Below are 206,637 nucleotides of genomic sequence, written 5' to 3'. Positions count from 1 at the left end.
CTGTGAAACTGTACAACACATGAAGTCACAGGTTGTGACTTTTCTCAGGAAAGGAGCTTCTGAATGTCAAAGGTAATCCACATTCCAGGGCCTTTACCCTTAAAGTAAATCAAACCAGGTTAACGAAGGAAATCCAGGCATACTTAAAACTTTTTATCTACTGATGAAAGCTTAAAAAGTATTCATCTATTGGATATCTTGGTTTTACCTGTGGGTTGATATCTTGATGGATGTTTTGGCCTTACCTGTGGGATGACACACCTTGACGCCATTATTTGAGTTTAGTAGAAAAGTAACTAATGGAGTAAGATTTAAAAAATAGCAAGTCATTGTATGCGAGTCTAAAAGTATGCTTACCTTGCACAGAGACAGTACAAATCATGAGATGGACCCATGTAGTCTCACACAGTTCTCAGTGGTAGCTACTTAAAAAGCTTGTCATTGCCCTGCAGTTACATGAGAAAAATCTAGGCCATTGCGCACCTCAAAAGGAAGGAGAAAATCTTGGAATAAACTTTAGAATCTGTATACTGTACAACATTTCCTAATAACAAGCCTTACCACTCCAAACTACAGCTCTGCAGCTTTGTATTTCTTTGCTGTTGTGGGGGCTAAAATCAGAGTAAGAAAGGCAGATTCAAAGCACATTGCTCTGTCTCCAAACTGGCGCATGTTAGTTGAGTGTATACTAACATGCATGTATCCAGGGAATAAGGCATGTGCTTCCAAGAAGAGTTTGCCAAGTGAGTGAGCAAGAGGGAGATGTAGTGACCAGGAAGTCCCAAGCGCTAAAGAGACATTGAATATTCTCCTTTATGGAGAGTGGAGGGTTGTTTTGTGACAGAGCTCAGTGTTTTCGGTTTTACAGCTGTGCAAGAAGCTCAACTTCTAGTAGGTATCCAGATACCTACTGAATATTCTATCAAGATTAGAGACAAAGTGTTTTCTAAGCATAAATAGGTGTTCAAAGTATCAGGATACAGAAGACCATAACACCCACATGTCCTGTGTCCTAACTCCTCTTTATTAGGGCGTATTTCAGAGAAAATAAACTCTGTGAAAACATTCTGTGAAAGCCCAGTGATTTCTTCTGACCCACCAGAAGCAGTACAGTCTTTCAACCCTATCTGCACAATACTGGCAGATAACCACAAAAGTCCAAGTAAGCCACACTCACCAAACCTTCATGAATTCTTCAACACATCCCTATCTCTTCAGCATGCCAACTATCTTCTTCATGTATAGATTTTAAGTATGCTATTTATTTTTGATAAGAGCTTCCTAACAAGGTCAGAATCCATTCAGGGTCATCTCACATGCTTACAGTTCTCCTTTTTAAGGGGCCTACTTCTCACTCCTTTTAAGAGCTTTTCTTTGCAGAAAAATCCCTTGGTAGCTGAGATGCTACTGTCCAGATTTCCTGTTAGCTGTATTGTGTTCAGGCCTTTTTTATTTTATTTTTTTTCAGTCTGAAGCAGCAAAACTTTATGGGAAGTATAGGAAGTTTCTCAACTGCCTCCAGGCCATCTGGGCAACCAAATTATGAAAGCTGCTGTGGTGAGGTGATGGGAGGAAGTCTCCTGGCCATCTGCTAGTTTTTCATACCCCACCTTCGTTTACACATACCGAAAGTTCCCTTCTGGCACTGGAAGGTGTTTCTAATGGATATCACCTAGAATAGGGAGCACCTATTCCACACTCAGCAGAACTAAGCAAGCTTCAGGTCACTCAACAACCGCACAGGCTGGCCAGTTACCACAGTCCCTAATGTTTGCTCTGAGAGGCAAAGACTTCACTGACAGCTACTGTACACTCCTATCTTAAGGAAGCTTGCTGCACAGCAGCTCTTTTCAAACCCTCTGTTTTGCCAGCTTCCTCAGCCCCTCATGTGCAGCTGAACAACACCAATCTGATATGAAACCACAGCCCGGAAACATCTTTTTGTACTCATGTTTCATGCACTTCACTTCCTTACTTACCTACTCCACCCAAATGCAAGGTGGCAAGACTTTTTATTAGGAGAGGAATCTTGGTAGGCTTGTTTCTACGCAGATCTAATTTCATGGTTGTCACATGACAGAAGCTGAAAAATAGACCCTTGACATGTGTCTATTCAGGGGCAGGAGATCCTGGCACACGTGCACACCAAGTGCATTGTGTTACAATCTTCTATTTTTGTTTATAAACTTCCTATCTGAACTTCAACCAGGTAAAAGCACCTTCCTACCTAATCTTCTTCTGTGCAGCCCAAATATCCAAAGTAGGGTACCTGCCAGGAAGGCAACTGGGAGTCTGTGGTGCCCACTTTGCTCCCTTGTCTTTTCCCGTCCAGTGGCAAAGGAGCACCATTTGACTCCCAGGATGTCTTGGGAAGGATCAATGTTAGAGGAATGCTGCTCAGAGGCCCCATCCAGTTCGTTCATTTTTTTGAATCATTGAACTCAGCCCTGTCCTCTTTTTGTATCAGTTGCCAACAGAATTACTTTCTCAAGTTTTCTGCCTCGCACCAAATGTTTGTGGAATTTATATTTTCATTTGTTTTTCTTGTCCCTACCAGACAATAAAATTCAGAACAATAACGAGTAGGGGAGGAAGGGCTGGCTCTGCCTGCTTTATGGGCAGATATTCTGAGTGGTCGGAGAAAAAATAGATTAACAGTCCAAGCAGTGATGTTGTGGTGATTTTACTTCTCAGGGCAGCTAGCTCCACCATAACTGCTCTCTCACTCCCCTTCCTCAGAAGAAGAGAGGGAGAAGAAAATATTACGGAAAGAAGCCAGACCCAGCCAGACCCAGCACAGTAGTTCACGGAAAGAGTGAACTTCCCCAAACAACTCTGGTCTCATGACTTGCTTCACTTTATATTTCTCTGAAATGTGAAAACTGAAACCAATTCTATGGGAAGTGGGAGGCATAGTCATGTAAATTAGAGTTCCAACATGGGGAGATGACAATCTTCAAAGAAAACAGGAAGGGCCATACACTTTTATGTGACTGGCCCTGCATTTCAAAAAAAAAAAAAAAAAAAAAAAACAGAGAGAAAGAGAGAGAGGGAAAAGGAAAACAGTTCCATAAATCACTCCTAGAGAAACAGTCATTTCAGATTGTTTATAGAAAAAGATCAACATTGAGTAGTGGTGCACAATACAAGAGATGATAGTAAAGAAGGTGTAGTTAACGCTGAATATATCGTTCCATGCATGGGTATGCAAAAAGGCAAGCAAAAAAAGGGAACCACTACAATTCAGAGGGAGATATGACAATGAAAAGGACACCAATTACACTATGCATGGAATTGTTCTGTGCTCATCCCTCTTCACTTTCCTTATTCAGGACCCATTCAGGAATCTGGGGACAGATACAGTTCTGCTCATTCACCAGTATTTGCCATGGGGTCTTAATTGTGATCTTGATCCCATCCTGCAGTACTACCATTGTCCTGGTACTACAAGCCGGTGACATGCAACAGTCTTTTTTACACAAGTATTAGTCTACCCTATATCCATAGTATATGCGTATAGTCTGCTAGCTTTCTGAGGTTGTTTTAGCTAGCTGCTTGATCCCCTTTTGCAACACAGGTGTGTAGGGGAAGCTGTAAGGACATCAGTACTGCATTTCCATGTACTAGAAGGTGAAACAGACATATTCTGTGGGCAATCATGGACAGTACAGTGCATTGTAATGTCTATTAATACCTTCTGTTTGTATGAAACATCTACAACAGCTTTAGCTTTACAAGTCCTGCATGCAAGCAGAGTCCATCGCTGCCCCATATTGCTGTATCTTTTTATGGCAGGAAACTGAATCTCAAAAAGGACATTACTAATGTTTGCTTCTGAAAAAAAAGGAGGCACAGGCCATAAAAAGAGCTCCATGAACACATGCATATTTAGCTCTTCTTTTGTATGGCATATCAGACCAGTTTTTAAAGCAGTTGGCACTGAAAAAAAATCCTGGAGGCCTTGGAATGGAATTCGGATCTGAAAGTGAGATCTGCAGGGTCATGCCCTTATGAAATTCCTAAAATACTCCAGCTTGACATAAAAACTAGAGACAAACAAGTGTCTACACAACACATAGAGAATTTGGAAAGGATTATTGTGGCCTAATGGCCTCCCTTCATAGGACACTGTCTGGAGAACTGGTAAAGTAGTTCTCCTTTGGCTTCCCCTTGCCTGTTCTTACTCTTCAGCTGTGACAGAAAGATGGTTCAGAGGGCCATGTAGCAACCCCAGATCACGGTTAAAAATTATTTTTTTTTTGCTTGGAGTTTGATTGCAAACACACTGTTGTGTTAACTCACTTGAGAAGGTATCCCAGAGATGGGACTCAGGAAGGAGAGGAATGCTTAAGCTAATATGCCAACCAAAAGAAAAATATGTAATCATGACCTAAGAAATGTTTCTCTCTCTTTTTTTTAGACATTGAACTCTGTGCAGATTTCATCACCTGTCAAGTCACTGCATTCTTTTCAAGTTCCATATACTTTATTTCACTTGAACCCAAACTACTGCATGTCAAGTCATGTTTCACATAGAAACTAAGGGCATCAAAAGAAATATGGTGCATCCAACAGAATACAAGTGTGTACAGCAGAATACACAGAGTAGAGCCAGAGCAATGAAGTTTTCCTTATGGAAACGAGAAACTCAGATTGCTGGTTCCAGAGCCGTGGAGTTCTTGTAGGAATCCATCTAGACATCTGCAGAAAGAAAACAAGAAAAGGCACAGTGTGTAATGAATTTTTAGGAACAAGTCAAAGTGCCAAGAGGTCATTGGGAATGAATTGCAACATCTTTTTGTCAATGACATATGCATTTCCAGTTGCATTCAAAGTTGGGATACTGTAAGGACTGTACATGTGAGGGATATATGGAAATGGAATAAAAATTGATCCTTTAAACTCTCTTTGGTATGTTCAAACCCTGGTCTACACTGAGATCATATCTGGACTAGAAACAGTGCCCATAACTAATACAGTAGATTTCAATTCAACGTGCAGTCCATCCAGCACTTGATGGACTTAAATACAGAGCAGAGGTGGGCTGCTTTGCTTGCTTACAGCCAGATTTCTGTTCCAACTATTTCAGCTGTTCCCGTCTTGAAAGCCTATTAACACTAACCTGAACTGCAAGGGGAATTGTATTCTCTTGCTGTGCGGTCATCTGTAGAAACAAAAAAAGAATGTATGGTGAGCTGCAGAACTACATGGTAAGATAATGCCAAGCTTCTTTTTCTTTAACACAGCCATCCCACAACCTTCATTTTTGAGGCTGTGAATATAGGAAGAGAAAAATGTCTAGAATTTTCCTTGACATGTGTCCACTCCAGCTATAAAAGGTACTATTACACAGTGCGATGCCTTCTAATAGAAGGATGTTTCTTTAAACAGAGAACCTTTCAGTAGGTTTTCCTGGAAGCCTCATTTTTTACTGATGAATAGTATTTTCTTGTCATTTAAGAATTTTTAAAGTGTTTGTATAAAGCACAAAAATTCTAGTAGAGGATGGCATAGCAAAGAGAGACCGCATCAAGTGACAGTATTTAGCTCTGTAAAGGCTGGATTAAGAATTCTCCTCCTCTTGACATAGTGTGGAAGGGGGAGCAAAAATGGAATTCAGTATACAACATGTAGACCTACAGTGCAGCTTTCTAAATCTCCAGTGGTACCTTCTGCATTTTGCTCTCAAATTCTTTTTTAATAATTCTTATTGTTATGTCTGCTGTTTTGCCTCATACTGGTCATGGAATAATCAGAGAGAGGCTCACAATAACTCCAAGATTTTTGTGTGCTAATAGTTCATTTAGAGCTTTAAAGGATAAGAAATTATTTTCCTAACATCTTCTCAGACATGACAGCACCCAGTGGGTAGTAGGATCATTACACTGTATCTGAAAAGCATAGGAATAAATTCTGCCTTATGATGGATCAGGGTGGCAGTATATAATACTGATTTTAAACAAATGCCTAAATATTTTCAAGAAAGCTAAGAAGCAGGAGAAGACCCTTTAAATTGACAAAGAAGCTTTCTTCCTGCAGAGACCTAGCCTGAAGTTAGAGCAAGTCAAAGAACACAGTAACTTTGAATATATGTACACCAAAAGATAACAGTGTCCAGCAGTCTCATCCCAAGAAATGTACAGGGACAGAAAAGCGAATGATTCTGCTACTTGAATGTAGAAGTTCTGTACAGAGGAAACCCAAGCTTGGAGCTGCAGGAATAAGTGCACCGAGTAAGGGTTATAAAGGACATGAGTGGAGGGTAAGATAGTGACCCTTTGCCTATGCCACTGAAATCTCACCTGGCTTATAGTAGTCATAGACATGCACTGTTGCTGGTTTCAGGTTCTGTACTTCAGTATCTTCTTCCACTGAGATGTTAAGCTTCAGAGAAGTCTTACCCAGCTAGAGGGAAGAACAGAAAGGAGCAGAAATGTACTGACCATCTCAAAGTCATCTGCATCCTGACTTTATCCCCTCTGCATCAGAGATTTCTTTCTTCACCTTTACATGTTCTCCCCCCCCCTTCCTCTTCTGCCAAAATTTTGACTTGCTTGACCAGCCTAGAGATTTGACCAGCCTAGAGATTTGTATTTCTGATCTCTAAAAGTCCCAACACAAAACACTGCTGTTGCTACTGTGAGAGACCCAACACAAAGTTCTGCTGTTGCAATACCACTACTTGAATACTACTTGAATGAGCAGATAGCTGTGGTCTTCCTCTTACCTCTTCCAAGTAGATTGTGACTTTGTCTGTTTTTATCTCTGTCTTTTTCACAAAGAGTACCTTCTCCAGCTATGTTGGAAGACAAGAGATGAGCTTGGTTAGCATCAGCTCGTTGGACTTGCCTGTTATTTCACACATACTTTGGTACTTGTCAGAGTACCACTACTAATTATGGCACTTAGCCTAGATAAGGGAAGGCCTGCATTCCCTAACTATAAGGGCATTGATATTTGCTGAGAGCACACAGAGCCTTAGAAAAGATTTTCTCAGATTTGGAACAAATGTCCTTGAGCTGTGATCCTACTTTCAGTACTTATAGAAAAGATAAAGCCATTTAATAGGAAAATATGATGGATCTTTTAGCTATTTCCTGGAACACTGAAGCATGTCATTAAACAACTCAATGGTATTTAACAATTATGGAGTATCCCTACAAATAAAATAGCACTGGCAACCAAGAGGAATTTCAGTGCATCCCAAATGGTTCTAACTAGGTGTTTTTCAGCTCCTTTCTAACTTCTTCCCTCATACGTGACCTTCACTACTGGACATGACAAAACTGCACAATCAGTTTGGTAAGTAGAAAGTTACCTTGTGAAATAGCTCACTATATCTGCACTTGGTTCATCTAGTTAACTTATATTAAGATAACCTCATAGTAGCTACCATATTCCAGCAGTTCTTTAGAGGTTTGAGTATTTCTGGCTGAGCTACATCTGGAAAGTAGATCATCTTATCTTCAGAGAAGGACAGAGGAAAAAGTCTTACCGCTTTCACAGACCTCTTCATAGCAATGAATCCTGACAGCATCTCCACCTCCACCAGGGCCATGTTACTGGTCCCACGGTCCCCGGTGTAACTGAAGAAAGGTAGGAGAGAAGCACATGAGATACGGAAGGCATCACAGCATTTCCAGTGATGGACTACGGTCCAAATTCTGTTATGCTCTACAGTGATGTGAAAGCACAGAAGCTTGCCAAGCTTGCCTAGCTAATAGGAGAAATGAAAAAGCCCTATGCCCCATCTACTTGCTCAATATGGAGACAGATTGTGCAGCAAATGTATGATGCTTAATATTCACACTGCCCTCTACAAAAATGGAAGTTATCTGTGATGTTACAGATTTTGAGTGGACTGGTCTCATTTTCTTGCTTTCCCAGTGCTCTGGGAGCTGCTGAGCTGACTGAGATGGTTGCTGTGGTTATGTAAGCCACTGCCAATGTGTTTCACTTGCTTCCCCAGGCCTTAGCTCTCACTTCATGATCTTCTTGTGATACCAGTGTATAGTTAACTTCCGTTTTGTGTGGAAGAGATAAAATATGTACTTTGAGGAAAGGGTGAGATTACCCAGGCCTTGGAGATGTCTAAGGGATGATTAACTGAGGAAACGCTAATCAGCAAGAATGTTATGTTGACATTCTTGAGGGAAGCATCCTGATGTATTCCCTTAAATGTCACCAATCAATGTAATGTGAATAGTTGGCTGAAAAACAAAGATTAGGAGTATTCTAATGTGGACTATCCATGAACTACCATCATTGTAATAGTAAAAATCATGCCCCTGGGCTGGGAGACACCACCTCAACAATGGACCCTTCCTCTCTGAGGATATGTAGAATGATTCTCTCATACCGGCAGTTTGCTGCATATGTAACTAATCAGAGGCTAGGGGATTGTACAAACATGTAAATGTATTGATAAGAGATTGTATAAAGAGTGGCTTGAAAAATCCTTAGGGGTGCCAGCTTTGTGGGAAACCACCTGGTACCCAGTCTTGCGCAATTCTGAAATAAACAATATCTTGACGCACCGTGTGGATTGGCTCATTGCACACCAGGAACGAATACAAACATTTTATCAAACAACACTTGTAATCTATAGAGAATAAGAGTCTGCCTGGTGTTTGTTGCCACAGACAGGAGGTATTTAGGTGGTTTTGGTCATACTGCTGGGGCTTCCACTTCTTTCTGCTGAAGGAAGAGCTTTAAGGAATAACATACCTGACAGAAATGTGGATGTCAAGCTGTTTCCTGACACCATCACACTCTCTTGGTACTGTTTGCACATCCAGGACAAAGGCCTCTTCTGTTTTTGGTGGTGGGGTGTTATAGTAGAGAGTACCCTGGTGGAGGAGAAAACATGTCTGTGAAGTGCCCCACAGCTTCCCTGTAGAAGACAAAGGCCTATCTGTGCTTCCAGTTTTTAACAAATCAATAACCAGCAACTAACACAGCTGGCTACAGCTGTGCTTTCTGTTTAGATAAGCTGTGTTCAGCACATAGGGTTTGATACATCCGCCAAACATAACCCCCAGCTTGGAGGCTCAGTTATCTGTAACCCAAGGCCCCATTCAGTACAACACTGTCGCATTTTTACTGAAAAAAATAAGTTGTGAGAAAGCACATTAGCTAGAATCCTGCCCATAAGGAGAAAGAAGCCAAGCTTCTTCAAGTTCTCAGAACTTAAGGCAATAGTACCTACTTAGAGCCAAACCTCACTTAAAGCGTCAGTGGAAAAACTTAACAGCTCTGTTCATTCTGTATGCTCACCTGTACGTACACACAGCCACTGCCAGTCGCCTGTACTGTGTACGTCCCTGGGACTGCAAGAAGAGATGCCTGATGCAGGACCAACTTGTTGTTTCTGTGCACGTGGAACTCGAATGGAGAAGCCTCCTTTCCTTTCACTGTCACATTTACATTTCTCATTTCATGAGGAAACAGGGCTGCATACTGAGCCAGTGCCTGCAGGCTAACAACTGTGTCCTGAAGATAGAAAGAAAGTCACTTTGGTATGAAGCAATGCAGTACAAGATCCATCACACTAATCCAGGCACTACATGGAGAACCACACACCTCATGGCCCTGCATCACGCTGTGATGCGGCTGGGGTATGTACCATTAAGTGCACAGGTAGCAGGATGACTTCTGTTAGTTGGCAAGGGTGGCTTCAGAACCTTAGGACTGGCAGTCACAGACTTAGGTGATCCCAATTATACCACAGAAAAGAAGGGCTTCCCCACAGCACTCCCCTTCCCAAACAGGGCTCATGTGTGCCTCTCTGCAAAGGATGGATCTGGAGTGACATGCACATGCGAGACACATGCACATCACTCCAGGTACAGTATCTCTCCTTCCCCCGTAACTTTCCCCAGCTTGTTACCTGTGTGGAAGCAAATCCCCCACGGGCATTTCTTTGTTCACTGAGCCAGCGGACAAGCTTGCTCACTGTGTTTTCATTGACTGCCAAGTCTGGGTTGGAGACATGAGCCAAAAGGATGTAGGCTACTGTCTCAATCATAGAAGAAGAAGATTCTTCACTGCTGGAATCTGATGTCAGATGCTCTGCTGTTGCAGGGAGAAACATGTGGAAGAGGAAAACATTAGATCCCTATGAGCATTAGCTCATCCTGTGCCAGTAGCCCTGGAGGACTGGCAGCTTTCTTTACAACATCAGAAATGCCTGCAGCTTTCTGGACCACCTTAGTGTCCAGAAGCCAATCCTTCCTGAGGTTTTTTTTTTTTGTTTTGTTGTTGTTTTTTTTTTTTTTTTTTTGTGCTCTGAAAGGCCATCTAGCTACGTTAGACTGCACTTCTTCCTTTGAAAGCACAGGAGATCCAGGTTGCATATATAGCCCCAAATCCTCATCAGTTCTTCTAAGAAACTGTTCCTCTGGAACTGATTGGTTCTCAACACAAGCTTTTTGTTTAAAGTGCCGTCCTGGTCTTACTGAGCTCTGTGTATATTGAAAGCTATGTCCTGTTAGTGGTGACAGTGACGAACCACGTCCAATTCCCCTCATCCCAACCGAGGATGAGGGAACCATATTGGTTTTCACTCTGCACCCATGAACTGCTTTCTCAGTGATGTGCTGTGAGGAGGGTGGATTCTGGACAGTGACTAGTTCATTAAGGTCATTAAGTGGTGTAGAATGCATAACTCGACTCTGAGAGCCTGAGGGCATTTTTGGTCTGGCATGAAGACACAACTATTTCTTGCCTTAGAACCTAGTTTTACACTCTTGTAGAAGTCCCCAATGCAAATTATTCCCATCCTACAGTATTTTTGCTGTTTCTGCACTTACCTGGGATAATCTAACAGGGTTCTTCATGCTGAGAAGCTCTAGGACTTACCTGCAGTCAGTTGCATCTATTGTACAATAATTGGTCACTCCTCGAGGGAGAATTGCTGGCAGGCAACTGGAGGAGCAAGACTACCCAGCTGATTTTGTTGCATCCTACCTATACGGTGGATATGCTGGGACAATTTGAGATACTAGTGGGTTTCCACCTATGGTCCAAGCCTACAGGCGCTGAATGCACTTGAGTCAGGTTGAAAGCTTTGCTGTAGTGTTGGTAGAGGGTATCTAAAATTCAGCTAAGAATTTTGATTAAGTGTGCTACTGTAGAAATCTTCTGCAAATATGTGGAAACCTGAAGTACTAAGTCTATTTTCAAAACAAATTTTCACTTTTGAATAAAAGAATCACAAAATCAGTTGTTTGCATAAAACCAGCATAAAGACTTTAGAATTTAGCTTAGGGTCTTTAAAGATTTGTATTACTTCATCATGCTTATCACAGTGGAAAGTTTTCACGAGGCATTTTTGATTTGTTACTTCCAAGGTGACGTAAGCAGAACAATTTTTTCATTAAGTGGTAGAAAGCCTCTGGGAGATACAGCCATAGACAACCTATAGATTAACCTTGATTCTTTAAAAAGCACCAAATTTCTCTTCAAGATCCAACTGTAATCCTGTTAGTGAAGATAACAGAATCCCAGTCACCTCGCCATGGAAGTTATGTCTCCAGCCAACAGAAGGTAGCCCTCTCAGGCAGGGATTCTCCGGCAGACAAACTGGCTGCTGCTGGTAGCTGCTCTCACATCCTCAGACTCAGCAGGCAGGACACGGACACATTTAGACAAGTATAACAAACACTTTCCTTCACTTACAACTCCATTGCTCTTGGCAAGTCATTGCTAGCTATTATCAGTGAAAGCAAGAACCAAAGAAAACTATTGTTTGACCCATAGGCAATTTGTAGTGTTCCATGCCCTAGGTTCTCAAGGGGATATTTTCCAAAGCGCTCAGTAAGTTAGAAGCATCAGACTGACTGAATATCAGTGAGGATGTGCTCCAGTCACTCATTCCATATGTACCTTTTCAGTAGTAGCTCTAGTGTGTGCAATTCTACTCCTTCCAGTTCTCACACCTGCCACCCTATTAAACCACCTCGGCAGCTTGAATGGATATGCAGTGAACTACACTGGTAGTTGGTGTGGCTGAAAAATACTGTCTTCTTTTTTCTTCTGTTATTTTTCAGTTCTCGGTGTAGTTCACCATACTGCCATATGAACAGATATGGGGAAGAACTTAATTAAGCCAAGTCAGGTACTGCTGTTACCAGCTGTATCACCATATGCTTAGGTGATTTCAAACCCTACCTGGAATCTTCATTCGGGATAGAAGTCCAGTTGTTTGCAAGTTAAAGAGACAAAAGGAAGAATTGAACTAAAGATTCATAAACCCAAGATCCCTGAGCTGAGTAGAGCAGCAATGTGGAAACTGTCAAAAGGCTTGAATGTCTTGACCAGCAGCTGAATAGCCACAGTAAGGCAAGTTGCCTCTGTGAGGTCTCTTGTATTGTGTATGCATTGCTGAGGAATGATGGGGGCAAGATTTGAAGCCAACTCTTCCTAAAGTGAAGTGAGACTTTGACCCCACAAATTAAATGTAGATCGCATCTGTTCCTTTTGACCAGAAATTTTCTCTTGGGTCCAAGAAATTGTCTCCAGAATTCTCTCCTAAATACTAGAGACCTTTCACAGCTTCAATAAATTATCATTTTCTGACACAAAAGCCAATGTGAGAAAAGTTAAATTTCCCAATCCACTATAATTAAATCCTACCAATATCAGGTCTTAAACACACTCTCTTGAACCCATTCTTCTATAAGGCAACAGCCTACCAGTTTCCTTCTCTAGCTTATCCAGGAGCTGTTGTCTCATCTCCATATCCTTGGTCAATGTGAAGACATAAGCCATCAAGGCCTTGACATAAAGGTTGGTCTCATCAATTGTTATATTCTTGAGGCAATGCAAGGCATTATCCAGCATTGTGTCCTGAGAAAGGAATCCAAACAGAGTAAATTTTCTTTGGGACTTTTTGTTGTGAAATAGTATCAACAACACTGAAGTATCCCATCCTTCCTGCAAGCCCTGCATCATTTTCAGAGACAATTGTTCCCCCTAAGATTATCTGGGAATGGCAAATGCTCTGCTTGCTGCAATTCAGGCCATACACATTCCCCATGGTAAAAATTTCCTTTTGAGCTGATCATGTCCCAAGGTGGGGCATGACAGAGCCTTTCACCTGTGTGAGTACTCCCTGAACCCACAGACCTTGTGAGGAATGATGGGTGGAGCATGCTCCCAAACCCTACAAGAGTTCGAATGTAACTTACATTCTTCTCCAGGTGGAGCTCCACAAGTGCAGCAGTGATATAGGCTGTTAATGAGACTGTATCATCCACACCACCCTGCGAGTCACACAGACAGACATCAGAGAGGGACAAAACCAAACACTGCTTGCATACAAGCATTGTGTGGAATGTTATTGTTTAACCACTGAAACTGCCTATGGATAGCATATTTGCCAGAGTGTAGCAGCATGCTTCTGGACATTCTTGATGTAGGAAGTGAAAAAAATCACTCCTGGCTCATTTCCTGAACATTGCAAAAGTCTGGTCCTGAGAACAGCCTCAGAGCCATGCAGCATAGGCATGCAGTCTAGGCATGCCTTCTCATAGAAGGGAATGAAACAAAGAGTCCATAGCATCATAGAATGGTTTGGGTTGGAAGAGATCTTAAGTATCACCTAATTCCAACCCCCTTGCCACAGGCAAGAATACCTTCCACTAGATCAAGTTGCCCAAAGCCCCATCCAACCTGGTCTTGAACACCTCCAGGGATGGGGCATCCACAACCTCTCTGGGCAACCTGTTCCAGTGCCTCACCACCCTCAGAGTGGGGAGCTATTTATTTTATAATCTGTGTTACCAATGGACACTAGAGAAAAGGTTTTATGATGCAGGATTTGTATACAAGAAGCAATGCAAGTTTACATACAAATCAGTTGACTGTGAGAGGCCACAGGTTAACATGGGTAAACAGGCATGCAAGTGTCTCCTTCCCCATCAGAGGACATGCATTCTCAGGGAAGTTTTGCCTACATCCTCAGACATGAGACAAGACTGCGTCATAAATGAGGGGGGAAATTTGGGCTGAGATGCTGTGAAGCATTGTTCACACTGATAGCAGAATCTTCAAAGTGCAATAGGAGGGCACTTTGTTGTGACCCAAAAGATGTGTTCAGACAGAAAGCCCATGTTAAGAAATGAATGAAAGTCAGACAAGGATGAACAGTCTACATGTACACTCTGGTTTTATTTTGTACTGCATTAAATTTTTAAGAAAAAAAAAAGTGTAACCCCTTGCTTTGCTAAAATATCAGCTTGTTTTCTTTCATAAATTTGCCTTGTATTTAGTAAGGGTGACTTTGCAATATGATCAGTCTGGATTATTCATACCTTTACAAAAAACAAGAACCCAGGTACTGCCAGAGTGCATGCAGATGTTTGGTACCTGAGCACCAGGGCATGTTCATAGTGTATTTCCAGCTACAGTGCAGGGATCAGTTTTTGAACTGCCAGGCTCCAGGAGAATTTACAGTCAGTGTACACTGCAGGGACAATTGTGTCTTCAGATAATCCCATATTAGAGCACAAAGTCAGGCCTATCTGGACAATCTTTACTGTGGGTCATAAGGCATGAGAAGAGAGATAATCTGGCCAAAGTATTCTAGACAAGCACTAGAGGATACAAATATTTCTCCCTGTGCCTCTAATGTGCCTTGGCACAATCAGCCATGGTGCCATTTGGCTAGAGTAAAAATGAAGAAAACCCAGCAAAGACTAAAGCCTCATGTTGAGGAAATGCATGGTGTTTTAGGCCATGCTTCTTCATTCTGCTCTGGGAAGCTGTCTTGGCTGTGCTAAGCCATGAGGAGATTGCTTTGTGCTACTGTGCACAGCAGAAGAGCCTAGGGAAGTGAGCCTGTCCCTACATTATGTCCCCCCCAATACTACTTCCATGGCTATTGGCCATACCTTCAAGTCATTATTGAAGAGCTTCCCCACACTCTGGAAGCATCCACTGGGCAGTTGGTGCTTCCGCAGCCAAAGCACAGCATCCTGCACATGATCATTATAGATGTAAATGTGAGAGCTGGCCTGCCCAAAGGACCTGGCCACAAAGGCTGTCAGCCTGTGGACAGAGCACGGAGTAATCCTATGTCACAGCCAGGAGCAGAAACAGTAAGGACAATAGGTTTGGGATGACAGCACCAACTCTGGTCACTCACCACGTGTTGCCCTGCGTGTCTGCCTTCCCAAAGGCACTGTAGGAACCATCGTCATGTTTGTAGAGCAGCTGACGCTGGTAACCTGTGAAGACAGGTGCAAGGGCACAACTCTCAGTGTGAAGGCATGTAGCATCTCAAACTTTACCCTTGCTGAAGGAAGCATGTTTTACAGCAAGAGACTTTACCAGTTCCTACAGAGACATTGAACCAAACCTACTACACCACAACGCCCTGTGCATCCCATGGCACCAGTTACCAGTTATCAGTTACCATTGCCTCTCTGATAATACCATTCTCTTGTGTAAGTTCCCATCTCCCAAACATCTGTCCTAATTTATTGTACAGGAAAGAAAGGGAGATGAAGGGAGTAAACTTCCTATCCATGGGAGGCTGCCTAGCATTCAGTGTAGCAGGTTAAGAGGACTGCAAAGCTGGAATGTGATGTGCATTGCAAAATGAGATACAGATAGCAGCACTGCATTAAATTTGGATTGTACTGGACAGAGCTGACACACCACCATAATAAATGTCCTAAACCAAAAGGAAACACTAAGTTATTAAACTCCTATCTATCCCCTATGGCCACTCTTTATTCCAATTAAGCAGCTGATGCCCTCTTTCTACAAGGAAAATGTCTCTCTCTGCCACAGACTGATAAAAGAACAAAACACAGGCATCACATTATAATGCAAATCACGTTATAATGCAAATCATTAATTGCCCACACCATTCTTAGAAAAACATGCTTAATACCTCAATAATAGCCAGAGACAGAGGTCTTGTTTCTTCAGAAAGATGCTTTACCTTTCTTGAAACAATTTCCTATACTGTGCAGTATCTTTGGCATAGCTCTGGCAGTGTTTCCTCTCCTGCTGTGAACCCAATAAACCAATGCCCCACACTCCTGATTTGTAATACCTTCATTTTGCAGAAGGAGAAGGAAGGACAATGTTTACCAGTTCTCAGGAAATACAATGCTATATCTTCAACTTCTGGGTCCAATTGTTTAGTCTTCTGCAAGTACTGGAGTATGAAGATGTTTGGTGCAAACTGAACCATGTTCTGTTCACCACAGCCAAAGGGCATCTCAAGCAGCTGACCTAAATTCTGAAGTGCTGGGCCCATGATATCCCCTAAAGTTTGAGGTGGAGGAGATAGAGAAAGAAAAGCACAGGCATTCAGCAATATGAAATGAGGGAACTCCCGCCTTCTCCAAACTCTACTGGAATCCTGGAAAAGAGCCAGCTCCTCATTAAACTGAAGCAATTCATATCACACTCAGATTTCTTCAAATCCTTCCTGGATTGCTCCAGCACAGCAAGGGAAGACTGCATCATTCTGGAAGGAGGCAGTGAGAGACATCAGAGGAGATACCCCGTGTCTTCTGCTCCAGCCACCTAGGGATCACCCAAGATCATTCCATATTGAGAGGAATTACTGCTGAAAAAGTTTACTTGATACACATTATTGAGGCTAGCATTACACCCCCTTCAGTTTATTTTCTGAGGAACTGGGTTGATGCAGCATTAAGACCAAAGTATTATGCAAGCTTTCCCCACTGGGACCCAAGAGCAGGTAAAGCCTTTCTCACCAATGACAGAGAAAGTGGCTCGGCCAGATCCCTCCAGTGTTTCTGCAGGCAGGGTCAGGGAGAATTCTTCAGAGACTGTGTTATCTGAGGAAGGCAAAACCCGGGAATGTATTCAATGGAAGACTTATCACACACAGTGACGGCGGCCTCCTCCATAGGCAACCCCTAGTGAGCATGAGCGGTGAGGGCACGGTGTGCCAGCTGGGTGCAGCAGGGCAGGGCACCCCCTTCACTGGCAGAGCAGGAGGCCCAGGTACACTTTAACCCCACAACCTGGCACCATTCCGTGACTACCTGTGCAGGTCAAGGCATAATGGAACCAGATAGCTGGTTCCAAGTGCAGTCTGCAGGGAACCCATAGCCAAACAACCAAAACCTCCCCCCAAAACCAGCACATGTGAAAGGGAGAGACGCCAATAGCACAGAAGAATGGGAGCTTGCAATGGCAAGGGCCAGCAGGAGGAAGTCTTCACACAAAGCCTGAGGTGCCCTTGCAGAACTGCTTCACCCCTCTGCTGATTGACAAGGAAAGACCCATTGCAGGGGGGATGGAACTGAGTAAGGCAGCCCGATCTGCTCCCCCATAACAACTAGTGAAACTAAAAAAAGGTGACGGGTGATTGTAATAAGAGACTCTCTTCTGAGAGGCACCCTTCTGAAGCACCCATCTGCTGACCTGATCTGCTGACGTGATCTGCTTCTTATAGAAGTCTGCTGCTTACCTGGGGCTCAAATCAGGGATGTCACCAAGAGATTGACCAGACAAGTGGCATTCCACAGGGGTCAGGATTGGGACTGGTGCAGTTTAACATCTTTGTTGGTGACATAGACAGTGGGATTGAACGCACCCTCAGCAACTTTGCCGGCAACACCAAGCTGTGTGGTGTAGCCAACACACTGGAAGCAAGAGATGCCATCCAGAGGGACATGGACAAGCTTGAAAAGTGGGCCTGTGCAAACCTGGTGAAGTTCAACAAGGCCAAGTGCAAGATGATAGGACAAGGAGTTATGGCTTTAAATTAAAAGAGAGTAGGTTTAGATCAGATATAATGAAGAATTTCTTTACTGTGAGGGTGGTGAGGCACTGGAACAGGTTGCCCAGGAAAGTTCACTTCAACTTCACGATCACAGACCTTCATAACACTCCCTCGAAGTGTTCAAGGCCAGGTTGGATGGGCCTTTGAGCAGCCTGGTCTAGTGGAAGATGTCCCTGCCCATGGTAGGAGGGTTGGAACTAGATGATCATTAAGGGTCCCTTCCAAACCAAAACCATTCTATGATTCCATCCTGCTCTCATGATGGACAGCAGTCAGGGATTTATGTTCCATACCTGTAGCACAGAGAAAGGCATTTTGCATCTTCTTTTGTGATACACCTCCTGGCTGCAGGTGAAGAAAGAGTAGTTCAGAATGGGAAGGCAGGAAAGGAAGTCTCCATGACCCAGTAGGCCTGTTTCCAAGAAAGGGCTGAGCTTCCTCTTGTTAATCGCCTCATGGGATAACTCACTGTCCCCAGGTGTTCTCCAGACTGGGTCTGACTAACCTTCACAAGCAGAGGTTTTATCACTGTGTCTGTCTTTCCTCGCAATGGTGTCACAGCAACGTGGTTATCACACAGATCATGTGAATCTTCTGCCACACTGCTTACCGTGATATTCACTTTGCCTGCAAGAAGCAAAAGGGTACGTTATTCAGCACTTGCAGCAGAGATATCTATGTACAGATGACAGGACCAGACACAGAGGCAGGCAAATTTCACACTTCCTCCCACTGTTGCCACACATCCCTCTGCTCAACCTCACCCAGTCTGGTGGCTGTCACATTCCACACAAAGGTTTTTGTCTCATTGGCACAGAGGCAGCTGGTGAACTGGTAGCCTGGACAGGCATCCACCTTTAGTTCTGGGGTGTCTTTGAGGGTGGTGTGCACCTGAGTGTGGTAGGGTGTACAAACACGCATTAGCGTAGAGTAAGTACCGGGCCCTGCTCAAATGAGCAAATACCATGGGTCACGAAATATAAGACTGTGCTTTGTGGCCCAGATGCCAGTATCTGCATCTCCAGAAGCTCAGAGCTTGCCTTTGGGCTCAAGCTTTTGCTCCAGCAGAGGCTATGGGATTGGGGGAATACTCACTTGGATACAGTCCTTGAGGTAGTTGAAGACAGTGGCTTTTAGGCTGAAAGTCTCTCCTCGGGACACAGAGTAGGGCAGTGACAGATCTACAAAGAAAGGCTGGAAGACCCTAAGCATGGCCAAAGGAGAGAGCCCAAAGCCAGTATCAGCAACACAGAAGGTATCGGTATGCCATTCTTTAATAGTGTCGGGTACAGTAAGTTGGAGAGATGCTTGCCCGTCATCACTACAGCAGGAAGAAAGAGAGGACAACTTGCTCAGGAGCAGTCAGAATTTTCCAGGGGTCTCTCTGGGGAAGGCAGGCAGAGACCGTTACCAACCCAACAGGGACCAAATCCCAAATCCAGGTTTCTGGGAAACGTGTCCGTGGTTCGGGCTTCTCTGTGTCATCTGACCGAGGTACAGAATCAACACGGCCAACATAATTGTCTGCAGAAAAGCAAGTGGTACATCAGAAAATAGCATGTGTCAGTACAGGTGAAATTGCTTCTTCATTTGCAGGCAATCTAACACAAACCATAAATGACCTGCGACACAGAACAGAGTATGCAGGATTGGCTTTTCAGTGACAATATGACACAGTGTCTGTATCTTTGGGGAACACAACTTTAGGGAGAGAGAGTTGGATGGACTTTAGCCTGAGGCTCAGTCTGACAAATCCAGAAAGTTCGGTCTGGATCCAGAAAGGGACAGAACACTTAAATGGAGTCACACTGTTTTAAGCAGTCTGTGAAAATACTGGTGGAGAGCACACTACATTTTCTGTGAAGAGTGCAGAACCCAGGGACAGCCAATAAGGCACAGAGATTTGAGCTTTTATCTGTGATATATAAATCAGGTCCTTTAAACTGAACACAAACATCACTCCTTTCATACACACACAAAAGAGAAACACAGCAGGGTGGAAGTCAGCCATCTCAGCTGCAGCCTGGCTAGGACTGGGAGAGGAGAGCCCCTTCAGTCAAGGAGATGGGCATTTCCATTACTTACCAGTTACACTGTCTTTGCTAGACAACATCTTTTTCCTGAAGTCTCGTTTTATACAGGAAACTGGTTTCTTGATTTTAGTATTGGTTAATATTTTCATGCGCAACATCTGGAAAAACAGTAAGAGAATAAATCAGTGATAAATAAAAGGGAACAGGAATGTTGAAAATACTTGAGATAGCAAGAGTAAGTGAGTTGTTCATAGATGAAACAATTAAAAATGCTACTTGTTCATATGCATATGCATAGACTTACAGATTCACACTCCGGGCAGTGCATGAGGAATGCGCTATGCTTACTCATAAGTTTAATCTTTCCCCATAGTCCCCAGGTGAGTGTGGACATGATGGAGAAGAACAAGGCACAGATGACTTTTAGCAATGAAAGTCAAAGCAGCTGAAGTTTGCTAAGAGTAAATTCTTGTAGGCATTCAGGATGGCATACTGGCAATCACTGTCTCAGGAAAAGTTTGGTACAAATGCAGAGAATCACCTTAAACAGATTAAAGACATCAGCTTCACTTTGGTACCACGGTGCTTCCATCCGAGTCTTTTTATGGAGACCAGATTTCTGGGGCAGACAAGGGTATGCATCAAAGTCTTCCAGGTGATAAGGGAACCCTCGTCCTCCAATTACAAAGCTGTCATCAAAGACTGTCTTATACAGCTGCAATGGAAAAACAGAGGCCTTTATAAGGAACTGGGCAACATGCATGTATTTGTATGGGTCTAATAGTTGTACTGTAGCCCTCTCTTATACTTCATAAAGCTTCGTAGTTGAAGATGTTGGCACTGGCCCAGCTTACACTAAAGGACATGAAGCCCAAGGAGTGGATGTAGGCAAGAAGCCCTTAGTTTGCAGACTGTCACCTCTGACAGCTCAAGCCTTTTAACTCTAAAATGAAAGATTTGGATAGGACACATGACTCAGTTTGAGCACAAGGCATATCTGAATTACAAATTCAGCCTTATGGGGTTATGTCCTGTCTTCTGTTTTCTAAAGAACTGCTCAGGTGCTCAGCATGAGCTGTCATATGGTTATAATTCAGCAAGGCCGGAGGCAGAAGAATAGGAGGACCCTACCAGGGCAAAATTCACTTTTAAAGGCTTAGTCTCACTGCCTGATAGCAGACAGAAGAGCGGAGAGGAAGGTAGATGTGAGGAAAGCGCTTTCGCTCTAAGCAGTGAGCACTAGCATCTCTTTGAAGCTGCTCTCCCCACATACTTCTGCAGTGGTGTGCATCTTCCACCACTCTCCAGACGGACCCACAGTGCAGGGCGGACGCGCTAGGAACATGAACAACACATAACTGCTCAGAAGAGGCCCAGGAGGGGGAGTACCAAAGCAGCCAACTAACGATGCTATGTCCTATTAGGACTATGGGCTTCCTCCTTTCAGGAGCCTCCTGCCAATGCATGGAGATAGAAGGCAGGCAGACATCATGGGGATGGCCACAGGAGGCTGCACTCACTGTGTATGGTGTTAGGGTATTGTTCCACGTCAGGAGGACACTCTTGTCAACAGATTGGACAGAGCACAGGGACCCTGGAGCAGCCTTGAGATCCAGACTGACTTTTGACCCTGGGACTTCCTCCTTGCTTGAGAAGTCCAGTGCCACCTGCAAAAGGAGATGGGGTCAGGGGCTCACTGTTGGAGAGTGGGACTCTGTGAGTCTTAGGTGTTTGGACAGCAGGGTGAAAAACAAAGAATAAGGTAGGGAAGGGAGCTGAGATACTGACAGAAACCATCCTGGAAACCTATTGGGAAGGTTACTGGGGCTGCAGTGCACAGAGCCCAGCCAAAATTCCCCTACTACCACACCGCCACCTCTTGCTGATACAGAGCTCACACATGTAGCTAGGCAGGCAGGCTTTCTTTTGCGTTAGGGAGAGGACAAGGGATAGTGTATTCCCAAGTCACTCATGGGGAATGCTGGGAGTTCAAGGGGGCATGTTTTACTCCTTCGGAACAGCTTGCCTCTCAGTGTAGGGGAGGGCAGACCTAGGAATCTAGGTAAGAAGGAGGTTACCTGTTTGTTTCCCAGTCAAAAATACTGGACATCTGGTTTAGCATGTGTCCAACTTACACGTTTTGGCTGAGGATAAAACAAAACCAAGAACCACAGCAGGCCAGAGCATATCAGTGATGCAATTGTCCTCTCCTTCCATTTTGTGTTTTACTTACCTTGTTCTTAAAGCATGTTGCTACTTGAAACTTTTCCACATCAGCTACCACCTCTCCATCCAAGAAGAGAGCATACACCAGAAGTTTGATGTCAGGAAGGAAGTCATTGCCAACAGTCAGAGTGAACGAGAAGGAACCCTGTAGATCTGCACAAGACAACAGCTGAGAAGAGGGGGAAAGCTCTTGTTTGAATTCACGCCACACAGAATCAGCTGATTTGGGTAGGATATACAAGAAGAATCAAAAGAGGGAATTCAATACTTTATACCTGTAGACGGGAACATCCCACACATACACTGTCGCAGATTACAGATTAACAATAATCCCAGTATACTAGCCCCTGCTTTGGCTCAAGGTTGGCAAAAATATCTCCTTTTCCTCCTGCACCTTAGATAAGCAGGCAAGCTACATAAATTTTTTATCTTCTCCAAAGATACAAGGTAGCAGCAAAGTCATAAGGTTGGGTATTAGGTCAATTAGGCAAGACAGAAGAAAGACACTTGTCTAGAAGGCCACTGAACTGATGAGAGTGGAGGTTGTGTTGGTCTAATGAGGTGGACCACACACTAAGAACTCATTTCAACAGCTTCTTCCTGTGGATAATAGTAACACCTGCAGAGATTGTCATTGGTTGGCAGTCACAATTTTCTGGTATTTGTTATGGTGCACTTAATTTTCATGAGGTTCTACTCACTCTCATGCTGGAGAATTGATACCTGCTTCTCTCCACTGAAAAGGATCCTGCCTTTGGCAATCACCTGAAGAGCAAAGAGAAGAGCCATTGAAGGGCCGGAATTCTGCAGGCATGAGGAGAGTGGGAAAAGAACAAAAGAAGAGAGAAGGAAATGCCTGACATATTGCCACAGAAGCTCCTCTGGTAGGCTATGACCTAAAGAGCTCTGCAGCAGAGGTGGTGATAGCTGGGAAGGGACTTCAGAGGTGTTGGTTAGGACATGAGAAGAAGTTGCCACTTATGAAGCCAGAGGTACATCTGAGTCTAGCACTAGCAGCTGTTTTTAAGCACCACTGAAGTCTGATTTCACATTGTTAGGATACAACACTTTTCAAACATATGAATGAGCTCAGTTCAGTAACCCATATACTAATAACCTCTCAGGTAAGCTGAAAGTAGTCGGACTCTTGCTTTGGACTCACTTTCCTGTAACTGGACTTCATCAACACATGGTAACATACCTCTGGAGTGCATCAAAGCCCTGGCAATTTCAAGTTTGTTTTGTTTTGTTTTGTTTGTTTGTTTGTTTTTCTGTATGGAACCAGGCCAGGGGAAGTCAGCTGCACCAGAGATTGCCTCTGAGTTCACATAACAGAAATTAAGGTGAATGGCAGGCATCTACCACCCAAGGTTAGACCGGGACAAACAAAGCAAAGCAGCTGGAGGATAGGAGAAGGCCCAGGATCTTGAGGATAAGAGGACAGGAGGTTGGGGCAGAACAGAATACACAAACTGACTTTTACTGTCCTGGGAACAGTATACTCTTTACCAAGGGTATCTGTGTGCTATTGTGAAAAAGATAAAATACCAGTAAGTGTGACCTTGCCCGAGATTCAGATGTCTTCTCTGCTCACCAAGTAGTAGAAATCAATGTGGTCTGCTTTAGAGCTGAGTTTATTCTGGTCAAGGATGTAATCCACTTCCACTTCCTGCTTTTGATCACAGGGCATCACATCATTCCTGGCCTTGATCTCAAGGAAGCTGTTGCTCTCAGAGTAGAAAGGTTTCAGCCAGTGGAAGCTATCCTCGATACCTTCAGATATCTCCTCAGTGTCATTTCCAAGGTAGTAGGTGCCCTTCAGAGCACAAAAACATGAGTAAGCAGTCAGTATGACCTGACAAAGGAGTTTGTACACTTTGAGTCTGAGGAAAATACTACGTTATTACCTGGCAGATGACACATCTGTATGCTTAAAACATTCTTTTGTTTAAGGTCAATTTTGAAGTCAGTAATACTTTCTCTTATGAAGTTTTAGCAAAAATCTAAGTTTAGTAGCTTTGCACACAATCTTACTTTTCCTCCTTTGTCTTTCCACTTAACATCAGTCTTTAACTGTCTAGCATGAATCCAACACCCATGTTTTGTGTTTGTACTTCTGCTTAGATGCTCTTAAGTACAACAGGTGCAGAAACAGCTTTTGCATGATGAAGGTCTACTTCCGTGTGGAGAATCTAGGGCTCTGCTGACAATATCTGTGGGCCTAGGAATAGGAACTAAAGCCTGCCCCTGGGCTCCCTGAGGACAGAAATTCTACCTCCCAGATTACAGAACCACTAATCATCAAACCACATCAATAAAATTAGGGGACCTCACCCTGGATAGGCTAGGGTCTCAGGGGAAAACATCCAGAGCAATAGTTTCTTCCAGTCTGAGAAACAAATAGCAATGGGAAGTCATACTGCTTGGGCATGAATCCCACATCAGCTGCAAGGAATGCAGAGAGTTGGAAAGATGCATCTACTGCCGGGCTGGCAACAATGAGCTTCAGGTGTAGGATCAGAAGGTGTGAAGAGAAGACAAGTGCTTCAAAGTCTGGTATTGAAAGGGAGGTCAAATGAGATTAGAAGCCAGAGGATTGTGCCCCAGAAACCTCAGATGTCTTCCACTTTCTGCCCCATTCCTTCAACTGCCCTTACTTTATTTATCTTTTCACTGTGGCTGATGCTCACCTTCAAAGAAACCAGTGTGCTGTTCCAGCTGGTGGCATCCAGTGAGAAGTGGACTTCCCCTTTCTCATCTGTGAGGAATGACAGGTGTGTCTCCTCATCGTCGATGTCAATTGTTAGGTAGACTGTTTCATTTTGGAGGGGAGAGTCATCACTGTGGCAAAACATCTGCAGACAAGGGAAAGAAGTTAATATCCCTCATGCCACACTCCCAGGCCCCGACAATGCTTAATACTAATTATTAGTATCATCAGGCTTTCTAAGTCCTTTGAGCTTTCAGACAGGTTGGAAGGATCCAAATAAAAACTGAATAAATACACAAAAACACCAGTGTGTAGCAGTTCAGGACCAGAAATAAAGTATAGTGCAGACATACTATACTATACCTACAGTTGGCTATAGGTAAAAGTTACCTATATTGGGTAAAAAAGAGGTAATTTCCTTGGATCCTGAGCTTTTTCTTGGACAATGCTCCAAGATCCTAGAAGATCAGAAACTGTCTTGTCTCCAGCAACTTAACTCTTACTGTTTTTTGCCCTCCTTCATTATGTGATTAGTACTGGCCCAGATGGAAGTGTTTCTAGCTCCAATGGGACAGCAGTCCTAGCATCACGCTGTGGACTTGGGTCAGCAATGACTGACAGTGAATGGATACACAAGGCTTTAGTGGTTTCTGCCAAGCTGCCATAACCATTTGGACAGCTGTCCACAGGTAATAATATTTCCCTGCTGCCGACACCCCCATTCCGTATGCCTTATATCACTCAGAGTAGTTTCGGGAGCTGCTCCTGAGGCAGCTCTCAGAGACTGCAGCTGGCTCTAAAATTCCTTTTCAGGGAAATTACTGGGTTAGGGTGTAGAAAAGAAATTGCTTCTATAGAAGGCTTCATGCATAGTTGCCAGATATTGACAGAGCAGCACTTAATTTCCCAGAGACAGCTTCTTTCTACCTACAGAAAATTAGACCTATGATGTATTCTCAGCAGAGAAGGGACCTGTGGGTGTTACCTTCCCTGTGTATGGTAATCCACGTTTGTAGAATGGATGGAGATTGATAAACTCTGTAGACTTCATTCTTGTCACAATAGGAATTCCAGATATATTTTCAGTCTTTGCTCCTGTGTGGAGAGAGAAGAAATCTGTTAAACCCCAGCAGTCCTCTTAGGAAGCAAAAGATGAGAAGATGCTTCTACACTACCTACATCTAAATTTAGAAGAGAAAATACATTCTTCTAGTGTACGATTCCCTCAATCTCTCTGGGATATTTGCTTAATGACAGGATACATCATACCTTATAAGCACATATTTCTCTTTTTTGCAGATTAAGAGAAATCAGATGACTGTTCTGGTATAGATGACTATATTGTAGATACATAAAAGTGGCCTGAGAAACCCCACCCACAGTGTGGCAGTTCAAAAAATGGACACCTCCAGTTGCCAGAACAATGGGACATTAGCACTGATGCTGACTATGCTCCTCATCAAAAGGGAGCAGAATGGGATTCCTGACAGCAGAAGTGTCCATAAGCAACCCTGGCTTAGGAAGTGAGAGGTCAAGAGACTCTGTGAGTAGAGACTACCTGCTGGGATGGTGCACTACAATTAGCAAGAACTGTGAGGATTTGTTGCAGACTTTTCCATGACTAGCTAGGGCTTTGTAAATGGTTGAGGAACACTTCAGTGTCCAGGCAGTCACTGAAATGACATCTGTGTGCTTGTGGAGATGGAGGGTAGAGAGGATTAGGAAATCTGGTCATAACAGGTGGAAGAGGTACTAGAATAGAGAACATCATCATGATGGAAGACTAGGGAACTCTCATCATGAATTCCTTTCAAAAGGAATTCAACTGCTGCAAAAAGGCCAAAACAAAACAAAAAAAAAATCAAAAAAATGAAAAGCTGTCTGCAGGGATTAGAACTCTTCGCATGTCCTGCAGTACCTGTTCCAATTTCCTCCATTTCCCCTTTCACATATATGTAGCTGTCAGATTCATTTAATTCCAGAGTCCTTGTCTTCACTGTAAAAGTAGTACAGCCATTCTTGTCTGTCTGGAGAAACAGAGACATGAACAGAAAGAAAGAGCATGATGTGGAGGTAGAGGAGCTGTTTCACAGATGCTGGGTAATGCTAAAGAAGTATTTCCAGATACTTGTGGAACAGAGGGAAGCGCAAAAACCTGTAGTTGCAGAAATCCGCCACGGATACCTTAGCCAGAGAAAAAACTGAGCATGCTTGGATTAAAGTCACCAAAAAAGGGGCACAAAAAAGTGCTTCAGACAAATGACACAATGGTTAGTTGTGTCACTGGCTAAGAAGGAGACTGGATTAAGCCCACACCCTGCCTTTAAAAGAGCATTGGTGTCCACCTGAGCTGGAGGTAGCCTTCTCCCTAAAACTGTGGTCCTGATGAATTCAGTCTGATATGGTGGCATTCTAATGACAACTGTCTCTGTGATGTGGCCATGCTAAACAAGGGCATCCATCCAGTTACAGATTTCAAGAGCTGTGCCAATCATTAGGTAGAGGCTGGGTACAGGCAGTCTGCCATGAGAGTGGGGATGGACAAAGTGTTTCTAGCTGTGTCTGTTAAGTTCTCTGGAGAACCTTGCATGGCTTTCTGCATGCTATGTGAGAGGAAGTTGGCATGCATCGTTCCAGATGGAGATATTTTACTACTGGATGGATTTTAAAAAATGCAGAGATCCAGTTGGATTTTCATATTCCAGCTTGTTTCTGGCTCACCTGACATTTAAAAATATTTTCTTGTGACTTGCAAGCTAAAAGAGCTGCATCTGAAAGCTGAGAGAAAAAAAAAAAATAACCTTGGGGCTTAACCAAAAACATATAACGAGCACAAATGAGCAGAAAGTGTAACCAGCACTGGACCTAATATTTTACAGGACACTGGTAAGCTTAAGATTATCTTTAAACTGTGTGAACAGAGCAAGAAATGGTACATTAAGCCACTGACTATCTGATTGTCTGATTTACTGTTTATTGGTGAGAACGGTCACAAGGCTGAATAGACCAGTGGTCTGATTCTGCGCAGTATGATACGGATTCTTGGGAAAGGCCACAGGAACCATTACTTACACAGAACTCATGCTTTCTCCTGAATTACTGAGTCAGATATGGGCAGCCAGAATAGTAATTCAAGTAATACAGGAGTTACAGGAAGAGAAATCAATCAGGTCTAAGAAGTGGGAAGACACCAGATTAAACAGATTTGCGTACAACAGAGGTGCAGTCAGGCAGATTAAGAGGACAGATGGACAGACGTTTCCATCAGGTGATACTTTCCACTCTCATATTTCCACCTACCCAGCTCTGTTTCTTCCTCATCTCAGTAGAATTTGAGAAATCTCTCTTCACAAATTGTGGCAATGTTACAAAAGTAATATCTATTTTCCCTTGAACAGGATTCCCATAGGTATACCTGTGTCAGAGGGTAGAAACACACCTGAAGATGAGATACTTCAGCAGAAAAATTGAACCAGGCCCCCCACCCTACCATGGATGAAGTGGAGCCTGGGAGAGCGTTGTATCTTGTTTGTTCGGGAGCTTCAGCTCATCCCTGCAAAACAGTTTGCATTTCTTTCCACCCACTATACATCAGGAATGCGTTTCACAGAATCAACACAGCCCATTTTCAAGCCACCATCTTAAGTGTGCCCCTGACCAGCATCCTTAGTGTCCTTCAGTCTCACAGTGAATGACCATAGGTGAGAAGGAACCAGTTCCACAGAGTGATCTGGCTCTCTCAACAAGGTAATGCAAGAACGTCATACTGGAAGGCCACTTCTCTTCTACCAGCAATTTAGAGGTGATTGTGGAGCCAAAGGACAGATACCACAATGGTACTCACTTGCCACATAACTTCAGCTGAAATTCCTCATCTGCTGTACTGATAAAGGGAGGGTGCTCAATCTCTAATTCAATTTTTGTCAGCTCTGCAGAGAGAGGCACGGAAGAGGGGAAGAGGCATGGACAGAGAGAAAAGAAGAAAAAAAAAGCAGTACTGAGTACGGTGGGCACTGACTGGAAATTCTGCTATAGCTGCAGTCAAGATAGTAATGACGCCAGTTATTCATCCCCATGTTGTGATAGTGCTTACTCCCTTTGCCTCCCTCTGCTGCTGCAATTCCACAAGGAATTGCTTTCTACTCTAGCTCCATCAGGCATAAACATTGTAAACAGGTTAGGGTCACTGCAACTGAACTGGGCTAGGGCATGATGCAGCTCCTTATTATGGCAGCTGACTGGAGAGAACAGTACATTTAGCTTAGAGGAGGGTGACAATGAGCAGCAGAAAGTGCTCACCACAGGGTCCAGCTGCAGCTAGAACAAGATCTACAGTCTTGTCAGACTACAACATCTGCCTTGTACCCTACTCAGCTGCAGAACATTCAGACCAGCATGAGATGTGTGCCCAGACCCATCTATGTCCCTGATCCGCTCTTCTCCCAGGGCAAAAGGTCTGATGAACATGGCCACGTCTCTTCTCTACCTACCCACACTGCTCTTCCCTCACCTCTGTTGTCCAAGTCTTACCATATTCTTTAACGACGAAGGTATTTTTAGCCATGTCTTGTTGCACTGAGATGGTATAATTCCCAAGGGCTGCTTCAGAGGCCAAGGGGAAGGACAGATCCACAATGCCATGTCTTGACTTTACATTCAGCCACTCAGCAATACGGTTATGTTTAGGATCCTATTTGGGAAAGAACATTCAGAGACACTAAGTCACACTGGGAGCATAGGTACCTGGAAGGTCCAACCATACTCAGGCACAAGAAGGCACTACCAGGGCTTAGCCTTGCCCCAGCAGAGAGGATCCCTTGTCACAGCAGAGACCACCAGGTGAGACTCCTTCTCCTCCCTCCAGTACCCTTTTACTGAACTTTTGACTTGCAAAGGCTGTCAGTAAAGCTACTGGGAAGTGGTAATACCACAGAACCATAGGAAGGAGAAGCAGCTGTGCTGTATCTATTGACCATTTTGCCTTGTGCTTCTGCTCTGATTCATTACTGCCATGCTTCTAGCTCGGCTATGTGCTGCTTTGAAAGAAGAGGCCAGGTAGAAAAGAGTTCAGATGACTTATTTATAGGGTTACATTTGTGGCACAGCTCAGTCAAGGAGAGAAAGGGCACGGTGGAAGAGACAGACTCCCTCTGCTCAGTTCTTTGTCACTTACCAGCAGCCATATCTGGGGAAACTGTAAAAAAAAAAAAGAAAAAAAAGACACAAGCTCAGTTTTGTATAGAGCAGAACAGCATCCATGTGAACCAGAGAAGTTCTGCTCCATCCAGACCCTACATTATGTCTCCTCCTTCTTCTGTGCTAGCTTACACTGCAGTCTTTCTCCAGGGGACCAATAGATGAGTGGTTTCCCTTCAAAGATCGCTTGTCTTTAGGACTTAACAGGCATGCAGGGAGAGGGAAATGTCTCATTCAAAAGCCTCTCAATGTGTATCATGCTGAGGCTCCTCCTTCTATAAATGCATGGGGTGAAACTCACCTCATTTTTAATGACTTTAAGATCATTGTCAAGGTTCACAATTCGAAATTTCACTGGAAATACAAAGGAAAGGATAGTAAAGCATTCTGCATTCAACATGTCCTTGCACAAATCTTGTTCTCCCTTTCTGTTCCCCAATATCTATGCATCTCTCTGTTTACCTTAGAGGTATTCAGGTCTTTCCCCAAACAGCCCTTCCCAGCACCTGCCCTCCAGCCCCAACCCCAGCCCCCACCCCACCCAGGACTTTGTCTGGGAGGTTTATATGCAGCTGCAGGCTGTAGAAGCTCACTGCTTTTACCTGGAAGGATTATAATGATGTGTAAAACAGTGGGGTTGGTCTTTCTGCAGCCTGTTCATATTGTGAAAACTGCGGAATAAGTCTCCATATTTCTACAGCCTGGAGGTGCTCTAAGCACAAAGCATCTATGCAGTGACTTTAAGCTTTACTCAAATGTAAACAAGTATTCAAAAAATAGCAAGAGATTGCCTAGTGTCCTAGAGTGTTCTCGCTTTCCTTTTGGCCTCATGAGAGATACTTCACCAGAACAACACCTGGGAGCAGCAGGCTGAGCATTTGGTACAGCACGGCTTATGGGGGAACATCCTGACTCACATTGTTCCTGGAAACACTGAAAAAAGAGACCTGCTTTCTTCTAGCTCCAAAAGGCTTAGCTTGGTGCACTCGATGAAGTCTTCCCTCAAAATGTGACTGCTACCTTAATCCTTCCCTCCCCATTTCCACATGTCATCTTCTTGCCTTACCTGTTTCTCCAGGTTTGTATAAGGCCTTGTCTGTCTTTACCAGGATTACGTTCTTCTGGGGCTTGACCAGTACCTTCTTGCGACCCTCAAAGAGCACACTGTCACCGCTGTGTATCAGGACATGCAGAAAAACCACCTCCTCTGACTGCCAGATTAAAACAAAAACTGCCTAAGACTAGAAGTAACTTGAAGAGGAAACTAAGGCTACCAAAATCTCCAACTTAATTTTTCTCTGTCCCCTTTCTTTGATTTAGCTCTTTCCTTTCTTTAGTCATAGACTTTCACATGCTCCCCAGTTTCCTTATTCTCTTTTCTCTGCCTTTCCCCTTGTCACACTTGTGCATTTCTACATTTCTTTCTCCCCACTGCTATCTTTCCCACCCTGCAACTCCTCCCTTTAATATGGCTCAGACACAGGAGAGGCTGAAGCTCTCTAGTTTGTAAGAGGAGAGGCAGCCAAGAAAGGTATCTTACTTGTGAAGCTGAAGCATCTGTTTCCCATGGAATTAACTCTGGTACCTAGGTTGATTGATGTAAGGAAACAGAAAACAAATTCATCAGAGATTTTGCATCTTATCCCAGACGTGAGACATCACCTCACTGTTAAACAATCCTCAAACTTCAGAGTCCAAACTCCACTGCATGAATCAGCCTCTAGACCACTTAATATTGCTTGAAGAAGAAGCAGTCACCATCTGTCTTTTATTCATGAATGTAAGAGCGAACCATCTGACATATCATTCTCCCCGTCACAGAAATTTAAGATTTTTTTACAAACAAACAAAACAAACAAACAAAAAAAACACATAGGGAAGACAGATATGGAGCTGAGTAAGGCAGTAATGGGAAAAAGATAATGGTCAGGCAAAAACTTTGGACATCTCACTATCAGAAAGACTAAGCTCAGCAGGGGAAAGTGTTTTTGTTTGTTTGTTTTGTTTTGTTGTTTTGTTTTGTTTTGTTTTTTAACTACAGATGCCCTGGCTTTCCAGAACCAGGATTCACTCTCTCCTAAGTCCTGGCACCAAACACTTTGTTAAATATTGTCTTGCTGATAAAAGAACCAGAATTGACTACAGACCCTTCTCGAGTTCTGCTGAATCTGTAGGACAATCAGAGCATAGGCACAGCAACTTAGTATGGTGCTGAAGGAGACAGGGAGAGTTTGTAGAGTCCCAGCACCAGACACATCTCCACGTCTCTCCAGAAATGTAACTGAAATTTCTGTAGTCATGTCAGAGCCTCAGTGTAGCTAGTTCAGCTAACTACAACAGCAGGATGAAATCAGCCGATAGAGATTAAAAAATATATATCTACACTGTGAAAGATTGCCTACTTTGTTAGGTTCTAGGACACACTTGTATTTTGTCTGGAACTGGTAGGAAAAGATACTTCACCTGCTTGGAACCTCATGGCAAGGCAGAGAAGGACAGTGCATCAGGAGAGCACTCCTGTCTGAAGTGGGAGGAAGATCATCTACTGACAAGTCGGCAACCACAGCTACACTCACCTGGAAGGTGATGCACTCAAAAGTACCTGGCTTCTCCACGTCCTGTTCCACCAGCGTGTGATTCTCGGTTTCCACCTCCAGGGTGACAGCCAGGTGAACAGCCTCAGCCAGGGAGCTGAGGTGAATGCAGAGCTTCTCCTCTTGGGAATGGCGAATGACAGCAGGGAACACCACCATGTAGTGACTAGAAGAGAGCAGATGTTCAGAAACAATTCAGAGGCTGAGGTGGACCGGCCAGAATAAATCTCTGCTGCTTTTATGAAGAGGCACTCCAAAGGTCAGAAATGTCTAAGAGGCCTACAGTGAAGGAACTATGGTGCAGCTCCCTTTCCATGCCAGAAAGAAGCAACATGCCCAGCATGGAACCAGGTGGCTCCTGGTATGTGTCTTGTCACCACCAGCCAGGACACAGCTGCCCCAGCAGCAAGTGCACAAGAACAGAAAGTTTAGGTGAGGAATGAAGCTGAAAACTCAGTGAGCGAGGCATAAGGCTTCAGGCCTCACAGCAAATTTCATCCTCACACCAAATTGCATCCTCACAAGCACAGGATGAATGAAGGCAAAATTGTGGCTTCTGTAGCTTTTCAGTGTGTACAGTGCACTGCTAGTGCGGTGCCTGCACTAGCATATACCAGGGGCTTCACCTGCAGTAGTGCTTGACACCCCGAGCTCCAAATTAACTCAGAAGGAATTGCTTCTGCTCAGCCTCCCTAATAACAAGATTCCCTGCATGCAGCTCTGTGATGCTAAACCGTGCAGCACCTCAGCACCACACCCTTCAATGACAGTCCTTTCCACTAAGCCCCCCAAAACCAAAAGATAATCTCACGGTTCCAGGCTTGCTTCAGCTGCAACTGGGAATAGGGTCAGGGCTAAAAGGAGCACTGGTGCTCCCATTGCTTGGGCTGGGAAAGACAGCTGTCAAGATCCGCACAGGAGGAGAGAGTAGCCTGTATTGATGGGCTGGAACAATCCTAAATACACCCCTCAGATGTTCCTAAGGCCAAAGTGTGGGGGAAGTTTATATATGGAGATTATATCTCTTCCAGGCTAATGACACTAGCTAATATTTACTTATTTCCACCAATGGCAGAGTAAAGACCACACAGCACAGTTCTCCACCCATGTCTAAGCTCAGATGGCATTCCAGGTGGTGGGATGTCAGAGCACTGTGGGGGGACATGTGGAGTGGGTGACCTCTAACCCAAACTGAAAGGGACTTAGCAGAAAAGCTCACCTCAGTTTTGGCTGGTCTGGATTCTGGCTGTAGCATCCTACGGGAGACAAAGCAGCTATTATCCTTAGCTTGTGAAAAAGGATCCTCAGCTCTCTGACTGTGCTTTATTAGTGATCTTCCCCTCATCCAGTTTTTCATCACTGCTTGAATTCAAAACCTTTCAATTAATTTCCTCCCCACCTCAAAAAAAAAAAAAAAAGCAGAGACCACATGGAAGCAAAGTGAGAAAGAAAACAACTCTTTTCTGCTTCCCATCAACGAGCAATGTTCGGTCACATCCTGGGAAGCAGGGCCTCAATATGTGTAGAAGTTGTTCAGGAGGACAGACGTCTTCATAACAAGAGCCCCCCCTGCTCCTTCCCCTTTCCCACCATTTACTGCTGAGTGCTGTGTGACACCACATGGTATGAAATATCCCTTGGGTCGGTTTAGGTCAGCTGCCCTGGTGATGTCCCCTCCCCACCTCTTGCCAACCCCCAGCCTACTGGCTCTGGGGAGCTTTGGAGACAGTTTTGATGCTGTGCCAGCACTGCTCAGCAATACACAAATCACTGGTGTGCTACCAATGCTGTTCTAGCTACAAGTTGTGATTCTGTGAAGTGCAGAGCGCAGCACTGTGTGGGCTGCCGCAGGGAAAGTTAACTCCATCCCAGCCAGATCCAGTTCACAGCTTCATCCAACCGTAAGGTATTTCTACAGTGACACCACCACCAATCTCCTTCAGACTCCTATCAGGTACTGCAAACTTTTATTTCCTTTTTCTGGATGGCAGCAGTGGCAGCTGAAGCGAGCAGGGCTTGGACCTATTTGCCTTCTAGGTACAACCTTATTTGAAGGTGGTTGTCCTCATCTTGCTTTGGCCACAGCTGTTGTTTTGCAGATCATAACCAAAGGTACACAATACAGAATGAATTTGCCGTCTGCCCACTCTTTGATCCCAGCTGAAGCAATCCCCTGGATTTACTTTGGCATGGAGTCTGTGCATGTGTATCCACTCTCTGAGCTCACAGAGCAATGTAACTGCAATGTGCACCTTTCACCTAGCACAGACACTCAAATAATCTGCAGGTTTGAAGCACTGTATGTCACTGATCTGGGAATACATTTGATTCTCTGAAATCAACAGGGTTTTGACTTCAAGCCTAAATTAGCCAGACAAAAAACAGAATTCTATCTGATTTCAGAAACATTCCCCATGGCTCTGCATCTCCGAATAGTCACCAAGTTAGCTGCCTCAGAATTTAAATGGAAACAGAAAGACAACTAAAAGATAATAAAGTGTTAAAGTTCTTCCCTTCTTCCAGGGAGAAGTTAGAGGCACTACAAGAGCTGTATGTGGAGCCCTGGATTGGCCTGGCCAGAGGCTGCAGGGCAGGAATTAGGTTTCAATACAAAATGAATAGTACATAAAGAAGTTCTACAGAAGAAATTCAAACCTAAAACAAAATTCAACTGACATCAAAAAAAAACAAATTTGCCCAAGAATGTTTCCAATGTTTCCAGGAATGTTTCCAAGAATGTTTCCAATTTCCATTTGAATATGAGGGGTCACTTCTTTACTGTGAGGGTGACAGAGCACTGGAACAGTTTGCCCATAGAGGCTGTGAAGTCTCCTTCTCTGGAGATATTCAAACCCCACCTGGATGCTGCCCTGCGTAATGTGCTATAGGTGATCCTGGTCGGCAGGGGGGTTGGACTAGATGATCTTCAGAGGTCCCTTCCATCCTCGGCCATTCTGTGATTCTGTGACTCTATAATGAAATCCCACTAAAGACACCTTTGTAAAAATTAAACCCCCATACCAAATCAAGTATCTGAGCATTCCTGCTGTCATCAGCTATGCTGCATAAGATAAGGCAGAGAAACACATCTCCCAGAGAAATATCAACAAGGCTTACAAAGCCTTGGGGCAAGTGCCTTTGGTGCCTCGGCAATAAACATTGTCTCCACCCCTTCCACCCGCCCACATCCCAGCCCCAGCCATGCACAGCATGATTTCCACCTTCTTGGTTTCGAAGCCAAGACAGGCTTTCGAAAGAGACAGGCACCCTGTCAGAGCAAGAGCTGCATAGTCCTTCATCTCTGGATGAGGGGCAGAGGGAAGAAAGAAAGCAGCAGAAACAGGGGCAAAGGGGGGCAGAGGAGAGGCTCATCTTCCCATGGAGGGATTCAACCTGCATTCAGCTATGTGGAGCATCGCTCTCCTGTGGGGCAGCATCCTTCTCCTGCCTAGCGCGGTTGGAACATCTGCAGTGATGTAAGAACCTCAGCTGCTTCGCATACGCGCCTTGGTCTGGGGGGAGCTCTTGGGGGGTGGCAGTGTTTCCAAAGAGGACAGAAGGAGTTTCTCATTTTTCATACGCCCAAGGTTTTACCTGGTCTTCATGCACCCTCCCCACCACGTTACTCCTACTACTTGGCTCTCCCTCTGGTGCCTATGGTGTAGACCAGGTATTTCTGCAAGGACCCAGGTCATACCAAACCTGACAGCTTTCTGCATGTGTTTAATTCTGACCTGCCAACATCTCATGCGTCCTACTGTGTTCCGGGCTTTGCTTTTCTCCCCAGAGTCAGAAGTTGCCATTTAAACCTTTAGTAGACAAAGCTGGGTGCCTTTACAAACTGGGCAAATGTGAGTCCAAGGTATCTAATACGCATGATCTTTGTACAGCAGTGTGTTGATTCTGCCTTAGCTGGCCGTGTGCTCCCTACGGTAGATGTAACAGTATGAAATATGTCACTGGGTCTTAGCTGAGTTTTCTCAAGCCACGTGTGGTGGGAATGCACAAGCTTAGTTTTAAAAGCCCGTTCTAGTGGGAGTACAGCCTTGGACATACTCTATAGGCTGATACAGCTTCCAATCAAACACGTCTTTACTGCTGCTTGTTTCCTACTGCTGCCTTCAGCATGAAGCTTTCCTTGATGGTAATACTGCTGGTTTCAGCAGGCAGGCTGCTGTCACACCTGTATGTCAATGTTTTTTGTAGCTTCATCAGAAGGTAATCTAGCCTGGCTCTAGGGATCCTGGAAAAACAGCCTCAGAGAGGCTGTGTGGTACTTTTATAGCTCAGAAGGCAAGGACATGGGAAGAATCAGCAGAGATGTGTGAGAAAATGTTCTAGAGTAGAGAGTGCACCGTGGGACCATTAGGAGCAAATGAGGTTTGGGAAGTTCAAGAAGTAAGCTTTTAGTGCACATCGCATCCTTTGGCACAGTGGCAGGCAGGAGGTGCTATGAGTCGTCCTAAGAAGGAAAATCAAAATGTTGGCACCTGTTATCATCTCCCCTAATAATAGCAGCAGACAGGCTGCTCAAGGCAGCTTGACAGCACTTGATTGTGAAAGCATTTACGGCTCCTGGCCAACAGGACTTTGACTCTCTCTTGCTATGGTTATGAGCTCCAGCTGAGAACTGCCAGCAGTTCACGTCTGTGAACGTCACCATATCCCTGCTGGTCTGATCTTTCAAGGCCTTGCACTCCTGTTGCTGCAAAAGGTGCTGATACCTAACTCAGTCTAGGGGCAGTAAGCAGTAGTAAGTTTTCAGACCTCCTTGAATGTTGGTGTTTCTTTGGTCCTAACTGCTGCAGTGCCATTTAAGGTGAAATAAAACAATATGGTCAGCTTGTTGGCGTTACCCATGGGCACAGCTATGATAGCAGCCACAGATGTGTGAGATCTGGAATGAGAATGAGGGCGGGTGTGTGAGGGGCTGAAGAAAATGTGTTTATGAGATGTGTCTGGGACATGAGGTCAGTACACTGGGTCTCGTACAACAAATGGCATTGGTTTTGGAAGCAGCGACTGTCTCTTTCTGTAAGTGTATGCAGCATGTACTGTAGCCTCGGTGGTAATGCCTACATTACCAATAGATGAGGACGGTGTGATCTTGTCCCACCGGGATCTTGACAGTGGAATGAAGCAACCAGAAGTCTTACTAAGAAGTACCCAAATCCCACAGTCAAAACCCATCCCATCAGAAAATCAATTTCATCTGAGTTATTTATTTGTTTATCTATTTATTTTTTTATTTTTAAAGAAATTATGCTGTGGCAATACCATCTCAGCTCTACCACCCCTTCTCAGAGACAGTGTGCCTCCAGCTCAGCAGAAAGCAAGCAGTCCCAATCCATGTGACAGTATCGTTGCAAAGCAAAGCTGGGAATAAGACTCTGATCACGCAGACCATCTCTCAGCTCATCTTCTTCCATTGCACAAGCTTCCAGGTGAGGAGGATATTTTCAAGGATTGTGAGCAGGGTGGCTATTTCATGAATTCTGCTTTAGCTGGACTGGAAAGACAGTTAACTGTGTCATCCCATGGTCCTCTCTTAATCAGGCTGTGGATCTTCTGCTTCAGCCTATACAGGTTCTTCCTGCTGTTGAGCCCCACTCATATTTTACTCTTCTAGAAAACATTCTGAAAAGTACTGTGATATCTTTCAGGGCAAGAAGAACTGGAGCAATAAAAAATCAGTATAAAAATCATTATTGCGGAAGACTGGGGATCCACGAATGAGATTCAGCTTCAGTTATGTTTACAATTATGCCTGCAGGTCCCTCCCCCTGTTGGACAGCCAGAGGAAGTAGCTTTTGTTGAGATCAAGGTCTTGGGAGCCAATTCAGAGTTTGAGAAGAAACAGAAAGTCCTAATCAAGCATGCAGAGAAGAAGACTTTAATCCAGACAGACAAACCTGTGTACAAACCCGGTCAGATTGGTATGGTTATAACGCCTTGTGTTGTGAGAGGAAGAGGCAGTCCTCAGGCCACAAATACAGGGTAGCCTCCAGCTCCTGGGGCGGGGCCTGCACCGCCTCCATCACCCTTCGAGGCTGTTCCTGCTTTGAGGGATTTGGGGATACCTCTGCCACGTGTCGGCATGGCATGTTTTTAGCATTACTAGTCATACTCGGACAGTGTGCCAGTGTGAACAGGGCTTCTGTGTTTTGGCAGAGGCATGAGAAAAGGCCCACATGGCACTGTGTTGTATTCATAATTGCTCCAGTCAGATGTGGTCTGTGACTGCCCTAAAGCCTTCTCTCCCTCACAGACTTCCTCAGAAGAGGACCATGGTGCTGCAGGCCCCACACTGACACAATTCAGATCACCTCAGTGCAAAGCTGTTTTCCCCATTATCTCTCCACCTGCTGCTGGCATTGACCTTCACGGCAGGCAAGACTGAGGGCTTCCATGTAGGTCCAATGTCCATAAAAAATGCTGTTTCTCACCAGCACAATCAGCCTTCCCAGAAACCCTACACTATCCCTCATACCACTTTTTTTTTCTTTTCTATTTTTTAGCAGGCTGCCAGCTCAGAGCAGGTCTTTGAACTTAGGCACTAGCTTCTGCCCTTTCAGTGAAGCACATTGGCACATCCATACCTATTAACAGACTTTCATTTAGAATCACAGAATCATTAAGGTTGGAAAAGACCTTCAAGGTATCTGGTCCAACCATCTCCCTACCACCAACGTCACCAGTCCTGTTTTTCTTTTGCTCTGTAGTCAAGTTGCGAATCGTAACCTTGGATCAGAACTTCATTGCCAGCAATGAAACAGTAAGTCAAGAGCAGAGAAAACTTGGTGTGTCTGAAAGTGCTATGGGTTGCCTCCGTGTTTTTTGGATCAGTGTTTGGCCCTGCTAGGTGGACAGCTAGTCTCAGTTTTGGTTTTAGTGCTTACAAACAGCACTGGGCAATGCAGATACTGCTCATGATGCTGGGTCACAGGCAATCCCGGGATGTTGCTTAGGGAAGGCTCATGGATGATTGGGAGACAAAAATGCTGGGGAGGGGAGAGGGGCATGAGAGGTGGCTTTCCCGAAAGCGCCCTACCACTAACTGTTATTTCCTTCCCACAGCACCGCCTAGTGGAACTGAAGGTAAAAAAACCTTGTTGAAAGTGGCGATCTCTTCACCCCCTTGGGGAAGACAAAGGTTTGGAGATGACTGGAGGGAGGGTACGGATGCAGAAAGCCAAATACCTCAAAATGAATGAGAACAGCACTTGAATTCTTGCCCTTCCTTTAGTGTCCACACAAGTGTGGCAGTGCAGTGTTATGATACCAGTCTCATAAGGGTTCCTGCAGTGCCAGTGAGAATCAGTTGGCTGTCCAGCCAACTTTTCTAGAGTGGTCAGAGTACTTTTAGTCCCTCTAGCCTGTGAATTGAAAGTTTATGAAAATATAACGTCTTTTTCAGGAGATTTTTATATTTAACATACAGAAAATTGAAGTTAGATCTGTTAGTGTTGTGGCTACAAAGCTTCCTAAAAGAGCCAAGCTTCCTAAAGCAGCTCTCAGGATATTGACCTTACAATCTGCTCGTCTTAATATGAAAGATAAAATACGAACTACAATCACCCGAGCTGAGGAAAGATGCCCAAAAGCAGTGTGTTTGTAATAACCCATACAGAGAGGTCCCAGTTCCAAACAGCAACAGACAGTTGTGGGCCAACTATGACTATCAATAAAGCCTCAAAAAGACCTTACAGCTCCACAGCCTCTGCTCAGCATCACAGGTCTTTAAATCCTGCTTTCTGTTAGGAACCTCATGGTGCCTTGCATGGTGTCCTGAACTTATTTCCCCAGACTTTCCCAGGGATTCAAGCTATCACACTCCCCAGTGATCACTCTAGTAGATCATGCCTTAGGCAGCACGTGCTGTCAGGATTGACCACTTTCACAGTGACCTTGGGGATATGCCAGCTCAGATCACTGCAGGGGCATTTGAGAGGAACCACCTCTATCTCTTAGTGAGACTGGCTGGCAGCAAACCACAGTTTTGCAGCAGTCGGTGAGATGGTTGAGAGCAATAACACGATAGAATGACTTTGTCAGTGAGACAGGGAAAAAGGCCCTATATTCTTTAAGCTGGGACTCACCTGAGCACCATAGCTGTGTCATAGATCTGGGCTCTCAGGATGACTATGTGCACTCAAGCCATGCTGTGGTAGCACAGGTATCCTGGAAGTGTCTCTTTTTGCACTTGGAAATAACTTTCTCTATGACTGCCTATACAGGACCCCAAAAGGAACCGAATTGCACAGTGGCTGAATGTTACCCCTGTGGGAGGCATTGTGGATCTGTCCTTCCCTCTGGCTGCAGAAGCACCAGTTGGAGAGTATACCATCAAAACGCCTGACCGCACACATACGTTCAGGGTAGAGGAGTATGGTAAGGGTCTAGGGAGCTCACATCAACAGAGAAAAACACATTTCCACCGGATTCCTAACCTCTCACAGGGCTGAATTGGCCTTGCAGCTGTGAACAGCTGTGCTAGTTGCGCTATTTGTGCTAGCACCTGAAATGTCCCACCACGTGCTAATAGGTGTGATCACTGACTTTCACTCAGACCCACTGGCTTTCTCCTTCCACATGTCTTGAGGAGGGACTGAGGCACTGTCCTGCAACTGTGCTCTGTGAAGTGGACTAAAGCTGTCTACTCACACCACACTCTCTTAGCCAGGCTGCTGTTGCATTCCTACCAGGCCTTGTGCCGGTTCTGTCAGGGACAGGGAACAAAAGGAGAGACTGCCTTTCTGTGAACAACCATCTGGGGAGGTTCTGGACATCTGGGACAAACAAGCTCTCTCTCCTTACTGCATTATATTTCTCTTGCTTTCTCACAGTTCTGCCCAAGTTCAGTGTCTCCATCCAGATGCCTCAGGTGGTCACCATCTTGGAGGAGACCTTCCATCTCCATATCTGTGGCATGTGAGCTGACTTACCTTGGCAGAAGCTGCATTCTTACTGTTTTGCAAACTGAGCAGCTATCAGTAACCAAGCGCAAAATGATCTCTGCCAACTGTCCCCCTTCCTGATGTCTGGTACCCTGACATCCTCTGCTAAGGAATTCTCCTGGACTCTCACCTTTCTCTGTATTCTCTCTCCCTACTTATTTATCTGTGAGTTTGAAAGTAAGACAGTGGATCTCCTCAGTGGGGCATGTGCCATACAGTACAGTACCTCTGCTGCATTGATTAGTGCCAGTGGGGAGGGAATAATGGCTCAGACTTGTGGCCAGCACAATGTTTGCTAGCACTGTCTAGTGGAATTAACGTAAATTTAGAGAGGAGAATTCACCCACCACTGCCTTCTGCCTTAATCTGATTAAGTCTTTGTAAATTCTTGGCTCATGATCCATGAAGATATTTCAAGCTGCTGGGCGGTATGGCTGCAAACCACAGGCTAAAGCAGATATTATTTGTCTTGAGTCAGTGTTTCTGTGCATGTATGTAAGCCCTCTCTGCTATTTTGCCAGGTACACATATGGAAAACCAGTTCAAGGTAGTGTGAAGGCTGTGGTGTGCCGTAAACATATCCAGTATAAAAGGAAGTCTCCCAAAGCCAAGCGTAGTATTTGTAAGGAGTACACTGGCAAGGTGAGCACATGGGCCATCCACTACTCCTGAAAAAGAGAAGAACAGGGGCAAAGAGAAGGAATAATGCTAACGTAAGATGTGGGGTGGGGATCAGCTGTTGAAGCAGCATGTTCTTCAGTCCAGTCAAGGATGATGGACTAATATGTTCTTAATTCCCCTGTGAAATAATCTTAACCCATCTCAGTAATCTCTCTAAATGCACTTTGATGCACTCAAAGGAAGGAGCGTTTGTAGACAAGCTAACTGCTGCAGATTCACCTACAAGCCAGGTATTGTGACAGGACAATAAAAATAGAGATACTGTCCACATCAGTTGACTTCTGCTGGATGCCTTTTAGCAACAGATTTTCATCTGATGTAAAGAAAGATGTATGTACTGTTTCCCAGAAACAGCTGTTTTGGGAAGACAGAGATTACCTCTTATGTCTAAGCAAACAATTGCAGTTCAGCATAAGCTTTACTCATTCATCTTTGGGGTTGAATAAATGTATCTACATTTGTTTACGTGTTTTTAAATAACCCAGCATATACATATTAAAGATAAATCCTGCCAGAGCAGAAAACATCATGTTTCAAGGAGAAATGGCAACTAATGTTTCCTACTGGCATGTGAATGACTGTGTAAAGAGTGTAAAGCATGTTTCACGCACCCATGCTTGTGAACCAGGATCTCCTATTCCTCAGTGCTCCAGAAAGAAGATGGTTCATGCCAGTATGGACGGTGCTCCTTTATCTCAAGTGTCTTAGTCATGTAATTTAGACTTCTGGGCCTTGGGTTTAATCTGAACAACAGAAATGATTAGTGCATTCATAATCAGTTAATAGATTCAATTTCACACCCTCAGACAAATGAGGACGGCTGTTTTACCACTGAGGTGCACGTTAAGACCTACCACCAGAAGCGTACTGACAATTACGATTTCAACCTGGAAGCTGTGGCTGCTTTGAAAGAAAGTGGAACAGGTAGCAAAAACAAAAAGCACAATTCTACATTTTGTGGAAGGTCTTTTTATTTACACTCTTACAATATGCTTTCGTTTGGGTTTTCACCTGCAAGACTCCCTGTGTCTTGCACACAGGGAAAATGTGGAAGTTTCTACACTGGCTTCCAGGGGGCAGGTGTTCAGAGGGTTGTGTCTTTCCTGGAAGCACTACAGCAGCATGGGGCATACCACTGCGGTCTAACTCAGACAGGCAACGTGAGTTCTTCCAGTTACAAGATAGCCTTTACCAGTATACTTGCTCCTCTAGAAGCTGGTCTGGCCATTCCAGCTCTGACAGTCACCTTGGTTTATCAGAGATGGACTAGAGCTGCTGTTTCTCCTCTTCTGGTTATAGCAGAAATGTGGACCAGGCCACATTCTTTTTTTTTTTTAAACCACATTTTAGGGAAGTCCTTTGGAATGAGGAGGGGCTTAGAGCAACCAGTGATAACGTGAGCCCTGACTGTGTACCATTAATAAATGGCATCTTGCCAGATTTATCTCAACATCCCAGGCAGGGATATGAAGCTACTTGCCCAGAGCTAAATAGCCCATGCTGGAAGGTGTTCTCTCTTCCAAAATGTTACAAACCATTCCTTACAAGAAAATGTTTCCCAGCCCCCTGCTGAAAGCAGTAATACATACTCACTTACCAAGCAATGACAGTGATTTCAGTTGGGCACCACATGACAAGACAGCAGACCGTAAAATAAGTTGTGTAGTCAAGGGGAAATTCTGCCTTATAGCGACTCTGCTGTGAGAATGGAAGGAGAATGAAAGTGGATATTTGGGAGTGGAACAATTTTAAACAAAGTCAGAAAGAGCATTTGGGTCTGGCAGAACCCCCGTGGTAGACCTCTGTCCTTCCAGCAGCTCACAATGTAGGAGACACTATTAACAAATAATGTGTGTTAAATGACTCCTGAAGATAAACGGAGAAACTACAGTTCCCTGTGAGTGATACTCCAATGTTTACCTCCATCCATTCAATCCTTCTGCCTTTGCTCAGACACATGATACTCACTTGCGTGCATCTCCTGTCTTTCTTAGGAGTGGAGTTCAACACCACTGAAAACTGCAAGGTCACTTTTGGTATCACAACTCTTCAATTCTGGGGAACAAGCTACTACTATCAGCAAGGAGCTCCCTACTATGGAAATGTAAGCAAACAGAGCAAAAAAGTGGAATGTTCAGCCTGAGGGGATGGCAGACACAGAAATAATTAGTCCCCGTGCTCTGAGCTGTCCAAAGCTGCCACAACTCTTCTATCCCAGTCTCTCCTTTGATGTCTCCACCAAGAGATAATCCAAAGGTGTGACCACAGAATAGGTACATAGCTTTGCCAGGTGGGATGGCTTCTGCATAAATGGGGAGGCACTGGAGGAGTTAGGGGGCCACACTGAGAATCCCTTTGCAGAGAGGGGAACTGAGTCTTCTATTGTGAGGCAGATTTTCAGTTCCAAGGCCTCCATTTTTCTGTTTTCTGCATTGTTGCAGCTGGAACTCAAAAGTGGCAATGGGACCCACCTGAAGAACAAAAAGGTGATTCTTACAGTGTCCTATGGTAGCAGGAAGCAGACCAAGACCTACTTCACAGATGACACTGGGATGGCCTCTTTCATCTTAGAGACTTCAGCATGGAACAGCAGTGAAGTCCGACTGCAGGTTAAGGCCAATAAACGCACTGGATTTGGCTAGCACTAAGCAATGCATCCCTCAGATCCATAGTCGATGTCATTGTCTCCGTATAGCCAGGGAGGTGGAAGTGCGGAGCAGTGAAATGACAGATCTAGGGCAAGAGAAATATTCCTTGGCAGAGCCAGCATTCGGATGCTACACGCAGTCCCTGAGCAGTCAGGAGGCATGATGACAGACAGATTTGTGGACAGAGGCTGTGTGATGTTGTGACTGAGGTCTATCCACATAGCACCTCTGGTTGAGGTGGACGAGGCTCTGTGAGACTGGGCAGGGACAGAAAACAGAGGAAGGACTCCCACGTGGCATGGGATGGGAAGTTAGGAAAGGAACCAGGAGAGAAGCATCTGAAAATACACATAGAGAAGAAAAAATGAGTGACCGGTTCACTGTGTATCACCCTCATTGCATAAGAACTAGGATATAGGAATCTTGGCTATAAGAGGAAGATAATAAACTTGGATGTAAGAACCTTGGATATAAGAGGAAGAAAAATTAGGAAAGAAGGAAAGCTAGTAAGGAACCAGTTGCTGCAAGCCAGTCTGGATCAAAACAGGTAACCAGGATGGACGGAGCAGAGTGGGAGCTAAAGATGGCTGCCAGGTATAGGGAAATGACAGAGAAAAGTTCTCCGTCTGCTTTTCCATGAACAAAGAAGGCTCGTCTGCTTCTAGGGGTAGGTTTCTAATACCTGCCATATCTACACTTCCAGGGTCAAGGCACATCTTTCCTTTTCACCATATTTTATGTAGTATCTTATATGAAGGATCTTGACATGGCTGGAAGCCTGAAAAATGTTAACATCATAGTCTCGGTACAGATAGATCATAGTTTAGAGATGAGCAAGGCTCTTGATCTTCAGTTGTCCCCTGCCATCCCTACTGAATGGATCAGGGAAATTGCTAAAAGAAATATGGTGTGTGAGTGGAATAACACTGAACAGTGAAATACATTATCAGGGCAGATCCATGTTGATACTTTCCCCAAGTGTACCATACAAATGTGAAGGGTTCAGTGGTTTGATCCAGGGACTATTAAGCCACTCTGCACAACTGAATGATTTGGCCTGCTCTAGGGTTAGCAGAAGCCTCCTCCTTGCCTCCTTCTGTACTTTTATTTCTCCTTCTTTCAGGTCAGTATAGTGGTGCTTTCAGCACCTTACTGTGGGAGGGTTCAAAGGCTGCTGTCCCATCAGTCACAGTTTTGGTTTTGGCCTGGGGAGATTGGTAAGAAATCTTTGAAGACTGAGTCACCTTTTCTATGCCACAGGCAAAGACCCAGCCAGAGGAATTCAGCAGTCAGAACATGAGGGTGTCTTATGGTACTGCATCCCTCACTCTGAGGGCCTTCTACTCCTCCAGCCGTAGCTCTGTGAGGATCCAACCAGTGCAGGCAGCGCTGCCCTGCGGGGACGTGCAGCAGGTCACCGTGAATTATCATCTCCTGGCCACTGAGCTGGGGGACGGGGCTGCCAGAGCAGAGTTCTACCACCTGGTGAGTGCAGGGCAGCACAGGCAACGAGGTCAGCTTTGCAATGGGTCTATGTTGGCATAGGGCCCTTCGCTGGCCCAGAGACACAGAGTAGAGGCACTTGTCAGCCCACTGCTCTGTTCATTCCCTTTTAGGTTTTGGCCAGAGGATCCCTTGTGCATCATGGCAAAACAAGAGTACTTCTTGATCCACCACTAGGTAAGAGTGTCTAAATACCAAGAACAGATTAAGGACCCAACAGGAAAGCCTACATGCGAAGGACAGAGAGATCTGAGACCAACAGGAAACAACAAAGCTGGCAAAAATAATTCAAGTGGAATGGCGAATATGCTATCTCTCTTCTGCCTTCTAATTTCTTTTTTTTTTTTTCCTGATCAAATGAAGAAATTGTCAGAAGTTAGCTGCCAAGCAGGAATTATCAGAGGCCTCCAAGAGAAAACTCAGAGAATCTGTTTGCCACACTCCAGTGGAAAGTCATTTCTCTTGCAGGCATGCAGTGTTGCAAGATCCCTCATGATATAAGATCAGTGCTACAAAATCGCACTAACTTACAGCCTGGTCTAGCTGTGGCCTCCCCAGAAGCAAGACAGAATAGCTTTTTATCCAAGTTAACTGTACAGAAGTATTGCAGAGGTTGACCATTTTGCTGCCGTAATCCTTCCAGACAGACCTCCTTGCCTCTTCCTATACTGCTCTTTCTCCTTCTTCCCTCAGGTCAGTACAGTGATACTTTCAATATCAGTCTTCCCATTGACATCATTTCACCCATGGCTATGCTCTTTGTTTACACTGCCTTCCCTGAGGGTCAAGTGGCAGCTGACAGCTTCAGTCTGAAAGTTTCCAAGTGCTTCAGGAACCATGTAAGTAACACCCAAAACATAAGGGGGTCATAGACTGGAGGGTAGCCAATTAGCTAAAAACTGTCAATAAATGTCCAGCAGAACCCAGTAGTCACAGATTCCTCTTTCAATGTCTTCTGTCCGTCTTTCATCTTCCATTTCAGGTGAAGCTTGGCTTTTCAGACACGGTGGCTCTTCCAGGATCAGCTGTCCATCTCCATTTGCAGGCTGCACCACGCTCCCTATGTAGCATCCGTGCTGTAGACCAGAGTGTACTTTTGCTAAGGCCAGAGGCTGAGCTATCCAGGGCTAATGTGAGTCTAAGGCTGAGCCCTGCTGTTATTGGAGAGATGCCTTTTGAATATCTAATTACAGTCACTGGGTAATCAGGCACAGTGGATATATCAACAGGTATTTAAATGGGGACAGGACATGGCTTCATGAGAAAAAAAAATGAAGACAAACATCAATCATCAGCCAAAATTACCAGTTTCTGTGGATGGATCTAATAGAATAACCTACTGACAAGCCCAAGTATAAACTAATGACACATTCTTGCCAAACTTAGTGTACTTTGCAGTAGTGGCAACCAGATGTCTAGGGACTTCCATCTCCTGAACCACCTCATGACAGCGCTCCAAAAGAAGAGTTACATTAGAAGATATGCCCAGTGTATGATAGGCTCCATAGCTTTGTTCCAACTCACACAAACTGGACAGTCCTTCCATGCACAGACTAGACTGGAAGTGGTGCTTTGGCAGTGGAAAGGTCTCATTTCTCACCTAGGCCTGGGATGCATTATGTCTGAGGACACTTGAGCTGCATCTTGACACTGTCTTGGCGAATCCAGGATGTGCCCACAGTCAAAGAAGCCTTCTAAGGATTCTTACTGGCCTCCTTAAGGAGCATTAAGCTCTCAGGTGAAAACTATGAGCCACAGCTATGCACCTGTGCCCCAGAGGGGTTTGTGTTAATGTTTGTTCTACATATCTGAAACTTGTGGAAGCTTTCCATGAAGATAGAAAACCTTTGGGGATGGATTTTTGCGGCAGGCAGGATCCAAGCTCTGCCTCCATCACAGAGAATCTTGCCTACCTCTCAAACTAACCTGTACTGTTTTCATTCTCTGTCTGCAGGTGTACAATATGTTCAGTTATCCTCAAGAGCACCCCAGTATCCTCACAGACTCTTACAGTGACTACTGTACTGTCCACAAGAGTTCAGGAACCATCAGTTCTCAGACCACGCTTCCACCAACAACTACACCACCCTTTATGTACAACAGCTATTCTTATGCAGTGTCCCAGCCAGATGTCTATGGACTTCTGAGGGTAAATTTAATTTCCATAAACCCTGAAATACCAGAGCTGTGCCCTTTTGTATCCCGGGTCAGCCCAGAGCAGCTTCACGGATTGTTCTTCCTGTAAACACAGCAACTTCACATTCTGAATTTGCCAAGCTTTTGAAGTAAGAGATTTCTGACATCCCATGCTCCAAGCTTTATAAATTCCTATTGATCAGGCACATCCCTAGAAGCCAGCTCCCCACTTATCCAAGACTCTAGGCCCTCAGACTTTGTAGTGGTTGGAAGGAAAGGGAAGAGTCAGAGGAAATCGGAGGTTGGACCTGGGCTTTGTGAACAGGGTGGCTCCACATTCTCTCTGTTTAAATTTTCAAGTCAGTCAGAGGTGTAACAACATGGGGTGGTTGATATGTTGGGAGGTGGGGGCAGAGACAAACCCCAGACATACCACTCCCTCCACTGAAATCTGCCTTCTTTTCTTCCCCTTCTTTCCCCCAGAATTCAGGTCTAACGTTTTTAACCAGCCTTAAAATCAAGTCTCCAATCGAGTGCCGCACCCAGACCACTTTCTACGACTACATGTGTACATTTTAATTTATCGTGCTTCTTTGGAAATCACGGGTAACATACAGGTTGCACAAGGGCAGATAAACATGCAGTGTGTTGAGGAACTGGGAATGGCTTCCAGAGATGAGGGGGATGTTGCACATGAGATGAGAACCACAGGAAGAAGGGAAGGGTCCTGATGTGTCTAGTGCACTGGAGTGGCAGAGGGTTGACTGCATTGGAAGAGCCCACCTGGAAGCTTCTGGCAGACAGGAGGATAATATGGCCACGGGGGAAAAGATAACTCTCCCAGGAAGAAAGATATGTTTGTAAGACTAATAGAGGTCTCACTGTAAACCAGATAATGAGCCAAGATTGGCTTTGGGCAGTATAGTATCTAAGTCTTTCAGCAGCGGCTGAGAGATCAGAAGTGTGAGCAGGCGGAGTTCTTCATGGGGGACCATGCATATGCTGGAATCCACGTGCTGAGTAGTCCACTGGAAGAAAGTAGTGAAGTGGGTCAAGGGCATCTTGGAGAGGACAAGGGGGATCAGAATGGGAGTGGGAGGGATGGAGAACTGGGTTTTTCCCAGCTGAACTGTATCCTGATCTCAGCAAAGTACTGTCTTTGTATGAATGCTTGTATTCCCAAAAGCTTATGATCATCTGGAAGACTTGGAAGACTTGGATCCAGAACTAGATGCTGCTGTTGAACATACTGAGTCAGAGCACAATGAGCTGGGCAGCAAGGCAGGGCCAGTACGTACCTGGTTTCCTGAGACGTTCATCTGGAGTCTGGTCCCCATCAAGTGAGTAATTATGGGCTGTGGCCCCACACGGACTTCCTGTCAGCCACAGCAGACAGAGAATAGTCAGGAGCAGAGCCAAGGCATTACCACTTTCTATGCCCATAAAGAAAAGGGGAGCGTGAAGAACTGGATAAGGAGTTCAGCACAGTTCCTGGATCTTGAGATTTTCCAAATGACCCTGGGGAACTTAAAATCACAGGCTCCTGTAGGATGGAAGGGGCCTCCTGAGGTCTGGAGCTCATCATCCTGTGCAAGGCAGATGAGGTTTTAGATCAGGTTGCTGTAGTCAAGTTCTGAGTGTCTCCAGGGATGGAGACACAAACTCCTTGGGCATCTGTTCTGGTGTTTGACTATTCTCATGGCATTTTTTTTCTTGTCTCAAGTCAGAATTTTCCATGTTCCAGTTTGTGTTTGTTACCTCTCATTGTATCAATATGCACCTCAGAAGAGCTTGGCTCCATTGTCTCTACACCTTTGCATTAGGTAGCTGTAGAAAGCAGTGTGATTTTACCATAGCCTTTCCCTTTAAATATTGAAACCCCTGGTTCTTTCAACCTCCTATTGTACATCAAATGTCCCAACTCCCTGATCATCTTGATAGCCCTCCACTGTACTCATGCAAGTATATCAGTCTTTATTATACCATAGGACAAAAACGGGACACAGTATTCCAGATGTGGCCCCACAAGTGAGAAATATAGGGCAAAAATAACTTCCCCTCAGCCCAGTAACTGCAGTCTTCTTAATATAGTCCAGAGGTAGATGACCTTCATTGCTGTAAGGGCAAATGAGATGACTCACGCTCAATTTTTCATGCACCAGGATGCCCAGCTGAGGATGTCCTCTATCCTATTATCCAGATCATTAACAAAGCCATTAAGCAGTGTTGGTACCAGTATAAATCCTTGAGGGATGCCACAGGCAAGCAGTCACCAGTTGAATTTTGTGTCACTGTTCACCATTCTTTGACCGCGATGGTCAAGTGAGTTTTCCGCCCAGCTTATGAGCCACAGGGACAGGGATTAACTCTTCTGCTCTGTTTTCTCCTCAGTGATTCAGGGTCTGCTGAGTTATCTGTCACAGTACCTGATAGTATCACAGACTGGAGTGCCATGACTTTCTGCACATCAGAGACCCATGGGTTGGGAATCTCAGAGACCGCCAGCCTGCGGAGCTTCAAGCCCTTCTTTGTGGAACCCGTCTTGCCCTACTCCGTCTTCCGGGGAGAGTCATTTCCCCTGACTGTCAAAGTTTTCAATTACCTGAAGCAGTGCATGGTGGTGAGTGGCTCCCTCCAGGATTGGTGTTGGGCAAGGGAATGTATGGTAACCGTACTTCACTGACTGAGGCCCTCTTCAGAAATCATCTCTTCAGAAATCTCCACACACCTCCATCTCTGTCCAGGTTATCCTTCCCCATAATCTCAACACTGTAGGGTTGTGATGTCCATGGGCTGTTGGTTGCCCACAGGTATTGCAACAGGGCCATTATCAAACTCACCCTGGGTCTAACTGACATTTGGATCAAGGAGCTGAAAATAGCAGCTCTGTAACCTGAATTCCCTTTCTTTTCACCTCTAGCTCCAGCTTAGCCTAATGAACTCCAGCGATTTTGAATTTGTGCATGCAAATGTCAGGTTCACCGTTTGTCTGTGTCCCGATTCAGCGAAGACATTTTTCTGGGATGTGAAAGCTACTAAGCTAGGTAAGAGGAAGACAAGGGAGGGGCAGGGTCTCAAGCAGGAATGGAACTGGTCTGGAAGGGAGAGTGACCTGTTATGGGAACCATAAATGAGTGGCCTTAGGCTGAACAAACTGAAATGTAGGCACTGATGTGCCACCTGGCATCTTAAACTTTTGTTCTCTAGGGAAGGTGAATTCCACCGTCACTGCAGAGGTGATTGATCAGAAAGATGTTTGCACTGAGAGTATAGCTGTTGTGCCAGAATCTGGAGGGAAGGACACAGTGGTTAAGCACCTGCTGGTGAAGGTCAGTGTGCTTCAGGTTCCTGGTGGGATCAGAACTGGGTCAGACTCAATACAGCCTGGTGGGGTGGGTCTAGGAAGGGAAATCCCACTTGTCTGTTGGCGCATTTCTCAATGAGGCTAGTCAAGGAGAGGTTCTAACAGTAGGTTGTGTAGGGATGAGAGCTGAATACCACCAGTCTGGATATGCTTGGTAGGACAGAGACGTCAGAACTGATTGCTAGCAAGGCAATTTAGTCAGAGGCCATGCAGCAGCTAAGAAACCTGCTTCCCAGCAAAACTCCATCAGCAGCATGCATATCCCCTTGCACAGCCCATGAGGATGGAAGTCTTGCAGGAAGGTGGGGTGCTGTGCAGCTGATATCTCAGATTATTGCTCCCTCTTCTGCACTGACTAGCCTTTTCCCCACCAGGCAGAGGGGCTGCTGGAGGAAAAGACCCACACCTCGCTCCTGTGCCCTAAAGGTAGGTGTAGATACCAGACAGATAGGGACTAGCTTAGAACTGGGGCAGTACGTGTGTGTGAACCACAGAGACCAAACAGAAGCAGGGTGGTCTGTGAACAAATCCAGGAGTGTCTAGAGGGGCATGGAGAGGGGCGAGTCAGGGATTTTGGAACTTTTACGGAGAGGCAAAGCTGTTCAGCTCTACTCAGTAGCACAAGCTCTTGGCAGCACAAAGCCTAACTACATCACGGTCACACATCAGTGGATGGCCTAATCTTTGTGTCACCCTCTGTTTTCGATGCTTACTTCAGTACAGATGAGGTGATTCCAGCCTTTTTTACGCCATCTCCTGGGGATGCCTGTGGCTCTGCTATCTGCATGTTGCTATGCTGATGCTTTTGCCGTTTGCAGGAACTTCAGCTTCGGAGACAATCACTTTTACTTTGCCAGAGAACATGGTCCTTGGGACAGAGAGAGCCCACATCTCTTTCTTAGGTGAGATCTAGGGGGATCGTAGAAAGTAAGATTTTTCCCCGCAGGATTCTTTTCTTCTAGTGCTGCTTCTGTAACTTCTGTAGCAGAGTAACAAGAGGAAATGTGTACAGTGAGGTGTAATACTGGGTCCCCATTCTTCCAGAGATTCATCCAATCCTGGTCTCTCTTATACAAGTGACACTGGGCTAGATGGGCTTGTAATTCCACCAAGCCAAGAGACATAGATGAGTACCATATCACTATTATTATAGGGCTGCACCTTTGACCATATAGCTCTGCATGGCCAGAGCCCTGTAGACATTAAAGTCACCCTAGTGTGAACAGGGGTGAACTGAGCCCACTCTTAGCAGGTTATCTGGAGAATCAGTGAGCATAGATTTTTTTTTTATATGCAAGAATATGTAAAGCTGCCAAAACTGTGGTTCTATTGTACAGGTGACATTTTGGGGACAGCACTGGACAACATAGATGAGCTCCTCCAGATGTCCAGTGGTTGTGGTGAGCAGAACATGGTTCATTTTGCCCCCAATGTCTTTATCACACGATACCTCCAAGAGACAGGACAACTGACTCCAGAAATCAAACAGAAGGCAATTGGCTATCTGGAAAGTGGTGAGTGGATTTCTGCTCATGCTGAGTTATTAAGCTGGTGATGTTCACTACGCTAGGTTGTACAGTGGGGATCTCAGGAGACAGGTGATGCTGAACGGGATTTGTACAGTGTCATTTGTGTGATGCCATGGGAATTACAGTGTTGTGAATCAGGCTGCTGTGTCTCAGCTAAACAAAGGGTTCAAGACACCTTTAAAAGCTCTTTGCTGAGTTCCCTGGAGACAATGCTTCCTATAGTGATCTGCAGACTTATTGTCAGGGCAGGTTGTCACCTTGAGAACATGCCAGACACAGAAAATTTTCACTACCTCCATTCTCTTCCTGCAGGATACCAACGGCAGCTTCTATATAAACACGCAGATGGCTCATATAGTGCCTTTGGGGAAGGAAGCGAGCCAGGGAACACATGGTAAGCAGAGATGTGCAGACACAGTTGAGGAACAACAGCCTGACCTGGTCAGGCTCACGCTGTCCTGGATTTGGGCCTGGGGAACATAAGGGTGTCTGGAGATGTGCAGGTATTTCATATGGACACCACTTCTGAGACTTTTTGGAAGAGCACCATGCGACAGTGAACTGACCTGAGGTACTGCTGTTTGACTGTTTGTGTTTGGACACCCCAACCAAGCCTGCTTTTGAAAACTTGGCTGCAAAGACTTCTTCTTCCCAGCTTTTCCAATGTGCTTTGTTCCCAGAGGGGATTTGGGAAAGGGGCTGAGTGAGCAGTCTTTATACTTACCAAAAATCAGCCCTCATGCGTTTAAATCACAGATGTGGACTGTGTTGGAATTGGCAGAGGTCCAGGGGAGCACTGAACTGTCAGTGAATTTTCTATCTCAGGCATCCTCTTTCTGCAAATGGGTGAATCTGAGCTTGAGTTTCAATAGCATCTATCTCGTGCATTGCTTCCAGTTCTCAGTCTGCTCAGAGGCTCTGATGTGCTGGCATTTCTCCAGGGATGAGATAACAGAAGACACAGAGACTTTTGTCTCCTTCTGGAGATGGATGTCAGTAACTAACTCAGTCTGATTTTCTTCACCCTTCCTTGGTTCTAGGTTGACTGCCCTTGTCCTCAAGACATTCAGCCAAGCCCAGAACTTCATCCATATAGATGAGCAGAACATTAAGGATGCTGCCAGTGCCCTGATTAAAAGTCAGACTCCATCTGGCTGCTTCAAGAGTGTGGGGAAACTCTTCAACAATGGCCTGATGGTATGACATACTCTGGCTGTTCTTTGGGTACCTCAGGGCTGCTTCACCTTCTTGCCTAATTTGGGTGCCAAAAACAAACGAGGACTACTGCAGTACTACTGCAGGAGGGAGGCTCTGGTGTGCTCAGGTCACCCTTGAGTGACAGCCAGGGTTGTGCTTAGTCATGATTGTACTTTTTGTTATTCCCTTGGAAAACAGCTTCCTTTCCCATTGCTGAACTGCTATTTCATCCTTCAGTCTGAGTTTCTCCCTGTACAGAGAGAGTCAGAAATGGAGTGAATGGCGATTAATCGCAGCCACTCATGTGAGACTCACCATACCAGGGATGTGCCTTATTCAGTCAGAAACACCGCACTTGTACATGCACAGACACACACACACACAGCACCATCAAAGCAGAGCCTGCAGCTCTGCAATGCACCAGACCTCAGATAATAACTACTCCAAGTGAAGAGAATGGTACCTTTCATTTCCCCCTGCAAAAGCTATGTTTTATTTTGGTCCTCCACACTCTTGCCGCTCATCCAGGCCCTCAGCTGAGGTGCCATTGTGCAACTGGGTTGTGGGAATATCACTTTCCCCTGGTGCTGAAATCTGCTGCTGCAAATCCTTTGCAGGGAAGGGGAAGGGGAAAGGGGAATGTGTTCTGTGTTCAGCAGAGGGTAATAAGCTACACAGATGAGCTTGAGGTGCTGTTGTTGAGAAATGGGACCTGCAAGAACAGACACCAGCCTTGGCACTTCTTTAGCAGAGGAACGGGACCAGCACTGTTGTCTCTGCTGGCTTGGAGTTCACTCAGGGGGCAGAATGCAGTGGAAAACTTCTCCTGCTCTCTTCTCATGGCAGCTCTCCTCTTCTGTTTTGTGGTGGCTGCAGGGTGCAGTGGAGGAAGGACTGGGGCTGAGCTCTGCCATCATCACAGCTCTCATACACTCTGGGACGCCACGCTCTGTGAGTAACAGCAGAAGGGACACGCTGTATGTGCAGCCGCGCTGCAGACAGTACAATGGCACCCTGCTTTTGTTCACACAGGAGTGCATGATGCGTTTTCTCCCTGTGTGACCTGTCCCTGTTTCCACCCTCCCCTGCACACATCAAGGCTGCATTCCCTCCCCTACACCCTGCTATCAACTGGTGTGCTTTCATTTGCATCCTAGGACCCAGCTGTGCAGAAAGCTCTGAAATGCATAACGGACCTGGTCAATGCTGACAGTGGCAGTTCCAGCCTCTACAGCCTGGCACTAGCTGCAAATGCCTTTGCAGTAGCAGGTGATAAGGCACTGAAGCAGAAAATCCTCAAAAGACTGGATAAGGCAGCCATAAGATCAGGTACCAGAGACTGCAGGACAGGAGAGAGGGGTGTTGGCAGGATTGTGTAGAGAACCCAGGTCTGAATCACCAAGAGAATGTGGGGCAGGAGTGGGGAACACTGGCAGAGCTCTGGGGAGAGCCAAGGCTTGGATAGCCTCTGTTTGCCACAGGCTATACCCATACCGTGAGACACACTTGCTCTGTGGATGATATCACAGTCCTGATCTTCCAGTCATCCAAACAAGGGGGGTGTCATGGATATTGTAGAGCTCCTCCTCAGCCTGCAGGACTGTCTTTATTGGCAAAAGCAGGATGTGGGGGACAAATAGGAAAATATGTACCCATATCTTGTCCCAGCGCACGTCTTTACTCAGTGCCTAGGAACTACAAGGTCATTAGATACAGCTCCACACTCCATAAGTCTTCCCACACTCCACCTCTAGATGCTCAAATATTCTGGAGTCAACAGTCCAAACAGGAAGAAGATTCCCTACATTGGTATCGGGCTCCATCTGTTGATGTGGAATTGACATCTAGTATCCTCATGGCTCACATTTCAAAGTCAAGCTTGTCTTCAGATGAAATCAGAAAGGCATCCCAGATTGTGTCATGGCTCATCAAGCAGCAAAACCCTTATGGAGGCTTTGCTTCAACCCAGGTAATCCCCTGGGGCCATTGGCAGTAGAGAACCTGCTGTCAGCTGCGGTTTGTAAAGAAAAAAAATGTAAAAAAATAGTTAAAAAAAAAAAGTATGGATTTACAAGCTGCTGGGTGTTGGTGAGGGGTGAATATTTGTATTCCTCTGAGTTAATCCTGTTCTAAAAGTCCAAGGGGAAATCTCAACCAGGGAGGGAAAAGCTAAAGACTGGGATGCACAGGAAACAAGGGTTCTGTTTTGCCATCTATGTGTCTTTTCCATCAGGACACAGTGGTTGCCTTGGAAGCCCTAGCCTTGTATGCAACCAAGACCTTCAGCAAGGATGGCCCTGATCTTCAGGTTTCTCTCTCCTCTGAGGACTTCCGTAAAAACGTCCGAGTAGACAATACCAATCGCCTCCTGCTGCAGACAGTGGAGCTGCCTGCCATTCCCAGAGATTATACTGTGCATGTACAGGGCCATGGGTGCCTTTTCCTGCAGGTAATACCACTCCAGGGACAAAAGGTCTGTCTGGGGAAAAAACATGGAAGCTGGGGACCTCTACCTTGCTGTTAAGTGAAGACTGAAAACAGACTGCTGCAGTGATTTGCAAGAGTGTGGGGCTTCAGAAAAAGATGGAGAGTGACTCTTTGCTCAGTCAGATAATGACAGGACAAGGGGAAATGGTTTTGAGCTAAAAGAGGGGAGATTTAGATTAGAGGTTAGGAGGAAATTCTTCACTCAGAGGGTGGTGAGGCACTGGAACAGGTTGCCCAGAGAGGTTGTGGATGCCCCATCCCTGGAGGTGTTCAAGACCAGGTTAGATGGGGCCCTGAGCAACCTGATCTAGTGGGTGGCATCCTTGCCTACGGTGGGTGGGTGGAACTTTGAGGTCCCTTCCCACCCGAGTCATTCAATGATCCTGTGATGATTCTATGATTCAGGGCTGGTAGGATCCTGGGATCCAACAGGGAGGAAAGCCAAGGAAAACCAAGAAGTTCCCAAAATGAAGTCAAGATCATCACCACCCAGTCAGAGCTATATTTGTTCTCGAAGGAGTGCAGTGACCACCACCAGGAGCAGCACAGTTGCATCACCTCTGCTTTTGCCATATTGTTTTCTCTTACACCAGTGGAAGACAGCAACAAAACACTAGATGAGGATACTCACCATCAAAAAATTGCTGTTTCTGCCAACTAGCTTCTTTCTGTCCTGACAGGCAATTCTGCGGTACCACATCCCTCCGCCGAGGAAGGACCTCACCTTTGCTGTGTCTGTGCAGACAGAGTGCACAGCACCCGACGCCACCCAGTTTCCTGTCACTGTTCACACTCGGTAGGAGACACTCAGTTGCCCCTCTCCTCCCCTATGCTGAGAGGCTCCTGGCACTACACCAGTCTCTTGATAGCCAGGATTCTCCTTTATTCATGAGGTCCAAGCACTAAGATGTCCCTGTTCTTTTAACTATGCCACTCCTCATCTGGGTGGAAGGTACAAGGCCATGGAGGGATGAGTTGGGCTGTAGTCCTGTCTATCATCATGCCAGTCATCACAAATTCTCCCAAGCTCTGTGGGTCTCACCCCCTTCCCAAAACACTAGTCCCAAAACACTAGTGTTGTGAAGGGTCTGTGGGACTGACTGCTGACAGTTATTCCTAAGTCTCCCTCGCTCCTGGTTAGCTGTCACGTCACTCTCCTCTGCTTTACCTTTGCCCAATTTGGGACAGAAACTACCAACAGAACAAGAGGAGGATGTGATATTCCCTGCCCTTACTAGAGAAGGAAACTCCAGAAGCCTCTAAAGGAATAAAATTCTCCTAGGCTGAGCATAATTAAAGGATAAATCAGGGGAAGTACAAAAATTTATCATAGTGCAGAAGCAGGTATGCTTACAGGAGGAACGCTGGAAGGAAAGGCAGATTCCTCCACCTGAGTCCCAAAGCTGGGCTGGAGTATCTGTGGAGATCATGGCTCAGAAAGTAACATTAGTGCTGTCCCCTGGGTTCCTGCTGCAGCTACACAGGGAACCGTGTGTCCACCAACATGGTCCTGATCCAAGTGGAGCTGCTGTCTGGATACAGCCCCGTGGCAGATTCACTGGATGAGGTGAGACCACAAGTTTGTGTCCAGCTGGGATGGGAATGGTGACAGATGTCCGTTGTGCAGGTTTCTATGCAGAACCATCATCATTTCTGTGGGCAGAGAAACGTTGTTCTTTTCCTTCTAGTAAATCTTTACACCCAGAGTCTCTTCCAGGCCACACAGAGATCTTCACCTGTTCTTCCTACTGCCTTTTCCCACCCCAAGCACTTTCTTGGCCATATGAACATTTTACCCATGCAAAGGTCAAATATCCCTGAATATTTATGCTTTCTGCCTTTCTGTTTTTCTGACTTTTCTTTTTTCAGCTAAAGAAAATGCCCTTAGTGAAGAAAGTTGAAAGTGAAGCTGACCGAGTCGTTCTTTATCTGGAGGAAGTGAGTGGAATTTAGATTAATGTCATCATTAGGAGGACTGTGGGCTGGCAGATAGCTTTTAGCTTACTCATGCATTTTGGTTCTAGTAGTATTTTAAGTATTGAGAGCTGCTGTTCTGCATACCAGCCACATTTGCTGACCTGGAGAAGTATGTGTGTCAGCTTGCAGTGTTTCAGCTTTAGAGACTGTATACAGGACCACTTAAGTGAAATGCAGCTAACTGATGATAAGACTACATCTGCTGGCACTGTTCAGAGACTGTTGAAAGTCCATATACAGGGTCTGATCAGGACCGGAGAGATAGGAGGATCCATCCAGTAAATTCAAGCCAGTCTGAATTCTTAGAAAGCCCTTAAGTGGCTTGAATTTAGTAGGCCACATCCTGGATTGCACATGGAGTTTGCCAAGATCACCCAAAATTAAACCAGGTGGTTGTGTGAGCTGCAGTGCTCTCTCCACAGCCTCGTTAGTCAACAGATTAACAACCACTCCAGGTTTTCTCCAGCTCTATGTATACATAAACAGCAACAGAAACAAGAGCTGGCATGAATCTAAAATTCTGAATTTCCAAGGAGCACTTCTACTGTTCTGTGATTCTTTATCTCCAGCTGACATTCAGCTGAACCAAGTTATCCTCATAGAAAGCTGGTTATTGTAATGCATTAGACTTGCAGGGAGACTGCTTTTGTTACATCTACCGCACAGAGCAGAAAGCACAGGGAAAGATTTCAGCTCAGGCTGCCTGGTAGCACAAGATGGAACCGACCAAACAGCATTTTATGTAACTACCATCATCCAACAAATGTTAATCCACAGCTTGGATGTGGCTGCTTCATAGTGAGAGCCGTGTGAGACTACAGAGAAAGAGCTGATGCAATAGGACTGCATATAAGCAAGTAGCCACTGAGGCAAAATACATGAAGGAGAAGAGCAAAGGATGAGAATGTGGGATTGGTTGGGAACACTAACACTGTACCTAATGCACATTGACTCTGTGGACTTGATGTCTCTCATGAATTGAGTTAATTTTGGAGACACAAAGTGGGAGATGGCCACAGAATATGAAGTAAAAGGTATTTTTGCGATGGACTAGACGGATTTGCTACAGTGGTGATGTCTCCGTAGGAGCCTGTGTGAGAGCAGGTGGAAGGGATTGTCTTACATGACAGGTTCTGGCTGTAATCTTTGCATCTCTTGGTCTTAGCTGACTCGACAGCCTCAGGCCTACACTTTGCTGATGCAGCAGGACATGCAAGTGAAAGATCATAAGCCGGCTAATATCAAGGTTTATGATTACTACATGCCAGGTGAGCTCGGATGCTGTACTGCAGAAATCACAGAAATGTCCCACTGGGAGGAACTTTCTGAAGTTGTCTTTCTGAAATTAGACTTTCTGGTCTAAGACAATACTATCCCTAGCATGTTTATTTAACTGCCCCTTAGAAACTCTGTAGTGATGGACTTACCCTCTTGGGCTTCAAAATGGTGGATTTTTCTTTTTCTGGACTCAGAACTGGCAAGCTTGAAGTTGGCACATGGCTCCACTTAAAGTCTAACTCTTCCAACAAGAGACAAGCAAGAAGCTCAGAGCCATGCTTTTGTACACTCATTTTGTGGAAGGCAACAAAGGAAAGGGTCTGTAGTCACTATGGTGAGGGGATGGCTTGGAAGAATGACAGTAATAATTTGTTCCCCATTCCCTGAGTTCTTTAGCAGGAGGAAAAGCTGGAAATGTGTCTAGGATTGTTATTACTTGAGAAAGTGGGGAGTCCATAACTATAACTGAACTTTGCTACATGCAAATGGTTTCATGTGTCATGGCAGAAGGGAGATGTGGGCTGTAAGCTAAGGGGACACCTCTTCTAGAAACAGAGGCATAATGCTGGGTTGCTTTAGGGAGTTTTTGGAAAGTGTATCTCACTGGCACGTTTTCCTCTCCTCTTTCAGAAGAAACAACGGTGATCAGCTACAATGCTCCCTGCACATGAGGTGAGGGCTGGACACCTGTTTTGCCATCACAGGCATGGCCCTGAAGAGTTTGGAGAGGGAGGGGGTTGCAGGCAAGGGCTCTTCATCAAGAAACTTTTGACACTACACACTGAGGGTAGGGAACAATTAGCAAGGTTAAGGGTGAATTCCTGTATCCCAGTGATTAAACTGAGGAAAGAGAGAATTGAATTTGAAGTGGAAAGTTTGAGGTGGCCAGCTCTTAATAGAGTTGAAGGCATGTTTCATAAAACAAGGGCTGACTGTCCTGAGTCTTACCACCAGTCCTGGCATTTTGTATTGAGTATACTAAACACAGTTCCTATTCATGTTATTTGTCCTGCAATTCTGCAACCCTCCAGCCCTGTCCATGCAACATGCTGTGTCAGCTTTACTGCAAGACCTGACTTCTTTTCAATGCCAAGCCTTCTGCAGCCTCAGACTGGCTTCTGAGCTGTGCCAGGGAGCGGATACCTGTCCCACCCTGCTTCCAGGCTGGGCAAAGGCAATGCTTGAACTCTGAGTGTCTGGTCATGTTCTAAACTTCGCTGCATCCCCGTGCTTCCTTGTCTTCAGTCCACAACATGGAAAAAAACACCTGCTTCATGGGTCACCTGTGGGAGACACACAGTCCTGCCCTGGGATGCCTGCCACAAGCCCCACATTCTTGGTGAAGATGCTGCTGCAGGCTTTGTGCAGGCAGCTGAGATGTACTTGTAGGACAGCCAGAGAGAGCTCTGTCCTTGACAGCTTGGCAGTCTTGTTTGGTCACGAGGCACAAAAAACCACCCTTGAGTTCCCAATGTTTAGTTTTAATACTTCAGGAACACAGACTTTTTTGTCCTTTTTTTTTGTCTCCACAGGAACAGGGACAGACATTCTCTGCAGTCTCTGTCCATCAGTCCTTTGTCATCCCTGCTAACAGCCACCACATGGAGATAAGAAGCAAAGAGAAAATGCTTGAAATCACCTTCTGAGCAGTTAGTTTCCTAAAGGCTAGGACTATGCCAGCTGTCTTATTAAACGTCAGTAGACTAGAAGTGTCTGGTTGAGTGATCATTCAGGTTTACTGTTTTTCTTCCAAACTAGGAAAATCATGTTTAGGAGAAAATCATGTTTAGGAGAACCTGGGCAAAACAACTCTGTTCTGTGTTTGCATATACAAGTTCTAAACTCTGCCCTGCCAGTAGCAGACTTGCTCAGGAGAAGGTAGAGCACACGCCAAGGCAGAGTTTGTACTTGGTGGCTGTGACCAACAGATAAGCTTTAGTCAAAGGCAAGGGAGAACTGGGATATGTTCAACACTTCTCTGGCCAACAGCTGCACTTAGAGAACTTTACCAAGAGCAGTCGGCAAGGATTTACTGCTGAGAGGGGTTGAGGGACTACAGTCTCAATCACACTGCATTACTATCTGGAGCCTACTTCAAGAGCAGGAATACAAGAGCTTGCAGGAAGGACATATGAGATATGGCTGTCACAGCCATGTAGAGTTGCACCTTATACCCCAAAGCTGCCTGGGTCCTACTCAGCAGAAAGTGCTGGAAGAAACCATGGGGACCATGGGGAGAGAGCAATGGAGGAGATAGAAAGTTTGTACACTGTCGATGGCAGAAATGGTATCCTTGTGGGCTAAGCCTGCAGTTCATCAACAACTGGCACAATGACAGCAAGGTCAGGGGTGATGCTTACTTTAATTCTTCTTCCCAGGAATATACCAGATATATAACAGTCCCCCCTCACAGCCCAGCCCCCTCCCAGTGCAGGCACAACTGCTGGACCGTTGTGATCCCTAAGTCCATCCACTCAGGCACAAGACCACACAGGCTCAACTTTAATGGGGACAGTGTCCTTCTACTGGGGGTAGCTGGGGCATCTCCTTCCATTCGGTCCCCAACCTGAAACATTGGGCAAAGGCAGAAGTCATGGTGTAGCAGTTCCTCACTTCTCCTTTACCACAAAACTGTGACTGCCTCCTCTCCTTTCTGAGGAACCATGTGCAATTGTGGGGAACAGAAGGTAAGGCAAACAAGGAGGGAGTGATCCAGCACCTTCGTGGCTATCACCAGGCTTGTGTTGGATAGTAGTGGCAGTGGCTCTCTAGGAAGATCCCTGGGATCTGTATAGGCAGGTCCCACAGTGCTCTGTGTGTGGGATTATGTCAGGATGAAGCATATGCCATATCAAAATTCTGCTTTATTCTTCCAGAAAAGACAGATCCAAACCTGTCCTCACCTGACCTCAGGCTGCTGCTAACAAGCCATCCCCTTTCTAACAGCTGTTTTTGTCACCCCACAAGACAAAGTATTACCTCTTCCCAGCTTCATCTTGCTCCTTCAGCTCCCGGAATCCCCCCTTTCTACCCAGCAATGAAGGTAGCAGGGGCTGGGGAGGGACTGGAGCAGTTGTCTGGGTCTGAAGTCCCTTGTTAGTGCAAGCCACTATAGCTCTGCATTCTCACTCCACATGATGCAGTCACCATGCTCAGTCTTTCCTCCCTCACTCCCATTTTAAGACTATATCTGCTGTCAGACAGAGCCTTTCAGCTGCTTTCCTGTCTGAAAAAGAGCCCTTGGCCTAGCTCTGCACACTCAGCCACAGGCACCCGACTGTTCCTCATTCTTGCTGGACATATACTCCCCAATGACTACCATTCTCCTTCCCACCTCAGATTGCTCACATGCTCCCCAGACATTCCCTCTCTCCCACCCAAGACCCATCATTTCCTGATGCCACTGTTTGTATCACACAGGGACTTGTTGCCTACCTCAGCTACAGACAGCATTGTAGTCAGCCAAGGCTCGCTCCTCTGCATAAGGAAATGAGAAAGACGATTACACGTACATGCATGTGCACAAGAAATAGCGCACAATGACTTTTCAAGTCACATCCAGAGAACTAGGAATCCAGCTCCCAATCTCAGAGTAGGAGGGGAATCACCAACCCACCTGGCTGGTAGTAATCATAGACTTTGACGGTGGCTGGTTTCAGGTTCTTCATCTCAAATATTTGTTCCAGTTGCAGACTGAAAGTCTGAGATTCATCATTGAGCTTATGGAGATTGAAAGAAATTAGCAAGGAAGGGAAGAAAGAAGACATTGCATCTTTGTCTTCCCTAGCTTGAATGCTTTCCTGTAAAAAATCTCTCTAATCCATCAGAGATTCTGGATTTTAGAAATGGCGTATGTGAGAAATAGCAAATGCTAACTGTACAACAATGAAATTAGGTAAGCTTCTTCTGCCCACAGTTCCAGCAGTGTTATTTCCCCATGGCTAGCCCAGCCTTGGCCTTCTCACACAGTTCCTTGTCCTCTGGCCTCTTGCTCTCATTATGCCAAACCTAATGCTGTCATTCCTATTTACCTTGTCCAGATAAATGTAGACCACATCAGCTTTCACTTCTATTTTCTTAATGATGGTTTTGCGCTCCAGCTGGGACAGGAAAGAACAACACAAGTAAATTTGTATTGATGTTGTATTGATGGCGCAAAGTAGACCTGGACTCTTTGTGGAACTTTGTCTTTTGCATGTGCAAGGGTTTTATTGTCTTCAGTAGTCCCTCCTGGAGCACTCCTTGTGAGCGTCATCTCAAGGATGGACTATGCTGTCCCTGCTTAGTTAGAGGAATCTCCCACTCTGGGGACAAAAGGCGGTGGATAGTATATAGGACTCAATGCACTGGTCAGCAAAGAGGCACAAGTAAAGACTGTTGTTATCTTATCTCACTAACTGCTAGAATGCTTTTAAATACACCTCTGGGTGTTGTGCAAATAATTCAGCTTTCATTTTCATGTGACAAACAAATACTGTTATTTAGCACACCCAACAGAATAGTGTCAGTGGGAGAAGCTGAACCATCCTTGAAATGCCACGGGTGGTCCTTGCAGGACCTTGTATGGAAATGGAGAGATTTTGGTTCAATTTCAACAGTGAAGGGTCACTCCTAAAGTAGTTGCCTCATGGCCTGAATGAATAGTTCCCAACAGCAGCAAGCAGGTGGGACCCATTTACCAGAGCCACCCTTTTTCTGATTCCAGACTCCTTACCGACATCCTGGAGCCTGGAGCCAGGACAAATCCAGACAACAAGGAGACCTCCATGATCACCATGTTGGATGTGACTCTGCTGCCAATGTAGCTGAAGAAGATCACACAGTCAGAGGGTCTGTCTGAGAGAATAGAGCCCCCCCTTTCCTTTACCACCATCTCTTGTGTGCAGGACCCTGAGCCATCTGGGACTGGGGTCAAGGCAGACAGTTTATCATCTCGCAGGAGGTGAGATGCAGGTAGCCAGCACCTTCCCTTTCCACCCCTAACTACTGCCAAATTTACCCTCTGTCCTGCCTGTGTTCAGTCCCTCCATCGCAGCCCTGAGGCTTTTCCAGCTGCACTCCCCAAGCACAGCATGTCTTGCTGGAGGAGGAAACAATCCTCAGGATTACCTGACAAGGATGCGGACAACAAGGGCACGCGTGTTGGCCTGGCTACAGTTGGCCAGCTCTGTGTTGACACGCAGAGTGAACGTTACAGTGGTCCGTGGGGGAGACTTGTGGTACCTCAGCACTGTCTGCAGTTTGAGGGTCAGGAGGGGAAAAGACAGCCCAGGCATGATTTCGTCCAGGGAGAAGAGGCAGAATCCTCCATCTATCATCTCTCCCACACTCACCCCACCACCTTACCTGAGCAAAAACACAGCTGCTGCCCTGGGCCTGCACCAGGAACTGCCCTGGGATCTCTGTCAGCGCTGCCTGCTGCACCAGCAGCCGTTTCTGGCGGGTGACTTGGAATGTCTTCCCAAAGCCCCTGTGGGACTTCACCCTCACAAGCGCTTGGCCTGATGTGCTGAAGGTCCTTGCTGCATATTTTGCTAAAGCTTGCAGGGCAACAACTGTGTCCTAGGGAGAAAGAGACAGTCACTTCCCTGAAAACATCATCTGTAGTGAGGCCAACTTGGGACAGGAAGACCTTGAGAAGACTTGCCCTGCCAACCTCAGGGAGAAAAGTACATGGATCCACATGGAGCTACTCGTTACCTGGGTGGAGGCAAAGCCCCCATAGGCATTCTGCTGCTGGGTCAGCCATGCCACAATACCAGCTGCAGTTGTCATGTCACCTGCATGCACCCGTGGCTTGGAAAGGTACGCCAGGAGCACGTAGGCTGTCAGTTCCACATCCACTGACTGAGTACCAGGCCAGAAGGCTGTGGAAGCCGGGGAGCTTGGTTTGGGGCTCCAGTGTATTTGTCCTCCTGCAGAAAGAAAAGGAGTGTGCAAGCTATCTGGAGAGAAGGGAACAGAGGGTTCTGGATACAGAAAGCAAGCAGTAGAGGGCTTTTAGAGCTTCTCCTGCTCCTTCGCTGTCAGGCCAGTATCACTTTGTTAAGTTGGTTCTCCAGGACTTCATCCAGTCCTAGCACACAGGTTTCTACCTCCTCCCTCAATAAGATCTTTAAATCCTTCAGGCTGAGGAAAATCTTTCTGATAAGTCACCCTCACAGCTTGCTAAATAACGTATTGCAGTTAACATGATGCAGTTCCTGGACAAATACAAGAATAGCAGGTGCATTTTTTTCCCCTCAGCAAGCCTCTTGCACAGGTTAGCATATTCCATGTTTATCAGCTCTGGCTAGGCAATTTGCATGGGTACATTGCTCCAGTCCCAGCAGGTGAACAAGAGACATTACTCCAGCAAGCAGCCAGCACCTACCTGATTTGATGGCCTGTTCCTCCAACTTGTATAGCAGCTCCTGGGTTGTCTCATAGTCTCCGGCCAGGGCAAAAGCATAGGCCAGTACAGCTTCTGTGTAGATGCTGGTGACGTTGTGAACTGCCTGCTGCAGGCAGTGGAGGGTACTCTGCATCATCTTACCCTGCATTGGTAGAAGACGTGCCAAACACTGACAGGGGCAAAGCAGGGGCCAGGCTCTCTCTGGGACTATGTCTTGCTGATGTAGCTCCAGAGAAACCCACTAAATTATCACCCTCTCTTGCAAAAAAAAAAAAGGCAGTGCAGCCCCATTGTGCACTGGAAACTATGGCCACCAAACACTATTGCTCCACTATTGCTTCATGCTAGTGCTACAACACTGTCTCTTATGAGGAATTACTTCAGTTTCACCAAACATTGTCTCTCCCTTAGCAGCCCTTGATGTGCTCCTGGCCTGGAGAATGTCAACATTATGAGCTTTTTCCCCATAGCAGAGTGCAGGCATGGGATAATAAGGGAGAGCAGGAGACAGCCGGCCTGTGCTCACCTTCAGTGGCTGACCCAGCTCCAGCAGTGCTGCAGCGACATACGCTCCCAAGGAGATTTCATCATCCACGCTGCCCTGTGAAGGGAATCCATTGCCAGAGATAAACTGTGAGAAATCACCAGTCACCAGAGACCCTCTGCTGGTGAGGGATTCCGTCTCTGCAGAGGCAAAACACTGCACCTGGAGCCTCTCGTAAGCATGGTCTCCATGGCTCTCAGGTGTGTCATTCTGACACCCCAGGACCTGAAGCACCTTTCACTCTCTAAGGCGTGTTTCAAAGGCTCAGGGCATAATTTCCCAGAAGGGTACGCATTCTTTATGCTGTCTCTACCCCATACCCTGTTCTTTTTCAGTCTGGTCGCATGATTTGCACAAGTGACTTTCCAGGACTGGTTGTGATCCTATGACTCTTTGTTGCCACAACACCTGCCCAGCCATTCCCCAGCTGTGCTGCCTGAATTGTCTCTCATTTACCTTTATAGAGGAATGAAAGAAACTCCCTTTGGTGGCAAAGCAGCCACTGGGGAGTTGATTTTGCTCTAGCCAGCGTAAGGCATCCTGGATATTCTTGTCATCTACATAGATGTATTTCTTGGCTTGGCCAAAACTCTTGACTACAAAAGCTGTCAGCCTAGGAAGAGAATGAGTTGTGAGAGAAACAGAAACACAAAAAGACAAAAATAAAGTCAAATGCCTCCTGGTGGTTGTCCCTGAAGCTAACACTGACAGATCAGGGTGCTTAAAAAGACTCTCTCATACGCAAAAGCAAACTAAAAGTGGAAATGGTCTCTGGGATCCAAGAAGCTCCTCTTCTTCAGTCTGGGTCCACACATTCACGTACTGCTTTACCCAGTCATTTCACAAATGAAAAACCTCTACCCTTTCTACTTTGTCTCTTGCATCTCATCTCCCTTGAATACCTAGACACAATCTTGAACACCCCATTTCCTTCATTTCTTCATTACTCCCAGCCCAGCCATCACACTGCCAATGCAGTTCACTCAAACTCCGCCAAGCAAAAACCTCCCCGGGAAAAATGACTTTTCATTGTCTTTCCCTGATCTTCCTCCAGTCAGTATGTACCCCTCTTAGCTTTCTGGGGCTCCACAGGTAGAACCCATTGCTCTGTTTGGGGCGCCAGAAAGACCACAGAGAGAAAAGAAGGATCTCCTTCCCCCTGAGACCACATCTTTGTGTTCCACTTTCCCAGAAACTCTGCTGCCCTGCCTGATACCTTTTTCAAGTGTCTCAATCCCTCAATCTGTATCCATGCCAGACAGCTCCTGGGGTGGCTCCATTCAAAACAAGGAACATGCATCCTATCAGCTCTTCTCAGACACATTAGCTGCTCTGGCCTGGACAGGACAAATTAGGAGCAAGGGATGTTCCCAGTGCTTACCAAGTGTTCCCCTCCCCATCCTGCTGCCCGAAGACACTGTAGGACCCATCTCTATGCTTATAAAGAAGCTGTGCCTGGTACCCTGGGGAAATAGGAACAATGATTAATATAGCACAGCAATACAGAAAGGCCAGTACTGTCAGAATAAATGCAAGGAAGAGAGCTATTGGTAGATTAGACACAGGGGAAAGCAGAGGAGCAAGGTGGATCTCTTGTACTTACCATTGTGCAGGAGTCCTGCTGCCTTCTCCTTGATTTCAGGGGTCAACTGCCTTGTCTTCTCCAGGTATTGCAGCACATAGATAATGGGGGCAAACAGCACCATGTTCTGCTCCCCACATCCATGGGGCAACTGCACCAGATGGTCCAGGTTCTGTAACACAATCCCCATGAGGTCACCTATGCAACAATATAAGAAACAAAGCAAGTTTGAGTATGACTTGAGGTGCTTCTCAGCCAGGCACTGGATAATAGTGTGTTATCTCAGCAAAGGAGAAAGGAGAAAATGGAAAGAAACAACTGAGTATAGGATGAAGGTGGGTGACTATTCTTCATGTTCCCGATTTGGGGGGGATGCGATACAGGATGACCACACTGTGGAGTCTCTGAGAAACCTGTTCAGCGTGAAGGGCTCCAACCTTGTAAAAGGCTATGAGCAGGGCTATAGTTGCTCAGGCTGTGTCATGCAGACAGACAAATATAGAAGTACTTAGGAAAAGGTTGAGACGTCTCAGGTCTTCTCTTCTTTGAGGAATTATGGCAGGCCTGGCTTCATACCAGTACGAACATGGGGACAAAGGAGCACAGTGGAAAGAAACATATTGAAAACATTTGTCTGGCCCCAGTGGCCTCCCCAAATAATCCTTTTGTAACTTTGTAATGCTGAGAAGGATTTATTCTCTCCAGCAGCTTTTATTGTAACACTGAAACTTAGCAGGGGATGAGATGGTTATGAATTTTGCTGATTGTATCTACACAGAATTAGCCAAGATCCCAAAGTCCCAGATAAAATTTGGCCTCAAGGCTCTGCTACAAAGTCCTAGCCAGAAAAATGAGGATTATTCTCCTCTGCAGCCTACTTTTCTCATGAAAATCTAAGTCCAAATCAAAAAAAAAAAAAATGGAAACCCTGTTTTTGGCAAACCTTGCAGAGCATTGAAACTCATTGTTCTCTCTTTTGAGCAGTGTCATTCCAAATGGATCCCCTGACATCATTACAAAGTTAATCCCTGCTCATCTGTAACATCAGTCAGTGAGTTCACAACAGAAATGGCTTACCTGAGATGGAAATTGAAGCTCTGGCAGATCCCTTTACTACATTATCAGGGAGGTGAAGGGGCACAGGGTCTTCAACCATGTTTCCTGATAACAACAGGGTTAAGGTGCAGCATGAAAAATCAAACCAAAAGTATCTACCCAGAGTGACAAAATCGAAACAAATAAGTAGGACACTGCCTACATCCTGCTCATGCAGAGTGCTCTCTATAACCTGTCCCAGTCATCACGCCAAGCTCCACTGCTTGGAAACTTTTCAGATTAGAAGTGACTTGACAGCTGCTGGCAAGGGCAAGGGCACACCAAGCTTCATAACTCAATTCACCATGCTTCACAAGTTCCACGAGGATCACAATTGGTCACCACTTGGCAGGGGGACATCCTGCAGAGGCTTGTAGTGCTGCAGGGTTAGGGTGGTATAGCAGGAGCTTCTCTCTCTTGAGTGACTATCATGCTCCAGGAACACCCAGAGGCTACATTGTGGGAAGGAGGCTACAGAGCACAAATTTACCACCTAAACTCAGTGACAAATTCAACAGGGAAGCAAGTGTGGAAATAATATTTACTGTCCTTTTCTGTTCTAATAAGAAATTAAATTTCCTGTGTGAAAAAAAAAAAAATTGAAAAAAATTATATCTCTTTCATTAGCCCTCCCACAGTTCAGTCCTACTCTCAGGTATAGTTTTGTCTCGTTCAGCCTGGAGAAGGCTCCTGGAAGACGTTATAGCAGCCTTTCAGTAACTAAAGGGGGCCTACAAGAAAGCTTGAGAGACTCTTTATCAGGGAGTTTGGTGATAGGACTAGAGTAATGGTTTTAAGCTAAAAATGGGTAGATTTAGATTAGATACTTGGAAGAGATTCTTTAATATAAGAGTCATGAGGTACTGGGATAGGTTGCCTAGAGTAGTTGTTGATACCCTATCCCTGGAAGTGTTCAGGGCAAGGTTGGATGGGGCTTTGAGCAACCTGTTCTAGTGGAAGGTGTCCCAGCCCATGGCAAGGGAGTTAGAATTAAGTGATCTTTAAGGTCCCTTCCAACCCATCCATTCTATGACTCTAGTTATTTCAGGCTGCAGGACCTGAACAATAACCAGGTCTAGTTATTTCAAACTGTCCACGTACCTCCTCTTGGGCACAGAATGGAGCTGTAAGACTTCTCCACTAGCACACCTTCTGGCTGCCAGGGCAGAAACATAAATATGAGAGAGAAGAAACAAGATTACACACAAAATTCCCAAACAGCAGTAAAATCGCACAGCAATTGCAGGTCTGAATTCAGCTTTTAGTTCCCAGGCTGTCAGGGACTCCTCCTCACCTTTGGCAGGGCTGCACTGAAACTGTTTGCTTCACTGATTAAGAAAGCAAAAGCAAGTCTGAGGGACAGGACTCTCCAGTCAGTGAGCAGATACAAAAGCTCATGTATGGTTGGTCATTAAGCAGAATGTATAGGGAGAAGCGCAGTTATGGCATACAAATGCAGCTCAGGAAAGAGTACTGCAAGAAAGGAATAGGCCTGGCTAGGTCTTGGGGGGAACAGAGTAAACCGAGCCCAGGCCTTGGTATGCTAATGCTGGACAAAAAAAAAAAAAAAAAAGAGAAAACCACTTAGCCCAGCTCGGTCTCCTTTCACCCAGGGGCAAGGACACTCACGGAGAGAAGTGAGCCTGCTCTTATACTGACCCGAACCAGCAAGTGTTTGACCAGAATGTGCCTCCGCCTCATGGTAGCTGGCAAGGGCTTCCTGTCCCCACAGCGTGGTGTGGTGTCCAGTACCTCAGTCCTGATTGTGATATTCAGAGTCCCTAGCAAATAAATGGAACGGTCTGTTTCTTAGGTCTGTAGCCAAACGGAGTCGACTTGCTTTAAATGGCAGTGGTCTCAGGTGCTTCAGGAGGCTGATCCTCCCAGCTTCAGTGGCTTGACAGGTAAAGATGGGCCAGTCAGTGCCAATGGTTTGTCCAGGCACCCTAAGTATGAGGGGACTTGGTAGTGCCTCACCAACAGTGACCTTAGTACACTACATGTGACTGTAGCGTGAGAAGGTTCGGCAGCCCCTTGGACCTCAGTGACCCCTTCCCGTTGCACGTGAAGCACAGCACCAGCCATACTAGGTTCTCCCACTCACATACATGCAGCCCTTTCCTCCCAATCTGGTTCTACACGGTTCTACACCTCTATCCCCAAGAGTTCTCCACGTTACCCATTCAGTTCCCACTCTCTCTGATGAGCCTATCTAAGAAGGGAGAAAGAAAGCAACCATGATGGTTTGCATTCTTGTGCCACTAAAAATAAGCTTTAGGATCCAGGGAAGGCAAGGCTCTGCCAGCTTTTCTGGACCTCCCACTCCCTTTCACTTCTTTTTGAGGGCTCCCCACCACTGCTCCCGTTCTTATTGCCACACCCAGCTGGATTGCTGTCATGTTCCACGCGAAGGTCTTGGACTCTTCCGCGCAGAGGCACTCTCTGTCCCTGCAGGTCCGGCACAGCTCCACCTGGAAGTCCGGGGATTTAGCCAGGGCTACCTGTATCTGAAAGAGTGCCGATGAAGGAGAATGACTGGGCGACGTGGGAGAGATGGTGTGGTACGTTTGCTGTAAAACTGGAAGGCATGCTAGGCCTGTCCCACACCGTGTTTCCTGTGGCACAAGCACATACCTGTATGCACTGCTGCAGGTAGTTAAAGACAGTAGCCTTCAGCGTGAAGGTCTCTCCTTGTATCACAGAATATGGCAACGTCACATCCACAAAGACAGGTTGTACTGTTCTGAGGCTTGTGGTCGGGGCAAGTCCAAACCCCCTCCCAGCCAAGCAGAATGTCTTGACTTTCCACTCAGCGACAGCAGCAGGCGCTGTGACTGGGACGCTCCTGCTCCCGTTGGAGCTGAGAGGAAGAGAGCACTTGCATGAGGAAGTCTGTCCCACCCCACCGCAACAGGAAGAGCTCAGGACACCAGGTGAGGGATGCTGTGCAGATCCTCGGACTGAGATCAACCTCTGCCCTCTCGTCAATGACTCCCACTCGAGTAGCTCAGATCTCAGACAGATCTCAGAAATCTGTTCCTTAAAGCCATAATTGCTGATTAAATGCTTCCAGTAATTATGTTATACCCTTTTCCTGAGCAAGACACTGTCCCAGCATTCCAGCTCTATACACTCAGTCAACAGCATAATGTCCATAAAAGCAGCAGCACCACATCAGCCTGAGTGCTGATTCATCAGTCCCAATACAAGCATTGTGGCAACAAAGGCTACAAATTTAGACAGTGCACCCACCAAACTGGGAAATTAGTAGAATGTACACCACTGTGTGAGGAGAGGATACTTGGTGGTTTGATGATGAACAGCACTGCTGTTTTCTAAGCATGATTAAGCAGACTGAAGTTTTGCTCCTTGAAGTCCACTAGTTCTTCATTCTGATGCACTTTAAGTGCAGGGAAGAGCCATAAAATTTACATGCAGACCGCTCTTTACACCTATGGATGGCTTTTTTGAACAGATACAAGTCAGCCAAAACTCATTAACAAAGGGTTCATCCCTCTGTCCACTTGTAAAGTCTAGCATCACTTACCCAACAGAGAACAGATTCCAGATCCAAGTCTCAGGCAAATAGTGGTGAAATCTTCCTTGGGTTGTTAATTGGGGTTGTTCCTCGGTCATTCTTTTGTATTCCATAGGAGGACCCCCTGAAAAAAAAGAATAAAATTCCCACAAGAGTGGAAGAGGTGAGCCCTGACAACGATCGACAGCCAAGCACTGGGACAAGAGGCAAAGCAAGCAGTAACAGAGATGTGAGAAGAGTCAGGCAGAGTAATACACAGGGGAGTGAGCTGAGCTGGTAGGAGAGGGAAAGTAGGAAGGAGAAGAAAATGGTAACAGGAAAATCAGCTTGCAGTGAGCAGGCTGTGGCTGTAAGTTTTGAAAATCCTGGCTAGGCAAAGCCTCTTCCCAACCTGAACCAAAATTGGTGTTAAAGAGACTATGGACCTCTAGAGGGCCCTTTTAAACCAACATTTCTGTAATTCTGGGAATAACAATATTCCCGTTTGCTTGTCTGCAGAAAATGCAGAGACCTCTGCAAACAATAGTAGTTTCAATATCAGCAGGCAGATAAGGCCGTTTGGTATAATTACCTAGTGCAAAGTGAGACATTAAGGAAGCAGGTGACAGTTCCTGCAGCCACAGATGGGAACACAAGCCAGGCCACAGCACAGTTTGTGGTGTAATGAATGGGAGACACTCCCGTCAGAAACCACTGGGTTTGTCTGTACCCAGAAAGGGAACGCCATTCTTTAATGTCAGGGAACATGCAGGTAGGGGAATTTTTCAAAGCTTTTTAAAAAGTGACCCATTTGTTTCTGCTGAGGTCCGATGGACCTGGCAGTGAGGCTGTGGCAGCAGCATCTGTTACGCCTTAGCATGTTAATATTCACCACCAGCAAACCCCAGTGATCAGAAAGCTCTTCCGTCTATGTGATCTCAGGTCCCGGTACAAGGGTAGGCTGAAAGTTCAGCTCACCCATCATTGGCTTCCTATCTGCCCGATGAGAGCATTGAGTTGGCTTCCTGATTGCAAGGTTTGAGAAGATTTTCAGACCCATGTTCTGTTGGAGAAAGAAGGAGGGGAGGGGAATTAGAAAAGCAGCTGTGAGTGGGGAAGGGCAGCCACTCTTCCTCAAAATGACTCTGAAAACCATCACTTTTAGGACAACCAGCTGCCCAGACAGTCCAGGTCAGCACTGGCCCAGATGGACAGTATGCTGAGGGAGGTATGGCACAGCCTCCCTGGTCCCTTCTTTCTCAGAAGGACTCTAAACAAGTGTCTCACTGGGGAAAGACAGAGGTGATTACCCAGAAGAGGTTGAAGATGTCAGGCTGAAAGGAATGCTGCGGTTTCCCTTGCAGCAAAGGTGATGTGGAGTGGGGCTGAACACAGTGATCTGGATACTCTTCAACTTGGGCAGGGTACCCATGTCGGTAGATAGCAGGGAACAAGCCATAGACCTAGGAAAACTCACAGGCAGGGGAGAATCAGGCCAGGAGCAGATACCTTCAAATGCTTCACATTCACATGCTACAACCTCCCCAACATACAGCCTGCCGTCTTTCTAGGCAGACACCACTTACTACTTACACTCCTCCACACAAGGATCCCCTCACCCATTAGCCTCCAGCTCCCTTTGCCACAGCCCTGCCTGTCTTTGCCCAGCTCATATATCATGCCTGTTTTTTGTAGTTGGTTGGTTTTATTTATTTATTCATTATTTTATTTTTTATTTATATATCTGGTTGCACAGACACTCACCATTTGGCTTGTCAGCTCACTCTCTGGTCTCACAAGGAACATGGTTTCATCCACGGCCTGTACTGCACACACGGAGCCAGGGGCTGCCTGCAGTCGGAGCTGCACTGTTGACTCTGGGTGGGCTTCTTTAGCCAGGAAACCTACTTTGACCTTGAGCAGCACACCAAGAAAGGAAATATGAAAAAGAGAAAAAGAGGGGTAAGGAGGCTGACAGACACATGGCACAGACAGAAAGAGGGAGCTCAGTTAACATCCTCCCTGCTCAACCTCTGCTACAAACAGAAGTCACTGCTAAATGGAAGATCCCAGTCCCTGGGCACTGTGCTCCAGACATCCCCTTCCTCTCTTCTCCCCAGTTCTCTGAAGGATTTGAGTGTTTTCTTTCCACAGTATGCTGACTCCAGCTTGTCAGCTGTCCCTCAGCTGTCGGTGTGAGTCTCACCTCATTTTCAAAGCACAAGGCAACATCAAAGCGGATGCTATCTGCTGTTATCCCTCCACCGGGGAAGATAGCGTACACCACTAAAGAAGGTGATGGGGTGAAGTCAGCAGTGAAGGTCAGAGGGATGGAGAAGGAGCCCTTCAACACTGAGGAAGGAAAAGAAAAGTGTTTCCATCACAACCCCACTGAGATCTTCTTGTGTTCTCCTTTTTTCTGCTTTATAATCCCACAATATCAAACTAATTCCTTCTGCTTTTCTGTCTGTTCTCTCCTTCCATTCTTTAACCCTGTGTGTTCTGTCTCCACACAGTTCTTCCCAGTCTCTCTTCCCTTCATTGTTTCACTTGCTCTGTCTCTTTGTCCTCTCCTAGCTGATATAATTGCTTCCTTGTCTCCATCCACCCTGTTTGTTGACTGCCCAGGAGCTATAGCTTCAGGGAGTTCAGGAGAAACTCCAGTAACTTTCACCATCCAACCTAGGAACCCACCAGGCCCAACTGTTTCCCATTGTTCAGGCAGGCCACTGCAGACTTACTGTTCAGCTTCCCAACCTGGACGCTCCTCTGTCCCCTGACCACAATGCCAGCCTTCCCAGTGACCTGAGGGAAGAGGACACTGGATGAGCAGGCTGCTGTCTGTCACCAGGGCACACTCACGCTTGCCCTGTGTGCGTCTTGCACTCTAAAGCAACCATAGAAATAAACCGTGTGCCCAATCCAAGGTGACCCAGGTGAGAAGGGTGAGCTCTATGCAGGGGTAGAGTTCCCTGAGTTCTCCAAGAACAAGTCCATATTGTCATCCCTCTAGGGATGATCTAAATTACACACCCAGTGTTTCACTGTGGCCTGGTCCCATCAGCATTGCCTCCCCCCACCTCGGTTCTCTACTACCCTCACTCACATAATATGCAAAACCTATCCGGCTGGTGTCTTCTCCCAGGTCATCCCGACTGAGTGTGAAGGTCACCTGCACACTCTGCTTTAGTCCACAGGGCAGTGTTCCTGTGAGTGGGTGTATGTCCAGGAAGCTCTTCGTTGTGACATGGAAGGGTTGCAGGTGATGGTAAGCATTTGTGTAACTGATACCAGTTTTCCAGGGTGTGTGCGTGAGATCTTCCAGTGTAAACCTTCCCTGAGAGATCAGAGACATACGGAAATCAGGACATGGGAGTTGCACGCTTCAGTGCTTTGTTAGGTGAGGATGTCATCAGCTTGGTTTGGGAAAGGCCATTGCTTGACACCTTCCCCATGGCTCTACACCGACAGAACTATGTGGGGAACCCAGGACCAAGCTGTCAGGGGGCTGCAGGGCAGGAGCGGGGAGCACTGACAAGAGTTTGAGGCTTTTCACTTTCTTGTATGCAGAGGTGGGATTTACCTCCAAAAAGACTGAGGAGCTGTTCCAGGCAGTTGTGTCCAGGTTGAACGATGCTCTTCCATTGCCATCTGTGATATACATTTTGATAAGCCGACGTCTCATGAACTTTATCACGAGATAAACTTTTCTGTTTTTCATACCATTTCCATGGTGATCCTGAAGCTTAATCTGGTGACAATAGGGAAGGACAGAAAAGCCAAAGTCAGATGTCAGTCACAGTGTCATACCCAAACCTTCTTTCCTCTGACAAACATACACCTTCTTGTTTGAGTGGCCTTGGCTTCAGCCTGGCCCCAGGAAGATAGCAGACCTGTAAAACTCCCTCATCTGTAAAGTTAAGCTGAGGGTGATTTTATCCTCCCCAAAAGTAGCATGTAACTAGAGCATGAGGAGCTCAGCTCCTAGCCAACAGCTGAGAAATTCCAGCAAAAATCACTCAGTGCTCTCAACAGAAGCCAAAAGTGTAATCACACCAGGGAATCTGAAATGCAGAAACTGGAGCCATGCTGCACTATCAAGTAATGTGACACAATGTAAGGAAAACTGCTCCGAGGAACAGAAAATGGTTTGGGTCAGCAAAATTTGCTAGACACTAAATTCATTGGCAAATGATAGGGAGGGAAGAAGCATGGGAAAAGTCACCTTCCCCCTGTAGGGTACTCCGGGGATGTAGTAAGCATTTGGTGTTTCAAACACTGCCCGTGCAGCTGTCCTGGAAATGAGGATTTGGCTGGAGGAGTTGATTTGGACCCCTGTTGGAATGCAGAGTACAAGGGATGCAAGATCGTTATCGGAGGTGACTACCGCACTCTAGTTTAATCTCACTTCATTACGCCCAGGCCTTTTGACTGGAGCATCTCAACATTCCCAAGACGAGCACATTTAATGTACAGAGGCTGTTCCTGTGGCAGCTCAATCCTTAGCTGAGGTGTTTCTAAGACCCTTTTTGGCCTCATGGACCAGGCTCCCAGCCACTCCTCACCTGCCTGCTGCCGGCAGAGCAGCTCTCTGCAGGTGCAGTGAGCTCCTCAAGCAGGAGCACCCAGAGTCCTGTGATGGCCCCAGCAGCGTGGAGGAGAGGAGGAGGTGTGCCTGCTCTGACCTTCACACCCCAGGTACGGCCAGTCTCATCCTCGTACCTTCTCTGCACCAAATGACCGTAAGCAGACCTTACGGGTACCTGTGCCTGCCTCCAGAAGAGAAGCTTCTGCATAGATTTTGCTGTCCTCCTCACTGGGAGCCAGATTAAACACCGATGTGCTTACAGAAGGTGTGAAGCACCCCTTGCTCACAGTCTGCAATGGGAAATGGTAGATATTATTTGAGGCTGGGGGGAAGTGAAGGAGTTAGAAGTACACGATATTAATCATTCTGTCACAATTTGATCGCAACAAGTAATAATGCAGACTCAGTCAGATAGAAATTGTTCACATTTTAAAATTGGTATTTCCTATTTTATATGTATACATGCGTGTAATTCATATTGTAGAAATATAAAACAAATCACCATAGTTGCATGAAGTTTGCGATGTTGGTAACTTTCCAGCTTTAGTAGAAAACTGAAGGTTGCACTAACTGGATCACAAAGGAGGTATATTAGTATTTTAAGAGATCTGACTAGGAAAACTGCAGAATCGAATGAATCTGCAGAATCAAAGTAACTTATCATTTTCAGAGCTGGAAGGATACAACTACCATAAGATGTCCTGATGACAAATCATAAAACATGAAAAGTTTTAATCATATATGCAGATACGAAGAGTCCAGTTATGACATGTTTTGTTAGGGATGAAAAGAGTGAAATAAGGTGAAAAAAAAAAAAGTCAGTATGTGATTTGGCTGTGGAAATAACCTTGTCTACACTGTACATTGGTATCCTTGTGCACCTCCAGGGTAGGTTCACCTTAACATGGTATTTTTGCACCTGTTGTTTCTTGCACTATATCGGTTCTTGGGTATTTATGCTTCTTTACAGAAAAGAACAGAACTTTAAGGTCTGCATGTGATTTCCTCTTTTCTATTCCCTATCCTTAATAAACAAATTTACAAAGAAGAACTTCTAGAGGTAAAGGCATCTCAGTTGGTCAAGGTAACAATAATTGCATTAATTTAATAAAAAATGTTAACTGATTAGCCTACAGGTACATTACAGAGGTTGGCAAACCTTCCTTAAGTAGTAGTTCATTCCATTCTCTCAGGCACTGTCACACATTGTCATATGTGGTGCTCCTCCACCAACCATGTATCTTCCAGGATTTTACTCACCTGACCACTGTATTCTCTACAGATATCCTTGCTGACATTTTGAGGACGCCTCCTTGCCTTCTGGCACAAAGTCACCCGCATGGTCCCTTGCACTGCTTTTCCATAGTGGTACCTGCAGGGAAAGCACCAGATGAGCTGCCAAGCAGAGACACTGAGGAGAATTGCGTGGTTTGCTGAGCACATTGCTACACACAAGTGGGCTTCCCGATGCCGGTCTTCATTCAGTTTGCAAGCAAGCAGGGATAAACAAAAATACAGCACAGAGTACACTTGGGGAGTGGAATAACACAGTCTTGCATCCAATGCAGTCAGAAACAGAGCCTAGGCAAAAAAAAGGACCACACTTTCCAAAGCTCTCTCACTTCTGGGTGCTTTCTGTTCGGGAACTGCAGGCAGAAGAAAAGAGCTAGCCTGAGTTGTGTGCACACAGCATGGAGCGGCACCCATTGGATATATTGGCTCAGGTGCGAAAGGAGCAGAAGCCTATGTCCTTGTACACATCAATAAAATGTGCACGATATGACATTAATAGAGCTACGGTATTTCTCCTTCTGGTGATGGCCTTAGCAGCCCCAGCAAAGTTGTCTCTGCCCCCACAGCAGACACACCCCACCTGGCATCCAAATCAAAAACATTTTTCATTGTCACACTGACTCCTTGGTCACTGTAATTCAGGAGGTGGTGGGATGGTTGGTAGAGCAAGGGCAAAACTCATGCTCTGTGGTTTGAAAAATCTATTGTTCATCCAGCAAACTGTCTTCCTGTGTGGCTGTTAACAGGTCTATTTAGCTGCAGAGGTGTAAGAACCTCTGCTGCAGTATCTGCCAGAGCCTTGGATGAACCAGCAGGCTTTGCAACCCCTTTCCCCTATTCACAGGGTGTTGTTAAAAGCTTCACTGGGGCCTCCGCACATCATTTGGGAGCTATAGTTAAGCTCCAGACCTTGAGCTACATTATAACTTTACCTATGCCAGTGCACTGCTTCTCAGCCTGACGCACTGGCTTGACTTCCAGGATTGACCTCAGTCCTTCCTCCTCACCATGGGTTTATCTTATAATCTGGACTCTTCTTTCCATCATCAGACTGGCTCTGTTTTTTTGTTTTTTTTTGTTTGTTTGTTTGTTTTTGGTTTTTGGTTTGTTTGTTTGTTTGTTTGTATTTTCCCTCAACTATAGCAGAATCATGCCCTTGTCAAGGCAGACTTTTCCACTGACTGCCTTGCTGACTTTCTGTGCTTCAGCTCCTCTCTGGTCTTCTCTTGGGGAGCAATGTTCCCTAACAGTATCAGTGACAGGAAAACATCCATGGACTATCCTGGTGATGAAGAGTGCTGTGCTGTTTCTATTAGCAATTTAAATGTTCTGATTTGAAATGCCCAGTTAATAAGAAATGATTGCTGTTCAGCAGCAAAGAGGCAGTAAAGGTTTTCAGACAACCCAGCTCCAAATGCAGCTCTGTTCGCCTCCTTTATCTGTCCACAAAGTGCTTTCCAGAGCATTCTCCTTCCTCCTTTGTGTTTATACTTTCTGAGGTCATGCCTGCCTTCACACCCTCATCTGCTCAGTGTTTGCTAATGACTACGGAACTAGAGAAACACTGCTACTAAGAAAGAAATAAGTTCAGCAGCATAAAAAAAATGAGAACCTTGTACTGATCCTTGTACCTCAGCAGATCAGTCCCATATCAGATATGCATATTTCCCCATACAAGGTCCACCAAGGCCAGATGGACACAGCTTCCAGAGCAGGGTGTAGCTCAGGTACCTCCATCCCAAGCAAGAACCAAACAGTTAGACTCTGGTACTACCTATGATTCTTTGAAAGCAACGCTTGCGTTTCACCCCTCTTTAGCCAATTCTCCTTGATGGACTCAAGAGAGTACACGTGTGGAAGAACAGACAAGATTTTGATGAGCTGTATCCTTTCTCCAGGATTGTCTCCTCACCTGCCACATACACGCAGTGGGAAGGTTTTATCTGAAGCATAAATCTGAACTGGTCCTTCGAAGAAAACATCAAACTTCTGCAACACTGGAACAAAAATCACAAAGTTACCCTATCAAAGGCAGCAGTCTACCTAGACATGGATCATGAAAGGGAAGAGTTTGTTACCATAAAGCTGGAGTCCCGTAAAGGAGCATGTTCGTGAAATAAAAGCTAATTAAAATGTTTAAACTAAAATTACTTTAAAACAGGGAAACTAAAGGAAGAATCTCCCTTTTTTCCCCAACCTATGAAGTGCTACAGAGGTCTTAGGTTTATTCTCTCTCTGTGACACTCTAGTAACTCTTGTTACTAGATGCCCTCTCCAGGAATCTCCAGTACAATCTCCCTTGTTGGCGTTTGTGATATTGCCCACTCTATACATTTTTGTTGAAATCTAGCTCTCAGACATCAAAACTTAGTTTACAGTGTTTGGCTGCATATTGTTATAAGGACAGAAATAAGCAATTCTTCCATCCCATTCTTTGTTCTCCGTACTCCATCTTACCATGTTCCTCCACCTTAAATGTACTGGACACTTTTGGGTTCACCACACTGATGGTGTAAGTCCCCACAGAGAGTTCAGAAGCTAACTGGAAAGAGAGATCTGCAATGCCCTGCTTTGGTCTCACATCCAGCCATTGGCCAATGCGGTTTTGGTTTGGGTCCTGCAGTTAGAGGAAAGGAGACAAGAGACTGTCATTAAAAACATCCGCTCTTCTGTTCCCAAAGCCCACTGGATTCAAAGTTTGAGAGATTTCAGAGGCTTTCACAGGCTCCTGTTTTGGTTTGGTTTGTTTGTTTGCTTTTTTAATGGGAGGTGCTGCAGCAACCTGAACACTGAAACACCAACAGAGATGAGACCAACACACCAAGGTTTACTCTACATTGTACTGCCATTGAAAAAGAAAGTGGGAAAGATCCCAACATTTAAACTCTCCAGTCTTAATGTAAGGATAAACTGTAAGAGTTAGCTAAAGTCTGGATGGAGCTCCTGAACAGTGAAAGGAATGAACAATTTGTCTCTTCAATGCTTTTTACAAGCATGCAGATGCATACACATGTATACACTGACCCTGGAAAAAGTAAGTTGACTCAGTAAGACAACGGCCTAAATATCCCTCCTGAAGTACCTTTCCTCATAACACTTGGGGAGTCCGACACACCCACCTGGATTTCCACCATGGAGTACTGCAAAGCAAACAGAGAGCAATGTCAGAAGCTGGCATGATATACCAACCTACATATAGACTTATCTTACCCACCTAGCCCACGTGACAGTCCCAAACATTACAATACAAGGAGCTTGATCCTACAGAAACCAGGAAAATGGTTCTGAAATAATATGGATATATTTTTAAGAAGTATTTTGACATATTCAAGCTTTACTCTGTGACCATGAAAGCTATAGTTTACTACTTAAAAAAAAAAAAAAAAGGAGAAAATTAAAGGTACTCACAAATACAATCATTCCAAACTCATAAATATTAAAACGTATCAGTTTTGTAATACAAATCCCAACAAGTAGCAAAACCGCATCATCTATAGGATGAATAAACCCCACATTTTCCTGTAAAGTCCCTGGCCTAGGAGGTAAGGCTTGGAGATAGGTAATGCTGCTGACTCCAGCAGCACATCCAGGCAGGCACAAAGAAGGGCCTCCTATGTCTATTGACTCTGTTCTGGTATCACAGAACTGTCAGCCAGGAGGCAGTAGTGGTGTAAGGAGAGCGAGGCATAAGGAGGCAGAAGCAGGGGACTGGAGAAAGTAACTGGTCTGTAAACAGAAGGCCACATTTGATTCACATTATTCATCTTTATGAACTTTCATGCAAGTTATCGTAGACATGTTTGTTTTCATTGAAACAAACAAAAACAGTGCAGTTTAACTATTTATATAACCAAATCCACTGTCAATGCTAAACAAAACATGCCAGTGAACAGCGCCTGTGTTATCACCAACCCACCTAATTCATAAACAAGACATTATGGCTTTAATGTTGCAGTGCACTCAAGCCTCATAATAGCTTTGGTTAAATACAACCTCTTTTGAATTTTCATCACAGCATTATTAACAGTTATGATGCTAATTTACTCATACTTACACATAGCCATCAAACATTTATGGCCAAATATCTTCATGAACCAAATGTAGGCATGGAAGCAAAGGTATGGCTTACTCTATTATCTAGCTAATATAAGACAGATGCCTTCGATTTCTGGGGCAGGAAGTGAGTGCATGATTCTAGGCCCTCATCAATAACCAAAAAAAAGGGGAAATTAAGTCAAAAAGAAGCCAGAAGGATCTCTCCCTTCATCTCAGTCTGGAGGGATTTGATTTAACTCTCTGCACACTTGTGCCCCTCAGCATTTATCTATTGTGGCATGAATTCCAGTTGGCTCTCCTTAAATTGCTTCAGGACAGAGGAATGTAAGATATTTACAGCTGCTGGCAGCAGGTAAAATTGCTCACTGTAGAGAGATGCTAGTCTTGCAGTTTCCTGGCTAGCACCTATGCAAGTCTCTGGCAACTTCTCACTTCCTTGACTCAGGCAGAACGAGCTGCTGCCAGCAGCAAGTATAATTTGCTTATACTGCCTTCTCGCTTGTCTCTTTTAATAATCAGTTCATGTGCATCCTTTCCCATATCAATTAATTTTTCTTAAAATTTTGCAGACGTGCCGTGGCTTGCTGCAGACCCTCCCACCAGCCGTAAGAACAACACACTGCACAAAGCTACACAACTCCAGTTCTGGCTGAGCCTGGGCACAGCCCGTCTGGTAACCGTGCCCACAGCCAGCAGCCTGCAGATCCCCTCAGAAGCCAGCTTTTTTCTGGCAAGGGGAAAGTGCAAGCAGCTTCTGAGCTCCTAACTCAGCTAGCAGGCAGCGCTGGCACGCTCCCCACACCTCAGCAGCCATACCAGAGATACCACCAGCCAACAACCGTCCTGTCAGAGTGACAATGCAGCTGGGAGACTGAACTCAGCAAGGTTTTGTAACAGGTCAGCGTCTGCTGCCTTGGGTACTGCAGACATGCAGACCGTGTCAGCAGGCACAGCGTGGGGCTGGCAGAGGAGGCAGACTTGGCAGAGGAAGCCTGGAGACTTCCTTGCATCCACTCAGACAGGCTTTACCTTGCTGTTAACGGGGACAAAGTCTTCAGTCAATGTCACTATCCGAAATTTCACTGAAGGGAGAAAAGGAGAAGAGCATGTTGTAGAGACAGTACATTCAAGACGGGGCTAAACCTGTGCTTGCCTCAACCCCAAACCAGGGCTCTGCTGGCACCCCCACGCCTGCCTGCAGCCCCCTCTTGGTGCTCATTCAGCCCTGCGCACCGCTTCTTCCCTCCCCACACACAGCAGGCTGTGGTGTTCCTGCTTTGCTTTTTGACAGTTTGTCCCACCTGCTGGCTCCACTCACCCACGAAAGAGGCAAGTGCTTGGAGGCACAAGCTGAGGAGGAGGACACAAAAGCCTTGCTTCGTCCCCAGCCTGTGGCTGGAAAGCCTGCGAGACCACACAGCCCCCCGCCTCCCTTCCCTGAAACACAAGCATGAATGCGTCTCCCCAGATGGCAGCAGAAGCCTCGGTCACACACAGCTTCTCCTTCTGTCCCGGCTAGGACTACAAGGCTCAAAGCACCAAGCACAGCCCTCAAGGGAAAACGGGAACAAAATAAAGACAGGTCAAGGCAGGGGAACTGCCAGGGTGCTCCATGCAGAGCGCTCACCTGTCTGTCCTGGCCTATAGGCAGGTTTATCCATTTGAATGAAGGTGCCAGTGCCAGTCCTACGAATCAGGACTTGCTTCTCCTCCTTTGCACTGAAATAGTGGCCATTGGAGATATGCAGCTGGACAGTGCCCACCTCTTGGCTGCCTGCAGGTTTGGGGACCTAGGACAGGGAAGAGAAGTCGCCAGGTTAGCAGGGAGCAGGTGAAGACATTAGACATTACGCATATGCTCTTCTCCTCGCATATCCTGAACTGTGACACCTTCTTCTTCCCCACCTCATTCTGAAGGCCAGCACAGTGTGTCCCTTCAGGGGCTTATTAGCTCTTACTTGCCAGCACAAACAAAGAAAATAAGGTTCGTGGGTATGGCAGATCAGAAAGCATCGTATTGAGCCTGCGTAGACACCCTGCCATGCCCCTCCTAGCCCTGAAGCACACTTCACAGTCCTGCAAGAGAAGCTTGGAGAGATGCAGGTGTGAGGAGAGGCTGCCTGAGACGAAAGGTCTGGTTCGTCATGCATCACAGTGCACAGATGACATCCTGTGACAGTGCATCCTTCTTGGTGGAGGGAGTGAGGTAACAGCTGCCATTTGGGTGCTTCTGAGCTCTTCTACCTTCCTCAGTCCTTTGGTGACTGGCCAGGCAGCCATGGTAAACGGGGCCACCAGGGTGGATAGTAAGCTACCCAACAGGAACAATATCATGCAGACAGACAGAGGCAGGGAGGAAAGACACTAAGCTCCCACTAAACACTCTGCCTGGCTTTACATTAACTCCTTTCCATGCCCTCTCTCCTCCCATCATCCTCATTCTCCATTTCTCTGGCAAGAAGAGTCAGAGCCAAAGGAGCACTTTGGGAGCTGTTAGCTACAAGCTGCTCCCAAGGATGGTCCTCACCTGAAACCTGGAGCACTCAAAGATCCAGTTGTTCCGGACAACCTTGCGGTAGATGCTGATGTTGCCAGAGGCATGCACAAGAGTTAAGGCTACGCGAATAGGCTTCTCCACACCACGCAGGTCCAAGCACACCCTCTGGGAAGAGGGGAAGGGCAGTTCAGCCGGGAGGATGATCAGGTACTTCCTGCCGTGGGGAAAAAAGACAATCAACCAGTCTCTCTGCCTTGAGACTAATACTCCACGGTCTGAGGAAGCAGCAGGGTTTACCTCTTCCAGGACCAATTGCTCTGCTTGGGGAGAGGGACAGGTGATTAACAGTGAGAATGTGCACCTCCCAGTGTTGATGGAAAGGATATAAGAAATTTCAGGAGACTACATGAAAACTGCTTTGAGGTGACCTCACATTACACGGGTGTGTATGGAATTCTGGAGCATGCTACAGTGGCACAAGGAAGCATACACAGTAGAGACCATCTCTGCCTCTGCAAAGAGAACTCTTTTTTAGGGCTTCCCATTACACAGGGAAAAGGGAACAGTGCTATCGGACTAGGAGATGGAAAAAGTTTCAAAGTTAAGACTTGGATCCAAAACCAAACTGCTGTGTTCACTCAGGAAGTTGCAGCTGTGTAATTCTGATCCCAAAGCTCTCTGTGGCTCTGGGTCTGTTTGACTCCGACATCAGAAGTGCAGGATTCTCTACAGCTTTTACTCCAGCCTCGAGAGGAAAGGATCCACCTTTCTTGCTTCGAGAAGGTTCCTTAATTACTTTGGCAGCAGTCTGGTTCCTGCTTAATTATTCCCAGCCCTGCAACCCTAAACCTCTTGCCCTTCTCTGCATCCTACACCTTTCCCTTAAGACTGCCTCAGACTGCAGACCCTTGTTCTTCTTCTTCCCACTGACAGTCCTCACTTAGATCTTGCACTGCAGCAACATCCAAAGAAAAAATTCCCACCTTTAGGAGGATCCTGTGCTCGTAACAGGGCTTGTGGCATGCATACCACCCCATATCTATCCCTTACAGGAGATGACCCGCAGGGTCCCATACTCTCTCCCTGCTATCCTGGCCCCTCCCTCAGCACTGGAACTGTCAATCACCAGACCTCGAAATGGCACTTACGGTTGTGCCACTATCGCCAGGGTGTAGAGCAGGCAGCTCAGGAGGAAAGGAGTCCACATTTTCTTGGGAGAGCCCCAGAGAGGTGGGTCTGTCTGGAGGGCAGGTCAGGAGAGAAGACGGAGTGCAGCTTCACTCCTTCCAAGGTCTCCAAGTCACCTGCTGTTGTTGCCGTTTCTCCCAGGAAGCAGACAAGAAGCCCCAGAGTTTCCTTCGTTCTGCCTCATTCCTATGTTTATAGTGCCCCAGGTACAGGGTTGTACCGTTCAGGATGTTCTCCAGCCAATCCAAGTCCTTTTGGCCTCCAGCCTCTGCTTTCCTACTCCCCTGTGGATGCACTAGCATCATTTAGACAAGTTTACTTTTTATTTTGCTAAGCAACAGCTTGTTTCCTTTTCACTGCACTGCCCCTGCTCCTTGTTCCAGCTGCAGCCTCTATTCCATTGTTTTGCCTTGAGATGGATTGTTGCTCGACCCCTTGGCGCGTGCATTCAGCTGGAGCTCAAGTCGAACTCTTGTGGTCATACTGTCCCCAAACCTTTTACGTCTGCATCTCCCCAGGCAGGTCTCAGTCTTGAAAGGGAGACTGGATTCCGAACACAAAAATTGCATATACATAGCGCTAGGCTCCTTGACACAGTGCTCCCACGCCCAGCAGGACAGCAGAGAGAGAAGGAAGAACTAGAATTCGTATCTCTGCCCTGCAGGTGTTTGAGTTTGAACAGGAAATCCAACAACTGCAGGGCACTCCAGCAGTATCACACATCCCTGCTTAGTCCAGTCCAGGGGCAACTTAAGCACGCATTCACCAGTGGAAATGGGGTTTGGACAGTAGGCAGGCAGGTCAAAAACCGCATGCCTTGAGTCCTGTGGTTTTCCCCAGCTACCAGCAGGGTGTGTCTCTATCTCTACAAAATGGCAACACATGCTATCTAGTTCGGGAGCTTCTTTCCACATGCCAATTTTAAACCTGTTATCTACTGTTTATACTGAACTTTTACCTGAGCATCTTACTACAATTCAAAGGAAAATCTGGTTCTTGAAATACTTCCTAAATTAAGGAAGCTCCTCTATTTTAGTGTAATAGCCATTTCATATCTATATGATTTATATCATTTTTATATCAAAAACCGATTTATCTTCAGGTGCTAAACTGAGATCTTAAACATTTAGGAATATTTTCATTTCATTTTGGAAAGACTGATGCATTACAAAGAAAAAAAAAATTTTTCTTTTCTTGGCAGAGTGGGCAGATGCAAATCCCTTTTTTAAAAAAAAAAAAAAATCTTTCTTTCCAGGGCTTTGTTCAGCTGAGTGATTCTGGTGTCAATGGCTGAGAAGAAGGTGAAAGTGCACCTGGATAAACAAATGAACAGGAACCAGAGCAAGAAAGGGAATCACTCTGACACCAGGCTGCCCTTCATTTCTTTCAATGGGTCTCAAAAAGTACGGGCAGTGCCTGCTGAACAATCCCAGCTGACATTTGTTTGTTCACAGTAGACCCACAGCAGTTCCAGGGGACAGCCAAATTCCTCATAAAAGCATATGGGCTCACAATGGTATTCAGAGTCCTGGCTCCTACTGATTTCTGTAGCTGTTTTGTGAGTCCAGAGTCCAAACATCTTTGAGTTCTCTACTTAATACTGATTGGAAACTCATATCCTGAGGGGAAAACAAACAAACAAACAAACAAAAACCCACAATCCAACTCACAGACAATGAAGCAGAATGAAAAAAAAAAATATGTTGGAACAGCAAAAACAGTGTCCCAGGCTTGGCGTGCACAATTCATCCAACTCAGTCCCATTTCCATCCCCTGTGACCAGCATGGTGACCAGCTACTCATGGCCAGGGGGTGCCTAGGAAGTGAGTACCTCTCAGCAGGGTTCTGCCCCTGCTGCAGCTTGTGGCAGGACACAAGTTATGTGGCTGCTCTCTTTTGCTGTGGTCCTTTCTCTCATGGACCCATTGACCATGAGGACAACAGACAGGCAAGAGGCCTACAAGTAGTTAGAATATAACAGAATAGTTCAGTAGGAAGGGACCTGCAAAGGTCAAGTCCAACTGTCTGACCACTTCAGGGCTAACCAAAAGCTTAAGCGTGTCATTGAGGGCATTATACAAATGCCTCTTGAATGCTGACTGGCATTGGCCATCAAACACCTATCTGAAAGCCTGTCCCAGTGCTTGACCACCCTCATAGTAAGGAAATTTTCCCCAGTGTTCAGCCTGGATCTCCTCTGGCACAGCTTTGTGCTCTTCCCGTGCGCCCTGTCACTGGTTACCAGGGAGAAGGGACTTGGCCTCTCCCTCTCCACTTCCCTTGCACAGTGAGCTGCAGAGAGCAATGAGGTTGCCTCCTTTTCTCCAGACTAGACAACCTAAGTGTTCTCAGCCTCTCCTCATCGGACATGCCCTCCAGGCTTTTTACCACCTTTGTTGCAGTCCTCTAGACGGGGCTGGGTTTGTGTCTCTGAAGGCAGTCAGCACTTGGTGCTCAAACAGCGGAGCTGATCAAAAGCCAGGTGGAAGAATGCGCACCACTAAGTCTCCAGGATAAATCACCTCACCCTCTCAATTTTGTAAAGGATAAACAAATGAGTGTGATGTTTGATACTGCTAGCTCTAAGCAGAGAAGGCAAAAATTAAGCTGCAGAGAAGTTGATGCATTTTGTACAAAAGTTTTTTTTTTCTGTTTCTTTTTTTTTCTCTGTCTTTACTTTTTCCTTGCTGGAACACAGCCACCTCCCTCCAAATGCTGTCTAGGAGCCAGACCCAACAGATACTGCAGTTTAAGTCTGAGAAAGCATATTTTGAAGGAACTGGAAGAGTTCTTAATAATGTGGGCAGAGAAATTGCAGTGGATAGCAAGTCAAAAATGTCACTACGTGCAATTTTTACATAGAGTATGTGTACACATATGCATGTGAGTGTTTCTGTTTTTCAGGGATGTGAACTCCTCTGGCAATAATGTGTTCAGGTATGAACTACCCCTTCTGGACTCAATAAGGAGTATGCAGAATATATGTGTGCGTGTGACCAATATAGCAGTTGCTTTGCCAATACATCACTATTCCAGAATACAGGGACTTTTATCAGATCTGTTACCTGTGCTTTGCTAAGCACTGCAGAGCAGATAATTAGAACATTGTGCCAATGGCAGTGCTAAGGTGGGTCTTTCCTTCTCTGCAAAAGCCTAAGCTATAACCATTGGTTGCTCTCTAGGTACTGATACCAATACAAAGTACAAACCTCATGGGCTACGGTTCTGGTTTTGGATTAAGAGCAAGGACACAAGCATTGCCAGAGATAAAGGAAATGGGGAGACGAGATACCTGCAAAGGAACCTGCAGTAGCTGTAAAGTTGTTTTTGAAATGTTTTAGAGAAAGTAGTATTCTGGTGAAAATCCTGTTCTGCTGAGTTGGGCTCTGCATTGCTCATGAACTGCTGAGGAAATTGAATAATGAGGTGGAAAAAAGCACCTGTTTAAACAAAGTTGCACAAACAAGGAGAAAGTGACTCCTGGAATAGAAGCCAATTTCAGTGCAGACACTTCTGGCACTGCACAGGGCACTGGTAACACCTAACCACTATGCTGAATTTAGGCATTCATTCTGGTCTTATTATCCTGTACATGAAACATGGAGCAGGCTTTCAGTAGCCTGCTTTACTGGCAGAATTCTTCAGTGCTTTAAGGAGAGTGTTCACTCTTATAAAGAAGAACTTGCAATGCTTCTGTCTTTGCCTCAAAGTGGGGACTTGCTGAGACTTTATGATTGCTCCGGAACTTTGAAGTTGGAATTTAAGTGCACTCTCCAAATCCCTCCCTCCAAACCACCACAAATCCCAGCCTTGCTGCAGAGTCTGGTCTGGAAAAGTTCCAGGGCTGTTGCTGAATCCAGAGCCTCAGCTCCCTGCCTCTCTTCCAGACCTTCCACTCCTAAGCCTGACTTTGCACTTAGCCATTACACTGTCACTGCCAACTCTAGCAAGGTTCTAGGGAGACCTGTCTATACAGGGACACAGCACTGACAAGCTTAAAAATCCTAGATCACAAGATGTAGTTTCTTAAATTGTGAGGTTTGGTTTTAAAAAGCAGTAATAAATGTTGAATTTTCACCTGCCCTTTGGCTGCTGAATTGCCCTTGCCTCTCATCATCTCATGCTGAGGAGACCTGTTCACTCTGTCCACTCTCCAGAAGCTCATTAGGAGGGATGGAGTCAAGCCTCATGCACCATCCCTGCCCAACAACACGTGTTTCAGTTGTCGTGTGGAAGATACAGCTTCAGAGAAGGAGAAAATAGAATCAGTCCCCTCCTTCTTTCTGGGCAAGGAAGACAGAAGTTGAGTGGGATCACTCTCCAAAGAGGGCTAGAGTCCTCACCCCATGTTGATGGCTGCACGATGTTGCTGGAGTGAAAACCAGTGCTGGAAGAAATGAATGCCAGGTGTAGGGTTCAGGTACCTGTCTCTGTAGGAGTTCACTTCCGCACTCTCCCCCAAGTTATAGAGTAAATATAATCTGCTATAGAGTACAAACACACCACAGGACCCAGATTTGTGATTTATATTTTATTTTCCTTCTGTTTACAAGGAAGAAAATCCCTGGATTAAAACAATCAGAATTAATCAGACACCCAAAAGAATTCACCAGGAAATGGCTGTCAGGATGAGCAGCATGGCATGGGCTGGGTTTAGTCCTGAAATCCAACTTGAGATCTGCCCCAGCACCGATATCCCAAGCCCACTGAGATGTGACTTTGCAGGTGATGTATGCCCCATCATACCAAAAGCAATAAAGCAGCAGCTGTGCTCTCCTAGGGCATCTCCCACTAATGGGACCCCTGAGGGCTGAAACAGTGGATAGTAAGAGAGCATACCAGGTCCTTGGAGAAAAAACAGTACGAAGAGGGAGGAAAACAGAGAGAAAATAGGATGACTGAAATGATTAATTCTGGGATGCTAACAGCTAGGGAGACCCTCAATAAAGACTCTCAGGGAAAGTGTTTCTCTGGTTTGATCAAGTATTCTTGTCTTAATTCAGCCTCTCCCCAGGAAGAGGTGGGATATCCACCCATACCCAAATAGTGTAAGCTGGAACTAGTACCATGAATTCTGCTTGGAATGCCTTCTGGAGCAGTGAAAACTGTCTGCAAGCACTGTCACTCATTTGGCAGGCAGACCCATCAACTATACCAAGCCCAGATATCCCCCAGACTTTACAGCAAGAACACGTGTTAACCATTTCATGTACCACCTACAGAGCAATTTAGCAAAGACAACACAAAAAATCCAGAAAACAGAGGACAGATGGAGGCCCAGGGAATTCCAGATGTAGTTCTAGATAAAGGGAATATGCTGAATCAGAGGTACACAGGGCTCCTCCTCTCAGGCAAAGATAGTGGGGCTGCAGAGAAAAAATCATGAGGCTGCTAGGTCTGTACAGGGGCTAAGGAAGGGAACAGCAACACATCTTTGTGGGGCTCACACCTACCTCAGATGCAGAAAACATTATAATCAGCCATGGCCTGCTCCTCTGCAACAGGACAGGAGAGACCAAAGTTATCCTTGCACAGAGTCAAGCACAAATACCCAGACAGCCCTGGCACCCCATGGTACCATACTCACCTGGATGGTAGTAGTCATAGACCTTGACATGTCCTGGCTTCAGGTTGGTCACCCCAATCTCCCGTTCCAGGTGCAGGACATATGTCTCAGACTTATGGCTCAGCTGAGGGAGAAAGGCAAATGACAGTTCACTTATGAGCTGTTGTTTTTATTCCTCACCTAAATTTGATCCTAAAGATAGGCAATAACAACTCTGTGACAGCCAAAGACAGGACTTCAAGATGAATCCTGCTCTGCTACCCCAGTCCTGGATTCTCCACACAGCTTTTCCAGTGTCCTCCTCTCCTACAGCTTCTCCAGTAGCACACACTTACTTTGTCCAAGTAGATGGCAACACCTGCTTGGGTTTTCTCAGTTCTTTTCACAGGGTGCCAATGCTCCATCTAAGACAGGAGAGTAGAGGAGGCAATTTAGTTGAGTAATGTGGAAAAGAAGGTGTGAGACATCCCCAAATGGTTTATCTAAGCCTGACTGAGCAGATTCTCATTCACTCACTTCCAAAATTATTTGGGGCTCTTACCCCTTCAGGCTGATCTCCCTGCTGGGCCACCCACCTCCTGCAGAACCCAAGGACGGGAACCTAGGCTATGTGGCTGCTATATACTGAGTCAGTTGGGCTGGAAGGATCACTACCTTCAAGGTACAAGGTAACAGACTACAGTAAAAGTTCACGTTTCTTTACGTGGCAGAGTGGTAGGGATGATGAGATTGCATAGGAATGTGTTGCTTCTCTCTCAAGCAATCTCCCCTCCCCTTGGGCATGGATGGTCCAACTGACACCACATCATCATCCTGATTCCAGGCTTCTTACAGGCATCCCAGATCCTGGAGCCAGGACAAATCCAGACAGTAGGGACACCTCCACAATCACCATATTGGAAATGGCTCTCTTCCCAGTGTACCTGAGGGAGAAGATCAAACAGAGCTCACCCAGCTCCCCCTTCCCTCTATCACCATACCCTGTGTGCAGACCCTAAGCCAGGAAGCCCAGCCAGGACTGTGGCCAAGGCAGCTGCTGCTCCCTCTCACGAGGTAGATGACTGCTGCACTGCTGTGAGCTTCCCTCATCTGAGGTGACTACTTCCACTCTTCTTCCTAGCAAGAACCAAAGACCTTGGAAACATTTCCCCTTCCCCAGAGACACATATATCTTTCCTTCCCACCCATTCCATCTGGCATCTGGCCCTTCTGCTGAAACTGCTGGATGCCTGTATTGCAGCCAAGCACCCCTAACCTTTCCAGCAATTTGTGGCTTTCCTTCCTAAGTGTGGCTGTGTCTTCTGTGTCTTTACAATCACCTGACATTGACGTAGAGAGTTACAGAGTGGGTATCATCCCCGGTGCAATTGACTGGCTTGGTTTTCACTCGCAAGAAAAAGGATTTTGAGACTTGTGGGAAGGGTGTGTTGTACCTCAACACCATCTGCATAAAGAGACAAAAAGACAGAATAAGACATGGATAATAAGTTCAGTATCATCTCCATACCTTTTCAGCGACTATTCCAATCCTCAAGGTACGGACCACAGACAGTGACTGGATATGCAGTGAGCACACTCATCCCTGTACCAGAAATAAACGTGACTCAGAATGGAAAACTTCCATGATCATTCCAACTGGGGCTACTTCTGCTCTCCTGTCTGCTTGAGACCACGCAAAGTCAGGCACACATCAGAGGGACCACTATGCAAGGTTTACATCCGCCAATACCCCAAGAACCACAGAAGCAGCACTCACATTTGGACACACTCTGTCTCAATCTCTTATGACACACAGGTTCGTTGCATTGGCAAGAAGGTACAAGTAAGACCCAGTTAATGCACATTTCCTTGCACAGAGCTGCAGCAGAGATTGTTGTTTTTGACAAGATGATGAGCAGAAGGTTGACACAGAAGGGGCTGTAGGAAGTGGGCAACCTACCCGGGTAAAGACACAACAGCTGCCATGGGCCTGCACTGAGAACTTTCCTGGGATTTCTGTCAGTGCCATCTCCTGCACCAAAAGTCGGTTCTGGTAGGAGACTTGGAACTTCCTCCCAAAGCCTCTCTGGGACCTCACCCTCACTTCTGCAACCCCCTTTGTGCTGTACGTCAGCGCTGCATACTTAGCCAAGGCCTGCAGGGCAACCACTGTGTCCTGAAAAGGAAAAAACAATTACATTTGCATGCTTGCTCCACAGCTTTGAGGTCCAAAGACACTTGAACTTGCTGAGCTGAGGACCTCTGTATACAAGGACTCCTCTAATCAGTGTTCACACTGTTGTTTTCACGTTTGCATAGATTCTGCAAAGAATCTTTCTCAGGCAGTATCACCTTCCCCAGCCCCGAGTTACCTGTGTTGAGGCAAATCCTCCATAGGCATTCTGCTGCCTGGTGAGCCAGGCCACAATGCCAGAGGCTGTGGTGAGATCAGCCCTTGTGACATTTGGCTTGGAGAGCAGGGCCAGGAGGACATAAGCTGTCAACTCCACATCCACAGACAGTGGCTGTGACCAAGCGCTGGGTGTCTCGGATGGGCTCTGACTCCAATGGATCTGCCCACCTGGGAAAGAAAGGAAGTAGATAATACTGAGAGATGTCAGGGAAGAAATCTTGAGGTCTAGGAGGCACAGTAGCTTGTGTGTGCAAAGACCAGTGAGTAAATACCACTTGGGTTGGTCATCACATCACTGGGTGAACTGCAATATCATGTATGCAACTTGTGTTTTGCAATACCTGATACTCCGTACTACACATTGAAGACCCGTTTATCAACATGATAGAAAAAAAAAAAAACAAAACACAAACTAATACGCCAAAAATCTGCATACTGAGTAGCTCCCAAACACCTGACTTCTCCATTGTCCTGTTTGCCAGGTCCACTAGATACCTGATATTAGCTAGCTACTCACGAGCTGGTCCTGAGGGTCAGAGACTAAGAAGTAAGACAGCTTGTCAGATCACATGTCCCTTCTCTGATGATCACCAGGTTCCCATACCTGCTCTGATTGCCTTTTGATCAAGCATGTCGAGAAGCTCTTGTGTGCGTTGACGGTCCTTAGCCAGGGCAAAGGTGTAGGCCAGCAGGGCCTGTGTGTAAGTGCTGGCAGCTTTGGGAAGGGAAGGAGCGATGCAGCCCAGAGCCTTGCGCACCACTGTACTCTACAGAGAAGGGTTACATTGATATGGGTCACACACAGACACACGAGGTAGGCAAACATGGAGGTACACAAGCAGAAGGATGCACTAGCATATGCTGACATAGAGAGCACCTCGTACACACAACCATGTGTCACTGTGCTTGAGCCTGCACTCTTCCCCGTGTATCACTGCAGTGTCTCTGCCATGTCTTAGTGTCCTGAGACACTAAGCTGTGTCTCCAGCCCTTGGTGCAGGGTGCTTGACAGAGACTGCCCCCAAAGCAGGTCATGGATTTCAGCATGGCTCTCTCAGAGAAATCAGTTCCCTTACTGCTGGAATAGCACCACCACATCTTACTTTGAACACCAGAGTAACAATACAATTGCAAATGCTTGTACCCAGCATAATGACCAATATTACTGTGTTAAGGCACTGAAGAGCTGAATTTAAGGTTGCTCAGACTTCCAGTTTCCCTCACAATATCAGTACTGTTGGCAGGACACAGCAAATCAACCAGTTTCAGCAGCATTGTATTCCAACATTCAGTTACACCATTTCAAGCATGAACCAAAGGCTTGCAGTGGTTGCCTGTTGGGTATTTGTGTATATACAGCAGTTTGTGGTTTTCCCTCTACAAGTGGCTTCTTGGTGAAGTATGGTAAGCATCACACAAGGGCTACATTTAAGATTTATTCTGACATGTGACATGTTCCTCACCTCTTTCCCTTCTAGAAAGGAGAAAAGATATTGTCTATGTCATTTTGGAGCTCTCCAGACGGTAATATTGCTGGATGCAGCCAGTGATTTTCAGAAATTCTCATTGCATCTACTCACAACGTATCAAAAGTTTGGAGGATACAACTGTTTATTTTTGGTTGTTCTCTTGGTAAAGCCCAACAGAAGAGCTAAGCTAAGCTCCCATCATTTCAAAAATCCTACCTTACTGTTTGATCTTAAATATAATAACTGCAAGTGACACAGTAATCCTTGTATTCTGTAACTGAATAAAGCTAAGTAAGAATTAGAGCAAGTCCTGAATTGTTCAGTTCAGAAGTTCCTTTATTATTAATTTTCCTTCTTATATCTCTCACTTTCTCAGATGGTCAAAATGGAGTTAACAGAGCTAGTGTTTGTCCAGCTACTAAAATTCCACCAAAAGTAGTTGAAGTGTCACCTGTGAAGTGGTGATCATTATCGTGCATCTTAATACCTTATCTATGAACAGTCTAACAGATTTTAACCCATCTGTCTCTGGTGTCTTCTGGTGAAACTAACACAAGAACTGAGTGCCACTCTACTGCAATCTGTGCTCATCCTGGCGTTGGCAATAGCAGTCCTGAGTGCATACTGTACAGAAGCATTGAACTTCCCCGAGAGCAGTCACATGCCAGCTAAGGAATTTCTCCTCTACAATATGCCATTTGTTTCTCCAGTCAACATAAACAATCTGTTTTGTTCAAAGGGATCTATTTCCAGAACACAGTGGAAGTAGAGGGCTGTTTGACTGGATTTTTTTTGTCATATAGACCATGCTTTAATGTTAGTTTATTCAGGACAGCGTAAACTATCTTCAACATTTTCTTTACATTTTAACCCCAAACAATTTCCATGAGCCTCGTAGATATGCTGGTAAGGGAAAGTAGGATCTGTTCTGAACATCTTGCAGTACACCCTCAATCGCTTTCTCGTGATTTTCATCTCTAGTGACTGTGCATTCTTTGTAAAACCATTTATAACCCACTCAAGAACATTCTTTTCCTGGGCCCTATGACAAGCTTTCTGTTTCCCACTTCATCTACTCACAGACCTCCTCAGAATTGCCCTCACTAGGGCTAGGATAATTATTGTGAGACTTGTGTTTTTATTTGTTTGTCATTACTTTTGACTTCTTTCACTATCATGGCCATTTTATCTTAAAATAATGGTTTATGCATGGCTGTCCAATAGCTCTCTGATTACATTCAGATCAACAAATCCTCTGCTCCAGTGAAGCATTCCTCACTCCATAGACAATCCTTTCTGAGCTAATAGTGCTGTTGTCATCTTCTCTGGAGCCTGAAGAATCACATCACCGGTATCAAAGTGCTAGTCACTCTCTGTGGATTCATTCTGGACAGAGTGGCTTCCACTAGTTGATCATGCAGATTGATTTGAGGTCCTGTTTGTCTCCCTTTCTGGATTTTATTCGTGGATTTGGAGCACAGTCTGGTTGCTTCTCAGTAACTTTGCTTTCCTTTACAAATAACAGAACTGGCTCTTAAGATATACAATAAACTGTCTTTTTTTTTTTTTTTCTGCCAGGATGAAAGTGCTTGTCCTTGTGTTTCATTTTGCTACATTTGGCAGAACATGTCAAATAGTTTCGTGAAAAGACTCCTCCACAGAAGTCAGCCAAACTCAGACACTCAATGGAATTACCAGAAAACAGAATAATTCAGATTAGGAGGGACTTCAGAAGGTCTCTAATCCAACCTTTTCAAAGGAGGGTTAGCTATGAGATCAGACCAGGTTGCTTAGGGTCTTATCTAGTCAGGACTTCAAAATCTCCAATGATGGAGATGACTAAACCTCTCTAATCAACTTGTTCTAACACTTGAGTGTCCTTACAGTGAAAAAGGTGATTTGAGGACATCTGTTGTCAGAATGAAGGTTAATTTCCATCAGCCTCTTTTTTTTTCTAAGCCCACAGCTTTCAGATGCAATGAAAAACACCGCTATTTCACTTAATTTACTGATTTCCAGGGAACTCTGTTTTTCCAAGTCTGTAGCAATAGCATTTCTTCATCCAGTTGACAATATTTTTTAACTGCCAGTACCACAAAGTCCAGTATTTAGGTATGAACCTTAGCACTTGTAAGAGTTCCCCCTTATTATTATTACCTAGCTGCACAATTCCAACTGCCCAGCATGTATCTCCCTACAGTACTCCTGTCAGTACTCCTTTCCCAGACTTCCAGTTTCTGGGAAGATAAATCACATTAAAAATGTCATTATGTCTACTAATGTTGCTGCAGGAGTAGCTATGCCCACGTCTCCTCCCTAACACCTCACTGCTAGCTATCATACATATATAGGTGTAAGGAGCAACAAGATGGTGTGAGGATGGTGGAGGGAGCAGGAATCAGCAGCCCAAGACTGGCAAATGAGCATAGTGTCTAACCATGAACTCCAATGGCTCCCCTTAGTATAACCTCACATTTTCCCCTGCCAACAGTGTCCTCCACAAGGGACAGTTTAAGCTTTTTCCTGAGAAGTGATGATTTTTTTTTTACTTTCCGACCCATTACTTTGTCCTCAAGCCTTTCCAAGATGTTCTGTTGCCTGCTTAAAGTCACCACGCTAAGTTCTTCAGGATTCAGGCAAGAGCATAGCAAAGAATCCAAGTATTTACCTCTGGTGTCTCCCCTGCCTCCAAGTATGCAGCTGTGATGTAGGCGGCCAAGGGGACTTCCCCATCCACACCTCCCTGCAAAAAGCATAAATATCCAAAAGCTGGGAAAGGTAATACACAAAGACCTGAAACTTTTCAGAAAAGGTCCCACCTACCCCCGGTTTTCTTCCATGCAAGAAAGCAGAACAACACAGGAAAGTGAGCTCAAACAATTACCAGTACACTTGGCAAGAACTGCTCTGAGTTGCCCTTCAAGGTACTCTGGCTCCTACCTTCATGGCTGTGTGAAAAAGTTGGCCCACATTTCTGAAGCATCCATTAGGAAGCTGGTGGAACTCCAGCCAGTTGAGAGCAGCTTGGATGCTCCTATTGTCCAGGAAAATGTATGGCTTGGCTTGGACAAAGCATTTGACCACAAATGAAGTCAGCCTGGTTGGAGAGAGAACAGAAAAAATGCATGAGAGAAGGAAAAGAGAAACAGTAAGAGATTGAGCAAATGAGAGAGAGAGAAGAATAAGTCAAAAGAAAGAACCTAAGCAGAAACCAACAAAAAGGAATAAAAGTGGGAATTTGAAACCTCTGGGTCTCTCCTCACCTATTGTTGTGCTATCCTAATTTGTCAGTCCACTGTCATCCTTCATCCCAAGGATAGTTGCATACCAGTGGGGTGCCATAACCCAAAAAATCATTCATTTGGAACACTTTGCATCCAACAGGACAAAAAAGGATTCAGTGCTAGAAGCAGAAAGCTGCCCACCTCCAGGTGGTCTGACAGCAGGAGGACACCAGGGAGAGAGCCCAGGGCTTACCAAGTATTACCGTACTCATCCTTGGTACCAAATTCACTGAAAGAACCATCAGGGTGTTGATACTGCAGCTGTATCTGGTACCCTGAGAAGCAGGATAGGATGTTAGGGTTCAAACTGGTATTTTCAATGAGATCACTGAGCAGGTAATGGGAGTGGTATTAACATTCTAAGTGGTGGAGTACCCTGCAGGTAAGGGGAGTAGGCACCAGGGACTATTACTAGGTTGGACACAGGAGAAGGCAGAAGAGCAAGGTGGATCTGTTGTACTTGCCCTTGCGCAGGAATCCTGTTGCCCTCTCCTTGATTTCAGGGGTCAGCTGTCCTGTCTTCTCTAGGTACTGCAGCACATAGACAATGGGGGCAAACAGCACCATGTTCTGCTCCCCACATCCATGGGGCATATGCACCAGGTGGTCCAGGTTCTGCAGTGCAGTCCCCATGAGGTCACCTGGAACAGAGTATAGGCACCCTGACCCCCTCCTGGACAGGGGTTTTGGGTATTCACCTCCTAGAATGGGTGACCAGTTCCTGGTAGCGTACTAAGTAAGATACCCCCAGCACAGCAGTGTGCAGGTAGCTCTGTCCAGTCAGCTTATCAGTTCCACTGTGCTCTGCATGCACATTCCCATCCTGCCAGGGGAAACCCATAAAGAGAACAACCTCTCCCTTGCTGAATGTTTTAGGTCATCTGGAACCAGGAAACTCTGCCATAAACATGGAAAGACCAAGGGAGCTGGAGCCTCAGAAACCTCAGAAAGAGTACAGGGCATTCTCAGTTTGGGCTTTCCTAGGACTATTCTCAGAGATAAAGAAGTTGGAAAGGTATTATCACAGCTGAATTCCTTACCAGTGACCGAGACTGTAGCTCTGACTGAACCTTCAACCACATTTAGAGGCAACATCAAGGACACAGACTCCTGTGCTGGACTTCCTGGCACCAGAGGGTGTAAGGTACAGGGGGAAGGAGAAAAAGAAAGAGATTCTGACAAAAATAGCCTTAAAAATCCCCAGAAACTGTTCAAGACAGTGCTAACATCCCATTTTATTGTCACAAAGGTTGCAGATCACCTCACAAACCATGTTCCATTCCACCCTCAACTCTTTTCCACCCACCTCCATTGTGATTGTGCTATCCTGAGTCTTCCTTCTCAAGAGGGTGAGATGATCTTCTCCTAGAAACCATCTGTGGCGAAAGCCACCTACCTGCTTTTCTCTACAGAAGTTACCCCAACTTGTTGGTAATTTCAGTTGCAGGCATGACTTCTCAATGCACTTAGCACTCTCAAAAGCTGCAAATAGCCCCATAATACACCATAATAGTCAAGACAGGAGCAGAAATTCAAAGTCATATCCTCTAGCCTCATCATGTTCAACGGTGTGGCTATTACCACAAGTGAAAAAGTCCTCCAGCTGCCATATTAGCTTCAGGGATGTGGATACTAAAAGCATGAATCCCCCCCTACCCACCCTTACCCAAGGGAAGCTCCTGAAGGCACCACAATTATAGTGTGCTTCCATAGCTTGGTCATGTTGACGTAGGAAAACAATTCAATAATTGGAAAGACCCAGGAGGTAGCCAGGAAGCAGAGGATGAGGGGGGTGAAAGAAGAAAACAATCTCTCTACCTTTTTTGGGACACAGGATGGAGCTGTGAGCCTTTTCCACCAGCACTCCCTCTGGCTGTTGGAACATTTGAAAGTAGCGGTAACGAGCACGTAGGAGAGAAGCAGGATTACAAGTGGATTAGAAATAGATTTGAACAAAATTCTGGTTCAGGCTGAAGATTCAGATGGAGTAACATCATTATCACATAAACATTTTAATTATTCTCAATCATTTTAATTTCAGATAAGAAATCAATAAATATTTTTAGAATATTGTAACTTCTGAAGGTCTGTGAAACAGATACTGTAAGATTTAGCAGACAGCTCAGGAGAGAGAACTTGAAAAGGTATAAATATTTAAAGTTTTTCATGTAGAGGCCTGACCACAAACAGAAGAATGGGGGCTGGGAGAAGACCCACATACCTCCCACATCCATCAGCCCTCAAAACTGGCCCCGGCTCATGCCTAGAGATTCTAATTACAGACCTTGAATAACAAAGGGCTACCCTCAGAATTAATCTGCACCAAATTGGGAATTGCACAAAACCCATTTTATGATCTAGGTAACAGAAGAGGTTGTCGAACCCGGACAAGAAGGAGTTTGGTGATTTTATCTTTCTGTCCTTGGTTTGGGACAAATGGTATCTCTTTACCACAAAGGTCTTTGGTGGCCACAGCCTCTGTGCTGATGGTGATGTTCATGAGCCCTGAAAATAAGGCACATTTAGTACAGAAAACATCTTTGAGGAAGCACTTTCCATTAATATCATAGAAGTCACCTGTTGGCAACAACAAAACTGGATTAGAACCCTATATACAGGAGGTCCTGTACCTCCTAGCACAAAACTGTGAGCAGTCATGACCTTAGGATGAATGCAAATGAATACCCTCAGATTTAACAGGGCACATAACACAACTCCCTCATTTAGCCCTTATAAAGCATCCTTACCTTGGTCCCACTCCCTCCCAACTCCACCACCCCAACATCCTGTTCTTCTTACCCAGTTGCACTGCTGTGACACTCCACTGAAATGTTTTAGCTTCTCCAGCACATAAGCAGCTGCTGTAGACACAGCCTTTACATGGCTTCAGCTGGAAGTGTGTGAACTCCTCCACAGTCACTTGGACCTGAAGGGGCAGCAGGGATGGTAGATGGTAACAAGACAAATGTCACATAATTCTTAAAATAAGCTATGGACTTTAGCCTTCTCCTACCTACTCATACCCCACTTTTCTTTCAAAGCCTGTCAGTGCTCACCTACCTTCATGCATCGCTGCAGGTAGTTGAAGACTGTGGCCTTCAAGATGAAGGTCTCACCCTGGATCACAGAAGATGGCAGTGTGAGCTCCACAAAAAAGGGCTTGAAAACAAGCAGACTGGAGGTTGGAGCAAGTCCAAAGCCATTACGTCCTGTGCAGAACATCCCTGCTTTCCATTCTGTGATGGTGCCAGGCACGGTGACAGTGACACTCTTGTTCCCACTGGGACTGAAGAGAAGTAGACAGCAATGAGAGCACTTAACTGAATCTTGTTGCATGCAGCACCAGATGACCTGGTCTATGCCCTTCTCCCCCACTGCACCCCATCCCCTAACCTCCACCTAACTCCTAACCTCTACTGAATTTATATCCGTTGGAGCACCCAAGGACACATCATTCAACTGAACTAGACATGCCAATACACAGCATCCATGAGCAGCTGAGGGAACAGGTATTCACAGCATCTATTTCAGGTGTCTGATTTTGGCAGCTCAGTCCCCCCACAGGCCCTTGTGAGAGGTAAGCTCCCCTCAGCATTACACCCTTTGATCCTCACTGATCTAACTCACTCTTTCTGTATTTGATGTTGACAGTCAGATGGCCTTACCCAGATAAATTAGGGACCCCTGCCTCAGATACTTATATCAACAGAAAACTTTTGAAAATAATTTACATAGCTGAAAGATGCTATCATCATACTTGTCACTTTTCTCACACAGCACTTGCCCTTTGCACATGTGAAAATGCTTTACAGCGGTCAGTAGTTTTATTCCTCTAGGCCTAGGAATGGAGAACCAGGCACCAAAAGAGCAGCAGGACTGGCCAAGACCATCAGAATTTAGCCAAAGAGACGGGTCCATCCATTCACCTTTCTGTGAAACACATTGACAGCTTAAGCTCTAACATGAAGACAGGGCAGAGACTTGGCCTATGCCCATGTCACAATTTCTGAGAGCATCAGACTATTCCACATCTGCTACCACAGCAGACAAAAACAACCCTCATTAAAGCTAATCAACATTATTTGACTCCAGCAATTGAAAACATTTGCTTTCCCCTAAAGAATCCACTTTTGCCAGGCACATACAATATGAAACACCTTTGGTTGTTCACATCAGGCTGGCAGGCAATCACATAGGAGATATCCACTGCTAGCAGGTGAAGAGATGGATGTAACTGGAAACAGAGGGCAGGTGGAAGAGGGCAGATCTGGGGGGATCTGGCCTGAGCAGATGCCACTCTCCAGACACCAGACAAGAAATTCTTAAAGCCAGAGATGAAAAATCTCCAAAAGCTCATCCTGCCCCTCTCCTGAAGCTCAGTGTAAAATAGCTTCCCACACCAGCACTCTGCTCCCTCTCCTGGGGGATACACTGCACACCCTTCCAGGGAAGCTGGAGGGGAGCATCAGGGAAGAAGAGCAACACTGATGCTGAGTAGGACCTCCTTCTCCACAGTACTTGGGGAACTACCTGGGAGTTCATGCAGTGTTTGCCCTTTCATCCCCCCATCTTATACTCACTCCAGACCCAAGTAACTTCTCTCCCTCACTTGTGCTGATGGGGCTCCCTGAACACTCACTGAACCGTCAGCCTTTCTCACAAGACATAATTCCCAGTCTTGTGAAGGGCTTCTGTGGAGATCAGCTTCTCCTGCACCCTAGGATACAACCCGTGAGCCCACTTTGGGAACTACTACAGGGCTACTACAAGCAGAGTGCAGGCAGTAAACCAAGCTGCTTTGCCAAATCACACCTGCTTTCTTGTATACTCATGCCAGCCACCTGCTATGGATGGATGGTCATCTAGTAGAGGAAAACACAACACGTTTGATGCAGACATAGGCTTCAATGAGACACAGCCTAGTGTCTTCCTTGGTAGCTCAAGATCTAAAATGGGTTGCATCTGCTGCCATTCCAGGTCAGACTAGACCACCCAGACTAGGCCCCTGCTTCTCAGTTTACTCACCCCACAGAATATAAATCCCATATCCAGGTTTTTGTGAAATATTTGTGCACTTTCTCTTCAGCTGGAGAAACAGGTGAAAACATGGTGGGCTGATGGGTAGATGTCAACAGATGCCCTGCTGGAAATAACAAATGCAGAGTTACCACAGGGTCCTCAGCACCTTAGAACAGAGGGGCTCCATCCCAGCTCAGGCTGCAGGTCAGACAGTCAGCACATGGGAAGCACTGCATTAATCTTGCCTATTTGAAATGACAGAGCTGCTTTGGGCCTTACTTGTGTTTGAAGGCACCACAGGAAGGGCAACTATTCCCTCACGTCAGAGCTAAGACCTGGGATCCAGACAGCTCACTAATATTTCAGAGCCAGAAGCTCTAAGTCCCCCACAGTATCACGCTAGCATAACAGGTCTAGAGCCAGGGAACAGTCTTTCCTCCATTTGCAATTACAGTAAGTACTGCCTCTTAGCTCAAACCTGGGAATGCTTTCACCTGAAAGACTGAGCATCTCATGTAAGAAGAAGTTGGCAAGTGCTTACTGTTAGGTGCTTTATGAGGCTGAGCAAACATCAACATGGGCCTGGGAGTGATTACGCCTGTTTCCTGCAGCATAGCTGTTGACTGAGTAGTTAGACACAGTCTTGGTTTCCTGATATTCGTGTTGGACATAATTTTCAACCCCATTTCCTGTAGGAAAAAAAGAAAAAAAAAATAAGGCACATACTTGTCATACACTCTCTGTCCTTCATCCTGTGCCTTATTGTCCCTTTATGCAGTGGGGACTCAGTTGTCTTCTGTCTTGGTAAACTATTCTCTTGCTTCAGTTTAGGAGAGAATTATTCAGATCCTCAGCAAGGGGCAAACCTTTTACGTTAATCCATCTGGTCTGAGTCAACCAAGTTTCTTCTTTTTCAAACACGTGGTCATCTAAGCACTATGTCTTCTCAGCCTGAAGAGGGCAATTCCTACCAGATTATTCTTGGGCAGCCCAAATTGCTCGTGATATGGAGATTAAATATGATATTTGGAATCCAATTAAAGTAACCAATGATACTTGGCATCCTGAAAAACACAACTGAAGTGCAGTAACCACACAATAATTTCTCCTTGGTCAACAATTTCAAGTCACTTATTCAAAGAACAAGTGAATTATCAGGACCTATACCAAACCTGTTCCCTATGCTATCTTTGATGACATTTCTAGGATATTGGTAAAGTCAGGGGGCCACAATTCCCTCGATTCATGAATTACACCAAGCCACAAAATCAGCCATTTTCACCTTGAATGCTGTAAACACATCAGGCTCAGCAGAATTTGGGAACCCACATGAATGATCATCTTCAGACACTTGGCGAGGATATCCGGAGTTATAAACAGATGGGAAGAGCCCATAGATCTGGGAAAAAAAAGAAAAGAAAAAAAAATCAGTGCAAATAATACCTGGCATTCACTTTGTGTAGCACATCCAAGGCCTGTTTGAATTGCTCCTGGCTATCACACATGAATGCATGCCAGAAAGCACAGACTCATTGTTACTCTTCACTGGCTTTTCTTTGATAGAGCCAGCACAACCTGCTGAACTGAACATGAGACAGAACAACAGAACCTGGGTCTGGATTTACTACAGGTGTGCTGAGTGGCATTCAGCCTCTTTAAGAGATGCCTCCTAATCCTCACCTGTGCCACACTGAGAGTGCTCTTGATCCTTCCAGTCAGTGCTTTTAGTTCCTTGAGAGAGAAGCTCTTAACAGATACAACAGCCTGTCTTCCTCTCTCTCTCCCTCCCTCTTCATGTCAGAGCAGACTTACTCACCATGGAGCTGCTGACTTCTTTTTCTGGCTTCACCAAAAAGATACTCTGATCCACAGCCCAGACAGCACATGTGGACCCAGGAGCTGCCAGCAGGTTCAAACCAACCTCTGAATCAGGAAGAGTCTGGGATGTTGAGAAGCCCAGCTCCACCTGGATGAGAAGAACAAATAAATGCAGGCAAAATATATATGACATTGCTGGTGTTGGCCACCCTACCACTTCCTGCGCAGGAAAGGGTCCTCCATGAAGAAAATTTCCAAGGACATGACTTAAACTGGAAACCAAGGGATCTCATAGGGACTCCCAGAACTCCTGGTGTTTAAGAAAACACCACATTGCAATTCTAAGAGGAAAGATGACAGGTCACATGAACAACAGAGGGGAAACCATCTTATCCACCATCACTGTGTGCAGGTAACAGTACTGGAGATATTACAGTGTTAGAACACAGCACTCTCTTTATCCAGCAAGCCAGCCAGTCATGATCACACGCCTCACACAGCTTGCTTTCTGCTCCTTTTGAAGCACTGTATACAGAACAAGCCTGGTCTTTATCTCCAGGCTCTTTATGGGGTTGGTCTCAGTTTCCTGAAGCATTTCCCGTTCTTGCTTGAATCTGGCTGTTCATGGCAGACGTGCAGCTGTGGAGCAGGAACAATACCAGACCTCATCAGTCTTCGGAGTGCAAGACACAGCTCAGAAAGCAGATTCCCATGAATGTCACAATGATCACAGAAGTTTGGCCCTTTCTGAATGGCTAGTAAAATCCACTTTTTCCATCAGCTGTCTTACTAATTTCATGTACCAACAAGACTAAGTGTCTGCTGCAATAGCAGGGCAGCCCTGAGCCCTTCTGGGAGTCACACAAATAACCTGTGCTGGACTTCGATCCTACTGGGTGCACTTGCTATACAAGCTTATGGAGATAAAAACATATTCTCTGCCTTTCCCAAATACAGCAGCACAGAATCACAAAATGGTTAAGGTTGAAAGGAATCCGTGGTTGTCATCGGGTCCAACTTCCCTGCTCAAACAGGGACACAGAGCAGGTTGCCCAGGACCACGTCCAGGTCGCTTTTAAAGATCTCCAAGGAGGGAGGCTCCACCACCTCTTTGGGCAACCTGTGCCAGTGCTTTATCACCCACATAGTAAGGAAGTGCTTCATGATATTTAGATGGAAGTTATGTTCCAGTTTGTCCCCACTGCCCCTTTTCCTAGCACTGGGCACCACTGAAAACAGCATGGCTCCATCTTCTTTGCACCCTCACCTCAGTTATTTATACACATGGATAAGATCCCCCTCTCAGCCTCCTCTTCTCCAGGTTGTACAGTCCCAGCTCCTTCTGGCTCTCCTTGTCAGTGTTTCTGCTGACAAGAGATTCTTGTCAGCCCATATCTCCAACCTGTCCAAGTCCCACTGGATGGCTGCGCTAGTGAGTCAGCCACTCCCCCCAGTTTCTTTTTATCATGAATTTACCGAGGGTGCACTCTACCCCATTGTCCAGATCACTAATGTAGATGTTAAACAATGCTTGACCCTGTACTGATCTCTGGGGTACTCCGCTTTTTACTGGCTTCCAGCTAGGCTTTGCACCACTGACCACTACCCTCTGGTTCTGTCCATTCAGCCTTTTTTCAGTCCATCTCACTGTCTACTCATCTAGCCCATACTTGAACTGCTTCTCTCTGAGGATCTTACATCAGACAATGTCAAAGGCCTTAATGAAGTCCAGGAAGACAACAAGCACTGCTCCACTCTCATCCATCAGACTAGTGATTTCATTACAGAAGCTGATCAGGTTGGTCAGGCATGATTTCTTTGTGAATCCACGCCGACTATTCCTAATGCTTTTCTTCTCCTTCATGTGCCCAGAAATGGTTTCCAGGATTAGCTGCTCTATCCCCTTCCAAAGGACCAAGATGAGGTTGACTAGCGTGTAGTTTCGTGGGTCCTCCTTCTTGACCTTCTTGAAGATGGGAGTGACATTTGCTTTCCTCCAGTCTTTGGGCACTTCTCCCAGTTGCCACATTTGAGCAAAGATTATACAGAGAGGCATCACAATCACATCCCTCAGCTCCCTCAGCACTCATGGGTGCACCCCACAGCAGCACATACTTGATCCATTCATTACAACACCCATCACTGTTCACATACTACAGTTCACATGACATGGCACCCCACACAGTGCCAGCCACACACAGCACACATATTATGTATTACACAGTCTCTTCTTTGGTTGCAGCAGACACACACTCTCACACACTTAGTCGTGGCCTCTGACACGAATCCTACCTTATGTCTGAAACACGTGGAGACACTGAAGGTGGCAGAATCAGCAATGATTTTTCCATTAGGGAAGATAACATAAACAATAAGTGTTGGAGATGGAGCATAGACTGAGCTGAAGGTAACAGGGATGGAGAAGAAGCCTTTCAGCACTAGATGAAGGAGAGAAGAATCGAGAAAAAAGTAAATTTGGTAATGGAAATGCACTCAACTTTTGCCTTTCTGCATGTGTCTATTTAATTCCTTTCCTCAGCTCTTTCAGGACCATGGAGATTTTGAAGACCACTGAAACAATCAGCACATCTCTGGACCAGGTATTTAAGACCTGCAGAAGACTTTTCTTGGTTCTGTTCATTCAAACTTAGCTCCACAAGGAGTGAGTCTCAGACATCTTTCAAAGCCTCCCATCACCAAACATCTCCCATCCTATCACCAAACAAAGAGGTTACATTTGTCTCAAAGCACCTATAATTTAGGTTATATTAGGTTAAACAAAAAAAAAAAGACAACAGTGAGTCAACAGTCAACACCCATCAAAATGTTAAGTTCTGTCATTCTAACTACTCAAAGGTTATTTGTAGACACAATTACAAATCAAAGCAAAATAGTTTTGATAGAGGACAAAGTTATAGTTTCATGCCCTTTCCATGGGCAGCAAAAGGAGAATTTTTTAGAAAATGAAGGCAAGAAATGAGCCTATGGGCCAGGAAATATTGAGCATTGTTCTCTTGGTACCAAGCAAGAAGGAAAACAAAACATGAAAGCTAGAAATGCAAGTTGTTCTGACATGACAGAAGAAGGGTGAGCCAGCTCTAAACTGCAAAGAGGTTTATATCACATGTCCAATTAAGGGATGCCACACAGAACACTGAATGCTTGCTAGACATGAAACCAGGCAGTGTACTTACTTCTTGGCAGCCCAACCCAAACAGTCTTCTGGCCTGCATGGACTATCCCTCTTCTTCCCGTGAACTAGGAAAGAATTCAGAAAGGGAAGGGAATGCCAGTCACATAGTCTCTGATACCACTATGCAAACCAATGTATCCCTGAAACTGGAGATTAATTGGGGAGTGTAAGGAGGATAGGAGCTTTACACATGCTCAGGTAACAAGGAAAGTTCAGGGAACTTTCGGGGGGGGAGGGGGAAGGGGGAGACAGATAAGGTCAATACTTGACCTAGACCTGTGCAGAGCCCAAAAGAAAGGTGCTGTTTTTCATGCCACTACTGCAGTCCCGGAATCAAAACCAGGATCCTAGCCCCATGATGGCTAGATGAGCTACCTGTCCTGGGCCGAGTCCAAGCTATCAAGTATCAGGCTTGGGTGCTTACTGTGGAGGATGCTGGTCTTGTGTTTTGAGCCACCACCTATTAGCACTTCCCCAGAAACTCACGAAGTAGGAGAAAATGACACGCTTGGGCCCATGTTCCAGGTCTTCCTGGTAGATTCTGAAGTCCACCTGGATAGCCTGCTTTTTACTACAGGGCATCGTTTCTGGCACACGGACAATAGTGAGAAAACTCCTGCTGGTGCTGTAGAATGGACGTATGAAATGAGAGGCTTTCTGGTAATTCAAATCAACTGTCCCAGGCTCTCTATCCAAATCCTGATGCAGGACACTTGCCTGGTAAGACAAAACAAACAAACAAACAAACAATAGGTTATTTCTTTAGTTAAGCAAGTCAGCTGCAATTTACTCCAGCTGTGGCTTAATAGGAACCTCAGGACAGGTATGAACAATACCATCACACAAGTCTCTGTGTGAACAGCTCATGAGTAAAGTAGCTGGGATCCAGAGAATAAGCTCTAACGGGGCACCAAGAGCCAGAACATGCGGAGGTGTTTCAGGTTGGAATTCCAGTCCCTCAGGAGGGAACAATGGAGACGTCTGTGGGACAGTAAATAGCACTGAGAAGCATGCTTACCCCTCACCTTTACAACCAATGTGAGAACAGAGAGATGTAAACACAGCCAGTTGTGAGAACAAAGGTCTGCGAGACAGACCTTTCTTCACTTACCTCCAGGGAGGCTGAGGTGCTGTTCCAAGCAGTTGTATTCAGGCTAAATGAAACTTCCCCAGCATCCCCAGTGATGTACTTATGCTGAAACTGCTGCTCACCGCTGCTTACTACGAGGAGAACTTTTTTGTGCTTCAGTGTCTTGCCATTGTAGTCGATGACTCTAATCTGAGAATACCATGGCGAGTGACAGAAACACAGAAGACCGTGAGTGGACAGAGTCTCCTGTTCTCCAAGTCACTAGCAGCATTTCCAAAGCCAGCAAGGCCACCCTTCCAGGCCATAACAATTTTACCAACGCTGCTACTGGTAACCTCCTATTATCTCATGCACTACCCTATTGATTCATCTGTGCTATTTAAGCATGATGAAATCCCCATACTCTCCACCCCTTCACAGCAGAAGGCCTCTAGGCTGCTGAAATTCCAAACGCTTGGGTTTCCCCACCCCCGCCCCCACCCCTAGATCCCCATAGCTGCTACTACTCAGGGTTTATTGACAATGACAATTGTCATTATCAATGACAAATGACAGTCTGGGGTGTTTTTCTCACTTCTGACAATTCAAAAGTTTTGTCTCTGGGAGTCCTTCATGCCCTCCCAAGCCCTTGCTGAAGGTGGGGCAGGAAAAGATGTTACTCTCCAGTGGACCATAATTGACAATTACCTTCCCCCTGTACATCTCTCCGGTGTGGTAGTAAGAATTCACATCATCAAACAAGGCCATTCCGCCGATCTTGGAAATGAGTAATTTGTGGGATGCATTGATCTGTATCTCTGAATAAGAGCAGTAAGACAGAAACATAAGGGAGGAGCAAGGAAACCAAGCTCTTCTCAGCAATTTGCCTGTCGAGTGACCCACTGGTAATACCGATGTACATGCACACATACATTTCATATCAGAGAGATGGCTCGCCAAAGGGCTCTGAGTATCTAGTCTCTCTCCCACTTGCTTTGAGCCCTTAGAAAGGTCCCTAAACTTCACTCCATGAGATTAGACCACAGGCAGTCTGAGTGTGTCATGCCTTCAGGAATCTGTGGCTTTGCCTGCGTTTGTGAGGTTAGATGGCAGGCCTCAATGGGCTCAAAAAGCTCAGAGTCCTTGTTAGACTGAAAGCCTCTGGTGTTCTCGGTAAGACTGTGCATCTTCACATGCCTCTTCACAGCTAGCAGAGATATTTCCAGTTACCTGTGCCATCTTCCACCAGGGAGGCCTCTGCAACTATGCTGTCCTGGTAGTACCGGAAGTCTCGGCTGAAGGAGGATAGGGTCACGTTTGTGAAGAAGCAACCCATCTTGTCTGTCTGAAATCACAAAGAGAGGAAACAACGTCTGATTAAGACAATTATGTCAGAAATTATCCAAATGGGGCAGTAATAGCAGTGCGAAATCCCTGCTCACAGATGACTATCTAAGATGCAATCTCACTCTGAGAGTGCTGCCGTGTTCGCAGCCTCTGCCATCCATCTCCACTAGGCCACAATGTGACACAGCTGGATGCCAGCACCAGAGAGACATAAGGAGGTGGAGGGAAGCTGTCTTCATCCTCTGTGAGTACTGCCTGTAGTACTCTTTTAGCCTGTTTTTTGGTGCGGTTTCACAATCACTTTTATTTATCTCCCTCACTGAGTGAAAGGAACCTATATGGAAGCACCCACATAAACACAGAAAAGAAAGTGACCCTTTCTTTTCAGAAAGGGTCAGAACTCCACAAGAAATGTAGTCCAATGCCCAGAAAAAAAAAATAAAAACCATTGTATCTGTTAATTCTTTCCAGGATACACCTTTTAGACTAGCAAGCATGTAGTTCAGAGCCATTCCTTTTTTAAAAACAGCAGTTATTCCTTGAGGTAAGGGTCTCTGCTAAGAAAATAAACACCAGATCAAAGACATCTAGTCACAGCTTCCTTCAAAAGACCCAGAGAAAGGGGCCAAAGTGGCAAACACAAGAGGGAAATTAAGGCCTAGTGAGAAGTGAAGCAGCAGTAGAAAAAGACAAAGGGGAAGGATGAGACTTGAAGGCCAAAGGCATATACAAATATGACACTCAATAGTCTTGTGGTCTTGTTATTTCAAGGGTCGTCTGCTATTGGTGGCTGCAGAACCTGACCCTTCTTTGCACAGCAAGCAGCAAGAGAGAAGGTCCAGGTAGACTTCACAAAGTCTATGATATTTTTGTCTTTGGGCCAGGCAAAGTCTCAGCACCTGGAGTGTCATGTGGTTTTGGGAGATAGGGACTTCTCACCAGCTCTTGTGTGCCACAGAAGAATCAGCACCATCAGCATATTGCCCTTGTAAAAGGAAGACTTCTTCAAAGAAGAAGGTTCTCTGGTTCTCTTCTCTGGTTTTGGTCTTCTAGATGTTATTACATGTTAAATTAAATAAGGCCCCATTCAATAAGAAAACAAGGCAGTGTACAGATAGCAGTCAAGAATGTGGAGCAGGCATATGTTACACACAGAGTCATAGTCAGCAGACACAGTTACAAGGAAGCAGCACTAGCAGACCTTGGCCAAGTAGCCAAAACCAAGGGGTGACATCACTGCTGTTTCAGCTAAGGGCTCCAGCAGCCTTGCCTTACCCTGGGGTTGACCATAATTTTCACTGAATGGGTTTCAGTTCCTGCTAAGCATCTCACCTGGCTGTGGAATTCCTGACAGAGATCAGGTTTCGAAGCACTGGGTAAGAACACTGCTATCTTCTGGCAAAGGTGCACATGAACCATCCCCTGGACAACTTTCCCATAGGTGTATCTGTTTGGGGGAGCAGGGAAAGGAAGAGAGATTCACACACAGTGAGAGAACACAGGAACTTCCGTTGCATTTCCCCAGAGAAACTTATTCATGGCTATTCACAATATAGCACAAAGGCGGTAGCTGTACAGCAGGTCCAGGAGCCCTGTTCCACTCAACAAGACCAGGCTAGGACACTGCAATGATGGGAGATCAAGAGCTCTGTGATAAAATTAGTGTCAGACTACTCTATTCTGGAAAACTGAAATGTTTTAGGTGCTGACCCAACACAGAGTTCTGAGCTTTCCTTTATCATCACTTGTGATAACACTTGGAAATGCTGAAGGCATGCATCCTCCGATGAGCACAAGCATGAGTGACTCAAATAAAATGCCTTTACATGAGGCTGTTAACCCTAGTGTTGTCCTTGGACTGTACCTAAGGCAATTTATTTTTGAATCTCTCTAGATTCTGCTAGACTGTTACCTGGAAAAGCTTCCCTTCTTTTTCCACGAGTTTGTTCTGTAGGGAGATGAACACTAAACACCTTCCATGCTCTGCACCTCAAATGGCTAGTTATCAAGGGTAAGCCATTTCCCCACATTTTGTGTGTAGACATCTGTGGACTGTTTTCAGAAAAGGGCACTAGATTACAAGAAGGGTAATTTTAGGATTTTTTTTGTATGCAATGTTTACGGAATGTAGGAATATTTTGTTTTGTTTGTGCAAACAACTGCCATAGAAGATTCTGGCCTCCTGTAACTGACGTAGTAAATTTCCTTTGAACTTCTCAGGGGTACCTAACCATCCTGTACTCATCTCATGCCAGAAATTAACATAGGGCCCACCTCTTCAAGCAAAATCCTTACCTGCCACATACCCGGAGCGGGAAGGTTTTATCTAGCGCATAAATCTTAATTGGTACCTCAAAGATCACTTCAAATCTTGGCAGCGCTGGAAGGAAAAAAAAACAGAAAACTGTAGGAAACACTGGCCAAGGACACCCTTTCCAGAGAATCAACACAAAAACGGACTGCGTTGGAATAAGAGCCAAGAAATTGAGAAGGAAGGTGGTGGGAAAGGGAAACGGAAGATTTCCATTACTTCTTTAACAAATTTGCATGTAGCCCGTGGTTGATTGATCTTTTCTAAAGTAAAATCCAAACATGTCCATGTCCCTCCGCATCAGAAAGCTATTTATCCCAGCACAGTTAATTAGGGAATAAAATAGAAATGGGATGGCACTGAATTTCACACACTCCTGAGAGCCCATCCCAATGACCTTGTTATGTCTCACACAGAGATCTACAGGGATCAACTGTGTCAAAGGTCTAGGGCCATGCACAACATTGCTCCCACACACCAGCCCAAGGTCCCAAAGTGTTCTCTCTCCTGAGCCTCAGCTCAGACTCTTTTCTATGACGGATGCTATTACTTTTCTCATTTGCACCCAGGATGGCTATGATGGAATTAACACCCAGCTTCCTGGAACAGAGAGAAAGGTTATCTCTGCAGCTCAGACATATCCCCCACAGGCTCATACCATAATCCTCAACGGAGAAGCTGTCGTATGCTTCCCCGTTGGTTACATTGATGACATATGTCCCAAGCAGTGGCTCATCACTTAGCTGGAAAGACAGATCTGCAATGCCATCTTGGGGCACCACGTTCAGCCACTGCTCTATCCGGTTGTTGTTAGGGTCCTACATCCACAAAAGAGAAAGAAGTAATTGTTCCAGCATCTCAGTGATCCACACCCCACAGAAACCCAGTTCCAGGATTTTGGTGCTAGCTGGCAGATAGCTAAGAAACAAGGTTTGGAATAGTCCAGTCAATAAATTTTGAAAATAATGTAATGCTACATTTTGCTCTCAGCATCTGAGTCCCTTTCTACACTTTTCTAAATTCTGATCTTAAAGAAAGATCCTTTACAGTTCTAACATGTTATCATAATGGTCTAAATTGTTCTGTCTATAATCCTGTATGTCAGGATCAACTCAGATGTACACTGAAGTAACTGAGAGCATAATATCAAGTACATAAAACAGGCACAGAGGCTGTATGTAGTATGTTCAATTAAGTAATCTCGAAGTTCTACCACTCTACTCACAGATCCATAAAATCTACCAGGAACTGAATATGAATAGCCCAGTGAATTGGCTGCCATCAACATTACTGTAATACTAGATTTCAGCATCACTCACCTGAAGAAACAGGGAAATCTGGGAGGGAAAGAAAGGTAAAAACATTAAAAGAGAGAAACACATGCTGGTAACACACACAAGGTACTTGAGATGCAGAGCCTTCTGTGAAGGGTGTGGGACTAGTGACTTGGAAATCTAGAGCACTGATAAGCAATATAAATTGTCCAAATGTCACCAAAAAGGAGAAACACATTGTGGGTCCATTATGGGCAGGTCTGGGGAGAGGGAAAAGAAAAGCCAATTTGAAGATCACCTAGCACTTTCTAATGACTACCTGACAGAGTCCTCCATCAGGAAAACTCACTACTAAAACTGATGTAGCTCTGGCTCAGCTGCAGAGTCTCAAAGGGTTTACAGAGTTGCACAATCCTGTAGTTTGTAAGGAAGCTCTACAGGTCATCTGAAAGTACATCTTATTAGAGCACATTGCTCAGAACCTTCTTCAGTTGAGTTCTGAACATCTGCAAGGAAGAAAATTCCTTCTCTGGGCACCTGCTTCAATATCTGATAATCTTCATAATGAAAAAGCTTTTTCCTAGTGTCTTATCAGAATTTCTCATGTTCCAAGTTGTAAGAGCCAGCCTAAGAGCACCCCTCCACTCCCCAGCCCAGGAAAACCTCACTAGTAAACTACTCGCTCCTCACATGGCACTAGCACCTCACACATCAATACGAGCCATTCTTGTGCTTGTAGGGCTATTTTACCAAGATGAGCAAGAGACACATACATCTTTGCCATCTTCCTGAGTTAGCTGCTTTTACTTGAGTAACTGTTCTCCTCTGGACCTTCACTAGGCCCAGGGATGAATGCAGGGGACAAGGAGAAATTGGAGCTTTGGCAGATAAGCAGGGGAAAAAAGAAGTGGGATTCACACATGGAAAAGGGCAACCTCTTCCATGGTCCTCCAGGACTGGCTTACCGAATCATTAAGTGCAATGAAGTCCTCATCCAGAGTCACAATACGGAATTTCACTGAAGGCAAGGAAACAAGGGAATATATTTATTACATTTCCTGAATGTAATTCCCTGAAGACCCCTGCCTCTTCTGTCTCCCCAGGTCCTGTTTCCATTCTACATATGTGTGTGGTAACATCTGACATGGATATTCCCCTATGTAAGATATCATGGATAAAGACCTACTGCCTCCTGCAACTTTACAGTCACCACAGTCTGCACATCACAGCCACTGAAAACATAATTTCAACAAGAGTTATCTCAAAGCCTTCTGCTAGGGTTTTCCATGAATCTCAGGCAATTGTAGTCTTTTCATATGATCTTACAAGCAGAGACCCTAGGCTCCCTGCTTGCTCCCATCTGCAGCTCTTACCTGTTTGACCTGGTTTATAGATGGGTTTGTCTGTTTGGATGAAGGTGCCACTGCTGGCCTTTCTGATCAGGACCTTTTTCTTCTCCTCAATACTGACTCCTTGGCCTGTGATAAGCAGCTTGACAGTGGCAATCTCCTCTGTGCCATCAGCTGGAGGTGCAACCTGTACAGAAAAGGAGAGAAGAGCATGCAGCTCCCAAGTGATATTACCTCTGGGGGCCCTGAGCAGGAATTGAGAGTAAGGTGGAAATGGAAAAACTAAGCAGTTCTTCTCCACCTGTCACAGGTAATCCCTTTCAATATCTGGATTCAGATCACATCCAGATTGCACTTGGTGCACTCACTACACTATAGCAAGGGGCCCTGCATACCATGGAATCCATAGTTTTTCCTGCTGTCTAAGGAACTTTTGGGACAAGAAAGTGACAGTTAGGAAGATGAGAAAATACCAGAAAGGTGGGATATAGTAGCACAGAATCGAAACAGAGAAATTGAGCTATTTGACATGGCCTCAGAAGCTAGGCCTACAAAACTATACAGCATATGTAAGTAAGAAAGCCGTATTATAAGGACAGAGCCAACCACAGGGTCTTCCTGATTCCTGCAGCCAAAGATCCCAGCAGCCTCAGCACAGAATATAACGCATAATAGAAGGGTTACTGCTGAGGCATGCCTGCCTTATCGTAAATCTTAGTTTAATTCTCACTAACAATGAATCAGCTCTAAGATGCTGTTTACAAATAACAAGTACATCCATTTCCAGTTCAGTAGATCCCAAGAGTTGAGCTGCTGCCTGGCTGCAGGTCCTACAGAAACTGTAGTCTATCACATGCACACCATCATTTCCCCAGGCTTTAGATATGGAACTGCACAAGTCCTTCAGAGACAAGAAAAGCTGCTCTATCTGCCCTGGAGTGGAGGACAAGGAAACAGGTAGGTCCTTATTATACACTCAGATGGGTAGTAGTTTTTAACAAACGTAACTTCAAATTAAAAGTCAGATTCAGAAGGGTAATTCAGTGCCGACCAAGGGATACTGTGCTGAGCTACACAACCACAAGGACCATCCACTCTCCTTCCTAGCAGACTCACTCCAAGGCAAAGTAGAGCCTGTCCATGTCAGCCCTGGCTAGGGAGCAGCTACAAGGGTTTTACAATTCCTGAAGAGATGCAATTTGCCTAGGGTGGCTCACCCAGAACTTAGCGCACATGAAAGTCTTCTCCTTCTGGATGGTTTCTTGCACTAAGAGATTGTGTCCTGCAGAGCGCTCCAGGACCAGTTTCACTTGAAGCTTTGCTTCATAACAGGTGATATGGAGGCAAGCAACTTGGGTGGATGGGTAGCGGAGATCTGCAGGGATCACCACCAGGTAATGTCTGGGACAGGAGAAAGAAGACATCAAAGGTTGCATCAAGTTGAGGGCTCAGAGACACAAAAGAGCTTCCTTGCAGCAGCCCACTACTGCAGAATTCCTCAGCAAGGTGGCATTACTGTAGTCAACAGTCCAAAGCAACAATGTAGTGATTGCTTTACAGCCTACTTAAGAAGTAGTTTCTGCTTGATTTAGCTTAAGTACGGACCTACAACCTATTTCAACCCTTTTACTGCATACGTCTCCTCAACTTCCCAAAACTATCCTTTTCAGTCTTCAGGAAGAGGTGGCCTCATAGCAGTGCAGTCTAGACACCAGTGATTTGATCCCGTTAGACAACAACAGAAGCAAACATACCTAGGCATAAGGTCTAACCTGGAAGACTCCCAAAGAGAAGATTCGTATTTTAATTTACAGGACATGAGAGAGAACATAAACAATTCAGCTGCTCTTTGGGGTGATCCGATAAGAACAGGAAGAAGGATAGCTGATGGCCTGGAATATGGTCAATCCACCTAGACTGATGCTTTTGTGAAAGAGACTGGAACAGAAATTCAGCATCACTCACAGTTGGTGAAAAGCAGCAGCAGCATGGAACAGAAGGCTCAGGAGGATGGCTATCCTCATCTTGGGGGCTCTTGCTGCCCAATCTCCAATGACCCTCTTCCTCTGAAATCACCAAGGCTGATTTTAGGGGGGTAATTTCTTTCTAGGACAGCCTAAATGGAGATTTGGATGGGAGGAGGAGCTAGCTTCTCCCCACCTCCTTCTCTCTCCTGAGATTATACTCATTCAGCAGCAGAGATGGGCATACTGTGCCAAGTGTCCCTTAGCCAATAGCAGATGCTTTGGCTGCCATCCACCAGTTCATAACATCCCCTCCTGCAAGGCCACCTTGGAGACATTTGACCAAATGGGCGTTTCATGGAAAACGAAAAAAAAAAAAAGCACAAAAAACAGAGAGAACTTTGCTGATCATTGACCCAGGCCAGGTCCTGATCACCTGTCACTCGCGTCCCTTTGTTTCATCTGGAGATGGATTGCTGCTGTGCAGCCAACAGGAAGAGCTCACCCCTGCACGCAGAACACAGAAGGCAGTGCTGTCATTCAGGACAGAGGTTTAGTAGCTCCAGATCAGTTTATGGCAATGAGGATATCTGTAGGCAGTTTGGTTTGAAAGCATAGAGCAATTCCTTGTGCACAAAGGAGCACTGTATCAACACTACCACCAGCCACCAACCACTGATTTGATAGTGACTTTGACTTTTCCCTCCCTGCACGCAATGAGGGAAATGGAAACATTCACTGACCAACAGAGGTCTCCACCAGCTCTCTGCAACATCCATTAGAAACGGCACCATCTGCAAAGATGATGTCTGAAGAACGAGCTCCAGTTCCACATTGTTCATGTCTGGGTCTGAAAGGTCTAGGGTGCAGGGATACCATCTTTTAGCACCCGAGGGTCAGCCTAGAACTCAGAAATTAAACATGGGGGCCATTTTCTAGCACTGACAACCTGTATAGAAAGGTAGGCAACTGTGCTGCTTAACCATCCTGGCTTTCAGAGGAGCATTGTCACCATGTAAATTGCCAGTCATGAATAGTGCATGGATTGCATAAACTCATGGACTACATCTGCAACTTGTGTGAGACAGCATTAGTTAGGTCAGGTGGAAATGTAACAGGGACTGTCCTAAAAATACAGACAGCTAAGGTTCTGTACATGGAAATATTTCCCAGCACTGTCTAATAGTGCTGATGCAGCCTAAGCTTTACATATCTAGGTCCTAATGTGGCATTACCCAAGCAGGCAGCTGGGACCTCCATATCTGGCAAAACCAGGCTCCAGGATGCCTAGAAATTTCCATCTAACCTGGGATTGCTGTTCCCCGGGCTCTCCATACTCTTTTTCCAGCTGGGGTTTGAAAGACTGATCTCCATTTGACTGCTCTCCATTTCACCTCTGTCACCAGGCCACTCTAAAGCAAGCATGTGTCATGTGGGCTATCTGCTATGCACAGGAGCACTTGGTGCTAGTACTGCCTTTGCCTCAAGTGAGTATTTCACTGCTCATCTGGCCTCTGGCCAATTAGCTTAATCAGTTCTCACAACTCATTTCAGAGATCACTTTGAGTCAGCCTAAATCAGAGCTAGGCAGCCAGGCAAGGAAGACCGGCCACTTTTTATTTTGATAGACACATTCTCCCCATTCTTGTGAAGGAAGGTCACGTTACTGAAAATGGCAGACAGATTTTTAAATTGCTCCTTTGCCTAAAATCTGTCATTTTCCCAGAGAAAGCACCAGCCAGGTGCAATAAAATAAAAGCAATAAAAACAATAAACTGTAGCCAGAGAGGGCCAGCTGCTGGCAGATTTCTGACAGGACCTGTGCCCACCAAGACCAGCGCTGGGGAGAGCTCTCTGATCCTGTCCCACTGTGCTCCTCCTACAGTGTTTGCCCAGGTGCATTCTCTGTTTCTTGTTTGACTTAGGCAAACCTGGCTCTTGGTCACAGCAACATGCATATGAAGGATATGTATTGAAGGCAGTGACTGACAGCTGCAGAGGTGTCACAGACCTGAAGAAGTCTCTGAAATACAGAGAGTACAGCAAAGCTGTGCACAGCTTCTGCAGTTTGTTTCTGTAAATGGACTCAGAGAATGCCTTTGTGATAGAAGTGCTCAGTCAAGGAATCCAAGAGAGGTAAAGGATCTATATCCATCATGAAAATACACTATTCAGCTGGAGCAAAGGACACACATAGTGGTAACACAAAACCAAACAGAAACCTGTTTCTCAATAGATGGTTTGCATCAAAAATGGAAAGGAAGGAGTAGAGACTTAGTAAAGGTCACACCCATGATCAGGGAAGACACCTCCCATGGTTCAGAATCAGGATTAAGTGCAGTGGCATCTTGGAACTCACTCCAGTGTTTTAATCTAATTGAAGAAATTATAAAGGCAATGGTATTATCATTCTCTATAAGAAAAGCACTAGGAAAGCAGAGCACTGACAGAAGACTGAGCAGAGAAGAAGAACTGATCATTGCCCCTCCCTGGAAGTGTTCAAAGCCAGGCTGGATGGGGCTTTGAGCAACTTCATCTAATGAAAGATGTCCCTGACCATGGCAGGGGGAGAGCTGGACTAGATGTTCTTTAAAGGCCCCTTCCAACTCAGACATTCTACGATTCTGACTTTATCATTTTCTTTAAAGAACCATATCTGTTACAGAGCCTGTGCTGCATAATGGGCCATCAAAGCCACTGAATCACTCTTCATTTTCCTGCAAACACTCATTTCCATCTTCAAACAGGCCTGGGGCCTCCTCCGTTGTTGCCTCCTTTCCTTTGCAACTGCAGACTTCATGATCCTGATCACTGACATTCCCAGCTCACCTCTTATACACCCATACCATCTATACCCACTGTGTGGTATCTTCTTTGAAGACGATGGGATTTGATAGTATACTGAAGTATACTTTTGCATTAAGAATTTTTCACATTCCATTCAAGGTCTGTAAAATCTGTGAGGCCATAATATTTCTGCAACCTGACTAGCATGCATAACATAATGGAGTCCTCAAAAGAATCTTTCTGTAATACCAAGGTGGAGAACTGTGCCTACTTTCTGCTGCTTTGACAGCAAAATTTGTCCACTGCACCAAAGTCAGTCAAGGACTTGAGAGCACACCTGGACAAACAGCAGAAGGAGCAGGAACTGACTGGGTCAGAAAGCTTGAAGGAGACATAGGGTAAATTGTTCTATGCCTCTAACAATGATTGGCCTCTACACAAAGACCATCCAAAGAACTGCAATTTGAAGGAAAATCCAAAAGCCTGTTATCAGGATTAATCCCGTCTTCTGAAACCTTTGCCTGGGAATCTAGTGCAAGTTTTTTATATCATAAGCTTTGAATTTGTTAACTGGAACTGAGCTTTGGAGAATTATGGAAGTATGGACTTTGGAAATCTTCACAAGAAGGTTCTCAAACAGAGGGCAAGGCATGTCTCTCTCTCCAAAATACAGGTGAAGCCTCCTGAAGCCTGCAGCTTTTGCATACTTTACATGAAAGGGCACAAATAACTAGCAAAACTTATTTCTAGCTAACATTCCAAAAATCTGTGCAACCCATTGAAAGCATCTGTTGTCTTCTGAACCTTCTTGACACAAAACCAAAGCTCTGGTTCTTGCTTGATCTCTCCCACTTACCCCACTGAACTGAGAAAGTCTCACCAGCTTTCCAGGCATAATGACTGCCCTGGTTCTTGTCTTTGCAGCCAGCTGCTTGGACCCTACTAGTTCTGGATCACTTTTCTTCACCTTCTAAAAGAGTCAGAAGAAGAAAAGGGAGGGAGAGGTGAGAGGTATACCAGTGTCCTAAAGAGTTCATCATAAGCCTTATGCTTATATCAGGCCAGTGACAGTTATGAGGAGGACCAACAGCATTTTTGCATATTTCCTTTACCACCAAGGTGCTCTAGCCAGCCTATTGGAAGAGTGAGAGCAACAAGTCACCTCCATCATTTCTGGGACAGTTATACAATTGGTTTCCCTGGCAGGGGGAATTCAGTGGGACCAAGAAGAAGTGACACAACTGGTCTGAGCCCATATAGTAACAATGAGTCATAGTTACTCCCACTGAGAGGGTTGGGAAGAGAGGACACCTTTGTACATTTGTGCCACTAGGGCTCCCCACCCTTACAAGCACAGGACAAGGACTTCTACACAGGACAGACTCCTGTGCAGAAGGAGAAGGTGTTTACTGAAATGTCCAAGATGAAACAACCCATCCCAGTGTGGTAGGAGAGAGAGAAAGGGACTGATAGGTACAATCTGGTGCTGACAGGTGCTCTGAAAGGGACTCTCAGGTAGCACTGGTTCATGAGCACTGACAGCACCGGGTGACATAGGTATGAACCAGTCTGCAAAAACAGCAAGTGCAAGAAAGGATCCAGGACCAAAGACATTGCAGAAAAATGAGATTATGGCTAGAGGATATCACAAATCAAGGACTCTCTCTTTACTTCCCGAGATGGATCTGGAAGAGTGCAGTTGTGCCTGTCTATAGTACGCAGCCCATGGAGAGAGTAGCGAGCAAGAGAAGACCTCACTGCTGTACCTTCATGGCCATGTAGAATAGCTGCCCCACACTTGCACTGCAACAGTTGTCCTGCTGTTTCCTGGCCATGCACTTTGCAACCATTTGGATGATCTTGTCACCTATGAATATGTACTGCCTCGCTCTCAGGAAGCATTTGGTCACAGGGGCTGTCAGCCTAGGAGAGAGAATCAGAAGGAGAACAGTCCACTAACAGACTTTGGTCCACATAAGGAGAGACACAAGGTTTAAGAAGACTTGTTCTTTACTGTACTGAGAAAAGAAGGGCAGTTGTTTACCAGGAATTGCCTTTCCTATGTACCTCTCCAAATACAGCGGAGGATTCATTGCTATGTTTGAACTGAAAATCTCTCTGGTAGCCTGGGTGGGAGAGAAATAAGAGTGAAGATCTTCCAGAAGCAACAACTACTTTCCATCTGCCATAATTGTATTGTACTCATGAAGAAGAAACCACTTGTTAAGAGAACTGGAACACTCAGTACTGACAGTAAAGAAATGGTGTAACAGATCTGATGAACCTGTCTGCAAGAATTCCATAGCTTTAATCTTCAGCTTTTCTGTCAGCTGCCTTGTCTTCTCCAGGTATTGTAGCACACAAATTATGGGGACAAATTGTGCCATGTTCTGCTCCCCACAGCCATGGGCATCTGGTTGGGACACAGAACCAGGTGATCCAGGTTCTTCAGAGCCATCCCCATGATGTTACCTGGGCATCTAGGATAAAAGACAACAAGGAAAGGGCAAAGCTCAGATATTCAGGCATAGTTCCAAACCTACTTGTTTGGAAAGTAAACAAAATTCATTTTTCAAATAATAGACAAGAAACACACAGACACAGTAGATACACATGTTCCTCTTACCTGCCACCCTTTCTGTACCCACTCTTCCCTACAGATACCTGAAAAATAAACAAAATTCCAGTGAATCCAAATGCACTTCTGCAAAGTCCCCAGCCTCTTCATTGACATCCAATTCTTCCACATACCCGTGCAGGTTCCAAGTCACATGCCATTTGCTAACACACCTTTTTCCCAGCTCCTGACCACATCAGGTACCTGACAAATTCCTTACCCAGCACCAACACTTGGGACCTTGTTGAATTTTACACCATGTTCTCATGGAGCAGCATGACACCATGTTCCAGGTGAAATTTCCCACCAATGGACAGCAAAGAAAATAATGACTCAACACATACCACCCAGCCAGAGTACCTCTGACAGTGATGGCTCTCCTGAATTCCAACACAGAAGGGAGATGAACTAAACATTTCAGCAATAAAGGAAAAAAAGAAGAAAGATCAGTTTGAGCTGGTCACATACTGATCAGTGACCTTCAAGTACGTACACATATTGACACATTTATATAAACCATGTTCCCATTATAGAAAAACAAGTATTCCTTGTGTACTAGTTGCTTTTCACCACCAGCACCTGCCCAGCACATTTTTACTGCCTAAATGAAAATTCTATTGTTTCTGAAGCCTTTCCTGACTTTTCAATTCGCATCTACATTTTGGGCAGAGGGGAAAGCTGTGAGAAATCTCCCCAGTACATCTTCCAGATTGTGGAAGACATAAAGGAAAACGTAGTAAGTACCTAATAGTGGGGAAAAAAACAACAACAACCAACCAAACAAACAAACAAAAAAACACACTGTCACTGTGTACATTTGCAGAACTTTGGGGCTTTGTTTCTCCACTCACCTTAGAGAAACCAGAGGGTCTTGCATTGGGAATGTCTTGGCATTTCACAGAATCACAGAATCACAGAACTGTAGGGGTTGGAAGGGACCTCAAGAGATCCTTGGGGCCAACCCCCTGCCAAAGCAGGTTCCCTAGAGCAGGTTGCACAGGTAGGTGTCCAGACGGGCCTTGAATATCTCCAGAGAAGGAGACTCCACAACCTCCCTGGGCAGCCTGTTCCAGTGCCCCGTCACCCTCACCGTGAAGAAGTTCTTTCACATGTTGGTGTGGAACTTCCTGTGATCCATTTTGTGGCCATTGCCCCTTGTTCTGTCCCCATAGACCACTGAAAAGAGGTTGGCCAAATCCCTCTGTCTCCCACACTTCAGGTATTTATAAACATTGATAAGATCCCCCCTCAGTCTTCTTTTCTCCAGGCTGAACAGACCCGGGTCTCTCAGCCTTTCCTCATAGGGAAGATGCTCCAGGCCCCGTATCATCTTTGTGGCCCTCTGCTGGACTCTTTCCAGGAGATCCCTGTCTTTTTTGTACCGGGGAGCCCAGAGCTGGACACAGTACTCCAGGTGAGGCCTGACCAGGGCAGAGTAGAGGTGGAGGATCACCTCCCTGACCTGCTGGCCACGCTCCTTTTAATGCACGCCAGGATCCCATTGGCCCTCTTGGCCACCAGGGCACACTGCTGGCTCATGGTCAACCTGTCGTCCACCAGGACCCCCAGGTCCTTCTCCGCAGAGCTCCTCTCCAGCAGGTCATCCCCCAGTCTGTACTGATACATCTGGTTGTTCCTTCCCAGGTGCAGGACTCTACACTTGCTCTTGTTAAACTTAATTTGGTTTCTTCCTGAAGTATTCAGGAAAAAATTCAGTATTTCAGTATTGCTGTTCCACGAGGTGGACAGAGTATTGTGTCTTTCTCTTGTGTAGCCGCACACATGCTCCCCCTTCCCCCCCCCAAAAAAAAAGTTATTCGTAATTAAATACAAAATCCACTGGCTTCTTTACCCTGCCATTTGCAAAAATTTTCACTCCCATGTCTTCTTTTCTTTTCACTATAGACTTTAAAAACAAAACAAATAAAACATTAGAAATGGAAGTCTACATTTCCTTACAGTATTGCTTCTTGGTATGTCACTAAATTAATTCCCTCCATTTTCTTTACCACCCTCCATCTCCTTCCCTTCTTCCTCCAGTCTTTCCTGAGGTCTTTTCATAGAAGTTGAGGAAACTAAAACTTAATGATTCCACAAGGTGGCTGGTTGTCCCATTTGTCATCATCACTGCCAGCAGCAGAACGCCCAAGGATCAGTCTGATTGCTTCAGTAGTACATTGTATTAGCTGCAGGAAGCAACCCATAAAGCACAAGGCTGTGGTCCATATCAGATATTCAAAATGAGAACTGGACTTCTAAAGATATAATTGGTTTTTTGTTAGCATTAATTGTTTGTTTTAACTTGGAGAAAAAAAAACACATAATAATCCCAGATCCTTTTGTAGCTGCAGGACTCAGAATTCAGCATGGAAACTTACAGGCTTACATTCAGACTTAAGGACCACTCTGCCATGTTCACTGGCTTTACTTTGGAAATTAATTTGTTTCAGACATCTAAGACAAAAAGTATCTGACAGTTTGTATTGCCAACACCTGAACATGGCCCAGCTGGATTCCATTTTGATTTGTCTATTGTGAGTATGAAATGACCAAAAGAGATCATTAACAGAGATCATTTGAAAAACAGCCTCTTAGCGCTGTCATGGTTGAGATAGTAAATTTTCTTCACAGAGGCTCATATGATGCTCTGTTTTGGATGTTTGATGAAAACTGTGGTGTTAACATACTGATGTTTTTAGTTGTTGCTGAGCAGGGCTTAGACAGAGCCGAGGACTTCTCATCTTCTCACACTGCCCTGCCAGCAAGGAGGCTGGGGGTGCAGAAGCAACTGGGAAGGGACACAGTCAGGACAGCTGGCCTAAACCGGCCAAAGAGATATCCCATACCATATGACATATATCAGGATGAGGGTGGGACAAGGGGTCACCAACACGTGGCTGATTCTCCCCTCCATCCCAATATCATGCCCAGCAGTAAAAGCTGGGGTAAAGAAGGAGGAAGGAGAGGATGTTTGGAGTGATGGCATTTGTCTTCCCAAGAAACCATTACACGTGATGAGCCCTGCTTTCCTGGAGGTGGCTGAACACCTGCCTGCTGACGGCAAATAGTGAACAAATTCCTTGTTTTGTTTTGCTTGCACACACAGCTTTTGCTTTACCTAGTAAACTGTCTCTATCTCAACCCACGAGTTCTCTCACTTCTACCTTTCCGATTCTCTCCCCCATCCCATCTGGGAGTGTGGTGGTTAGCTGCCTACCGGGGTTAAAACACAGCAAGCATTAACAGCTTGTCTCTCTTTTGCAGGTTCCTCTCCCTCACTGTAGGTGTTGTACAGCTTCTCAGCTCAGGAAGAGCTTGTAGGAATCTACCTTTAGAAAGCTGAGGAAGTCAAGCTGGTTGATTAAGCCACAAGAAAAGATATCTTCTACGTACTAGGGACACAGGATCAATGACAGGTATTGGAAATGACCTTACCCTGGTACAGAGCAGTCAATGTCCTCATCAATTTCAATCTCAAAATGGAGGTTATCCCACCTGCTATCACACAGGAACTCCAAGAGAAAAGAACAAAAAGCTCACACTGCAGACAAGACACATGATAGAATCATAGAATCACAGAATCATTAGGGTTGGAAAAGACCTCCAAGATCATCTGGTCCAACCATCCCCCTACCACCACTATCACCCACTAAACCATGTCCCTAAGAACCAGGTCCAACCTTTCCTTGAACCCCCCCAGGGACGGTGACTCCATGATAGATTATCATCCCACAGATTTCCTTCTTCCTTACATTTCAAATACCAGCAAGCCACCACGTACTGTAGCACCAAAAAATTATTTAAACAAGTTCATCAGTTATTAACAGCTAGAATTATAGTGTCATTTAATCATATTTCAGCAGACTTGCTGAAGGTTTCAAAGCCTGTGGAAAGTTAGGGTGATTGTGTCTTTTCCCTGGCAATAGCTTTTTGAACTACTAACCCATCAGCTCCCTAAGACATGAAACATCTCTGACTCTATAATGTTTGATTAAGAAGTTAACAGTTATAAAGAAAAGAGAGGCCAGCTATCATATCTTTCACAGAGGAGGAGTATGCTGTTGAAGATCAGCAGTGATCTATCTTGTACAGCAGCTATATGGCCAGCTGGTCAGTGGATGACTACAGGTTAGTCAGAGAGCAAACAAATAGTTCTCAGTCAGCCAGAATACGCACTGCCTCTTGCCCTCGCCAGAAGTACAGAAATACAGGAAAACTGGGTTATAAGAATTAGGACGCTAAGAATTCATAAAAAGCAGTTTAAAATGAAGGAGAAAGGCGTAGACAAATAACATATAAGTCACTAAGAAGTCAAACTGTCTTAGTTTTTGGTGTTTATTTAACAGTTCGGTTTAAAAATAAGTATTTTTACAATTCATTTTAAATTCATAACAGACATATGCTGAGTCCTGACTAACTTTTTAGAATACAGCCAATTAACTAAAGTAAAAAATTAATAAAGCCCTCGAAGTTTCCTACAAGATTTTGAAGATCAAACTACTGAGCAAGTATGTCATTAGTAACAGTCCAGAAAACAGTTTACAAAGGTGTTCAGCCAGTTTTTGACAAGAGCAGTCTGTTCATGTCCCCACAGAATATTTCCTTTCTTCTGTTTATTCACCTGGTTCAAAGTAATGACGAGCTTATTCAAACGAAAAGAGGCTTAGGGGACTGAAAAAGCATGGAAATTGCTTTTTCCTTCCATATCTACAAACAGGAACTAGTTTTGAGGAGATAAGCTCCCTGATTTCTGAAACACAGAAAAGAAGTAACCAGAAAAAGAAAAAAGATCGATCAACTAATTATTTTTTGAGAGATAAATCTTGCTTTATTTAAATTGAATCCATGTCCGTGTTAAATATGTTTAGACTAGTTTACTTTTTGTGAATCCAACATGTTTAAGGTAGCTTTAATGACAAATTTTAAGTGCTGAGGGATTGTGCATTAACTGAATTCCAGCTTCCATGAAGCTATACTTGAATGCATTGAGAAACAAAACCTGATGCTTATCTAGTTACTTACTCATCGTGAAAAAGGATAAAAGTGAAGAATCTAAACCATTAACTTAACAGGGTTGATTAAAATGCACAGCCTTAGTATACACACTTCTGGATAGCAAAAATAGTTTAAAATGTAACACAGACTATAATTATTCAGTGTATACTGGTTAGTACCTCAAGAGAAGATGAAATATCTTAACGGCTTCATATTAGTTCATTTCAATGTATTTACATAAATGATTTACAGCACTTCAGTTTGCATCAGTTTATCTCAGAGGCACTGCAGTTCTGACCCCGGTTCTTTACTCAGCACAAACACCTGCTGTCCATTCACCAGCTCAACTCCTACTACAACTCAGTACAATTTTTCTGTCTTTCTGCCCTTTCTACTGCCTCGCTGCCTGTCACATCCAGCCATTCACGCTGCTGTTGCCAAGCTCATCCCCTGGTCTCAGGAGCAGCACACTCTGGTACCAAAGAGCACCCTGTGCCCTGATCCCACCACAACGCTCACCGAGGCGAGGGACTCCGGTGCAGGCACGTCCTGGAGCAGAGTGCTCAGGGGGGCCTGAGCGAGGGGACCCCAGGGCGTGCGGGAAGGGCTCACAGGAGGCAGCGTCCGCCAGATCGGCTGGCGGGCTTTGAGTGGGCCAACGAAGGCTGCAGTGGGGCGGGAACGGTGCAGGGACAGCGCTGCCATGCTTGCAGCGGCCGTTTTAGCCCGCTCACAAGGAGCTCCAGTCATGGTACGTGCCCAGCAGAAAGCCATGTCCTCTGTGTCCCCTCGTGGCCTCCCCAGCCACGGGGAGCAATGCGCCTACCCAGACGGAGCTCCCCAGGAGACACGCGGCCATCCAGGCCCCAGGCTGCAGGGTGTACCTGAGTGATCTGCCAGTGTCTGAGGGGAGCAGCGAGCACAGCTGTGGGAGGCATGCGCGGGTTGAAGGGCTGCTTCGCCTGGTGACAGAGCTTTGGGAAGAGGTGGGCAGGCTGAGGAGCATCAGGCAGCTGGAGGAGGAGATCAGCTGGTGGAATCGTCCTGTACCATCCCTGAAACAGACTTTTCAGCCAGCCACAAGAAACAAAGGATCCCCTACCCACTTGCCACCAGGCAAGAGGAGGGAACCCGGGAGACAGGGGAATGGAAGCAATCTTCTGCTCAGGGCAACAGGCAGACCCCCCCTCCCTGCCTCCCTCATCTTCCCAGGTGTTCTTACACCTGCATGGGGCTCTGGAACTGGATGGACAGGAAAATGGTGATGTGGACAGAGGACTGTCTGGGTTGGAGGGGTCAGCAAGTCAGCCTAGCCCCTGTACCATGACCACCTCCATCACAAAAAAAAAAAAAAGTTGTTGTCATAGGTGACTTCCTTCTGTCAAAAAGACGTTACTAGAAAACTCGCTAGTCTGGTGCAGCTCTCTGATCGTCATCCATTATCAATTTTTCACATTGGCAGTGACGAAGTAGCAAAGAAAAGTCCAAGGGCAATCAAGAGGGACGGTAGGGCTTTGGGGCAATTAGTGAAAAGATAAGGCATGCAGGTAATGTTTTCCTCTATCCTTCCAATAGCAGGGAACCACATTGACATGGCTCCAAGGCTGGCACTGGCAGAATTTGGGGTTTCTCACTTATGGGACAGTCTACACAACACCAGGACTGCTGGCGCCTGATGGGAATACACTTTTCCCAGAAGGGAAAAAGGATTTTTGTGCAGAAGTTAGCAGGGCTGATCATTAGGGCTTTAAACTAGATTTGAAGGGGAAAAAGGATAAAACCAGGCCCACCAATGATAAGCCATGGGATGGCATGCCAAAAATTGAGGGACTGTATGCTTGTGAGATCCTTCAGTCTGCTCCATGAGGTGCTGGGTACAACGAAGCACATTTGAAACGTTTCTACACCACTGCATGCAACACGAGGAACAAGCAAGAGGAGCTAGAAGCCTTGCTACAGTCCCAGAGCTGTAACATCATTGTCATAAGCAAGCAAGTCCTGGTGGGAAGAGTCCTGTGACTGGAGTGTTATGATGGGTGGCTATAGGCTCTTCAGAAGGGATAGGAAGGGCGGGTGAGGCAGGGGGTGGCATTCTGTGTAATGGAGAGACTACACTGTACGGGGCTTGAGAGCTTCTGGGTTAGGATTAAGGGACAAGTAAATAAAGGAGATGTCATTGTGAGAGTCTGCTATAGGCCCCATCCTAGATGACAACACAGATGAGTTATCTCTTTAAGGAACTAAGAGATACCTCTAGATCAGCTGCCCTTGTCCCTATGGGTGACTTCAACTTGCCAAATGTGAACTGAGAATATCAGACAGCTGATACAAACAGGTCCAGGAGATTCCTCAAGCACCTTGATGATAATTTCTAGGTACAGGTATTAAGGGAGCTGGCTAGGAAAGGTGCCGTCCTAGATCTGTTTCTTGTGAACAGAGAGGATCTCATGGGTGAAGTGGTGAATTGGTGGACATCTTGGCCATAGTAATCATAAAGTGGTCTAGTTTAAAATCTTTGGTGATAGCAAGAAAAATGCCACCAGAACTTCAGTCCTGGATCTAGAGATAGCAGACTTTGGGCTGCTCAGGGAACTAGTTAGTAAGGTCCCCCAGGAAGCTGCTTTTGAAGATACTGGCACCCATCAGTGATGCCGTAGAGCAGCCCTGCAAAAAGGGATCTCGGGGTTTTGGTTGACAGCAAGCTGACCATGAGCCAACAGTGTGCCTTGGCGGCCAGGAGGGCTAACCGTATCCTGGGGTGCATCAAGAAGAGCAATGCTAGCTGGTCAAGGGTGATTGTTCCACTCTGCTCTGCATTGGTGCAGCCTCACCTTGAGTACTGTGTGCAGTTTTGGGTGCCACATAAAACTGTTAGAGAGTGTCCAAAGGAGGGCAGCAAAGATGGTAAAGGATCTAGAGGGGAAGATGTATGAGGAACAGCTGAAGTCACTTGGATTGTTCAGCCTGGAGAAGAGGAGACTGAGGGGAGCCCTCATCATGATCTGCAACTTCCTCAAGAAGTGGAGTGGAGGGGTGGGTGCTGATCTCTCCTCTCTGGTGACTAGCGATAGGACCCAAGGGAATGGCTTGAAGCTGCAACAGGGGAGGGTCAGGCTGGATCTTAGGAAAAGGTGCTTCACTGAGAAGGCGGTCAGGCACTGGAACAGGCTCCCCAGGGAAGTGGTCACAGCACCGAGCCTGACAGAGTTCAAGAAGCATTTGGACAATGCTGTCAGACACACGATCTGTCAGCTTACAAAGACAAAATTTTGTCACTTCATCTCTTCGGTCTGTATCCTCTCCAAATAAGTTAGCATGCATATCACACACACAAAAATAGGCAAGCTATTCTAGCCCAATGTACTGCTTTAAGTAGGTTGCAGGGCCACCTTTACATCTAGATGAGATCATTCTGGGCCCAGGCATGGTCATTCCACAGCATCTTCAGGCACCTGCTCCAATGCTGCATTGCTCTCTCACTGAGTAACTTCCTCCCATGTCTAATTCGTATTTTCCTAATTGTAGCCTTGGTTGTATCTTCTACCTTTAGTAAAATCTCCTGCTAATACTTTGTGGCATTTGGAGAATACAATCAACTACATCAATTCTACTCCTGTTGATAGTTCCACTGGAATGATTCTTTTTTAATACTGCAAGGAAGTATTTTTATTTTGATATTTATTTCCAATGTCTTTGTGTGTTTTCCCTTAGCAGTTCAAAATTGTATTTATTTGTTGTATTTAAAGATTTTTTTTATTTTTTCATTTTTTTTTAGAAAACAAGTGTTTCACTGGTTAGCCCTGTTGCTGTGGTCACTGAAGAAGACAGTTCAAATGTTTCACTTGGAATTACAAGGAAGCAACAACTTTAGAAGCTTGGTTGTGAGTGGAAAAAAAACGAAAGAAAAAAAAAACACAATATTAACTACATGCCAGCAGAGGGAAACACAGCCTCAAGAAAACAAACTCAAATCTCCTTTGGAGATGTTTTTACCTTGTTTTTACCCAACACATCCATTGAAACTGACTGATTTACCCAGAGATTAATTAGACTTATAGAAATGTGGTAAGATATATCATCTTGTTTCCTGTATATACTATGTACACCACCAGAAATATATAAAAGTGATCTTTGATTTGCATTGCTTTTGTTAGTACATGACTATGATATCTTCAGCTTGATTTTTTTAAAGGTTGTTAAGTGCTTCCCACTCTATGTGAAGTTAATGGATCTGGAATTCATTTGGCAAAATACAATCCAAAGTCAGCATAGTTAGAAGTGGCTTCTGTGTGTTGGAATTCACATCGTTCACCTTGAAAGATGTCATTCAGGTATTAGTCACTGGGGCAGTAGGTGCATGCTTTTTATCAAACCATTTCTGGAAAAAAGAAACAGAATGATGAACAGGCATGATAGGCAAGCTCTATATGAGTACTTCTCCTGCACCAGTTCAGGGCATCTCTGTCCTGAACGCTGAAGACTAACACCCAGGTCAGGTAGATGTTCAGAAAGCCAGTGCTAGATTTTATTAGAAGGGGAGTATTTCTGTTCTTATGGAGGGGTGTTCAGACAGCATGCATCCAAAACACTGGGAGAACTTCTAATTATAATGAGGAAGGTAGGAACTTTAAAAAGTCTTCCAAGAGTGGTTCTGCCTAGGAGTGTGAATTTCAGTTCTCTGAAAGTTCTCACTATCCAGGCTCAGAGCATCTGCTTTCAAATCCCTCCAAACCAGCCTACTTCTCATACTCACTGTTCTAGCTTCTAAGCATTACTTCTGTTAAAGGACACTTATAAAAATACTAAAATATATAAATATTACAATAATTGTATATATATTTAAATAAATATTAAATAATAATTAAAAGATGCTGAACTCCTCCAGACAACCAAAGCAAAAACACACACTGTGACCTGCTTGCCAACTCTACACGAACAAAATAATGCAGCATAGCGTGCCCCACTCCAAAGGTCACTCAATGCAGTGATATTAAACACCAGTCATTTGGCTAAGAGAAAGACATGGAAATTTAATTAAACTTGATAGTTACAGTGATGTAATTTTGCAAGATTTGGATCCCTTAAGAATACATTCTCTTCTTTCCCCTTGACATGTCTAATGTCAGAGACAGCCTCATCCTAGATGCTATGAGCACCTTGTTTTCTCTCTGAAGTCAGAAGGCGTGGACAAAGTTAAGCACACTGAATCATTTCCCACAAAGCATCACAAATGAACTCTTACTTCTCTCCCGCCTCCACTGTGCAAAAGAGTTTGTTGCCACTGCACGCAGAGAACTGATGTCACTTTGTGAGTTTGGGTCATCTAAAGTGTGTCTACAGAGCATCCTAAGTATAAAATTCCTGTGACTGCATCCCAACTTCTGCTTCTATCACCTTCAGCTGTATGCAGCTCACTGGGAGGTCCCTAAGTGAAAAATAAAATTGTGACAATTCAGCCTGAGAAGGGAGGTCACCACCACCCTTTCCCATGAGTATGTAGGCTGGGAAATGCATTAGCTGCTCAAGAACAGATGTCCATAGATTCTACCTGTAAATGTAGTGTGTCTCTACAGTAATTCCATGAGGGTGAAAAACAGGATGTATGCAAAGCACAAAAGTCAGCCTATGTACAGAATCTTGCTTGCTTTTCATCTCTCAATCTAATGGATCCCAAAGCGGAATGGATAGCTATCCCTGCATCACAGGTACGTTACAACTTTTAATTATCGGCATGTAGTTTCCTTGCATTCTTCCATCTTGTCTTCTGCTTTGACTGTATGCTTTTGAGTAGGTTCGTCTTTTTGTAAAGCCTAGAATACCACACACTCAATGCCACCGTCCTCTAAATAAGTAACTAAATTTCCAAAGAAACACAGCTACTTCTCCTAGTGTAAAGCTCATCAGGAATTCCATAATGGTCATGATGCAAGAAAGTCTTGCACAAAGGAATATAAACCACAGCGCATTAAAATTGAATAGAAAATAAATAAATAAATGAAATGAAATAGAAGTGCTCCCCTTACAACCTTCTAAGTTGTGACATAGATATTTGAAAATTAATAGCCAGTCTTGTAAGAAATTCCAGGAAACCTTTGCTCAGTTGCCAAAAAAATAAAAAAAATAATTAAAAAAAGGAACCTCAAAGAGTTAAGAACTTGTGACCCTTGAAATTAAAGTGAAAAGGAACCTACCAAATCACTCTGCAAAATGGTATCTCAGTAGAGCAATAGGAGGAATAGTGTTTAGAGAAGAAAACGTAGTTAGGAACCCCTCTCATCCTCCCACTACCACGTCATCACTAGACCAAGCATAGTCAGCTGCATCTAACCAAAGCCATACTCCTTCAGTGTTTCCCATACAAGCAAACTGACTCCCTATGACATGTGATGAAATCAGGACCAGGGGTGTTGTAACAGACAGTTACGCACACCCATGTATCAAAATAGGTGGTTGGACTAAATGATCTTAGAGGTCTTTTCCAACCTGAATGATTCCATGAAAATCTGAAAATTTAGATATTGAAAATACTTCTCCCTTCCCTCCAGCTACAGGGCCTCTTCTCTTCTCCTGCTTCAGGGTTTGCTTGTTCCAGAATGAAGTCTCATAACTGAGCTGCTATTTTTCATTTTAATTTCTTGCTTACAAACTCAGCTGTTTTCAAAATAAATGCTTCATTATTAAAACTGGACTAAGATGAAAGATCACCAAATCAAGTCATGAAAAGATTCAGTCTGAATGATTTTGTAAAGGCGTTCTTCTGTCAGTCTTATCCTCCAAATAGGGCCACATAAAAGCTGTGCTGTCTGATGTTACAGGGAGAACTAAGGAGATATTCTTCCCTGTTACACAGCTCTGGCCACAAGGCTAGAAAGAAAGGACAAGAGAACTGTGGTGGTTACTTCTTTTTTACTCTGAAAGCCCTAGCTTTGCAACCAGCTCTTTCCCCCACCAAAGATATAACCTCTACAGCTGGAAGTGATTCTGCCCCTTCTTTACCTGCTTCCTCCTGTCTCAGTTCCACGATTTTAGAGACAAGCAGTGTCACCACCAGTGTCACAAGCAGAACAGGGGCATCTGGGATGCTCGAAAGTCACACCTCATTCTTTTCCCTTGGAAGCTCAAATCAAAACACCGCTATATTCTTCTGCGTCTCTTTATCCTGGATCTTAAGGACTGTAGGGAAGAAATGATAATACTTTGGACAGCTCTAACGGCTGCTGTATGCTCTCTCTAGGAAGGAAAACATAGAACTAGGAGGATTTTTTTCTTCATTGAAATATTCAGAAGCCCTGACACAAAAAGGGTAAAGAATTTTTTTAATGAAAAAGCTCAAGAAAAAAATGGAGCAGTTGTAACTCCATCTCTGACAGAAACTCTTCCTAATGGCTTTCAGATGCTTTTGGAGCCCACTACTAACTCATCTCACTTCCATAAACTAGGACAGCAGATCCACAACAGACCGTGACAAACAAATGCAGAAGGCAAGGAACTTGCCTGTATCTCAAACGCACACATTTGCAAAGCAAGAAAGAGCGCAGCAGTAATCATTGATCTCACCAACTGGCAGAAAGAAGTACTGTTTATCCTAACCAATGAAGCATGCCAACATCTAAGATAAAGCACGTAAGCCAATAAACAGTGCAAGGTCCTGCATCTGGGCCGGGACAATCCTAAGCACAAATACAGGCTGGGCAGAGAATGGATTGAAAGCAGCCGTGATGAGGACCTGGGGGTGTTGGTTGATGAGAAGCTCAACACGATCCAGCAGTGTGTGCTTGCAGCCCAGAAAGTCAACTGTATCCTGGGCTGCATCAAAAGAAGCATGGCCAGCAGGTCAAGGGAAGTGATTCTTCCCCTCTGCTCTGCTCTCACGAGACCCCACCTGGAGTACTGCGTTTGGCTCTGGGGCCCCTGGCACAAGAAGCATATGGAAGTATTAGAATGAGTCAAGAGGAGGGCCACGAGGATGATCAAGGGGCTGGAGCACCTCTCCTGTGAAGACAGGCCAAGGGAGTTGAGGTTGTTCAGCCTGGAGAAGAGAAGGATCTGGTGAGACCTTACAGCGGCCTTTCAGTACCTAAAGGGGGCCTACAGGAAAGCTGAGGAGGGACTCTTTATCAGAGCGTGTAGTGATAGGACAAGGAATAAAAAATGTAAACCAAAAGAGGGTAGATTTAGATCAGTTATATGAAAGAAATTATTCACTAGGAGGGTATTTAGACACTGGAAATGCTTGCCCAGAGACCTCTCCCTGGAGGTGTTCAAGGCCAGGCTGGATGGGGCTTTGAGCAGCCTGGTCTGGTGGGAGGTGTCCCTGCCCATGGCAGGGGGGTTGGACCTGGGTGATCTTTAAGGTCCCTTCCAACCCAAATCATTCTGTGATTCTATGATTATTAGCTTGTGTTTTGCCTACTAGCCTGTGCACCAACAGGCTAAACTTGGGGGGTTATAGAAGAGCAAGTACAGAATGGCAGCCTCTCCACCACGTATTACACCTCTGAGGCTTTTGAGGCAACTTTGACATTGTATTGCGTGCTTCTCCTTCTCAACATTACCATCCCAACAGAGGAAGTCCTCTGAAGTAGCGTATCTGGAAAAATATTGAAATGATGACAGCGTGGGATGAGAAAGTGGCAGAGAAGATGATTCAATGAGTAGTTCCAATCTGATACCTAGAGCTTGAGATAACCTAAAGTAAATATACAGTAATAAACCAAGCTGTTCAGAGAGGGAAAGAGTGGGTTGGAAAAGCAATCAAGGTGACAGAGCAAAAGATAAGGAAAACGACCCAGAAAAACAAAAGACAGTGATCAAAACAGTGCTGTCTGCTTAGATCATGCACAACTGGGAATGCAGGCCAGCCAAGTTACAGAGGTTTTCCAGAGCTTATTATAAACATAGTTACAGCCTCTCTCCCTGTATGGCCCTGATACAAATGCACTCCACCCCAAGACCTCATTACACTAAGCAGACCCAAGTTCTACAAGTGCTCCATTTCTGTAGCCAGCACAAAACCACAATTCCAGTTAAGAGGAAATGCAAGAAGTGCAAAAGGAACCATTTATACCCAGTTTTCCTAACTGTCACAGCACAGGTCAGTAATAACATCATAGGCATATTCTCATGCTGTTTCCACTGTACCGTTTGAGTCAAATAGTAATATTCAAATATTTTATTATGAATATCCAAGTACTATATAATTATTGATACCCAGTATTCATATCCAAAGGATACAAAAGAAATACAAAGAGAAATAAAACTTAACATGTTACTAACACATTCTTGACCATAGCTCTTTAGCAAGAGCCTTTAAGTGAGGTACATGAAGACTGCAAGGAGATCAATCCCTCTCCCCAAATTGCTAAATGAGTGCAAGAGCCAGAGACCTATTGATCTTTTCAGTATTGAAGTTTGCTGGCTATTGCTCACTGAGACATTGAATTGAAAGTAGACATCTTCATTAACTTAACATTCTACCCTGTTGAGAACAAGAGGTATTTACAAAACTATTTACACAACTAGCACCGGTTTAAGTCTTCACAGTGTTTCACTAACAAGAAATTTAAAGAGATACATGCAAGATCTATATAACCTTAGCTCTTGTCAGGAAAAGCATATAGTAAGAATTCACGTATCCACGTACATAACTGCCAAAGCCCCAGATTCAAACACACCTTATCTTAATAAAGAATCTCTGATTGGTTGACAGAGGTGCAGTTCTGTTTCTCTCTAGCAGTCACAAATGCTATCAAGATAGCATAATTTTCCTTTTAAAACCCGCAAGACTTGTACTCTCAGGGACTTAGGTGAACTGATAACATGACTGATAAAACCAAGGCCTGACACTGGGTTTCCAAAGCATTTTAGAATGCTTGGGAATTAAATTGCTGGGGGAAGAAAAAAAATAAAAACAAAAAACAAACAAACAAAAAAAACCAGCCCAATATGATGGAGAACATCCGATGTGTCTTATTTTTCTGGCTTAGCTGTATCAAATAATAGAACCATAAAATCACAGAATGTTTGGCTTGGAAGAGCCAAAAGATCATCCATGTCTAACCCCCTGCCATGGGCAGGGATGCAACCCACTAGATCAGGTTGCCCAGGGCCTCATCCAACCTGGTCTTGAACACCTCCAGGGATGGGGCATCCACAGCTTCTCTGGGCAACCTGTTCCAGTGTCTCACCACCCTCTGAGTGAAGAATTTCTTCCGAACCTCTAATCTAAATCTTTAAAACCTTTCCCCCTTGTCCTAACATTATCTGCCCAAGCAAAGGTTGCTCTCCATCTTCTTCATAAGCCCCCTTTGAGTATTGAAAAGCTGCAATAAGGTCACCCCAGAGCCTTCTCTTCTTCAGGCTGAACAGCTCCAGCTTTCTCAGCCTTTCTTCACAGGAGAGGTGCTCCAGCCCTCTCATCTTCTTCAGGATTCCCCTCTGGACCTGCTCTAACAGATCCACATCCTTCTTGGGCTGGGGGCCCCAGAGCTGGACGCAGTACTGCAGGTGGGGCCTCACAAGGACAGAACAGAGAGGGACAATACCCTCCCTCGACCTGCTGGCCACTCCTCTGTTGATGCAGCCCAGGACGCAGTTGGCCTTCTGGGCTGCAAGCGCACACTGGCTCATGTCGAGCTTCTTGTCCACCAGAACACCAAAGTGCTTCTCTGCAGGGCTGCTCTCAACAAGTTCTTCTCCCAGTCTGTGCTCATGTCTGGGCTTGCCCAGACCCAGGTGCAGCACCTTGCACTTGTTGAACCTCATTAGGTTCACATGGGCCCACTTCTCAAACTTGTCCAGGCCCCTTTGGATGGCATCCCTTCCTTCTGTTGCATCAACTGCACCACTCAGCTCTGTGTCATCTGCAAAGTTGCTGAGGGTGCACTTGATCCACTGTCTCTGTCATTAATGTCTACATCAAAGCTGCAAGATCAACAGATTTCTGAAGTTAACCAGCACTTGAAGAAAGGGTAATTGGTAAAGAAGACACAAAGAAAAACCACACACTCTCATGAATTAGAAGTATTAACTCTTTTATTCAGTTCTCTGTGTTTGTAAGACAGCGTTCATTATGACTGCTAACCCCATGTCTGGACATTCCCCCATTCCACTTTACTTTTGGTCTGTCCCTTCTTCCCTTTACTGTGAAGGGGGCATTACCAAGAGATAAGTGTCCCAGTAAGAAGGAAAGCACGCATCCTGCTGATGCAGAAAACCTAGAGAAAAAAATCGTTCAAAGAGTTAGGCTTTTCCCAAAAAACTGTGCATCAAAAATTCAATCAGGCATCATAAAGAAGATTTCTGTAACTGGCATCTATCTTATTTCCTTGATATCTGTATTACAGGTGCACCAAGGGTGGAGCCATGGGTTATCAAACTCCTCTTCTGACCTAGGAAAAGGCCCTTCCAGTTCAAGGAGTGAGGTACAGCGTTCTAAAGGTGAAATCTAGTTCCTGTTACCTTTCCTGCAGGTAGAGGAGTTCAGTCTCTGCAACTGCTGATCCATCAACTTTTCACAAGCATTACATTCCTGTGGAAACATTTCATGTGGAGGAAAAATTGTATATTAAGTTCAGCAAAGTCAAACTGCAACTTATTTCTGCCTAGTATCTCCTGAGATAAGACTTCCATATTTGCCATTTGGTAAACAAACATTTCCATTTAGGCATGCACAAGCATTCCTACATCACAATACATTTGTGCTACTCCTCCCACACACTGCTGTAAGGATAGGTGGGGCAAGTAACTAATATTTCTGTTGTTTCTTTTGCCCTTGCGTTTGTAAGATGGACGGGAAAATATAAACACCAGCTTCTAAAGTGTCCTCCTGGAACTCATAAAATACTATACAATTTTTGTGCTTAGTACACAATGCTGATGAACAGACAGAATCCAGGGAATAACATTAGCAGACAGTACTTTGCATAGTAGTAGTGAGGAAGACAAACTATACACACCTCCTGGGGTAAACCACACTTCTTGTAAACACCAGATATGAAATATTTGCGATATATTTACAGCTGTACCAACAGTCAATACAACATTCCCATTCCTCGCCATCGTATGACTGAAACAGTCATCTTGACTCCCAGCCTTCTACTACATTGATAAAACTGAATTGAATGGATACCTGTGTATACAGCTTCTGCTCAATCTTCCTTCTGTGCTTCGGGACACCTTCCTGGTTTGTCCATGTAATACTGTGTATTGTATTCACCTGTCCAGATCCTTCCTCCCTAAGATGTAAGTACTTTATGACACTGATAAACTAAGTATCAAGGAAGCTTAGTAGTGTCATTGCTTCTACCATAAACAGGAAATATGCATAGCAAAAATGTGTGACAGGCCAAAGAGGCAGCAACAACTGGGTTACTGTTTTTTCCTCCCACTTTAACAAGTGCCATTTTGTACGTGAGCAATCATCCCATAAAATTCTGGAAATAGCACATATTCCCAAAAAACTATCAATGTAATAGTGTTTTCTGATTAAAATATTTTACTCAAAAAAATTTCAATGCCCTGTAATAAAACTCCATTCCTATTCCGTTCCTGTGTTGAAGCATATTTGAAATTGTATTGCAATTTGTCTAAAACAAAAATTCACTCCTTATTTTGTGTATATCTTAGGTTAAGCCACAGATTAATGTAATATAGTACTGGTGGGAAAACGCAACTGTACTTTCTGGTACCAAATATTCAATATACTGTTTGACAAAGAATTTTGCTACTACATTAAAAATATAAAGACCTGCAAAATTAATGTTAGGCTCGAACTCTGTACTCACTTAGTCATCCAGATCAGCACAGCCAACATTTCTCAGTTAGAGAGCTCTCCAAACCTATTTCCCCTGTTCAACTGACCTTAGCCTGAAGAACCAGAGACATTTTAGCAGCCAATACTCTTTTTAATAAGGTACATACATGTACAGAAGTACATCAAAGAGTTCTGAATGCAACGAAAGATGTAATTTGATGTATGCAACACTTTCAAAGTCCTTTCTCACATGTCTCTTTACCTCCTCTTATTAACAGATATACCAAAAAGCCTTCTCCCTAGCAACATCAATGAGTGCCTAACTGAGACTGGGCTTTGGATATCACTATCTTGTAGGTAGGCATTTTGACTGCTTATCAATTCTGCTTCCTATAGGAATGAACAACCAAATGACATATATAACTCCTTAAGCACATCTCCTTCCAAACCAAAACCAAAATCTATTGCTGAGACAATTATATGTAATTGCATCTACCAGTTGCCTCCAAGTAAAAAAGTAGACTTAGTAGACACAGAAATTCACATAAATCTTTTATGAGCCCTTTCTCACCCACAAACTAGGCAGAACTTAATATGCTGATACACTACTATCCGGGCTCTGTACATTCTATTAACACTTGCACTGTTTCTAAATGCAACAAAAGGGGAATGCAGAAACACCCTCGAAATGGTCTTCCTTAAATTCACTGTAAACGTCAACTTTTCTATCAGCCTAATTCATAACCTACTTCTCCTCCAGAGTGAGGAACTTGTCCTTTCTTCCCTTCACATATATACCAACCCTTCCCTGCCCACAGAAGTCTATGAATAAGAATAGAAAGTATCATTTTTCCATTCTTCAAATCCACACCAGATCAGGGTTGCAGAGAACAGTATCGGTTGCTTTACTATGTCGTATCTAGTAGAAAAAAAACCACTTTGTATCAACAGTCACATGTAAAAATGTGGAGGATCTACTAGAATACTCTAAATCCATGCTTGTCTTACACCCAAAAAATCTTTCCTTAACAGCTGACTGAATCACCTAAAATGGTGGTCCCTGCTAAAAAGGCTGATATACATTTCTATGCCTCTAAGCCTTACCTAAAATGGCTTCCAAAAACTGTTGAGAAGCAAAAGCTCACAGGTTCGGGGACAGATGACCAACTCTTCCTTCCACAAATTACTGTCATCTAGACTCAGCACAGTAACATTTTTAATCCACATGACCATCCATTCTAGTAGGCAAGTACTACAGCTAGTTTCCATATCAACAGCTCTATAATCAGCATTCAGCTCTCTTCCTTGATATCCAGTCCCCAAAGGCTAGCATGCCTATCATATATTATGTACAGAAAGTCTGGTGATATTCCTCCTTACAACAAAAAGCTGGGAATGCTCAAGATCAGCAAAAGCTCTTTTACTGCCTTCTCTCCATCTCTGATGACAGACTGATATATGCTTAGACTCCTTTGCCTCTACTACCAGAAGATAGTTTCTCCCTTTCACATCTCTGCTGTCTTACTGGATGTAAAAACTTTCTCTATGGGGCTTCATCAGCTACATAGACTTTGCTCATTGTTATATTCAATAACTCTTTTCAAATCTCTGTCCAAAATATTTTTTACTTTGTGCATTTGATCTCCCTTTCACTCTGCAGTAACTCAGTTCTGCGATTTAAAGCCTGTGGTCCACATACTACCTCTACAAGCTCTATGAGAACTGACAAGCTGCTAAGAAAAGCACATCAGTTGTCTGTAGTCCTAGGTGGTACCTGATGTGCACTGGAAACTCTTTGGTGGCCTGAATATCAAAAACTCAGATCCAGCTTAGTTCCCATGTTTAAGTATTCTTTCCAATTTTAGCATGACCATCCCAGATAACTACAGAAATGGAATTTGGAATTTATCAGCTAATACTTGATAACTGTTCCAAATTCAACTGATCCAGATTCAAACTTCCCCCCATGCTAGACTGTTCATCAGTGCCTCCATAACCTGGCTCTTCTCTCCCATTTTCTTTTCTTTTCAGAAACAGAAGTCATCTTACTGGATGTCAGCATCTTAATCTCTGGTAGGAGATACAGTTAACATGGAGGTCTTGTTATGATGAAACATACTGACTACTTGTGCAACAATAACTCTTTGATGATGTCTACATCATTGGTCTCCAAAGCGGGGTGCACAAGACAATCCATTAGGGCGCAAAAAGAAATTATTTTGGTACCATTAATAAATTAAATGAAATACTTTTTAGAACAGAATTTGTTTCATCTTTATCTGATCTTTTATTTCTGTTTATGTTTAATAATGTACATAATAGTACAGTAGTACATGTACATACTGTATAAATAAATGAATATACATATATTGGGGTGCATAATCAAAATGTTTTACGAGATACACACAAAATAAAAACATTTTATGGGAAAGGGATGCACAATCAAAAACGTGTGAGACATTGAAGTCTAGATAACTGAAGAGGTGGCTAAAACTACTCACTGTTAGTCATTACATCAGAAACACTATAGATTTTACATTTCTCACTGTCTCCCACTTCCATACGAAATTTAACTTTTGGTCTTTTGAGTATTTTTTCTATCTTGAGATATATGATATCTCGATAAAGCATACTGTCCTTTACTATCATGGTGTTTCTAAGGCATCTATCATTTAATCTAAGTTGTGCTCTATAAGTATTATTACACAATAACTAATATTTATATAAGATTCACAGAAGAGAATAATAGATCTGCTTTTTGGCTTTTTCTGGTTTAGAGCTCTTAATATTTCCAAATTTGGAACTGACAACATTTGGGTGTCTAAGGCATTTTGCACTTTTATTTTTGTACCTGTAATCAACCTGTTACCTAACCCTTACATATAAATATTTTATTATTATGTAGAAATGTTATTTCTTAAATGCAACATGTAAAGATATTTAAATATCTCAATAAATAAGATATTATTTATGTTGTAATGGGCTAATGAGTGGTACACCCACCCAAAAAGCAATTTATCTTCTTTACTTACCAGTTTGGATTTACTAAAATGACTAGCTAAATTAACCAAAAAGAGGCCAGGATTCAGAAACAGAAGGGACAGCCTCAAAGAGTCTTTTTACACATAGAAAACCTTATACCAGAGAATCCTGATTTCCTAAAGTGTCATTAGAACATGAAACTGGCTGCTAACTATGTGCATCTATAAACTATGCCCCTTGGACAAAAACAATGAATGTGGGCAACAGTAAAAGATCTTCACACTCAAAGGGGGACCAGGCTTTAGATGCAGAGGAAAAAATATCTGATGAGAAATGTTAAGATATATGTTTACACACATGCAATGTCAGTTACCACCAAGTACAATTGTGATGAACTACTCAAAAACATTTCAAGAAGACATACATATGTTTGAAAAGTACATAAAAGAATCACCCAAAAGGTAGTATCAGATAGCAGATGGGCCAAAATGAAGTAGCAAAAATTAGACAAGCTCTCAGCCCGTAACACTGACCGCTGTCTGACAGTGGTCATTTCCTCCCTTCATAAAAATAAAAATCTGTAGATAAAAACTGCACAATGTTCCTCATTTATTCCTTTTTTTTTTTTTTTAATGTTAAAACAAACGTCATCAACAGCATAACTTGGACTGATCTTCTTGTGGGGCAGATAGATGAATGGACTAGATTAATTCCTTCCAGCCCTAGTTTTCCATATTCTTAAGATGTGGCAATTTAAGTGAAGTTTAAATTTTTAGGGCATATACTGTACCTTACAGAAGCAGAGAGGAAAATGGAATGTTGACTGAAAGACCAGAATTAGGACATCAGGTAACCAAACATTAAATCAGATAGAACCATGTGCCTACTGTAATACAGCTAGTCTTGTGATGGTTAGAATTCAGTAAATTAGACTCACCATTCAAAAGGACAGTTCAGGGACTCTGCCTCTCTCCTCCGTCCCCATTACTCCAGTTAATATTTTGCAATCCATCTCTCCCAGTACTGTAGTTTTCTCAGGTCACAGTCACATGAGTTTCTTCTGCTGCTGCTGCCACCTACCAGTTTTAATATTCTGTTGCAGCAGAAGGGCATATAGAAGAAGTTCTTGTTCAGCACTTACATAATCACCATCCTTTGTCTAAGATGTCATGTTTTTATTCAAGTTCTACAATGTTTCCCTATACACCAGGCAAAGCACTGGGAACAATCAACATGAGCAAGGAACAACCAATAAGGCTTTGAAAGCCATTCCATAAGCAGGCAGGAGCATAATCTGTAAAAACATCTTTCAAGCAATATTAAAGATTAACTTCTGCAGAATGCAGTAAATTTTGATTAACTCTCCCCCCAAAAGATCATTTGCAGACACTACAAAGAACTAGTACTGTCCTTCTTTCAAGAAAATCTTCAAGTAATACTTTGGAAGTAAGATTGGAGATACTAAACCATGAGACAACGTGAATTTGTTCAACAAATTTGAGGAAAATAAATTCTTTTTTAGACATTACTATAAACCCACAAAGCTCTCCCCCAGAAAGACACCCAACCACATGCCTGAGAAGTGTTACACCCATGTCCTATAGCAGCTGATGTACAAAAATATTACACAAATAAAGGAATAGGCCTGCCCAGTGCTGAGACGCAAGAAGCGGGTGTGTCTGAAAGGAAAAAGCATTAGAAACATAAGTATAACATGTCTGTAAAATTATCTTAAAAGTAAAATTAAAGAAACAAATTATACTCTCAATTATACCAGTGAAATTGGATACCACATAGAGATTCCAGGTTTATCTCAGCATAGCTGAGAGCAAAATTTGGCTCCAAACTGATTCCCTCCCACTGTAATCTGAAGATGTAATTTATGGTAGTGCTGACAAATTTGCTGCGTTCCAGGAAAACATAAACTGAGAAAAGTACAGTATTTAATGATAATATAGAGGAGTTATTTAAAGTACACAGAAAAAAAGATTGAAACAAAAGCTAATTCTTTACAGATGTCATGAGAAATAAAACACGGCATCAGGAAACTTGGAAGCCTGTCTGAAGGTTAGCATTCCTCTACTTTGAATGGAATTCCAGTTGTCTGATATTTACCACTGTATATAAAATACAGATTCTCCTCTTCGCACAAAATAAAACCTGAAGTTCTCATCAACTTTGAAGTGGTTTGAGACTAAAGGAGAGAGTTTACAGAGAAGGATAACATTTACAGGTATTTAGATCTATTAGCGAGGGCAACATGAACTGTATCCCCCATCCTTTGCTAACAAATAATCAGACCCACAACTTGTTTTGTTTTTATTTTCCTCTAGAACACACATTCTCCCATCTGTCCTCTTCACAGGATCCAGCTCTACTGAATTTTAGTAAATTTAATTTAATTTCCTTAGTACTCGTTTTTATGTACCTCTCAGCTCCCAATTGATGCAGTTAAATGTTATGCTCACTTTGCAACTGGAAAGCATTATATCTTTCAAGAACCTAAGCTAAAATAGTACACTTAAAATCAAACTACCTAAAAGTGATAAAGAGGTAGAATTAATGTATTACAAAACTCTCTCATGTATCTACCATGAGAGGACTTTTAACCTGCCCTAATTTTTGTCTCATCTGAGTAAAGCAAAGGACAATGACAGACTTCTTAAAAGTCAGCATGTATAAGGAGGGGATATAAAGAAAAGTAAGATTTATCTAAATATCACTAGTAAAATCATTCAGAAAGTTTCACCAAAATGGACCAACTGGGAAAACAGGAAGAAAGGAAGGCAAACAAGTTAGCAAATTTACGAAGGTTACATAAGAGCAGAAAAGAGTCAATTTACCTGACAACAGGTCGGTTTTAGATGTCACCAAACTGCTGCGTTTACCATTCTACCCGCTTGCATTACTGGGGGGAAAAGTTTAGGAAGAAACATTCTCAAGGACTTTTCATAAGTTCTCACTCTCGCCACCGGAAAGGGGAGAAGGGAAGGTTTTCTCTGGATTGTTTGACTTTTTTGGCTCCTGAAAAGTTTTGCAAAGAACAGTAAGAAAGTGCGAACTGTTAGAACACATTTCTGTTAAAAAAAGGGGGGGAAGGGGGAGGGAATAAGTCAAATAAGTCATACAGAATAGAGCAACAACAAAACCCACCCAAAATTCGTGCATCAAATTTCTGTCATCAGTTCAAACAAATAAACAAAACAAAAACTTTTCAACTCAAAGTGGAAACATGAGAGGCTTGGAGACTTCCAACAGCAAGATCCACCATCAGAATGCTCCGAAAGTCTCCCTCAAAGATTAAGACTTAAAGAAAAAAAAAAAAAAGGAAAAGCCAGCAAACACCTGGTTATAGATCCTGCAGTGTTCAGTTTAAAACAACTCCTAGAACAGTGAAAAAATTAAAAATTAAAAAAGACAGTAGCAACAGAGGTTACCTGTCCGAGCACCTACAATTCCATAGAGAGAACAGGAGTGGGTCGTATGTCTCACACCAGCCATAAAGCCCATAAACCTTCTCAAAAAGAGTGAGCCATGAGAAAGATACTGTACATGGGATTTGTTTCCACAAAGTCTCTCTAATCCTTTAGGGTCCCTTACACATTTAACTGACAAATTTCCACAACAAGGCGGAGAAAAGATTTAGCAAATGTCACGTGTTGGATTTTGAAGTCCAATGTAACATCTTAAGAAGTATCCTTTGCATTTGACAAACACCGATGTTCCAGAGGTTATGTCCTGAGTAAGTATCACACATGGAAGATAGCCCACGAAGTGGAAGAAAATGCTCCAAGAGTGACCATTAGCAGAACAAAAAGGAAACAGTCCACATCGGCATCAAGCATTAACCTTCTATTGCATTATGGGTGACATGGTATAACATTCCATAAAAGCATTTTATAAAACACATTAAAGCATTAAATACAAAGCTTAACATACAATCCATATATTGACACAGCAAGACATCAATTATAAGCATATTAAATTTAACAGAAGAAAATCTGCACTGTTACAAAAAAAGAAAAAAAAAACAATTTTATCAGATGTAGTTTAAGGAACTTATTGTTGCAAACAAGTTTCTAACTGGCTCTTTCAAACATTAAAAAATACAAAAATAATTGTATCACCATCAGATCTATTAATGCTATTATAATCCAGCACTACATTGACCACTTTTTCACCATAAGCTTCCAAACTCAAGTACAGAGGTAGTGTTAGTGCAACTGCATGAAAGTTTAGCATGTGTTTTTCAGCGTATGTAACTGAAGGAAATACAGCATATATAGCTGATACCTGTAAAGTTCACCTTAAATGGGAAATACTGCCTGGTTACAACAGACTAGATTTGGGTGGTGGTGTTTTTTTTGCTTTAAGTGAAAACAAGAAGCTCCCTCCACAACCCATCCCATTCTACACATTTCACTATTTCAAAAGCAATGGATAAATACTGAGTAAATATATCAGACAAGTGTGCCTATTCATACCAATGAGTCTTCAAGCAAGGTTTCCATATGCAGTATCAATAACTTACGTACAAACAAACGTACGTGATGTTTCAAATACTGTTTTCTTCCCTGACCACTATGCAAAGACTTATCTCCAAACTTGCTGGGGAAGCACCAACCACAGAGGAGCACCTCATCACAAGGGAAGCAAACTTTAAGTCTCTCAACCCACTGCTTGTCTTTCAAAAAATCTCATGTTTACTTCACAAATTTTATTACTTTAGGATGTTACCTGGACATTCTGAAAGGGTGATAAGAAATGTAAAGTTCCTGTGCATCACACCATTTCTCCACAAAATAGAATGGAGCCTTAAAAAAACAGTCCGGAATATTCAGTTACCTGCTCTCTACTCTCAAAGGTATCTCCTGTGATAGAAATACAGAGGTCCTATTGTACCAACAAGCATATGCTTACTCTCTGCTGTTATCCTACATGTGCTCAATGTGTGTGACAGCTGAAAAGGGAAGGGTTGACCCTATCAGCGTCTCAAGAAGTGCACACACCTACCACTAATAAGAAAAAGGAAAAGAAAAAAAAAGGGGGGAGGGGAACAGGAAGGGAGAAAAAAAACAAAGAACTAACACCCAAATTCCCCTTAGATACACAAACCAGGGGATAAGAGCCTCTGAAGAGACTGCTCAATGACTAGAAAATTAGTTTTCTTTTGTGTTCTGTGTTTCTGCAACTGTTCACAGAAGTTGAAGACCTTTATATTCTTCAAGTATAACCTGTGCACTTGAAGGCTCAGAAGATTTGAAAATACCTTGACTGCTGAAGCTCCTTTTGTTGCTGGACCAGCTGGTCCACTTCTCTTGCTTAACACCAATAGTCAACCTTTCACTTGATTTTAATAATAATATTTAATTCTACAAAAAAAAAAGCCATTTTATTACATTCCTTTTAAAATAAAATAATAATAATAAAAAAAACAAACTGTACAAAGAAGCATGATCAAACTTCCATGAAAGCAGGTTAATACTGTTTATTGCCTCTTGAAGACTCTCTGCATAATGTCCGTGAGTTGTGTCTAAGGTCCAAAGTGAAGATAAAACAGCAGAGCAGCAGAGAGGTGAGGAGGGGCCACAGAGGTGGGCAGTGCAGAGCCTCAGAGGGTACATGGGACATGCTCCATTAAGTATCCAGAAAACAGCAGCATTGCACACACACAACCCCCCTCCAAACAAACCCTATTTTCACAAGATTGTTTTTCAGTTGTAAACATTTTACCTTTGTTTTTAAAAAAGAGGCTTATGTTTATATATATATATATATATTTCTATCTTATATATATATATATATATATATAGACACACACACATACACACATATATATAGTTCCAGGGCTTTATGAACCCAGAAAATGGGAAAGGAACGAGAACAGAGGGAGGAGGGAGGAGGAAAAGGAGGGGGAAGATAGGGACTGAAAAATGGACTCAGTATATCTGTTTTGGTTATCTGTTTTTCCAAAACAGCTCAAGGGGAATGAGAAAATGCACAGCCAGAAGGACTAAGAAAATCAGGCAGCCTAGAAAAAGTATAGGATCTAAACAGCCAAAACCCAAAAAGAAATGAAGCAAAGCAAATGTGCATATACAAACACACAAGTGTGTGCACTCACACCACATACACATAAGGGTCCAGGATCGATTTGTTAATTGTATATGGACCTAGGTTATATGTTTTTTATTTTTATTTTTTTTAATTCTGGCTGAGCTCTCTTTTCTTTTTTTCTTTTTTCTTTTTTTAAATTTAATTTGCTGCATGTTTCCCAAAACTAAGAATTTAGTATTTCTCCCCAGTTATGCTCTTTGGATTTCTGACATCAGCTTTTAAGTATTTTCAACGGGGAAAAAGTAAACCTTGCAAGTATTGTATGAACTGCAGCTTTATTCTAAAGTACCTCTAGAATTCTAATCACTTTTAACCAACTTTTCACTCCTCCACACTTACCACATTTCTCCCCCCGAAGAACAGAAAATATCACCCTCCCCCCCAAAAAAAAACTGTACAGGCTTTAACTCAGTGTTTTCTTAGCAAATATTCTGCAGTGTTTTCACTTTGGCCACTGTAAAGATGCAGGCATAGAGAAGGGAGTGTTGGACTAGCATGTATTAAAAAAAAAAAAGAACATTAACATTGCAGATCTCTCTCAAAAAGACTAAAACACTAACAAATACAAGTCAATGCACGTTTGTTTTAAACTAGTGTAATTCTTTTTCACATTGGATTAAACATTATTTTGTATACCAAACATTACAGTGCTGTTTATCTCCTCCAATCATGCAAAAATAGTTAAAACGTGACACTTCTGCCACAAATATAATGAGAAATTCCCCTGCATACCTTCCAAAATCTGGAGTTGAAATGAGAAAAACACAAGTTCTAGAAATCCTCCTTCAAAAGCTTTATAAAGAAATATGGACACAAAGCTGCCAATTAATACCAAGACGGCACAAATTAGAGACTTGTACAGAAAGCTCACATTAAGTCAAACGACACTTCTCTCTGCCTCATCATTTGAAGGGCCATATCCTGCAAGGTCAGAAAGGGATGACTTTAAAAGTATGCTGAACCTACGGCTCCCACCTACAAGAGAGGGAACAGTAGGTGTCCAGGAACATTGAAATACCTGGCATTTAACACCTTCAGCTCTCACTGAGAACTAAAGGCACTGAGCAATTTACAGGATCAAGCCTTACAGAGGTAGAAGAGACTTAACTGCTGCATTAATTCCTGGAAGTTTCTAGAGAGCTGCCAGAGCTTTCTGAAAATCTTCCAGTGAATCATGCTTCAATGCTTTCCTGTGAATACATGCGCACTGCAATATGTCTGGGGACCAAAGCAGCATCCAAATAAAACTTCCATTTAGGTTGTGAATTGAGCATCTTCATTAGAAAACTGATGCTGAAGAATGAACACAATATTATGTTCTGCAAAAACACAGGGGCAGCAGTCACAGAACGCATGTCTTTTAATCTTGCTCTCTTGATTGACTCCCCTTTCCTCATTTCTCTGAGCTTCTCTGATAAACAGCATTGCAAGTTGGTTTAAAGGAAATTTTTACAAGAGAGAGTTCTGTTGGTCATCTATTTACACGTGGCATCACTCCACAAGAAGTTTGATCTCATTGGCTAATAGCTGGTTCATGTTGAATAGAGCCCCCGGGAGCTTGGTGAGCAACTCTCTCTCCGTGGTCTCAGGGTCGCTGTCGACAGAGCTGGAGCTAGCACTCATATTGTCGACAGCGGCACTAGCTGGAGGGCCCAGCTCTGGCTCGCTAGTCTCGCTTGCCGTGGACACCACAGAGAGCAAGGACATGCGCCGCGTCAAGCGACCGGGGGTTAAAAGAGAAGCGGCATAGTCCGCTATGATACCAGCTACATCTAGATTACAAGCCTTGTCAAAGGCAATGAAACCTACATTTGCATTGGCCTCGCAGACGTAGAATGAACCGTCGTCCTTCATCAGCAGGTCAATGCCACACACGTCCATCCCCAGGATGTTTGATACTTGGACTGCCAGTTGCTTGCCTTGTTCACTCAGTGAGCACATCATCCCTACACCACCTGCAAGAAGTGGGGAAAAAAAACTTGCTGTCTCTAATCTGGTCACAGGTGACCAACATGATTCTTGACTGGCTGGTGCACTTTGGTTGTGAAGCTCCAAAACAATCCTGCAAGCATAGTGTTGATGATGATTCACAAAGTGACTTCCTTTCCACAGTGACTACTAATGAACTTGAAGTCACAGCAGGGTTTTGAAAGACTCTGTCCTGCCAAAGGCAGTTCAAGATTATGGTTTGTTTTTAAAAATGGTAGCTACTGACTTTTTAGTCAAAAAAAATAACATTTTTACAATCTTGGGATATTAAAAGGATGACAAAACAAATCACCTTTGTTTCTTCTTCTAAGGCAGAGGCTTTCTATGCATGCCCTTGTTTCTTCCTTTACAGTTTGCTGGAGTTATATAGAGTTGGAGTATACAGTTGCTGTATAGCATGTTTGCTATACATGTTTATAAGAAGAAATCTTCCAACAAAATTAAAACAAATATTCCAGATAAGACTACAGGTCTGACAGACATAATCGAGGGGGAAGAGGGTAAAGATATTATCTTTACTTGTGTCCCTCTCAGCTTGCTTCATAGGTTACTGTCTCTAAAGAAAGAATTCTGGAAAATTTGTGTCTGCACCTCAGCTGGTCCAGTACACAGTCCATAATCTAAGTATTAAATGAAACAGACTTAATCCTTAATCTGTCATAACTCTTAAATTTAAAAATATAAAAGAAAAATAAAAACATTTAGCAGAAAAATCTTCCAGGTTACATTTCCTAAGCATCAAGAAAGCAGTAACTAAAATCTTTCAGGCATTTTGACTTAGTAAAACCGTATTGCATATAAACACATTTTATCCAATCCTGCTCAGGTCAATTTCAGTTTCAGTAATTTCAGATAAATAACCAGCCAGGCAACCTCTATCCTACTTCCTTCTTCCACCCTAAGAATCCTCTCCTATCCTACACACAAAGTGACGCAGAAACTCAGTTCTAAGGATATTAGCACTAAATTTCCTCTTCCTCACAGACATGTTTTTTAAGCAAAAAAAATGTTGCATGGAGGAGACTGACACTTAAGGCAGCACAGCAGCTGCATATGTAGTCCAACTGTTGATTGCCTTCAACAGTTTTCTCTCTTAACACTCTACCCTCTTGCCAACTGGATGTCTCCTCTACCACCCTCGCTCTCTTTTTCCATCTTCCTTCTTTTTCCGTTCCTCTTAAAAGGATGTAATGAATGATAATATGGCATTAGCATGATGTTGCCACTATCACATCATTTGCTCTGTTTGTGTTCCTAGAACTTTCCACTCCCTTTCATCTGTCCTATCCACCTAAAACTTCAGGCAGAAATAGTCTCTGATTATGGGTTTGTGCAATGTACATCTCACTTACTCCTCACGCTCATGTTTTCTCTGTAAACATCCAACGGTAAACACAATTAATAGAAAATAAAACCTGCAGCTTCTTTCAGTTGGGTTTGTCATTTTTCCACTGGATTAAAGTATTTTGATCAAAGCTATGAATAAAGCTTTTCCTACCAAGTGAGCAGTTACTCTGCATTCTCCCATCTGTTGAGCAACGGAGCATGGTGCCCACCACACGGCCTCCTACTACGATGACACGTACATCCTTGCCATGGGACTCTTTAACATATTTTTGAAATAAGTAAGGGGCATCATGACGGATCAAATGGCTCAGGTCTGCCAAATGGTGCTTGTCTCGTGCCAGGAATACAGCTTTGCCTGTATGAAGAAAAAGAACATTGTAGGATTAGAAGAAACTACCAATTTGAGCTGCATCAATGATTAAACATAGAAAAGTTAAACCTCTGACCAGTATGCTGGTCAGTCTCATGTGCCTCATCTGTAGTTTATATCCATTTACAAATTCTTCTGTGGACATCAGTGTTCCACTGCTTCAGTGCTTCTAAGTGTTCAAGGACTGAAAGAGTTGAGGAGCCATGAGAACAGTATTAAAATTAAAAAAAAAAAAACACCATTGCTTTAGATAAAGGAGGCAGTTTTGTAATTTCAAACCGTTCTGGTACAAGTCCCTAATGAGAGATGAAAGAAGTAAAAAAAAAGAAAACAACACGAAAAGAGCAGTAAATAACTAATAGCATGGAGCTATTCATCTAAAAAGACTGGATCCACAGACTACAAGTTTGATGCACAGAAACCATTTGCATGAAACTGTTAAAGAACAGGCTGCTAGGAACTCTTACATCATTAGTATGCCACTGCAAGGCTATTTAACTATTGGAAAGATGCTGACAGCTGCTCTTCCCAGTACTTCTAAGAACTCACAACTCCAGAATGAGGCTTTGCATTAGAGTAACTAAGTTCAGAACAAAACACTAGACTCCAAAGTATATGAGATAAATTTAGCAAAATATTCCACAAAACATAAAAGTAAATGGTATGTACTGCAGTTTTGAAGAAACTGTTTAGAATTTAAAATCACTGGCTTTTTTGCAAGTAAATGTCTTAAGGATTTTTGTCATTTCATTCCCCTTCATTTCTAAAGCACATCAAAGACTTCTCTCTTCTCTTCCAATTTTACTAATACTAACGAAAAGCATTCCTGAAAGATTCTACCATTTCCATCTCTTTTTAGTCTCACAAGAAGGTATCTGTTTCCATCTTCAGCCACTTCTCTCAACTCCTCTCCCACTTTGTTTAGACTCATTTATGTTGTATTAGATTTACACTTTCCAATAAGGCTGCACTGATTTTTTGTGGCAGAATTGTCACTCATTTATGCTGCAATGTTAACAATGCTGAAATGTTAACAGAATTCAAAAAACAATTGATGAACTGCCTATCTTAATTAAAGGAACAGAAATGCAGCAGCAGAATAGGAGAAATAACGTGCTAAGAATTCCATTCCAGCAAGTGCTCCAAAGCCCACCTGGGACAGCCTCTGCTTCCTCAGGGTTTAAGGTCTGTCTAACAAAAAAAGTTGCTTGAGGAACATAGAATCTCTCATAACAAACAGCAGCAGAATGTAGACTTAAAATCATGACCAAAAAAGCAAATTCCTCCATGTGATCTCTCCCATACCCAACTCTAAGTCTCCTACAGGCACTTAATAATTCTACTGTACTCCTAAAACTGGACAGAAAGAATGACTCCTTGGAGGGGAACTACTTAATTCTTGGTAATTATGCTGCACCATGACATCTCTGCAAAAATAATATTGGCACATTTGCAGCAGCAGCTTTAACTGTGCAGAAAATGGGCTTAGAAGAACATGACTTTTATTCATCAGCATCTATAACCATGCTTGCCTCATTTTCTAAATACCATTTGCAAATGGCTGCTCTTTAATTAATTTGAAAAGGTTTCCCCAACTCTCTTAATGTGAAAGGGCATGCACTCTGATAAATTTGCACTAAAACTCATGGAATTTAAAGTGCTTTAAAGAAAAACTTGTAAACAGAAGCACAGAATCAATGGACGTTTTAAGAACCTCTGGAGGTCATCCAGTCCAATCCCTTACTCAAGCAGGTACACCTAGAGCAGGATGTGCAGCACAGTGCCCACACAGCTTTTGAGTATTTCCAAGGAGGAAGACTCCACAACCTCTCTGGGCAACCTGTGCCAGTGCTCTCAGTCACCCTCACAGTAAAGTGTTTTCTGATGTTTAGAGGGAACTTCCTCTGTTTCCATTTCCTCCCATTGCCTCTTGTCCTGGCACTGGGTTCCATTAAAAAGAGCTTGGCTCCATCTTCTTTGCACACTCCCTTCAGGTATTTAATCACACCAATATGATTCCCCTGAGCCTTTTCTCTAGGCTGAACAGTCCCAGCTCTCCCAGTGTTCCCTCACGGGAGATATTCCAGTCTCTTAATCATCTCTGTGGCCCTTCACTGGACTCTCCAGTAGCTCCATGTTGCTCTTGAATTGGGTAGCCCAGTACTGGAACCATCACTCCAGTTGTGGCTTGACCAGGGCTGAGTAGAGGGGAAGAGACACCTCCCTCAACCTGCTGGCAATACTTTGCCTAATGCAGCCCAGGACATGAATTCTGGCTAAAAATGGAAAAGCAAGTCAATAGCTGCAAACTCTATAATTACTTCTAGATCTTAACAACCGGTAATGTCAAGTGAAGTCCAGTGTTTCAGTAAATCCACGTTTGTCAAACTGAGCTTACTACGAAGACAAGCCCCAATTTTGCTTCATAGCTCTGCAAGCACTTTAAGACCACATAAACAGGTATGACTGCCAAAATCTTCCTCTGCCCCAGCCTTTTGCTCTCACTCTTCCATTACATCAATACAGGAAATTGTGAAAGTAAATGATAATTCAAGCAAGGAATTAATCCAAGTAAACATAACCAGTCTAGATTTAGCTAAGATCTGTTCCTGAATCCATTTACTATCCGGTTACAGAAATACTCATGTCAGCAGAAGAGATGCACCAGAGCAGCACAATGTGGGAACAAAGACAGGGACAATAAGAAGGAAGAGGTGGCTTTTTTTAAATGTTTCAGTTTGTTTATGGTAACTCCTGGCTTATGTGGTGAAACATCAGTTTCAGACTCTTTTTACTGCTAGTATTTATTAAATTGGTTTTAAAACCAGTGACCTCCTGTGTAAATAATTCTGAACTTGGTTTCCTTTAGTAGATCACTAGCTACCATTAAACTAAATCAATGTAGTTCAACACTTTCTATTTCAACACCTAAAATAAAATAATAAAAAAAAAATAACAGAAAAATTTCATCTGAACCTGCTGCACTATCACTAGCAGTCAGAGTTTTTTCGGGGGAGGGGAGGAATCAATCCCATTTGGCAAACAGTATATGAGATTGTATTTAAACCAGAATCCTAATTACCGACAAAGTCAATTAGAAAGAAAAGTCAAATTAAGATTCAATGAACTAAGACTTCATTTCTTACGCCTATTTAGAAAAATCCCTAAAATCCATGTAGGCTTCCCTCTGCATCCCTAAAGCCAGACCTTCCATTAATCCAGTTCAAAGCTTTCCTCTCAAAAGTCACCAATGCACCATTATTTTGAACACCTATCCCCCCTGCTATTCCAAGACTATGTTCTACTAAAACTGCTTTCCAGTGTGCAGCCCTCTCAATATTGAGAAGTTTGAGGCTAGGAGAACTTAGAAGTACTACAAAAAAAGTTCAACACCTAACAGAAGACCTTCTTAACTATTACCCCTTGACAAGACAAAATCTTAAAGAGTGCTGCTAACAATATTCCTTGCCCTCACCTCTGACCTCACACCCACCTCGGTGACCCCGCGTGTTCTTCACCACCATTGGGAACTCCAGCACTTCCGCCTCATCAATCATTTTGGCAAAATTCTCATGACCACCTGGCAAAAGAAAACCAACAATATTATGTGCCACCAGCCTGATGTGGCCAAATTGGGGATGTAATTGCCATGCATTCCTCCCACCCTTCTAACTTAGATAATGCAGAAAAAACTAACAATTAAGAAGAACTTGGTCACGGAGTACTGTCAGACTTTGTGGTGTTTGTAACTTGTGCAATACTTATTCCTATGTCCTTTGGAATGAAAGAAACAAATTGACAAAGGGCTATTGATCGCAACCCCAAAAGGCTCAACCCAGTGTTCCGAATCTGAATGCCACAATTCTACCATCTTGTTCCAGTTTAGCCCTATTACCTTAAAAGCTCCTATTTTTTCAAATGTCTTGCAGGAAAATGCAATGGACATAACACCAGGAACAGTTCCATCCAAACTACTAACAAGGAAAACAGCATGAAATACAAAGACAAGGCATAATCCAGAGAGCAGCAACAACCCAAATCTTGGAACTCTACCTCCCCCTTTACCAAGGCTTAAGTGTCCTTCATCTCATTCTCCCTATTTCTTGAAGTACTACTTAAACCTTCTTCTTTTATTGCATCTCTAAGAATCGTAGGGGGCAGCTTTTAATGACCATTGACAATGGTTGATGCTTTAATTTTATTTGTTTGATTCACAGAAGGCTGACCATAGTACAAGAAACAAGATGAAAGTCAGCAGACAAAGGGATGAGACTCCTCTAAAGGCATGTGCAGTAAAATGCAGAAGTCAAGCCAAGACATTGGTCAGAAAGCCAGAAGTAACCATCACTATCCTAACATGGGTTTTAATGCATGTCACGGAATAACATGCAGTTCAGCACATACTGCTGGCAAAGCCAGATCTTACTGACAACTTGATACTTGTGTAAAAAAGGAAGGCGATGCTTCTGTCAAATTCTAGAGAGAGGCATTAAAAGAAATGTCATGGAGTTACAAAGAAACAGAGATGTTCTCCAACTACCCCATAATTTGTGGTTTCCCTTTCCCAACAAAAATTAAAAACTCATTCCACTCTCAAAGATCTAGAGCAACTGCCTCTACAAAGGAAGGATGTTCTCAAATGTATTTTCATACTAATTGATGGAAATATTTGACTGATGTTTTTGTCAAGTTCCCATTACAGAAGCCTGTCAGTGTAAGTGCACAAAGGAAAGGAAAGCACTACTGTTTCCCAAGAAGGAAAGTAAAGCTAAGAGGCATCTTCCATTCTTTAACATATAATAAGTAAAATCAGAAAAAGTATCAGGGTAGCTCAGTCAAATGGTTCTTCTAATTTAGCACTCTGTCAGGAGCCATACATTCCAGAGGCAGGAACAAGGAATATCAGTAATTAACTGATGGAGGGAATTCTGGAGGGAAAGCAAACACCAAAGAACTGTTAATAATTGAACACAAGAGCCTGTGCTATTTCTGTCCTTTTATAATAACTAATATATTTGCAGATATTTTTAGTCATATAGAAGTTTAATCTATTTTCAGATGTTACTGAAGTGTAGATTCTGACAATATCTTGTGACATTTAGTTTCTTGAGTTCCTGTCTCTTGTTTTGGGCAACTGGAAAAGAGTTCAAAATGTTTCAGGAGTAACAACCAAAGTTAGATGCTTAAGTTGAGGTATAATTAAACTATTCTTCATAAAGCATCAAGCAAACCAACATAGCCAAAACCAGAAGCTTGAGTTTCATAACTTTTTTTCTACTTCTGGTTACTGAACACTTATCTGTGAAACTAGCCTCACACTACTTGCACAGATTATTGTAGGCAGCTATTTTATCCTTTTGATCCCAAAGCCTTACCATACGAAAAGGTGTCTGGCAGGGGTACACCATGACCAGCAAGTTCTTGAAACGTCCAGAACTTATTGACACAGTTGAGGATGGCTTGGGGACGATTCATCAATCGACAACCCATCTTCTCTAGGTGGCGAAGGACTGTGATATCACTGTCACTTTGGACCCAAGGTGTTGGTACACGCACAACCACCACCTGTGGGTAAGCAGTAATAAGCTCACCATTCACCCGGAGACCTAAAGAAGGAAAATAAGAACATTCCAATCAACTACAAGGTTTTCACGAAGATGTAAACACGCAAAGAAATACTGCCCTGTATCTAATTACATCAGATTTCAATGGTGAGCATTAGAACAACACAACTCTTCCTAAAACACATCTTGTCAGTTGTACTGTTTCATATATGTTACTTTTAGCCTACTTAAAACTAGGGCTAGGCAAAGAACATTGTATGAGGGCACATAATCTTGGGCTTCTTCCCAAGATTAAAGACTTTCTAGGTTGACGTGTCATCCTTTCTATGCATGTTAGCTGCACAGTACATTGACATGGGCAGTAACAATAGCTCAGGAAGTCTCTGCCTCTCACAGACATTTCTTGCCTACATGACACAGTTTATACCTTTCCCAGTCCCAGTTGTATCGATCCCTCTGATTTTGGCATCATGTTGCACAACAATTGCCAAAGTAACTGAGGCTAGATACGACCCTTAAAAAATAGCAGTATTTTTTAACATGACCCATATCAACAATCTGATATATAATAATACTCAGAAATAATTTTATCAGCTAACAGGGCAGCACCCTGTGGCATTAAGACAGGAATCAAAAGGAAAGCCAGCTTTGTCACCAAGACCAACGTATCCCTTAGTCATGATCTATAGCTTTACAGAAATTGTCTCTGAAAAAGAAACATGGAAAGAAAAGTTGCAGGAATGGAAATATGATAGGATTAGTTGGGAAGGCATCGAGCTTGACGAAGACAGTCTGGCAGCTGAAAATGAGAACAGACAAGACGTATTCAATATTCACTTTATTCGCCTTATGTTCAAACTAAAACCGTCCGACTACAATGTAAAATACACAGTTGACACTGCTGTCAGCAGCTTAAGGGTTAAAAAGAAGTGATCTGAGAAATCACAGTTCATCTGCATTTCTGTGCCCACGAAAGGCCTGCTCCTTCAGATCTAGCCCACATTAATTACCTGTTTAGTTCTATTCTACAGATGTTACTTTACAAATACAAACTTGCATCTACTCAATCTGTAGACACATATTGTCAGGCAATATATTTTCATTTAATTTTCATTTAAAGGTGCATTTGAATTAACGTGTGTGTTGGGGGTGAGAATTCCTCTCTGTACTTCCTATTTTGTTTTCTTCTCCCAGCCAGGTTGTATTTTAGAGCTTGCATTAAATATAATGAAGTAACCACCTAACTCCCCAAATAGAAGTAGAAATATGCTGTCCAGCCCTCAGGAGAGCATAGAACCACACTCTGGAAAGGCCAAAACAAACCCATAGGCAATACAAATCCTTTTTTTTCAGTACCCATTGCCATAATTGTACTGAGATGAGAGAACATAAGCAGACGGGTGCTCTGGCTGCTCACCTCATTAGCACCAAGCACTGCCGCATTGCAGCTGACATGACTTGCGTGTTTAAACAAGCAGGCTTCAGATGCACACACAACCATTTTACAGAAGCATCTCAAGCAAGAATAAAAACAAAAGACTGATAAAAGTCTGAGCAGAATGTGAACATCAGTAAATAGACTATGATCTCCTTTAGTCAGAAAAAGAGTACTGATTTGGCAAGCAAAAGATTTTAACTTGTCATTCAGATTCCATTTTACACATGTAGAAAATACATTTAGGTTTACATCCAACTACACCCCCTTTTTGCCATTGCAATTGCATGCATATCCTGATCCACGTGCAAGCTGTGTAACAACCCATTTTAGAAAGGACTGTATTTTCTATAGACCTCAAAGATTGCCACTGTACATCTCTGCCGTGAACCAAAACTACAGTTTTCTAATTCCCATCATCTCAGAGTCTATTTTGTTATTCTTCTTTACAGCCATACCACGTGCTGAAATTCTGCACAACTGAGTCTGAAAAATCAAACAGAAGTGATGCATATGCCTCAGATAGGATATTGTCCTGAATACCTGGATTAAACTTGACTATCAGACTGGTTCGAATTCAGTCAGGTCACCACTCCCCCTGGAGTGACATTGGATGTACAATGTATTGGAGTACAGTCATGTTATCAACAGAATAATCTGAGCTTTTGTTCCCAATTCAAACATTTTCTCATTTCTCCAGAGCATTTTTTTTCTCTCCCCTAATAGAAGACAGTTTACAAACAAAGAGAAGAGCTACTCAATGAAATGTATAATTTGAGTCACCACTACTGACATGCGCCACAAAAATTAGCTGCAGTCTCCCAGCAACACAGTGCTGCAAACAGAAGCAGCTTTATTACAGTAAAAAGGAGCCAGATTCTGCCATTTTGAAAAACAAGCTTGTATTCAGCATTCCATCCGAGATCCAGCAGTTAATGGTCATTATTGCTGAGTGGCTGATCAAATAATATTTATTCACTATGATACACTGAAACTTGAAACACAGAAAATATCAATCCATACAATTAATTTCTTTTCCAAAGAACCAATTCTTGTATACAAAGATGGAGAAAGTTTTTTTGTTTTTTGTTTTTTTTTAAAAAAAGATAGGCTACAGTGGGATTAATCTTTTTTTTTTTTTTTTTTTTTGAAAATGGAGATGAGCTCTCTTTCCTTTGTAGTAATAGCACCATTCCAGTCCCAGAAGAGTAGTAGTGAGCTACATTCATGGTCGCCTGCAGACAATGAACCAAATTCACAAACAAGCAGAAGGCAGATGTTCAGACCATGTGCAAGTACCTCAACAAATAACAGCCTGGTCCATTCATTGGCTTTCTCAATGGATGCCCATGACATTGCAGACAGAAAACACAGACAGCTGTAGAGTCCTTTGAAGTACAATAATGACAGCGAGGAAAGAGAGATTTTACTGATTCTCCAATATCATTAACTTTACCAACATCCATTTCACACTGCTTGGAAGACAATTTCTCAAGTTATCATAAAACATTTGGGTATTCTTTGGCCCTATGAGATAGAGGACTCCTGAGCTGGAATATCATACTATAACAACAAACGTAAAATCTGCACTTGAACAAGACCTTTTCTTCCACTCACTACCAGTTTTCCTTGGTTTACCTCTGTGAAATGTCTCGAAAACTACATATGACAGACCCTTAACATTATACTGCAGATATCACAGTATTCAGATCAAAGTGCAAAAGGAGTTCTTGCAATAAGAATTGTAATCACCTGCGAATGAACTTAACCAGGTTACACTATGTCCTTCAGATAAAGCCAAAAAGCTTCAAGTTTCTCTCAAATACAGCTCAAAGCAACTCATGATAACTGAGCAGGTAAGTACATGATTCCTCATCAGCTGGCCCAACTGGTCCTGCTGCTTGTCATTCTAAAAGAGTAGCAGGTGAGCTTAAAGTATAAAGCACCTGGTCTCTACTGAAGAGTTTTACTGTGATCCAAACAGATTAGAAGCCACCACATGAATCTCTGAAGCCCACAGAAAACAGATGCAACATTATTCTCCAGCGAAGATGGAAGAGGCAGAAACTTCTGCTGCTGCTACCAGTGAAATCGGGAGACATGTATCTACAGCCTAAGAAAGTCCTTGAGACAATAACATCTAATACAGTGCATCCTATTTGCATAGCACTTATCTAGAGGACAACAGTTTCCTCTCTACAGGGTGATTTAGTAGAATTTTAGGGTGGAAGCCCATATTTTAAAAAATAAAAATCAACTCTGGAATTTCTCAGTCCTCATTCACACATGCAGATTTTTTTAGTAGCGTATGTCTTCCTGTCTATGACAACTGTGGTGGTTTTACTCAGGTAGGCAGCCGAGTTCCACCACGGCTGCTCTCTCACTCCCCCTCCTCAAAGGGAAAGGGGGAGAAAATACGACACAAAGGGCTCAAGGGTTGAGGTAAGGACGGCGAGATAGCTCAACAATTATTGTGATAGGCAAAACAGACTCAAAGTAGGGAGATAGTAAGATTTATTGCCTATTGTTAGCAAGCTAGAGAAGTGAGAAACAGAGGAAACAAACCAAAAACGCCTTCCCCCCATCCGCCCTCTTCCACCTCCTCCCCCCGAGCGGCGCAGGGAAACGGGGCAATGGGGGTTGCGGTCAGCCTATGGCACTTCATCTCCGCCGCTCCTTCTCGGTCACTCTCGTCCCCTGCTCCAGGTGGGGTCCCTCCCACGGGATGCAGTCCTTGCTGAACTGATCCGGCGTGGGCTGCCCACAGGCAGCAGCTCTTCAAGAACTGCTCCAGATATGGCTCCGTATCACGGGGTCCATCCCTCAGGAGCAAACTGCTCCAACCTGGATCCCCCACGGGCAGCAGCTCCTGCCAGGTCACCTGCTCCTGCGTGGGCTCCTCTCCACAGGCTACAGGTCTGGCTCAGAATCTGCTCCGGCAGGGGTCTTCCACAGGCCGCAGCCTCCGTCGCTGCAGGTCCACCTGCTCCACCGTGGTCTCCTCCATGGGCTGCAGCGTGGAACCCTGCTCCACCGTGGTACTCCATGGGCTGCAGGGGGACAGCCTGATTCACCATGGTCCTCATCACAGGCCGCAGGGGACTTCTGCTCCAGTGCCTGGAGCACCTCTCTCCCTCCTTCTTCACTGACCTTGGTGCAGGACTTTCTCACTCCTCTCTCTCTCCCAGCTGCTGTTCCCAGCAGTTTTTTTTCCCTGTCTTACATATGCTCTCACAGAAGCGCAAACAACATCGCTTATTGGCTTGGCTCTGGCCAGCAGCAGGGTCCTTATCTAACATGTGGCAGCTTCTGGATTCTTCTCACAGAAGCCACCCCTATGGCCCCTGCCATGTAAACCCACTACAACAACGTATTTCATGAAAATTCAATTCAGTTACATTTCTCAATTATAAAACCTCATTTTTAAGAGAGTTATCATTTAGGTGGCACATATTCCAAATGAAATGCCTCAAAATAGACATGCAAACAACACTGAGTTATTGTGACTTAAGTTGCTGCCTGTCAGCTAAGACTCCTAAGCTGTCTATGTGCTTGTTCCCACCCTACAGCAAAACACAAGGCCAAATGCTTGACCTTAAGCCTCAGTGAAGAGGTTTCACAATGAATCTCGCTACGCAACTGGGAGAAGCTAAGTGCACAAACCCATTAATGATATCCTGTAAAGCTTGCAAGTCAAACACACTTCTGCAAGTCAATCACATCCACAGACAGAGTACATAAATTCCTGAACTGCAGCCTCATGCCTATTATAATCCATAAGCATCAGTGTTCACCTATCCATTTAGGTTAACCTACTTTCTTGTGCTTTAGAAACTCTAAGCAGCACTTTCACATTGATGAATGGCTACAAAGGATCAAGATTTCAAGTAACAGTGTGCAGCTTCTGAACATCTTAACTCACACCCAAGCAGCATTTTAAATTACTAGTCATTTCTGAAGCTCAATTTAGTTTTGCACGCTACACAAATCCCTTCCAAATTCTACAAGAATCAGTTCATCAACAGGTTAATAGCTAATGTGAAGCAACATCTTAGATCCGTCTTGCATGTTATGAACAGCTGTATTTTCAGCTGAAACAATGCATATGTTCACAGAAGGAATATGATTTCAGGAGATAGGTCTAAAACCTCAAAGATTTGCTAAAGACATAAGAAATAATTAAAGGTTTTATGCCTCTCATTACAGCAAACATTAAGCATTTTAAACAAAATATAAATCACAGTAATATCCAATAAGTTGATTTTAAGTATTTTCATTCCAAATCATAGTTTTGGAAAACAGTCAAAAAAAAAAAAAAAAGGCAAACTGACTCACCAAGACCATGAAGTACCCAGCACTCAAATTCAGGTCTTCAAGTACACCACGACTGTAGGGACCACAGCTTGATTAAATTCTTTAATAAAATGGTATGATACAAAGCTAAATGCATAAAAGTATTCAATGCACAAGCACAAGGAAAACTGGATAGACTTCCAGTAAATCAAATTACTGGTATCAAGCTTCTATTTTTATGCAATTTATATCATCAGTATTAACTGATACACTATCACAGATAAAAAGACTGAAGCAGCTGGAAATGTCAGAAGCTATGGCCTGAAGAAACCCAAAGGACAACAGCATAAGAGAAAGGAAGAAGAAAACTTTCTCAGCAAAAAATACATTTACTTGTACTTATATGTATGTAAAAACAAAACAAAGAAAAATACAGTAAACAGGTTTCCATAATCAAAACCATAAGTCAAAAAAAAAGCAGAAAAGAACTGTTTCAGTATTCAGACGGATCCAGTATGCAGAATACATTTTTAACAGCAGTAGCATACAACTGGAATACATGGTCATTGTGCATGCAACATTCCAAAAAAATAAGTTTGAATTACATTTTCAAAAACATGAAACATACACCAGCTCCATCACATTCCCAATGGGAGCTAGCATGGACTGAGAACTTCCAAAAAAATTACACTGAGGAAAAATCCTCAGAGATCTGTATGCTAACCTGAAAGTCTCCAGCTCTCTCAACTTCACTGTACCAATTTATTCATCCAGACATTCACAGATTTGCTAATGTTTCCCAAATGAACAGACCTCCAGCATGCAGGCTATTATGATTTCAACTTACTCTGCTGGGAAAAACAGGCTAGCCTTCCAGCATACAAACTGTTCCCCAAAATATGAGGACATCACTTTCTGCTACCTGTTTTTCCCAGTTAATCGGTTGTTGTAACAAGAATCATTGAATTGTCCTACAAGCCTTGACTCACTCTTGTTCTCAAAACAGTGCATTGCTATTTCTGGTTTGTTCATCCTCCCAATATCTGTCAGCCACAAGACACTGCATAATATGTGTTAAATTTCTGAAATGTTTAATATTTACTTACAGTTTAGTTGAAGAGAGTTAAATGTGTTTCATCCTAATTGCTATATAAAAATTCAAAAAGGAAGTACCCCAAACTTTACCTCTAACAGTAGATTACTGGCAATAACAAAATACATATTTACTCACCAACCTCAAAAGAAAAACCACATAACTATATCTCTAAAATTCTTAAAACTCTGCATACTTTGAACGCAAATTCTGCCAAGAGAGTGGCAGTATTTAGGCATAATTAACAACAGCATTAACAAAATGCCATTGTATACATCAAAAACTTGCTTTAATCTGTTGATCTAACCTTACATATCGATCTTGTAAAATGACTATAAGCAGGATAGATGTCCACAAAATGAGTAATGCTTAGTAAAGTACAGCACTTCAAATGCAATTTTATTTCAACTAGTCCTTAACCTGAAGAGAGCAGCTAAGAGCACAACTACAGCTCCAAACAGAAAGAAAGCAGGAACCTAAATTGAACCAGTTCTATTTCATGTCCCTTCCTTGACTCAGAGTATCTCTTACCTTCCCAAGAAAGAACGCAGAATCATTCTTAGAAATGCATGTGCTATTGAAAATGTTGAAAAACTTGGGAAGGAGAATGACACTCAAAGTGATTATGGCCATTCTGGATACAGCAATCTTTTCAATACAAGGGAGAAACAGGCCAGATGCCTGTATGTATACCTCATTAATACTAAGTAAACTGGTTATGGCTAGATCTGTGTTTCTGAACATTTCTGGTAACAATACACCGCTTGTAATCCCAAACCACAAGCACTTCTTTGGAGTCATGCATAAATATGAAGTGAATGGACCCAAATATAAAGACATATACTGTAAAAAGGTATATCATAAACATAAATTCATTCTAGACCACCATCTTGCTCTGAAAATGTATTTCATGGTAGGAATACAAACATGGAAACTATACTAAAATCATGTTAAAGCCTCAGCTATAGTTGTTATATTACGTAAACATTCATACATTTAAGAAAAACTTTCCATCAACAACAAAAAAGATGGATTTCCAGAAAATACTCAAAAGGCATTTGAACAAGTAAAGATAGAAACACATGGCATTTTAGCCAGATTCCCATATATGGATGCTTTAGTGATACAACTGTTAAGATGGATTTTTAAAGGGAGTGTTGTAAAAAAAATTATAAACAAAAAAAATGCAAAAAAGAGGAATCAAAAGATTCAATGGTTAAACAAACAACAGTGTTAGAAAATACATTATATCAAATACCTTGTAAAGTTAAATTCTGTTTGTAATTTGTTCCTGGGCAAAGTTAGAAGAATTTAAGTATTTTCCATAACAAAAACTCAAAAAAAGAATTCATTGTGAGATAAATTTGAATATATTGAACTTAAAAAATAAGTTTTGATCAAAGTTTTAAATTATTTTAATTACACTTTAGGCAAGTCCCTCACAGCTCAAGTTAATGACTCGGTGAGTGCACAGGAGTTTTAACTTGAATAGTGCAAAAAGCTTTCCCTATTCTTATACAAGTATATGAATGTGTGAACATACACACATGCAATATAGCCACTTCACAAACTATCATTAGATTCTCTTTCTCCATCAGATTTCCCTTCAAAGCTCATAACGAAGAAAGTGATTCTCCTTATTAAAAAGAAGATCAGGCTCATAAACAGGATTTAGATATCCAGCCCTCACTCACTATATGCCCTTAAAAATGCCTACCTAGCAACTGCACTGCAAATGCTTTTTTTTGTTGTTGTTTTTGCATGTGAAAAAAAAAAACCTTGGGTTTCATGATCTGACGTAAGCCAGCGCTGACATACACGGGGACAATGTTGCCTTTCACCACACTACCAGCAATGTGCTTCCACCATCTCTCCTTTGGCCTGGTGATGGTGCTCAACAGGCAACTCATTTTACAGGAGGAAAAAAAAGTTTTCAGTTTACACAGCTTCATAGTTGCTATTATCAACATAATTAACAAGGCATGGTGAGATGACAAGCAACACAACTACTTTGAGCAACTGAAAGTGTGAAATTTTAAATTTAGGGTGGGGCTGTACAAGACAGCTGAGACAACAAACTTATCACTGAAACAAAAACAAGCAGTCTCAATACCCTCTATTCTGACCATACATTTCCACTCTCCTTTGCTCAGTATTTCTGGTGCTCATCTGATCCTGTCAGCGAGTCGGGCTGGCTTGCTAAATTTGCAGAGAACCGTTCATGACTTTTTGTGCTCAAACAGCAACCTGAAACATTAGTGGGGTAATATCTCAGATAATCAGATCCCGTATTGCAAAAGCAAGGGGTGGGACTGCACAGACAGGAGAGGTGAGGAGGAAGACGGACAGCCCTTTGAGTACTGAAAGTGCAGTCAGCTCTAACATCTCACAAATCACCACACTTGTGCACAAACACTATAAACCAGCACAAATCAGCACTGCCACAGAAAGAAAGCCCTGCTCTTTTGCTGTTGCAGCTGCTGGTTCCAAATCCACAAATGCTTCTGCCCATCGCCTGTGAAAGTATTTCCACATCTACCAATTGACCTGAACCCACAAAAAAGAGAAGGCAGTGCATAGACAACAATGTGTAGTTAAGAATAGGGACGGCTTTCCTCTACTTCTTCCATGGGCAGTGTCATCTTACAGTTTTCTGACTCTTAAAATATTTCAGATGACTTCTGAGTAGACCAGGACTTTAGATACTATTATTTGGATTAATAACAAAAGGTTCATCGGCCACTGCTACTGCCTAGCTTTTGCAGCATGGTTAAAGTAACTTTAGCTTTCTTGAAGGAATCTCATTTAAAACAAGATAGTCTAAGTTAAGTTGTAAGAAAAAAAATCAAAAGCATTAAGTATATTTTAATATGTTTTAACTTTTAGTTCCTTCTGTAAAAGGGAGGAAAACTACTTGACTAGTAGAGAAGTACAAATGCAAAATACAAAACGGCTACATGGGAAAAAGTGACATTTTATGAAAGGTAGTTAAAAGAAATTCTAACATGGCAGTTTTCCATTTGCTTTATCAACTTCTTGGGTTCTTCTCCCCTACTCTGCTGGACTTCTGTAGGGCCTATGATGTGGTTCCACATGACATCTTGATCTCCAAATTGTAGAGATACAGATTTGAAGGGTGGGGGAAAATGAGGGGAAAAAGAGGAAAGAATGCTAGAGACTATTTTTGTATTTAAACATCTAGCTAACTCAACTCACTAAGTAGTCATGAAACGTTAAACTGCAAGGGAAGCAACAGGGACACAATATTTACAGGAAAAACAGAACCATTCCTTTCAATAATGGTCTGCATTTATGTTATGAAATACTTTCTTCTGTTTTCCATTCAACACTACAATTGCAAAGTTGTAACAGTTGTGTTTGCACTGTCATTTGTAAGAAGTGGTCCTAGTACTCACACTCAGCCTCCTCACAGTTCTCCTTCTTTTGTGCTAGCAGCAACACTCATGGCTATGGAGTGAATCAGATGAGGCAATTATTGTGAATTAATAATCAAACCAGCAATGAAATTCATTATTTTTTTACCCCACAGGAATTCTTAAGTTTTGTTCATTATGTAGCCATAAAAAAAAAAGTTTGAGCTAAGTATAGAACCAGTGTGACAAACAAGTAGGCAGCTCTCTCTATGTCTGCTGAGAATATGTATCATACAGAGCAGGATATGACCAAAAAAGACTAGTCAGAAATAATAACATAAAACAGTGGGAATACTCAGGAATACAGCCCTAATGCTTATAGATTTTGTTTATTTATGGAGGAGTCTGTATTGCTTTCTTTAGATTAGCTTTTGTCTTTTGTACTAGGGATCTTAGATAAGATAATTAGTTTAGAAAGATATTCAGATAACATGCAGTGAATCTGAATGTCAAATTAATGTAATGTTCTGACAGTTGAACATTGTGTGAATCAGAAATGTGTTGATACACCTCTCATGTCTTGTACTGATAATACGCTTTCTAGAAAAAAACTAAACATGAACTGAAAACCAAACTATTTCAAAATGTCACCAAAGCCAATTCAAAATGTCACCAGGGCCGCTACAAAATGAGAATGATAAATAATTTGTACACAATTGTAATGATCTTAGAAAGCCAATGTTTTAACAAACTATGAATACTTTGAAGACACAGATTGGCACTCCCAAATAAAGTATCATAATCATGTTAATATGTCAAAGCATGAGGCAGGTCTAAGAAAAAAGCAGTGGAGAGAAAGAAAGGGAAAGTAATCTATCTAGAAAACACAGGTGTGACCATCTAAAGCTCCCAAAGCTCAGTAACTGGTGAAGAATTAAAACCTACAGAATGGTTACTTGAGATCTGAATTAAGAACTGTTCTCTCCCCCTCTTTCTCTCTCCCCTGATGAACGTGAGTATATGTGACTAACGCTGAACTGACTTGCTTTAGATGACAAAAGCAGCGGGGACCTAACCCAAACAAACACTAGTGAGTTACAGCTGCTCAGGAGTTACAAGAGCCAAGGTAAGAGAAAAAGCAAACACAAATCTAACAAGAGGAGCATGCTCTTCTTCTTCTCATAGCAGCAGCTTAACAGTTTTGTGAACATTAGCTGCAGCGCATGGTTTCTTGAAGAGAGCAGAAGTAACAGCTTCCCTGTCATAAAAAGAAGTTTATCCTATACCCATCTCCCTCCTGCTTGCACTTTGGGCGAGCTTTGGTAGCCACCTGGTTGCACTACAGGCCACCTCAACAAACCAGTATTGACAGAAAATTGACCTGGGAGGGGGGAAACAGGTGGTAGGGTGTTTGTTTTTTTTTTAGTGAGATTAATTGGCCTGTGATTAGAAGATGAGTGTAAGTGCCTGCACAAGGGAGAAATGATGGCATAACGGGGAACAGAGATGAGAAAGGGACCAAGGGAAACAAGGGCTCCCTCCACCTTTTGGAAGCCAGGAGTTGCAAATTTAACAACGTTGTATGATGAAACTGTTGCCTAAAACCACTGCTCAGCACAGACTGTACCTCAGAAGCAGGAGTATTATGTCATAAACCAGACATGAACTCTCACTTTCTACATAGCTGTAGGTGAGACTTCTTGTACGATTTTTGTATGTTTTCCACTAGGAGATCTCAGAACATCCCCGGGTCAAGTACGTTCTTAATTTTTTTAAAAGTACAAAGCATTCTCTCAACTGACAGAAAACCTCCTTATAGCAGATATCTGTCCTTTTATATCATCTATCCAGAGCCCATCTACACTGAGAGTCTTAGAAATATAGTGCTGGGCTCCCCCTCAGCCCCAGATGCACAGTCACAAGCATCAAATGTTTCAAACTTAAAATACAAGTCTTCAATGTTATAGAACAAGACTAGAGACAAATATGTAACTAATCTTACTGCAAACTCACTCCACTTTTAATGTTCAGTCTCTCCCATGTTTTGAATGTCCAACTTCCATTAATTTTAAATAGCAGATGAAGAAAAGAATTAAGAACCCACCCCCAGAAAACAGGTAATCAGAAAGGTCTTTCCGAAAGCAGAAAGAAATCCAGAGGAAAGACTGAAGCAACTCAGAATGGACCATCTAAGGAAATTGGATGTGTGTAAGTCCATGGGGCCAGATGGTATACATCCCAGGGTGCAGAGAGAGATGGCTGATGTGGTTGCCAAGCCGCTCTCCGTCATATTTGAAAAATCATGGCTGTCGGGTGAAGTCCCTGGTGACCGGAAAAAGGGAAACATTACTCCCATTTTCAAGAAAGGGAGAAAGGAAGACCCAGGGAACTACAGGCCGGTGAGCCTCACCTCTGTGCCTGGGTAGATCATGGAGCAGATCCTCCTGGAAGACATGTTAAGGCATGCACGAGATAAAGAGGTGATCCGAGACAGCCAGCACTGCTGCACCAAAGGCAGATCTTGCCTAACCAATCTGGTGGCCTTCTATGATGGAGTGATGGCATAGGTGGAAAAAGGAAGGGCGATGGATATCTACCTGGACTTGAGCAAAGCCAAGTTCTTCTCTCTAAATTGGACAGGTATGGATTTGAACGATGGACTGTTAGGTGGATAAAGAATTGGTTGGCTGGTCACAGCCAAAGGGTTGTGGTCAATGGTTCTATGTCTGGGTGGAAGCCGGTCACAACTGGCATCCCTCAGGGTTTGGTCTTGGGTCCAGTGCTCTCCAACATCTTTATCAAAGACATAGACGACGGAATCGAGTGCACCCTCAGCAAGTTTGCAGATGACACCAAGCTGAGTGGTGCAGTTGACACAATAGAGGGAAGGGATGCCATCCAGAGGGACCTGGACAGGCTGGAGAAGTGGGCCCATGAGAACCTAATGAGGTTCAACAAGACCAAGTGCAAGACGTTGCACTTGGGCTGGAGCAATCTCAGGTATTTATATAGACTGGGCGAAGAAGAGCTCGAGAACAAGCAGCCCTGCAGAGAAGGACTTGGGGGTCCTGATAGACGAGAAGCTGGACATGAGCCGGCAGTGCACGCTTGCAGCCCGGAAGGCCAGCTATGTCCTGGGCTGCATTAAAAAAAGGGGTGGCCAGCAGGGAGAGGGAGGTGATTGTCCCCCTCTACTCTGCTCTTGTGAGACCCCACCTGGAATACTGGGTGCAAGTCTGGGGCCCCCAGCACAAGAAGGATGTGGAGCTCTTGGAACGGGTCCAGAGGAGGGCCACTAAGATGATCAGAGGGCTGGAGCACCTCTCCTATGCAGAAAGGTTGAGGGAACTGGGCTTGTTTAACTTGGAGAAGAGAAGGCTCCAGGGAGACCTCATTGCGGCCTTCCAGTACTTGAAGGGAGCGTATAAACAGCAGGGAGAACGCCTGTTTACATCTGTTGGTAGTGATAGGACAAGGGGGAATGGTTTTAAACTAAGAAAGGGGAGATTTAGGTTAGAAATTAGGAGAAAGTTTTTCACTCAGAGGGTGGTGAGGCACTGGAACGGGTTACCAGAGAGGTTGTGGATGCCCCACCCCTGGAGGCATTCAAGGCCAGGCTGGATGTGGCTCTGGGCAGCCTGTTCTAGTGGTTGGCAATCCTGCCTAGAGCAGGGGTTTGAAATTAGATGATCTTTAAGGTCCTTTTCAACCCAGGCCATTCTATGATTCTATATATCTTTCATATCTGGATCCCATTTCAAAAAAAGACACCTGGAAGCACTTATACATTGTCAGGAGCTTATAAGAAATAATATTAAACTACCTGTCCCTTTCAAGCGTTCCTAGACATGCTTCACTGAATTTTGGGGAATGGAAAGGTCCCCTCAGATCGGTCCCCTCAGATTACTGTTTTGACCTGTCATTCCAGTCTAAGGACTTTCTAAACAAAACCACACTAAATTTATGAATTGGAGGCATTTGCTTTGGAGACAAATTACTCTTGAAGGGAGTAATTCAATAGTGATCTTTTAGGAAAAAAAAAAGTGTTAAAACTGACTCTAACGCTTGCAGAGATTACATCAGCTCCTATCTCCAAGGACAGTCTATATCTCACCTTTTTTGGTGGTGGTGGTGGTGTGGCAGAGAAGTATTTAATGTCCTCGGGTATATGATATACAAGTTTGGGGTCTCTTCATAAGTACATTTTCCTACACACACCCACCAAAAAAAATGTAGACCAAACATATAACCCAAAATTGCCTAGTTTTGACAGACACTAATATAAAACTACAGACAAAGCAAAGCTAGAGATGGAAGAATTCTATTTTTCCCCACACCTCTGTAAGCTCACTTGGCTTGTTTCCTCTTCCCAGCTTTACAGGGTTAAAACCATACTGCAGTAACTGCACTTGAGTTCCATGCCAGCACTGTAAAGAAAATACAAGTATACAAGTATATATGCCACAGTATTATTTCCTACCTGTTCTGGATGCAGAAGCTTCCACCTAGGACCAAAAAGGTGTTAATTAATTAGACATTATCTTAGCATGTTCCCTAATTAAAACAATCCACATAGACTGTAACTACCTTAAAAGAAAACATTCTTCACAAAGACACAGATATACAGTCCTTTAACCAGATCAGTCAAACAAGTGAAATCAAGCAGTGGTAGTACTGAACTCAGAGACAGCAGGTTAAAGCAAGCAGAAGGGACATCCCCCACTGTCAGCTTGTTTCAACCTTTGCAGTCAACACATTTAAGAGATCAGGCTATCTTAACACTAATCTTTGGACTGTAAATGTAGCCCTGAGTTTAGCAATCCCTACAAATTCAGAAATATCATTATCTACATTTTATCTGAACTACAAGTTCAAAAACTTTGTCTTGTCTATTTGGAAATAAGCATCTGCCTAACTTAAAGAAACAACAATCAGTGAGGGGCTGCTGATCTTATCATGAACAAATTAGTGTCAGAAATGGGAAAATGAAGCTTTTTTTTTTTTTAACAAGCAGCTGGTATTACAAGTCTCCTTTGTTCATTTATCTACATCTTGCATAGATTCCTCTAAGAATCTTCTTTAAGTATTTGCAGATTACATTTTCTTCAAGTTCCTCCATTTTACAGGAACACAATGAGATAAATCTCACTTCCAAATGCCACTTTGGATCCATTCTCAGTAACAGAATCATAATTTACATTACTCCTAAACTACTGAACTAGTTACTCCTAAACTCTGCCTCTAATAATTGGAAAAGATTAATAATTCTTAGAGGAAAATGGTTAATTGCACATTATGTACCTTGGACCCAAGCAAGAAAAGGGGATAAATGAACATCTTTTTAGAAATTCCCATGTGAAAAGGATGCTGCACAGAGCAGTTACATAATATCGTGGTTCTAAGACAATTTAAGTCACCCTAAACTGCTGCTGTAGCAGTTTTACTCTCCAGTCACACGCAATCCTGTTGGGGCATGTAGTACCAACCACTCCCTAGCACTCACTGCATACACTGGCAAGCAGAAAAGCTTCCTACACTAGCAAAAAAGCAATCCCGTTCTTTTGTTGAATTAGACTTCTGCAGGTTATGCCACTGCATAATGAACCAGCTCACTACAGGATCTGATCAACCCAAAAGTCAGCGCAACAGACAAGGCTGGGTCACAGGAACAACAGCAATCATCTGAACAGCTTAAATTGCTAGGATCCTGCCATTTATAGACTGCAGAATTGTATGTAGCGAGATCTTCTTCTTTGTGCTTTTCTTCTTTTCTTCATAGCTCTATGGTCACTATGCTAGCCCAGCTTCCAACTTTGCAAAAACAAGCCTGTCAACCAGATTTCTTTCTCCAATTGTTCCCTTTGCTCTCCCGTCCTGAGCCAAGAGTACATTCTTCAGTGGCTCCCACTGTGCCAGGTAAGAAACGTTTACAGAAAACTGTGACAAAGGCCCAGCTGCTGGACTCATTCTACCATAATGAACAAGTGCAAGCATTGAGGCATGCAGTTTAGACATACAGCACCTTTATCATTTGAAGCCACAGACCTTGTTCACCTCAAAGCATCCACAAAGGGCACGTGCTTTCAGAATCCTGCCTCACCCTTCATCCCAAGAGGGTAAGGAGGAACGCACAGAGAACCAGTCTTAGGCCAGAACGATCCTGGGAAGACTGACAGAAAACGAAAAGGAAGCAAGATATGAACATCTCAAAAACCTCCATTCAGCAACTTCTCTCTACCTCTCGGCCTATCGTGACTCCAACCAGTAATCTCTACTCATTGGCAGCTCTCTGGGGAAGCTTGTCTGAACCTTTCATGCAAATAGTAACCGGTTTGTGTGCATTTGCAGTGGTATAGTGCCTGAAGAAGACTCCAACAGACATGCAAGAGACTGTCAACAGATCTGAAGGTCCTTCTTGGTAACAGGTGAGGAGGAACAAGTTCTGCCAGGAACGGCAGCAAATATAGCTAAACCTGACTAATGCAGTACAACCCAGAGGCAACAACAGGTGACAAAGGGTACAGACTCCTTTCAGCAGACTGAACTCTGCAAAGGGCTTCCATCTGCAATGCTGTGAAGAAATTCCTGAGATTAGTCCAGCCTTTGGGCTACTATACCTTTCGGCTCATTTATGCGTGCACTGGTGAGACTACCAAAGGAAAACCAGAACATATCAAAAGCTACTCCAAGCTCAAGGGGCCAGAGTGAAGGGTACAAGAACCCAGGTACTGTACTCCTCCATCCTGTCCGTAAGAGGAAGCGCTTGGGCAGGAGAAGAAACATCTTCCCAATCAACATCTCATTTCACAGCTGTTGCCATAAGCAAGGCTTTGGCTTTTATCATCACAAGATACTTTCTGAAGAATGGGGACTGCTGAAGAGAGACAGAATCTCTCTGACAAAGTGGAGCTAGAGTGGGAGCCTATCTTAAGTTCATGCATTCATGCCGTGTGGGAAACAAAAAGGAGGAACAGGAAGGCCACATGCAGTGGAAAAGGTATGATTAATAGAATCACAGAATCATAGAATGTTTTGGGTTGGAAGGGACCTTAAAGATCATCCAGTTACAACCCCCCTGCCACGAGCAGGGATGCCACCCACCAGATCAGGTTGCCAGCCTGTCTTGAACACCTCCAGGGATAAGGCATCCACAGCTTCTCTGGGCAACCTGTTCCAGTGCCTCACCACCCTCTGAGTGAAGAATTTCTTCCGAATATGTAATCTAGATCTACTCCTTTTTAGTTTAAAATGGTTACACCTTCGTCTATCACTACACTCCCTGATAGAGTCCCTCTCCAGCTTCCTTGTAGGCCCCCTTTAGGTACTGGAAGACTGCTGTATGGTCTCCACAGAGCCTTCTTTTCTCCAGGCTGAACAACCCCAACTCCCTCAGCCTGTCTTAATAGGAGGTGTTCCAGCCCTATGATCATTCTCACGGCCCTCCTCTGGACCTGCTCTAAAGGTCTATGTTGTTCTTACATCGGGGGCCCCACAGCTGAACACAGTACTCCAGGTGAGGTCTCACAAGAACAACGTAGAGCGGGAGAATCACTTCCCTTGTCCCGCTAGCTACGCTTCTTTTGATGCAGCTCAGGGTAGAGTTGGCTTTCTGGGCTGCAAGCAGATGTTGAGCTTCTCATCAACCAACACCCCTAGGTTCTTCTCCTCACGGCTTCTCTCAATCCACTCTTCACTCACAAATACAGGCTGAGTGGAGAATGGATTGAATGGATTGAGGAGAACAACTTGGGGGTGTTGGCTGACAAGAAGCTGAACATGATCTCACTAGTAAACACAGAAATATGGTTGAATAGTTTGCATGTCTGGAGTGCTGTGGTGAATTGATAAAGGCTCTTGCAGAAAGGCTGTGAAAGTGAGGAGGAGGGCTTCTACTCCACACAAAGGAGCAGATCACATACACACAGCTTTGCTCTGCAGCGAGCAATGAGCTAGTCAAAAATTAGTAATGGATACAACCTACAAACACAATTTTGACTGTGTATTATTTTTTTATTTTTTTCCTCTGTGAGGGCAGCCAAACATTGGAGCTGATTGCCCAGAGTGGCTGTGGAGTCTTCATTCTTGAAGGTATTTAAAAGCTGTCTGGATATGGCCCAAGCAATCTAATCTAACTTCAAACCTGGATCTAGCTTTCAAATTGGCCCTGCTTTCAGCAGGTTGATCCAGATGACTTTCACAGGTCCCTTTCAATCTGAACTATTCTATGATTCTCTGTAGTATTCTCCTATGGTGTGCCTGGCTTCTTATGTGGCTGCAAGAGTAGTACGTATATTCCACAGTGCGCTCTTTCACAGCTCAAACAAGATTTGTGGGTACAATGGGAAATGTCCTTTCTTTCAAGATCATTAGACAAGTCAATACAGTCATTAAAAAAATAAAAGGAAAGTTCTCTAAGATGAAAGCAGAAAGTGCCTCCCTTCCACAGGTTTGATGGTTGGGCAGGAAAGAAGAGACACGGCCTGATTCCCTGATGACAGTGAAATCTGGAATGCTATTTAAGAAGAAATTCAGTACATGGGTACAGGCAAACCCTGTCTGAAAATCAAACAAAGGGAAAAAAAAAGTGTAAAATTTTCATTGTTAAGCTAATAAGAAAAAAAAAAACATTTCTCACCACTATTCCATCCTCCTAGTGCAAGTAGTCATCCAACAATATACTCCTTTACATGCAGGTGCAAGAGGTTGTCAGTGGCACAAATGTTAGTCACCATTAGGTCCTGAGCTGAGCTCGAGCCTGGTTTTGTGGAACAAGTAAGAGCTATTCCAACCTTTTCATGATTTTTTAAGGTACAAGTACCAAAAGTCTGTCTCACTAGGAATTAGCCAAGATGGCAATAGATGGATTGCAACCCAGGCAAAGAATAGTTAAAATTTTAATCCCAGTATAAGTGACATTTACAAATAACACCTGAGTCAGGGAAACAGGGATACTCAGTATCGCTAGCAAGAGAACCTGATTTGGACTCTTTTGTTTATTAATAAAGACCTTCTTCACTGAGGAGGAAAGGGCATGCTATAGGAATGAAAGCCAACCCTCAACAACATTAAGAAGTATAGCATAATCTGATTTGGATGTCTACTACTTTCTATGGATGTCTCTACTTTTTATAGCTAAAAAAGGACAGCATCCTTTCAGCTCTCCTTTCTGAGCTAAAAGATACATGTGTTTCATGCAGAAAATCCTGAACTCCTAAAAAATTTATTTCAAGACCATAACAACTGACTGTCTCTGCCATGCCAGACTCATTCATATGTACTGGTATTCTCTTGCTGCTTCATATTAAAATTTCTCCACTTAAAGCACAGCATCCTGCCTGGCCACAGAACTAAGATTGTAGCTCATCTGTGGGTCTGTTATTCATTCAGGAACAGAAGGTCCAATACTTCAAGTTGATATGCAGAAGTAATGTGTACATATACATGTTTTTATACATATATACATATGATTATATATATATATAAACACACAGACATACAGATGTGTGTACTTAACTGAAGATAAGATGTTCTTTATCATGAAATATGACCTGCATGGCACCTCGTAAAACATGAAACATTTGAGCGCGCTGAAAGACATGCTGTCAAAAGAACTCAAACAAAAAGAACTCCCAGTAATAGAACAAGTCATTTTCCAAAGCAGTTGAGAAGTACAGTAGCAATGGTGACTAACCAACTTACAAATTCATAAAACAAGTACAAGAGAGAACAAGGTACAAGCACAGCCTCTCGAGGTGAAAGGATTCCTCAGTCTCAATGACAGACACATTTTTGAATGTAAATACTTCTATGGCCATTATTCAAAGACAGCATATTGGATTACACAAATAAAAGGTTATCACTACATCACTACTGTTTTTTACTCTATCTGCATTTTCCAAAGCCTTGCTAGTAAACAGCATTGAAGCATCCAGCTAGTCTGTATGTGACTGCACATACATCGATTACAAAAAATGTATGCATACAATATTACATTAAAAAACTACATTAAAAGAAAACTATTAAAGCTGCAAAATCAAACACATAAATGTTAGAAAAAGCCACACCTAAGGGTATGCCCGTAACATCGATCTGCTGGCCTATTCACATAATCTTCAATTACATGATCAAATATTATTTTTTCCCCACAGCATTTATCTCATGCAGTACACAGGAGGTACAGCAGTCACTTAACAAGCAACTACTCAGCACTGTATTTTCGTTTAGTTAGTCCATGGATTGATGTGTTGAAACACACAGTTATTAATTTTTTCAAAAGTCTTCTCTATTCCGCTTATCACAGTCACATCTGAGTGCTTCACAATCTTTATTTTGTTGACACCACAGGAAACCAGTGAGTGTTCTACTGATTTCCTATAAAGGGATGAGAAACCCAGAGATAAGAGGTAAAGAAGTAATTTTGGATGCTACATTTGAGAGACTATGATTTCTCAGTTTCCAGTGCCGCTCTGATTTATCTTGTTTGTGTATGCAAGTATTCAGCACTTTCACAAAGCTTATCTTAGTAATCAAAGTTTGGGAACTCAGAAAATGGAAAAACGTGCAATTAAAGGCAATGTATGCACGGTTCAATTTAAATCACCATACTTGTCTTCCAGCAATGTTCCACTTCAATTGTCACCAATTCCTATAACAAAAAAAGAAAGCCTCCTACAAGCTGCCCTCTCCTTCACTATGCCATAATTTATGTTCCCAGAGTAGAACCACCCTGTACATTAAAGAGGCTGAAGAAAAAGTAGCATGTGATCAAACAATTTAAAATGTATCCAAAAACAAATCTACAAGAAAGGACACAAAAATCCAAACTTGTTTTTGAAGTTCTAAATTGGGGGTATTTCATGTTGCCACTCTTATTAGTATTTTATCTTTATATTTGCAGAGAATCAAAAGCAAACTTCATCACTTGGCATCTAAATAACATGCATGATACTGTGGTGGAATAAGGCACAAGGGTTACAACAGTTTCATCTCCTGTACAGATCTTTGACACAAGCTGACAGAACTAAGTGTCAGCAGCACGGGGTCAGGAGACTCTGTGAGGACCAGCACCTAATCTGAACGGACTCTACTGTCAGCAAGTATCCATGAGAGCAACTCGCAGAAGAATGTTTCTCTGCAGGAGAGAAAAGTTCTGGAAGCTTTGATTCCATCCCAGGTTTTGGAAGTGAGCAACTACCGCATGCAGCTTATTCTGCCCCCGATTTATCACTCTCCATTCTCCCTATAGGATTCACCTCCCTAGACATAACCTCTGTGCTTCCATTCCCTCACTGTCCCACATTTATTATATTTTCCTTATTTATCCAGCTCATTTCCAAATTTCAGCTTTCTCCTACTGTCAAATAGCTTCTTTGCCTGCAATTTTGAATACCACCCTTGCCACCCAGTTTCCTGCCTTGCCTCCAACCTTTTTTCCCTTTGAGGCTCCTTGTTCAGTTTGCATCTCTTTGCAGAAAGGTCTCAACACACAACCTATGTTCTCACCAGTCTGCAGCTCCAATTTCCTTCTTGAGGGAAATGGATAGCTAATTTCTTATCTAGCAAGTTTCACTGTATCCCTTCCTGTTACCCTGTTTCTTGTTCCAACATTTTTGGAAAGCACATTGCCTCCTCAGCAGATTCTTCCCCACTGACACAGAAGTCCCCAGTCCCAAACCAATTTCACTCTTTTCGTCCCTGCTAGATATGAATGGTGCAATTTACCCCAAAGAGGTCTTTTATCTATGAGAGGAGTATAATGAACATGAACGATAATCTCCATTTTAAATTGTAGCCCATCCTGTAGCAGACAAGGCCACACCACCAGAAGTCCCTTCTTTGCATAATACAGCGGTACGTTTCAGAAGTTTTAGCTGTGAAGCTTAACGAGTCTCTCTAAGATTCTAAGCAGACTGTTTTTGAAAGAGTAATATTTGGGGACAAATTTATGTCTACTTGCATACATATAACAAGTAATAGCCACTTCGGCCAAACTAAGTTTCTGTTCCAAGCTATTTCTTCCAAAAACACCATTACACATTTAGAGAAAAAGATTTTCTGTTGTTGTTGTCTGAAGTGCTCTCCTTCAACTGAATTATTTTGCTAAAAATTTCCAAAACTGTCTCCAAAAAATATTCCAAGGTGGAGAGGAGAGGAAGGCGGATGTGAGTTATAAACAATAAAAATCTATCTTAAAAGGAAAGTTGGGCCACTTGTAATGTTAAGATAGGCAGACCCATCCACAATGTCAAAAGAACACCTTATACAATGTGTCAGAAGATAGAGTATGCCGCTTACAAACAGAATGGGTAGTTAAATGCAAGATATCCTGGCCCAGACTAAGCAAAGAACCAGTTTTGTATCAATGTCACCTGCTTGGCCAACAGATGAAAACATTTTTGTTTTATTTCATGCATAAGAGATAAAGGAATGGGCTCTTCTTACTGGAAAGCAGGGAGTAAGGCATTACATATTAGGACATTTCATCCATTTACCATTTTGAGTGTCAGTCTGAAATTGTATTTTTCAATAAATCCTCTGACTTTCAGAAGTAAGCATAATGTCACTAAACCAGCAATTGCAACAGTTAGGTGACCCATTCAGACATCAAAACAGAAAAATAGTAAATTAAGTTAGAAACAGTGGTCTTAGTATATAGAAGCAAGCAGCTAGTAATCTAGTCACAGGGGTAGATTAAGTCTACTTAACTGACTTAACTGTAGCGACTTAGACAAGCCTTTTAACTGTCCCATATATTGTTTGTACACTGGTTAACATAGCAAACCATTGCACTCATTCTATAAGAATATTACTGAGGATTTAATCTGTGTTTTTAAAAAGCCCTGAGGTTTTCAGATAAAAATTATTTGGAGACTACTGAGTGAAACAATTACAGTGTTTCATAGCATTTAAACTGAAAAAAAAATGTGATCTCAGTCTCCAAAAATAAACTACTACTACTGTCAGACTTGTCTATACTGAAACAACATACACATTTTTGTTCCATCATCATATATGGCATTTTCACTTTGTAAAAATACTGTTTGAACAAATGTTCCCAATATAGCAACAACAAACTAACAAAAACACTGAAGGCCATAATTCCCTTGAGTACCAAATCTAATTTGTTGTAATATACCCAAGTAAAGATTCCCTCCAAAAATTAAATTCTCAGATGATTCTCAATTGGGTATTCTAAGAAGCTTTGAAAGCTAAATGTAAAATGAAGTATTTTTTATTAGGTATAGGGGAAAGCAATAGGATTAATTCAAGACTTTCACAGTAGTATATGAAACATAAAAAGAAATTCAGAAGCAGCTTGACTTTTCACACTGGGTTCACAAAGGGATATCGGCACTTTGCAAAATAACCATTTGGTAATGGTGGAGATATTGCAGTACCTCTTCATTCACGGACGGCTATTTGGATATTGAAGACTTTACCCAAATACTGACAGAGTCATCAGGCTACACGGTATTCTTAAGTTGGTCTCTCTCTCTTCGTATCAATACATTCTGTATTATATAAAGCAAATATCTACTAAATTTCTACTAAACCTTGGAGAAAACACACTGATATTCCATTGTTACCCTCATCTTAGGCAGAATCACAGAACGGTTGATGTTGGAAGGGACCTCCAGAGATCATCTAGTCCAACCCCCCTGCTCAAGCAGGGTCACCTAGAGCACTTAACAAAAGTCTCTCACATGCAGGCAAATGCCCCAAACTGCAAATTCTCTGTGCTGCTAGCTCTTCTCTTCCCCATAATGGATCAATAATCTCCTCAGAAGGCTCAGAGGAGATGGGTAAGGGCAACATGCCCATGAAGCTCTTTGAAGAATGTAGGGATTGCCCAGACCTGTTGTAAGGAAAGCTGACCTTATCTTACAAGAAAGGGTTTAAGATAAAGAGTTGTAGCAGTTACAGGGATCAGCTGACTCTCAGATGACTAGGTTGTGTAAACTTTTGACCAGGAGAGAGTCAGGAGCATCAATGTCTACTTGAGTCAGCCAGACCAGCACCAGGTAGCAGATAGAGAGCTCAGCCCAACCTACACTATAAAAACAGAACAACTAATTAAAAAGAAATTTGAAGAGAGCAACTGGCTTGGGCTAGCTTAAACCCATTTATCCCCGTGATAGCATGGATTTTGAGCATATTATTTCAGTGACATTGCATTATGCTATGACCATAAACAAAATAATCTACCTTATTTATTGTCTCAGTGCAACCCACCCACCTTCTCAGCTGAAAACACAGAAGAGAAAACAGGCCTGTTTAGTCTTTCTACGTCGTCCTTGCCAAAACTACTAGTCTGCCTCATCTGATACTCATTTTTCCACTATGCCAGTACTGGGTATATCCTATTCTCCAATACTTCTGCCTCTATCATCCAACATCATGTATTTAGGTATGGGAAGAAATAGAGAAAGAAGAAACTTCCTTCACGTTAAGCCTACAAGTATTCCACTGGATTACTTTTTACTTGACCTTAGAAGAAGCACATTTCTCTCCCCCTCTTTTCATTCAAACGTATTCCTACCATTTGGAAGCCAAATTAGTCACTAGTAAAACTTAATTGAAAAAAAAATCCACATTTTATTCATAGATGCATCTGGATGAATTCCCACTAGAACAGGAACAGCTGGAAAAATGGGAGGGAAACCCCCAGCCATACTCTCGATAAAGACTGTCTTATGACACATTAGGCTAATTTTCATCCCTTGACTATGATGTATGGAAAAACCTCCTTCTTCTTTCTTTCATCTTTTTGACATTATCTTCCCCCAGATGGCCATTCCTGAAAATTCTTACAACAATCCAGAATCTGGCGACGCTTCTGACATTTTCAGATATGATGACATGCATGTATGTTCAAAATGATGTGCCCTAAAAGTCTGATTTTCCTGACTGACCATTCTGGAACACGTACAAACGAGAAGTCCTTAGAACTGCCTGCTGAAATGGCCGTAATAATACCTTTCTATGCATAAATATTCCTACCTCTCTACCTTGCAAAGGTAATTTTGGACAGAGCCCTGATCCACCACAGATGACCTACTGACATTTACTGAAAAAAATGAACAATTCTAAAAAGATCAAATTCATTTTTAGCCTTTGTTCTTTAGTATCAGCTTGAGATAACAAGTGGTCATTCTTTTAAGTACAGAAATCCCTGAAAGTAAAGAAGAAAACTGCAAGGATATCTAGGCTCACAGACCATAAATCCTATCTTCACATATGCACCATAAGAAAGTTGTGTCTGGTGTGACAGTTTTGAAAGAAAACAACAACTCTTCCCAAAACACATTGCAGCTGAAATGCACTGTTGTTAAAATATGTTTCTAAGACAATAAAGCAGATGTTTGATTTGCTGTTTCTTCTATCAGGGATGTGTCTGTCTATGACCATCCCAATATTAAATAATGTAACATATTCATCTACCTCTAAACATGGCTACCATTCCAGAATACCTTCTGTACAGTCCACGATTGCCTGCTAGTAATGCTTGTTATAATGTTTAACATCAATTAGAATGGCAAGGCACACATTTCCGCAGTGAAAGTCTCAAGTGGTTCTGAGAGACAGTCTCAAGTGGTTCTGAGCACAACACTTTCACCAACACAAAATTCACATAATTTCTAACCCCTTTCCAGTCCTTTGCACACAATGCAGTTTGTTATCCACCTCTCACTATTGAGTTACAAACCAATTTTTCAAGACTGCAGTGGAAGAAATGGCTGCTCTGGCTGTTGTTAGTAGCAGGAAATGGGCCAACTCTGCAGTGTTCAACAAGGCACCTTGCCAAGGCCACTTGCCTCTGCTCCATCACTCCCAGAGCCATTTGCTACACACTGCAGGAAAAGCTCTTAGAGTAAGGTGCACTGCTGGACAAACAAGTGCCAGGGGACTGCTGAAACAGTCAGCAGGAAGAAGAGGTGACTGTATGTCTTCAAAATAGTCTTCAAGGTGACTTAAAGGTGATTCATAAATATTAAGAATCTTGACTTTGATATAAATACCATTCTGTAGATGTAAAAGCCCTCTCTTAACACGGATATAGCTGAATGCTTTTCTAACCATTACACTGAAAACAGTTACTTACTAGCCTTAGCCTTTTTTCTTCAGCCTTCTATACTTTATACTGAAGTATTTCTTTATACTTCAAATATCCTTCTCCATTTTTATTTTCAATGCTATCTAATCCAGTGTGAGGAAAAAAAAAAAAAAGACCATAACTGTTCATTACTTGTTTAGACCAAATTAGAAATGAAGGACAGATCATATGCAAGAAAAATAGATTTTCCAAGATTAAAGACTTGAACTACATAGTTGACTAGCACTGCAGATTTCAGGCCCACACGGGAAACCCAAGTACCTAAATCATCACACCAGCAATCTTTACTAAGTTAGAGGAATGTATCTTCTAAATACTTCCTCTGAGAAAAAAGAAAGAAAAAGAATGACAATGAAATCAGTTCCCTGATGTCACACACCTGACTACAGAAAAGACCTGATCATGCACAAAGCATTATTGCCTAAGCACAGATGACTATTACATCTTGATCACTTGCTTTTACATCCCCAAAGAAATGTCAAGAAGCTCTTAAGAAAGGTTCACACTTTGTTTTATGCTGTAGGATTCTCCAATTCAACTCAGCCCAGCATCTTTAATATTTAGAAGTTCACAAAAGTAACTTTCCTCAAAACTAATTTCCTCCACCGGAGAGTATCAGAAAATATGGAGATTCCAAATACCTACAATAAAGGAGTTGATATGTTGCTGGTTCAGTGATCTCAAAATTCTGCTGGCTCTGCTATTCTGCTAGCAGAGAAATTTCAATGAAGACACTGTTGTATAGATTTTAATGAATGAAAGATCCAAAGTTATGTAGGCAGTCCTTCATCAACCACCAGCTCTTAAATTCCGTATCTCTACAGTTAAGGTGTGTAATCTGTGGGGAAGATTTCTGCTAAGCCCTACACACAGGTAAGAAGAAAGAGTGCTCTATTCAGAAAAAGGAGACAATCAATCAATTACATTTTGTCTCCTGCTGACTAACTCTCAAAATTCTGACTTCCTTTAGGCTTTGTGCACCTGTTCACAAGCTTTAATCTGTCTAGTTTCAAGTTCTCCAAGCCAGTCGTATCATTAGGCTAGCAAACAGACAAATACTTAAAAATTAGACATTTTAACAGCACTCACTGTTAAGACTTCAGATGCATGTCTGAAAACGTCATGCTAAATTTGCTAAATTATCTGCTATTTGTTTCAAATGAATACAGGAATTGCCAGACTAATCTACTAGCCATTTAATTTAGTAATCCAGTGCTTTCCTTATAGCAGCAAACAGCATATGCTTCACAGGAACACACCAAGCAAGCAAACAAAAGAAACCTGTTGCTGATACTACTGAATTTCCTGTCCACAAGAAAATTCCAGTTTTAAATTATGCTTTGAATCTATAACTATATCCACCTAGATATAAGCCATTGCCTAAAAGAGCAGCCACATTCTCCCCTGCTCTCTTGTACTAGAGGTTGCAATTGCGTAACCACAAAACGATTTGATGCACCAAGCTATCCCAACAGAAAATTGTTAAATATTTGGACAAAGTTAGTGTTCCATTAAATTAGCCCACTCAGCTCATACAATTGCCAGATCCTGCAAAAGAGCAGAGAATTTGATCAACCTTTTTTGGGTTAGATTAGCTTAGCTACAGCATGAAAGCAAGCCCAAAGATAAATGAAGGCCTTATAACACAGCAAGCAGCACCAACAAGGCTGGAAAAGCAGAAGAGGCACAGGGCTGCTCCATTCAGTAGCAAATTATTATTAGACTGGTTTAGCTTCTAGAATTTCTCTCTTAAGAAACTTAGGCTATGGCTGCACCATAGTCTGAGCCATCTTAAATCAAAACAGCTGCAACATTACCCTACATTTTTGCCCATACATGTATCTCTGTCCTTTCCCATGTGTCAGTATCGTACATTTCTGATTCAGTAACCACCTCAGCAGGTTCAGCCCACCAAAGAATCAGAAAAACAATCATTGTTTTATGCATCTGGGATTTTCCATTTATTTATTCTGCACTTACTAAGATGGGGAATAAGCCATAGTCGCTTTCAAAAACTATTTGTTGAACTTATGTCGATGTACACTTAACCTGTTTTGGTAATAGTTAAGCGTTCCCTTCTAAACCTAAAGGAATAACTAAGTCTACATTTCTTAATTTGCATTTCCAGTCACTTTCGGACTCATGCTGCATTGAAGCACCTATCATGCAGATCTTGAGCTGCACACAATTCTCCGGCAGACTCAGAGAGACCCTGATAAAGGTTCATCATGTAGCCAGTAATGCCGGGGCAGGAGGATGCTAGGGATGCTGGGTCATCCCCGGTTTTGGCTGTAGAAGAAAAGGCACCAGCAGGGCCTGCTGGACCTACGCTGGCTGTTGGCTTGCCTGGGGATCCAGCCAGACTTCCCATCCAACCCTGCAATACAGCAGAGTAGTGACCCAGTTGCTACTGCTGTGACCACTTACTGAAATAACCCTAGCTCTCCCTCTCCCTTTGGCATGGTACATGGTAACTCTTACCATTCTCTGACATACGGATTTTGAAAGAGTCATAATTTTGCTCAAGATCTGTCTTTGGCTCTGGACTTCAGTGATATTTACATCAGCATGCTCTACCATCAAAGCATACAACATAATTGATACAAGGGCCAGTTTTCAGCCTCAGTACGTGTCCTGCTGTGCTGCTAACTCCTCGTAAGTTAAGTGTCCTTTCCACTTTCCCTCTGTAAGGCAAATGACTTCAAGCTTCTTAATGTACTACGCTGAATTTTTGGTCTCTGAGTTCTTCATCCATGTTTCTGACAGCCATCAAGACCACACAGAAGTATCACTGATTATATCATGTACGAAAATGCCACATTCTAAAGTTTTAAATAGCATCCTTCAATTGTTAACTTTACAAAGTCAAGTTGAATTTCTCTTAACAATTAACTTAAGAAATCACCTAGACCATAAAGAATAAAAAAAAGACCAAATCACAAGTTTGAGTATGTGAAAGCCTACTACTTACTCCATATAATGTATTAACCTCAGAGTTTGAGACCTGTATTGCGAAGCTTTCAACAAAAACAATAAATGTGGAGGCGAAAACAGGTATTATCCACTGAATATATAGACTCTTGACGAAGCCCTCTATGTCACACAAAATTTTACTCAGTCTGGACCCCTCACACAACAGCAGGTTACAGAAAGGGTACAGAATGCATTAACTGCATTTTGTTCCAGGACACCTTTTTTCTAGTCCAACTGAGCACTTTAATGAAGAATATGAAGCACGTAACTTTTATATGTATCCTCAACCAGAAATCTGTACCAATACATGTGGACAAGCACTGGGAAAAAGAAAAATGAAAAATTGAGGGGCACAATTTTTCATCTCTTTCCAGGAGAAAGAACTGTCCGATATAAAACACACACACACACAAATCCACAACAGTGTTTAAACTTGCTCTTTTGAAAAGGTTAGTTACTTACACAGTTTTGAATGAACACATATGAAAACAAATTTCCTTTTTCTGCTTTTTCTTTCAAGTTATTTCCTTATTTTTTTCTCATTCTTACACTATACATTTCTTGGTATTAGTTCTCCAATTTGCATACTTTATCTTTTCTTCTTGCAGCATTAAATGGAAGAGAACAGAAAGGACCACAGTTCGTGCTTACCATAACTAATACTCCAAATACAGGCAGAAGACAGGAAAGAAAACATCACCAGGAAATAAAAACAGTACTGAAAAGCTGAAGCAAAAACTACGAATCTTATTGACTGCAGCCACAGTTCTGGTTGGCTGCCTTAGCAGAACATACTGTCCAGAGCATTGCATACTCAAGGCAAAAAGATGTTCAGACTTCCTGACAAGAAGTTTCTCTGACTTGAAGACATCCTGCAGAATTTCAAGTCTCTGATTAAAAAGTCTCTGACATCTCAGAATAAAAAATAAAATAAATAAATAAAAACTAACAATGCAAATTAACAAAAAACTAACAAAATGAAAGTTTAGTAGTAGGAATGTTTAGTAGAAGAATGGTGTGTAGTAGTAGACACTCATTTTCTAGTAGTAGACACTCATTTTCCAACTCATTTCTGTTTTATCCTTGATTGCTTCATGTTATAATATAGTACAACAAACACTGACCAAAGCTTATCCCCAGAGTCAGCTTTAAGCTTTCCCTCCTATATAGATTCCTCAATAAGAAACAAAGCATTAGCTAACGTGGCAGTCTCTTCTTCAGGCTGTGGGTACCTGTACATCTTCTTCCTACACAGAAATTATTCAAACACAACTCGCAGGAATGTAATTCTTTCCTGGATCTCCAATGATATTTTTTTGAGTGATACATTGGGAAGAGGAATGGAAGAGGTACACATGCAAAACAACTGCAGTCTCCTTCCTTTAGGAAACCCAAACTAAAAAACTTGTAAAAACATTATAATAGTGTTAAGAAGATTGACTGGTGGTATTCTTCCTGTAACATAAGCTTACTATCTACAGCATTGTTTTACTTAACACTTCTAACTCACCATAATGTCTTTTCATTTTTAATCACCACCAAAAATAGCTAATCAGAAAACAGAATAAAAATGTTACAATTTAGTTTAAAACACCGTAAGTTGTAGTAATAGCTCAAATTACTCTGATGTGCATACTTTATATGTCAGTCCCTTTCTCTTCTTTATAAATACCCACCTGTACAGCAGCATGCTTTACTTATGTCACATTATTACCTCTACCGCCCTAACAGCTTGTACTGTTCACTGAAAATTCCTTTTATTTTATTTCATATTGTGTTTGATATTTTGGAGCCAGAACATAAACAGAGGAAAAAAGTCCCCTAAAACTTTTAAAATATGATATATGAACTTGAAGCATCTGTGTAAAACTGAAACTCAGTAATTTTGTCTTAATTCAGAGGTCCTATAGTCCTTATCCTGGAATCAACACGCTAAAGCAAACCCACTCTCTGTACTACAGAGGAAGGACAAAAGCAGTTCTAACACAAACTGACAAAGTTAATAATTAGATTTGATTATCATAATAAATGCTAAAGCGTATGGTATCATGTACATGTACATGATTTAGATGATATATCTAAATATATCAGTCTGGCACACATGGAATTCATTATCAAAAAGTACACACACTTCATTTTATAATCTTTTTACACGGACCCTTTCAGCACTTTCCCAGCCTTATCTCATCCTCACCAAGATTTCCATCCTCAATGGTCAGGACCACTTCATCCATCAGCAAGGCCCGAAAATCTAGCTCCTCTTCACAGCACTTGGCCTTCAAGGCTCTCAAGATCTCCTGCTGAGGGTAATCTTCTCTGATGCGACGGTCTGTTAAGAACCACAGCCTGGGAGCAACTGAACTGCACATCTTGGACTTGTCTTGCAACCTTCAAGGTTTCTTTTCAATGGAAATTCTCTAGATGGTGGAGAAGATGAGACTCTGTTAGAGTACAAAGGCTTCTATCTTCATGTTCCCCACTGTCCTGAGTCCTATTCCCTCTGTCAGTCCTTTTCACTGGAGTGTAACTTGCAACCTCCAAGTGGGGAAGCAATGTCTATGCCTAATCTGTAACAGAAGTAACAAAAGAAATAAATCCATTTACATTCAATGGCTACCTACCAAATGCTAAATTCAGGTCTTGGCTCTTATCCTAGTTTCATCCACAAGAAGTATACATTTGACATAACTACTGGTAGCAGTAATACCACCCCCCTTTCCTGACAGAACCAAGAAGCATGCCAGAGACTGAAAACGTCTTGAGTGGCCATCTCTGAAGGCTAGAAATTCAACTTAACATTTGGGATAATTTCTTACAATTGTAAATAATTCCGCTGCTGTCCTAGGTACTGCTAAAACACCTGTGATAGGCTTTACACCCTATAAACAGGTGGATTCTCTTTCCAACATATAGAAAACAGATGACAACCAAATTCTTTCTGTTAGAAAAGTAGCCCAGACAAAAAAGGATGAAACGCATCAAAACAGAATTTTCTATAGTAGTATTTCAAGACTGATTCATTCTTACAAATATTTCACAACTACTGTGAAATATATTTAGTATTATGCATAACAGCGCTGGAAAGCTGATGGAACAAGGAGCATCAACATAATGTTATTACTAAACAATAATGTAACCTAAAGCAAAATCAAGGCTTAAATCTGAGTGTTAGCCCTCTTCCTTGCTCCAAAAAGAAAAATAACCTTTATATATATACAGCATTAATGAATTCAACACCAAAGACATAAAGAACACTTCACATTAGAGAATTTCAATATTAGAAGTGATAAAAGCAAGGTAGTGTTCCTCTTGATTTGAACATAGAGGACTTTGACTGGTTTTGACTATATACTAAAGTATTTCAAAAGCTGCAAAACAATCACAGATACGTTAATGGACTAGAAAAAATACACTCATTTGCATATTTTTAAACAAAAGCAGGAAGCAGCATGGTGTAAGGAAGAAGAATTCTGGAAAAAAACAGGGCTGTTTTCTGCCACATATTTTAAATCTTCCTATTAAAACAAAGAGGTAAAAATCATTATTTTCACATATACTTACGTGATTTTTAAACAGAGTTGAACTCTCAGATAGGCACAGTCATTTTGCCTGGCAGTCTTAATGACAGGACATGGTATCAGAAGATACAAGCACAGACAAGACTACAGGTATACAACTGCCTTCATTTAATATTCCAACGAATTTTCACTTTGTGTGTGTGTGTGTGTGTGTGTGTTGTTCTAGGCTCAAGTTTCTGCAGTAGGTATTAGGGCAGAAGGAATGTTTTGCAGCAACCCCTATAACAAGCTGATTTTTTTTTCCTTTTTTTTCTAATTGAGAAACATGTTTTTGCTATTAGTAAAGTTATTTCTTAAACAACAGAAAGATAACATTTTAGGTGGCCACTTTTATTCCTGGTACTAGGAACCGTAGTGGCAACAAGCAAACCCTAAAGACTCTGTGACTGCTTTTCCATTCCTTTGGTAAATTAGAAGAAACAATAAAGCCGAGGACTAAAGTTCTTCATAGTAACAGACTGAAAGAAAGTAGAAGCTAGGGAAAGGCAATCACAGATGCAGACCAGCCCCTGACAGCAGGCAAGATGCTGGATCAAGAACAACGGGATAATGAGTGTTTGCTCCTTGCAGGAAAATGGGTATGAAAGGGGGTAGACTGTAAAAATATCTTTTGCATCAACAGTCCCTTTCTCCTTCAAAGCAGCTGAAAGTGAAAAGGGCAAGGTGAGACTTGGGCATGCAAGTGCTGACAACTGTCAGATCCTGCCCCACTTTTGGTTTTCTCAACAATGGATTTCTCAGTGCAGTAGTATACAGAAAACTTTCTGGGGCAACACCCTCAGGTAAGAATGGGGACAAGCTATATTTTTCAGAAATGGCACTCTTACAGCACAGTTCAGAAGGCTTCTTGTCAATTTACCTTTATTTCTGCTATTTGCATGCATCACTGGGGAGACCAAACAGCCCCACCTACCGTTTCTCTTTTGAAAAGCAGCTTTATCTAGCAGGATAGCATAGCTAATTAAAAAAAAAAAAAAAAAGCTATAGAACATATAGAACATAAAAATATACTAGACAGACTTTGTCATGGTTTTAAAAAAATCGGAAGCCATTATAAATCTTCAGGCTGTTTTTTGTTGGTTTGTTTTGTTGTGAGGTTTTTATGTTTGTTCATTTTTTTTCTTGGTACTGGTTCTAACACTGGTACAAAAGAGCATGTATGTTCTGTACTGCAACCTTCTCCCTGTTTTTGCTTGCTACTAACATGATTTCTTTGCCAACAGAGATCTGCTCCCATTTTTCTTACATCTCTTTTCTACATGGCCCCACTTCTAACCCTTTAAATCGGTGGAAATTATGCCATCACCTCCCCTGATTGCCATTTCAGCACTTCCTTACTTAGAAATCAGCAAAGCGTTGAAGAAAAAAAAAAACAAATATATATAATATGTTTTCTTTTTATATATAAAGGATATATATATATATATCTCCTTTTCTTCTCTCCATCTTTCTTCTGTTTTGTAAGGAGCTAGAGCACTCCAATCCAACTACCATATTAAACCATCAACCATATCAAAAATACCTTGTACATGTATTCATCTCCCTCCTAATAGTTCGTCTATTTTTTCGAAATCTTGAAAGTTTTATAAATGTATATACTAAGGCTAAGGCTCACATCTCAACATAACATAGGCAGGTTGCAACCTTAGGTCTTGAGATAAAGATTAAGGAACTCACTTTAGATCAAGCTTTAAGTCTGTGGCACGGGCATAAATGAGTAATCCATACTATAGGGTCCTTGACCTCCTAACCAATACCAATTTTCTTCCACCAAGAGAAATATTCCCATCAACCTAACATTCTGTTCCTAAAAACAGAATCTACTTACTGAATTCAGCCTCTCCTTATAATCTCTATTTTGATCATGTAAGAAGTCTCATGGAACACAAAACCTGCAATTTACCCTATTAACCCAAACATCTTAACAATCCCTCCCACATCCTCAAGAAAATGGTCTGTAGGAGGAAAGCTTGCCTTGCAATCAGATGCACAAGAATATTAAGCTCTCAAGTTGGATTTCCAGAATTTTTCCCTGAAAACCAACTCCAGCCATTTCAATTTAAAAGACATAGCCTGAGACAATGCTGGGTGTGCGTTAAGTATTTGCTAATCCATGTGAACACCTATTACAAAATATATATATGGGGAAGAGCAGATGTTTAAAAGTCTTCAAGACAACCAGTTTAAATGCAGTTTTTCCTCAAAGTTACTACAGTCAATTTAAGTGGAATTTTTCAATAACTAATGGATTTACAGAACAAAAAGCAACAAGGAAAAAAAAATATAGACTTAGCTGCATAAAACAGAATGGGAGAGGTAAAAGGGTGGCATCAAAGTTCTGTAACAGAAATCAAACTGTGTACCAGACTAGCCAAGAAATCACTGCCGCATCTACTTCAGAGAGATGCCGTGTGAACTTCTCAATTTATACAGAAAGTTGGTGGAACCTGAACTTTCAGCCGTGGCATCCCTGTATTGCTTAACCTAGGTTCATTCTGGCATTCACATAGCAGTTTCCTCCCTTCCCCATCAGATGCAAATCTATTTCTTCCTGCATTCCTTGAATCTGTAATACACCTTTAGCAGCTGTTGTAACAAAAGCAGTCACCGTGCTACTTTTCTACTTTACATCATACAAGAATATGTTTTACTGGCGTAACAGGGAATTTAGCCAATCATATCAGCTGTCCAGAGAGATCTGGAAATCTGAAGAGCACCCTTTTTCCCTTGAAGGGGAATTTTGAAGCTCTCTTCAAACAGAAGAGCTTTAAGGACATTCTTCCACAAAAGAAAGATTGGCCTCCCTTGTCCATTTACTCCTTGTCCTGTCTTCAACACCAAACAGCAGGAGCAAAAATGGACTAGCTACTTCTTCTTTTTGATTGTAAGGTATTTTCCCCTAAGCTGAAACAAGGAACTGATTATTAGGATATACTAATTCATTTATGTATTATTGATAACTGTGTGACGTTAAAGGTATCTAGTACACAAAAAGATCGTTCCATATCCCTTCTATTCAAAATGCAACTACTCAGTGCATTTGTATATTAAAACAAGGCTAGGTTGTTTCTTCCCAATGGGAATTACAAATGGGATTCTAGATGTCTTGCAGCATTAGAAATCAATGTGATCTAGCTATCTCAACTGCCTAACTTGTGATCCTATGCATTGTAGGCAATGGGAGTCTGCTGCAATCTGGGAAACAAGTTATTGGAACAATTATTATCAGCAGCCCCTCCCGGAACCACCTCTTTTTTTAGTCCTTAGCTCAGACTTTTGGCTTCGGTTACAACACTGTACTGCTAACATAACTGCATGGATTTTAGCAGTTAAGAGAGAGGTACAACATAATCTTAGTTTTAGCATACCTCTAGGCATGCTTAATCCCGACAGCTCAGATCATGATAATAAAAATCTCACAGAAGTGAGAAGGAAAGAGCAAAGAGACTGACAGCCATGATTGCCATGGGAAATGGAGAACTAGGAAAAATTTAACTCCGAGCAGTCATCTCACTATGAATAACACTGCACTTCTACATTTATCATTAATGCATATCCCTTAATACTTTTTTTTTTCCCAGAATAGTGTTATTCAAGATGGAAAAAGGTATTTTGCTCTCGTTCCTATCTTAAATTAGCTAAGGCTTGAAACTGCATATATACTTCCAGAAAACATTTTCTCTACCATTACAGCAGCTTCTAGAATGCTGGTTTGGAGGCCACACCTCAAGATACTAAAGACCTAAAAACCATTTGTCAGACACTCCTAAGTTATAACAAGGGAGATACCTCAAGGCAGAATTATAATGGCAATGTCAGGTATCAGATTGGTTAAGCACTTAGCTAAGGTTTGTGCAGCATATGACCCAGCATATGATCCATCACATCCTTGCCGTGGAAGTCTCTGTGTCACCCTAGTGAGAACAGGGCAGTATCCGAAACACCCCAGAAATATGACTTTCCTATGCCATAAGAAGAGCAGGTCTGAAAACAGCTCTTTCAAGCATAAAGAACAATTAATTCTGTTCCCCATAAGATACCAGAATGATGATTATCTAAAGAAAACCTTAAGATTTATGGATAAATTCATTCACGGATGAATATAACCCAAGGTGAAATATACTGACATTAAAAAAAAAAAAAAAAAGACATCTTAAACCACTTCTAAAATTGCTTGAGAAAAATAAGCCCAACATAAATCAACTCATTCCTGACACTGCTGCTCTACGGTGATGGTTAAGGACAACCTGAAGAAAAATTCCTCTCTTGTCTACCAGAGACTTGTTTTCATCAAGCTGTCACATAACTGTTTGAGAATCTTTGGAAAGAACAAATTTTAAAAAATGAAAAATCTTAAAATTAAAATACGTGTTTAAATGCATTTTATATAATACGTTGAGCAGCTGCAGTGCAATCTGTCCAGTGCTGCTGCATTATCATCCGCCCTCTATACATGCAGCACAGAATTTAAAGTCACTGCAAGCAGGTAAACCCCAAGCACACCTCTGAAAGCACAGCTTGCTTTTCACCTCCTTTTCCATGTGAGATTTGTAGACTGTCAGAGAGAGTCAGAGGATACAGAAAGACACTAATCTTTCCCATGCATTCCCAGTACAACCCTCCACCCCTGCAACTGCACTCCCTGCAATGGCTTTCATCCGCTCTTCCCCACCTTTGCAAGGAGTGATGTTAAAGATGCTAGCAGCAATCCTTCCAGGCACAATTGCCTGTAAAACGCTGGCATCCACACCCCCAGCCTTTCCTCATATATGTTCATGCTTGCAAGTAGGTGACAACATTCCTCATTCACACACCCCAGTTCCTGATCGCCAGGGAATAATCTACCCTCTTCCCCCCCAGAAACACAAGGCAACATCAGCTGGTCAACACCAGCCAACATCAGCTATCCTACTTCCGCCTCGGTATTTTTTGTCTACAACTGGCTCACAGCTTTTTCATCCCCCTCTGCTCTGCATGGCGTGTACGTGTATGCACGGCCGCGCAAATAAAGCACACGTTTCCTCCAACATCAGCCGCTTTCCTTAGGAGAGGGTCTTCCGCCTCTGTGCGGGTTCCTCCGCAGTGTGGCACAAAACACCCCTCTCCCTCCCGATCTGTGCGTGCAGCCCCTTTTCCCTCCTCCCTTCCCCCACCCTACGCTCGGTCTCTGTGCATGCTTCTCCTAGCGCCTGGCGTGGGGGAAGGGACACACGCACTGTATGAATGAATGGGCCGAAGGGACTTACCAGAAATTTGGTGCCGGAGGAGCGGAAGACGATGAAGGTGCCAAAGAGGTGCTTCCTTCGGCGTGCCGAGCGCTGCTTCGGTCCTGGCTCCGTGAGGATGTCACGTGTCGCGGCAGGTACCCCTTCTCCCGGATCCCCACTACCGCTCGGAGACGGAGGGCAAGCAGGTCTTCTGGATGCCTCCTCTGCACCGCACTCCGATGGAGGGAAGGGTGCTGCTGAAGCTCCCAAAGCACGCACGGAACGACGACGGGAACGCTCCCCTGCACCTGGAACTGTCAGTGTCCACCTGATGCCTCAAGGACCAAGGCAGATTTCTGAAGGGGGAAAGGGGAGTGAATGACCGTTAAGGCAGTTACCAAACTGAACTTCCCTGTGGGAGAGGAGGGATGGGACGAAGGGAAAAGAATACTGGTGTGGAGCTGTAGTTCTGTGTGTGAGATAGATTCAATCCCTGTGTCTCTACTTCCTCAGAGCTAAACCCCTAAAGGAGCCTGAAGACACCAACACCTAGGGAGGAAAAAGAAACACCCCCATCAGGCACAGACAAACATACAAAGATACCTAGTAAAATGAATTCAAATGGAAGAAAAGGTACTATACAAGAGAGCAAGAAGAACCAAAAAGAGACATGATGAACCAATCAGGTGAAACGTGCAACTTCAGATATTTTCCAGAAATATACTATCACAGAAACCCATTTTGGGGGGGGGGGGGGGGGGAAGGAAAAACAACACCAACAACAGAAGCTTCAGCAGTTTGTTCGTTTACTGAGGAACGCGTGCTTGAAGGAAAGGTGAATCTGTGTCGACACGTGAACACGCGAAGAGATTCCGTTCTAAAACCTAATATTCGCACTCATTTGTGACTCCCGAAACCCCTCCCCCCGAGGAACACTCGGAATCCAAATCAGAAGACCGGAGCAAAGTGCGCGGCGGGTCAGGAGCGCATCCCCGTGTGTCAGGCCCCCCGGGGCCGCTTCCCAGCGGTGCCGCGCACACAATAAGCCACACGCCCGGGGGATGCTCCCTCAGCCGCCGGGGCTCACCGTCCCCGCGCTGCCACACTTCGCCGAGGGAGCCCGCGGCAGCCGAGCCGCCTCTCCCACCGTCAGACAACAAAAGAGCCGCAGGGACCTCGCTCCGGCCGCCCCACCGGGCGCACACCGGCCCCGACCCGCGCCGCCGCCTCGCAGCCCGGGGGCGCGCAGCGGAGCCCCCCCCCCCCCCACACACAGACGCACACCCGCACCCACACCCCGGTGCTCCGGGGGGCGGTCTCGCCGATGACCCACCTGGGCGCCCGGCCCGGCCCGGCCCGGCCCGGCCGCGGGGTGGGAAGGCGGCGGCGGCAGGTCGGAGCGCTGCCCCGGCTCCGCGCCGCGATGCACAATCACCATGGGCGCAGCGCGGCGGCGGGGCGGGACGGCCGAGGGGACGGTCCCAACCCCCCGGGCGCGGCGGACCCCACCCCCGGGCTCGCGGCCGCTCAGCCCGACATCTCGCCCACCCGGCCGCCGCCGAGCCCGAGAGGAGCGGAGCGGAGCCGCGGGGCTGCGCGCGCCCCCGCTTCGGCACCGCCCGGGCCCAGGCGGAGGCTGCGGGGCGAAGCGGGCTGCGGGGAGACGCGCCCCGTCCTCCCCCTCCTCCTCCTCCTCCCCGCGGCTGTTCCCTGCGCCGCCGCCCCCCGCTCCAGCCACGGCGCGGCCCCCGCCGCGCTCGCTCCCGCCGCCCGACTGAGGCGGTGGCGGCGGCGCCCAACGGCCGCGCGCGGGGGGAGGGGGCGCGAGGCGGGGCGCGCAGCTCGCGGCGGGGGCGGGCGCGGCAAGGCAAGGCGCGCTCCCGCCTGACGGGGCGCCGGGCGCGCGCAGCCCCGAGCCGCAACGGCTGCCCCGAGCCGCCGGGCCCGGCACCGCGCCCCCCCCCCCCCCCCCACGGCGCTTCGGGCTCCGCAGCGCCCCCCTCAGGCAGGGGCAGGAGGGACCGGTCACGCCGAGCCCGCGTCCCAACCCGGCGGGACAAAAGGGGCCTCGGGCGGCCGGGCCGGGCCGTGCCCAGTCTCTCCCGCAGCCCCCTGAGGTGTTTCCAACCGTGCTGTGCCCCGTGCCACCGCCGCCGGCCCACAGCACGGCACAGGTATCCCGAGGCGGCACGGCGAAGTGTATGATGCCTGTCACGCTTCCCTCCGCTGCTGTTGGCATGTGGCACGCGACGCCAGAACCTTTGTCCTTCGTGTGACAGAGAAACGTGTGACATATCCCACACACCACCTGCCATACAACATCACATGTTTGACATACCCAGTGTGTAGCCTGGGCTGCATCATCCCTCGCTGCTATCATTCCTCTAAAATAATAACTGTTGTCAACAAATGAATATGACACATTCGAGGTATTAACCAACACCTTGTTTATCAGTTTCTGTGGCACACCTACTCAGTTTCCTCCATACCACACCACAACACACGCTACAGCTTATTATCTGTGTATTTCATGTTGACAGCCACAGACCCCAAAATACATGCCAAGCACACTTTCACACAACACACCTGATGATTCTTTCTCTTCCACATCTCCTATACTTTCATATATGGCCGAATTTAGGCTCTCAGCATAGGATTGCTTACTAAGCAGCACACATTGACAATCCCCTAACTTCTACATTACACCTGTCAATTGCCTTATTTCCTTCTCATGAGTGGTGTGACCAAAACGCTCCCTGTATGACGCTCACATATCTAACAACCCTAGTACAACCAGCTGCCTAGTCACCACAACTGTCAGCAGGATATTTCCAAGAACTTCTCAACTATGCAATGGTGTTAATTATTTTGACATGTGCCATGTGTATAGCAAACCCACACCACTGCCCCACAGGCACTGAGGGGCACGTACATGGATTTCACATATATAAACTATCATTCATACATGTGACGCAGAGTTCTATTCCGTCCATCACCACAGGATCAGAAAATTGGTGAAACTGGAAGGCACCTTTGGAGACTGTCTAGACCAGCCCCCCTACCCAGAGCAGGTTCATCTAGAGCAGGTCGCCCAGGCTCACGTCCAGTTGGGTTTAGAGCATCTCCAAGGGCGGAGGCTCCATGATCTCTCTGGGCAAGCTGTGCTAGTGTTTAACCACCATCACAGTAAAATAAATAAATAAATAAACAATCTTATGTTTAAATGGAGTATTTTGTAATTCACCTTGTGCCTACTGATTAGATTGTTCACCAGGTACCACTGACCAAAATCTGCCTCCACCTTCTTTACTCCTTTCAGTCAGGTACTTATACACACCAGTAAGATCCCCCTGAGGATTCTCTTCTCCAGGCTGAACAGTTCCAGTTCTCACAGCCTCTGCTTGTATGAGAGATTCTCCAAGTCCTTAATCATCTTCACGGCCCTTTGCTGGACTTGTCGAATATGTCCATGCCTTTCTCATACTGAGGAGCTCAGGAGTGGACAAATCGCTCCAGATGCAGTCTCACCATACACACCACACATATTCAACTTACTGCCCTGATTCTGCCTTGTATGAAATTCTCATTCATCTGCTTTCACAACATCTAGATACAACACACACAGTCTGTGCCCCAGGGAAGCGGCATATATATCGTTCAACCGTGTGTTATACTCGCAACTTCTCAAATACGGGACATTCTCACCTGGTTATGTGTGATACTCCCAAATATTCATCCTGTCAGGAACATAACAAATTCAACCTACTCCTCTGCCTTTTAACACGTGGCAGTTCCATGCTAACCATCTTACTTCTCCCACCTGACTGGCAGATGCTTACAATACTCCATGCCTCCCCAGTGTAGTTCATCTACACTTGACACATCCAGAACCATTCCAGACAAGCAATGAAACCTGCAGTTGCAGGGTAAAGATGTGGCATCCGACTCTTTAATGCAGTACCCCCCTATATTTAACTGACATGGGATAGATTTCCATAATAGTAATGTATACGCTCTATGACAGAATATCCGAAAGTTTGCTGCAATGTTTATTCGTTCATACTGCAGAATGATGTACCGTAGTATCATATATTCCTACTTTGCTATTCCTTCTGCAAAATTACAGCTGAAGGTTAAAATACACATGCAAACACCACTGAGCATTTCCAAGTCTGACCTTACCAAAGGCCACATAGGTTTGTTTCTTTGGTTCTGAAAATGTCTGGGTTCTTCTACTCGCTAAACTTCAAAGCCATTCACGCAGCTCTCCTGAAAACATTTTCCCTAATGAGTTTGCATGGAAAGGGCTACCTCACAGACGATGACAGTGGCCAAAATTCCCATTTACTCAGACATCATCTGAAGCACTGCCTGCCTGTCTGCTTAGGTCGTTTGCCAATACTTCTGGCTCCTTATTAGTCCATGGCTGCAAGCCAGATACCACTTCTGGATTCCAGGTTCCCATCTGCCTGACTCTGTACAACTGCATAGAGAAAAACACACTAGCACTTGTTTAAATGCCAATGAAAAGTAAAACTTGAGAGCAGGAGGTAATTGTATGCAACTCCCTGTGGGGTAAATAAATGCATAAAGAAATAGCCACCAAAATGCTGGACAGTATTTTTGTCAGTTTGACATTGACAAAATAATACGCTCTTTGGCAGAATTACTATACTCTAAGCCTTCTGGAATAGAGTTCACACATGCATCAAGTTCACACTTCCAAAAGCTCCGATTTCATGTTGTGAGGTGCATGGGTTTGTTTACATAGGGAATTTACTAACGGAAAACTACTGTGGTATCACTACACTACTGAAGGTATGTGTAACCTCAACACATCATTTAGCAGATATATTTATCTCAGCGTAATTCCTCTGGATTAATGTATGCTGCTTTAAAGACAGTATAAAGCAAAGAGGAAGGAGAATTTAGGATGTACATGGCTATAACTACAGTGATACGTAACAAATGTATAGCACATATTTTTCTTTTATATTTCTGTAAGTAGACAAGCTTTAAGGCAGGTGCCTCTGCGTCCCAAACATGGTTAACAGTTTTTGGAAAGAAGAGAACTGCACAGCTGGGAAATTCTGTAATGTAGATTTTGGGGACATGTGTATGTGTTTGGTTATAAGACATCTGAGTGAAAGTCATTCCGCAAGTACAGGAAAGACACGCAGCTTGGTGACAGTAACACATATGATCTACATCTCAAACTGAGATATTTCAGCTGGGTCTTATGATTATTAGTAACAATTTATTCCATCAGCTACTATTTGCCTTCTCAGCTCTCTTGCATGCAAAATGTAGCCTTGGATCACTTTTATTACTTTTTCTTGAGCTGACAGAGTTCTAGTACATTAAACTCGGGCACAAACAGACTTTGAATTTCATGGCATCAGTTAAAAGAGCAGGTTGGATAGCACCTCTCTAGAATAATTTCCCATCATCCAGCAACTTAAGTAATTTTGGAGGGAGTACTGAAATTCTTTCGCTATTTCTTAAAAGGGTGGAGCAGAAGAAAGCACCAACATACTGCTAAGGAAGTGCCCACAGCTGAAGAATTTTATGTTATTTTTAAAGTGTTGTTACTGCAGCTGAGTTGGATGTAGATATTATACTTCTCTGCAACAATACTTGCATATACCTTTTTGTCAGTGAAGGTGAGGTCTCTCCCGTCACTTATTAATCTATTCCTAGGACAAAATTCTCACTATTTGACAGTGGAAGAACATTTGCTTGTGGCCTCTGTGTCAGTGGTCCAGAAGACTACCACCTAGTTTCACCCTTCAGGAAAGAAATCTAATTGTAGTATCAGCAACGAATGGGTGCCTCTGAACACCATGCATTCCTGGTACTCTTTTGCAGTGTTTCCCATGCACTCTGAAATGGATAACGTAAGGACTAGCCCAAAGCTTTAATGTATGCTAAATCTGATTTCACGGTTGATTCCATGAAACATCTTTTGTCACTGAGATCACTAAAAATGCAAACCAGCCGTTTAGTTCTGAAGCAGAAGTCCGAAGGTCATTAATCCATTACTGACACCAGAAAGTTCCATATACTGTCTGTGTTTGGGTATATGAGATTCCGATGAGGGAAATGGTGGTGCAAATGTTGCTAAGCCTAACATTTATACCGATTTTCTTCAGCCTCTGTGATGTGTCTGCAATAGCTATGTATTTGCTCAACTAAGTCTCATAGTGTTTCTGTTTCCCACTTGGATGCCTCAATAATAAAAATATACGGCAAGGTAAATAAATGTCTTTGTTCACACATGAATGCTTGGCTTCACACATGAACACAGATGTTCCTGTGGAGGGAAAAAAAATCTGGATTATGTTTCAGTGAGAAAATGGCCACATTGTGCTTGTTTCACACAATGTTAAATGAGGACTACGAAAACTTGTGCAGAATTACCTTGAATTTTGTGTGACCTCGGTTTCTCTTTGGTTCTGTTATACTAATTTTTGTACTGAACACACTACTAGGTGTCAGGAAACTGACCCAGTTAACAGGGTTCGCAGCAAGCTCTGGGTTTCACCCATCTCACCCCAAAACCCTTTCAACTCCGCACCACACGTCCCCAGTTTCAACCAGCAGCACCAGGCTCCTCTCTGGAGGCCGTAACCACCCGGTTACCACTCACCGCACGGAACACCCGCCTCTTTACTCCGTGACACACGTAACCCGCCCAGCGCGAAGTGCCCCACCACGCCTCAGCCCTGCCGCACGGCCGGCGGGGCACCGCAAAATGGCGGCCGCCAGCCGCAGCCCCGCGCCCTCGAGCCCGCACGTGCGCCGCCTGCCCCAGCCCGCCCCGCCGCCGGGCGGGGGGCGCATGCGCAGAGGGGCGGGCGGCGCGCTCACCCTGCCCGCAGCAGCCGGCTGGAACCGGCGGCCGTGCCCGCCCCCCCCCTCCTCCCGCCGCCATCTCGCGGCCGCCCGGGGCACGGCGCGGGGGGCGCTGAGGCGGGTGGCGGCGCCCGTCAGGACCGGGGTCGGGGAGGGGAGGGGAGCCGTAGCGTGGCTTTTCCAGCCAGACAGCGGCCGTTGGGGGGCTTAGGGGAGGGGAGCGCGTATCTCATTGAATAGGCAACTGCGGGGAAGGTCAGAGGCTTCTGCTGCCCTTCCTCTGGGCACAGTTCGGGAGCGGGAAGACACAAAGAAGCTCAGGCAGGCAGAGTTAGGAGCAGAAACAAAGGGGTAGATGAATAGCAGCTGGTAGGCTTCAAGCCCTGGTGCATAACCAGCAGCTCCCAGTTCCAGAAGAGAGGAGTGTCTCTGTGTGCTGTGTTGCAGCTACACAGCGCATATACACGGAGCAGTGCTGAGGAGCTGGACAAAGGGGAAAAAGTGGCCTCCGAGGGAAATGATAGTTTGGAAAGAAAATGCTTCCTTCTCTCTGCCTCTCCTATCCATCTGCCAGCTCCTTTTCCCCAGCTGTTTCTCAATTTTTCCTTTACCAGCCTGAAAAAGTTCCTCTCCCTTTTCTGTCTCCTTTTGTTTGCTTCCAGTTCCTTTCCCTCTGTTTCACTGCTGCTCTACCCTTTTCTGTCTGTTTCCCCATTGTCTTTTGATGAATGCTGTTGCAGCGATGACTTAGGATTTCAGTGCCTGTTGGGAAGGATGTGATGCAACCACAGGGTGGCTGCACCTTGCAGGCACTTTGCTGCATTAAGATTGATAAACATCTGCCCTGCAAGCTAAAGACCTTGCAGTTTCTCCCAGTTTTTGTGTGTGTGTGTGCGCGCTTTCCTTCTGTGACCAGCAATTCCGCACCCAGAACCGACGAGACGGCTCCAGGGAGCCTGTTTTTCAGACTTCCCCCTCTCGCGTAGACCACTTTCTCCATCTAACCCGGTGCCCCTTCCCCCTGGCTCCTCCTGCAGCCGTCCCAGGTGCTGAGGAGAGGGCAGGGCGGCGGAGGGCCCTGCGGGGAGGCCA

At 43.8% G+C, this 206,637-nt stretch overlaps 5 protein-coding genes across 10 annotated transcripts; 1 reads left to right on the top strand and 4 right to left on the bottom strand.

Moving 5' to 3' along the window:
- Window positions 1-4,427: 4,427 nt before the first annotated feature.
- Window positions 4,428-34,209, bottom strand: LOC310892439 (alpha-2-macroglobulin-like protein 1). 2 transcript variants are annotated; one of them, XM_083820213.1, is made up of 37 exons: window positions 33,347-34,209; window positions 32,518-32,701; window positions 31,482-31,526; window positions 31,008-31,152; window positions 30,243-30,295; window positions 29,919-29,939; window positions 29,276-29,435; window positions 28,590-28,674; window positions 28,046-28,160; window positions 26,664-26,772; window positions 25,731-25,840; window positions 24,726-24,890; window positions 23,630-23,851; window positions 22,737-22,800; window positions 22,043-22,188; window positions 21,330-21,476; window positions 20,351-20,524; window positions 19,862-19,967; window positions 19,192-19,300; window positions 18,872-19,097; window positions 18,541-18,667; window positions 18,282-18,403; window positions 18,070-18,121; window positions 16,740-16,823; window positions 16,105-16,281; window positions 15,149-15,230; window positions 14,895-15,051; window positions 13,191-13,265; window positions 12,696-12,849; window positions 9,890-10,074; window positions 9,277-9,492; window positions 8,728-8,849; window positions 7,496-7,586; window positions 6,728-6,796; window positions 6,303-6,405; window positions 5,123-5,164; window positions 4,428-4,701 (listed from the first exon to the last, which is right to left on the bottom strand). In XM_083820213.1, the coding sequence occupies exons 1-37, from the start codon at window positions 33,412-33,414 to the stop codon at window positions 4,694-4,696; spliced, it is 4,320 nt and encodes a 1,439-aa protein (XP_083676339.1). In that variant the 5' UTR covers window positions 33,415-34,209; the 3' UTR covers window positions 4,428-4,693. The 2 variants fall into 2 exon arrangements, with proteins under 2 accessions (XP_083676339.1, XP_083676338.1); XM_083820212.1 differs by lacking the exons at window positions 9,890-10,074; window positions 12,696-12,849; window positions 31,008-31,152; ... (1 more) ...; window positions 32,518-32,701; window positions 33,347-34,209 and having other exon boundaries at window positions 30,243-30,453.
- A 1,559-nt stretch (window positions 34,210-35,768) lies between these two features.
- Window positions 35,769-62,001, top strand: LOC310895652 (alpha-2-macroglobulin-like protein 1). The gene is made up of 36 exons (XM_083827182.1): window positions 35,769-36,011; window positions 37,793-37,979; window positions 38,309-38,471; window positions 39,258-39,310; window positions 39,613-39,633; window positions 40,773-40,926; window positions 41,382-41,466; window positions 42,014-42,134; window positions 42,980-43,097; window positions 44,168-44,277; window positions 44,615-44,782; window positions 46,082-46,306; window positions 46,438-46,501; window positions 47,018-47,163; window positions 47,307-47,456; window positions 48,279-48,473; window positions 48,944-49,028; window positions 49,647-49,800; window positions 50,852-51,080; window positions 51,381-51,504; window positions 51,668-51,789; window positions 52,199-52,250; window positions 52,643-52,726; window positions 53,162-53,338; window positions 53,666-53,747; window positions 54,394-54,550; window positions 55,427-55,501; window positions 55,708-55,879; window positions 56,305-56,519; window positions 56,784-56,999; window positions 57,718-57,833; window positions 58,514-58,604; window positions 58,907-58,975; window positions 60,180-60,282; window positions 60,923-60,964; window positions 61,825-62,001. Exons 1-35 carry the CDS (start codon window positions 35,914-35,916, stop codon window positions 60,961-60,963), a joined length of 4,422 nt encoding a protein of 1,473 aa, XP_083683308.1. The 5' UTR covers window positions 35,769-35,913; the 3' UTR covers window position 60,964; window positions 61,825-62,001.
- Window positions 62,002-62,120: 119 nt separating this feature from the next.
- LOC310895665 (alpha-2-macroglobulin-like protein 1) lies at window positions 62,121-87,317 on the bottom strand. Its single transcript, XM_083827196.1, has 36 exons — window positions 87,007-87,317; window positions 85,889-86,072; window positions 84,989-85,151; window positions 84,391-84,443; window positions 82,425-82,445; window positions 81,763-81,922; window positions 81,218-81,302; window positions 79,273-79,384; window positions 78,188-78,302; window positions 77,650-77,759; window positions 77,008-77,175; window positions 76,531-76,761; window positions 76,166-76,229; window positions 75,631-75,776; window positions 75,189-75,338; window positions 74,735-74,887; window positions 74,403-74,487; window positions 73,455-73,569; window positions 72,542-72,767; window positions 72,288-72,414; window positions 71,567-71,688; window positions 71,009-71,063; window positions 69,890-69,973; window positions 68,834-69,010; window positions 68,612-68,693; window positions 67,687-67,843; window positions 67,213-67,287; window positions 66,666-66,828; window positions 65,993-66,207; window positions 65,639-65,854; window positions 65,402-65,526; window positions 65,007-65,097; window positions 64,324-64,392; window positions 63,909-64,011; window positions 63,728-63,769; window positions 62,121-62,858 (listed from the first exon to the last, which is right to left on the bottom strand). Exons 1-35 carry the CDS (start codon window positions 87,063-87,065, stop codon window positions 63,729-63,731), a joined length of 4,302 nt encoding a protein of 1,433 aa, XP_083683322.1. The 5' UTR covers window positions 87,066-87,317; the 3' UTR covers window positions 62,121-62,858; window position 63,728.
- Window positions 87,318-91,331: 4,014 nt separating this feature from the next.
- On the bottom strand, window positions 91,332-120,719 carry LOC310895660 (alpha-2-macroglobulin-like protein 1). Its single transcript, XM_083827193.1, has 35 exons — window positions 118,355-120,719; window positions 117,162-117,324; window positions 116,754-116,806; window positions 115,834-115,851; window positions 115,173-115,332; window positions 114,499-114,583; window positions 113,536-113,650; window positions 112,087-112,201; window positions 111,565-111,674; window positions 110,899-111,066; window positions 110,274-110,504; window positions 109,789-109,852; window positions 108,887-109,032; window positions 106,593-106,742; window positions 106,059-106,175; window positions 105,318-105,465; window positions 104,783-104,900; window positions 102,818-103,043; window positions 102,557-102,683; window positions 102,141-102,262; window positions 101,576-101,630; window positions 100,798-100,881; window positions 100,222-100,398; window positions 99,951-100,032; window positions 99,414-99,570; window positions 99,142-99,216; window positions 95,609-95,771; window positions 94,964-95,172; window positions 94,552-94,767; window positions 93,932-94,056; window positions 93,445-93,535; window positions 92,948-93,016; window positions 92,634-92,736; window positions 92,500-92,541; window positions 91,332-92,412 (listed from the first exon to the last, which is right to left on the bottom strand). The coding sequence occupies exons 1-34, from the start codon at window positions 118,571-118,573 to the stop codon at window positions 92,501-92,503; spliced, it is 4,302 nt and encodes a 1,433-aa protein (XP_083683319.1). The 5' UTR covers window positions 118,574-120,719; the 3' UTR covers window positions 91,332-92,412; window position 92,500.
- A 30,255-nt stretch (window positions 120,720-150,974) lies between these two features.
- RIMKLB (ribosomal modification protein rimK like family member B) lies at window positions 150,975-200,429 on the bottom strand. Of its 5 annotated transcripts, none has more exons than XM_083827220.1 (7): window positions 200,024-200,429; window positions 198,730-199,239; window positions 192,100-192,322; window positions 160,435-160,665; window positions 158,553-158,639; window positions 154,841-155,044; window positions 150,975-153,308 (listed from the first exon to the last, which is right to left on the bottom strand). In XM_083827220.1, the coding sequence occupies exons 3-7, from the start codon at window positions 192,272-192,274 to the stop codon at window positions 152,845-152,847; spliced, it is 1,161 nt and encodes a 386-aa protein (XP_083683346.1). In that variant the 5' UTR covers window positions 192,275-192,322; window positions 198,730-199,239; window positions 200,024-200,429; the 3' UTR covers window positions 150,975-152,844. The 5 variants fall into 5 exon arrangements, with proteins under 5 accessions (XP_083683346.1, XP_083683347.1, XP_083683349.1 ...); XM_083827221.1 differs by having other exon boundaries at window positions 198,730-199,046; XM_083827223.1 differs by lacking the exons at window positions 198,730-199,239; window positions 200,024-200,429 and adding an exon at window positions 175,299-175,323 and having other exon boundaries at window positions 192,100-192,252.
- Window positions 200,430-206,637: the final 6,208 nt, after the last annotated feature.

This window comes from Anser anser (assembly GCF_964211835.1).
Source record: "Anser anser genome assembly, chromosome: 1".
Taxonomy (NCBI): Eukaryota; Metazoa; Chordata; class Aves; order Anseriformes; family Anatidae; genus Anser; species Anser anser.
Note: the sequence above shows the minus strand (reverse complement) of the source record. Positions and strands in the feature narration are given on the sequence as shown.

Excerpts from the sequence above, each read along its gene's own strand:
- LOC310892439 (XM_083820213.1), bottom strand. The coding sequence starts at position 33,414 with ATGGGAGCACCAGTGCTCCTTTTAGCCCTGACCCTATTCCCAGTTGCA. Across the intron at positions 21,477-22,042 it reads CAACATGCTTTAAGAACAAG|GTGGCACTGGACTTCTCAAG; the intron begins GTAAGTAAAACA and ends CTCCTTTTGCAG. Across the intron at positions 10,075-12,695 it reads TAAGCTAGAGAAGGAAACTG|CAGAGCATCTGACATCAGAT; the intron begins GTAGGCTGTTGC and ends TCCCTGCAACAG.
- LOC310895652 (XM_083827182.1), top strand. The coding sequence starts at position 35,914 with ATGGAGGGATTCAACCTGCATTCAGCTATGTGGAGCATCGCTCTCCTG. Across the intron at positions 47,164-47,306 it reads CCAAGTGCTTCAGGAACCAT|GTGAAGCTTGGCTTTTCAGA; the intron begins GTAAGTAACACC and ends CTTCCATTTCAG. Across the intron at positions 58,605-58,906 it reads TGGCAGATTCACTGGATGAG|CTAAAGAAAATGCCCTTAGT; the intron begins GTGAGACCACAA and ends TTCTTTTTTCAG.
- LOC310895660 (XM_083827193.1), bottom strand. The coding sequence starts at position 118,573 with ATGCAACCTTTGATGTCTTCTTTCTCCTGTCCCAGACATTACCTGGTG. Across the intron at positions 111,067-111,564 it reads GAGAGATGTACAGGGGGAAG|ATTAGAGTCATCGACTACAA; the intron begins GTAATTGTCAAT and ends TGGTATTCTCAG. Across the intron at positions 102,263-102,556 it reads TGTCACAGCAGTGCAACTGG|GGCTCATGAACATCACCATC; the intron begins GTAAGAAGAACA and ends CCTTATTTTCAG.
- RIMKLB (XM_083827219.1), bottom strand. The coding sequence starts at position 169,414 with ATGTTGATAATAGCAACTATGAAGCTGTGTAAACTGAAAACTTTTTTT. Across the intron at positions 158,640-160,434 it reads GCCAGACACCTTTTCGTATG|GTGGTCATGAGAATTTTGCC; the intron begins GTAAGGCTTTGG and ends TTCTTTTGCCAG. Across the intron at positions 153,309-154,840 it reads GCAGAGTAACTGCTCACTTG|GTGGTGTAGGGATGATGTGC; the intron begins GTAGGAAAAGCT and ends CACTTCTTGCAG.
- LOC310895665 (XM_083827196.1), bottom strand. The coding sequence starts at position 87,065 with ATGTGGACTCCTTTCCTCCTGAGCTGCCTGCTCTACACCCTGGCGATA. Across the intron at positions 76,762-77,007 it reads GCTCCTCAGTCTTTTTGGAG|GGAAGGTTTACACTGGAAGA; the intron begins GTAAATCCCACC and ends CTGATCTCTCAG. Across the intron at positions 64,393-65,006 it reads CTCCAGGCTCCAGGATGTCG|CTGGAGCGCAAAACCATCAT; the intron begins GTAAGGAGTCTG and ends TTCCTGTCCCAG.